Source organism: Hypanus sabinus, chromosome 17, assembly GCF_030144855.1.
Source record: "Hypanus sabinus isolate sHypSab1 chromosome 17, sHypSab1.hap1, whole genome shotgun sequence".
NCBI lineage: Eukaryota > Metazoa > Chordata > Chondrichthyes > Myliobatiformes > Dasyatidae > Hypanus > Hypanus sabinus.
In genome coordinates, this window is record NC_082722.1 from 50,965,778 (window position 1) to 51,190,645 (window position 224,868).

General features: G+C 42.2%; 1 protein-coding gene and 1 long non-coding RNA gene across 2 annotated transcripts; one reads left to right on the plus strand and one right to left on the minus strand.

Annotated features, from left to right (window-relative positions):
* Positions 1-24,319: 24,319 nt before the first annotated feature.
* Positions 24,320-49,033, plus strand: LOC132407200 (uncharacterized). Its single transcript, XR_009516399.1, has 3 exons — positions 24,320-24,613; positions 47,728-47,961; positions 48,465-49,033. It is a non-coding gene; the product is annotated as an uncharacterized LOC132407200 (long non-coding RNA).
* A 45,501-nt stretch (positions 49,034-94,534) lies between these two features.
* Positions 94,535-221,498, minus strand: cpne7 (copine VII). The gene is made up of 15 exons (XM_059993486.1): positions 221,325-221,498; positions 185,835-186,017; positions 179,781-179,855; positions 154,921-154,995; positions 152,579-152,662; positions 148,502-148,591; positions 146,601-146,699; positions 145,857-145,943; positions 144,539-144,598; positions 140,134-140,267; positions 131,639-131,693; positions 108,122-108,173; positions 105,877-106,010; positions 102,245-102,481; positions 94,535-94,672 (listed from the first exon to the last, which is right to left on the minus strand). The coding sequence occupies exons 1-15, from the start codon at positions 221,496-221,498 to the stop codon at positions 94,535-94,537; spliced, it is 1,677 nt and encodes a 558-aa protein (XP_059849469.1).
* Positions 221,499-224,868: the final 3,370 nt, after the last annotated feature.

The window sequence follows — 224,868 nt, forward strand, 5'->3', positions numbered from 1 at the left end:
CTATGGCCCAGCAGCACTGGTCCATAGGCTGCACTTTATGATCCATAAGCAGTTCACTCAGCAGTCTCTGTGATGGTCCTAATGGCTCCTTTCTTTGTAACACTGAGGAGAGAGTAGGTTTTGCACAGCAAGGCCTCTGCACCCCACCTCTATAGTCTCGCGTTATGCCCTCCAACCCTGTCTCTGGCTCTGCTCTACCAGCTCCTGGTATTTGGCTTTCTTAGACTCAAACTCCTCCTCAGTCCGGTCTTCCCAAGAAATTGTCAGTTTGACCATGACCACCCACTTCGAGGTTTCTGTCAGTGAAAGGGAGAAATAAAACTGAGAATGCATTCAAAATTTCAGTATTCCTGCATTTGCAAAATATATCAAGGAGTACTTACCATATTTCCAAATTAATGTTTACGTCCTTAAATGCTATTGAAATGTTCTTAAGATGTGTCAGAAATTGCGTTAGCTCTCTCATTTTATAAGTAACAGTTAAATAGGACATGGAATGCTCTCTGAGCAGACATTAGACAAGGTACTTTTGTTAAATAAATGATTGCATTCAAATTATTTTTACTTTTTGCCAGATATAAATACGATGGGAATACCAGTTACTGAAATTAGTTCAGATTTATTTAATTAACTGCACTTAACTTTGAATTCAGGACACTGGATCACAAGGTGTCTCAGAAATACTAGTCCCATTATATAAATAATCTATCTAATTCTTTACTTAGACTAGACCGTTGAAGATTTATGTTAACTTTCCGGTTATATCAAATGGATCAAAGTTATTCAGGAACTTGGACTGGGAATTGATGGACAGGAGATGGGTACCTCAGTTAGCAATTTGTACCTCTCTGCAAGCATCTGGTGTGAGAGATATGTAGTTCCTTGCTCCTGCTCTGGGAGCCTTAGATAATCTAAAGATTCAGCTGCTTCCAGAGTCTTGTATCAAAATCATCAGCATGTCTGCATGAATGAGAGCCACCCATCTCAAGCAAAATCCCATCAAAATTAGAAACACAAGAAACACTGCAGATGCTGGAAATCCAAAAACAACACATACAAAATGCTGGAGGAACGCAGCAGGTCAGGCAACATCCATGGAAAGGACAAACAGTCACCCTTTTGGGCCGAGACTCTTCTTTAGGACTGGAAAGAAAGGGGGAAGATACCAGAATAAAAAGGTGGAGGGAGGGGAAGAAGGATGGCTGGAAGATGATAGGTGAAGCCTGGTGGGTGTGAAAGATAAAGGGATGGAGAGGAAGGAATCTAATAGGAGAGCAGTGGACTACAGGAGAAAAGGAAGGTAGGGACCCAGTGGGAGGGGACAGGCTGGTGAGAAGAGGTAAGAGTGGGGAATAGAAGGAAAAGGAGGGAGGGGGAATATTTTTAACTGGAAGGAGAAATCAATATTCATTCCATCAGGTTGGATGCTACTCAGATGGAATATAAGGTGTTGTTCCTCCACCCTGAGGGTGGCTTCAATGTGGCAAAAAAGGACGCAATGGGCCAACATGTCAGAACGGGAATGGGGATAGGAATGAAAATGTTTGGCCATCAGGAAGTCCCGCTTTTGGCAGATGGAGCAGAGGTGCTCAAAACATTGGTCCCGCAGTTTATGACAGGCCTCAATGATGTAGAAGAAGCCACATTGGGAGGACCAGATACAATAGGCGAGCCCAGCAGATTTGCAGGTGAAGTGTTGTCTCACCTGGATGGATTGTTTGGGGCCCTGAATGCAGGTGAATGGGCAGGTGTACCACTATGGCTGCTTGCAGGGACAAGTGCTGGGAGAGAGATTAGTGGGGGTGGACAAATGGACAAGAGAATCACAGAGAGATCGATCCCTTTGGAAAGATGAGTGCGTGGGAGAGTTAAAGATATGTTTAGTGGTAGGATCCCTCTGGAGATGGCAGAAGTTGCGGAGAACAATGTATTGGATGTGGAGGCTCATGTGGTGGTAGGTAGGACAATAGGAACTCTCGTTGTTATGGCAGAGGGAAGATGGGGTGAGCAGGGATATCCGGGGAACGGAGGAGTGAGGGCAACATCAATGGTGGAGGAAGAGAAACAGTATTCATTGAAGAAGAAAAATGACCATAGCTCTCAAAAACAGAACACATACATTTAATCTATCTTCTCAAGGTTAAGCACCAGCTGTATTAAGTAAATATACCTGATAAAAATCTGGATTACCTTTTCTTGAATTCAAAGTGAATGATGAATATCTTTGTAATAAACATTTGCAATATCAGGTGTTGAAATCTCTGAAAAATTGCAAAATACTTCATCGGGCTATTGATGCGATTCTACAGGGGAAAATGGTTACTATGGCAACCCAATGGTCAGGTACATAAATCTGAATCTCACCTGACAATAAGTTAAGTGATCTTCATCTGCAATAAATGTGGCCATATCAATGACATCCTAAGATTGAGTTTTTAAAAAGTCTGAAATATTCTGCTTCGTTTTCCGATTAAGACCAACATCTAATTAGTTTTCCATTTGAAATAAAATGATCAACATTGTCTTGTATCCTATAGTTCACTTTGAAATACACATAATTTGAGTAAACATGCAATCTCATACACAAACAATATAAATTATATAATATCCATCCAATCGCACACGCTTGACAATTTACTGTCAAAGGATAATAATGTGTGCAATTGGATTGTGGACTTCCTCACTTGTAGACCTTAGACAGTCCAGATTGGCAAAAACATCTCCTCCACAATCTCCATCAGCACAAGAGCACCATGGGGATGTGAGCTTAGACCCTGCTCTGCTCGCTTTACACCTATGACTGTGTGGCTCAGTACAACTCCAACACCATGTGCAAGTTTGCTGATGACACCTCTGTGGTGGTCTGTATCAAAGGTGGTGTTGGATTGGCATATAGGAGGGAGATTGAAAACTTAACTGAGTGGTGTAATAACAACAACCTCGCACTCAATGTCAGTAAGACCAAGGATCTAATTGTTGACTTCAGGAGAGGGAAACCAGAGGTCCATGAGCCAGTGTTCATCAGAAGATCAGAGGTGGAGAGAATCAGTAACTTTAAACTCCAATGTGTCACTATCTCAGAAGACCTGTCCTGGACCCATCATATAAATATAATTGCAAAGAAAGGACAATAACACCTCTACTTCCTCAGGAGTCTGTGGAGATTCGGCATGTCATCAAAAACCTTGACAAACCTCTATAGATGGATGGTGGAAAGTGTGCTGACTGGTTTCATGACAGCCTGGCGTGGGAACACCAATACCTCTGAGTGAAAATCCAAAAAAAGGTAGTGGATTTGGCCCAGTACATCACAGGTAAAACTTTCCCAACCATTGAGCACATCTACATGAAATGTTGCCATAGAAAAGCAGCATCCGTCCTCAAAGATCTTCACCACCCAGGCCATGCTCTTTTCTTGCTGCTACCATCAGGTAGAAGGTACAGGTAGCTCAGGACTCGCACCACCAGGTTCAAGAGCAGTTACTACCCCTCAACCATCAGGCTCTTGAAAAAAAGAGGATAGCTACACTCATCCTATTTCTGGTTTCCCCACAACTGAAGGTCACAATTTAAGGTCTCTTTACCTTGTTATTTCATACTCATTATTTATTACTATTTATTTATATTTGCATTTTCACAGTTTTTTGTTCATTAATTCTGTTTACAGTTACTGTTCTATATATTTGCCAATTATGTCCACAGGAAAAAGAATCTCAGGGTTGTATGTGGTGACGTGTGCTCTGATAATAAATTTTATTTTGTAATTTTGATTTTATGGATACCTCCTTTACTAATAGAACACCATAACAAGCTTTGCATAAACATTTATTCCCTCATTTTCTCAGCTTTTTCATGGTGGGCTCTCCATTTTGTGGTTTGTCTAGAAGGGTTAATTCCTTGATTCTACCTGGTCATTTAGTGTTTGTGTTCATGATGATATGTCAGAAAATCAGGGCTACAATGTTGTAGGATCACCATGAGTTGCCTCTGGGAGCTTTATGTCAACACCTATTAACTACTGAGAGAACCGACAAGGTACATTTCCACGTTGGGGATCACTGTTCCAGTGCTGAAATTCCATGGGGAAATCTAGTCCTGGGCAGTTATCAGTATTAGGAGATTGATTTTCTGCCTATTAGTAAATAAAATAATTAACATACGTTTCTTCCACAAAAAGTATCTTGTAAGTGTCTTCTCAGTGAGTATTCCATGTTCTACTCAATAGCCACTTGTACCCTGAGAGAGGTTATGCAAATTTTGATGTATTATAGGAAGTTTCCTCGAAACATCGAGGCAAATGCTGAAGAAGCCAGGTGGGCAATCACTCTTAACGGGCCAGGCTGGAGGTCGCTTCCCATGGGAGGTCGGGAAGCCACATGTCAGCAGATGAAGACCCCACGGAAGGACAGAGTTTGAAGTATTGCTCTCCTTGATGATGGTGGAGGATGTTTTTGAAATCCCAGGACGTGATTATTGGTGTGGACTGTAGTTCATATTGGTCTCCTTCAGTTTTCTGTGTTTTCTTGTTGCTGTTTGGCAGGAGGGTGATACGTTCCCTTTTTTGGGGGGTGAGAGAGGGGTTTGATGTAATTGTCACTGTTTTTGGGATGGATCGAGCTTGGGGGTTAGAGATTTGATGTGTTAGCTGCCTTGCCTGGGTGGGCGACCTGTTAGAATTGGAGCGGAGGAGAGGCTGGGGGTTTGGGGTTTGCAAGCTTTGTTTCTTTTTCTTTTTTGTGCAGGCTGGATGGCTATCTGGAGAAGACTAACCTCAGAGTTGTATTCTGCGTACCTACTTCGATAATGAGATGAAACTTTGAACCTTTGGTTCCAATAACATAATTTCTCAAAACACTCATTAAAATAGCTTTTGATTCATTTTGTAAATGCAGGAATATTTTGCCATTTGTTCAGTTTTATATAGTTCCTATTTCCACTGAAGCTAAGGGAAGGAATAAAGCAAATAGTAAGAGAGTACTGAAAGAAATCCAATGATAATGAAAATAAATGTTAGCATTCAGACTCTTAAAGTAATGCCATTGGCCACCACTTAATTTAAAACTAAATCAAATTACTTTAGCACCGCAGGGCAACCAAATGCTGCAACACATTTTGGGAGCTACATACAAAATCTGCAATCAAGTTAGATGTTAAAATGCCTTATTTTGCTTTTGCATTCAGCATAAGCCAGCCAAGCATGATTATGAAGATGAGTTGGTGAAAGGTGAAAAGTAATAGGGGCTTTGTAATGGGCATAATTTGGTCATGTTGAATGTGCCTTCACATTCAGTGAATTAAATCGGAACCTTCCAATTGCAACACACACAAAATGCTGGAGGAACTCAGCAGGCCAGGCAGTATCTATGGAAAAAGAGTACAGTCGACATTTTGGGCCAAGGACCTTCATCAGGACTGGGAAATAAAAGTTGAGAAGTCAGAGTAAGAAAGTGGATGGGGGGGAGTGGGGGAAGGACAAACCACAAGGTGATAAGTGAAAGCAGGAGGAGGGAGGGGTGAAGTAAAGAGCTGAGAAGTTGAAAGGGCTGGAGAAGGAGGAATCTGATAGGAGAAGACAGAAGACCATGGAAGGAAGAAAAGGGGGAGCAGCACCTGAGGGAGGTGAGACGGAGGTAAGGCGAGAGAAGGGAAAGACAGTGCGGAATGGTGAAGAGGGAGGCATTACCAGAAGTACAAGAAATTGATGTTCATGCCATCAGGTTGGAGGCTACCCGGACGGAATATAAGGTATTGCTTCTCTAACCTGAGCTTAGCCTCATTGCAACAGTAGAGGAGGCCGCAGACTGACATGGCCGCAGAATGGGAATGGGAAGTGGAATTGAAATGGATGGCAACTGGGTGATCCCGCTTTTTCTGGTTAGATACTCAGTGAAGCAGCCTCCCAATCTATGTTTGGTCTCACTGATATACAGGAGGCCACACCGTGAGTACAGGACACAGTGTATAACCCCAGGAGACTCGCAGGTGAAGAGGTTGTAGTGAGGGAGGAGGTGTAGGAGCAGGTGTAGCACTTGTTCCGCTTGCAAGGATAAGTGCCAGGAGGGAGATCGGTGGGAAGGGACAAACAGACAAGGGAGTTGCTTTGGGAGTGATCCTGCAGAAAGGAGAAAGTGGCGGGGGGGGAGAGGAAAATCACAATCCATTCTCCTGCTTTATATAATGGTACAAATTTACCGCATTTCATGAATATATCCACTTTCCTTTTGGAAATTATAACTAACTTTGGTACCTCAGCCTTATCAGGCAGTGAATTGTCAATAGCAATTACAGTGCAGAATAGTTTCTCCTGAAATGTCTCCTTGGCTTTGTCTTGAGTATTTTAAACCTGTCTTCTCTAGTTTCCTAACCTCTATTCATGGTACTAGGTTCTAAAAAAAATCATTGTCTTGAAACCCTTAATTGTGTTAGTTTTCTGGATTGAACCTATTGACACACATCTCGGCAGAAAGTTAAACCACCAACACCAGATGGCTTTGGATCCAATGCAAGCAACTCTGAATAAAATTCTGAGAAATATTAGTGGCAAGTCAAAAACTTCTTGTCAGTTTTAATAGCGGAAAAGAGCTGGTTTTCCTGTCACGAGAGTATAACATACCCTGAGAGCTTTGCACCTCTCTAAACCAAGGGGAACTAAAGCATCCTTTAGACTCCAGTCCTGAGAAATGACCTCTTTCAAGTGTCTTTTCATCTTTGGATCCAATTATGCCTGCTGCCGTGCCTCATTGGGATGCCTGGTTTGAGGAATGTCTGGATGATAGTCCCAATGTCAGTTTATGGGTGTTCCTGTTACAGATGCCCAATGAATTGAGACAGTATAACAGGGAATGCTCAGATCCCTTCAGCCTGTGCCCAACCCATGTCACATTTTATAGGAAAGCCCCCAGAAATCCCCATTCATTGTGAAAGGTGCATGACTGTTTCTTGACCTTTTCTCTCTGAAAATAGGAGAAGGTCAGGGCAGTCTTTCAGATTCAAGTGCTGTAAGTTTCTATTAGAAGAGGCCTCATAATTCATTCCTCATAGTAAGTACTCTCATGAAGCAATCTCTGTCTTTCTTTCTCTGCAGATGTTATTTAACCCACCTGCCAATTCCAGCACTCCATTTGATTTGATTTCAGATTTTCAGCTTTCAAGGTATTTTGCTTTAAAATTTTGGATTTTCACAAAACTGTAAATTCATGACAAATATTGTTAATTGTAGATTCCGAATCGATTTTCTTGCAGGTAGTTACAGAAGGTGGATTATTTTATCCTGGTGATGCTGAGATTTATAATTTAGTGTTGGAGGAAGAGATAAGCAGGCAGGGCATGAGAAAAGCAATAGGAATCCTGTAGGGAGAAGCAGGAGAAATATTAAATAAAATGGGTAGAGAAGAGACAGTAGAAATTCTTGGACTAAAACAAAATGAATTTAAAATATCTGAAATCCATACACAAGAAACTGGCTCGTCAGAGACTTTCTGACCTGGAAAGATACTACTTACACAAACATCTTTAAATTTAATAAAAATATTTAACTGATGGTTTATAAAATTAAAGTTTACACTTTAGAAGTTTCAGCCATAAGAATGAACAAAACTGTGAAGTCGAAACCATTGTGATTTTGGCCAAAAGTACAGAGATTCCTGTTGGGTGGAACAAAATCAGAGGTAGGGAAAACAAAGTTAAAAATGATCCACAACAGTAACAATGACCAAGAAATACAGACTTTAACAGATTTCTCTAGTGGTAGTCATAGAAATACTATTTTGCCATTTAGCCCTTTTGTATGTACAATGATTCAATGGCATCAATGAACAATTACCTATTGGAATTTTTTGAGGTAATCTCCAATAAGATTGACAAGGGAGAGGCTGTGGATGTTGTGTATCTGGATTTTCAAAAGGCCTTTGATAAGGTGCCGCATAAGAGGCTGCTTAATAAGATGAGGGCCCATGGACTTACAGGAAGGATATTGGAATGGGTGGAGCATTGGCTGATAGGCAGAAAGCAAAGAGTGGGAATACAGGGATCCTATTCTGGTTGGTTACCGGTCACTAGTAGTGTTCTGCAGGGGTTGGTGTTAGGACCTTTTCTTTTTACACTGTATATCGATGATTATGGATTAAATGGTTTTGTGGCTAAGTTTGCAGATGACCCCAAGATAGGTGGAGGAGCAGGAAGTGTTGAAGAAATGGAAAGGTTGCAGAGAGATTTGATCAGTTTAGGAGAGTGGGCAAAGAAATGGCAAATGAGATACAATGTTCAGAAATGTATGGTTGTACATTTTGGAAGAAGAAACAATCAGGCAGATCATTACTTATATGGGGAGAAAATTCAAAAATCGGAAGTGCAAAGGGACTTGGGGTTCCTAGTGCAGGATACCCTAAAGGTTAACCACCAGGTTGGATCGGCAGTAAGGAAAGCGTATGTTGGCATTCATTTCAAGAGGAATAGTGTTTAAGAGTAAGGAAGTGATGATGAGGCTCTATGGGGCACTGGTGAGACCCCATTTGGAATACTGTGTGCAGTTTTGGGCCCCCTATCTTAGAAAGGATGTGCTGATGTTGGAGAGAGTTCAGAGAAGGTTCACTAGGATGATTCCTGAAATGCAGGGACTAACATATGAGGAGTGTTTATCGCCTCTTGGATTGTATTCATTAGAGTATAGAAGAATGAGAGGGGATCTCTTAGAAACATTTCAAATGTTGAAAGGGTTGGACAGAGTAGATGTAGAAAGGCTGTTTCCCTTGGTGGGTGAGTCCAAGACAAGAGGTCACAGTCTCAGAATTAGAGGGTACCTATTTAAAACAGAGATGAGGAGAAATTTTTTTAGCCAGAGGATTGTGGATTTATGGAATTCGTTGCCACATACAGCTGTGGAGGCCCAATCATTGAGGGTTTTTTAAGGAGGAAATTGACAGATATCTGATTAGTCAGGGTATCAAGGGATATGGGAAAAAAGCCGGAAATTGGAACTAGACGGGAGAATAGTTTAGCTCGTGGTGGAGTGGTGGAGCAGACTTGATGGGCCGAATGGCCTACTTCTACTTCTTTGTCTTGTGATCTTGTGAACTAACTTCTGCCCCTTATCCACTAATACATCTGGATTAGCAACCTTGCATTTAAAGTTAAAATTCAGAACTGCAAATTCTGCAAAAGAGAGTTTGAAGGTCGATGTCTAGCAGGCAGGCAGTCCTCAAATGGTCCTAGTTACCCTTTCCATTTATTCTTTGTACAAGGAGTAGAATCTGAACACAAAGTCACAGGTGTATAAGGCAACTGAGGACAATTATGGCTGAGCTGTTGCTGCCTATTCTTACTGTTTGTAGTCCATTGGATAGGACGTCAAGGATCCAGTTGCAAAGGAAGGTGTTGGGGCCCAAGTCAAGTAGTTTGGAGATGACTTTGCTTGCAATTATAGTTGTGATGGCAGAGTTTTAGTTAATGAGCAATAGTCTAACATAAAAGTCTTACTGTCCATGTACTCCAGGAGATGAGTATAGGCCCAGAGAAACAGCATCTGCCATGGACCTGTTTCAGTTGAGGTAAATCGCAGCGGGTTGATGTCATCTGAGAGAGCGGAGAGGTTGTATGCCATAAACAGTCCCTCAAAGCACTTCATGATAGTGAATGATAATTGCCTTCTTGGGCAAAGGTAGAGGTTTTTTTTTTGTACACAGAGTGGTAAGTGCACTAAGTGCTTAGGGTGGTGATACAGGCAGAAACATTAGGAACATATAAGAGACTTAGATAGGCACATGGATGAAAGGAGGGAAGGGTTGGATCAATCTTAGAGTAGGTTAGAAGGTCAACACAATATCATGGTGTACTATGCTGTATTGTTCTATGTTCTTAAAGCAGGTGAGGACCTTATTGGAGTAGGAAGAGACTGAAAGAGTCTGCAAATACCCCCTAGCAGCTGATCTATGCAGGATCTGAGGACACCGCTGGCAAATGCATTACGGCCAAATACTTTTACAATTAACGTAGTAGATTACTGAAATTCTGCAATATAAGACAGCATCGCACTAAAGGTCAATTGTATGCCTCAGATAGAAACCACCAGTGCTATTACAGTTTAAACTGGCAATTACACACAGAGGAAGCTATATAATAGCACAAAATGATTAGCTTGGCTGAGTTACATGTCTAAATTTGCCACTGACACTTTTATAAGATTGAACCCGATTATCTAAAGTGATGTTGGCGTGAATCCAAATTCAGAGCCCATTCCCAATTGAAAGAACAAACTCATTTGCATAGATTACTTTTGTGCAATTAGATAGAAAAGGAATCAGCGCATAATCTAGCTGCATTATCAATCTGACGATAGAGATTCATTTACAAAAGGCCATTATATAACACGTTTTTTTTTGGTTAATATATTCCATAATATTCACTTACTAATCTTGATTTTTAATTTCTATATACAAGTGAGTGTATATTAAGAGCACATTTCCAGCAGTATCTAGTTTGAATATCATAAATCTATTCAAATGTCAGGATTTTCTCCTGAATGGCCTAGGTTGATGTATTTTCTCTTTTTTTTACACCTTCTCACAGTGAACAAGATTCACTACCAAATATATCACTGGTCATTGCTCCTTTTTAACAACTAGCTGACCAAAAGTGAGAGTTAGTTTCCCTCCACATCCCTAGATCACAGGAATAATATACTGAGGAACTCCACTGCATGAACATCAGGAGACCAACAACCTTCCATGTGGAAAAACAACTCCTTGATAATTTATCCCCTAGTGATGAGGATGGATTGCTAAAAATAATAGAAATACATTTTACATTATTTCTGCCATAAATACTGAAACAGAACGATAATTTGCAAAATGCAAAGTTCCTTTTCCCCCTCCACAGATTCTCATTGGCCATTCTCAGTATTTTTATTATTTTGGTGTGATCAGCAATAAATTCATAAGCGACTACTGTACTGAGGAGAGGAGCCAGTGTCGATTAGGCAGAGGTTTTTTTTAAAGAAGCCACTTCATTGTGGTCACAATAACAGGATCGCAATTACAGAGTTAAGCTAACAAATCTTCTCAGTCAGTCGTGACTTAGTTTCCCTGTCTACACTTTAACCATAGCCATTTCTTCTCAGACCCCTTCCAAGGGCATCAGCCTGGTGCTCCTATTCATCGTGGTGTTGTTTTGTAATGTTTAATATAGAAGTTGTGTGTATGTAATGTGCACATCTCCAGCCTGATTAAATCTCTGCTTCTGCATGGAAGTTATATGTCCCACTGAAAATGTGATTGGAGACATTCACACCTCACATTTGAAAGTTTCTTCCTGTGGCTGTTGCCAGCTTATGAAAATGGTACTGCACAGATATAATGAGAGTTGCTATCCTTATGCCCATTGTGCCAATCCCACAATCTGACAGCACTTATAGTGGAAGCAAAGTCTTCCCTCTGTGGCTTTATCTCTGATGATGACTAACATATCACCAGCAAGATCTGGAACTGTAGAAAACATGATAAACTGGCTAGCAAGATGAGAGCAGAGTGTAAAAAGGCAGCTGGTTATCACTTTCTGGTTGGACAGGTTCTGTTAATATTACCCAGTTGGATTCTGTGTCGAAGCTAATTGAACGCCAGACATTTGAGATGCTGGCTGAGCCCCTCTTTCACCTCTAAATCTAGCCATATGAAAGAGTATCTGGAACATCTTAAGACATATGTTAGGAATGAATAATACATATCAACTAGTGGTTTAATTAGAGAGGCTGTGCACTCAAGTTATCTATGTTCAGTTCATGGAAGAGAACTACTCTAACTCTTCACATCTGTGACGGTGCAAATACAAAATTTGATTGGATGACAGATAAATACCCATCTCAGTTCACCTCTTCAACAGTAATTCAAGTATTCATCTCCACCTGACCCCTTCCAAACCATTTCTGAACAACTGTATTCTGCCAGCTTCATTCTTCTGGGCCAAGCGGTCTACTGAATTTGTTCAGTAGGTGCTGTCCTTTCTGAGGAGACTGGTGATTACAGTGCTGTCATGAAATTAATTTCTGGTAATCAGATTACGTTGGAGGCTTCTACTGTTGGAACCATAGAGTACACTTGACCTCTCCTGATTTTGTCAGCAATCCAGACATGTTCCCACTTAGAATTGGAAACAAGCTTTTCAACATCCCAATCACCTGGCAAATGAATTCAAGACTCAGTGACCATTGAAAAATGTTTGAATTTCCCCTTGGGGATGAATAAAGTATCTATCTATCTATCTATCTATCATTCCTCACCATGGAATTTCTTTTCAAGTTGCACTTTTGATACCCTTGTTTCTATTCCGCCCTAACAAATAGTTGCACTGCACTTAGCCCGGCTGTTAAACTTCTTTTCATTAGCAGTTCTGCTCGTGGTCACCCCATTGTGTTATAGGGAGCATTTCTTCATTTCAGCAGGAAATATGTCAGACAGAACTTTCAATTCAAGTATCCTTAGGGTATTTGCTTCTTTAAGGTTGCCCTGATTTTTCTGACAGAACATTTAGTTGCTCTGTTGGATGCTGAATATAAGATGTGCTTGTACCATTTTTCCATTGAAGAGCATTAGATTGCCAGAAGTGAAGCTCTGTCCATTGTCAGATTCTTTCCGCTGATATATGCAGAAATTATTTTTAACCAATGTACAACCTATTGTATTACAAGACTTCTTATGCTTATCTTTCAGCCACTTGGAGTCACTATCATGAAGAAATATTCATGTCTCCTTGTCACAGAAGTCTACATTTCTGAGGCACAGGCTTCTATCATCAGAATGGGCAGTGCACCAGGCACTTCCCTGCTCAACGCTGCTTTCCACACCAGGCCACCAGACCAGACCACTCTATGCCAAGAAGCCATTACTTAAACACATTAATATCAATCAACATTTGGACATGTTTCACCACCAAGTGTGCCTTACACTGTTTTTTTGAAAGGTTGCTACTCTTTACTCCTCGTCCATTCTTTAACTAGTGATAACACAGCAAGAGTGCTGTCACCAAATCTGGAATTACCTCAACTCAGACATGCCCTCAGATCCCAGGACAATTGTAATACATTTTACTTTCTCTGCTCGAATTTGAAGAATCTCCTGTTCAGCACATTCAGTAAGACATTATCCTGATTGCACAATTATCTAATCCTTGCAAATTTTTAATTCATACTGGCCTGAAATTTTTTTTTGATTTTTTTGGTTTTCCTTACTCTGAAAGTAGGACCTTTGGGTAATTCCCCCAGAAGGTTTCCCTATTACTTCCCCTCAGAATCTTACATAGTTCAACAAAGGAAACCAGTCTCTCTTTTGTCTAAACCAATGAGCATAGACCTAATCTGCTCAACTTTTAATTTAGTGAACCTTTGTTGAAACAAGACTGTTCTACTTTTGTTCTTCACCTCTTTGCTGTAAAGCCCGATGACTTCCTGACTTCATTTCGCAAGCAAAGACAGTAGAGGGGTTGGCAGTGGAAAGGGTGAGTAGTTTCAAGTTCCTAGGCATCAAAATCTCAGAGTATCTATCCTGGGGCCAACACATTGATGCAATCATGAAGGAGGCACAACAGCAGCTCTACTTAAGTAGGAGTTTTTGGAAATTTGGTATGCCAGCAAAGACTTCTGTGAATTTCTATCAATGAACAATGAAGATCATTCCGACTGGTTGTATCACAGCCTGACATGGAGCCTCCTGTGCACAGGATTGCGAGAGGTATGCAGCTCTCTTTACATGCACACGCAGTTCAACTCTTTGAGTGATTAGGCAGAAAGTTCGAAGTTAATAACTCATCTCTTTCTACCTTAGGCCACAAACTTATCAATCACCCCTGGTGAGTTATTAACTGATGAGTTATTAACCAAACTTTCTGCATAATCACTCAAAGAGTTGAACTGCATGTGCATGTAACAAGAGCTGTATAACTCATCTCCTTCTACTGCAGGCCACGAACATCAATCACCCCTGATGTGGACTACTTCTGGAGGTCCAAGATGCTGACTTCCACAAAGAAGGATCCGTATGCTCCACGACCGCTGGACTAAGTGTGTAAATGTAGGAGGGGACTATATTGAAAAATAAATGTGCTAGGTTTTCTAAAATTGACTCCTTCTACCTTAGGCCATGAACTTATCAATCACCCCTCGTACGTTGCCTTCCAGATGTGAGGGTCAGGGACATCTCGGATTAGGTCCCCAGCATTCTAGAGGGGAGGGTGAGCAGCCAGAGTATGTATTGGCAACAATGACATAGGTAGGAAAGAGAGAAATTAGGGAATTTAGTAGAAAACTGGAAAGCAAGAGCTCAAGAGTAGTAATCTCTAAGAATAGGATGATTTGGCAGATGAATGCATGGCTGAGGAACTGGTGCAGGGGACAGGGGTTCATATTTCTGGATCTTTGGGATCTCTTCTGGGGAAGGTATGACTTGTACAAAAGGGATGGGTTACACCTGAACCCAAGGGAGATCGATAGCCTTGTGTGCAGGTTGGCTAGGGCTGTTGCGAAGAGTGGAATTTGGCAGGAGAATGGGAACCAGAGTGATAGGGCTGCTGATTGGGCAGTTGGTATATAACTAGATGCAGTGTGCAGTGAGACTGTCAGGAAAGACAAGCAGCTGATAGAGCAAAATCGCATGCAGTCAGTGAGATGAGTTGCATTGCAACATGGGGATAAAAATCAAAAAAATGATGAATACAGAACTGAAGGTGTCATATTTTAATGCATGTAGTACACAAAATAAGCTTGTGGCACAATTAGAGACTGGCAGGTATGACATTGTGGTCATCACTGAGTTATGGCTGAAAGAAGATCATGGGAGCTTAACATCCAAAGATACACCTTATGTCAAAAGGGCAAACAGGTAGGCAATGGGGGTTGATGGCTCTGTGGGGTAAAAAAATGAAATCACATGCTCATAAAGAGGTGACATAGGATCAGAAGATGCAGAATCCTTGTGGGTAGCATTTAGAAACCACAAGGGTAAAAAGACCCTGATGAAAGTTATATACAATCTCTGAACAATAGCCAGGATGTGGGCTACCAATTACAACAGGTAATAGAAAAAGCATCTCAAAAGAGCAATGTTATGATAGTCATGTAGGATTTCAATATGGAGATAGAATGGAAAAATCAGTTGGGTACCAGACCCCAAGAGAGAGAATTTGTAGAATGCCTACACGATGGCTTTTTAGAGCAGCTTGTGGTTGAGCCCACTAGGAGAAAGGCAGTTCTGGATTAGATGTTTTGTCATGAACCAGATTTGATTTGGGAGCTTATGAAGCAATGATAATAAAATGATAGAATTCACCCTGCAATTTGAGAAGCTAAAGTAAGATGTATTACAGTGGAAGAAAAGGAGTTATAGAGCCATGAGAGAAGAGCTGGTGAAAGTTCATTGGCAGAGATGACGGCAGAACAGCAATGTTGAGGTGGTGGTGAGGAAGGCAAATGCAGTGTTAGCATTCATTTCAAGAGGACTAGAATATAAAAGCAAGGATGCAATGGAGGCTATAAGACACTGGTGAGGTCTCACTTGAAGTATTGTGAGCAGTTTGGGCCGCTTATCTTAGAAAGGCTGTGCTGACTTTGGAGAGGGTTCAGAGAATGATTCTAGGAATGAAAGGTTTAATGCATGAGGAGTACTTGATGGCTCTGGGCCTGTACTCACTGGAATTTAGATGAATAGGGTGGGGGAACCTCACTGAAATCTATTGAATGTTGAATAGGTTGATAGACTGGATGTTGAGAGGATGTTTCCTTAGTGGGGTAGTCAAGGACTAGAGAGTCTAGCCTTGGAATAGAAGGACATCCATTTAGAATGGAGATGAGGAGGAATTTCTTTAGCCAGAAGGTAGTGAATCTGTGGAATTTGTTGCCACCAGCAGCGATGGAGCAGGTCATTGGCTATATTTAAGGTGGAGGATGATAGATTCTTGATTAGTCAGGGTGTGTAAGAATTCAGGGAGCAGGCAGGAGAATGGGGTTGAGAATGAAAATGAATCAGCCATGATGAAATGGCAGAGCAGATTTGATGGGCTAAATGGCCTAATTCTGTTCCTATTTGTTATGGTCTTAAACTTGATACCACATCTATTCCCACACTTAGCCTTAGATAAAGCAATCTCCTCAAAATATATCTTCAAATCTGAAAACTATTTGATGGCATAGAATGTGCTGTTTTATCAATATTAAGCACAAAATCTTACAACAACAGCCTTAATGAAAGAAACAATGACATAAAAGAGATGTTCAGTCAGACAAAACAACTGGATTGATGTCAGCTGTGCAATATTGCTTCCAAGTAGGAACAAACAATGGTATCAGTAAATGTGACAGAAGCTACGAAATTCTACCTCAAAGACCTTTGATTTCTGTTAGAACAGCCATTAAAATGAAGCTCATATTGCTGTAAAATACACCATTATAAGTGAAGACTTGAATAAAGGGAACAATGTGTATTATGGAGCATTATTAAATTCACATATGATAAATCTACTGATAAAATTTCAGAAGCTCCCTATTGGCCTGCAACATCTGTTGCTCCACATATTCAAATATTAAGGTCATTATTCTTTCCTGAGTGTTGTATAATGTTTAATGCTCTGAGCACAATACTTAATAGACTGGAATAATCTGATAAAGATACAGTCAATAATGATTTTGGTTTCTTACTGCTTGATCTTAAGTTCTCCAGAAACCATCTTAAAATGTGATATCTTCTTCAATAAAAAGTATGAAGGCAGAGATGATCTCAGCTATAGAAGCACCATGATAATTTGCAATGCTGAAGCAGATGGCCTTGATACCTGCTTGACCACATGATGTTTGGCTGCAGAGTATGAGACACCACTTTTGGATTTGGTAACATTACCCCTGTTGAGTTATATCCTTTGAGACAGCCTCTTTCCTGTTGTAGAACTGAGATCAGAGCTTCTGAAACCTACCAAGGGACTTTGGTAGGTTTCCATCATCTTGTATTTCTGGTGATGATCTTTGGAAACACTGGCATGGTGGCAAAGTGTGCAGTTGATGGCTTATGCCTGTAGTGAAGGAGACAAAAGGCACAGTGAGAAAAAGGATGTTCCTGTATCGGGGTGAAAGGACAGTGTGGTTGGTGATGACGGATTCTCTGTACTTGGTGTAGTTAAAGCAGTGGGGTGGTACTGGTGAGCTGTGCCACATTCCTGTAGCTGTTCAACCAGAAATGGAATTACTGAACAATCTGCAAGCCAGTCATTTCATAAATATACGAGTAGCGTGTTATTAGCCAGGTCAGGTCAGTTCAGATGTACGCTGCCAGCTTAGTTGAAATTGCTGTGCATGCTTGGATGTTATTAATTCGGTTTCAATATTAAAACACTCCAAGAGGTTTGTAATGTATGACTTTTGTGAAGCAATATTAACTTTGTTAATCATTTCAAAACTTGAAAAATCTCCCCAAAATACATATTTTATTATGGGTACACTTAGGAAGAATGTGGGTGGAGGTTGATAGCTGGAGATGCTCCTGTGAGAGCAGCTATTATTTTTCTCTCATGCAAATGTAGTAGCAAACTGTCAAATGTGAAATTAGAAAGTGGCTCTTCGAATGGACGATGCAGAGCTGCTGCGGTATAATTTGAAGAGCTCATTTCATATTTTAACTTCAGAACTCCTATGTATTAGAGTATTTAAAATGACTAAAGATTGAACCTTCTAAATTTTTCTCCCTACGTTGATTAATCTTGTTCTTTGTTTGACAGATTAAAATGGGTGATCTCTAGTCTGTTTGTTTTGCCCCTCTCGTGACTTTTATTTAGTTAATTGGTTAACCAAATCTTAAATTTCACCATAAAATCTACAGGTTATTATCATGCCTTCTATTTTCTCATTATCTACAAACGTAGGCATTTGCTTTACATCCATAGGTACAAATGATTGACATACAGGGTGAACGGAACCTGTCGAGAGCATCACCCGACCCCTAATCACTACTGCTGCTGAATTAGATAGGAACAATTAGATAATGCCCTTCACCCGAGAACAACCCAAAGTGCTTTACCAGCAGACAGTATATTTAAAGTATATAAATACAGTAACTATTTCAGTGACCACCAGCTTAGTAACAGGAGGAAATATGCTTTCTTTGTTTTAAGTTTTTGGTCTATTTGTTAGCCTTCTTCTGATACACATGCCTGTACCTTGTCTAATAGTTTCTTGATGCATGATACTTTGATAGAGCTGCCCTTATAAATACTTATTAACAACTCATTCATAAATTCTTCCTTGCATCACTTTTGTACTGAACTCAATGAGTGCCCTTTGGAGGGGCAGGAAGGGTACACCCCTTACACCCCTGTTGCCTTTAGTTCCTTTGAGAGGGAAGACTCACAACTTCCTTGAATGTCTCTTTCCCAAAGATATGTTTGAACTCTTCAGAAAATTTACAACTGGTCCTGCAATTATGCAGCAAGGGGCAAATTCAGAATTCCTACTAAGGAATTCCTACACCTGCAGGCAGGTGCCCAGGTAACATTGCAAGTAATTTGGATATCTTCCTCCTACCTCCACTTACATGGCCTTGGGAAAGGATCTAGATCAAATTATTAACTGAGTGTCTTTCTCTGCCACATTTCTAGTGTCAATGTGTGGACTCACTAGATTGTGTTGGTTCTTAAAGGATCTTAGTTTTTTTAGACAGAGAGAATAGAGAATTTCTTCCCCTTAGAAAGATTTCAAGTGATCAAGGAATGCCAAAATGGGTTCTGGGAATGGTCTACACCCTCACTCTCTGCTGCCAGTTCTTGTGCAGAGTATGGCAAGGGATCAGTTCATCTCCAGGATTCATTCCTTATGCTGCCAGCTTTGACTGAGACCTCCAGTTGGGAAATCAAACTGCCTGGCTGACAGATTGCAGAATAATCCAGCATCTGCCACAACGCCAAAATCCTACATGAGGAAACTTTGTGAAATTCAAAATACAGTTTTGTAAGTGGAAATCAGTAAAGTATTGATTACTTACGTGAGCAAAGGTGACAGTGGAAAAGGAGGACCTCTCCTCCTTTAGCTATTGATATCAATTCCATGTCAACTCAAATTAAAACTCCTCATGATGTGTTAATTGAAAATAGATAATCCACGCAGAGTCAGCTAAATCTATTTAACCCACACTAATTTGGAGCAGGTTTCTTGGTTTCCTGTCTTCTAAATGCAACAAAAGGCAGAAAAATTCATTTAATTGTTGTCAAACTGCTCCCACTCAGACAAATGAATATTTTGTGATTTGCCTACTGACCTCTTCAACCTTCCAACTAACTACTCATGCTCCAGTTAAAATACCAGTTGACATGAAAGATCTTTGTATCTTAATATACATAAATGAATAAATTACCTCCTTAATTCAGGCAAGCGTCTGCAAATTAACATCAAGTACTGTGGAAAAAAAGTCAAAATCCATGCAAGTCAATTACCCACTGGTTTTACTGGCCTCCCCACTTATCCATGCAGATTGTTGGAGTAGACTCTATTTTGCTTGTAAATGTCTGATTCGATCTCATGTCCCAGGGATTAACAAAGTCTTCTAACACACTGTACCCTTATTGTTTTCTAAAAAAAATTTTAAAAGTCTGTCACTGGGAGTTTTTCCTCATATCCAAAATAAACTCAAAAGCTTGCAACATTGGCTTGGGAAATTGAAAACCAAAATATTAATATCTTAGGTTTCCTGTTCCAAAGGTTACTTTCAGGAGTTTATTGTAGGAGTTACATCTCAGTGCAGATACCTACAGCAATATCCTGCAGCGAGGAGCCATTAAGTTTTTAAAATGTATTATCTGGATCCATGTTTAAGACTGAAATGATGTCACAGTGAGGGAGTATAGGTTTACCAGACTAAATATGATGGAATTGCTTTATGAGAGATTTGGTCAACTGAGTTTATATTAATTAAAGTTCAAGTAAGAATAAATGTAAAACTTGCAAAATGCCAGCAGGGCTGGATGGTGGCATTTTACCTAGCTGGGGATTTAAGAATGAGGAGTCACAATCTCAGGATTAAGTGAGTCATTTAGGATTGAGGTGAGGAGAAATTTATTCACTGAAAGGTTTGGTAGGTCTCAGAGAGTGACTACCAAACCTTTCAGTGAATAAATTTCTCCTCATCTCAATCCTAAATGAGCCTTTGATTTTATTTACGAAGGTGACATATACATTTATGGACACATAGGGCATCAGTGGCACACAGAGACAACAGGAACACAGTGTTACAATGAATGATCGATCATAATTGCACTGAACGACTCAGCAGGTTGGAAGGGCCTCACAATGCCTACTGAGACCCATGAGGTTCTAAATGATTACTTCTTATTGGTTGACACTGGAGTGGGTACACTGATATTCTGGAGCAGGTTTGTCTTAGGGAGGAGGAGTTAGAACTATTTGTGCATGTTACAATGAATATCTTTCCAGGGTGTATCCTAAAATGCTAAGCTAGGCAAGGGAGAAGATTGTTCGAACTCTGAGAGAGATTTTTGCATAGTTAGCCATGGATGAGATATCAGAATATCAGAGGATAGCTAATATTCCCTTGTTCAAAATGAACAATAGAGATAAGCCTGGAAACTTTAACATGGTAAGGCCTACCCTTGAAGTGGTAGGGAAGTTATTGGAGAGGACTCTGAGGGATCCACATACAGAATTTACATTCACCTGGAAAGGCGGGAACTGATTAGAAGGAGTCACCATTGTTCTGTGCAGGGATTATTATGTTTCACAAATCTGGTTTAGGCTTTTTCTTGAGGAGGTAACTAAGAAAATTAATGAAAGCAGAGCAATAGGCCTGGATCTTTGACAAGGTAGACTGGCCCTGCAAATTAAGGCACGAAGGTTCCAAGGGATGTTGGCAAACTGAATCCGAAACTGGCTTAGTGATCAGAAGCAGACGGTATTGGTGGATGCAGACTTTCCTGACTGCAAGCTACTACTGCTTGGTGCTATGACCTTTGTTGCTTGGATTACTTGGATGAGAATGTAGTGGTCTCATTAGCAAGTTTTTAGATGACACAAAAAATTGGCAGAGTCCCAGATAATGGAAAAGTTCCAAGGATACAGCAAGACAGAGATCAGATGGAAAGTTGGGCTGAGATTTGGCATGTGAAATTTAATCCAAACAAATGCGAGGTCAAATTCTAGTAGAACATGGAGCATAGAACATAGAACAGTACAGTACAGGCTCTTCGGCCCACAATGCTGTGCTGACCTTTTAATCTACAAGATTAATCTAGGAGGAGAAATAAGCCATTCCACCCATCTAATCTGCTCTGCCATTCCATCATGTCTGATTTATTATCCTTCTCAAGCCCATTCTCCTGCCATCTCCCCATAACCTTTGATACCCTGATTAACAAGAACCTATCAACCTCTACCTTAAATATACCCAACCACTTAGCCTGCACAGCCATTTGTGGCAATGAATTCCACAGACTTACCACCCTCTGCCTAAAGAAATTTTTCTTCATCTCTGTTCTAAATGGACATCCCTCAATTCTAAGGCTGTGCTGTCTGATTCTAGGCTCCCCCACTATAGGAAACATCCTTTCCACATTCCACTTTATCCAGATCTTTCAATGCATGATAGGTTGCAATGAGATCCTCACTCATTCTTATAAACTCCAGCGAGGATTGGCGTAGAACCATCAAATGGTCCTGATATGTTAACCTTTCAATTTCTGGGATCATCCTCATGAACCTCCTCTGGACCTGCTCCAATGCCAGTACATCTTTTCTTAGAGGACCTAAAACTGCTCACAATACCCTAAATGTGGTCTGACTAATGTCTTAAAAGCCTTGGTATTACATCCTTGCTTTTATATCTTTGTCCTCTTGAAAAGAATGCTAACATTGTATTTGCCTTCCTTACCACCTGCTTAATCTGCATGCTAACGTTTAAGGAATCCTGCAGGATGACTCCCCAAGTCCCTCTGCACCTCTGATTTTTGAGTTTTCTCCCCATTTAGAAAATAGTCCACACCTTTATTCATGATCATACACTTCCTCACATTATATTCCATCTCTCACTTCTTTTCCCATTTCACCAATCTATCTAAGTCCTTCTGTAGAACCCTGCTTCCTCAACATTACTTATCCCTCCATCTATCTTCATATCATCCACAAACTTGGCCACAAAACCATTGATTCCTCCATCCAAATCATTGACATACAATGTGCAAAGAAGTGGACTCAACACCGACTCCTAGTCTTGCGTCCTGCCAGTCAGCCAGTCTTCTATCCAAGGCAGTACCTTTCCTGTAATATCATTAGCTCTTATCTTGTTAAGTTGCAGCGACTTATCAAAGGCCTTCTGAAAATCCAAATAAACAACATCCACTGACTCTTCTTTATTTCCTCAGAGAATTCCAACAAATCTGTCAGGTGAGAATTCCCCTTTAGAAAACCATGCTCACTTTGGCCCATTTTATCATGTGCCTGCAAGTACCCCAAAACCTCATCTTTAATAATACACTCAAATGTTTTTCCAACCACTGCAGTCAGGTTAACAGGCCTATGATTTTCTTTCTTCAGCCTCCCTCCCTTCTTAAAGCATAGAGTGGCATTTGCAATTTTCCAGTGCTCCAGGACCATTCCAGAATCTAGTGATTCTCCAAAGATTATTACTAATGTCTCCACAGACTCTTCAACTATCTCTTTCAAATGTTCGAATGGTTCCGTTTATTACTAGAGAATGTACACAGTATGCAACCTGAAACACTGGTCTTTACAGACATCCATGAAAAACAGAAGAACTCCAAAAGAATAAATGACATAAAAAACATTGGGAAAACAAAGCCCCCTTGCCAGCAGCAACAAAGTATCAACCTCCCCCCCCCCCAGCCACATTTTTCAGCTAAAACCATCAGAGCCCACCACGAACCAAGCAATAGCAAATCACCCAAAGAAAGACTATGATGCACAGTCAACAAAAATTATTGTTTACTCGACAGTTTGACATACCACAGACTCTCTTTCTCTTTCTCACTAACAAGTGGAGAGATGTCACCCATTTCACAGCGAAAGGGGAGACTAACAGTCGCTGTTACAATGTTACAGTCTGCCACATCGCTTTTTATTCCGAGATTCTCTGATTCGAGAATCTGCAGCAAACTCACCCTGTCTTCGAGAGAAAGACAGAGAGAGTGCAATCGATTGACTATAGAGACCTCTGTCCACACATCTGCTGCAGCGAAATCCCTCGTTTGCAACAGCGGCCTGGGTTCGGTGGTCCACAGGGCTGCACAGAGCCACACCTGGAGATGTTAACTTCCAAGCTGCACCTGGAGAGTGTCAGAAAATGGATTGTCAGTGAGTGCCAGGAGCAGCAACTCATCCGGCTCGAAAAACCATAGCTTTGTGTGCGGTTGCTGATCAGGGATCTCGCTATAACCCCAGCCACCTTGAAAAGGGGAAAAAAGAGGTATTAAAGTGAGGAATTTAAGCTGTTTCTGCAGATAAGCTGTAAGAGGCAGCCATTTGGTGTCATCTTAACCCTGGTGTCTAGTCCATTTCGTCCAGGTGACTTACCTATTTTCATTCTTTTCAGGTTTCCAAGCACCTTCTCCTTTGTAGTAGCAATGACACTCACTCCTGCCCCCTGACACTCCTGCATTTCTGACACTGCAAGTGCTTTCCACAGTGAAGACTGATGCAAAATACTTAAGTTTGTCTGCTATTTCCTCGTTCCCCATTACTAACCATCTTGCATCATTTTCAAAAGGCCTGATATCCACTCTTAACTCTCTTTTACTCTTTATACTGTATATCTGAAAAAAACTCTTGGTATCCTCTTTGATATTATTGGCTAGTTTACCTTCATATTTTTCAGACTTTATAACATTTTATTAGTTGCCTTCTTTGGTTTTTAAAATCTTCCCAATCCTCTATCTTCCCACTAATTTTTGCTATATTATATGCCCTTTCTTTTGCTTTAATACTCTCTTTGACTTCTCTTGTCAGTCATGATTGCCTCATCCTCCCTTTAGAATGCAGGCAGTCCCCACGTTTCGAATGTCTGACTTACGAACGGTGGGAGAAGAGTGCCGTCTGCCATTTTAAGTCGGATCACGACGCCGTCCGCCATTTTAAGTCGGATCACGACGCCGTCCGCCATTTTAAGTCATTGCCGTTAACACTGTGTTGAGTGTGTAACTTTGTATTTGGCTTAAATATTTCTTAGCAAGATTCACCCTGACCCCTCCCCCCTTTTCAGTCAGCACTGCCCCCACTTATCCCATTTAACCTGTTTCAGTGCGGGTGGACTTTAGGACCTGGAGCAGCACAAAACCACAGCTGCTGCTGTATTTTTTTATTATTAAGTGCGATTGTGAACAATAACCGGATCAGAAATGCTGATCAAGTCAACTAGTTCCTAAAGAGAACTCTGATAGGCCAATCAGACGGTTCACTGCTGCTCAGCAATAGAACATAAAATCCCCAGTTTTCTGTTCCATTGATGGAAAACAATTGCGATTGAAAATAAAGTGGAAATAATAAAGCGACTGGAAAGAGGTGAAACGCTATTGGTCATTGGAAAAACTTTAGGCTACAGTCGGTCAACGATTGGAACAACTTTAAAGGATACAGGTAAAGGATAAAATGAGATTAATGGAGCATGTGAAAGGCCCTGCCCCGATGAAAGCTACAATTATTACTAAGCAATGCAATGGTTTCAGTATTGAAATACATACGTTTCTTAAGTGTTTTATATGCATAGAAAGGTAAAATATATACTATACACTAAGACAAACGTTTGACTAACTGGTGCTAAGTAGTACCGGATGTACCTGTTCTGACAAATCCAACTTAAGGACAGTCTCAGGAACCCGGGGAATGCCTGTACTTCATCATCTTTAGAATGTACCTTTCATGCACCTTCCGAATTTCCCCCGCAAACACCAGCCATTGATGTTCTGCCATCAGCCCTACTAGTGTCCCCTTCCAATCTACGTTGACCAGCCTCTCTCTTGCCTCTGTAATTTCATTTACTACACTGTAATACTGAATACTGATTTGATTTTATCTTCTTGTTCTCAAACTACAGGGTGAGTTCTGTTATGTTATGATCACTGTCTCCTAAGGGTTCCTTTACCTTAAGCTTCCTAATCAAAGCTGGTCATTACATAACACCCAGTCCAAAATTGCCATTCCCCTATTGAGCTCAACCACGAGCTGCTCTAAAGAGCAATTTCATAGGCATTTTACAAATTCCCTCTCTTGGGATTTAGCACCAGTTTGGCTTTCCAAAACCACCTGCATATTGAAATCTCCCTTGACTATCATAACATTACCCTTTTGACATACCTTTTCAATTTCCCATTGTAATTTGTAGCCCACATTCTGGCTATTGTTCGGAGGCTTGTATTAAACTCCCTTTTAGGGTCTTGCAGTTTCTTAATGCTACTCACAAGGAATCCACATCTTCCGATCCTACATCACCTCTTTCCAAGGATTTGATTTCATTTTTGACCGATAGAGTCACACCATCCCCTCTGCCTACCTGCCTGTCTTTTAATACAATGTGTATCCTTGAACGTTAAGCTGCCAACTATGATCCACTTTCAGCCATGACGTAGAGATGACCATAAATCATACCTGTAAATCTTTAGCTGTTCTACAAGATCATCTACTTTATTCCGTATACTGTGTGCATTTAATTATAACACCTTCTGTCCTGTATTCATCATTCTTTTTGATGTTAGCTCTCTGTTACACTTTAACTCATATTACTGACTGCAATATTGTCCCCTTACCTGCCTGTTCTACCTTACAGCTTCACTACACATTGCATCTAGTTGAATACTGAATGGCCCATCCTCTCCTCTATCACTCTGGTTCCCATACCCCTGCCAAATCAGTTTAAACCCTCCCCAACAGCTCTAGAAAACCTGCCCGCAAGGTGATTGGATACTACAGAGGATAGTGCCCATGAACATTGACTAAGTTTACAACTTTCTGCAGTTTATTTCAATCCTTATTTCAAACCACCCCCTCATACATATGGTGATGCAACCAGTTAGAATGGGGGTTAGAGAGGGAAACCACGATTCTTAAAGAAAGAGGACATTTGAGATGTCCTGGAATGGAAAGCCTCATCCTGGGAGCAGATGCGGTGGAGACGGAGGAACTGGGAATGAGGAATAACATCTTTACATTTGGCAGGGTGGGAAGAGGTATAGTCAAGGTAGTTATGGGAGTCAGTGGGTTTATAGAAGATGTCAGTGGACAGTCTGTCTCCAGAGATGGAGACTGAGAGATCGAGAAAGGGGAAAGAATTGTCTGAGATGGACCAAGCCAGTTAGAATGTTCTTCACAGTAGATCAATAGAAATTTGCGTGTGTTTTTGGTAACAAACCGTATCTCCTCAAACTCCTGATGAAGTATAGTGGCTGCCATGCCTACTTTGTAGCTGTATCAATATGTTAGATCCAGGTTAGATCATCAAATTGTAACTGCCCTGATCATTTATTCCCTAGTTTCCTCTAACTTCCTTTGATTATGCCATAGTTCCAACCGCTAATTTCCCAATTGCTTCTAATTTTCTCGATGACAAATCACCTGGTTTCCATCAGGACCTGCAGCATAAAAATCCCAGTGTTACAAACCCTAGTTGCCAGATTGTTGGTTCTGCCTGTGTGGTGATTAACATTTCCTGGCCACTTAGGACCATGTGTTCTAAGTTTTGCTCCAGTTTCAAGGTTTACCTATGAAGGCTCCATGTCAAGGCTCTGTGTCAAGATCCTTCCTGTTTGTTGTTCAATGTTTATGTCTGCGTAAGAATCCTAACTCAATCTCCGTGCCTGTGTCCTGCACTTAAGTTCGCTTCAGTCGCTCATTGCAACACAAATACATTGACACCAAGGAAATTGCTCACTCTTTCCACTTCTGATCCCTCTATGAGGACTTGTGTGTGTTCCCTTGACTCACCCTTTCTGAAGTCCACAATCAGGTCTTACTGATGTTGCGTGCAAGGTTGTTGCTGTGACATCATTCATCTAGTCGATATATCTCATTCCTGCAAACCTTCTCATCACTATCTGAAATTCTGCCAACAATAGTTGTATTGTCAGCAAATTTATAGATGGCATTTGGGCTGCTTGCATTTCTATTGTGTTTTTCCCTGAGAACATCTGTTTCCAATTTATGGTCCCAAGTTCCTGCCTAATAGCATCATAATTCATCCTCATTATTTCCCATAGGCCAACTCCTGCCCTTGTCCAAGGTGATGCTAAAGGTCAGGAATTGAAATGCTCACCCACCGAGAGATCTGTTCATTGCCTAGTACAAGATTCAGCACAGCCTTTCCTTTCTTTGGCTTGACCAAGATTCATTCCTAGAAGCACCTAACAAATTCTGCCCTCTCTAAACCTCTTGCACTAAGGAGGTGCCAATCATTATAAGGAATAAGTAAATAACAAGGGATATTAGGAGTATTGATATACAGAGGATTGCAACTAGCTGATACATCTTGCTCCTGCAAACCCACTCGTCACCATCACCTAGCTCACTGTAAGTGCAAATCATATTGTTAGGGTAGTGGCGAATGCATTTGGTACACTTGACGTCATAGGCTGAGACATTGGGAATTCAAGTTGGGCCACCATATTACAGCTGTACAGAACATTGGTTAGACTCTTATTGAAATACTGTATACAGTTTGGTTTGCAGCCAGAAAAATGTAGTAGTAATGGTGCAGAAGAGATTCGGCAGGAGACCAAGAGACTCTAGATACTGGAATGTGGAACAACAGACAAAGTATTGGGGTAATTCAGTGGTTTAAGCAACTGGGTACTGCCTGGAATGGAGGGCTGTTGTTATACAGAAAGATTAGGTAGGTTTGGTTTATTCTCAGTGGAACTTAGGAAGCAGAGGAGAGGTTTATAAATTTATAATGTGCATAGATGGGAAAGGTAATCAGAATCTTATTGCCAGAGCAGAGGAGTATAGAATCAGAGGGCACAAGTGTAAGTTGAGAGGGGAGATCTAGAAAGTCAGCTCTTCAACAGAAGGTGATAGGTTTCTGGATTAAGCTGCCAGAAGAGTGATAGAGGCAGATATAACTAGAATGTTTAAAAGGAATGTGACAGGTATATAGAGAGAAAAGACGTAAGGATATGGGTCTAACACAGTCAAGTGGTTTTAACGTGAATAGGCATTGCAATTAGCATAAATGAATGGGGCTAAAAGACCCCTTTTCCCTGCAGTACAATTCTAGGACTTGGACCAGGCACAATTTCCAAATTTGAGGTGGCACATAATTGGTAGCATAGTAACTGTGGAGAGGATAATATTACATTTCGAGGTGAAATAGGCAGATGGGTGACAGATTAAGTTTAATACTAAAATTGCAAAATATTACATATTGGTAAGAAGAATGAGAAAAGGCAACTTTGAGAGAGTTGAAGGCATACGTGTACTGGTCATTGAAAGCAGTAGGGCAGTTTGAGAAAGTGATAAAATTGCACATAGGATCCTGGGATTTTTAGATAGAGGTAAAGAGTATAAAAATAAAATGTGATGAACCTTTGTAAAACACTGGCTCCACTATGAATGGCACAATGTATCCAGACAGTTGTCAAGACTTTAGAAAAGCTACAGAAGGTAATTGCAAATAGATTCCAGGATGAGGGTCTTCAGTTATGTGGATAGTGAGAAGCTACAGTGGTTCTCTCAAAGTCAAGAAGGCTGCAGGGAAATCTAATTTTGAATCATAAAGTGTATAGACAGAGGAAATGGACAGAAATTATTCCCATTGTTAGAAAGTTCAACAATGAGTGGATCTAGAGTTAAAGTGATTGACTGAAGGAGCAAAAGTAAATGAAAAATGTCTAATGGTTAGATGTTACCATTAGGTTTCATCAGGTCCTGATGAAGGGGTTCATGAGTAAAAGGGAGGTGAGAGATGATATTGGACCACTGGAAAATGATGCTGGTGAGGTAGTAATGGGGGGGGGGGGGGTCAAAGAAATGGCAGAGGAACTTAATGGATACTTTGCATCTGTCTTCAATGTGGAAGACACTAGCACTGTGCCAGAGGTCCTTAAGTATCAACGAGCAGGAGTGAGTGCCATTGCTATTACAAAGAAAAAAGTGCTAGGCAAGCTGAAAGGGCTTATGGTGGATAGGTCACCTGTACCAGATGGACTATATCCCAGAGTCCTGAGAGATGTTGCCGAACAGATATCGGATGTATTGGTCATGATCTTTCAAGAGTTACTTGATTCTGGCATGGTCCCAGAGGACTGGAAGATTGCAAATGTCACTCCACTGTTTAAGAATGGAGGAAGGCAAAAGAAAGAAAATTATAGGTCAGTTAGGCTAACCTCAGTGGTTGGGAATGTATGGAGTCTATATTTAAGGATGAAGTTTCAGGGTACTTGGAGACTAGTGATAGAATAAGTCAAGGTTGATTAGTTCTGTCAGGAGAAATCTTGCCTGACAAACCTGTAAGAGTTCTTCGCAGAAGCAACAAGCAGGATGGACAAAGGAGAGGCAGTGGATGTCATTTATTTGGATTTTCAGAAGGTCTTTGACAAGGTGCCACATATGAGGCTGCTTAACAAAATAAAACCTTATGGCATTACAGGAAAGATTCTGGCATGGATAGAGGAATGGCTGACAGCCAGGAGGCGTGAGTGGGAATAAAGGGGGTCTTTTCTTGTTGGCTGCCAGTGACTAGTGGTGTTCCTCAGGGGTCAGTATTGGGATCGCTACTGTGCACATTGTCATTGATTTGGATAATGGAATTGATGGCTTTGTGGCAAAGTTTGTGGATGATACAAAGATAGGTGGAGGGGTAGGTAGTGCTGAGGAAGCAATGTGATTGCAGCAGGACTTAGACAAACTGGAAAGATGGGCAAAAAAGTGACAGGTGGAATACAGTGTTGGGAAAAGGATAAAAATACATTTTGGCAAAAGGAACAATAGTGCAGACTATTATCTAAATAAGGAGAAGATTCAAACATCAGAGGTGCAGAGGGGCTAAGGAGTTCTTGTGCAAGACTCCCAGAAGGTTAATTTACAGGCTGAGTCTGTTGTAAAGGCAAATGCAATGTTGGCATTTATTTCAAGGGGAGTAGAATATAAAAGCAAGGGGATAATGCTGAGGATTTATAAGACAATAGATAGGCTGCACTTGGGCCCTTTATCTTAGAAAGGATGTGTTGTCGTTGGAGAGAGTCCAGAGGAAGTTCACAAGGATGATTCTGGGAATGAAGGGGTTAATATATGAGGAGATTTTGGCAGCTTTGGGCCTGTGCTCACTGGAACTTAGAAGAATGCGGGGGAATCTCATTGAAACCTTCTGATGTTGAAAGGACTAGATTAGGTGGATGTAGAGAGGATGCCTCCTATGGGGGGGGGGTATCCAGAACTGGAGGGAACAGCCTCAAAATTGAAGGGGTTCTACTAACTACTAACTTTTAGAACAGAGGTAAGAAGGAATTTTTTTAGCCAGAGAGTAGTGAATCCGTGGTATGTTCTGCCACAGACTGCAGTGGGGACCAAGTCCATGGGTATATTTAAGGCAAAGGTTGATAGTTTCGAGATTGGGCGAGGCATCAAGGGATATGGCGAGAAGGCAGGTGTATGAGGTTGAGTGGGATCCAGGATCAGCCATGATGGAATAGTGGTGCAGACTTGATGGGCCTGTGGAAGTCGAATCCAGATAAACTCACTCAGAGACCGTATAAGTACAAACTCTTTATTCAAAGCCTCCGGGGCACTTCGGTTAGTCACTCAAACAGGAACAGTCAGTGACTGTTACTGCTCGGTCCACAAACTAACTGGCAGTTCCTCTTGCAGGATAGATATAGTGGCTCACATACACAGGACAGGCTGGAGCTGATCTTAACTACGTGCATGTTTGCACAATGAGACAGGGACCTTGAAACACTAACTGCCTAACTACAAGAAGAAATAGTGTTGAAACAGTGTTGAATAGTAAGATTAACACATTTGTTGATCATCAGCAATTTCTTGCAGAGAAACAGGCTGCTATGTTTAACCGACCATGTTAACCCTTTACATACTTCATCAGGCTGAATGGCCTAATTCTGTTCCTATGTCTTATCGTGCCAAATATTGACTGTTTATTCCTCTCCATAGATGCTGTCTGTCCTGTTAAGTTCCTCCAGCATTTTGAGTGTGTTACTCTGGATTTCCAGCATCTACAGAATCTCTAATGGTTAGAGCCTGGATTGCACTCTCATGGGTAGTGGTGGAGGCTGTTACAATTGTAGTGCTCAAAAGGAAGAAGCATAATTAACAAAAGGGAAACAATTTACAGGATTATAAGAAAGTTGGGGGAATGGGAGTGGATTACAGTTACATAGAGTTGATAGGCACTCAATAGACTGAATAGCCTCCTTTCAATGCCTCTGAAGCCCTCACCCATGTTTCTGTCACCTCTTGATACAATTCTGACAATGTTTTCCAACCCTACAATCTCCAACTGATATACAAACTAGCCAATACCTCCTTTAAAGCCTCTAGTTTGTCGGCTTCATCAGATTTCCTCTCAGAACCTATAATCAATCCTTATTTGGGAACAGTTCCGTATCAAAATACATTGGAATATTCTATAAATTTGAACTTCTTATACATACAATTCCAATATAATTTGGTAGCAACAGATCAGTCAGTAATATGATTATCTATAGAGAACATTCCTTCATTTTATCCATGCATATAAAACCACACAAGTGAACCTACACCATTTACTAGTTTCAATTTCAGACACATTATGGAATTTTATTAGATTCGTGATTTATATTGAAAAGTTTGAAGTCACACACATTATTATTACCTTCGTTTCTGGTGTAGGGTGATTTATAAAAAAAAAATTGCTGGAATAATTTTACTGTTAAAATTGGTGCCTAAAGGTTGCTTATGGAAGCAGTTTCCTGACACACTGCAATTCATCTCTGTAAATGCAGGACTTAAAACCTGAGAAGCACTATAGTCCTCCAGGTTCAGTAAATATCTGTGATTGTCTCCTACTCAATATCCAGTACTAAACTAGCAGTGCTCTCAGAGCAGATTTAATGACATTTTCAGGCTCAGTTAGCAATTTACAGCAGGAATACCAGAGGGATTAATTTGTTTTCATAATTCATTGCAGGCATGTTGAAATCCTGTAGTTAATTGTGAAAACAAGGGAAGGTATTATCTAGGTATGCAATTCCAAAAAGTGTCATTGGATATAGATTTAACCAACAAAGAACTGAGCTCTTGTGCTGTGAATAATCAACCACCCTTTAGAACGTAGAACAGTACAGCACTGTGCAGGCCCTTTGGCCCCTGATGTTGTGCCGACCTTTTAACCTACTCTAAGAGCAATCTGACCCTTCCCTCCCATATAGCCCTCCATTTTTTATCATCCATGTTTCTTAAATGCCCCTAATGTGTCTCTCTCTACCACCCAGCCCTGGCAGGGCATTTTCCACCCCCATTAATCTGAGGAAGATTATGGGAATAACTTTCCTCTAATCGGCTTACAATTATTCCCCATTCTATTAGTAATTTCTGCCCTGGAAAAAGAAAAGTCTCTGGCTAGCCACTCTGCCAATGCCTCTTATCATCTTGTACAACTCCATCAATTCAGCTCTTATTCTCCTTTGCTACAAAGAGAAAAGCTGGAGTTCACTCAACCTATCTTCATAAGGCATACCCTCTACTCCAGTCAGCATCCTGGTAAATTTCTTCTGAACCCTCTCTAAAACTACGTCCCACAAGGACCAGAACTGAACACAATATTCCAAGTGTGGTCAAACCAGGATTTTAATAGAGCTGAAACATTACCTTGCAGCTCTTGAACTCAATCCTTGACTCATGAAGGACAACATACACCTCTTAACAACCCTATCAACCTGCACGGCATGGCCCAGGGTCCTTCTGCTCCTCCACACTGCCAAAAATCCTGCCATTAACCCTGTACTCTACCTTCAAACTTGACCTTCCAGAATGAATCTCTTCATAGTTTTCCGAATTGAACTAAATCTGCCACTTCTGAGCCCAGCCACGCGCCTTTTAATGTCCCTATGCAACTGTCAACAACCCATACACTATCCACAGCTCCACCCATCTTTAAGTCATCTACAAATTTATTAACCCACCCTTTTACTAAGTCTTTTATAAAAATCTTGAAGAGCAAGGATCCCAGATTAGTATTGGTCACTGACTTCCAGGCAGAATATACTTCATTCGCTACCATCGACTGGACCCTTGACCATTCATCCCTTCCCACTAATCTCCATCCCAGCACTTACCCCTGCAGGTGGCCAAAGTGCTACACCTTCCCACTTACCTTCTACCTCACCTCCATTGAGACTCCCAAACAGTCATTCCAGGTGAGGCAACACTCCACCTGCAAATCTGCTGGTGTTGTCTGTTGTGTCCGGAGCTCCCTTTGCAGCCTCCTCTACATTGGTGAGACCCGTCGTAAACTGGGGATCACTTTGTCGAGCACCTCTGCATGTGCACCGCAAGCTCAGCTTTCTGGTGACCAAGCATTTTAATTCCTATTCCCATTCCGAAACATCGGTCCATGGCCTTCTCTTGTGCGATGATGAGGCCACCCTCAGAATGAACGAGCAACACCTTATATTCCGTTGGGGTAGCCTCCAACCTGATGGCATGAATATAGATTTCTCAGTCTGGTTAAAAATAATTTCCTCCCCCTCCCTTCAGCTTCTATTCACCACTCTGGCCTCTTACCTCTTCTCACCTGCCTATCACCTCCCCTGGGTCCCCTCCTCCTTCCCTTTCTCCTGTGGTCTACTCTCCCCTTCTATCAGATTCCTTCCTCTCCAGCCCTTTATCTTTCTTACCCACCTGACTTCATCTATCACCTTCTAGCTACCCTCCTTCCTCTCCCCCCACCTTTTTATTCTGGTGTCTTCCCCTTCCTTTCCAGTCCTGAAGAAGAGTGTCGACCTGAAATGTCGGCTGTTTATTCATTTCCATTTCTGCTGCCTAACCTGCTGAGATCCTCCAGCATTTTGTGTGCGTTATTTCCATCTTATGCCTTCGATGGGCAAGGTAGTTTTGAATCCATGCAGCCACCTTTTCCTGGATCCCATGCCTCCAGACTTACTGAATGAGCCTACCATGGGGAACCTTATCAAGTGCCTTACTGAAATCCATATTCACCACATCCACTGCTCTACCTTAAATGTGCATTGTCACATCCTCAAAGAATCCAATGAGACTCATGAGATGTGACCTGTCCCTCCAAAGCCATGCCTCTACAAATAATTGTAAATCCCGTCTCTAAGAATCCTCTCCAGCAATTTGCCCACCACTGAAGAAAGACACACTGGTCTTTAACTCCCAAGGTTATCCCTATTCCCTTTCTTGAACAATGGAATAACATTTGCCACCCTCTAATCATCAGGTATTGCTCCTGTGGCCAATGAAGATGTGATTTCCAAAGGTGCAGCAATCTCGTCCCTCACTTTACATATTAACCTGGGTTATAACTAGTCTGTCCCAGGATACTTATCTACCTTAATGTTTTACAAAAGTTCTAACACTTCCACTTTCTTAAAATTGACACGTTCTAGCATACCAGCCTGTTTTATAACCATTTAACAATTACAGCACGGAAACAGGCCGTCTAGGCCCTCCTAGTCCATGCCGAACGCTTACTCTCACCTAGTCCCACCTACCCGCACTCAGCCCATAACCCTCCATTCCTTTCCTGCCCACATACTTATCCAATTTTTCTTTAAATGACAAAATCAAACCTGCCTCTGCCACTTCTACTGGAAGCTCGTTCCACACAGCTACCACTCGCTGAGTAAAGAAATTCCCCCTCATGTTACCCCTAAACTTTTGCCTCTTAACTCTCAACTTATGCTGTTCACACAAATATTAAAATCCTTCTCACTGATGAATACTGAAGCAAAGTATTCATTAAGGACCTCTCCTACATCCTCTGATTCCAGACACGTGTTTTCTCTACTCACTGATTAGCTCTACCCTTATTCTAGTCATCCATCTGTTCATCATATATGTGTAAATGCCTTGGGATTTTCCTTAATCCTACTCACCAAGTCTTTCTCATGTGCCCTTCTAGTTCTCCTAAATCCATCTGGTTCCTTCACAGCTATGTTGTAATTCTATAAAGCCCTGTCTAATCCTTGCTTTCTAAACCTTAAGTAAGCTTCTTTCTTCCTCTTGATTAAATGTTACATATCTCTTGTCCACCAAGGTTCCTTCATCCTACCATACTTACTCTGCCTCAAAGGGGCTAATCAAACCAGACCCCCAATCATTTGCTCCCTAAACAACCTCCACATTTTGTTGTTCATTTCCATGTGTACATCTGTTCCCAATTTATGCTCCCCATTTCCTGCCTAATAACATCATACTTCCTACTCCCTTGATTGAATACTTCCCCATACCATCTGCTCCTATCCCTCTCCAAGGCCAGGGAGTTAGGGTCACTGTGTCTAAAATGCACTCTCACTGAGAGATCTGACATCTGACCTGGTTCATTGTCTACCACCAGATGACCTATCCTCTAATTGGCCTGTCTAAATATTGAGTCAAGAACCCTTCCTGGACACACCTAACCAATTTTACCCCATCCAAATCTTTTGCACTAAGGAGGTGCCAATCACTATTAGGGAGAGTTGAAGTCCCCCATGACAACAACACTGTTGTTCTTGCACCTTTCCAAAATTTGCCTCCTGATCTGTTCCTCACTGCCTCTGAGGAACATTGTACTATGGTTATGTCATGTACATGTTATGTACTGAAATAACATGTTGCATTATGCTTTAATAAATCTCTAAATGTATTGTGAGTACAAGAAACTTCAGAAAAATAGGTTGCTTATGTCCATTGAATGTGAATTTTTAATTTTGTACTTAATGGGACAATATAAATGCATTGACTACATAACAAGTAACTAATTGTTATGGTTTTTAAGCTCTGAGCTTTACCATGCAGTGATGCAGCACATTAGGAAGCTCTCTACTGTGTATTTGTAGATGGACGTGAGTACAGATGTGCACAGTCCAGCTCTCTTCACCCTCCTGAGAGAGTAAACGTATTGTTGAGCTCTCCTGACTGAGTATGATGTGTTCTGGCACTGTGAGAGTTTGTGTGTAATGTGCACTCCTGGGAGTTTGAAACTGCTTGCAGTTTCCACTGCTGTGCAGCTGATGTAAAGAGGGGTGTGAGTGGTACAAGTTGTCCTGACTCCTGACTCCTGTGTCTTGTTAACATTGAGGAAGAGGATACTTGCCTGGCACCATGCCTTCAGCTCTTCCACCTCCTTGCTGTAGTGTAGACTGTCTTTTCATTATTGGTGATGAGCCCCACCACTGTCGTGTCATCGCTGAATTTGACCATTGAGGTCCAAATATCATATACTCAGTTAACAGAACAAAGTGAATTCATTCTATTACACAATCAGGAGCAATGAGTGGGATTTTTCTCAAAAACATAATGTGGGGTGGATTTAGTGTTTCGTCTAGCCAAATGGGTCAGTTGAAACCAATGAAACAGGATCCAAGTCAGAGAAAGTGCTCTCTATATTTGAATGGTGTCTATACAAATTCAGTCTCCGCAGCACACCAAGTTCGAAGAGTTTGGAGAGCAAAGAAGTGTTCTTTACCTTGCAGTCAATCATTCAGCTTGCCTTCTTTTTCTAGTCAGCTCTAAATAAGCAGCTTGAACTAGTGGGAAAATCATTCAAAGTCCCAAGCCCTGCCCTCTTGTCCTTGTGGCAAGATGGACAATGAGTGGTCATTTAGTCAAGAGATGGATAGAATATGTTCAACCAGTTTGGGAAGGAGAAACTTGAAAATAGTTGAAGAAAGGATGTGAGACTTTTTCAACACACATGGACGATGAGAAACTAAGGAAATTCAAATAATCAATGGATCTTTGCGCAAAGTACCACCAGATCCTGTTTTAGAAAAATAAGGAAAATTCATTAGTGTTTGTCTTTCAAAAGATCCATTATTAATCACATTTCTCTAATGACATAAAGGTCTGTAGAGATGCAGAAAACTTTTGGTGTTACTCTAAATAACGGCATTGTTTGAAACATTAACTGTATTATGCTCAGGGATGCAGTCTAGCCTGCTGAGTATCCCAGGATGTTCAGTTTTTATTTGTGTGGATGTTTGAAATTCCTGCTGACAGTGATGAAGTTAATTTTCCATGACCCTGCTCACATGCTGGCTGCCAGGCCCAAGAGGCAGGACCTCAGGTGCCTCATTTCACGTCCAACCTCTGCTGCCCCTTACTTAACATCAACAGGAAAAGAAACCAAGCAAAGCATTTTTTCCAAAGTTAGACAACACACTACTCAACCCAATATTTCTCTCAAAAGGGATCAGTCCCATTCCTCCAATTTTCATTGTAATATTCTCCCCAATTTCTCCAACAACTCACCTTAGATTCCAACACCATTCTGCACATTCAGGGCAATTTACAGTGGGAAGCTAATCTAATAAAGAATGAGGGAGGAAACTGGACATCTGGAGGAAACCCATGTAGGAACAACGAGGACATGGAGACGTGGACAGAACTGGAGGTCAAGTTTGGATCCAGGTTGCTGAAGCTGTGAAGCAGCGTCTGCAGCAGATACCCTCCCCACCCCCCCCCCCCCATCCTAGTGGAACGTGAGATTAAAATGGACGATGTTTTCAAAGGGACAAAAGATGGGATGGGCAGAATGACATCCTTTTGTGTTGTAAGATACCTTAATTCCAGAGCATGGCAGACTTTTCACCCATTTAATCAGGGAAGTGCCAGGTGTGACATGTCAGATCACTGCAAGATCAATTCATGTCTGCGAGGAAAGATTTCAATTTTAACAGGATTCTGCAGGCTCTTAGTAATCCTGGAAGCTCGTATCGGGTTGATATTATGAGTACTCTGCGTTACTATGGCAATAATGATAGAAAGTTTGACTTATGACTTCAGCTTGTCATTGCCGCCTACCTTCAATGTGTAATTTCTGCATAGAACCCCCTGAAGTGGTGCTGATTGACAGGAAGCACTGGTTACACATGTGAGACATGAGAATGAACAGCCTGCTGTAATATAACGCTGCCTCTCTTCCCCAAAAAACGTGTACCCTCAATTTAGTTTGCAGGAAGGAAGAAACTTCTGCGACATAGAGTCATGAATTTAAAATATTAAGAGATGTGGGGAGGTTATCAAATTTGCCTTTTACCTGTAAAAACATATTGATGAAAACATTACTGAATAGCACAGGAACAAAGGCAGCAAAAGGACAACATCTTTCAGACTCTTGGCATTGTTCTGCCACTCTGCTTACTTCATTTCTAATTACACAAAACACAGGAGGAACTCAGCAGGCCAGGCATCATCTATGGAAATGAGTAAACCGTCGATGTCTCAGTCCAAGACCAAGACAACGCAAAAAGAAACGATCCCAGCACCGACACCTGCAGAACACCACAAGTCACCAGCAGCCATCTGGAGAAAGCCCCATAAGACCATAAGCTACAGGAGCAGAAATAGGCCATTTGGCCCATCAAGTCCGCTCTGCCACTTCATCATGGTAATCCAATTTTCCCCTCGGCCTCAATCTCTGGCCTTCTCCCCATATCCTTTCTTGCCCTGACCAGTCAAGAATCTAACAACCTCTGTCTTAAATATACATAAAGATTTGGTCTCCATCTCTATGGCAAAGAATTCCACAGATTCACCACTATCCTGGCTGAAGAAATTCCTCCTCATCTCTATTCTAAAAGAATGCCCCTCTATTCTGAGACCGTGTCCTCTGGTCTTAGGCTCTCCCACCATAGAAAACCTCCTTACCACAGCCACTCTATCAAGGCCTTTCACAATTCGATAGGTTTCAATGAGGTCATCCCCTCATTCTACTAAATTCGAGTGAATAAGGCCAAGAGCCATCAAATGCTCTTCATACAACAAGCCATTCAATCCTGAAATCATTTTTGTGAAACTCTTTGAACCCTCTCTAGTTTCAGCACGTCCTTTCCAAGATAAGGGGCCCAAAACTGCTCATAATACTCCAAGTGAGGCCTCACCAGTGCTTTATAAAGTCACAACATTCAAACTTTGCTTTTGCATTTTAGCCCCCTTGAAGTGAATGCTAACATTGTGTTTCCCGTATTCACCATGGACTCAACCAGCAAATTAATCTTTAGGGAATCCTGCACAAGGACTCCCAAGTTCCTTTGTAACTCAATTCTTGTATTTTTTCTCCATTTAGAAAATAGTCAACCCTTTCAGTTCTTCTACCAAAGTGCATGACCATACACTTCCCAACATTGTATTCCATCTGCCAAATCTTTGCCCATTCTCCTAATGTGTCTAAGTCCTTCTGCAGCCTCTCTACTTCCTCAAAAGACCTGACCATCCACCAATCTCCATATTGTCTGAAAACTTTGCAACAAAACCATCAATTCCATCATCCAAATCATTGGCATATAACTTCTAAAGAATCAGTCCCAACACAGACCCCTGTGAAACATCACTAGTCACCAGCAGCCAGTCAGAAAAACCTCTCTTTTTTTTACCACTCCTTGCTTCCTGCTAATCAGCCATTGCTTTATCCATGCTAGAATCTTTCCTCTAATACTATGTGCTCGTAACAAACTAAGCAGCTTCATGTGTGGCAGCTTGTCAAAGGCCTCCTGAAAATCCAAGTACACAACATCAACCAATTCTTCTTTGTCGATCCTACTTGTTATTTCTTCAAATAATTCAACAGATTTGTCAAGCAAGATTTTCCCTTGAGGAAACCATGCTGACTATAGCCTATTTTATTAAGTACCTCCAAGTACCCTGACACCTCATCCTTAATAATTGACTCCAACATCTTCCTAACCACTGAGGTTAGGCTAACTGGCCTATGGTTTTCTTTCTTCTGCCTCCCTCCCTTCTTGAAGCATGGAGCTTTCCAGTCTTCCAGAATCTAGTGATTCTTCAAAGATCACTGCTAATACCTCCACAATCTCTTCAGCCACCTCTTTCAGAATGCTGGGGTGTACACCACCTGGTCCAGGTGACTTACCTTACCTTCAGACCTTTGAGATTCCAAAGAACTTTCTCTCTAGTTATGACAACTTCACACACTTTTTGCCCCCTGGTACCTGGAACTTCCAACATACTGCTGGGGTTTTCCACAGTGAAGACTGATGCAGAGTGCTTATTCAGTTCATCTGCTAATGTGTTGTCCCCCATTACTATGTCTCCAGCATCGTTTTCCAACTGTCTGATATCCACTCTTTTACACTTTATGTATCTGAAGAAACTTTTCAATTCCTCTTTAATATTATTGGCTAGCTTATTTTCGTATTCCATCTTGACCTTCTTAATGACTTTTTTGTTGCCTTCTGTTGGTATTTAAAAGCTTCCCAATCCTCTAACTTAGCACTGTTTTTTGCTCTAATATATGCCCTCTCTTAGGGGTTTCTGCTGGCTTTGACTTCTCTTGTTATCTTTGATTGTGCCATCTTTCCTTTAAAATACTTCTTCCTCTTTGAGATGTAAATATCCTGTGTCTTCTGACTTGCTTCCAGATTTTCAGCCATCTTTGCTCTGCCGTCAGCCCTGCCAGTGTTGCTTTCCAATCAGTTCTGGCCAACTCCTCTCTCGTGCCTCTGTAACTCCCTTCACTCCAATGTAATACTGATGCATCTGAATTTAGCTCCTCCTTCTCTAATTTCAGAGTGAATTTGATCATATTATGATCACTTTCACCAAGGGTTTTATTTATCTTAAACTCTCTAATCAATTCTGGTTCATTGCACAACATCCAATCCAGAATATCTGAGCCCCTGGTAGGCTCAACCATGAACTGCTGTAAAAAGCAATCTCACAGGTACTGTAGAAATTTCAGCACTGACCTGGTTTTCCCAATCTACCTGTGTATTGAAGTCTGCCATGACTATTGTAACGTTGCTCTTTTGGCATGCATTTTCTATCTCCTGTTGTAATTTGTAGGCCACATCCTTACTACTGTTTGAGGATTGTACACAACTCCCATCAACATCTTTATTCCCTTCCATTTCCTTAGATCTATCCATTATGATTCAATACACTCTGACCCTAAGTCACCTCTGTCTAATGATCTGATTTCAATTTTTACCAACAGTGCAACCTTCTGCCTTCCTGCTTGTCCTTTTGATACAATGTGTACACTTGGACATTAAGGTCCTAGCTGTAATCTTCTTTCATCCATGGTTCAGGGATGCCTACAACATCATACCTGCCAACCTGCAACTGTGCTGCAAGTTCTTTTCCCTTTAATCCCTCTCTTTTCCTCCCACCAATCAGCCAATCTTTTACCCATGCTATTATCTTTCCTGTAATACCTTGGGCTCTTATTTTGTTAAGCAGCCTCATAAGACCATAATAATCTGCCCATTTATTTCTTCCACCAAAGTGCATGACCATACACTTTCCAACATTGTACTTCATTTGCTACTTTTTTGCCCATTCCCCTAAACTATTTAAGTCTCTCTGCAGGCTTCTGTTTCCTCAACACTACCTGCTCCTCCACCTATCTTTGTATCATCAGCAAATTTAGTCACAAATCCATTAATCTCATAGTCCAAATCAATGACACACATCGTAAAAAGCAGCAGTCCCAACACTGACCCCTGTGGGACTCCACTTGGAACCAGTAGCCAAACAGAATAGGATCCTTTTATTCCCATTCTCTGTTTTCTGCCGATCAGCCAACGCTCCACCCATGCTAGTAACTCCCCTGTAATTCCATGGGGTCTTATCTTGCTAAACAGCCTCATGTGCAGCACCTTGTCAAAGGCCTTCTGAAACCCCAAGTACACCACGTCTACTGCATCTCCATTATCTACCTGATGCACCATCAATAACTCACACTGAGACGTAAGGCGAGATATCGGCTTTTATTGACTGGAAGAAGGAACCAGGAGTGAGTGTCCATCATACTATGACCTGGAGACTGAGGCCGAGCGTCAGGCCTCAAATAGCCTTTATACAGGGGCCTGTGGGAGGAGCCACAGGAGCAGTCAGCAGGGGGCGTGTCCAGACAGGCATATAGTTCACCACACTACCCTGCTTGTAATTGTCTCAAAAAATTTGCAGTAGGTTAGTCAGGCAGGATTTCTCCTTCAGGAAACCATGTTGGCTTTGGCATATCTTGTCATGTGTCTCCAGGTACCCTGTAATCTCATCCCTAACAATCGGTTCCAACAACTTCCCAACCACTGATGTCAGGCTAACAGTTCTGTAGTTTCCTTTCTGCTGGCTCCCACCCTTCTTAAATAGCGCAGTAACATTTGCAATTTTCCAGTTTTCTAGTTTTTCATGTATGGCACCTTGTCAAAGGCTTTCTGAAAATCCAAGCACACAACATCCAATTCTCCTTTGTCTATCCTGCTTGTTATTTCCTCAAAGGATTTCAACAGATTTGTCAGGCAAGATTTACAGGAAAGGTACTAGCATGGATAGAAGTTTGGGCAAATTTTCAGGAGGCAAAGAGTTGGAATAAAGATTTTCCCTTAAAGAAACCATAATGACTTTGGCCTATTTTATCATGTGCCTCCAAGTACCCAAAATCCACACCCTTACCACTCCAACATCTTTCCAGCTACAGAGGTCAGGCTAACAGTCCTCTAATTTCCTTTCTTCTTCCTTCCCAACCCCCCTCCCCACTTCTTGAAGAATGGAGTGACATTTGTATGGGTACTGAAAGAGTGTCAGAAGTTATAGTAGAGGTTTTAGTGATAATTTACCAAAATTCTATGGATTCTGGGCAGGTCGCGGCTGACTGGAAAATGGCCAATGTCACACCACTGTTCAAAAATGGATGTAGGCAAAAGGCAAGTAACTATAGGCCAGTTAGTTTAACATCTGTAGTTGGGAAAATGCTTGAAGCTATCATTAGAGAAGAAATAGTGAGGCAGCTGGAAAGAAATGGATCCATCAATCAGACACAGCATGGATTCAGCAAAGGCAGGTCCTGTTTGACAAACTTACTGGAGTCTTTGGGGCTATAACAAGCTCAGTGGATATAGGGGAGCAGATGGCCATTACTTAGTTGGATTTCCGGAGAGTGTTCAATAAGGTACTGCCTAAAAGACTCATCCATAAGATAAGGATGTATAGAGTTGGGGACGATGTATTAGCATGGATAGAATATTGGTTAACTGATAGAAAGCAGAGACTTGGGATACATGGGTGTTACTCTGGGTGGCAATCAGTGGTGAGCAGTGTGCCACGGGGGTCAGTGCTGGGCCCACAACTGTTCACAATATGTATTAATGATTTGGAAAAGGGGACCGAGTGTAGTGTATCTAAGTTTGTTGATGACGTTTGGTGGAGAAGATACAGAGAGTCTGTAGAGAGATATACTAGGTAGGTTAAGTGAGTGGGTAAGGGTCTGGCAGATGGAGTACAATGTTGGCAAATGCGAAGTCATCCACTTTGGAAGGAAAAATAGAAGAGCAGGTTATTATTTAAATGGTTAAAAAAATTCAGCATGCTGCTGTGCAGAGGGACTTGGGAGTGTTTGTGCATGAATCAAAGAAGGTTGGTTTGCAGGTGCAGCAGGCTATCAAGAAGGAAAATGGAATATTGTCCTTCATCACTAGAGGGTCTGAATTTAAGAGCAGGGAGGTTATGCTGCAACTGTATAGGGTACTGGTGAGGCCGCCCCTGGAGTACTGCATGCAGTTCTGGTCTCCTTATGTCTAATGCATAAAGGAGTCTTTCCCTTCCTTGAGATCTGGTGGTTATGTTCCTTCAGCTTAGCAGCAAGTCTCCCAGACAGCTCAGGCATCTCTTCAGTCTTCTCCTGGCCTAGAAATTCCCTCCCTCTAGTTTTTGCGGGAATCTGGCTGGACTGTGTCGGGACTCACACTGTCCCGTTGGCCAGAACCTGCTTGTCTGCTCTTGAGGACTGGACTAGGTCTCCAGAAGGTCTCAGGTTCCTGTGTATCCCTGCCTGCCCCATTTTAGGCCGTTGGTCACTAGAGAGTCTGGGTGTCAGAACACCATGCCATAAACAAAGCCTTCTACAATAACTGGACCACGTAATGATTCTCCCCCCCCCCCCCCACCTCCAGTCCACAAACGGGTTACGCTGGGACAACCAAGGGTACCCAAGGATCAGGGGTATGAGTGGAGAGTCAATAATGTAGAAACGACTGTCTTCCACATGATGCCCTCTCCTCATTTGCAACACCACAGTCTGTTGCTGGATCTGCCCGGAACCTAGTGGGCAGCTGTCCAAGAGAGTTGCGCACAAGGACTGGCTTATCTCTCACAGTGAAATGTCGAACCGACAGGCAGTTCCTAAATCCAGAAAATTACCCACTGCCCCCGAGTCCATAAAAGCCTTCACCTGTCTCAAGTTCTTAACCAGGTGAATACCACCTTCAGTACAAAACCAGAATCTGTGGGATTGGGCATAGTTGCTGCTACCGTCACAGTCCTTCTGACACTGATGGTCTTGGCAGTTCCCCAGGTGACTGCAGCTTTGGACATTCGGCCCGCAGGTGACCTGCTTCCCCGCAGTAAAACCAGCAACCTTGATTCTGACACTGGGACCACTCACTGACAGAGAGTCCAGTGCAACTGTTCTGCATGGGTTTGACTGAATCTTGAGCAGGCAGTGGGCTGGCCTTGGCCTGAGACTGGGAAGTGGAACAGTGATACGTAAGGCCCAGGCTCAGACCGGCTCTCTTTGACCTCCTGAAGTGGTCCCACTTTCACTCTGCCAGATGATTATTGAGACGGATGGACTGGTTGAGTTCTCTGCTGGCCCTCCCAAGGCGTTGGAATCCTTCAATTTGTCTTGGAGACCATGGTGGTGTAGTATGGTGGTCTACCCTTTTCCAAGCACTCTCCTGGGCCAAGGTCTGAAATTCAATTGCATAATCAGTTGCTGACTGTTCCCTCTGTCCCCGTCAAGTCTTCATCAGGCAGTCTGAGGATCAGCTGGCTCTGGCAGGGTGATGAAACACCTTCATGACGTCTACAGACTCCTCCAAATCTGCGCAGAACTCTGACCTTCATTCCCAATGTGTGGTGGCCCAGGTCAGGGTTCCTCCAGTCAGGAGAGAGATGATGAAGGCCACGTTTCCACACTCCGAAGGGAACTGGAACAGCTGAAGTTCAAATATTAACAAACATTGAATGAGGAAGCAAGAGCCATGGTTACAGTCAAATTTCTCCCAGACTGGAACGTGTACTGCCTCCAAAGCAGAACCAACTGGTTCTCCCAAGCTTCCTCCTTGCAAAAGTTGACCAATGACATACTGGAAGTCATGAATCTCCAGGCTCTGTCTGGAAATATCTTTGCTGTGCTGGTCACAGTGGACAATAGACACTGATACCCTGCTGGGTCCACATTGGCTCAATTGTACTGTGACAAGAGTCCTTGACGAGGTTGGCTCGGACCCAAATGCTGGAGTATCCATGGATCGGGAATGAAGCACAAAACAAATGCCAGACGAAATCACCAGTGAGGCTTACGATTGAGCACTGAACCCATGTTCAGGCATTCCTTAAATACTCGATTCTTGGCACCCAAAATATGATTATCAATTAATGGGAACATCCTAAGCCCTTGAAGAGGCCATGCCAGCTACCCATACTCCGGAGAATTAGAGCATTTAAGTTTCGGAAGCTGCTGTGGTTGGGAGCGTCTACTTTTGTATTCAGTCTAAATCGTCCCAATGTTTATATGGCAGAATTAAATTCTCCTAACAATTCTTTCCATTCTCCTCCTAGATGAATCCTTCCGCAGAACATAGCATGCTGAAAGCAGAGAGCTTGCAATATTTAACATTACTCTTCCCCCTAACCTAAAAGATTTATATAAACTCAAGCATCACACACAAAATGTGAAGGAACTCAGCAGGTCCTTGGGTCTCAGCCCGAAACATAGACTGTTTACTCTTTTGCATAGATGCTGCCTGGCCTGCTGAGTTCCTCCAGCATTTTGTGTGTGTTGCTAGGATTTCAGGCATCTGCAGATTTTCTCTTGTTGATAAAATCTCGATCTTTTCAAGTCAAAATCTTCATAAAATTCATACAGTATAATTTTTTTACTATTTAATCTTGATAACTGAGCAACATACACAACAGAGAATGAAATTAAGGCTATTGCTCACATAAATCACTATTAAAGTGCATTTGGAATTTCCTGTATGGGGGAGATCAATGTTATTTTATTGGAAAAATATGCATCAATTTTTAAATTGGATTTCAAATTTCAAAAGTTCAGAATAAATGTATTACTAAAGTACATATATGTCACCTTATACAACCCTGAAATTCATTTTCCTGTCGGCATACTCAGCAAATCTATAGAATAATAACTATAACAGGATCAATGAAAGATCAACTAGAGTGCAGAACTTAACAAACTGTGCAAATGCGGATATAAATAAATAGCAATAAATACCAAGAACATGAAATAACAAGATAAAGGGTCTTTAAAATAAAATCATTGGTTGTGGGAACATCTCGTTGGTTGTGCATATGAGTGTAGTTATCCCTTTGGTTGTGGGCAGTAACTTTTCTTGAAGCTGGTGGTGCATGTCCTGAGGCTCTTGTACCTTCTACCCAATGGCAGCAGCGAGAGAAGAGCATGGCCTGGGTGGTGGGCATGTCTGAAGATGGATGCTGGTTTCCTACGACATTGTTTCATGTCGATGTGCTCAGTGGTTTGGAAGGCTTTACCTATGATGTACTGGGCTGAATCCACTACTTTTTGTGGGAGTTTCCATTCAAACGCTTTGGTGTTTCCATACCAGGCCATGATGCAGTCAATATACTCTCCACTACAGAAGTTTTAGTTGTCATGCTGAATCTCCGCAGACTCCTAAGGAAGTAGAGGCGCTGCCGTGCTTTCTTCACAAATGCACTCACATACTGGGTCTGGGACAGATCCTCTGAAATAGTAACACCCAGGAAATTAAAGTTGCTAACCTTCTCCACATCTGATCCTCCAGTGAGGACTGGCACATGGACCTCTGGGTTTCCCTCTCCTGAAATCGACAATCAGTTCCTTGGTCTTGCTGTCATGGCTAATTTGAGAGGTCACAGTTTTAGGGTGCTTGGAAGTAGGTACAGAGGGGATAAGATTTTTACGCAGAGATTGGTGGGTGCGTGGAATGGGCTGCCGGCGATGGTGGTGGAGGCAGATACGATAGGATCTTTTAAGAGACTCCTGGATAGGTACATGGAGCTTAGAAAAATAGAGGGCTATGGGTGACCCTAGGTAATTTCTAAAGTAAGTACATGTTCGGCACAGTATTGTGAGCTGAAGGACCTGTATTGTGCTGTAGGTTTTCTATGTTGCTATGTTGTTGTTATGTCAATCTCCCTCCTGTAGGTTGATTCATCACCACCTTTAATTCGGCCCACAACAGTGGTGTCATCAGCAAACTTGAATATGGTATTGGAGCTGTGCTCAGCCACACAGTCATAGGTGTAAAGTGAGCAGAGCAGGGGGCTAAGCTCACAGCCCTGTGCTGCAACTGTGCTGATGGAGATAGTGGAAGAGATATTGTTGCCAATCTGAACTGACTCGGGTCTACAAGTAAGGAACTGCAGGATCCAATTGCACAAGTAGGCATTGAGGCCAAGGTCGTAGAGCTTATTGATTAGTTTTGAGGGAATGCTGCTATTAAATGCTGAGCTTGATCAATAAGTAGCATCCTGCTGTATGCATCTTTGCTGTCTAGGTGTTCAAGGGATGAGTGAAGAGCCAATGAGATGGCATCTGCTGTGGACCTGTTGCTCCAGTAGGCAAATGGGAACAGATTGAAGTCACCTTTCAGCAGGAGCTGATACACTTCATCACCAGCCTCTTAAAACAATTCTTCACTGTGGATGTAAATGCAACTGGGCAATAGTCAGTGAGGCAGGGCACCATGCTCTTCTTGGACACTGGTATGATTGCAGTCTGCTTGGAGCAGGTGAGTGAAACAATTTCCTACCCGCACCTCTTGTAGCTTTCTTGAATTTGAACAGAGACTTGAATGCCTCTGATTTGGCCCTCAGCAGATTTTGGATCATATTTCATCCAGGACTTCTGATTGGGGAAGACTCTGAATGATTTAGTGTGGACACACTCATCTGCAGCTGCTTTATAAAAATCCATTAGAAGCATGGCACGTTCATTCATGTTTCTAGATGAGTGCTTGAACAAAGTAGCATCTTATTTATGTGCAATTTTCTAAATTATTTTTTACTAGAAAGTGAGATCAGAATCCTTAATGTGATAGCATAAAAATATTAATTAAAATTAAATCAGACCCTCTTTATCTCTGATGTATTACTATAATATTTGAAGACAGGGTGTGAGGCTTTTAATTTCCTTATAACTGGTTTCATGGTTTTATTGAGGCAATAAGTTAAGCAATTCTTCTAAGATTCATTTATTATCAAAGTATACAAATCTGAAATTATTCTTTTCCAGATAGCCACGAAACCAGAAAAGAAAAGAACGGCACCAAATTCCTCCTCCCTGCACAAAAGCATGGACAAAAATGGAACAGGCACATTGACCCCCAAATCCCCCTCCCTCACACACAAAAAAACAAGAAAGATTGGGTGAAAAACACACAGAATATAAAAACTATACGACAAAAAAATGAGAAAGATTGGGTGAAAAACACACAGAATATACAAACTATACGATTAACAATAAGTCCACAGTCCACCTCCATATCCAAAATGCAGAAAACATTCTCTGGGCACAGTGGCAGGCCCTTTCCTCCCCGGCAGCAGAGCGATCACAGCAGTGATCAAAAGGTAATCTCCCCTCTCTAGCAGCAAAGCAATTTCACCAGCGATCAAAAGGCAGATTCTCCTCTCCGTTGCAGAGCGATCCCACCAGCGATCAAAAGACAGATTCCCCTCTCCATCAGCAGAGCGATCCCACCAGCGAACAAAAGGTAATCTCCTCTCTCCGGCAGCAGAGTGATTCCCCCAGCGATCAAAGGGCAAGCAGCCAGCACTCACCTTCCACACTCACCTCAATGTTTCTATCTCACTCTTGCTGTAATCAATGAACAATGGAAGCTTCAATCAGCGAAATAGGGTCAAACATGGGCTCACGTCCCACCCACAGCCCTCTCACCACGAGGTTCACTCACATAATCTCTCAGAGACTGTGTGGCACTGAAACAGCCAGTCTCCAAACTGCAAGTCACAGGCTCCAACAGTCCCAGAACCACGTTTAAGATGAAAAAAAACATAAAAGACGTAGAAGTGAAATATATGGTTTCATGATCTACCCAGAAGATGTCGACCGTGGGAGTATTGTAGGCAGCTGTCATCATTGCCCATACACAGGTGCCATCTTTGACCCATCAAGCGTCAAAACGGCTGAGTTAGTGTGGACGTGGAAAGGATGGTTCCATTAGTGGGAGAGTCGAGGACCAGAGATAACGGCCTCAGAGTACAAGGATGTCCATTTAGAACAGAGATAAGGAGGAATTTCTTTATCCAGAAGGTGGTGAATCTGTGAAAATCCTTGCTACAGACACTTGTCAAGTAATATTCCCTCTACAGTGTGTGTATGTGCAAGCTCACACATCTTATGCAACTACCGCTCAAAGGAACTAAAACTGTGCATGAAAGGTTGTCACCCTCTACCTCGTTGGCGTGTTAAGTATATTTCACAATTGTACACAATGACATTTCCTTTTCCGGTTTCTGATGCATACAATGTCAACAACATGGAGTTTGTGATGATTTGTCTTCAATTTTTGAACTGGCTTATTTATACTGTTTTTATTGAAATTATTTGGTCCACACATGTTATTGTCACTGGGCAAAAAAATTGCACAGCACAAGATTTTTGCGCACGTTGGTCATTACTGATTGGAGGGAATGTTGCTGTAAAGGACAAGTATTGGGTATATTTAAAGCAGAGTTATATAGGTTCATGATTAGTAAAGGTGTCAAAAGACATGGGAAGAAGGCAGGAGAATGGGTTGAGAGGGATAAGAAATCAGCCATGATCGAACGGCAGAGCAAATTTGATGGGCTGAAAGCCCTAATTCTGCTCTTCAGACTTATGGTCTAAGCCGTCACTGCTTATGTCGTTCAGGTTTTAGAAGCATCAGTTTTTCTAGACTGAAGACTGCAGAGAAGATGTATTTAAATCAGATGATAATTGTAGCATCCATGCCCCCAATTTACCCCCATTCGCCTAGGGTGAACCACCATCGCCCGCCAATAGTAGTGTGATACTTCGGTGTAAATATGATGTAATCCCCCCCCCCCCCAAGTACATGCTCGCACACAACTACCAGACAATACACCAACAGCAAGTAAATAATTGTAACTTTATAGTTATTTCTTAGTGATGGGTTAGTAGAAACAGCTAACCTAAAGGGGCCAAGTTGGTAAGTTCATCAATTTGTGCACATAATATTTTCATATGTTGGAGCTCATGCCTCCGGTTCCATCCACAACGACCTTCCGAGCCTTTGGCCACCGTCCGAACCGCCGATGTCCAGTATCTGCAGCCCTGGAACCGCTATCCGCTCCTCACACGTCCGTCCTCCTCACTCTCCTCCTGAGAAAGACCGCGAACTCCCGCTCAGCTCACACATACAAGGTAGCATAACAATTCTCCATTGATTAGTTCCCCCCTTATCTGCAGTTATAACACAATCATTCCAGACACAGAAACCCATTACAGCATTAAATAACATTACAGAGAAACCATTTCATTATAACAATACAGAGAAACTATTTTGTTAGCCTGAACAGTTAACACCACAATTACTGGTACTGAGAGCCCTACATTCTCCCCCCACCAAATTTAGTCATGCCCTCATGACGCTCAGATAATTTGCCAACCCTTCCTGAAAAACACAAAGCCCAACCCAAGTGCAGAAAGCAGTGACGTAACTCCCCAAAACAGTGGAGATCACACCCTGTTCCCCGGGTGCTACATAGGCCAATCTATCTGGGGGGGTGCCTACTTCTCTCAGACCTGCGCACTCCCTCTTCTAACTCCTCCACCTCGGATGTTACAGGAGACTCATGGAAAGTATGAGGCGAACACTCCTGCTAGCGGTCACCCAAACCCCTCTGCACATCAGAACCCTCTATCTCTTGCTTGGGCCCCGCATCCTCCTTGCCGACACCCTGTGGTACTCCCAACGGCTTATCACTAATCCCCTTACCCTGTCTAACCCAGTGGGGGAAGGGCCAGGAGCCTCCTGCTCCATCACAGGGGCATCAGCGAATGGCAGCATGTACCAATCCTCCAGGTCATCATCCCTCACAGGGGCCAGAGCCCGTCTCTCCTGGCGTGGGCTCTTCCTCCACCCCGTGTAGACGCAAAGTCCTGGTACGAGGTGTAGCCGGCACCTCGGGCTCCGGCTCTACTTGTACATCTCGCCCCAGAGGCAACAGATGATTCCGATGGAGAATCTTGACGGGCCCCTTCCCATCCTCGGGCTGCACTCGGAAAACCGGTAAGTTGGGCATCTGACTCCCCACCATATAGGGCGTGTCCGACCAGCGATCAGCCAGCTTGTGCTTCCCAGGCAAACACAAGTTCCTTATGAGGACTCAGTCTCCGGCAGGAGCTGGGAGAACTTCACTTTCTGGTCGTACCTCTTCTTATTTCCCATTCTGCTTGGCAGCTGCCTCTCCAGCCAACTCATAAGCCCTTTGCAGCTCCTTCTTCGTATCAGCCACATATTTCAAGTAAGGGTTCAACAATACTTCACCCGCGGCGGTCCCAAAACAGAGGTCAATGGGCAACCTTGCCTAGCGCCCGAACATCAGATAATAGGGCGAGTACCCAGTAGCAGCATTGTGTGTACAGTTGTAACAGTGAACCAGATGTCCGATATGTTGACTCCATCGACTCTTTTTGCTGCTCTCCAGAGTCCTGAGCATGTCCAGCAGGGTCCAATTAAACCTCCCTGGCTGTGGGTCGCCCTGCGGATGATAGGGCATGGTCCTCGATTTCTTAATTCCCAGCATATCCAGTAACTCATAGATGAGCTTACTCTCGAAGTCCCACCCCTGGTCACTATGTATCCGCTGGGGAAGGCCATAGTGCACAAAATACATCTCCCATAGCACTCGTGCCACTGTAATTGCCCTCTGATCCTTGATGGGGAACGCTTGAGCATACCTGGTGTAATGGTCCGTGGTGACTAAGACATTCGCCGCGTTGCTGGTATTGGGTTCTATGGCCAGGAAATCCAGACACATCAGATCCAAAGGCCCTGCACTCTGCAAGTGTGACAACGGAGCAGCCTGCACAGGCAGCGTCTTCCGGCATATGCAACGAATGCACGACTTGCAATACTTGTCGACCTCTGACCTCATTCGGGGCCAATAAAACCAGTCCTGGAGCAACCCATAGGTCTTCTCCACCCCCAAGTGTCCAGAGTCATCTTGCAGTGACTTCATCACAACCTTCTGATACTTCTTTGGGTGGACCAGCTGCCAACGCTGAGTTCGGTCCAGGGGTGACGTTACCCGGCATAACATTTGGCTCTTCAAACTCAACCGAGGCCATTCTCTCAGTAACAGAGACACTGAGCCGTGTTGTGTCTTCTCCACCCGGGCCATGTCCCCCTTCTCCACTGCATCCCAAATAGTGCCGTTGCCAGGGTCATCAGCACCGGTGCTTGAGTCAGCCAAAGGCCTCAAATATTCTCCAGCCTCCCTTCCTCCTGTCCCTCTTCCCTTTCTGTTCCAGAGGGGGGTAACCACGCAGAAGCTGCTTCAAAGGATGGCTCACCTTGGTGTAGCCCTTCACGAATCTCCAGTAATATCCGCAGAACTCCAGAGTGTTCACAGTCTGAGGCCTCAGCCAGGTGGTCACCACTTCGATCTTAGTCGGGTCTGTAGCTACTCTGACTGTCGATGTTTCGGGCCGAGACCCTTCGTCAGGACTAACTGAAAGGAGAAATACTAAGAGATTTGAAAGTAGTGGGGGAGGGGGAAATGTGAAATGATAGGAGGGGGTGGGATGAAGCTAAGAGCTGGAAAGTGACTGGCAAAAGTGATACAGAGCTGGAGAAGGGAAAAGATCATGGGACGGGAGGCCTCGGGAGAAAGAAAGGGAGGGGGGAGCACCAGAGGGAGATGGAGAACAGGCAGAGAGAGAGAAAAGAACAAACAACTAAATATATCAGGGATGGGGTAAGAAGGGGAGGAGGGGCATTAACAGAAGTTAGAGAAGTCAATGTTCATGCCATCAGGTTGGAGGCTACCCAGCCGGTATATAAGGTGTTGTTCCTCCAACCTGAGTGTGGCTTCATCAAGTAGCTAATTGACGTCTGGAAAAACTGGCACTTGTCCAGGGAAAGTTTTAACCCTTCGTCCTTCAGCCGGTTGAGCACCTTCAGTAGCCTCGCTTCGTGTTCTTCCAAGGTGGATCCAAATACTATCAGGTCGTCCAAATATACCAGCACTTCAAGCAGGTTCATATCCCCCATGGTCTTCTCCATGACCCTCTGGAAGGAGGCAGGGGACCCTAATATGCCCTGGGGCATCCTTTCGGACTGGTAAAATCCCAGAGGGAATATAAATGCCGTCTTCTCCTTATCCGCCTCACTCATTGGGATCTGGTAACATCCACTCCTCAAATCCAACACACTGAACCACTTCGCCCCACTCAGACAGGCCAGCACGTCTTTGACCCTGGGGACTGTATACTGGTGAGAGACGGTGTGCCTACACACATACGAATCTTCCCATTTCTTTTCCTGGCCACGACTATCGGGGACACATAAGGGTTGCGGAACTCCAAAATGATTCAAAATGATTCAACTTACGCAAATGCTACTGCACATCCTCCACGTCTGCAGGGGCCAGTCGCCGCGACCTTTCTCGAAACGGGGTGTCTTCAGTCACCCGGATAGTGTGGCGAGTGCTCCTGGATCAACCAACGTCAAACTCATCTAGGAAACAAACATCTTTCAGCATCAACATCTTCTCCACCATCCTCCATTTCCAACTCTCCACCACAGGCAAGGCCCCAAAGTTAAACGACCCAGCAGTCATCTTATCCCTGTTTTCCAATGGCCCTCCCCCAGCGAGTCTCATGGGGGCACTATGCATCACTGTCACCAGGAACAAATGCGCCAGGGGCATCCCTCGTTTAAAAGTGACCTCCCGTTGCGTGGTGTTCCTGATGTTCACCACCACCCAGCATGCCTGTACCACCGAGAGCTTCTGCAGCTCGGGTCTCACCAGCACCCCAGCCAGGAATCTCGATTCCCCTCGAGATCTTCCGGGGTGTCCACTAAAAACCCTCAGGCACTCCAGAGTATCTAGGGATCCCCATTACTCTCACTAATTCCCCAGGTCATACCACCCTGGGCTTCGACTGGGCACACCATCCAGTTCCTTTTTCCAATGCTGTGTCCCGCCCCGTGTGACCACACACCTCCTTAAAAGCAGCCTGAAACACTGGGTACACCACAGGGTCTCTAAAATGTCCTCACCAGCCTTCTCCTTGGAGGCCCCCAGGAGTCTCCACACAATAGGGGTGTTGGTCCCTACCAGAATTGACAGCTCCAGTCGCACTTGAGTCTGGTCAAACCAGCACTAAGGCCTCATGAGCCTCAGACACTCCCACTTCGGCCTCGAGGAACTCCAGCCTCACGGACAAATAACCATCGTATGGGTAATCACCAGCACTGATACCCCAAGTTTCCAGGGCACTGAAGGGCGTCAAGGGTGAATGTGACAAATACTGATCATAGAAAGAACGGTACAATAGTGTGACCTGCGACCCAGTGTTGAATATGGCTTTTGCATCTATTCCCTCTATCCGGATTGACACACTGGATCGGGGTCCCACCAATCCTTCTGGGAGAGGGTCTTCTCCTCTCGGGGTCCTGTGGCACATTGCTGGGAACGTGTTTTCCCAGAGACTCCAGACCATTCCCTCACTCTAAGTCTCCTCTAAGTTTCCCGACCCCCCTTCCTGCTGGGACATCCGTGGAGTCTCCCTCCGAGGGGCTCCCGGCCAGTCACATTCCTGCCTGGTGACCCTCCTCCCCACAGTTATAAGACACATCTTGTCTTGCGGGACCTCGGCCTAACCCCGGCCTTCAGGGAGGGGCCCTCTCTGCCAGTCCCCTCACCTGGAGGGACCCCATCTGCCACGACTCTCCTCACTATCTCCCGATTGGAGCTGGCCCCAGTCACTTCACTACAAGGGACTACCACAGAGGACTGCACCGTACTGGCGGAGCCCCCTTCTGACTCCAATGCGTCCTCCTCCTCCCTCACCTCTCTGAGCAACTGAACAAAAGTTGGGGGGCCCATGATCTACAGGACTGCCAGAGACTCGTAGCAATCACATCATGTCTCTGGACATCCCGGGCTGCCTGGTCTATCCTTATTTGATTCACCTCCGTCTCTGAAATGACTCCCCGTCGCCTCAAACAACTTAGCCTTCACTCTACCCGGAAAAGATACTCAGAAAACTTTACCCCTTTCTCCTGACACAGACTCCGAAGGCCCCCTAAAAGCTCCACCTGGGCCCCGTCAGACCAAAAGCCTCCTTCAGGGCTTCTAGATATTTCTTCCAGGTAGCCAAGGGTTTACTGCCCTTCACGCCTTTTACTACCTCAGCTGCCACCTCCCTCAAGCTGTCAACCAATCTCTGCCGCTTCTCTTCCTCAGAACACTGCCACTCACCCAGCAGCCGAGAGACATGTCTATCCAGGCCTCAAAATCTTCCTCCCCTTCGGGGGGTGGGGATCCTCCCTGAGAAAATTCTTAACTTCTGATGAGGGCCCGCCGCCTTGTTCACCAAGGAGTTAACAGCTGACGCCAACTCCGAACCCTCCCCCTTCTGTGGGAGAGGGGAACTAATTAGATTTTCCAAATCTGACCACTCCCTTCCTTTATCCTTCAAAAACCATAGGACCCGCTCTCGAAAATCTCCACCCCCAGTGGCTGGCAACTCCTCTGGTGTCCCATCAGACACGTCAAACCTTTCCTCTGTGACAATGTTCATGTCCCATGGCCCCGCGTCACTGAGGTCACCGAGAGACGGTGGCAGTCCCACCGCCAAGACGTCAGCACCAATCCGCGTGAACAAATAGCCGAAATCCCCCACTTTACCAATCTTTCTGCCTATGATTTCAACCTTACTGATAGCTCTAACCATACTCAAACATCGAATTAACACTTCAACCGAGGTATGCATGTCCACCTCATTTAATACGCAAGCATGACTAACCGGTACTCCCTCGATCTCACACCAGAGTTCAATCTTATCCGAATCCATCTCCCCTCATTTAAACCGGGGCAAATTACACCGTAAGTGACATTCAAATCCCGGATGAGAAACCCCACAGATGTAGCATCCGTGCCCCCCATTTACCCCTGTTCACCTAGGGTGAACTGCCATCGCCTCACCAATAGTGCAATACTTCGGTGTAAATATGCTGTAATGCCCCCCCCAGTACACACTCGCATACAACTACCAGACAATACACCAACAGCAAGTAAATAATTGCAACTTTATAGTTATTTCTTAGTGATGGGTTAGTTGAAACAGATAACCTAAAGGGGCCAAATCAGTAAGTTTATCAGTTTGTGCACAGAATATTTTCATATGTTGGAGCTCATGCCTCCGGTTCCATCCACAACGACCTTCCGAGCCTTTGGCCACCGTCCGAACCGCCGATGTCCAGTATCCGCTGCCCTGGAACCGCTGTCCGCTCCTCACACGTCCGTCCTCCTCACTCTCCTCCTGAGAAAGACCGCGAACTCCCGCTCAGCTCACACATACAAGATAGCATAACAATTCTCCATTGATTAGTTCCCTCCTTATCTGCAGTCATAACCCAAATATTCCAGACACAGAAACCCATTACAGCATTAAATAACATTTCAGAGAAGCCATTTCATTATAACAATACAGAGAAGCCATTTTGTTAGCCTGAACAGTTAACTCCACAGTTACTGGTACTGAGAGCCCTACGTAATGATAGAGTAACATTATGAATTGCAAATTGAAAACAGAATATCCTACAAATACTCAGCAGGCCAGAGAGTACCCGTCAAGAGAGAATCAGAGTTAAAGCATCAAGTTGGAAACCTTGCATCATCAGTGCGTAAAGATGGCAATGAAACAAAGGAAGGTGGGAGGGCTGGAGAGAACTGAAGAGAAGGCCCATCGTGGGGTGCATAGTAGGGAAGTTTGAACGACATCAGTGGGAAGCCGTGTTGCCTTTAAAAAGGCGTTAAGCATAAGAATGGAACAGAAGTTGGATCTGGAGGAGGTATAAGTATGCAGAGATTAACAAAATCTGAAGCATCAAAGAGGAAAATTATTGAATGGTGGAGATGTGAGTTTCAAGACTGGCGTGGCTGAGAATATGAAATTCTTGAATCCATGTCAGGTTTTGAAGGTTGTAATGTGCCAAGTTGGAAGATGCGTTCCTGTTCCTCATGATAAGCTGAGCTCTGTTGGAACACTGTGGGAGGTTAAAGACAGAGAGATAGAGTGGGGGTGGGATAAAGAATTAAAGTGACAGGCTACTGACAGCTCAAAGTTACCCATGCAACCTAAATGCGGGTATTCTGCAAAGCAGTCACACACAATCTGCATTTGGTTTCTTAATGTAGGAGACCACATTACAAGCTCTAAATGCAGCATATTAAATTGTTAGAACAACAAGTGAATCACAGCTTCATTTAAAAGGAATATTTGAGCCCTTAGTTGACAGGAGTGAGGAGACAAAGGGCGTGCTATGGTGAATGGTGGTGGGTATTGGCGGAGATAGTGGACCTATAGATCAAAGAGTGACTGGTTCTTTTGGGATGCTGAAAGGGGACTGCTGGAAAATGCTCAGTGGTGCAATCACTTAGAACGTGTCCAAAAACATGGAAGTGTTCTCTTGAACATGGAGAAAGGAACGGTGGTGAAAGGCAGAGACGAGGGGACCCAGTGTATTATCTGGACAGGAGGAGTGCTGTAACCAATAGGACAGAGATTGTTGCAATGCTTTTCAATGATGGTGGAAGGGAAGATATGGTTTGAGAAAGAGGAAAACTCAGAAATGTTGGTATGGAAAGGGAGTGATGTCAAAATAGAAACAATTGTGATGGAGATGCTAGGAGAAAAAAAGACAAACAGGATGAAAGGAAGTTGCAGTTAAGGTAGCTGTGGTTCTGTGAGTTTATAGTAGATACTGTTGCTAACCTATTCTCTGAGATAGGGAAAGGAGAAAGAAAGAAAGAAGGGCAATGTGGATGTGAGTGCAGGGGGGAAAACTGGAGCAAAAGTGAAAAAACAAACTTCCAAGCTCCTTATGAGCGGTAATCACCACCCGTACAATCGGGAACATACCGGAAAAAAATGAGGACATCTGAGACAGAAATATTCCACATGCCCCACAGACAGGCAGGCTTGGACCCGGGTGGATTCCCGGAGCCACAGCTTCAGTTTGGAGAATGTGAGACAAGTTACAGGAAGTTGCTCATTGTACTGAGTCCATCCAGGCAAAAGATAGTAGAGGCAACTCCAGTTCTTTTCAAGGAAGAGTCAAAGAGCCGTCGGGTCTACGTGGTATGAGACGGTACGTACCCATGCTGAAAATTAGTTTGCTGGGGCCAGGAACTTGAAACTGTAAAACAGTAATATCATCACTGATGCAGTAAAAGTTCAAAGTCCAAAGTAAATTTACTATCAAAGTACAAATATGTTACCATATACTATCTGAGATTCATTTTCCCGCAGGCATTTTCAGGAAAAAAGGGAGTACAATAGAGTTTTATGAAAATCTATACATTAACAAAGACTGACAAACAACCAACGTGCACATGAAGACAAACTGTACAAGTAAAAGTGAGAGCACGAGTTGTAAAGAGTCACTGAACATGAGTCCATAGGTTGTAGAATCAGTTCAGAGTAGTGGCGATTGAAGTTATCCTCACTGGTTAAAGAGCTTGATGTTGTAGGGTAATAACTGCTCCTGAACCTGGTGCCCAATGGTAGGAGTGAGAAGAGGGCATGGCCTGGATGGTAGGTGTCTTTGATGATGGATGCTACTTTCTTGTGGCAGCATTCCATGTAAATGAACTCAATGAAGGGAAGAGATTTGCCTCTGTTGGACTAGGCTGTATCCACCATTTTTGATTATTTTCCATTCGTGGGTATTGCTGCTTGATACCAGGTCATAACGCAGCCAGTGAAGATAATCTCCACTGTTCATCAAGAGAAGTTTATTAAAGTTTTTGAAGACATGCCAAGTCTACAACTGGGTGAGGTGTATAATTTGCAGTGCCACCTGCCTGACCAACAAGCATACAGTGCATTCCGGTGACAGCATCTCCCAAATCCTTTTGCATTTCTGTCACACCGAGTCTGCTGCTGGGGGCAGACTTAGCTATAGCTGTAGGAGTGTGCACAAACAAAATTTGGTAACACGCCAAATCTAAGAAAATAGAGGTGCTGTCGTGTCCTCTTTGTGGTGACACTTATGTGCTGGTCTGAGGACAAATACTCGGATAGGTTTATTTCCTCTGATATCAAGAGATAGATAAGTTCAGAAATCCTTTTTGGATTATAAATTACGTTTTCCTTTGTTATCAGCTCAGCAACTCAAAGTTCAGATCAGCAAAATAGAAGAGACATTAGTTCTAACAGGAGGAATTGTTTCGAGTTCGAGAAGAGGATTGATATGGAATATGGATTTGCAGAAACGCACAATGCTGAATTTGTTGGAGACTCCATGGACCTTATCTTCATATGCACTTGTTTCTGCACACCCCCACAGCAACAGCTAAGTCTGCACTCAGCAGCAAACTCAGTCTAACAGAAGTGAAACTAGCACATACCGAAAGGATTTGGGAGATGCTGACAATGGAATACATTGTATGCTTGTTAGTAAGGCAGGGGGCAATGCAAGCGTTACACTTCACCTAGCAATCTTAAAGCTGTGGCGTCATACAATACAGAAAGTCCCTTCAGGCCGACTCTTCCATGCCAATTGTGATGCCTGTTTTCTGTGCTAATTCCATCTTCCTGCATTTGGCCCATATCCCTTTATTCCTTTCTTATCCATGTACCTCTTAAACCCTGTGATTGTATCTGCCTCTATGACCCTCTGACAGCTTGTCCAGATATGCATTATCCTGTATAAGAACAAAACTTTCTCCTCAGATATATGAAATAATTTCCTTCTCACCTTACCTACAATATTAGGAAAAATCTGTCCCTCATTAATTTTATAAACCAAAATCGGGTCACCTCTCAGCCTCTTGCTCTGTGAGGAGACCTTACTAAATAATCAATGCCATCCCATCCAACTTCTCTTTATTACTAAAGCCTTCCATTGCCACCAACATGCTTCTGTGCTCTTTCAAGTGCTACCACACCTTTCTGTAAAGTGGTGACGAAGAATTCTAAGTTGGCCTAACCAATGTCTTGTACAGCTGCAACATGCTCATCTTTTATATTCCAAACCACTGCCTATAGAGACAAACAAGCCAACTCAACCCTCACCATCCTATTAACCCGTGTTGCTATTTTCGAGGTTGCACCCCTAAGTCTCTCTGTACATCAACAGTTCCAAGGCCTCTTTAACACACTGTACATGTCTGACCAGTATTAGATGATCCTAGGGATGCTACCCCACACACCTGCCTGGATTGAATTCCTTCTGCCACCAGTCTGCCCAACTTCCCAGCTGGTCTCTGTCTCCTTGTATCCTTTAGCAACCATCTTCACCTTCTACAACTCTGCCATTGTTTTGTCATCAGCAAGCCTACCATCAGACCACAGTCATTCTCATGTAGTCATTTATACAAATAGCAGTCACAGCTCTGATGCACTGCAAATTACAGACTTCCAATCAGGGAAACAACCATAAAACCATAAGACATAGGAGCCATATTGGGCCTTTCAGCCCATCGAGTATGTTCCACCATCCCACCATGGCTGATTTATTTTCCCTCTCAACTCCATTCTCCTGCCTTCTCCCTGTACCTTTGAAGACCTAACTAATCAAGAAACTGTGAACAGCTGCTTTAAATACAATCAATGACTTGACCTCCACCCTCTAGCTAAAGAAATTCCTCCTCATCTCTGTTCTAAGTGGACATTCCTCTATTGTGAGGCTATGCCCTCAGGTCCCAGATTCACTCGCTATAGCAAGTATCCTTTCCACATCCACTCTATGTAGGCCTTTCAATATCCGATAGGCTTCAATTAGATCCCCCCCCCCCCTTTGTTCTTCTAAACTCAGAGCCATCAAGCGATTCTCATATGTTAACCCTTTCATTATTCCAAAATTCCTCTCCAGTCTAGCACACCTTTTCTCAGCTAAGAGGCCCAATACTGTTCACAGTACTCCAATAGCTTCCTTAACAGTGACTCAACCAGCAAGCTTACCTTTAGAGAATCCTGCACAAAGACTCCCAAGTCCCTTTGCACCTCTAATCTTTGCAAATTTTCCTGTTTAGAAAGTAGTCAATGCCTTTATTCCTTCAACCAAATTGTATGGCCATATAGTTCCCAACACTATATTCCATCTGCCACTTCTTTGCCCATTCTCCCAATGTGTCTCAGTCCTCTGGAGACGTCCTGCTTTCTTAACACTACCTGTCCCTCCACAAACAAGAAAATCTGCAGATGCTGGAAATCCAAGCAACACACACAAAATGCTGGAGGAACTCAGCAAGCCAGACAGCATCTATGGAAAAGAGTTATAAGTCAATGCTTCAGGCCAAAATGCTTTATTGAGACTAGTGATAAAAGAAAACTTACCCCTTCACCTCTCCTTGTATCATCCACAAATTTGGCCATAAAGTCATCAATTCCATCATCCAAGTTATTGATCTATAATGTGAAAAGAAGTGGGCCCAATACTGTCCCCTGCAGAATACTGCTAGTCAGCAGCAGCCAAATAAAAAAAGCCCCCTTTATTCCCACTCTTTGCCTTCTGCCAATTAGCCAATCTTTTACCTTTCCTGTAACACCACAGGCTCTTGTTAAGCAGCCTAATGTACAGAACCTTGTCAAAGTCCTTCTGAAATCCAAGTAAACAACATCACTGACTCTCTTGTATCTATCCTGCCTATTATTTCTTCGCAGAATTCTAATAGATCTCTCAGGCAACATCTCCCCTTAAGGAAATGTTTTATCCTGTTTTATCATGTACCCCAAAATTTCATCCTTACTAATTGGCTCAAACATCTTCTCAACCACTGAGGTCAGGCTTACTGGCCTATAATCTCCTCTCTTCTGCCTCCATCCCTTCTTAAAGAGTGGAGTGACATTTGCAATTTTCGAGTCATCTAGAACCATTCCAGAACCTAGTGACTCTTGAAAGATTATTACTAGTGCCTCCATAATTTCTTCAGCTGCCTCTTTCAAAATCCTGGTGTGTAGTCCACCTGGTCCAGGTGACTTATCTAGCTTCTGATCTCTCATCTTTCCAAGCACATTCTCTTTAGTAATGGCAACGCCACTTTCTTCTGTCTCTGACACTCCCCAATTTCTGGCAAACTGCTAGTGTCTTCCACAGTGAAGACTGACACAAAATGCTAACTCTTTCTCCCACATAACTACCTCTCCAATATTATTTTCTAGTGGACTAATATTCGCTCTTGCCTTTATTCTGCTCTTTATGTATCTGAATAAACTTCTGCTATCCTCTTTTATATTACTGGTAGCTTCCCTTTGTATTTCGTCTTTCCCTCCTTATGAATTTTTTAGTTGTCCGTTGGTTTTTAAAAGCTTCCCAATTCTCTTTCTTCCCAATAACATAGAAACATAGAAAATAGGTGCAGGAGTAGGCCATTCGGCCCTTTGAGCCTGCACCGCCATTCAGTATGATCATAGCTGATCATCCAACTCAGAACCCTGTACCTGCTTTCTCTCCATACCCCCTGATCCCTTTAGCCACAAGGGCCATATCTAACTTCCTCTTAAATATAGCCAATGAACCGGCCTCAACTGTTTCCTGTGGCAGAGAATTCCACAGATTCACCACTCTCTGTGTGAAGAAGTTTTTCCTCATCTCGGCCCTAAAAGGCTTCCCCTTTATCCTTAAACTGTGACCCCTCGTTCCGCACTTCCCCAACAGCAGAAACAATCTTCCTGCATCTAGCCTGTCCAATCCCTTTAGAATTTTATACATTTCAATAAGATCCCCCCTCGATCTTCTAAATTCCAGTGAGTATAAGCCTAGTCGATCCAGTCTTTCTTCATATGAAAGTCCTGCCATCCCAGGAATCAATCTGGTGAACTGTCTCTGTACTCCCTCTATGGCAAGAATGTCTTTCCTCAGATTAGGGGACCAAAACTGCACACAATATTCTAGATGCGGTCTCACCAAGGCCTTGTACAACTCCAGTAGAACCTCCCTGCTCCTGTACTCAAATCCTCTTGCTATGAATGCCAACACACCATTTACCTTTTTCACCGCCTGCTGTACCTGCATGCCCACCTTCAATGACTGGTGCACAATGACACCCAGGTCTCGTTGCATCTCCCCTTTTCCTAATCGGCCACCATTCAGATAATAATCTGTTTTCCTGTTCTTGCAACCAAAGTGGATAACCTCACATTTATCCACATTAAATTGCATAATATAATATAACCTTTGTTATATTATATGCCCTCTCTTTTCCTTTAATGCTGTCTTTGACTTCCCTTGTGAGCTACAGTTGTGTCATCCCCCTTTTAGAATAGTTCTTCATTGTTGGGATGTATCTATCCTGCACCTTCCAAATTGCCACTAGAAACACTAGCCATTGCTGTTATGCCATCATCCCTGCTAGTGTCCCCTTCCAGTCAACTTTGGCCAGCTCCTCTCTTATGCCCCTTTACTCCACTGTAATGCTGATCCACCTGATTTTATTTTCTCTTTTTCCCTCTGCTGTGTGAATTCTACCAGATTATGATCACTGCCTCCTAAGAGTTCCTTTACTTTAAGTTCTCCAATCAAATCTGGCTCATTACACAACATCCAATCCAGAATTCCCTTTCCCCTAGTGGGCTCAACCACGAGTTATCTAAAAATCCACCTCATGGGCATTCTACTTATTCTCCCTCTTGAGATCTAGCATCAACCCAATTTTCCCAATTTACCTACACTTTGAAATCTCCCATGATTATTGCAACATTGTCCTTTTTACATGCCTTTTAATCTCCTGTTGTAATTCATATCCCATATCCTGACTACTGTTTAGAGGGTCTTTTTACTCTTGCAGTTTTGTAACTCTACCCACAAAGATTCTACATCTTCTGATCATATGCCACTTCTTTCTTAGGATTTGATTTCATGGTTTACCTACAGGGCCAGTGCTGTACTTTTCTATGACTCAGAATCTGAAACTCTGATCCCTGCACCAGCTCCTCAGCCACTCATTCATACTATCATCCTATTCCTGCCCTGACTACCACGTGGCACTGGGAGTAATCCAGAGATTACTACCTTGGAGGAACTGCTCATCAGCCTCTTTCCTAATTCCCTATGCTCACTGCACAGGACCCCTTTCCTCTTTCTACCTATCGTTGGTGCCAATGCACACCACAATGTGCATAGTATCACTGAGGCAGAGCACAAAATCATATGGATCGGAAGATGTGTCTGCCGAAAAACTGAAAATGGAACTGGACACAGGGACAGCTTTACCAATAATTTCAGAAGCTGACTACAACAGACTGTTTTCTAAGCTACCATTAGAGAAGATGTCAGCAATGCTAAAGACCTACGTAGGTGAAAAAAGTGTTTCCCAAAAGCAAACTGAAAGTAAATGTGATGTACGGATGCCAAACACAGCTGTTAGAGCTTTATGTATTGAGAAGTGGAGGGCCAGCACTTCTCGGACATGAATGATTGAGAAAAATCCAACTAGACTGTCAGAGCTCTCAATGTGGCATCAACAGGCAACAGCCCAAACAGCAGCACTAACTCGAGTCTGTCACAGCTCTTAATGCTAATGAGAAGATTTTTGAGAAGGGAATAGATAAACAGATTGAAGACTTGACCAAAAGCTGTTCAGGATGCCATTGTTCAAAATGCACCCCCACAGTCACTGTTACACCTATGGGAGTGGCTATCGTCAGCATGACAAAGAGTACTTATTGTCTTTGCTGGGCCATTTGTGGACTCCACGTTTCTGATTGCTGGGGATGCTCATTCAAAATGGCCGAAGGTTATACCAATGAAGTCAACCACCTCAGCAAAGACAGTCTCTGCCCTGAGGACTATCTTCAGCAGAAATGGCTTGCCAGAACAGATTGTGAGTGACATGGACCACAATACATGTCAGAAGAATTCAGACTGTTCATGAAGGAAAATGGCATCAGATATTTCAAGTCAGCTCCTCACCACCCAGCAACAAATTCAAGACGTCCATTAAAGCGATGGACAAGGAGGACATTTCTCTACAGCACAAGGTGGGCAGCTTCCTTTTTGTGTATTGGAACTCCATTCATGCAGTGACAAATCAAACCTGCAATGCTGTTCGTGAGCAGGAAACTGGGATCTCGGATAGACCTCCTGAAACCAGATCTACGGAGGGAAGTGCAGAATATAAACATTTTGCCGCAAGCAGCTTTGAGATTGGATAGGAATTCCTAGTGAGTGATTACTGAGAAGACAAGTGGACACCCTGTAGGATAGCTACAAGAACTGGACTTCTGATGTACACAATGGATGTTGGAGATCATACACGGAGATGTCATGTGGACCCAATACTGAATGCCCAACTGAAGAACACACCTGAGTCAGTTGATTGCATCCAGCAAGACAGACACATCACAGCCGCCAGGCTTACCACTCAGTGATGATCATGTCATCGACAGTAATGTAACACCAGCAACTGAGAATGCTGTCTTGGACAAGACACCAACCAAACCTGATGCCACTCCAAGGGTCCAGAGGCGCCATAAGAATGTTGTCATTGACAAGATACCTGTCAAACCTGATGCCACTCCACAGGTCCAGAGGCGCCATAAGAATGTTGTCATTGACAAGATACCTGTCAAACCTGATGCCACTCCACAGGTCCAGAAGCGCTATCCTGAAAGAAACAGCGTACCTCCCAAAAGACTGAATCCTTAGCATAGTGAAGTTATGAACCGTTATTGTGAAAGCATGTTTATTTGGAATATGGGTTATGAAAGGGAATTTGAATGTCTGGTACATATACAGTTTTATGTTACATTAATCTAAAGGGGGAAGGAAATGTAATGTATGGATCAATTTCTTTTAGAGCAATGACTCCCCTTCAGCACTGCGCATACGTATTGACCTGTGTCCACACATGTGTATTGATGAATTGAGTTGACTTTATTTCTTACATACTTCACGTGCAGGAGGAGTAAAAATCTTTATGTTACATCTGTCTAAATGTGCAATGTGCAATCATAGTAATTTATAGTCATTTATAATAAATGTAACATAGAAATACATTCAGATCAGCATGAGTTAACCAGTCTGATGGTCTGGTGGAAGAAACTGTTGGTCCTGGCTTTTATGCTGCAGTACTGTTTCCCAGATGGTAGCAGATTGTGGTTGGTGTAACTCGGGCCCCCAATTATCCTTGAGGCCCTTTTTGCACACCTGTCTTTGTAAATGTCCTGAATCATGGGCAGTTCACAACTACAGATGTGTTGGACTATCCGCTCTCTGCACAGTCCTGCAATTGAGGGAGGTACAGTTCCCATACCAGGCAGTGATGCAGCCAGTCAGGATGCTCTCAATTGTGCCCCTGTAGAAAATTCTTAGGATTTGGGGGCCCATACCAAACTTCCTCAGCCATCTAAGGTGAAAGGGGCGCTGTTGTGCCTTTTTCTTTTTTTTTGGTAATTTTTTTTATTGGTTCATCATCAAACAAACATTTCCATATTTCAGACATTGTACATATATATCATATAATCACATATATCACAAATCTCCAACAAGTAGGGAGTGATCTTTTTTTTACAACAGATTCATTGATTTGTGAGAATAAAATCAGGCCTATGAGGCATTATGTAGTTAAACCATTTTTCCCAGTATGAATCAAATTGTTCCAGCTTATGATTAACAGATGCTGTTAACTTCTCCATTTTGTAAATGTCCATTGTAATTTCCATCCATGTATTTAAAGTTGGACTCTCCTGTGATAACCATTTCCTAGTAAGAGTCTTTTTCACCACACAGCTGGTGTGTACAGACCACATGAGGTCCTCAGTGATGTGGATGCCAAGCTGTTTACCCTCTCAACCACAAGATCGATTGAGGTCTACACATGCGTATTGATCTATTGTCTGAGTATGCACATTGACCTGTTGTCTACGCATGCACATTATTCTCGCTCCCACTGGAATGTGAATACACCAGTAAAAGCCACCTCCGCGTGCATGCTTTTATTTTAATTGATATGTGGTTGCAAAGGTACAATAGAGGGCTAAGAAAAAGACCTGACCTTTACTTATTGTGCCTTGTCACTGCTCAGAGTGAAGACAAAGGACCAATATCAAATAGAAGTGAAGACTCTTCAGGCCTGCTGGTGTGGAGGTGTAGGAAGATGGACACTCAATATGAAAATGAACCAGTCAGGGCAAGGAAACTGGAAACTATTTATATCCGAATTTACCCATTTGGTTGAATGAATCTCTAAAATTAATTTTTAATTCCTGACTAATCTTAATAAAGAACTCCAAACAAGGCAAGTTACTCAAACAAGGAAAATAAAATGATGACAAATTAGCTTTAGTAGCAGCAAGCAATTCTCCATTACCCAGTCTAATAAATTTTATGCCAGGAGCGTGCTATTATCACTGGAGACTCACCTCGGTCTTCCAGCTACTGATTTTAGTGCACAGTTGTTATTTCATCAAGAGCTGTCAAACTGAACTACAAGGCACCTTTGTAAAACTTACAATCCATTCAAATTGCAGGTACTTTCACCGAGCCACCATTTTCCTAAATCTGCAAGTTGCTGCTGTTAAGGAGAGTATCACACTCTCAAAGGTTCAAAGGTACATTTAATGTCAGGGGAATGTATACAATATACATCCTGAAATGCTTTTTCTTCACAACCATCCACAAAAACAGAGGAGTGCCCCAAGAATGAATGACAGTTAAATGTTAGAACCCCAAAGTACCCCCCCCCCAGCTCCCCTCCCTCCTACACGTAAGCGGCAGCGAGCAACAAGCCCACTCCCCCCCCCCCACCAGCAAAACTAAGGCACTCCCGCTACTGGCACTCAAGTGTGGATCATGAGGGCTGTTAATAAGGAAGGCAGAGTGGGGTAGGAGGACACACCTGCATTTATAAAGCTCCCTTTGAATGTCTTTTGTTCATTGAAAAACTTTACACCAGTCTTGCAATGTAAGAAATCAATTTTTATACAATAATTTCCCATAAAAAAAACATTATAATTATCAGCAAATCATAGAACTCTTGCAGCATATAAGGAGGACATCTTGCCTCTCCAGCTAATAACAAAAATCGTTATGAAATGTGGCATGCTGGAGGATAAATGCTAAGTCAATAACAAATAGGAAATTCACTAAAATTTAAAAAAATGAAAATCCTTGTTAACAAGCCTTTAAGAAAGGTTCTAAGGATAATCTGGAATATTATAGGCTAATTAGCCTGATGTCAGTAGTGGGTGAATTATTGGACATTATTCGAAAGGACCGGGATATATAAGTACTTGGATAGACAGGGCCTGATTAGGGATAATCAGCATGGCTTTGTGCATGGTAGGTCGTGTCTAACCAATCTTACCTGGAAACTTAATGAAGGAAAGGCAGTGGATATTGTAGCAAGGCCTTTGACAAAGCCCTGCATGGGAGGTTGGTCAAGATGGTTAAATTGTTTGGCGTCCATGATGAGGTAGTAAATTTGATTAGACATTGGCTTTGGACGAGAAGTCAGAGAATGATGGTCGTAGTTGGTTGCCTCTCTGACTGGAAGCCTTGGATTAGTGGTGGGCCACAGGGATCAGTACTGTGTCCATTGTTGTTAGTCATCTAATGATAATGTGGTAAACTGGACCAGTAAGTTTGTGGATGATACCAGCATTTGGGGGTGCAGTAAACAGCAAGGAAGTTCTCAAAGCTTGCAGCATGATCCGTACCAGCTGGGAAAATGGCAGATGGAGTTTATTGCAAACAAGTGTGAGGTGCTGCACTTTGGGAGAACATACCAGGGTAGGACTTATACAGTGAATTGTAAGGTACTGAGGAATGCAACAGGACAAAGGGATCTGAACACAGATCCATAACTCCTGGAAGGTGGTGTTGTTTGTCCTGGTCCAACCACAAAGAGGCCATTGCCAAGAAAGTTTACCAACACCTCCACTTTCTTCAGAGGCTGAAGAAATTTGGAATCTTCCTTTCAACCCTCATCACTTTTTAAAAACACTGCACCATAGAAAGTATCCTATCCGAATGCGTAATGGTTTGGTAAGGCAGCTGCTCTGCATATGACCGTATGAATCTGCAGATAGTTATGGGCACATCTCAGCACATCGTGGAAATCAGGCATCTCTCTATGGACTCTCACTGCCTCAGTAAAGTAGCTAGCATAATCAGTGACCCCATCCACCCCAGACTTTGTCCCTTCCCTCCTCCATCTGGCAGAAGATACAAAAGCCTGAAAGCATGTACTGTACCACCAGGCCCAAAGATAACTTATACCCACTATTATAAGGCTATTAAATGGTTTCCTCATGCAACTAGATCATCTCTTGTCCTCAATCTACATCATTAGGATACTGTAGCGGTGTGCTTCACGCAGCGCTGAAATAACGACACGAGGTCGATGAGCTGCAGTTGCAAAAGAGACTTACTCGAACTTCGTGGCCTCGCTTTAAAGCCTTCCTGATCCCGCCCTCCCCGGGTCACAGTCCCGCCCCGCGTGCAGACTTTTCCTCTTGCTGGTGAAGCAGACTTGGCGCCCTTTTTGGGACTGGCCTTAATGCCGGCGCGCGCCGATTTGTGAGCCGGTACGAGTGCGCTGGGAAGTGGGTCGCCACAATATCGCACTTTATTGTTAACCTGCTCTGTACTTTCTCTGTAGCTGTTACACTTTCTTCTGCATTGTTCTTGTTTCACCTTGTTCTAACTTAGTGCTCTCTGTGATAATTTGATCAGTGTGAACCGTATGCAAGCTGAGTTTTCTACTGCATTTCAGTAATCAGTTTCTTCTCAACTATGACTAAAACTCGAGTCTTAAGTAATATCATCTCTAGCTCAATATTAATACTTGTATCTAGATCAAAATATCCTGTCATTTAATGAATAAGAGACACCCAAAGGAAATGAAGAAAGCTTTGTAAATGCAACTTTGTCCTCCCCACCCCTTCACCTTCCCTGCCTTTTTTTTACATACTTCTCAACATCCTTTTGAGAATCTGGTGTTTCACTTAACAGCAGAAACTCACAAGGTTGAAATGGTGGCTCGGTGAAAGTCCCTGCAGTTTGAATGCCAAGTTCAAGGACTTAAGCAGTTGATTGATGGGCACTGCAGTAAAATTTCACCAAAGATAACCTTTTTGTGTTTGAAGGACTAATACCGTCCTGGCTACTGCACGAACTTTTAATAAGACCAAAACGTTTCATAAAAATGTTTATGTTCATCTGACAGCGTAAACAGAAACAGGAACTCTTTGCAAAGTTTCATCTAAAATCATCGTTAATAATGAAATACTGTACCTTCTTCATAATGCATGAAGGAATTAGCCCAGATTAGATATAGTAGGCATTGGTTTGAAAGAAGATACTTGACTTAGACAAAAGAACCAAAACTTACACCTTCAAGAAATAAAAGACTGTAGCGATGTGCTACACACAGCGCTGAAATAATGACACGCGACAGTAAGTCATTTCGAGACTAGTTTATTCAAACTCCGCAGTGCTGGTATTTCAATCCCTAGTGTCCGCCCTCTCCGGGTGGAAATGACATCAGAGGTGCATTATCAAAGTCTCCCCCCGTGCGCTGGCTATTTGTGAGCCGGTTCGCCTGCGCAGAAAGTGGGTCGCCACATAACCCCCCCCCCCCCAATGTCCACAGTCTGGATCAGCCTCTGTTTGGGAGGTCAGCCTCTGCGCCGCGGTGCCTGAACCTCGACCGCCTGCGCCAAGTCCACATGGGCTGGTTTGAGTTGGTCCACCGTGAAAACCTCCTCTCTCCCCCCAATGTCCACAGTCTGGATCAGCCTCTGTTTGGGAGGTCAGCCTCTGCGCCGCGGTGCCTGAACCTCGACCGCCTGCGCCAAGTCCACATGGGCTGGTTTGAGTTGGTCCACCGTGAAAACCTCCTCTCTCCCCCCAGTGTCCACAGTCTGGATCAGCCTCTGTTTGGGAGGTCTGCCTCTGCGCCACGGTGCCTGAACCTCGACCGGCTGCGCCGTCCACATGGGCTGGTTTGAGTCTGTCCACCGTGAAAACCTCCTCTTTCCCCCCAATGTCCAGAACGTACGTGGACCCGTTGTTGTTGATCACCTTGAACGGCCCCTCGTACGGCTGCTGTAGCGGCGCCCGGTGTCCGCCCCTTCGTACAAACGCAAACTTACAGTTTTGCAGTTCTTTGGGTCGGGGTCAGTCCGTGCTGTGAAGTTGGTACGGGGGCCAGGTTGCTAAGCCTTTCATGTAGTCTGTCCAGGACTGCTGCGGGTTCTTCCTCTTGCCCCCTTAGGGCTGATATGAACTCTCCCGGGACAACCAGGAGTGCGCCGTACAACAACTCGGCCGACGAGGCGTGCAGATCCTCTTTGGACGCTGTGCGAATTCCAAGCAGGACCCAGGGAAGCTCGTCCACCCAGTTAGGTCCTCTCAGGTGGGCCATGAGAGCCGACTTCAAGTGATGGTGGAAGCGTTCCACTAGTCCGTTCGACTGTGGGTGGTAGGCAGTTGTGTGGTGTAGCTGCGTTCCCAACAGGCTGGCCACAGCCGACCACAGGCTGGAGGTGAACTGGGCGCCTCTGTCGGAGGTAATGTGGGCCAGTACCCTGAAGCATGCTACCCAGGTTGCGATCAGTGCTCAGGCGCAGGAATCGGCAGATGTGTCGGTGAGCGGGACCGCCTCTGGCCACCTCGTGAACCGGTCTACCATAGTTAGGAGGTACCGCGCTCCTCGGGACGCTGGTAGGGGGCCCAAGATATCCACATGAATGTGGTCGAACCTCCAGTGGGTGGGTTCGAACTGCTGCAGCGGGGTTTTAGTGTGCCGCTGCACCTTGGCTGTTTGGCACTGCGTGCACGTTCTGGCCCATTCACTGACCTGCTTGCGAAGTCCGTGCCACGCGAACTTGCTGGAGACCAGCCGGACGGTTGTCCTGATAGATGGGTGCGCCAAACCATGTATGGATTCAAAACCTCGCCACTCCAGGCTGCCAGGACGATGGGGCGAGGTTGGCTGGTAGTCACGTCGCACAGGAGGGTTCCTATCACCTGGGCCTACGAGAAAGTCCTGCAGCTGCAAACCCGAGACTGCGGTCCTGTAGCTGGGCATCTTGTCGTCTGCCTGCTGCGCCTCCGCCAGTGCTGCATAGTCCACCCCCAGGGACCAGGGCCTGGACAGCTGGTCTGGAGAGTGCATCCGCCACGACGTTGTCCTTTCCCGAGACATGCTGGATGTCCGTCGTGTACTCGGAGATGTAGGACAGATGTCGCTGCTGGCGAGCCGACCAGGGATCGGACACCTTCGTGAACACGAAGGTCAGCCATTTGTGGTCCATGAACGCGGCAAACGGCCTGCCTTCTAAGGAGTACCTGAAATGCCGGATTGCCAGGTATAGCGCCAACAGTTCCCGGTCGAAAGCACTGTATTTGAGCTCGGGTGGTCGCAGGTGTTTGCTGAAAAACGCCAGGGGTTGCCAGCGCCCCTCGATGAGTTGTTCCAGCACCCCACCGACTGCCGTGTTAGATGCGTCCACTGTGAGGGCAGTAGGGACGTCCATTCTGGGGTGCACTAGCATCGCGGCGTTTGCCAAGGCTTCTTTTGTTTTAACGAAAGCGGCGGCGGACTTCTTTATCCCAGGTAATGTCCTTGCCCGGACCGGACAGCAGGGTGAACAGGGGGCGCATGATCCGGGCAGCTGAAGGGAGGAAACGGTGGTAGAAATTTACCGTATCCACGAATTCCTGAAGGTCTTTGATTGTGTTGGGTCGGGGGAAATGGCGGACCGCATCTACCTTAGCGGGCAGAGGGGTTGCCCCGTCTTTAGTAATCCTGTGGCCCAGGAAGTCAAAGGTGTCAAGCCCAAACTGGCATTTGGCCGGGTTGATTGTTAGACCATGTTCACTCAGTCGGGTGTAGCGTTGACAGAGATGGGACAGATTCTCCTGACGACTGCCGCAGGCTATGAGGATGCCGTCCAAATAGATGAAAGCGAAGTCCAGGTCACATCCCATCGCATCCATTAACTGCCGAAACGTCTGTGCAGCATTGTTTAGGCTGAACGGCATGTGGAGGAACTCGAAAAGGCCGAAAGGGGTGATGAGTGCCGTTTTGGGGACGTCGTCCAGATGCATTGGGATTTGATGGTATCCCCGGACAAGGTCTACCTTGGAGAAGATCCGTGCGCCATGCAGGTTTGCTGCAAAGTCCTGAATGTGCGGCACAGGATAGTGGTCCGGTGTGGTAGCCTCATTCAGTCTGCGGTGGTCACCACATGGTTTCTAGCCCCCTGTTGCTTTGGGCACCATGTGCAGGGGGGAGGCCCATGGGCTGTCAGACCGCCGTATGATCCCCAATTCCTCCATCCTCTTGAACTCCTCCTTCGCCAGGCGGAGCTTTTCCAGGGGAAGCCTTCGTGCGCGGGCATGGAGGGGTGGTCCTTGTGTTGGAATGTGGTGCTGTACCCCGTGTCTGGGCATGGCTGCCGTGAACCTCGGTGCCAGAATCGATGGAAAGTCCGCCAGGATTCTGGTGAATTTGTTGTCCGACAGCGTGATGGAGTCCAGGTGTGGGGCTGGCAACTTGACTTCACCCAGGGAGAATGTCTGGAAAGTCTCGGCATGTACCAGTCTTTTCCCTTGCAAGTCGACCAGCAGGCTGTGAGCTCGCAAGAAGTCCACCCCCAGGAGTGGTTGGGCCACTGCGGCCAGTGTGAAGTCCCACGTGAACCGGGTGGCGCCGAACTGCAGCTGCACTGTGTAGGTGCTGCAGGTCCGTATCGTGCTGCCGTTTGTGGCCCTCAGGGTGGATCCTAGCTTCCTGTTGCGGGTGTCGTACCCCGTCGGGGGCAAGATGCTGATTTCAGCTCCGGTGTCGACCAAGAAGCAGTGTCCCGACTGTTTGTCCCAGAAGTACAAGAGGCTGTCCTGGTGGCCAGCCACCATAGTCATTAGCGCCAGCTGACCCTGGCCCCTGCAGGGCGGGTGACAACGGCGGGCTTTTGTGCCCCACCGTTGGTGGTAGAAACACCACTGTTCACTGGCCTCCTCACTCCTGACTCTGTGTTGTGTGCGCCCCTCTGCCAGGCCTGGTCTGGTCTGCTGTTGGGCACGTGGCCTGGTAATCTGACAGACGGACACCACGCTCTCCCTCTTGGCTTTCCACAGCACGTCTGCCCGGGCCGCCACCTTCCGGGGGTCGCTGAAATCTACATCGGCCAGCAGCAGATGTATGTCCTCGGGCAGTTGCTCCAGGAACGCTTGCTCGAACATGAGACAGGGCTTGTGTCCGTCGGCCAGGGACAGCATCTCGTTCATCAATGCTGACGGCAGTCTGTCTCCCAAACCGTCCAGTTGAAGCAGGCGGGCACCTCGCTCACGCTGTGAGAGGCCAAAGGTCCCAATGAGCAGCACCTTGAATGCTTCATATTTGCCTTCTTCCGGGGGCGACTGTATGAAATCCGCAACCTGGGCAGCCGTGTCACCAAGGGCGCTCACCACGTGGTAGTAACGCGTGGAATCAGAGGATATCTGCCGAATCTGGAACTGGGCTTCTGCTTGGCTAAACCACACGCGTGGTCGCAGCGTCCAGAAAGTCAGCAGTTTTAGCAAAACTGCGTGAACAGATGAAGAGTCGGTCATCTTTGGTCCAAATCCCGTTTGGACCGTCGGGGTCACCAATGTAGCGATGTGTTACACACAGCGCTGAAATAACAACACGCAGTCGGTAAGTCTGGTAAGTCAGTACGTTCTTCTGTGACCGCATGGGTTTCCTCTCACAGTCCAAAGACTTACCATTTGTTGGGTTAATTGGCCATTGTAAATTATCCTGTGATTAGGCGAGGATTAAATTGGGGGACGTGGGCTGCATGGATCGAAGGGCCTATTCCGCACTGTCTCAAAAAATAAATAAATAAGGAAACACAACTGAAGAAGCATATGCCCAGAATTCCCATTGCATTCAGAGACAAATGCCTTTCATAATTTCCCTGCTTTGTTACAATTAGCAATTACAATGATATTTGATAGTCTGGCAGGAATTATACCCCAAACAGCATCAAAGAAATAGTTAGGTGTAACATACATTTTCATCTACAAGCTGTAAAACCTGAAAAGCTGTACATCTAGGAACTGATTGAAATCTGTCAGCAGATATTGTGTTACCTGTGAAAACCTGGCAAAAGAAAAGCGTCAAACAATTTTCAGGACCTTTCCACAGGTTCCACCCAAAGTAAGGGGAAACAGCCTGCGAACAGTATATTTTAATGTGGTAAAAGACATTTTATAGAATCTTACAGAATTCCCAAACTCAGCTGAGTTATGTTACCACTTAAGTGGGAATCTCTCCCAAGTTAGATATTTGCCAAACTGAGCAATAATTCCTCACTCTCCTGTGGAAGAAAACAATGTTCCTTTTGGAAATGAGTTTTTCAGAAGTTATCACTGGTCTTGTGCCTGATGTTAATTCTGACAGCTCAATGGCTGAGTCCAGAAACAAACACCTGCACCCATAAATGAAACACAAATCCCTGTCTCTGAATGATTCCTTCTGATGAATGAAGACGGGGAACTCTATATAACATCTTCATTGTCTGGCTGTATAATATCCATCGACAGAATCTTTTACAATTTCCTTCAAAAGCAGCTGGTGCTGTCAAAATATAAAAATATAAACTACATTCAGGTCAAAATTAGACCATGCTTAATCAAATCTGCCACAAAGATCACATTGAGTTCCTTTTGCAATGAATTGTTCTCATAAACAAAGATCACAGAAGACTGTGGCCTTATAATTTTGGCTGGGTTATTAAAGTCTACAGGTATTAGGCACTTATTATCAAGGAGAAATCAATGATATATTTTCACCAATGTAAGTTTATCTAAATGCAGTTAAATGTTGGAGAGATTCTTGAAAATGACATTAAGAGAATTGATTTGATTACTTTTCTTATGTGGAAAATCTACACGTATAATTGTGATGATTTATTATCATGTTGCTCACCCATTGTCAAGATTCTGAAAACATTGGATGAGTTACAAAGAAAAAGGTAATCATGCATTGACATATCTTGATCTAGACAATTCCTTTGTAAAGAGTGGCTCTCTCTCTCTCTCTCTCTCTCTCTCTCAATTCCTGGGAAATTTTTAATTTTTCTATTGAGGTAAAAATCTTCCAAGATTCCATTCCAAAACTGGTTCCCCGTGTCATCCAGGCAATCAGACAGAGTCCAACTGACCATAACATGTATTAGTTTTCAAGTAGCTTTTGCTTGATAGACCAACCAAAAATCCACCAAAGACTTTAAACTTATTCTTCAAATTGCATTAGAGTTATTTGTAATAGATAATTATGCCTCATTGATATTTACAATGAATCACATTCCAACACTGTTTTTCAGTGCATTTCAAAGCATAACTCACTGTCTTATAAAAATTCCATAGATATTATCTGATGCTTTTGCTAATGACCTTTTTTCAGGTCGGCTGCCACTGGACACAGATTCTCCCAATTTACTCTGAGAACCATTACATTTTCATCAAATTAAACTTTAATTAATAATCAAGAATGGAGTAGCTGAGTCATTGTGTTACATGGGACAAACTCCTAACTTAAATAATACTGAAAAGGTGAGGAGGAAGCCACTGGGTCAATGTAAAAATGCTTAATTGAATCTTAACTGCTTTCTGAAATTGTTGCAATGGTTTCTGAAATCTGGTCCAAGGCCAGCTATGGATTGGTAAGAGAAAGTAGGCCTTGGTCAGTGTCAACCAAAGAAATAAGTCCCAATTTTCTTTGCCAAGAAGAATGACCCTAGGTTTTCTAATGTTTTCATGTTTATCCTGGATTCTGTTCTTGTACATTACTTTTACTCCCTTTCTATGGCCTTGATGACCTTTACAAAACACGTAGCCTAGGACAGAACACAATATTCTACTGAACCTAAACCACGAGTTTACAGAAACATTCACACTTCTGTGAAATGTGCCAACCTTACACTTCAGTAGCCTTCACAACTTGTCCTGCTACTTCTCTTTACAATCCTCTTTAAAAATCTCAGTCAACTTACTTAAACAATTTATGACTGGGTTTCATTTATTAGCTTATTCTTTTCTAAATTCCAGCCCATTTTGTCCTTACAATCAACTCATTGGTTAACCGTATCTCAATGCCTTTGTCAAGCAGGATTATGATATCGGTAGTCCATACTTTAAACAGAGGTGTGTATGGGATGTCCAGAGAGGAGTGAAGGGGTTTAGCCTGTCCATTCTGGAGCTGCTCACTCACCTTTGGTCCCCATCAGACACTCAGCTCTCACCTGAGGCTTCAAGTAGCTGCTTGCTTGCGACAGCAGCCATGCCACAGTACACCGCTTCGACAGGCATTGTACAAAAACACCTTTTTGTACAAAACTTCCTTTCATTATTATTTTGTTATTTATATGTTCAATAAGAGTTCTGTGTCCCCCCCCCCTTTCTGTTCCCCGCTCAGTTTCTGCCCTTTGCATGCATCCTTCCTATTACTGAGGTATAGTTTCCAAATGATTTCAATTGGATAACAATGAATTTGGACAGAATGAGATGAAGCATTGCATAAAACAGTGATGTTTTGACTTTGAGTGAATTGGATTCATAAACACTTAACACACGAGTAGTCACAATCCTTTGCAATGCTTCACTTGAGATAGTCCTGTCCAGAACACGAGGGCAACCCAGCAATCGTTTGTAGATTGGACACATTTGACGTTGCTTATCACCTTGCACCCAGTTGTGGAGCACACAGACATTAATCACCCGCAGCTGCTGTGAACAGCGGTCAATTGAAGCCGGAGACCTGCTGTACGTCTCCAGCTGCCACTGTAATCACTTTAAATTCAAATTCAATTAGTTCAAACTCAATCAATAACTGTGGAAGTTTCATCCACAAGTTGACTGCCATTCACAGACCTTAAGTGCCTTGGGCCAATAAAAAATAGTCACTTGGATTCAATTAGGGGGGAAAAAATTTAAGATCATCATGTCAATCAAGTGAAGGTTGGCCTAGTGATGCCACTCCTGTCTGCGGGAGGGCAAACTCTGCCAGCAGGGATTAACTGTACTACTCCAGCACATTGGCATACGGGAAATTCCACTTTCAGGCAGAAGCTAACAATTTGTGGATACTTCTCAGTTTAGTTTCTCTTTTTCTGCCCTCTCTCTCTCCCACCCCGTGCCCTCCATGTCCTTTTCGAGGCAGCCAGGGATGACAGTGGGTCAGTGAACGGTTAATTAGCTGCTCCTGCACAGTAGAGTGCCCCCTGTTCTCGGTATCTGTTACACTCCCATTGTTACCCCTTGCCCCACAGACCCCATGCCCAAATTATGTCCTTTCTCCCGTCTGCTTCCCTCTTGCCTCAGTTTCAATGATATCCCTATTCAAACCATGAGTGCTTCCCCTCCCTACCACCCAACCCCTCCTGGCCCCGCTACTCTCCCTGGCTCTTAACTGCGCACCCTCCTCCGTCCCAGCAGAACGAGCCGGGGCAGGAGACAGGGATTCAAGGCACCGAGTGTAAGATAGAGGGAGGCGAGTGTAAGGGTTGGAGAGGGAAGTTTTGGAGAAGGGTGGAAGGAATGGTGGTGGTGAAGCAGTTTGCGGTTCCACGTTAGAACTAACAGAACAATAGGGGGGCTTGGCATATTCAATCCTGAAGGACTCCCATAGAGAGAAAGAAATAGGGGATTATTGTTGGTTAAAACTAAAACTGTAACCAGCATGATTTTTATATCGTAGATACATTCCTCACTACAAATATGCAACATTTTTTGGGGTAGTTCCCATGGTAACCAGAGGGTCTTGATTCATATGTATCTTACTGTGATATAGATTAAAAAGTTTGTACAATATTGAACATCTGATTAGACAGCTCATGTCATTAATCCGTGACAGATTACGATGATCGTGCTCACAACCAGCATGATAGCCCTGGGAGGGTATTTTGGGATTTTTCTGTAAGAAGACAACTTTAAAATTAAGATTCTGAAAATGTTGCTCTTTGATATCAATTTGGGACTAAAATTAGCAGCACAACACATTTAACATTAAGGAAGCAAGTGGTGCATTTTCCCATTTCCTGCTGTGTTTTGGGTTCATAAACGTAAGCTGTGCTGTAAGGCACTAGGGATGAGAACTCAGGATCTCATCACAAACAGCTACTGACAACAGAAGGCTTAATTGGAAAAGTTGATGGAAAAGAATCGAGCAGAAACTTGTTTATGGATTTCTCTGCTTTCTGAGATTGGAACTTTTGGCAAGCTGAAGTAAATGTGGTGAACTATGTGCCTGTCGGGACACGCCCCTGCTGACTGCTCCTGTGGCTCCTCCCACAGGCCCCTGTATAAAGGAGACCTGCGGCCTGAAGATCGGCCTCAGTCTCCAGGACCTTGTATGATAGACACTCACTCCTGGTTCCTTCTTCCAGTCAATAAAAGCCGATATCTCGCCTACGTCTCAGTGTGAGTTATTGATGGTGCATCAGTAAATAAAACAGAAAACAGTACTAACACCCAACTGGCCAATCAGCTTCTGCCGTCGGAGAGAGGGGCTGGATCTTGCTGGACACAGCCCCCACCTCATTGCTAGCCCACGGTTGAATTAACGTCTTCAGCTGCATAGTTTCCAACACCCATCCAATGTCACTGTCATAGCTAACATGATAAATGGAATCAACCGTGACCAGCAACTGAGCCATTGTACACTTGTCTGGTGGTCTCCTCAGTGCTTCTCCTCTCCGAGGACTCTTACACTGCTCGTGGATGTCTCTGATGCTCAGACATACTTAGAAAGAGAAGCAGAAATTTAAAAACAACAGCAGATGCCAGAAATTGGAAATCATAACAGAAAATGGCAGAAACACTCAGCAGGTCAGGCAGCATCTGTGGAAAAGAGAAATAGTTAATACTTCCAGTTTGCGAAGATTCAGCATGACCTTAACTAACTTCTACAGATATGTCTGGAGACTGGTTGCACAGTCGACTGTGCTTCTTCCTATAGCTGCTGCCTGGCCTGCTGCGTTCCTCCAGCATGTTGTGTGTGTTGCTTGAATTTCCAGCATCTGCAGATTTTCTCATGTTTGCATCCACAATCTATGGGCTCACTTTCAAGGAATCTTCATCTCATGTCCTTGATATTATTTATTTATTTATTTGTTATTTCTTTTTCACTGGCTGTCCACCCTGTCAGTGAAGTCTTCCATTAATTCCATTATGTTTATTTGATTCATTGAGTATGTCTGCAAGAAAATGAATCTCGGGTTTCTATATGGTGGCGTATACGTACTTTGATAGTAAGTTTACTTTGAACTTTCAACTTTGAAATGTTGACTGTCTTTCCGCATTCACAGATAGCCATAAAATAAATTGAATAACTAAAAAATTGAGTCATAATAAATCCACTTAATGCCACGTTGAACTCATGTAAATTAATTAACACTATCACACTTTTCTTCTTTCACACTATTTATTTGTTTATTTATTGTAACTTACAGTAATTTTACACTGTATGTCTTTTTGCCACAAAACAACAAATCTCGTGACATACATCAATGGTAATAAACCTGGTTCTGATTCTGAGAGTTAATATTTTAAGGCTATGAAAACTAACCTATCTACACTTACCTTTTAAGTGAAATGAGCTGCCGTGAGTCATCTGAAGTATGGCTGGTGTAAAGATGAAGGGCCAGTACACAGGGTGTCCGATGAGCTCATTATGGAACGCTCCTGATATCCTGGACCCCACAGACAGCACTGACATTCAACCTCTACATCTGCACCACACAAACAGACAATCATCCAGAATGCACTGTCGCACTGACTTTGGAACTGTTGGCAACCGGACGGCCAAATCAAACCCAACAACTCAAGCTGATGATTTTTTTCAGAGCAGACTAAATGTAGATATTAAACTGGTTTTAAGATAAAAATCAGGAGAAACGTAGAGTTTGTTATTGGGTGAATTTTGAGTTTTGGACATAACTAGCCTTGCAAATATTTGTAGCCCATCCCTAATTGTTCTTGAGAAGCTGGTGATGATCTGCATTTTTGAATTGTTGTGGTCCTCCTTGTGAAGGTGCTGGACTAGCAACATAGTTCCAAATCAGTGCAACTCAGAGGGGAACATGTAGGCCATCGATGCACCTGCTGCCCTTGTCCTTGGTGGTTGAGGTTCACTTTGAAAATGTTCCACACTACAGTCACAATATGCTGCTCATGGAGGAGATGAATATTCAGGGTTGAGGATATTCCTTCATGCTTCTGAATTGTGCCTTGTAATTTGGTCGAAGCATCATATTTGATGTGACTAAATTGACAAAGGATGATTGGTCATATGTGAAGTTGGGGAGGTGGAAGAAGATGAAGAGGAAGGCCTATCCTAGATATGAGAGAGTGCAGAAGAGCAGAAAATATAACGCAGTAGAATCTCTTTGTTTCGTTGGCTTTTCCTGCGTTGTTATGGTATTCCTGTGTGAACTTCAGCTAGAGAAAACTGCGGGAGTGTATATATTTTCTGGACCATAGGCATTAGAAAATTAGCCACAAAATAGTCACTTTATTCATCTGGTGACAAAGGTTTAGTGTTTGTTCATGTAACGCTGTTTTGGGATCGTCAAGATATTAAAACTACATTTCTCCGAGCGGCTGTTAAAACAATTACCCACATTTCCGAGTGCATCTAAAACTAACGGGCAAATAAATGCTGCAGGTCATTGTAGTTGCTGCGGCAACAACAAATGATGATAGTGCTTAAGAACTCATGAGTATCAGGACTGAAAAAGATGGTTTAGGACATCAGTCAGTTATCTTTTAGCGAAATTTAAAACTGCTGTATTAAAAACTATTTCAAGTTTAATTTCAACAATTTGTTTGTAAATATTTTGAGATGTCAACCTGCTGCATTGATATATCTAGTTCTGTGCAGTAAATGATGCAGAATGTGACTAAGTGGTGGCAAAAATATAATTTTAGTTAGTTTTAACCAATCTACTATAAACAGCAGTGTAAGAAAATTTACAATGGATTAATACATGAAAACTCTGCACAATCCTTTTTCTCTAGAATGAAAACAAATCTGGAGAAATTCTCAGATGCCTTTTCTGTACAAAACAGCACTTAGCCTAAGTATACTGAAACTAGCTAGAAAATACAAAAAGGAGAATTCAATAGAGCCATGTTGAAATGTGCACTCATAAAATCACATTGTAAGTGCTGGTGTAGCGGCAAAGAGCAGAATGTGCATTTTCATCAGCGTGGAATCGTTCTTTCTACTGAGAAGAATAAATGCCACTGGAACGTCTTATATTGTTCTCAGAGCTTCGTCCTACAATCTTATTCTGACCCTCCCAAATGAACAATTGCATTGCGTATCAGTCACACTTTCCAGTCCACATCTTGTAGTTCACAGGCTCTGTATTATCACCCATGTTCTCTTCCATCAACGGGAATGATGCAAGCCTACTCTTTGCTGCGCCCACAAAGTCTTATGAAGAATTCATAACATGGATGTCGAGGGGCTGTTGCCTTTGGCATAGTCTCAAGCTAAGAGCTTGAATTGTTAGGTCTGAATGGAGGAGAAGCCACATCAGGGATGTAATGCTTTGGATTCCCCGTGACTGGGTAGATCAAAAGCCTGAGCTCAATGGATTTTTGGGCAATGTGAAAATAAGAGTTGATGGAAACTGTGGAGCAAAGTTGACTTGAGGCATAGAATCAGCCATGATCTTACTGAATGACAGAGCTGGGACAAAGGACCCAATGACATGTTCCTGCTTCTGTTTCTAATTCTCTTTTTAATCTTAAAACCAACTCTCTTTCTCATTTCCTTCTTCTATCAAAATCCTCTTTAGCTGGTTTGCTGTACTTCAATTTTTCCTGCCAGGCACCCACTTCCACTCATACAGTGAACTGAAGCATACCTTTGCAAAGCGCCATATACATACAAGTTGTTTTTGAAAAGAAATGACAGAGGATTTGAGTTAGGTTTGGAATAAATAGCTAATGTGCTTACTCTACAATCAGACTTGGTTGCTCCGTCTACTTTAATGGTGCAGAGCTGTTTCATGTGTCACTGCCAAGAATATCAGCACTAAAACAATCCATACAGGCCATGTATCCAACAATTATTTCCAGATGGTTGAGCTTCACTGCTTCGTGTCTGACCTGTCATCTCAGTACACAAATACGGCTCTGCAATATAATCTGTGGTTGTGCTTGCCCCTTCTCTCACAAAATAGGATCCGCAAAAGAGTAATCAATTTTTTTTCTAGTTTTTATCCTCATATTTATTGCTTATAAAGTGGACCTTTCTAGTACATAGGAGATAAATTAATTGCAAAAGAAAATAAGGTTCTTAGGTTATCTTTGAGCAAATCCAGAGAGTGGTGTAAATCATGACTTTATTATTCTAAATGAGCTGTGGAATTCTATAACGAACTTTTTAATAGGTCAGTGAAGTAAATTGATGCAAGGCTCTCAGTTACTCACAAATAAAGGTTTCAGACTGGTAGATTGGACCCACATTATTTCCCGCTCAAATAGGTGACCTCCTTGAAGGGGGGCACATTTTAGCAGAAGGTTGCTGTGTGTTATGATCTCACTGACCGTAATAGATTAAATTTCTGGCAAGTCCCCATATCAAATCTGAAGTCAGCCCTTGTGATCGGCATGGAAATAAATGGTCACTTACTTTGCTGAAAATTTCTTTCATTAAACACTTACTTTTATCTTCAAATTTACAAGTTCTCAAAATGGCTAACCAGCTTGTCAGCCTTACCCTATGATATGGTAGAATAGGAATACAAAAGGATGTACGTAGGTCCCAGCATGGATCATGAATCAGATTAGTTGCCATCTGTTACAAACATCCCTTCAATTTAAAATACATAGTTTTCCATTCAGTCCTTTCACAATTGTGATCTTCGCCTTAATCTTTAATGCTCTCTGTCCTTACAATCCTCCTGCCCCAAAATGCTCCCTTCTAGTATTTGATTTCCCTTTCTCATTTTCACTTATAGCCGACACATCTGAAGTTCCCACCAATTAATCATCTATTCTAATTTAAGAAATAACTTAAAATCAATTCCTTCCTCTGAGGCAACACACGCAAAATGCTGGAGGAACTCAGCAGGTCAGGCAGCCTCCATGGAAATGAACAAGCAGAGACCCTTCATCAGAACTGGAAAGGAAGGGGGAAGACGCTAGAGTGAAAAGTTGCGGGTAGGGGAAGGAGGATTGGCTAGAAGATGATAGTTGAAGCCAGGTGGGTAGGAAAGATAAGGGGCAGGAGATGAAGGAATCTGACAGGAAAGGAGAGTGACCATAGGAGAAAGGGAAGGAGGGGACTCAGGAGGAGGTGATAGGCAGTTAAGAAAAGATAAGGGGTCAGAGTGGGGAATAGAAGAAGAGGGGAGGGGGATGGAAAATTTTTTACCAGAAGGAGAAATTGATCATCTTGCCATCAGTTTGGAGTCTACTAACCTTACTTCGATGACAATATTGTGAAACACCTTTGAAGAGCAAGTCATTGTTGAGAAACTACCTGATTTCCCGAAGCATAAGATTTTCATGGTAGTTTAGGTGGTTTCCTTGCTGCAATCAATGATGGGGCATTGAAAACTGATGATGGCAGATGCAATCAATGCCAAAATCCTGACCTTTTGATAGATTTCTCACTGGTGACCGCAGTGCAATGTGGCTCCAGTTTTATAGGAAGAGTTCAAGACAGGCTTGAAGCTGCAATCAAAACACTGCGACTTAAGATGGCGGGTAAGAAATGCACAGTCAAATCAGGAAAAATTTACTGTTTCTGAAACAGAGACATTATGAAAGTGGATCAAAGTCTATGAAAATACTGGCATGGAAACTGAAAAAAAAGATAGCAGAAAAAACTTCATTGAATTAGGGACCCAAGAACAAAAATGATTAAAAAAAAAATAAGCTAAGTGAAATTCAAGAAGCTTTTGAAGTGTTGTACAAAACTTTATATTCCAAAGTTCCAGGGGGAAGCATAACCCAAATTGACACCTTCTTGAATTCTCTAGAGTTACCCACTTTAAGCAAAGAACAAAATAGAAGGATGACTGCTGACATAACTGAAGTTGAATTAAAAGCTGCAATTAGTAGGCTTAAATTAAGCAAGTCACCAGGATCAGATGGGTATACAGCAGAGTGGTACAAAGAATTTAAAAATGAGTTAATTCCTGTTTTACTCCCCACACTGAACTGGGCTCTAAAAAAGGCACAAATGCCACCCAGTTGGAAGGAAGCAATAACTTCAGCTATACCAAAAGAAGGCAAGGATAAAATGGAATGTGGGTCATTTAGACCAATATCCATTCTTAATGTAGATTATAGATCATTTACCTCCATCATGGCCAAACGATTAGAGGAGTTTCTACCCATTCTAATACGTAACGATCAGACAGGTTTTATACGACAATGTCAAACACAAGACAATATATGAAGGACACTTCACATTATGGATCATATACAAAAAAATAAAATCGAAGCAATAGTGAAAAGCGTGGGCGCCGAAAAGGCATTTGATTCGGTTAACTGGAATTTTCTTTACAGATTTTTGCATAGATTTGGTTTCCAAGACACAATTATTAAAACTATACAGACACTATATGACAACCCTACTGCTAGGATTAAAATCAATGGATATTTATCAAATAGCCTTACCCTAGAAAGGGGCATGAGACAGGGTTGTGCATGGTCACTGCTACTCTTTGCATTATATCTGGAACCATTAGCTCAATACATCAGACAAAATGAAGATATCAGGGAATTACTATTAAAGGGACAGAGCATAAATTGGCTTGTTACGCAGACGACATTTTGATCTATCTAGGGCAACCAACATACTCTTTATCTAAATTGATGCAATTCTTTGAACAATATGGTCAATTATGAGGATACAAGATTAACATAGATAAAACCCAATTACTTTCATATTACTATAGCCCACCAAGAGAAATTGAAAGTAGATATCCCTGGGCATGGCAAACAGAGTCTTTCAAATATTTCGGTATCATTATGCCAAAAGATTTGGCAAAATTATCAGAATGTAATTATCAGCCTTTATATAAAAAAATTAAGGAAGATATGGCAAGATGGAACCTGATTCCTTTTCTCAGTCTCAGTTCAAGGATTGAGTCTATTAAAATGAATATACTGCCCAGGCTGTTACATCTCTTTCAGAACCTGCCAATAGAGATTAATCAAAATCAATTCAATGAATGAAGCAAGATGTTATCAAGGTATATTTGGCAGGGTAAAAGGCCTAGAATTCGTCTCAAAACTTTGAAATTAGCAGAAGAAAGGGGGGGATGGGGCCTGCCTTCTCTTAGAGATTATTATTTTGCATCACAGTTGAGAGCTGTGATGGGTTGGTGCAACCCAGCATGTGACGTTCAATGGAAAAACATTGAGGAGCAGGTACTTCCCATCCCCATACAAGCAATTTTGGCTGATAACAACCTGCAAAGGTACATAAATATTATTGATAACCCATGGGTGAAATTGACTCTTAAAATATGGAAAACCACTATAAAAGAATATAATCTAGAGGGAGATATTGCAATTCTTAAATGGTGTGCATATGACTTGGATTTTACACCAAATAAATTGGATGCTACATTTAAGGACTGGACAGCTAAAGGAATAAAAGTTCTTTGCAACATAATGAAAGAAGGAACACTGTTCAGTTTTGAAATGCTTAAAGAGAAACACTTATTAGAAAAACAAGATTTTTATCGGTATTACAGATGTTAATAAGACGCTTAAAAATGTAACCAAGGCAAGTACATGCTTGATAGAGATACTTAGAAAAGCATATAATTCAGATAATGGTAGTAGAATCATTTCAAGCATGTATAAGGGGTTGTCAAATCTTAAAACACATTTGACTTCATACAGTAAAACAAAATGGGAGAAGGAAGGAGGGATGATTATATCTAAGGAAAAATGGACTATAATATGGAGGTATCAATGGAAGTGTACCAGTTCACAGAAATGGAGGGAGTTTGGATGGAAAAACTTGATAAGATATTTTATTACACCCTCTCAGAAATCCTATTATGATAGTAACCTCCCTGTTTGCTGGAGAAATTGTGGAAATCAAAATGCAAATCATTATCATATTTTTTGGGACTGCCCTGTTATCAAAGACAATTGGAGGGGGATACACAATGCCCTACAAGACATTTTTATATGTGAAATACCCTTAGAGAGTAAGACCATATATTTTGGATATATACCTCAAGAATGGTTGAAAAGAGATAAATATTTAATGAATATACTGTTGGTGGCTGGTAAAAAGACTCTTACTAGGAAATGGTTATCACAGGAGAGCCCAACTTTAAATACATGGATGGAAATTACAATGGACATCTACAAAATGGAGAAGATAACAGCATCTGTTAATCATAAGCTGGAACAATTTGATTCATACTGGGAAAAATGGTTTAACTGCATAATGCCTCATAGGCCTGATTTTATTCTCACAAATCAATGAACCTGTTGTAAAAAAAAAATCACTCCCTGCTTGTACATAGTTCTTTCCTTTTGCTTTTTTTTTCTCTCCACTCTTTTCTATAAGTGTATACCTCAGATAAATACTATGTGGAGATTTGTGATATATATGATTATATGATATATATGTACAATGTCTGAAATACATCTTATGGAAATGTTTGTTTGATGATGAACTTCAATAAAAAAATAAGTTACAAAATAAAAGAAAAAAAGGAAATGCGCAGTCATCAGCACCATGCCAGTTGCCACAAAGTTGTCAGTATGTCACAGACTATTGTACCAGTGCCCTCAATTTCACCTGGGAGTGGTTGCTAACCTGGGTAAATTGCTTTCATGCACAATTATGCATGACAAACAGACAATAATAGATCTAATTTCCAGATCTGGAAGCTGATGGATACACTGATTTCTGCAATCCCACTGGCAAAGTCGGAGCCTGTGAAGGAACAGGGAATTACTCACTTTCCCTGTCATTGGTCTCTCACTTCGATGCCTCGCATAAACTTTGGCTGGATATTCCGTTGGTCATGCTTTAAAGGAACACCGATTAGTGTCAACATGAGTTTTACTAATGTCCAATAACTAGCTAGAAAGATTAGTCTAATTAATGGGAATAACTTCACAGTCCTTCATCTGTAATGTGAAGATTGAGAACTCTGGTCTTAATATTAACTAGCATCTCATTACAACAGGTAGAGAAGGACCGAGAGTGGAGTTAAATGATGATATGCTGGATTTGTAACATGGCCTCATCATGTTGTGCATGGTACCAGTGCCATTTTCAGCATGCTAATGACTTTGACTCTACTTTTATTTATCATATCATTCGACGGCTAGTGGGAAAATAATCATAGGTTTCCCAGAGATTGTGAAATTATCATGAAATAGAGACTTCCCTAAAGGCTCCTATAACATTCTTCATGGGCTCCTCAATATGGTGATCAATGCCCCACCCCCAATTCCTTAACATGACCAAGCTCCCTCCTGCTTCTGATGCCAAGATTCCTTTTGCCATCATCTTTGCCCAAGCTCCACAAGCCACGATGGTTTAGATTCCAGTTGAGTGGTTGCCAGGGAGAAGACAGAACTAAAAGATCCAAAAGACTCCAGTGTCAATATGGAAATCATTTCTATTCCTCAGTCAACTCATAGTCTCTCCATTAGTATCAGAGTCCTTTAATCCACGAATAACAACATTAAAATGCCAAACAACAGGAAGAAATAAAGAAAATTAAGCCTTGTGGAAGTATTTATGGTATTTAGTTATATTTATTATAGATCTGTATAAAAGCAAGAGAGCTGTGCCCTATCCTTACTAATGTTTTAACAGCCATTAATCAATATTCCAGCATTTCTTAAATGAAAACACACAATGTTAAATTCATATAGTTTTATATAATCTGAGATTGAGCATTCAGTTCACAAGCACGAAGACTATATATTTCCATGCAGTCTTTGTATTAGATGATGTAAAAGACCCACTATGTTCATACAAATTGATTGGGAATTGTGAAATACAGCATGTTAAAAAACAGTTATTTGGAATCAGAACAATACAGAGTAGGCCAATGGGCCTGTTATTGGCATGCACTTCCATAAAAAGCAAGCAAACATACGCAAAATATTTTAAAGCTCTTTTCTCCACAATAAAACTACATCTGAGCTCAACCCTGTGAAACCTGCTCTTGCATTTTCCAATAATTTCTGCAAGTGCAAGTTTTAGAGGGAGTATAACTTCTGTTTTCAAACAGCCTTCACTCTCCCATTTAGGATCTCCTTAGCTGGCCTCTGAGATTATTTTGGAGCATTCCATTTGCTTCCATCATCTCCCTCAACTCACACTACCTGACTTAGCTGCCAGTCAAAACAGTTCCATTGTCAACCTTACTCCCACATATCAGTTGGACATAATTACATTGTTATTTTCATGAGAGCTGCTTGCATAAGCAATCATTCTTTATATGGTAGTAGCATTAAAGTCATACATCTACTTGTACAGTTGTCCAGACCATTTCCTGCATAAAACCAATATAATCTGCACTATCCATTTTTCAGTGATATGACTCTTAGCCATACAAATACAAAAACTGGATCATTCAATGATGTGTGTTTAATAGGATTAATTCGGAAGTGAAATATCAGGAATTTAAGCCACTTTAAATCTAAATCAAATTCATTTTTTGAAATTTATCTGATAAGAAGTCACTGACAAACATGCAGAAACATCCTGAACAGGCTTGGTCATCATGGCAGTATCGTACGGAGGGGCATTTTAAACAAGTTTACCCCTCAGCTAACACTGAGCATATATGCAAGGTGTCTGGCATCTACTTTAAGAGGCAAGGTGGAACGACAATCAATGTGATCCACGGGTACTTGAAATGTTACCCCCAAAATTTGTCCTTTTTGCAGTCTCAGGCTGGAAGTCAAATGCCACAACAATTAAGTTCATCTTCATGATCTTTCTTTATAATCAGCAAAACTAAACCGCTAATGTAACTTTCCAAGGACACACACATGAATCAGAACATTCATTGTCTGAGAACTAAACTGATGGGGTTGCCCAGCCATGATGAGACACACTCAGTTTTCCATTGAGACCAATGGGTAACCTATACACTCCTCCTATTGACTTTGGAAGCACTGAGGAGGAAAACTACTTTTAGGCCAGTACCTCAGTCCCATCCAGAGTTTGTGCACTAAGGAAGAGTAGACGAGGCATTTGTTCTTTGATAGTTGCTGGTGGTATGCAATACAAACTCCCAAAACTCATTGATTGCTACTAAAGAATTTCTAAAATATAGGGAACCCATTTAGAATTTGAGATTTGGAGCCAATATGAAATTGAGATCCATAAAAAAGAAATTCATATTCATTCCATTTCTCACAGTCATGCACCTGGAATGTGAGAACTCTACAGCTAAATCCAGAGAGAAAATATCCCTTTGGTCGTTCCTCTGGTGCTCTCTTGAGAATTTTAATTAAGATTTCTTAAATGAAAAGAAAATGGGCAATGCAAATCCGTAGCTGACCAAAGTCGCTGTAAGGTCAGGAGTTAACTGATTTGTTGATTATCTAAATATATTGTGTCAAAAATCTGATTAATTTATGGTAGCATTTTATCATGCACTCTCATATATCTGCAATTTTATATAGGAAAATATGTAGCTGAATTACAATCATGTCTTACAAAGAAATATTTCTGTTGACATCACAATGATAAATTATACAGTGCTACAAATGGTAAACTCTGGTGACCTTGAGGTTTATAAGTTTTAATTTTGCAATGAAAAATGCTAATTAAAAATTGTGAGCAGAAGTATCAATGATTTTCTAAAATAAAGGAAAATAATACTTTTTACACGTCTACATCAAGATCATTGTTTTTATATATAGAAATAACACATAAAGATACTGTGCATCAATAATAATTTACTTCATATTTATTAAGATAAATATAACTTAAGTAATTCTTCTAGTAATATAACTGCCATTTCCTTCAGTCCTCCTACTATTGAAATTTTAAATGCTTTAATATTTTACTTTGATATGTTTGAAAAGAGCTACAAACGACTTTAGAGATATGTTTCTAGGTTGCATGTGTGTTATACTAAAATGTTTCACTCTGAAGACTTAAACACTGATGAATTCACACTTTACAAGGACGATGTCATTAACGCCATGCTTTATGGCACCGATCTGCTACTAGTTTAAAAGTGCTACATCTAGAAAATTCTTAGCGATGATTAACACATATTTTATTAAAAAAAAGCAAACATGAAATCAAGCCTGCAAACCCAAATAAATGTGACGTTTGCCCTTAGACTTCATGCAGTCACTAGCGCTGTCTTAGTTCACGTGGACAGCAGGATTACAAGATGGTGTTCAGACTGGAGCATGGGTGGTGTGGGAAGACGTGTTTGCAGTTTGTATTTAAAGCAGCAATAATTTAAAAATATATATATAATTTGCACGGCTAAGTTGTAAGACACCACAGATGCAAATTAGCAATTTATATTATTCAGAATAATATATGTTTTTGTTGCTTTTACATCTTCATTGTAAATAGCTCCAAGTAATTCTAAGGTTAGGGTCTTGAAGGTAAAGACTCTGAAAATGTTTGCATTTGATGACCAATCAGTGATCACATTAGAGAGGAGTGAAGTTGGCCTGTTGTCTCTAACTATCTAGTTCAGAGGCTTAGGTACTTCACTGTTTTCTCATGGGTAGTGATCTTCATGAATCAAAATGCAAAGATAAGTAAAACTATAAAGGATGGAAATATTTTGAACAATCTTTTAACTCAATTTTATAACCAAATATCACTTTAAATAATATCAATTTTAAGCTTGTTGCCTTCCTTTCATTGCCAAATCAATCAGGAATAGATGGGATTTTTTAAAATAGTGAAATGAATCCAACAAATGTGCACAGATAGTGTTGATTAAAATTAAACAGTGAAACAGCAAAAATATTTGAGATGGTTTTTCACTTAAGCTATCTAGCAGAAAATAATATTTTGCGCCAGACATGATTTGAAATGAAACATGACATTGCATGGGTTCCAAGATGAATGGGTATCAGATTTTCACCAGGTGCTTTGGGTTTAAATTGTTTCTATAATTTGAGAAGATATTCTGAGAACTGCAGACACCACCTGCAGGACTTGCTGTTTTAACTTCCAGTTTTCAACGGCAGCATTTTTGCATTCTGGGGCATCTGGTGAGAAATGAGTTCCACTTCCTGTCAATCTTACTACTTAGCAAAAATCCAGACCTAAATGTCCTGAAGGGAGAGTGGGATAAAATGGACTGAGACACTGGAACTCTGATTTTGCTCTTTGGTGGTAAGCCAGGCCCCGATTCTGTTCAGCTTTACTGGGAGATTAGTTAAAATATTATGCAAACTTGACCATTTCACACTGATTCAATGGTTGTGCTGTAATTGCACCTTAAAATATAAAGTAGCTGCCAAAAATTCAAAAAAACCATTATTCTGCACTTGCCAGACAGTATAAATTAAAAAATGTGAACTAAGTGCTATCAGTTTGAAATTCTACAGTAGAATTGTGTTAACATAACAAAACTTAATTGTGCACACATTTTCCCTTTGTTATTGTGTCTGCTCCCTTTGTTCATAACCATCCTCATCTTTATACGAACTACCTGGCTGCTCAATCTCTTTCACAGGCTCCACTACTTCCTGTCCATCAACAGTTTTGTTCTATGTCTCCGACAGTAATAAACTTTATTTTAAGTCCCTGATCAACTTCTCCTTTTCTGCACAGACTTTCTGAACAAAAAAAAAAGTTTGAAAAGATAAATACTACAGGGGTCTTTTTTCCCACTTGTGCCATGAAATCCGTGAGGTACCATTTTCCACAGTTAAATTCAACACCACTGCTACATCCATCCAAGGGAGATTCTATGTGTGGGATTCAGTTCTTCATAACTCAGAGATTTAGTGGTAGAGAATGCTGCAATGATCTTACCTTTTTAAAAAGGCACTTTATCCGTGAACTGCTGTTTCAAACATTTATTGTTGGCTTATTTATAACAAAAAGCAAGAGGGAAATGTGTTTCATGGAATACCAAAACATCATTTGAGGATAAAATGTGTTTTTTTTTCTGGCTTCTGTCTCTCTCACTTTCCGCTGATTAAATAATTGGTTTGCCAAGAGCTTTACCATGAAGACAAAATCCTTTAAAATTTATCAGCTGTTTAAATATCCCAATCCTATCCAGCATATTTTCCCAGCGTGCACCATACCCAACAGGGAGTAAGTCAAACTTTTGTATGTGCTATTGTGTCAGCTGCTAGAAAGGTTTCAATCTTCCACATCAAATCAATCCCTTACTGAGATGTGAACATTCTTACATTAAAAACTTCCTTGAATTAATAGCAATCTTCAACTACTTCTAGCAAATAAAAGAAACATGCTGACTGATTCAAATTATCCCTCGATATTCTTTTCTTTTATCGTGATTCTGATTCAAAGGAGTAGTTTCCCATTTTTTAATACCTTGATTTAAAATATCTTCCTATTTTAGTGCTAGGCCTATTAATTTTTGCATGCATTTTTGTTTCACAATTCAGGCAAAACAAAATCTTGTAAAATTCTGCTGGAAGAATATTTGCACAAAAATCAACCAAACAACCCAACTTTCCAGATTAATTACCAGGTTGCAAATGAAGAAAATTTGCCATATGTGGTTTGCCTTTTTCGCAGTGGGTGTAATTGTTTTTTGAAAGTACTGTGAATAAAAAGGAATTAATTCATGCAATATTTCTGTTGTCTTAAGAGGTTTCTAGTGCCACATTGGATGTATTCAGTCCAGATATTAAATTGTCTCGTTGATTCAGAAAAAGCACTAAAACTGTGATGTGTTTGGGAATTAGCCAATGTTCCCCAAACATCATCTTTCAGCATCCAGATGTTTTGCTGTGGTTGATCATTGGCAAGGACTTAGCAACTTGTTTATTCAAGTTGTGAAAATTGTTTTGCTTCACATTAATATGTTTGTAGCAAACCAGTTACGTAATGTGAAAATTATTTTTCGCTGTCATATCATTTTCTGTCTTCAGAGACTTCCACTGAAAAATATCAGTTTATTTACTCTGGAGTTGTGCACGCTGACTCGGAGGAATCCATCGCTGGACACTTCGGAGGAATCGCCTTGTAACTGTAATACTCCACAACTTGTTTTGGAACTTCTGCTAAGACACACTTGGCCAAAGCTGCTGGAGAAGCCTGAAAAGTGGTTTTAAAAAAAACACATTAATTCAGAAATAGAGACTTTCCTCAATACAATTCATGGCCTATAAATTGTGAGCTCTGGGGAAGTGACATCACTTGTACTGATCTTAAAAATAGTTCCAGAGTTCCATTAAGCCCTGCTAAGAAGTTCCCCTTTTCAAAGTCTACTGCTATCAGCTCCCAATCCAAAGGCATCCAGTAACTGTGATGTCATTATATTGGCTGAACAGCCAATCACATTAAAGATTTTTTCACAGATAGGAGATCATTTTAATTAACTTTTAACATTGTACAAACTTCTAAATAAAGTTTTGAACATGATTACTTGATTATATAAATATCATATATTTAACTCCTGAAAATAAGTAACAATTCCAAGGTATTGCACTTTGGAAGGACAAACCAAGGTAGAACATATAAGGTAAATGGTAGGGCACTGAGGAGTGCAGTAGAACAGAGGGATCTGGGAGTACAGATACAAAATTCCCTAAAAGTGGTATCACAGGTAGATAGGGTAGTAAAGAGAGCTTTTGGCACATTGGCCTTTATAAATCAAAGTATTGAGTATAAGTGTTGGCATGTTATGGTGAGGTTGTATAAGGCATTGGTGAGGCTGAATTTGTGTATAGTTTTGGTCACCAAATTACAGGAAGGATATTAATATGGTTGAAAGATTGCAGAGAAGGTTTACAAGGATGTTGCCGGGACTTGAGAAACTGAGTTACAGAGAAAGGTTGAATAGGTTAGGACTTTATTTCCTGTAGCGTAGAAAAATGAAGGGAGACTTGATAGAGGTGTATAAAATTATGATGGGTATAGATAGAGTGAATGCAAGCAGGCTTTTTCCACTGAGGCCCCGGGAGAGAAAAACCAGAGGATATGAGTTAAGGATGAAGGGGGAAGGGGGGGCTTCTTCACAACAAGAGTGGTGGGAGTGTGGAATGAGCTGCCAGATGAAGTTGTAAATGCGGGCTAACTTTTAACATTTAAGAAAAACTTGGACAGGTACATGAATGAGAGGTGTATGGAGGGATATGGGCCAGATGCAGGTCAGTGGGACTAGGCAGAAAAATGGTTCAACATAGCCAAGAGCCAAAAGGCCTCTTTCTGTGCTGTAATGTTCTATGGTTCTGTATATATATTAAAGTCCTTTGTTCTTTGACATATTCATGAAAGGAAATTATAATACATCCAAAATTGTGTTTCTTAGGCCACATGGTTTGCTAATCATAGTATTCTGTTATAAATTCAATCAGACCTCAAGAAACTAAATATATAGTTTTCTTACAGTAGGACTAATTTGTAAAATAATGATTTCAACTTCATTCCCAGCAGTTCAGACCACAAACTGGTTTACTACCAACAGTTTTAAGGTTTGTTTGTAAAGCCTCCTGTGCATGAAAATTAGAAATAACTTTTGTGTTCAATGGGTAATGGCAGTACTTTCACCATAGACAGGGCAACAAGATCCAGATTATGTTTGTCTAGCAGTTTACAAATGTCTGTGAATTGAATGGCTTACTGAGCCAGTCCGCATGGCACTTCCGAGAAACCAATACCATGAGTCTGGGGATCAAACAGGCCAGGCTAGGCATGGACAGCAATCATTAGTGAGTCTGGTATAGCAATCTGGTGGTTCTGTGATCCCCATTATTGATAGTTGCTTATCATTAAAGATTTACAAATTAAGAAGTCACAGTATTAGATTTGAGCTTGTTTCTCAGAAAACGAGAGGCTAAGAATCCTGGACCAGTCACTTAGCTATTAACCATTACTGGGCCAGTAACTTAATGGGTGAAGTTTGTGGAGGGTGCAAGAGGAGCTGGGTCAATGGAGCCTCACTAAAATCAAATCTTGAGGCGTTTTGCCAGCAGAAGTGTTGAGGCCATGACCAGGGCCATGAACAATGTTCAGGTAGAGGAAGGAGATAGTTCGGTGAAGGAGCAACTATGAATTTGGAATCTCATCTCCAGGGAAACTTGAAAGGTGAACTGACAGGTTAGGCCTCAGATAGTGGCCAGAGAGAGAGGTGGAGTCGGTGTCAGGGCACACTGTAGTGTCTGTGGTATTGGGAAGGGCTTTGGTCTTCCCGGTGCCACAGAGAGGCTGGTGTGGGTGCAGTCAGGATACTCAGGGTATCTAATGCATTTTCAGATTATGCCTCTGATAATACAAAAGAAGGTAATAGTGGAGACTCTGAAGGCAACCATGCAGGGAGTGACTAATGCTGTTGTAGGTCATCTCTGCCCACAATGTCACAGAGGAAACAGAAGCGGCCAAAGGCAGCCCCGGAGACTTGGACCACTTTGACTCTCTGAAGATGGAACAGGAGTATAAAGTGGTACAGTTTGGACCACTGGTGTGCTGAAACTGGGAAAAGAACTGCAGGAACTCAAGAAAAGAGTGGGAGAAAAGAACCAGCTGCATTGCTATCAACATGAAATAGAAGGACTGGATGACTTCCTTAACATTCTATGAGTTTGAGGAATAAGAAGATATAGAGTTATGGCCATCCTCTCCACCCACTGAACCTGTACTCGTAGCCAGTCATCTGGAGGAGGAGACAGTAAGAAGGGTAATTCTCTCACAAAAATGTGGTCAAAATCAAGCAGCAAGCCTCTCAGTCCACCTTTGATTTAAGGTGGCAAAAGGACATTTTCGCATTTGCTTTTGCTACGTCATCAGAACTGACCAATTAGTTCTGTTAGTTCATTGGACACATTAGTGAAGTTTCACAACAATTTGTAAATCCCCAGTGAGTTACTGACGCTATCTTGTGAACCCAGCTTTGCAATATCTTATGTCAGATTTTGGATTGCAATGAGTGGATTTGCAGCCAAGTGGCAGACCAATAGGAGTGATAAAAGATCAAAGTGCCTTAGTGAAGAATAACTCAAAAATAGACCTCCCCGGGTGACAGCAGTGTTCTGTTCCTGTGAACTTATCAAAAGCCGAACAGTTCACAAATCGGAAATGCAGTCACAAACTAAGTTCTCAGGTGACAGAAGATAGTTGCAGCTGACAACACCGGTCTCACAAAGGTTTGTCTGAATGTACAGGCTCTACATCAGTAAAGTGTTCGTAACCTGCGGAGGACAGGACTTGTTACCAGTTTATCCTATTCAGCCAATTTCATTTTCCTCAAAAAACACACTGCAACTTCAGAACAGAATTCTAAGTTGTCTGCTGCCTTTTGAATAAATCACAGCTTCATTTTCAAGCCCATCTTAAATTAAAAACCATGAAATACGCTTCATGTTTAACTCTCTTTTTCAATATATACTTCTGACATTTTGATCTCTTTTTATGCTCTTGAATAAATTACGCTCCATGCCAGCCTTATTAATTCTTTAGAGCCTTAGAAATGAAACACTCACAAAAATTTTCTAGTGGAGATACATTTGGTTTCTAGATCAAAAGTTAAAATCCAAATGCCTCATTTTCATCTTGGTTTCTTTGTTGTTCTGTGTGTATTTCCTATCTTTAATGTATCATCTTGAGTCTAGTGTTCATATCACTTCATAAATGAGAAGACAAGGAAATAATTTTGACAATAAAACAGATGACTATGTTTGAAAACCACTAAATTGAAAAAAATTCCGGAAGTATCTGATTGAGGAAGCTTAATCAAATTTTACCTTTTGACAGCCTAAAGCAGATTTTGCAAAAATTGCCCATGAGTCATATGCATCGCTTTCAGACAAATCCAAGTGCAATTTTTATTAGTAAATGAAAATTAAGAAACACAAATTACTGAGTATGGGATCTCAATACCAATATTACTGTAGCCCCATGAGTGTGTATTGTAATATTCTAGTGCGTTTATTGGCAAAATGAAATAGTGTTAAGAATTGGAATTGGATTGTGGTGTTTTGTCCCTTCCTTCTCTATTACCTGTTAGTTATTTACAACACAGACAGAAACAACAGACCACAAGGAAATGGAATTTCAAGCAAGATGTGAAAGATTTCAGTCTTACTGCTATCAACCGTGATTGATATATTAGACTTGGTAAAAGAGCCAAGTTTGGGAAAAAAGAAGTACTAAAGAATTTTAAAGAGCACAAAATTGCCTACAAGGACAAAGGTAGTTTTCCTTAACCTCCTGGTTGAACCACGTGAACAAAAATTGTCAGTCTTGGTGCGCTAGAGAGTTATAGGGATGAGAAAGTACAGAGGAAAGAAGAAATTTAAGAAAACACAAGTGTGATAGAAATGGTTAAAACTAGCGTCTGATGGGATATTTCACCATTCTGGGATAGCTGGGCTTAAGACTGCTGATACGTGTCGAGAATGACCTTGGAGGATAAGTGCAGTACCAGGATCTCCAATAAATAAGAGACCAGGCCTCTGGGAGGATGTGAGTGGATATAAATTATGAGCCCTAATAATAGGAAGCAGGAAGAACTGTCAGGCTCACACTGAAAGATAATTGACTTGTCTTTTAAGCAATTGATCATATATTGACCATGGGATGCCAAAGAAAGTTCTGTGAAGTTGTTTTCTTGCTTTACAAATACGAGCTCTGTATAACCTAAAAGTCAGAGTTCTGGTGGTGGTGGAGACTGCTGCAGACTCTCCATGTTATCATGTTAATAAACTCTTATAAAGTAACTCGAAGTCACTCTTGTGTTCTTAGTGTTTCCACAACAGCAAAAAAAAGTAACTGCTGACCTGGGAATAAAGAGCAAACTTGGAATAATGTCAAAAGCCATTCTGAATGTTTAAATACATAAACAGTCCATGTTGAAAGATTTCTGGGAATATTTGAATAAGATAATCTTCTCATCTCCCAACACAAAATACAAGAACCCTTCACCATCCCCTAGTGGGCCCTTCTGTATGAGAATCTATTATATTATTTCTGGTTAAAACTGCAGTGTATCAATTTCAAATCAACTTGTTAATGAAACAACTGAAGTGTGTCAATTATTTTATGAATGTGTCTACCCTGAACAGGGGAATCTTATCTTTGGATTGGAAGAACAGTCACATGGTCAACTCAGCAAAAGAGAGAAATTATCCCAGACTGCTGACGAAAGCAAACTCAACACTAAAGGTGTAAGTTAGACTTCATCAAGGATGTAATGTTGAGACTTCATAAAGCACTGGTGAGCCCCCACTTCAAGTATTGTGAGTAGTTTTGGGTCCCTTATCTTAGAAAGGATGTGCTGAAACTGGAGAGGGTTCAAAGGAGGTTCATGAAAATGATTCCAGGATTGAGTGGTTTGTCATATGAAGAGTGTTTGATGGCTCTGGGCCTGTAATCACAGAATTCAGAAAAATGAGGGGTGACCTCATTGAAACGTATCAAATGGTGAAAGGCCTTGATAGAGTGGATGCTTCCTGTGGTGGGAGAGTCCAGAGAACACAGCCTCAGAATAGAGAATTTTAGAATGAAGTTGGGGAGGAATTTCTTTAGCCAGAGAGTGGAAAATCTGTGGAATTCTTTGCCACAGGCAGCTATGGAGACCAAGTCTTCATACATAAGGCAGAGGTTGATGGGTTCTTGGTTGATCAGGGCAGGAAGGGATATGGGAAAAAGGCAGGGGATTTGGGCTGAGTGGAAAATTGGATCATCCATGGAGCTGATGGGCCAAATGGCCTAATTCTGCTCCTATATCCTATGGTATTTAGGAATTAATCTAATAGAGCACATTCAGAAAAGAGCATAACATCCAGAATACCTGGCCCGATTCACTGCTGGGAATGTGTACTCCAATGAACTCAAAATACTATTGTCAAATCTAGACAAGAAGATTTTTAAATTTCAAGAAAACGGCAGCAAAATTTTGCATTGGAATGTGCTAAATATTGATTTCAATTTTACTGTATAATGTAGGCCAGGTTTTTTCTACTAAAATAAGACACTTGTCCAAAACATAACTTTCTGTGGAGTTTCTGAGGCAGCGGGGCAATCTGACAGATGGAGTAGATAGGCAGAGGCTTTTTCCCAGGGTGCAAGCATCATAAAGCAGAGGGGTTAGCTTTACAGTGAGAGGAGGAAAGTTTACAGGAGATGAGGCAAGCACATTAAGTAGAGGATTCCTGGAACATGCTGCGGGAAGTGATGGGAGCAAATACTAAAGCAACATTTAGACAGACGTGTTTAGAGGCTGGGAAAGGGGATACAGATCATGATTGACATAGACATTGTGAGCTGAAGAGCTTGTTTACGTGCTGAACTGTTCTTCATTCTATAACCAGTCAAATAATATTAATATGGTTATTTTTAGATACTATTTTTAACATTAAAGTGCATAGCATTCATATTTTTGTGACAACTTGGAGAACTGTGAACACTTCTAAAATTGGGAGGTTTATATTTCTAATAATTAACAGGCAGCGCTTTGCGAATATAAAAGACAGACTATTGTTACTGAACAGACACAAATGCCTAATAAGAACTGCATTCGTAGTGTATTACAGAAAATGTCATGTGACTGAAAATGTGTTTCAACAACAGTGAAAGAAGGCTCCACTTTCGAGTGAAGCCTTCTGCCTTGGAAGAAGAGGTCCAACTGGAGCAGGAGAGATACTCAGCTATAAGGTCAGAACGAGGGGTGATTGATAAGTTTGTGGCCTAAGGTAGAAGGAGTCAATTTTAGAAAACCTAGCACATTCAGTTTTCAACATAGTCCCCTCCGACCTTTACACACTTAGTCCAGCGGTCGTGGAGCGTACAGATCTTGGATCTCCAGAAAGTGTCCACAGCAGGGATGATTGATAAGTTTGTGGCCTAAGGTAGAAAGAGATGTTATTGACTTTGAACTTTCTGTCTAATCACTCAAAGAGTTGAACTGCACGTGCATGTAACGAGAGCTGCATAACTCATTTCCTTCTACCTTAGGCCACGAACTTATCAATCACACATGCTGTGGATACTTTCTGGAGGTCCAAGATCCATGTGCTCCACGACTGCTGGACTATGTATGTAAATGCAGATGGGGACCATGTTGAAAAATAAATGTGCTAGGTTTTCTAAAATTGACTCCTTCTACCTTAGGCCACAAACTTATCATCAATCACCCCTCGTATATTAATTGGAAAGCTGTTCAAATGTGGGAATGGGGGGAACCAGTGTTGATTGGTGGTGGGGCCAGGGAGACTATACCGCATGATAATGATTAGGAGATAAATAGAGTGGGTGTCAGATGCCTGAGGATTTTGGCAGTATGAAGAGGATCATGCCTGAGGACTAGCAGTAGTTATGAAAAACTAAGGAGGGCACCTTCATGGAAGGAGACACCACAGATTCCTGAGCAGTGTGATTCGAGACATTAAAATAGTGTCTGAGAAGCCTTGTCCAACTCTGTCAAAATGACCATTGTCAAAATGTTTGCCAGTGTCTGGGGACTGCCACGTGTTTTCATATTATAGTGTGAAGGTACAAGCAATTAAAAATATGCTCCCAAAGTATAAAGTACCCAATTGCAATTAGTAATTCAATTGAAAGGGTAGGTTTCCTTTCTGTTCTGGTTTTGAGAATCAATCCAATAGAAGTTAATCTTAATTTAAAGATCTTACCATTCAGCAAACACTTATTACATTTCTAAAAAGTTCTTACATTTTTAAATTCACGGAAGGGGACAAACTGAACAATGTCTCTAAGCACAGGTTCCCCCTTTGGAGATCGCAAAACCCCATCATCACCGTCCAGTATCTGCATATCTGTAAAATCTGCATTCCCAACACCAACAATGATGATGGACATTGGAAGGTATGATGCTCGGACTATTGCCTCCCTTGTATCCGCCATATCAGTAACGACACCATCTGTCAGAATCAGTAGGATATAATATTGCTGCAAAGACAAAATTAAGATAGAGTTAGGATTAGTGGGACCCCTATACAAAATGTTAAAGCAAATACAACTAACTTTTCAGGGCCTACCCAGGAGGATAGCCAGAAACTGTGCAAAAAGAACAGTTAACATTTCATTTCAGTGAGTGACCTTTCAACAGAATTGGAAAAATGTTTGAGAAACTTTTTGTGATTTATTTGTTTCCCTGTGTCTTCTCTGCCCCTCCCCTCTTTTGCTGCATCTTATCAATTGCTCATTACTATCTTTTGAATCATTTTGATGAAAAGATGTTGCCTGAAATTCCAGCTGTTTCTACTTCCACCGGTGGTACCTGGCCTGCTAGGCATTTGCAGCATTTCTGTTTTTATCGCAAATCTACAATCGTTAGCTTTTATACTGCTTTTCACAGAGTGCGCTCATTATTATTATGTCTCAGAGACTAGTGAAGACTTCAGTTTGCGTTGGGGAATGGACATACTACACACCTTGGATATCTCACTCTTCACCTGCTGCTAAATGCGACGTGTTAATGTTGCCTTGTAGATACATTCCCTGCTATTTAATCTAGAATGAGCTTATGCTGTCATAATATCTCACTATCTGTGTCTTTCCGATGTTAAATCAAACCCTGTCCACCTTCTCGGTACAAAGCAACAGATAGTGAGTCACTGTTTCTAAAAGAGCAGGTCTGTTTACTGGTGCCCTGACCAACTGTAAGTACATGATCAACTGGCCAACAAAATGGTCTGGTCTTGAGTCTGCTTGTGTAACCCATCAGCAGGCGAAGTAATTGCCGTGCCTGTAAGTTCACAAGTCCAGCCTGTTGTGGGTGGGGTGTTGGAGTGTTAGAGACACTGGTTTTAGGATGCTGTCTGATAGAGAGGTGTGGTAAACTACATATACCTGTCTGGACAAGCCCCTCTGCTGACTGTTCCTGTGGCTCCTCCCACAGACCCCTGTATAAAGGCGATTGGAGGCACTGCTCCTCCCTCAGTCTCCAGGATGTTGTGTGGTGGTCTCTTGCTGCTAATAAAAGCCTATCGTTCGCCTCCCGTCTCCGAGTGTTACTGATGGTGCATCAAGAGGTCACTGCAGTGCACCTCCCATGACCACCACAATAGATGTGAGGACCAGTCATGAGCCTCGGAGAAAGCCTGGAGTCATCTCAGACTTTCCCTGACCTTTGCCTCTGGATTTCCTACTTGTCTAGCAGGTGCGGCTGCCTTATGTACAACAGGTTTAAAAGAAACTACTGTACAGTATGTGCAGTTTTCTACCACAGGAATAATAATGTCAAACTGGTAGTGGCAGTAAACCTGCTACTGGATGAAGAGAGGCATTAGTTCTCTACTGAGCTGTCCTTCTTATCTTTCTGAGATCCCCTGTACTGACCTCTCAAGGGGGACCCCACCCCACCCAAAGTGGCATCATCTACTCCTGGCTGCATTATTGTACAAAGTGTGATTAGTGGCCAACTGAAAGAAAGTGTCCAAAAGGCCAAGTTTAATGGCATACTACTTCTGAGCAAGTGTGTGTAATTTTGCTTTGGCATCAACAAAATCAATTTTGGACAGAGTGTGAAGTATAAGACAACATGAAGATATATTTGCTCTAAAGTTTTGTACTTTTTAACTACCTTTTCATTAGAAGTTTAAGCTTGGGTGTACCACTAGGGGCATGTATGAAACTGATGACTGTCACCTTGTAACAAGGTAACAGCGACATAATGGAATCTCAGCATCTAGCCTCTTAAAGACAACAATTCACTGGTCCGCTAAGAGAAGCTCTCTGCTGTGCGTGGAGTTGATGATAATAAAAATTTCTGGATAGGTTTAAAGAGCATTAAAAACCATTGGCAAAGTCATCTACCATTATCAAGATCGGTTTGGTTTGATGTGGATAACTGATATTTAGGAACTATTCAACCATCACATATGGCAAAACACCATCCCATGCCCAGCAGAAAATAAATGAATCATGCCAGCAGTTCAAAGTTTAAGCCCGAAGGAAATGTTGAGTCATCAAAAATATGTGGTGACAAGAGAAGGCCAGGAGGAGTGAGCTTTACTTTTTTATAAACCAAGGAGCTCTTTCCAGAACTATTTCTGGCCCGAGATCCTATGTTTCCAATTTGAGCCAAAGATGGGTCAACGCTCTCTGAGGGATCAAAGCCAAGGAGCACTTTGTGACATCCCGAACTATGAGTCAACTGTGACAGATGTCACTGCTAAATTCATCTCTTCACACTCTGAAGGAGCAGATCTTGCTGACCCCCACCTTACTCCTCAAAAGCAGTAGGACTTGCCATTATGCAAACTACAAGTAGCAGGACTGCGGGACCAGATGGCACACCAGCTGGAGTCTTCAAAGTAGGGATAAAGAACTGGCACAGAACCCTCACAATCTCTAGCTTCAACTCTGGTTTAATAATACAATTCTAGAGGACTTTAGACATGCTGGTTTTGTTAGATCTTTTCAGAAAGGAGCCAGGGTGTGGCATGGAAGTTATTGTGACATTGACTGCAGTTATCCTCTTAAACTCATTATTCCCCTCACCAGGGAAGTCCTGTTGGAATCTTGGTGCAGTTTCAGATTATTCTGCAGGACGACCAATATGATCTTCACTGCCTGTCAAATCCAGGAAAAGCGTCAGGAGCAAGAACAAAACCTGACCATGTTCATTGATTCAACCCTATCATTTGCAAAGCCCTGTTGACCCTCCAAAATTTATTTAAAATGATAGAAGGTTGTCCTTCTGCAACATCTATCGAGTTCACTATCTTCTCCATGAATTTTGCTGGATTTGCGTCTGACTATCTCGGGGGATCATACTGGAGTGGTAGAGATTTTCTGCATGTTGAACTTCAGTTTCTGCTTTTTAAACATCAGCTGTTTTTCCATGGATTTGACTATCGGGGCTCTTCAATTCTGGTTATGGTCCGTCTCACTCACCCTCTCCTTTTCAACCAATTATGTTCAATAACCTCACCCCTCGCGACCAGTACTACCATAAACCCACAATCTGTCACCCGCCTTACCGAGGAAAGGTCCTTATGCTATTTTATTACTTATGACACGTTCGGTTTTATTAATGGAGGGTCTAACAGCTGTCAACCCCACTTTACCACATACAGTACCAGTTTAATGTAACTTTCTATGGTCTAAGAAACTCAGATATATTAATTTATTGTTAAGGATTGGCTGCAACATTGGGAATAATGCCTAATTTTCTTTGATCTAGTGCTTCGTGATCTACTGTGCACTTAAGTAATAACTCGGTCTGTACTTGAGCTCGAGGGGGTGACCACCTGTGGGTGTATATACACATTCAAGCTGTTAATCACACCAACAATGTAATTCTGCAGATAATGGCTGCAGTGTAAGGTTCTACATACAGAGGCTTCTTTCGACTTCTCTTCCTCAGCTGCCACCTTCGCGACCTTGTTTATGATGGGAGACACATTTGTTGGTCCATAAAGCTGGATTTTAGGTAGACAGCTCTGATAAGATTCAACTACACCCTGTATTCCTTAAACAAGGACAGAGTTAAGTTAGCAATTGCTCTCATGTATGTGTTAAGTAAAAAAAAATTCATAAAGCTTGAGCATATAACATTAAATTTATAATGACTATCCCTATGCTTTAATACTAAGTGCTGGTAAAGCATATACCTTATGGGGGGGATCTCCGATAATTTGGCATCCCACTGTTCAGAAATCCCAATGGTTTGTCATTTGGATAATCAAGGTCTGCTTCCTGCACTCCATTAAAACCCATTGGGCTCTCTTTCCCACTTTTACATCTAACCAAAGTCCCGAGGACACCAGATATTTTATTCTATATTATTTGTGCTAATGCTCAATTTATATCGTGCCTATGGTTAACCAGATTGAATTTTTATTGACTGCTCAAATATGGTGGATTTTTAGGAACAACAGACTTAGTGGCCAAGTAATTCAGAAAACTGATATGAAGCTGATTTAAAGGTTTATAGATCCCAGAGATGGAGCAGAGGTAGGAAACAATGAGAAGAAGGTGCATAGATAAGTGGGAGGATTAGTGCAGAGCAGAATCAAATAGTGAAGTTACCTGCTTCACGTACACTGTGTATACATAGTGTAGGAAAGAGATAGAGTTAGAGATATGAGTGTGAAATTTATAGTGGGACTCCAGCCAAAGCTCTCTTTTCCTTACATTTACCTGCAGGTCACAGAAAAATAGCCAAGCTTGGATGTTGGGTTATCAATACACAGCTAGTGGAGGGGGTCGAAGGGCATATTGGAAGTGGTTGAGTTTGTTGTCAACACCATGGACATTAGCTGACTCCTTCCTGATAGATGGAATCTCCTCGTACAAATGATCCCAACATTAAGGAGACGGGCAGTGTTGGGTTACTGGACGTTCTAGGAGGCCAGTGCCAGTAGGCAGAGCTTTTATTGTTAATGAGCTCATGTCCTAATCGCAGAAGTAAAGAGGCCATTTAAGATGATGACGTTTGTGAACTGGGAAGGCAGGAAATGACTTTTGAAAATAGAGCTTCTCGTGGGTTGCCACTGAATATATTTTCACAGCTACATGGTCAGAGGATGCAGCGACATCATCAAGTAAGCACCACATGCAGTGTCTCACTAACCACAAGGCAGAAAAGTTTAGGGTTAATGGAGGTGAACACCAAGAAATGAAGGTTTGCTTCTACTCTGCTTGGAGGCGACATGGACAAATAAGATAATGAAGCACACAATCCCTGAAGATTTACAATGCATTGAAATCCTGCTTCTGAACAATACTGGACCAAATAATCATTTTTTATTATTAATTATGTGCCAGTTTTGATGAGACCATGGATAATTACTTGAGGGCTCTAAATGCAAAGTTATCCAAGTGGTAATCTTACTAATAAAACTAATTCCTGATCTTGTTCTGCTTTTAACAAGGAAGTTATTGAAGAACAAGGCACACATAAGCTGCCAGTATTCTTTTTATTGGCTTCAGCTGCCTGTAAAGTCAAATATTTAAGACACTAACTCTAATTTAGTATCTTTCTAATTGACGTCTAATACATTTTAAATGGGCACCAGGGGAAATTAATATTTAGCAGCTGGAGGGAGCCTGTGCATCTTTCAACAAGCTTTGCTGTTCAACATTGAAGATCCCTGCTACTGATTATTTAGCTGATATATACCATGTCCACCCTGGGTTTTTACCATTTTGTTATATTAATCAGAGGAAAGTAATTTTAGAATTAATCTGCATACAGAAGTTTCTGCTGTGGTTTGAAATGTTCTATTGTACTTGTTATTCCCCTGGATTCGGATGAATCATTAGATGGAAAATTCTAAAATACTTTGAGATAGAAATACCTGCTTAAGAAGAAAAACTCTTTACTAACAATGCAATAGCATCTTCACATTATGGGGTTCATTGATCATTGTGGGCTTTTAAGATTTGGTTTGACTCAATGTATTGGAGTTAGGTGCGAGGGTGTTGTTCGTGGGAGGAAAACCACAGGACTCTACACCAGGTTGGCTAGCGTCTGCTCCACTGTGATGCTGCATTGTGATGAAGAATAAATGATTTTCTGGTGATATAATTTGACAGCAGAACCACACCCTCAAGCGAATGGAAGTGACTGCAGCTTACCTGCACATTCATCGTCTTCAGAATTAAAATTAATGGCAAAATTGTGTGAAACCTGGAAAAGGAAAATTATACTCAAATAAGTTAAAACATGAATTTTTACCTGTTCTCATAGGAAATTCAATTTTTGTGGCTAATCAAAGTTGTATGTTAACAATTTAATTCTTTAGTGGAAAGGAGAACCATTCACTTCTCATTTCCTTCACGTTACCAGCAATGAAGATCACAATTACTGGCAACATAAAGCATCTATCTAACATTGAATTTAATTCTGTTCTAGCTGCAAAGCACGTCTGTCGATGGTTTACAAATAACATCTTTTCATATTGTCCGACAGCGAATTAAGATGCAGGAAAGAGGATCACCTGCCATTGTAACATAGAATTCCTGAACATCAGTAATCATCCTGTTGCTCTCCCATTAAAAGTGCTATTAGAAGATGAGTAGTGACTATGAAAATGTCATCTCCAGTACATCCAAGAAAGCTGGTCACCCTTACAATGGATGCCATTTCAGATCATTTGTAATTATGCCCATGGAAATGCCCAAAAGTAAGGGGTTGCCAATGAGAAGGTAGCAGCTCCAACACTGCAGCACAGCCTGTCCTGTCCATCCGAGTGATTTCCCTGGTACCCTGCTGTCTCAGATCCTGAGCAAGTTTCACCGATAAAGGTCTGCGAATGGTAGCTGCACAGTACAAGGATGAAAGGGAAGATTAATGTACATGTGCCTGAGTCAGTGGTGGAAGCAGATACACTAGTAAAATTTAAGAGACTACTAGACAGGTATATGTTAGAATTTAAGGTGGGGGGTTATATGGGAGGCAGGGTTTAAGGGTTGGCACAACATTGTGGGCCGAATGGCCTGTACTGTGCTGTATTGTTCTAAGTTCTATATCTGCTAATTTTTTGTTTAAGTGCTCTGACTGGCCTTGTTTTTATTCATTATTACATTTTGTTTTACCTTCGGAAACATTATAAAGCTTTAGCCTTTGACAGGCAGCAAGGATAGAGATCAAAGTTCAAAGTAAGTTCATTATCAGGGTGCATACATGCTACCAAATACAACCCTGAGATTCATTTTCTTGCAGGCATTCACAGTAAATACAAAGAAACACAATAGAATCAATGAAAAACTGCACACAACCAGACGGACAAGCAACCAGTGTGCAAAAAAAAAACAAACTGCAAATAAGACCATAAGATATAGGAGCAGAAGTAGGCCATTCAGCCCATTGAGTCTGCTCTGCCATTCAAACATGGGCTGATCCAATTCTTCCAGTCATCCCCACTCCCCTGCCTTCACTCCATACCCTTTGATGCCCTGGCTAATCAAGAAACTTTCTATCTCTGCCTTAAATGCCCCAATGACTTGGCCTCCACAGCCGCTCGTGGCAACAAATTCCACAGATTTACCACCCTCTGACTAAAGTAATTTCTCCGCATCTCTGTTCTAAATGGACGACCTTCAATCCTGAAATCGTGCCCTCTTGACCTTGAATCCACTACTATGGGAAATAACTTTGCCATATCTAATCTGTTCAGGCCTCTTAATATTTGTAATATTTCTCTGAGATCCCCCCTCATTCTCCTGAACCCCAGGGAATACAGCCCAAGAGCTGCCAGACATTCCTCATACGGTAACCCTTTCATTCCTGGAATCATTCTCATGAATCTTCTCTGAACCCTCTCCAATGCCAATGTAGCCTTTCTAAAATAAGGAGCCCAAAACTGCACACAATATTCCAAGTGTACCTTACAGAGCCTTGACATCATATCCCTGCTCTAATATTCTAGAAGTGAATGCCAACATTACATTCTCCTTCTTCACAACTGACTCAACCTGGAGGTTAACCTTTAAGGTATCCTGCACAAGGACTCCCAGATCCCTTTGCATCTCTGCACTTTGTATTTTCTCCCCATCTAAATAATAGTCTGCCCATTTATTTCTTCCACCAAAGTGCATGACCATACACTTTACAACACTGTATTTCATTTGCCACTTCTTTGCCCATTCTCCTAAACTATCAAAGTCTCTCTGCAGGCTCTCTGTTTCCTCAACACTACCCACTCCTCCACATATCTGTGTATCATTGGCAAATTTACCCATAAATCCATTAATGCCATAGTCCAAATCATTGACATACATCATATAAAGCAGTGGACCCAACACCAACCCCTGTGGAACTCCACTGGTAACCGGCAGCCAGTCAGAATAGGATCCCTTTATTCCCACTTTCAGTTTTCTGCCAACCAGCCAAATCTCCATCCATGCTAGTAAGTTCCCTGTAATTCCACGGCTTTTATCTTGCTAAGCAGCCTCATGTGCAGCATCTTGTCAAAGGCCTTCTGAAAATCCAAGTACACCACGTCTACTGCATCTCCTTTGTCTACCCTGTTTGTAATTTCTTCAAAGAATTGCAGAAGGATGGTCAGACAGGATTTTCCTTTCGGGAACCATGCTGGCTTTGGCCTATCTTGTCATGTGCCTCCAGGTACTTTGTAATCTCATCCCTAACAATTGATTCCAACAACTTCCCAACCACTGATGTCAGGCTAACAGGTCTATAGTTTCCTTTCTGCTGCCTCCCACCCTTCTTAAATAGTGGATTAACATTTGCAATTTTCCAGTCATCTGCTACAATCCCAGAATCTATTCATTCTTGAAAGATCATTGTTAATGCCTCCGCAATCTCTCTCAGAACCCGAGGGTGCGTTCCATCAGGTCCAGGAGATTTATTCACCCTCAGACCATTAAGCTTCCTGAGCACCTTCTCAGTCGTAATTTTTACTGCACAAACTTCACTTCCCTGACACTTATGAATATCTGGTGTACTGCAGACATCTTCCACTGCGAAGACTGATGCAAAGTACACATTCAGTTCCTCTACCATCTCTGCACCTCTCATTACAATATCTCCCGCGTCATTTTGTATTGGTCCTATATCTACCTTCGACTCTCTTTTACCCTTTATATACTTAAAAAAGCTTTTAGTATCTTCTTTGATATTAGTCACCAACTTCCTTTCATAATTCATCTTTTCCTTCCTAATGACCTTCTTAGTTTCCTTCTGCAAGTTTTTAAAAGCTTCCCAATCCTCTATCTTCCCACTAGCTCTGGCTTCCTTGTATGCCCTCTCTTTTGCTTTTACTTTGGCTCTGACCTCACTTGTCAGCCATAGTATTGTGCTTCTTCCCTCTGAAAATTTCTTCTTATTTGAAATTGTTACGCCTGTGCCCCAACTCTGAGGGGCCGAAGGGTACAAAGTAGCCCCCTCCTTTTTGAGAATCTCAAGATCGCTATTAATTCAGGTCAGGAGACCCAGGAAATGAGAGAAAGACACGCAGAATCCACAAAGGGGTTTGGAATGTCCTGGCCCCTCAGCGATACAAAGCCACGGGAAACGGCATTGTCTCTTGGAGACGGAATTGTGTATTGAGTACTGCACTTCATGGAAGCCCTCAGGGAATGATCCAAGGGGGGTTGGTGGAGGGATTGCATCATCCCAACCTGATTGACATCTGAGACCCTGTGAGTCAGGATAAAAGAGGGTCTGGGGAACAGCCCCTTGAGACGCACCCGGAGAAACGCTAGAAATCCCGTGACAACGTTTAATAGCGACAGCCGGTGGGGCTCGCGTGTGTCCTTTTCCTTGGCCTAGGAATTGGCGGGCTTCCATGGAACGGCTTAGCTAAAAGGACCGACTACAAAAATGGAACTCTCGAAGGATTGACATCGTAAAAAGGAAAAGCTGGCAAGTTTAAAACATCTCTCTCTCTTGACTCCAACCAAAGGCTGCAGCCTGAATGAGCTAATGACTTTCATATTTCCATCAGACAATACATTATCCCCTTGACAACGATAGAGCTTATTTCTTATTGATTATTATCATACCCGCACTGTTAGAGTTGGTATTGACGACGTATATTATCTGTATGTTTGCATTGATACTATTTTTGTGTATTTTTACCAATAAATACTATTAAAAATAGTACCATCAGACTTGAACGGACCTCTCTATCTTTGCTGGTAAGTCACCCAGTTACGGGGTACGTAACAACTTGGGGGCTCATCCGGGACTTGACACCAAATTGGGGGGGCCAATGAATCTGGCTTGTAAGTCCAAACTTGGATCTGGTACTCGGGTAGCCAGACAGGAAACCAGCAAAGATGGACGTGGATGAATTTATAGAAAACCCGACTCTGGAGGCACTAGAGACGGCCACCAAATTGGACTTGATAAAAATGGCAAAGGGACTAAACCTCGCAGAGGTGAGGTTGCCAATGAAAAAGCGGGAGGTGTGAAGGGCCATAACTCAGTATTATATTGGGAAGAATGTGTTTGCAGCTGAAGTATTGGAAAATAGCCCTGAAAAGGTAGCAGCTAGTGGGACGGCTCAGTTAGAGTTGGAGAAATTAAGGTTGGAACATGAAATTAAGTTAAAGCAGCTGGAAGCAGCTGAGAAAGAAAAGGAGAGAGCCGAGAAGGAGAGACAGTATGAGGAGGCAGAGAAACAGAGGCAACATGATTTGGATATGAAGTTAAGGCAAGACCGAAGAGCTCAAGGATCAGACCGAGAGGAGCGGTTTAATGTTAGTCGGGAGTTGAGGTTAGTACCTCCGTTCGAGGAGACGGATGTTGATAGTTATTTCTTGCTTTTTGAAAAGGTGGCAGTGAATCAGAAGTGGCCCAAAGAGCAGTGGGTGGCGCTGTTGCAAAGTGTGTTAAAAGGGAAGGCACAATGAGCATATGCAGCATTGTCCATGGAGGAGGAAGAGGCGGAGAATTATGACAAAGTAAAGGAGGCCATTCTTCGGACTTACGAATTGGTACCAGAAGCGTATAGACAAAAGTTCAGAAATTTAAAGAAAGGGTGGAATCAGACGTATACCGAGTTTGCCTATGAGAAGGGTGTGCTCTTGGATCGTTGGTGTACAGCAGAAATAGTGGAAGAGGATTTTTGGCGTCTCAGGGAGTTAATTCTGATTGAGCAATTTAAAGATTGTGTTTCGGAGGATATCCAGATGTATTTGAATGAGAAGCCGAATAAGTCCATATACTTTATTCATCCCCGGGGAAATTCAACATTTTTCCAGTGTCCCATACACTTATTGTAGCAAAACTAATTACATACAGTACTTAACTCAGCATAAATATGATATGCATCTAAAATCACCCTCCCAAAAAGCATTAATAAATAGCTTTTAAAAAGTTCTTAAATAGTTTACTAAAGTGCATTGAGTGGTAATTTAATATGCCCTAACCCACAAGGCAAAGTTTTCCTCGAATAAAGGTTCCCAGCGAGACCGTGGGAATGATAGAGAAAGCCCACCGGTTGAAGCAGAGGTCCCGCCAGGAGCTAGTGGTAAGATTGAGGGGGAGAGACAAGACAGCCAGAGATTTCCGGGCTTGACCTGTTTTAATTGTGGAAAGGGGGGGGCATATTGCATCTAGGTGCTTTGCTCTGAGGAAGGAGACAGGAAAAGAGAAAGCAGCAGTCCCTGTAGGATGTGCCATGGTAATCAGTAAATCGACAAGAGATCCCCGGGTAGACAGAGTACGAGAAGGGTCTGAGACTTGTATGTCAAACGGAACCGTGTCTGTGAGGGAGGGAGACACACCAGTTCCCGTGTGGATCTGGAGAGACACGGGCGCTGAACTGTCATTGATTAGCAGTAAGGTACTGGATTTTGGTCGCAAGACGGGAATGGTAGCTGTGAAAGGAATAGGAAAAGGGACAGAAATGGTTCCCTTGCATAGGATCATTATGAATTGTGAGCTGGTATCTGGACCAGTTGAAATAGGGGTGCGATCAGAATTCCCGAGAATTGACACGGACGTCCTTCTGGGTAATGATTTAGCCGGTGGTAAGGTTTGGTCAGCAATGATGCTGACGAGACAGCCGGTGGAGGTCCCGCCCCTAGATTCCGATCTATCCCGCATGCGCAGTCACTCGCAGCATGTCGAGAAAGGCAGCTGAGAACAAGAGCAGTTTAAATCCGGCCAGCATCAATTTGGCCGAGACGTTTTTACCGACCCTGTACCACGAGGGTTTAGAGGGTCATAAAACGAAAAGTAGTAAAGTGAAAGAGAGTAAGGGAGAGGAGGTAGACCTTCCCTTAGTGAGGAGAAAAGTTCTAGAGGCACGAAATAAAGATGAGAAACAGATAAAGCTGCTAAAAGGTCCAGGGTTGGACATGGATGATCTGTCTGGTTTGGCAGAACTGTTTGAAGAAGTTGAAAATTCTAAAGGTGTTCCCGATAATGAAATGAGGGCAGTCCTAGATGAACAGGGTGCCCTTACCTTGAAGAAGTCTGCTGGGTTGGCAGATGAGGTTGTTTTAGCCCGCTGGGTTGAGTTTACTCCGGAAGGGAGTTGCCCAGAGAGTAGTTGGGAGGATCAGGGGAATTTAGAATTTGAACAGGGTACGGGTATTGAAAGCCTGGAAGAGGCAAATGTCCCGTTTGAGTGTGTCCAAGATGTGGATGCACATGGTACTGAACCTAGTAATGGAGCTCAGAAAAAGTTTGAGGTATTTGATTCAGTTGAAAAGGAATGCAGTCCTTGTGGGTCAGATGGACTTGGTTCAGTGAAGAAAGGGTTAACCTTGGTAATAGTGGGAAGTGAGAGTTCCCAGATGTTTGTGCCCGAAGGTGTGTTAAAAGTTAGTGAGGAGATCAAAGGTGGTGAGGTGAATATTATTATTGAAGGAGAAGGGAAATATGTAGTTCCCAAATTTAATGAAGAACATTTAAAGGCTGGACTGATATCAAACGCAGCAATCAGGCTACAGAGACAATGGCTTGGTACCACCAAGCCTGTGAATCAATTACAGGTTGAGTTGGAAGGTAAAGGGGCCCCACACGCTATTGGTATTCCAGAGTGTGGTGTGAAACCGCAGAATTCGAAATGCTGTTTGAACAAAGAAGGATCAATGGCATTGAGACCTAATAGCCTGAAGGGTCATGAAGGGAAAACTAGCACCTTGCGTAAAATTAAAGAATTGTGTGGAAATTCGGAAAATGGTCTAAGTTTGGAACACATTGTTGATAAAATAACTCCTATGAAAGGAGCGGGCGAAAGCCTATTTCGCCAGGGTGCACGAGCTCACCACGAGGGAATTAACCGGAAAAGAGGCGAGGGTTAATGGGACGCCATTTTTAAATAGCAGAAGCCGGTTTTAAGGGATTTCGACAAAGCATGTGAATAATAAAGACAACTCTTTAGTTTTTGTTTGCTAAAGAAAATAAGAAATAAAACAATAGGTGGTTATTAAATTGGAGTCTGATGCTACAAGACTTTAGTAAGGTACAAGATGTTAAGGTATTAAAGGAAGTGACAATGTAATCGTTAACTGTTTAGATGCTGAATTGAATGTGTAACTGTATTACTCTGTAGAGAAAAAAAAACTTTTGTATTGTGTTAGATTCTAAAATCCTGTAAGACTCTGTATTACTTTGATTTTACCGATGGTAAAAACGCATTGAAGAAAGGGGGTGTTACGCCTGTGCCCCAACTCTGAGGGGCTGAAGGGTACAAAGTAGCCCCCTCCTTTTTGAGAATCACAAGATCGCTATTAATTCAGGTCAGGAGACCCAGGAAATGAGAGAAAGACACACAGAATCCACAAAGGGGTTTGGAATGTCCTGACCCCTCAGCAATACAAAGCCACGGGAAACGGCCATTGTCTCTTGGAGACGGAATTGTGTATTGAGTACTGCACTTCATGGAAGCCCTCAGGGAATGATCCAAGGGGGTTGGTGGAGGGATTGCATCATCCCAACCTGATTGACATCTGAGACCCTGTGAGTCAGGATAAAAGAGGGTCTGGGGAACAGCCCCTTGAGACGCACCCGGAGAAACGCTAGAAATCCCGTGACAACGTTTAATAGCGACAGCGGGTGGGGCTCGCATGTGTCCTTTTCCTTGGCCTAGGAATTGGCGGGCTTCCATGGAACGGCTTAGCTAAAAGGACCGACTACAAAAATGGAACTCTCGAAGGATTGACATCGTAAAAAGGAAAAGCTGGCAAGTTTAAAACATCTCTCTCTCTTGACTCCAACCAAAGGCTGCAGCCTGAATGAGCTAATGACTTTCATATTTCCATCAGACAATACATTATCCCCTAGAATACGATAGAGCTTATTTCTTATTGATTATTATCATACCCACACTGTTAGAGTTAGTATTGATGATGTATATTATCTGTATGTTTGCATTGATATTATTTTTGTGTATTTTTACCAATAAATACTGTTAAAAATAGTACCATCAGACTTCAACGGACCTCTCTATCCTTGCTAGTAAGTGACCCAGTTATGGGGTAAGTAACAAAATATTTCTGTCTTGCATTTTCCTCATTTTTTCACAAAAACTCCAGCCATTGCTGCTCTGCTGTCCTTCCTGCAAATGTCCCTTTCCAGTTCCCCTCTCATGCCATTGTAATTTACTTTATTCCACTGAAATGCCAACACATTGGATTTTATTTTTTCCCTCTCAAATTTCAATGTGAACTTGATCATATTGTGATCACTGTTCCCTAAGAGTTCCTTAACCTTAAGCTCTCTTATCGCCTCTGGATCATTGCACAAAACCTAATCAAGCACAGCCGATCCCCTAGTGGGTTCAACAACAAGCTGTTCTAAAAAGCCATCTACAATTTCTCTCTCTTGAGGTCCAGTACTGACCTGGTTTTCCCAATCCACTTTCATTTTAAAATCCCCAATGATTATCATGACATTGCCCTCCTGTAATTTGTAATCCACATCCCGGCTGCTGTTTGGAGGCCTGCATACAACTACCATTAGGGTCCCTTTAGCCTTGCCATTTTTTTAACTCATCGCATAGAGACTGTACATCTTCCAATCTTATGTCATCTCTTTCTAATGATTTAATATTATTTCTTACACACAGAGACACACCACCCCCTCTGCCTACTAACTTATCTTTCTGATACACCGTATGTCCTTGGACGTTCAGCTCCCAATGACAGCCGTCCTTTAGCTAAGTTTCAGAGATGACCACAACGTCATATTTGCCAATCTGTAGCTGAATTTCAAGATCGTCCATTTTATTCCTTATGCTGTGTGCATTCAAATTTAACACTTTCAGTCCAGTGTTTGTTGCTTTCTGTTTTAACTACACCACACCTCTATCACCCTGTAACTCATGCCACTGGCTGTAATTAAGCCTCCTCTCCTGCCTGGTCTTCCCAAAATCTCTGCTGCACGCTATCTTTGATTTATTTCTGTTTCCCCCTTCATCAGCCCTTATCACTCCAGTTCCCATCCCCCTGCCAAGTAAGTTTAAACCCTCCCTCACAACTCTATTAAATGTGCCCACTAGGATACTGGACCCGTTTTGTACAGGTCATACCTCCCTCAGAAGAGGCCCCAATGATCCAGGAATCTGAAGCCCTGTCCTTACACCAGTCTCTCAGCCATGCATTAATACAACTGACCATGCTGTCCTTGCCCTCGCTAGCACATGGCACAGGCAGCAATCCTGAGATTACTACCCTAGAGGTCCTGCTTTTCAGCTTCCTACCTAACTCCCTGAATTCTCTCTTCAGGACCTCCTTCCTTTTTCTACCCATATCATTGGTACCAGCCTGTACCAAGACTTCTGGCTGTTCACCCTCTCCCTTCAGAATACTCTGCATCCGAGTACCCAAATACACAAAGAAAAAGGGAAAGAAAATAATAATAATAATAATAATAATAATAATAATAATAAATAAGCAATAAATACCAATAATGTGAGATGAAGAGTCCTTGAAAGTGAGTCAATAGGTTGCGGGAACAGTTCAGTGTTAGGGTGAGACGTTGAGTGAATTTATTCTCTTGGGTTCAAGAGCCTAATGGCTGAGACCATAAGATATAGGAGCAGAATTAGGCCATTTGGCCCATCGAGTCTGCTCAGCCATTTCATCATGGCTGATCCAATTTATCTCTCCTGCCTTCTCCCTGTATCCCTTCCTGCCCTGATCAATCTAGAATCTACCAGCCTCTGCCTTAGATATACATAAGGACTTGGCCTCCAAAGCTGCCTGTGGCAAAGAATTCCACAGACACACCACTCACTTTCTAAAGAAATTCCTCCTCACCTCTGTTCTAAAAGGACACCCCTCTATTCTGAGGCTGTGTACTCTGGTCTTAGACTCTCCACATCCACTCTATCAAAGCCTTTCACCATTCAATAGTTTTCAATGAAGTCACCCCTCATTCTAGTGAGTACATGCCCACAGCTATTAGAAGTTCTTCATATGACAAGCTATTCAATCCTGGAATCATTTTCGTGAACCTCCTTTGAACCATCCCCAGTTTCAGCACGTCCTTTCTAAGATAAGGGGGCCTAACCTGTTCACAATACTCCAAGTGAGGCCTCACCAGTGCTTTATAAAATCTCAACATTACATCCTTGCTTCTATCTTCTGGTCCTCTCAAAATGAATGCTAACATTGCATCTGCCTTCCTCACCACAGACTCAATCTGCAAATAAACCTCTAGGGAATCCTGCACAAGGACTCCCAACTGAGACTCGTGTCTCAGTTTCTGTACTTTCTGTCCACTTAGAAAATCATCAACCCTTTCATTTCTTCTACCACAGTGCATGACCGTACACTTCCCAACACTGTATTCCATCTGCGCTTTCTTTGCCGAATCCCCTAATCTGTCTGTCTTTCCATAGCCTTTCTATTTCCTCAAAATTACCTGCCGCTCTACCTATCTTCGTATCGCCTGCAAACCTTTCAACAAAACCTTCAATTCCATCATCCAAATCATTGACATATAATGTAAAAAGAATCAGTCTCAAACCAGACACCTGTGGTATGCCTCTAGTCACTGATAGCCAATCAGAGAAGGCTCCCTTTATTCCCACTCTTTGCCTCCTGCCAATCAGCCACTGCTTTACCCATGCTAGAATCTTTCCTGTAATACCATGGGCTTGTAGCTTGTTAAGCAGCCTTATGTGTGGCACCTAGTCAAAAACCTTCTGAAAATCCAAGTACTCAAATCAACCGAATCTCCTTTGTTTATCCTGCTTGCTATTTATTCTAAGAATTTCAACAATTTCATCAAGCAAGATTTTCCCTTGAGGAAACTATGATGACTATGGCCTATTTTATCATGTGCTCCAAGTACCCTGGGTTTTCATCCTTAATAATTGACCACAACATCTTCCCAACTACTGAGGTCAGACTAACAGGCCTACAGTTTCCTTTCTTGAAGAGAGAAGTGACATATGTAATTTTCCAGTCTTCCAGATCCATTCCAGATTCTTGAGCAATCATTGCTAATGCCTCCATAATCCCTTCAGCCACCTTTTTTAGAATGCTGGGGTGTACACCATTTGGTCCAGGTTACTTATCTACCTTCAAACCTTTCAGTTTCCCCAGAAACTTCTCTCTAATAAGAGGGATAGGAACAGACAAGTTAGGGAAATGTTTAATTGGAGTAAGGGGAACAAGTATTCTACAAGAGCAAGAGGATAAGACATGAGAGAATAGGACCAATCAAGTGTGAAATGGAAAAGTGTGTATAGAACCATAAGAAATAGCAGAGGTACCCAATGAATACTTTGCTTCAGTATTCACTACGGAAAAGGATCTTGGTGATTGTAGGGTTGACTTACAGTGGACTGAAAAGCTTGAGAAAGTAGATATTAAGAAAGAGAATGTGCTGAAGCTTTTGGAAAGCACCAAGCTGGAAAAGTCACTGGGACCAGACGGGATGTACCCCAGGCTACTGTGGGAAGCGAGGGAGGAGATTGCTGAGCATCTGGCAATGATATTTGCATCATCAACGAGGACAGGAGAGGTTCCGAAGGATTGGAGGGTTGCGGATGTTGTTCCCTTATTCAAGAAAGGGAGTAGGGATAGCCCAGGAAATTATAGCCCAGTGAGTCTTACTTCAGTGGTTGATAAGTTGATGGAAAAGATCCTGAGAGGCAGGATTTATGAACATTTGGAGAGGCATAATATGATTAGGAATAGTCAGCATGGCTTTGTCAAAGGCAATTTGTTAAATAGCAAGGCATTTGTTAGGGTACCTTTATTGAGAAAGTAAGGAGGCATGGGATCCAAGGGGACATTGCTTTGTGGATCCAGAACTGACTTTTTTTACACAGAGAGTGGTAAGTGTGGGGAAAGGGCTGCCAGCGGCGGTGGTGGAGGCGGAAACAATAGGGTCTTTTAAGAGACTCCTGGATGGCTACATGGAGCTTAGAAAAATAGAGGGCTATAGGTAAAGCCCAGGTAGTTCTAAGGCAGGGACATGTTTGGCACAGCTTTGTGGGCCGGAGGGCCTGTATTGTGCTGTATGTTTTTCTCTGTTTCTATGTAACTTCACACACTTCATGCTCCCTGACACCTGGAACTTCCACCATACTGCTAGTGTCGTCCACCGTGAAGACTGATGCAAATTGCTTATTCAGTTCATCTGCTATTTCGTTGTGCCCCATGACTACTTCTCCTACATCGTTTTCCAGCAGTTCCATATCCACTCTCACCTCTCTGATGCACCTTATGTATCTGAAGAAACTTTGGTATCCCCATTAATACTATTGGCAAGCTTACTATTGTATTCCATTGTTACTTTCTTAATGACTTTTAGTTGCCTTCTGTTGGTTTTTAATAGCTTCCCAATCCTCTAGCTTAGCACTGTGTTTTTGCTGTATTATATGCCCTCTCTTTGGCTTGATTTCTCTTCTTAGCCATGGTTTTGTTATCTTTCCTTTAGAGTACTTCATCGTCTTTGCGATGCATATATCCTGTGCCTTCCCAATTGCTTCCAGTAATTTCAGCCATTGCTGCTCTGCCTTCATCCCTGCCAATGTTCCTTTCCAATCGATTCTGGCCAGCTCCTCTCTCATGCCTCTGTAATTCCCTTTACTCCATTGCAATATTGATACATATGACTTTAGCTTTTCTTTCTCAAATTTCATGTTGAATTTGATCATATTATGATCACTTTCCCTTAAGGTTCTTTTATCTTGAGGTCTCTAATCAATTCTGGTTCATTGCACAACACCCAATCCAGAATAAAAAGCAAGCTCATAAGCTCTTGAGAAACTACTTCCTTGAATCCAGCACTAACCTGATTTTCCCAGATCTACCTGCACATTGAAATCCCCCTTGACTATTGTAACATTGCCCTTTTGGCATACATTTTCTATCTCCCGTTATAACCTGTAGGCAACATCCTTACTAGTGTTTGTGGAGTTTGTATACAACCCCCATCAGGGTCGTCATACACTTGCGGTTCCTTAGCTCTATCCACGATTTACCACCTTCCGACCTATGTCACGTCTTTCTAACGATTTGATTTAATGTTTTTACCAATGGTACAAAGTCACCCCCCTCTGCCTTCCTGCCTATCCTTTCGATACAATGTGTAGATTTGGACATTAAGCTCACAGTGATAATCTTTAAGCCATGATTCGGCGACGCCTATAACATCATACCTGCCAATCTACAACTATGCTGCAAGTTCATCTACTTCATTCCGTATACCGCAGGCATTCAGATACAACACCTTCACCCTCACTGATTTTGTTGCATCATGCTCAACCTCCTGATTCCTAACTTACTGAGGTCTTACCAACATCTTCCTTCACAACCCCCTGCAACTCTAGTTGAAACTCCACAGTGCAGCATTAACAAACCTTCCCACTAGGATATCAGTCCCCCTCCATTTCAGGTGCAAACTGTCCCTTCTGTACAGGTCTCACTTCCCTGGAAGGGAGACCAATGATCCAAAAATCTTATACCCTCTCTCCTATACCAACTCCTTAGCCACGTGTTAAACTGTATAATCTTCCGAGTTGTAATCTCAGTAGCAGGTTGCACAGGTCGTAATCCTGAGATCACAACCCTGGAGGTCCTGTCCTTTAATTTAGCACCTAACTCCCTGAACTCCCTATACAGAACCTCGTCACTTATCCTACCCACGTCATTGGTACGTACATAGACCACCACTTCTGGCTGTTCACCCTCCACTTAATGCTGAGGACTCCATCTGAGATATCCCTAACCCTGGCACCCGGGAGTCAACATACAATCTGCTGTGGTGGGGGAGGTTCTCACCCCAGAACCTCTTGTCCGTACCCCTAATTAATGAATCCCCTATCACCACAGCGAGCCTCTTCTCCCCCATCCCTTCTGAGTCACAGAGACAGACTCAGTGCCAGAGACCTGACCACACTGACTTTCCTCTGTTAGGTCATTCCCCCCAGCAGTATCCAAAGTGATATACCGGTCATCGAGGAAAATGGCCACAGGGTTCTCTGCACTGGCTCCTTAACCCTTTTCCCTTTGCTGACTGTCACCCAGTTTCCTGTGTCCTGCACCTTGTGTGTAACTACCTCTCTATATATCCTGCCTATCAACCCTTTCAGCCTCCTGAATGATCCAGAGTTCATCCAGTTCCAGTTCCAACTCCTTAACGTTAGAAGCTGCAGCTGGATACACCTCTCGCAGTTGTAGTGGTCAGGGATACTGGAGATCTCCCTGCCTTCCCTCATCCCACAAGAGGAGTAATAACTGTTCCTCAACCTGGTGGAGTAGGTCCTATGGCTGCTGTACTTCCTTCCTGATGGTAGCAATGAAAAGAGAGTATGGCCTGGCTTCTTTGAACTGTCAAAGAGGGTTTTGTGATTGTAGTATACTGTGGTCTGTTCATATCCCTGTTGGAGACTGAGTCCTGCAGAGCTTTGCTGCTCAGCTGTCTTAACCAATAAGTCTGGCCATACAATTCTGCTTCAAGTAGTGAAATTTAAAACACTCCAGATGGTGTAAATAAAAACCAGAAAGTGGTGGAAACACTCAGCAGCTCAGGCAGGATCAGCAGTAGGAGAAACAGAGTTAGTGTTTCACTCGGAAGAACAGTTTCTCTTTCCGCAAATGCTGCCTGGGCTGCTGAGTGTTCCCGGCCCTTCCTAGTTCTGTGTGGCATGAGTTCAGGGTTATGGGAGCTGTGAGCAATACACTCATTCAAATAAATCTGTTATAATTTTATACAGTTCCATCTTTTTTTTAAATTGCACCATTTAAAGCAAATTATATAGGCATCAAAGAAATAAATATTTTTCAATAGTCTAGCAGTTTGGTTCACATTTAAATATTCCTAAATGAAATGCAAAAATGGATCTGATTGCTCCTGTTCAGCGAGCCTTAGCCACACACTCCAAAGATGAGTATTGGTGTTTCTTATATTAAACTGCAATATCAGCATAAATTATCAATTAGTAATTCATTGATAATATTATGCCGATATTGGGGTTTGATATAAGAAACATTAAAATTAATAGGGAATGCTAAGCTTTCAATGATTTTCAGGGTAGACCTATGGCTAATACTGAAGTGACTAATACTGGCACTGTCATAATCGGTACACTCAGAGACTTCGTAGCTTAATTTCCCAATTTACCTTGTCATGGCCTTTTCACTTTATTTGTTTACCTGCACAGCAGTTTCTCTGTAGCTGTTACACTATATTCTGCCTGAATCGCACACAAATAAAAGTTATTCACTGTATCTTGTTATACCTGAAAATAATCAGCCAACACAATTTGCTTAATTGACTACCTTCACTCCAAAGAGAAAAAAATTTCAAAACGGTCTGAAATTAAACAAAAGAGCCCAAGGTCAGGCTTGAGATATGGGTAGACCTAAGCAGGGGTAACTTCTTAAAGAGCTTTCCAATGTTCAGTTAATTATTTTTTGAAAACATGTCTGACTCATGTGTTTTATACATGTCATAGACGGAGAGCACTGGGAGAGCTTGGATTTACAGAATCTATATCTTTCTAATTTAATATGCCAGCTTGCTATATTCAAATTTCATAATTCCACAAGTTTACCCAGAACAAAACACAAAGTTATTTGGAGAGTAAGAGTTTTCTTTTCCATTCCACAAAGTTTAATAATAAAAAAAGAGTGTGAGGCTGTGTATTATGCATTAAAATGACTGAAGAGGTTGAAAAGGTTCTTTTCACTTGTGTTTTTTTAATCTTTTTACAGTGTCCTTGAGTTCATATTGCACAATTCTTAATTTTCTTTGAAGTAAAGATTCAGGACTCAAATACTGCTTGGTAACAAATAGTTTTAGTCTGATTTCATGCTTCATGCTCAAAGAGACAAAAAGATAGAATAATATGCCAAATATGGAGATGGAGCAATTTAAAAAAAACATAAAATGGTTTATATATATTGGATTCCCACTGACTGAAGAACTGAGTGGATTCCTTGTCTGTAATTTTCTTGCATTATTGAGGCCACTAATCCTTCATATTTAATATTAACTCTAAAGCACTATAACATGTGTTTCAGTAGTAAAGAGGGGGTCCTGGGAGTTTGACAATGCTGCTCAGAAGGCTCATAGAGTTGGATATTGGAGCTGGCAGTCCACCCAGCTTTTAGCAATCAATAATGCACATTTCTAATTCTGCTTGATTGCAATTCAAACACATTTGCATTTCTTTTTGTGATGCAATGGCACAAACCCCCTGTAACAGGGAAGGATTAAAGTGAAGGAGCTTCAAGAGCAGCAGTACAGCTTTTGTAATGCTAAGAATGGTGAAGACTGCACCAGTCAATTACGTAGGATTATTTTGCTTCACTGGGGTTGAGTTTGTCAGTACAGGCATCCAGTGTGACTTAGTGCCACCTTTACAACATTTTTTCAAACTGGAGATGGGGAAGAATATCAGCCATGGGGTAGGGGAGAAGGGGGGGCAAGTATGGGGGTTTCCAAATGAGAACCCCAATATTGGCAAGAACCAATAATGAGCTAGGTATTTTGGAGCAAACAAATTCTGCTGAATTCGATACAACAAAGGGCCAAATCACGCAGTGCCCAAAGAAGGAAACAATGAGCCTTATTTCAAGTGCATTGTGCGGGAGATATGGCAGTTACATTTAGTGCCAGCTATTTCACAGAACCATCTCAGACACACAGTCTGAGTAATAAATGATCGGCTGCATTTTCAGTTCATACAGCTAAGGGAGTTAATCCACAAGGGCTCAGAAAGCAAATGCAGTGGTATCAATACTGGATTTTGGAAAGTCATCTTGAAACCCCAACTTTGTTGTGATGCTAAAAAACAGTGCATCTTGTCAACGCATCACCGAAGTGCACTCTGGATTGCTATGAAATAACACAGCAATGTAAAAACCAAATGAATGTAATTATGAGAGACATGAGACAATCCAGGTAATCCACTGCCACTTGATTGAAACAACCTCTCACTGCTTAACTCCCTATCAAACCCACATGGGAACCTGTCATTTGTATATAGTTATGTGGATATATATCTGTAATGTTGAAGCTTTTTTTATGAATTTGTAACGTTTATAAAATATAATGTGACAAAATGGAACCTATGAAATCCCAAGGTGCTTAGCTGGTTTGGATGGGAGGCTTACAAGTCTGGTTGTGTGTTTTATGATAGGAAGCTGTGTGTGTTTTTTCTTAATGACAAAAGATGTGTTTTATTGCTGGGGGCGTGTTTTGAAAACAGAGGTAAACAGGACAGAGCTTCTTAAGAACAGACATCAGAACTGGATAAGGATGCTGCTAACAGAGGAATCTTTTGGAATGGAGCAACCTAATTACTGTTCTCTGAAAAAAGTATAAAAATGTTTTGTTTGATATGTAAGTTCGAAGCTAGTTTCCAGATACTCATCTGGAAATAGAACTTCTCTTGCAAGTAAAATAATAAATGCATTAATAATGTAATCCACTCTGAACTAGTCATAGTTTGCTTCTGTATATTAGAAGACCTAGCTGAATGGTACAGGACAGTTATTAGCAAATAGTGATGAGGTAACTACAAAAATGCTAGAGGCTTCTAGCTTTGTAGATGCTACCTCACCCTCTTGTCCATAAAACTATAAGATATTGGAGCAGAATTAGGCCATTTGGCCCATTAAGTCTGCTCAGCCATTTCATCATGGCTGATCCAATTTTCACCTCAGCCCCAATCACCTGCCTTCTCCCCATATCCCTTCAAGGCCTAACCAATCAACAATCTATCCTTAAGGATACATAAAGACTTGGCCTCCATAGCTGCTTGTGGCAAAGAATTCCACAGATCCGCAGCTCTCTGGTTGAAGAAATTCCTCCCAGTCTTTGTTCTAAAAGAGCACCCCTCTATTCTGAGGTTGTGTCCTCTGGTCTTAGACTCTCCCACCGTAGGAAACATCTTCTCCGCATTAACTCTATATCAAGGTGTTTCATGATTTGATTGGTTTCATTGTAATCAACCCTCATTCTTCTGAATTCTAGTGATTACAAGCCCAGAGCCATCAAATGTTCTTCATATGACAAGCCATTCAAACCTGGGAACATTTTTGTAAACCTCCCTATACCCTCTGAAGTTTCTGCACATCTTTCTAAGATAAGTGATCCAAAACTGCTCAAAATACTCCTAGTGATCCCTGCCAGTGCTTTATAAAGTGTCAACATTACATCCTTGTTTTTATATTCTGGTCCTCTTGAAATGAATGGGAACATTGTATTTGCCTTCCTCACCACCACCTCAACCTACAAATTAACCTTTAGGGAATCCTGCACAAGGACTCCCAAATCCCTTTGCATCTCAGTTTTTTTGCATTTTCTTTCCACTTAGAAAATAATCAACTCTTTAATTTCTTCTACCAAAGTGCATGACCATACATTTCCCAACACTGTATTCCATCTGCTATGTCTTTGCCCATTCTCCTAATCTGTGTTTGTCCTTCTGTAGGCTCTCTACCTTCTCAAAACTGCCTGCCCCTCCACCTATCTTCATATCATTTGCAAACTTTGCAACAAAGCCATCAATTCCATCAACCAAATCACTGACGTATAACATAAAAACAATTTTTCCCAACACAGACCCCTGTGGAACAACCCTAGTCATCCCTTTATTCCCATTCTTTGCCTCCTGCCAATTAGCCACTGCTTTATCCATGCTAGCATCTTTCCTGTAATACCATGGGCTCATAGCTTGTTAAGCAGCCTAGTGTGTGGCACCTTGTCAAAGGGCTTCTGAAAATCCAAGTACACAAATCAACTGATTCTCCTTTGTTAATCCTGCTTATTATTTCTTCAAAGAAATCCAGCAGAGGTGTCAGGCAAGATTTTCCCTTGAGGAAACCATGCTGACTACGGCCTATTTTATCATGTGCCTGCTAGTACCCAGAGACCTCATTCTTAATAATCAACTGCAACTGTAATATCTTCCCATCCACTGAGGTCAGACTAGCAGGCCTATAGTTTCCTTTCTTCTGCCTCTCTCCCTTCTTGAAGAGTGGAGTGACATTTGCAATTTTCCAGTCTTCCAGAATTTAGTGACTCTTGAAAGATCATTACAGTACTAATGTCCCGACGATCTCTTCGGCCACCTCTTTCAGAACTCTGTGTTGTACACCATCTGGTCCAGGTGACTTATCTACCTTCAGACCTTTCAGTTTCCCAAGAACCTTCTCTCTAGTCATGGTAACTTCACACACTTCATGCCCCCTATCACCTGGAACTTCCACCATACTACAAGTCTTCCACAGTGAAGACTGATGCAAAATACTTATTCAGTTCATCCACCATTTAATTTCCCCCCCATTACTACCTCGCCAGCATCATTTTCCAGCAGTCTGATATCCACTCACACCTCTGTTGTCTTTTATGTATCTGAAGAAATGTTTTGTATCCTCACTAATATTATTGGCTAGCTTAGTTTTGTGCTCCATCTTTACATTCTTAATGATTTTTTTAGTTGCCTTCCATTGGTTTTTAAAAGCTTCCCAATTCTCTAATTTCCCACTAATTTTTGCTCAATTATCGGCCATCTCTTTGACTGTTATGTTAGCTTTGACACCTCTTATTAGTCACAGTTGTGTCATCCTTCCTTCAGAATACTTCTTTACTCTAGAAATTCCCATTCCTGTAATTCAGCACCAACCTGATTTTCCCAATCTACCTGCATATTGAATCCCCCCATGACTATTGTGACATTGCACTTCCAGCATGCATTTTTTTATCTCCTGTTGTAATTTGGAAGACGCGTGATCCATGATCTGCTGCACCTCCTTTTCCATGTTAATAGAATCCACAGGTGTGCCCAATGGGAATCTCATTGGAATGTCACAGAAGTTCTTAATGGAGGCAAATTAATGGTCAAGGACACAGCAGATGGAATATAGTGCAGAAAAATCTGAGATCATAATCTGCTTTGTTACAAAAAGTAGAAATAATGAGTCTCAAATGATGAGAGATTGAGAGGGCTTGGAGTTAGGTAGTCATGCATGACCTTGAATAGAAAACATTGAAAGTTAACATGCAGGTATAGCAAGCAATTAGGAAGGCAAAAATACTTTAGTCTATAGTGGAAGAGGACTTAAAGTCCCTGGTAATTACTCAAGACCCTGGTAATACTACATTTGGAAAACCGTTTTGGTCACCTGTCTTTGGAAGGATACACATGCATCAGAAAGAAAGCAGCAAGCATTTACATTTGATTCCTGGAACAGCAGTTTGGTTGCACGAGGACAGTTAAACAGAATGGTTCTCTCTTTCTTGAGTTTAGATTAGCAAGAGGTGATCTATTTGGAACATTCAAAATTATTGGCAAACTTGCAAGTCAGGTCTGGAGTGCAAGATTCCACTGGCGGGACTGACAAAAACCAGGATACAGCCCCAGAAAGGGGGCCAACATTCAGGAGAACATTATCTGTCATGAAGATACTGAATTCAGAACATTACGGAGAACATTCATCATGAAGATAGTGAATTTTCAAAATATTCTATCCAAGAAGAATGTGGAGCATCAAGACACATATTGAGATATTAGGGAAATGGAGGAATATGGGGTTAGTCCTGAAGCTGAGGTAAACAATTAACTGAGATTTTACCGAATTGTGGAACCAGCAGGAGAGCCAAATGGCCTAATCCTAATTTTATGTTCTTATGTTCTGCCAGAAAATGGGAATCAACCAGAAAAGTGAAAGTTAGGTTAAACATAGCTTATGAATACTTTCTCCTGTTCCTATTTCCTAAAATGTAATGCTAAGGCTTTATAAAGCACTGGAGAGGTCTCACTTGGAGCAGTGAGCAGTTTTGAGCCCTATATCCAAGAAAGGATGTGGTGACATTCAAGAGGGCTCAAAGAAGGCTCACAAAAATGATTCTGGGATTGAAAGGCTTATGATGGCTCTGGGCCTGTACTGGCTAATATTCAGAATGATGAGGGGGGAATCTCATTGAAAACTTTCAACCGTTGAAAGGCCTCGTTAGAGTGGGTGTGGACAAGATATTTCCAATGGTGGGACAGTCTACAACCAGAGAACACAGCCTAAAAATAGAAGGGTTGTCCTTTTAGAACAGAGATGAGGAGGAATTTCTTTAGTCAGAGAGTGGTGGATCTGTGAAATTCATTGCCACAGGCAACTTTGGGGGCCATATCACTGGGTATATTTAAAGAAGAGTTTGATAGATTTTTGTTTAGTCAGGGCATGAAGGGCTATGGGAGAAGGCACAAGACCGGGGCTGAGACAGTAGAGGCTCAGTGACAATGAAATGCTGGAGCAGACTCAATGGGCCAAATTGCCTAATTTTGCTCCTCTATCTTATGGTCTTATATTACAATCTGAGCTAGCTCCAATAACAGGAAGCTTCTGACTCCTACAGCGATTCTTATCACTGAACTCAATACTATCACAAATTAGTAAAACCCAGTTATTCTGTAACGAACCAGTCAGTCCTGCTCATACTTCATGTACTTAGGAAAAAGCACAGTGCATGAAATGCAGTATTGATACTGAAAATGCAAAAAGCACAGTCCTGAATTTCAGTAGTGATTCAGCTTTGCACATTTATAGACCACAACATTTTCTATTCTACTTCCCATTTTTGGTCAATTGTATACAATATTAATATTGCAGAACTATTTGAATGTAAGTTGGTAAACCCCACAAACCTGTCCTGCAATAAGGTTCTGCATTCCCATCTACCAGCAGTGATGTTTCGCCTCCTTGTTTGTGACTACTTGTGCCTTGGAATTCTCTGCTTCCACCACGTTTAGAGTAACACTGGGGTCACAGCTCCTGACCTGCAGTGCATCTTCTCCCTGTGACTGTGAGGGTTGCCAGTTCTCAGTAGTCTACGTTTCATGAGAACATAAGAAATAGGAGCAGGAGTCGGCCATCTTAACAGTTGAGCCCACTCCACCATTCACTAAGGTCATGGCTGATCTGGCCATGGACTCATCTCCAGCTCCCTGCCTTTTCCTCAAAACCCTTAATTCCCCATAGATTTAGAAGTTTGTTTGTGTCTTAAATACATTTACTAAGGGAGCTTTTACTGCTTCCCTGAACAGAGAATTCCACAATTGAAAGTCATGTATGTTGGCAGGTCAATCACTAATTGTCTCTGTTGTGTAAATGAGTGGCAGAATCTGATGAGAATGTGGGGAAATAAAGAGCAACTGGTACAGGTTTTAATCAAAGTGAGTGATTGATGGTTTATGGTTGCCACAGACTTTCTGTGTCAAAGAACCTGGTTCTATGCACACAACTCCCTGGCTCTAAAGACACTCGACCCACTAGGGGAAGTCATTTTGCCTTGTCTTGATCTTAAATAGGCAATTTCAACCGCAGCTCTCTTGTGCTAGGTTCTCTCACAAGAAGAAACATCCTCTCCTCCTCCACTGCAGCTCAGGGTGACAGGTTGTGATTTATAAATATTGAAAAACAGATTCCATACACTGTCAGAGTGAAAATCTCGAATTAAAGATGTGTTTTCCATAAACCTGAAGTGCGCATGCAAATTATACTATAGCAAATTTAGAGCCATCACGGTATAGTGTGAAGTTTGAGAAAAAAAACAATTTATCTTGACCAAGAAGCGCTTTGGAGAACTGGACAAATTTCTTCTACATATTTATTGAACTGAGATGACAGAAATCAAGTGAGAAAGTGTGTGGGGTAGAGTTAGTAGTGAACTCTCCTAGATCAAGTGCAATTTCTGGGTTTTAAATAGCAATAATCAGTACACAAAGGGCATACATAAATAAATTAACTGAACCATGTAAGGATTTATCTTCTTCCCTTTGCAAATACGGGGACAGGCCTTCCGCCAAAATGTACAAGCAAGCAGAATTAAATGGAAAATATTACCAAATAAGTGCCAAATATTCTTCAAGTATCTCAACAGAATCATTGCCAATATTAGATTTGAACAGACAAGAAAGAGAGAGAGAGGCTGACAGAGCAGGTGGTGTTACAGCTTAGGACAGGGATCTTGAGAAAACACGCAAATCTGTAACAGAGCGGACAGAAGGCTCGTGAATGGGAAATGGTGTTGAACAGCAAGTCAGCTGTCACTGATGTCTGTGCTGGCTTGGACAGAGGGAAAGCGGACATGTAGAAAATAAAAGGAAGTACTTGCACGCAAACAGAGGTGGAGAAAATAGAAAGAAACTGCCACTGCCAGAGCAGAGTGAGCAACATAACACCAAGAAACAGTCAGCATAAACTACTCACCACATAATTAGGAGGAATTCTTGCTCCAAATCCCAAGGCAGAAAATTTCTTATCACTAGAGGTTAAAATGAATCACAAATCAATGGAAAATATATTGTTATAATATTAAAACAATTTCAGCCAGATGCTTGTAAAAATTGAAAAGCTATTGTTTTGATACTTATCAGACTGCAGCCATCCTCATCCAAGTTATTTATATATCCAACTAAGAAAAAATATTCCAACCTGATCCCTGCACTGGTTGCTGACTTCCTCCGCCACTACCCTCTGCCTCCTATCACCATGCTAATTTTGGATCTGATTGCCCGAAACATCTTTGAACCCATGTGCTCTCACTTTCTAGACCAACCTACCCTAGCAGGAACTTGTCCATGTATACCATGTTTATCATCTTGCCTTTATCTATTGGTAACCTCTTCAGCAAACTCTCATTTGTGAGGCAATGTTTTGAATGCACAAAATGCAGCTTGCTTCCTCAAGCCAATCCGTACGTTTCCAAGTGATCACAAGTGCACTCCCTAGGATTTTCTTTCTAATATTTTCCCTACTCATGTATGGCATCGCCCTTCGAGAATATGAGAAGAAGCTCGCAAAAAAGACTTCAAAAAATGTTGACTGTTGAAATGACTCATTTTTAAAAAATTATACTTGCATTCAGATGTGTAATTATTCCATTTAATATCAGAGACCGTATACAGTGTACAACCTGAAATTCTTATTCTTCACAGACATCCTTGAAGACAGAAGAGAATCCCAAAGGACGAATGACAGACAGACAAAAACATTAGAATCCCAAAGCTCCCTCTCACATACAAACATCAGCAAAGCATCAACCTTCCCCCTCCCCCACATATTTCAGCAAGAAGCATCAGCATCCAGCACACACCAAGCAAACGATAGCAAAGCCCCCATAGGGAGAACACGATATGCAGTCCAACAAAACCTATTGTTCACCTGACTATTCGCAATGGTCTCTCTCCCCCCCTCTCTCTCTCTCTCCCTCGCTCTCTCTCACCAACAAGGGACAGAGAGGTGTCACCCCCTTCCACAGTGAGAGGAGAGACCAACATAACAAACAGCTCGCTGTTACAAAGTTACAATCTCCACATTGCTTTTATTTAGAGAATCGGCAGCAAATTCTCCCCCACCGGTGAGAGATGTAACTGAAACACTGGTGTTTAATGGCACTACACATTGATGTACCCAACGCAATGAAATGCCCCAGTCTCCAAAGTTATGTGTACTCCATGCCACGTTACATGTGGCTTGGTAGACAACTTTCAAAAGGTTGATGGGTTGTGAAGATGCCTATATCCAATTAAAGAGTGACAGAAGTAACTTAAGATCTCAGAGTTATAAACCCTGCTTTGGTTGGTCATTACTGTGAATGTAACCTTGTATAACAGAACATAGCAGCCAATTTGCATCTCTGTGGCAAATCCAATGTTCAGCTACTGAGACGACCATCTGTATTTGTGTCAGAAAATAAAACTTTTGCAATTGGGATAAAGGACTGCAGATTTGCTTCCCTCTTGCTTGGTTTTGCAGTAGAATAGAAGAGTGGTATCAAACCTTTGATCATAAACTGTATATTATGCCTCATAACGGGCAATATAAGTGGTATACTTTGAGCCGGAAAGTCTACAATGATTTTTTTATAATCTATTAAAGATGTTAAAAAGCCATCTGCTTCTTAAGGAAAATTATTGTATGCTACATATGGGACATTGCTTACTTAAACACTCCTGTTTATGACAGCTCATTGAGCTGAAGAACGCTACAACAGAATTCTGCCCTGTAGGATCAGCAAATGCAACAAACCAAGGATAAGTGGCTGACAGAATGGTAAACAAATTAGAAAATGTAGTCTGATTGTACAGTTTTAATTGTAGTTATACAAAATCTCTGCTGATATAGGATGTATAATGATATGTTGGGATTGTTAACAACCATTTTGCCCAGGTATTATAAGTGTCTTTAAAAACCTAAAATAGGTTTCATGCATTGTGACATCCTGTCTGTTATCTCCATCAGCCCGGACACTAAACAATACTAGAAACATGAAAATCCATACTGAAAACTCAGGATTACATACCACGCCACCACCCACAAAAAGAATCCACTTTTCAGACGAGATCTCACATGCGCTAAGCGAATGACACCAGCGTCAGTGCTGGACTGTATTAACACTTCATTAACACTTATGAGGAGGCTTTCGGCTTTTCCACTGGAAATCACCAGGCACGATCAGAGGAGAATGATCTGGAGATCGGGGAGCAAAAAGACTGCAAACGCAAGGCATTCTTGGATTGGAACGTTACTGTGCCTGAAGGGAAAATAGATACAGGCTCCTGACAGAGTGATCCATCAGAAAACACTACCCCACAGCAAACTATCCAGCCCAGTTTTACCACCACCACTAAACTACAGGTGCTGAAAAGTCAGAACACAAACTCATATGGCCTGAGGAAACAGAAGAATTTATGGGTAACTGCTTTGAGTTGCTGGCCTATATTCAAAGACACAGCAGCCAGTCAGTCAGTGTTGATGAATGTGTACCAAATCAGGTGATCCTGACCTTTATAAGAAATTGAGATATAACCTCCATAAAGCTATCGGAGATACCAAGAGGTAATGCCAGTCCAAAATTAAATCCTAGGCCAGCTGTCAGTTGTGGCAGGGCTCACATGGTATAAGAGGCTGCAAAACGAAGGCTGTATTGTAAACAAAAAGCACATCCCTTCTGATGATCTTAACACATTCTATGCAAGCTTTGATCGGGGGGGAGGGGATCAGAATGTCACCCCCCAGCTCAACAACCTCCAATTCTCCTGAACCCACAGAAACCACTGCAGACATCAGACCAGTTTTTCAACTAGTGAACCCACAGGAAGTATCTGGCCTAGATAGTGCCCTTTGCTACAGTATGTCTTTAGATCACAGATCTGCTGCCAAGGGTGTTTTCAGACATTTCTAATGTCTCCCTGCTTTTATTTGTGGATCTCACCCCACTTTAGGTAGTCCCCAGTACCTAAGATAAACAGGCTCATATGCTCCAATGACTATCATGAAGTGCTTTGAGAGGCTGGTCACAGCATGCAATATCTCCAGCCTCCCAGTCAACCTACTGCTGAAACAGGTCTACAGCAGAAGCTGTCTCCCTGGTCCTACACTCAGCTTTGGAGCATCTGGAGAGTAAAGACACCTGCGTTAGTTTATTGACTCCAGCTTTGCGTTCATTACTGTAATTCCAAGCCAACTCCTAGACCTGTAATTCCAAGCCAACTCCTAGACCTGTAATTCCAAGCAAACCCCTAGACCTGTAATTCCAAGCCAACCCCTAGACCTGTAATTCCAAGCAAACTCCTAGACCTGGGACTCGATGTCCCCTTCTGCAACAGGATTCTTGACCTCCTGACCAACAGGCCGCAATCATTATGGATAGGCAACGACACCTCTGCCAGATTACCCTCAACACTGGAGTGTCCTCAATCCCCTACTCATGACTGCAAGGCCAGATTCTGCTCTACCTCCATCTACAAATTTGCAGAAGATACCACCATAGCGGGCCATATCTCTAATAATAATGGGTCGGAGTACAAGAAGGAGATGGAGAACCTAACGACATGGTATCATGGCAATAGCCTTTCCTCCAATGTCAGTAAACTGGAAGAGCAGGTCAGTGACCTCGAGAAGAAGGGGTGGTATGTACATGCTCCTGTTTACATCAATGGTGCTGAGGTCAAGCAGATTGAGAGCTTCAAAGTCCTTAGAGCGGACATCACCAATAGACTATCTTGGTTTCACCATATTGACATTAAGCTAAGCAATCTCACTGGCATCTTCTACCTCCTCAGGTGGCTAAGGAAACCTGGCATGTCCCTTTTGACCCCCACCAATTTTATCGAAGTGCCATAGAAAGCAGCCTCTCCAGATGTGTCATGGTTTGCTCTGCCCACGACTGCAATAAACTGTACAGATGTGGACACAGCCCAGCTCAACACAAAGACCAGCTCCCCTTCCGTGGACTGTCTATACTTCTTGCTGCCTCAGTGTGGTGAACTACGTGTGCCTGTCTGGACATGCCCCCTGCTGAATGCTCCTGTGGCTCCTCCCACAGGCCCCTGTATAAAGGCGATCTGAGGCCTGACGCTCGGCCTCAGTCTCCAGGACATAGTATGATCGACACTCACTCCTGGTTCCTTCTTCCAGTCAATAAAAGCCGTTATCTCGCCTTACGTCTCAGTGTGAGTTATTGATGGTGCATCACTCAGTGAAGTAGGTAGCACCCACCCTGGACATACTCTCTTCTCCCCCTCCCAACAGGCAGAGGTACAAAAGCCTGAAAGCACAGGGACAGTTTCTATCCTGCTGTTATAGGACTATTGAACAGCCCCCTGGCATGATAAGATGGCCACTTGAGCTTATAATCTAATCATTATGAGCATGCACCTATTCTCCATCTGCACTGCCCTTTCTGTCACACTGCGTTCTGTTTCTGTTTTATGTTGCGTTACCTCAGTGCACAGCAGTAGTGAATTGACCTGTACTGTATTCAAGTCATGTTTCGTATTGTACACATGGCAATAATAAACCCATTTACTAAAATGGCCATATGTCAACTGAAAAACAATGAGGCCTTTGGAGCAGATGATAATAAGACATAGGAGCAGAAGTAGGCCATGTGGCCCATTGAATCTGCTCCATCATAGCTGATTTATTATCCCTTTCAACCCATTCTCCCATCTTCTCCCTGTGACCTTTAACGCCCTTGCTAGGGGAGCCACAGTGGCATAGCGGTTGGCTATAACAGCCCAAGGTGTTGGAGTTCAGAGTTCAATCCCAGCATCCTCTGTACGGAGTCTCTATACGTCCTCCATATGGAATGTGTGGGCTTTCTCCAGTTTCCTCCGACAGTTTCCAATGTACTGGGCATGATAACTGGTCACTGTGAGTTGTCCCATGATTAGGTTAAGGTTAACTTGAGGTTGTTAACAGTTGCAGTGCAGCTTGAAGGGCCTATTCTGCACAATATCTGTAAATAAATAAACAAACAAACAAATAAATAAATAACCTGTCAACCTCCATTTGAAATGTAGCCAATGACTTGGCCTCTACAGCTGTCTAAGGCAATGAATTCCATAGACTCACACATCCTCTGGCTAAAGAAATTCCTCCTCTTCTCTGTCATAAAGAGATGTCCTTCTATTCCAAGATTTTGCTCAAGTCTACAATTTTAATGGAAAGGACCTTAGATACAATTTCCCTACATTATTCCCTACACGTGGGAAAAAGAAAACAAGCCAGTGGGCTTGACAGCTGCCACTGTGGTGAAAAATCCAACCAAGGACCCCACTGCTCTGTGTCATAGGGCAAGTCATCATCATGGTTCTCCTCTATGTTACGAGAAAACCATTGTCTCCATCATCACTGTGTGAATTCCTCCAGTTGGATGCAATTTAGACACAATCTGCAAAGGAAAGACAGGAAGCATCTTCAACAATTGTACAGGGCAGTTACTGACCTCACAACCAATCTCTGGTACCAATTTAAAATGACTGTAAATTATCCTCAAATGTGATTGCTTACAGAACTTTGTCTCCATATTACATCAGCTAGAAGACAGAATACAAACAGTGATCTTCAAGCAGTGCATCCGCCACACACTCACTGTCAGTGCCAACTTGCATGCAAGCAAGGCACACAACTATCCAAACATTTGCTTCAATGCCTCTTGCAGCAATACTAATGCAGTCTCCAGTACATTTCACAGTGGAATGAAACTAATCTGAAGGACAAATGGGAAACTATTTAACCCATCCCATCTCCACTCCAGAACCAAGGTCCATTCTAACAACATTCTAAGTTTCAGTATGTAGGTGATGTTTGCTTTGCACTCAATATCTGCAAATTAGAAGTTCTCTACCAGCCTAGCCCAGCTCTATCTCACTTCCCTGCAGAACATATTATCTGACAATAAAGATCCAACATGGAAAACGTGGATTACTTTACATCTTTCCATCTTTAACTGTCCAGGGAAAATAGTGCTGGAAAATCAAGATCTCAACCTAACACAAATTCATTGTCTTCCCAGCAGTAACATGTGACATCTTCAGCAGGCATCTCAAAGTACTGGAGAAATACCACCAGTGCCATCTCCACAAACCCTGCCAATCCATGTGCAAGAACCAATGTCAGTGTCATCTCTCTGGCATTGAGGCTCTGTTGAAGTCAGCCAGAGTCTTGGTAGGTTGCACTATTTGCATGCCGAACAGCAAACCTCCTAAGCAGACTCTCTATCCCAAAGTTCATCATAACACAATACCATGTGGGCAAAAGGGAAGCCTGAAGGATGCTCTTTTGGCAGCAGAGCAACTCTACCATATTGTTGACATTCCTGATAGTTGAAGAAATAACTCCCGAAAGCCCTGAGTCCCCTCTCCAGGATTCCCACTGCCTCCTTCCAGCATCTCCCGAAACTCCCGAGTCCCCTCTCCAGGATCCCTACTGCCTCCTTCCAGCATCTCCCGAAACTCCCGAGTCCCCTCTCCAGGATCCCTACTGCCTCCTTCCAGCATCTTCCGAAACTCCCGAGTCCCCTCTCCAGGATTCCTACTGCCTCCTTCCAGCATCTCCCGAAACTCCCGAGTCCCCTCTCCAGGATTCCTACTGCCTCCTTCCAGCATCTCCCGAAACTCCCGAGTCCCCTCTCCAGGATTCCTACTGCCTCCTTCCAGCATCTCCCGAAACTCCCGAGTCCCCTCTCCAGGATTCCTACTGCCTCCTTCCAGCATCTCCCGCTCCATATTATGTCAAATCTGCAGATGTCAAATTGGTTTCATCAGCCATTTCAGAACCCACACTGCCCCTAAAGAGAGGCCTAAGGAATTACTTCAATCTCAGAAGACGCCTGAATCCACAATCTTTTGATTCTGAGGGGAAGTTACGAATACTTAAATACTACTGCCTAATCATAACATTAAGAAATCCAAAAAGTAGGTTGGCAATATTTTATTCAAACCTATGTTTTGGGGTTCTAATGTTTCTGTCATTTATTCTTCATGTTTTTTCTGCTTCGTGGATGTCTGTGAGGAGTAAGGATTTCAGGTTGTGTGCTGTATACATTTTCTGATATTAAATGGAACCAGTTGAACCATTTGGTTGAGTTGTAGGATTCATGCACTTACAGTTTAGTTATTGGAGCAGCAATACTGGGGAATATGATTGGGTGCAATGCATTGTCTGTATCACAGAAAGAAAACTGCTTACACTTTTATAGCCTATTTGATCCAATAAAATGTCCCCTGGCTTCACCCGGGGTCAACCATGAGAAAGGTGGGACAGTTGGAAGTAAGATTTAAGGCAACAGTGAGATGGGTACAGATCTTGTCACCTTCCAGTAAGATACAGGAAGAATGCCACATGAAGAACTTGCAGAACTTGTGATGTGCAGAGCAACTGCAGATTCAAGCTGGCCCCTTGAGCTGGAGTGGGAGTTTGAGGTGGAACAACACCATCAACAACTCATCACAATCAACTTACAAGCAAACCTTGAGTGGCCTTCACCTTCACCTTGCTGGTTACCTCCTTATTACCTCAGCTTTAGCAAAGGAAGACCATCATTTCATCATCCACCTAATTTGAGACATTTGTGCATGTCCAACCCCTTAAAACATCACAGTCACACAGACTGCCCCACTAGTATGCTGCCTACACCTGTCCCACTCTGTGAATTCACAGATAAACTGCATTAAGAGGTGTTGGGTTGAATCGTTACCTTAGCTGAGTTTTACAGCATTTGTGAAACAGTCTCAGTAAGATCTTAGTAAAAATCTTCAGAGTCGTTATGTCAGATCAATTCTAATGATTTTTAAAATAAAATTCTCAAGTGGATTTTGAACTGAGTGTGTTGTATCAGTGGTCATGCATTAGTGCTGAGGACTGAGAATCTAATGGATGCCATTAGCTGTGTTTGAAAGTTAGAAGGATATAGCTGTTTAACATTCCCAGAAGCACTGTTTGCTTTCATTGCGATGTGACTATATTTCAAATATGTGATCTCTGTTTTGAAAGCAGGCAAACATCCATGAACTAGTTTTTGTAAAGCCTTATTTCACAGGATCTACACTAGTATAATCTACAACTGTCAATTATATAAAAGCTCCATAAGTTAGCATAACTCCTCCAGAATTAAAATTGGCCTGAATAAAATGTGTTATATCCACACCTATTAATCTATAATTTCCATTGTTAAAAGTAGTAGGGATTTTGCAGTTTCCTTTCCTCTGTTTAAAATTTATTTTCCAATCACTTCACAAGCCTGAGCTGGCCTATTACAAAGTTGAGACAAAGAAAATGAAAGAAAAACAATGTAGGACTTTATGCTTTACATCAAGTTCAAATGGAAACCTGGAATTAAAGAGACTAACGAGCACCATTACAACTAATTGGCTACTAGACTGTGAGGTTCTTTTCTGATGGGTGATTAACATTACCTGTCATAGTCTTGACAGATCTCACCAACAGAGATAAGTGCTTTCAGATACTCGTTGGGCTGATAAGGATTGATGTAATGCAAGGAACAGCTGTTTCGTGGGTCTCCATTTGAAGCTGTGAAGTCAATGGCTACCTAAAATAGAAGGTGGTAATTCATAATTAACAGCACCAGACTCTGAATGCTACATCTCTTTAGAAGCTCGTAGATGCACAATTTTCTAAATAAAGCACATGCCAGATAGATCAGAATGAAAAGCATCATTTCAAATATATTGCAGCAGGCTTGAAAGACACACTGAAACATAGCCTGCAATTGAAAGAGCTTCAAGATTAATGAACAGAATGCACTTGTTTTTCTGTGTGACATGTTGTTCATCAGAGGGATGGACAATGGCTGGGGTTTTACATCAAACATCCAATGGCAGGAGCAAAATACTTGCCCATCTTTGAATGCTTCCAGCAAGCCACCTGTACTAAGTCATCATTGATTGGTGACGTCGAGCAGGAGAGAGCAGCAAATACAGGACAAGTTTTGCTAGCACTTGGAGGGCGTGACAGTACCAGAGAGGATTACGTGGACCAAATGGGTACATTCCTACTGTGTATGTTCACCGATTCTGTGGTGACATTAATGCAGGGTGCTTGGTTTGACAGATACACACAGGAAATGTGATTTTAGGAAAACACCAGGGGTTCTAATATGAAGCAGCTGTGTGATTGGTAATGTGTTGTGACAGGAACTGGATTATCATTCAGTGAAAATGCTTCAAGCAAGCTTTCTTGGCAGTTTGCTTGATGCCTCCCTGGTGCCTGGTGTTGACTGTGCCTGATCTTCCACTTTGAGGGTGTCAATATCAGCCTCCAGAAATTTGCTTCTGGACCATTGCAGAAAATAAAAGTGTGGAAACGGGAAACAGGCGCTGCAGCTCCTGTAAATGCCTGATGTTACCAGCAAAGCTATCCGTTCCCTCTCCACTCCCGGAGTTACTCAGTTAATTCTGACTATGAAGTGCTATTACTATAGTGATATCATACACCAAGAGCCTCACACTTTCTTATTCATTTTTGTTATTTGTAAAGAAACAAAGCAAAATACTCAAATGACTGAAGAGAAAACCTTGTTGGCAGATCTCAGCACTCTACTCATACAATTGGAGGAAATAGTAACTTTAAGTATAATGGCTTAAATATTTATGGAGTGAAATTCCTTTTGGTTGATATATTGTTTCACATTGTCTTTGAAAAAGAAGTTTATAATCCCAGATTTTTGGGAACGTCTTCCATTTCGGTGGGTTGTGAAGGGATCCCAATGGAGGTGGATCAGCACTTCTGTAACCATTTATTGCCCATTCAAGTGCTTGGAGACACAAGCTCTATCATGCCAAGTTAGGCATCAGTGATTTAATACAAGTAGGCACTGTAAATTGACACATTATAAAGGGCTCCAGTGCAAACAAGCCCAAAGCAGAACGGCTTCATGTTCCAATTACTCTACGATGGTGCACAGACCTCGAGACAACTCATTGATTCTCGCACTGAGCTGAAATCTTCCAGTGATCCCAGTTTCCACACATCTCCATCAAAATATTATAAAAAGGAGCAGCATGATCTACCTATGGCAGTGACAGAGTATCCCGTGCCTCTTCTCTGGGCTGCCTGAGTAATATCTTTCCCTATATAACTCTTACTTCTCATCATCAAAGAGATAGTTAATGCATAAGGCAATCCCCATTGAAAATCGAGTTTGTACTGCACACTAGTTTCACACTGGCTTTTCAAAATAGTTTCAGCAATATAATCTGCTCACGTGAATCAACATTTCAGGATAAAAGCTTCAGAAGAAAACAAAGGCTGTCAAATATGCAATCAAGGCAATATTATAGCCAGAAAGTTATTTCTTCTATATAATCATCAGTACTTTGTCATTCAGATATGACATCCACCTTCATCTGCAGATTCAGGTGAGCTGGTTAAAGTATGCATAAGCACAGGTAAAATGGTAAGATCAGGCTTGGAGCCAACTAAAAGCAGAGAGAGTAGTTTGTTCCCATTTGAAATTGCCATTTGGATGCAATTTTACTGGCATGTGTTCATCTACCTGCCTCACATCCATCAGAATTGGGATGCTAATACAACACGTAGAAGGGTTGCAGGTCCTAGTCCCATTCTGAAGTTCACTTCATCTATCAGGTACAAAACTGGCAGCATTCTGATGGTGGGTGGACATTCAGGACCCAATAATGCTAAACCAAAAAAAAAATTGAATAACAAAAGTACTTCCAATTTCTACAATGTTATAGGCTTCTCCTGTAGAAGTCCCAACCAAATTAGAGATTACTACAGTACTGTTATTCGTTATTAGCACATGGCTAATTAATGCTCACTCACAAAAGGAAATTTGTAACACCATTTATAAAATACATGCACTGCAACCACCTTGGGGAAAGAGGTCAAGGAGAATTTGTGAATTCTCAACAGGCAGACAAGCTAGACGTACAAGCTAAATGGAGCTTGAGAACATTCCACTGACCACATGACACAAATCTGATAGCATGCATGCCAAATATCAAAAATGGTGCATCTTACATGACTGCTGTCAAACGCATTTAAGCACCTTGAAGCAATATTTGGAGACTTTTCCTAAGCATAAGCAGGACAAATCCAATATGGCCAATTACTCCTCCCATTAACAAAGTGCAACTCTCAAACAGCACTCGTTCTCCAATAACCTGCTCACATACATATCCAATCGTTATCCTAGATCTACCAGCTCCGAACCTCAACAGACATTGACCCCAACGTAAGCAAATTAGCTGCTTCTTTGTAACCCACCACCCCTCCCACTGCGAAGAGCAAAGACAACAGCTGCGTGGATGTGTGCACTATTCTGACTTGGCACATGAATGTTATTCCTTCAGTGACCCAAGGAAAATTCCAAAAACTCCTTATTAAACAGAATGTAGGAGTATCTTCATCATCAGTTATCCAGGCAGTTCCAGTGACAGTTTTGGACATGAAAATACACATCCTTTGAGTGCATTAAAATCAATTCCATAAGGGAAGTGAGAGCAATGGTCCTTGAGATTACCGGAAATGTATGAAGTAGTACAAACAACATGGATGAAAATCCAGGAGGAAAGGAATACCACTGACCGGAGCCATTCCCACCACAATGGAAGATGGTAAAGGTACAGTAGTTGTTCAAACACCTGAAACCCTGCACCCTTACCTCATCATTCTCCCTCTATTTTAAAGTCAGAATAGGGAATATTTATGAAAGATGGCACTGATCTAACAAAAGAAAGTTCAAATTACTTCATTATTGAAATTCCCCAATTGCAGTGCCTTGAAGTCCTGGATCATGAAATCCCTATGTACTCCTACAAATTATCGCAGAGATTTAGTCTCATGAGGAGAAGCTGCATCAAGCACCCTGGAACAGTGGAGGGGGCCTCATCCAGGGAGATATCTTTCATGACCAAGCGCTGAGCTTTGGGAGGGATGTATATAAAGTTATGAGGGAAGAGGACAGCCAAATCAATTTGGTGATAGGTGTTGCAGCCCGATTGATATCCTGTGCCGAATAATTCACTCTCTGACAATGCAAAGCTCTTCCGCCACCTAGAAAATACGGGTCAGGAATGCAATAGAATACTCAACACTTCTCTATGTGGGTACAATTCCAACAACACTCAAGATATTCAGTGTCATCCAGGACAAAGCAGTTCTTCCAAAGCATTCACATCCTCCATTGTAACTACAGTGTTTGCCAATAAACAAGGGTTTCTTAAACAACATCTCCCAAGTTTACCGTTGGCACCACCCAAAAAGAGAAGGGGAACAAACAGATGGCAAGACCACCTCCTGGATGTTTACTTTCTGTCACCTTTCCAGAAACTTACTGCTGTTTCTTTATTTCTGGGATGCAATACCCAATGGCATTAGTTACGCTGCACTGGCTGACTGAAGAAGGTGGTGTTTAGAGAGGGATATGAAATGCCGTTGTTCTTCACAGTCATATTTCACTCTTCAAAGTACCCAGTGCAACAAAGGACTTTCCGCAGTTACGAGTTGGGTTCTAGCCTTACATCAAAATGAATACGTTCAAATAGGATCAACAGTATGCTCCCATTTAATTGCTACTTCTTCATTTTTTTTTTACTTATCCAGAATCATTACTTTTCTTCTACACATGGTCATAACTTAAACAAAAATAAAGTGCAACTTTTTCCCCATAATTTTGTAACCAACTTGGAAATCAGAAAGTGTCAATACAAACCTTCAGTAAACTCATAACTGATGTTCACTTTCAACAATTCAAGTAAAATCAAGTGTCCATCTTCAAAGGCAGAGAAACATCAAAACTGGAAAGCGGTTTTAAAAACATAATAAGTATTGACCTACCGTAAAGTGAATCTGGCATCCTCCCATTATGTAATCTAAAAAGGAATATACCCTGTGCAACTTTAACACAGAAAAAATGGGTTGTTAGTCCAAGAGAAGTAAATCAGTTCAATACACAAGATATAATGATTAATAATCTTTTGTGAATAAGACCCCTCAATCTGTTCATGTGATTCATAATCGTCAATTAAACCTATTTAATTTTGGATTAATGCAGTCCAAGTAGATTATGTGTCTTTTTCTGGTTGATTATATTTTAATGATACCAGTTTGTCAGGGATGAAAGTGTGCTAAAGAATTACTTGAAATAAATGAGTAACAATTTGCTTAAAGGCTTATAAAGGTCTGGATTAAGTGTAGTCCTAAGTGACTGACTTTCCTCATAATAAAACCCACTTGGACTTTTATCACAATTTTAACCTCAATACTTTTGAATGCAAGGTTGTCCAGCAAAAGCTATACCATGACAGGCTGTTTTAATTAAAACAACACTCCATTTTAAATCAAGTTTTCTTTCTAATTGGCTCCTCCTGATTTTCTGTTGACTGTTGGAGCCTGAGTGAAACTAAATATATTACTTAGGATAATCTCTTCAGCAAAAGCTCCTTGAATAATTTTAGAAAACTGCTCATAAAAAATGCATAACACCAATGATAGAAATCTTAGACTATTGAAATAATGTGATTCATAACTTTTTCACAGCCTACCACTCTTTAATTCTGTGGTTTATTTTCAATTAAGTAGCATCAGCATGTTAGAAATTCACACACCGCACTAATTGGACATGGAACAGCTTTGGAGGGAATTTTAGATTTTTATTTCTTCTGTCTTTCTATCAGAATATTGAGTTAAATTAGTTGCAAGTAAATCAATGCTTCTTAATGAAGAGAAGAAACAGAAACAGACTGAGATCCATCGATTTTTTAACATTAAGGAAATAAAGAGGTAATAAACTAATGCAGGGAAGTACCCCTGAGGTAAAAGCTCAGCTGAATGACAGAGTGGCCCATTCTTATTGCTGTCTCTTATGTTCTTTTGCTCCTATGAACTGCTTTGGAAGGAACAAAAAATATATATCTCATAAATAAATTTCCCCAAAGTCAGTGCTGCTACTTATGGAGGCACTTCTGCTGAGAACTCCCTGGAGAAGAACAGGATAGATGAGAGTTCTGCAACAATCTTTGTGTTTTCAGGATGACCAGCCACCGAACCTTTTTGAACTTGTAGTCAATGTTTCATAGAAAAAAAATGAACGTCTAGATCGGTCTTCACTTACATCTAGGCAATTCAAACTTTATATCATTCTGGTTCACCTTACCTTACAATCTTTCAGTATGACAGTTCCAGAATTTTTATAATGTCTCTTTTTTGCTTTATATTTTGGATTAACACAGTCCCAGTGGATCTGATGAAAAGAGAGAAGGCCCCAACTGGATCACTAAATCATTATATAAGCCAATCTGACACTCACAACAGATCATTTGTAATTCTAAGTGTGCTCCGAAATGTTGTCTGAAGTACCTTTGGGATTAGAAATGTATGCTGACAAAATGGTTGCTATGCACACGAAGATAGACGATGCGTTAGTTGAGGATGGAGGCATTTAAATATTCATCAAGTTAAATAACACAGCAGTGGGGAATACCACTAACAATTTAGATCATAACATGAAGCAACTTATGCAGCAGGTGGAACAAAACATCCTGCCACTGATTATAGAGCAGATAATGCGACATTGAACCCCAGTACAGTCACTCACAAGTTCAACATTTCATCTGTTAATTACTTTGTTCAGTCAATCTAGTGTGCAACAGGCTGTGGTTGAGGTTTCATGTCTAAATAAATGCAGAACTAATAACACACATAAGACCAGCAGCTTCATAGAGGCCCAAATACTGTTCCAACTTCAATATCCCCAAACCCTACTTTAGCTTTTTCAGAAAAGCACATTGTTCCCTGTCTCTCCACTGAAACACCTTGGATGGTGGGACATTTTTTATAACATGAAGCAACTTATGTAGTAGATGGAACAAAAATCCAAATATCCAAAAACATTATTTACCTTGTTTTCTCCCATTGCCTTCCGCAGTTCCTCAAAAGTGGAGTAAAACTCTCCAATGAAGTCATGTTTCCCACGGCTATCATAATCCCAGACCAAACACTGAAGAGACAGAATTAAACTGAACATCAAGTGATGTATTTTTTGCTTCCTTACATCGGGAAAATGGAGGACAAGATCAAAATTTGGTAATCATAATGAATTAAGAGTTAGGAACTTGGTTAATTCTGAAAAGGGCTGTAGATGTAAAGACATTAATGTACGTTGAAACCTAAATGCAAAAATAACATATTCGAAGTAAAGGTTAACATTTAAGAGGTACAGTATAATCTGCGTAGAAACTAGGCAGACTGACCAATTAATTAGTCAGAATTTAGGATGTCAGAACAGTCAAGAAGTTCCTGGAAGCAGCTGGTAAGCATTTAGTATCATCCAGCAATACACAGCCTTAGGGAACAGAATCAGGGATACAAAGCCAGCACAATCGGAGTGGATTGGTGGGATTTCATGGAGGGTTCCAGGACCGTGATGTAGTAGTGGAAGTAGTTGTGGCTGATGAGTGTTGGGGGAGTGGGGGCAGTCAATACCAAAATCTCGAAACCCTGTGACTTTCTCATGGTGTTAAAGTAATGGTGATGGACCTCTCCTCTTGCAACCAACAAGTTTCAACTTAGTTTGCACTGGCACGTGAGTCCTTCAATTATGTTGTCACTGCGCAATCTGCTTTTTTAAAGTGGACCATAGATCTTGGACCGGTGACTTTAATACAGTACTTGCACTTTAAGAGCACTGTCATCGCTGTTTGGTAAAACTGCTCCATGCATTGTTAATGAAATGTTCCAATCTGCTGCCATTTAAAGCTTAGCTGTCTTAACTACAGAGATGAAGTCAGAGAGGCACTGCAGTGTCAAGCGGCAGATGCTCGGTTTAATAAAACTGGAACAAACTAACACTGGGAAGGAAGAAAATCTGGTCTCTTCTGCAGATGAGCATGACTAAGTACTTTTTTATTATTGGTGTAGCTTACCTGCTATACACAAAGTGTCAAAATGCTAAAAATTAATTTGATCATTAAAGAAAACAAACAGTAAATGGATTTCAATGGTTATAGAAGTAGACTATTGAATTAAAGTGTCTACATTAATCCAGTAAGTACTAAAATATGTTTGCATCTTGTTTGAGCTAACTGGAATGTCAAGACCAAACTCCATGGTCAAGTCATTTTCTCAAAGTATAGGTAAAGAGGAAGCAAGGTATTACATAAAAAACAACACAGAAAAAAACTACACTAGACTACAGGCAGTCCTGGGTAGATCTGTAGTCTAGTGTAGTTTTTGTACTGTGTCATGTAACACCATGGTCCTGAAAAATATTGTCTCGTTTTTACTGTGTACTGTACCACCAGTTATGGTCAAAATGACAATAAAAAGTGACTTGACTTGACTTGAGAACTCTGTGCAAGTCTTGCAAATCTACATAAATTAATTTCTTCTCAATAGTCAGCATTTCATAGAGAATGTGGTCATAAAAATTCAACATGTTTGTACAAACATACCGGTAGTTGTTTCCACTGCTGACATGGTTATGCACATAGCATTCACCTTTACACAGTGAGGAGGCATCTATACCTGCTATTGGTTGCATTGCCCATTTTTAAAGGCCCTTCATGAAATAAAAACTTAATCTGCTGCTTAATTTTACATCTGGGAATTATGTTAAATATTATAGGGTGCCTGTAAGAGAAAGAGTTTCCATGAAATTATACAAATTATCTTTACCCTTCTATCTGAGTCCTGAGGCATGGAGATTTTGAAATAGCACTGACAGGGTATAATCTTTAGCAAACAATGCAACAAATACTCTTCCAACCATTCATGTAACAGACAGTATTCTACAATCCCTACCTTTAGTTGTCTCTTTTCATCACAACTGCAAAGTGAACTCAGGGAAACTTTAAATGACTCCCACACAGGATTTAAATTGTTCTTGATAACCTGGATAAGCAGAGGGGGGAAAGAACTTCTCAATATCACACTGAGTTCTTGTCAACCGTGCGTCAAAAGCAAAAATCAAAGGTTTGCTTCAGTGGGGTTGACGATGTCATTAATTTCTTGTCAGACTTGACATAGAAAGTAGCTGAACATTATTTTACATGAACATGTAAACAGAGAGCAAAAAATAACAGAAAAGTTGAGTCATTGCCTGGCCAATAGCCTGTTAAGCTGTAAAATTAAAGTACTCTACTAATACTTTGCATGTTCCACAATCTTAAAATACACTATTAATAGAATTATGATTGTCAAATTTCTCTCACATTAAATGCATAAAAGATTATTTTCCAATTTGTAAATGGTCATGGCTTCCTATAATTTTAATGATATCATATCAAATCTTTATGTACTCTATTGAACAGATTATTATAAATTGATTAATAATGCCTCATGAGATATTTTAACTGTACATACTTCATGTAAAATAAAGAGAAAATTATAGAATTACAGCAATCAATCATATACCCATTTGTAAGTTCATACCAATTTTTTGAAAGAGCTATTTAACTGTCTCTATTCTCTTTCCTCACAGACCTTCAATTCTTTCCAATTTAAGCATAAATCTACTTCCACTTTCATACTTACTATTGAATCTGCTACCTCCACACTTCAGGCTGTGCACTTCAGATCACAGTAAGCTGTTCAATAAATTAACTTTCTTCTCAACATGTTATTTCCATCTGATAAGTTGATGTAATTATTATGAACCTGTTTCCTATTGCTTTCTTTAAATCTTACGACAGCACTGTGAATCCCAAAGGAAACTCAAGAGATTACAGACGTTTAATATGAAGATTCAAACAATTGCTGGAGGAAAAAATCCTGCTTCAGGATCTCAAGCCAAAACATCGACTGCCCCTTTACCTGCACAGATACTGCCTGATTCGTTAAGCTCCTCGAGAAGTTTTCCGCTATACGAGGGGTGATTGATAAGTTTATGGCCTATGGTAGAAAGAGTCAATTTTAGAAAACCAAGCACATTTATTTTTCAACATAGTCCCCTCCTACATTTACACACTTAGTCCAGCGGTCGTGGAGCATACGGATCCTTCTTTATAGAAGTCGGCATCTTGGACCTCCAGAAGTGGTCCACAGCAAGGGCGATTGATATGTTTGTGGCCTAAGGTAAAAGGAGATGAGTTATTAACTTCAAACTTTCTGTGTTTTCATCTGTGCACATATCCGTGCATGTAACAAGGGCTGTATAACTCATCTCCTTCCACCTTAGGCCACGAACTTATCAATCACCCCTGCTGTGGACCACCTGGAGGTCCAAGGTGCTCTTGTTACATGCACTCTTTGAGTGATAATGAAGAAAGTTTCAACTTAATAACTCATCACCTGCTACCTCAGGCCACGAACTTATCAATCACCCCTGTTGTGGACCACTTCTACAAAGAAGGGATCTGTATGCTCAACAAGCACTGGACTAAGTGTGTACATGTAGGAGGGGACTATGTTGAAAAATAAATGTGCTAGGTTTTCTAAAATTGACTCCTTCTACTGTAGGCACAAACTTATCAATCACCCCTCCCCCCCCCCCTGTATATTCTAAATTGATTTTAAGAAATATTCCAGGATTTATGCGAATGTGTTTCCTAATCTGGCACAAATGGCAAATGAGATATCATGTCAATCCCTCAGTCACTACCTTCTACCACAACAACCCACCCCCACTCGTCACCCCAGAAACATCTCAGAAAACATTTGCTGCCTCTCTTGGCTTCCTCATGTTGTTCCATAACCCTCATCTCTTTGGCCAAACTTCTCTCTTTTTTTTGTCAACTGATTAGCATAGCAACAATTCTTCTTTGTCAAATTTCTAAGAGGCACCTTCATTCGTTCTACATAAGTTTAAAAAGCTGTCTTGTTCTATTATTGATAGCTTTAATGAGGACTGCCATACATAACCAGCTCAAACAGAATATTTTTAAACTAACAATAGAATATGTTCATTAGTCTTAGTAGGCACCTGCTTCAAAAATAGCAATTGGAATTGTTATTCTGCAATGTACATCACAGTACATGCTAGGATTTAAGTGACAAGCACACTAAAAATTCTTTACTATAGTATTTTGCAGCCTTGTTAACATCAAAGCGAGCTAGACCTTGGACTGCACAGCATTTATATAAGAAAAAATTTTCCATCCCTGGATTTAATGTACAAAATATAGTTCTGATCTTTTAAAGATATTATTTGAAATGCTGGAAACTTTCTTTTGTCTGGTTAGGTTCAAGATTTGAAAGGTGTTTTGATTTGTGATTGACGCCAAAAAATTATATATGAGACCATTATAAATGAAATCACGTAAAAAGAGACTATGTCTTTTTTCTTATGACATACAGTATGAACAATAGAAATAGTAGCCGGGCCAGCCCATTCAACCCCTTGGAGATGTGGGGAACTGCACCAGGTCCAACCAGATGCAAAATCAGCAGGATTCATAAACAATTAGCAGACTATCAGAGTTCTACAATATATTGGTTCTGTACAGACAACAATTTATATGTTAAAAGCAATATAAGCTCTTAAAAGCATATTTTTCCTAGTTTTAATGCAGTCACTATATTGCCTTCCCTTCTTCTTTGGAAACATTACATTTTCAGATTAGTGATTCCAAATTGATCTATAACCTACTAACCAACTCAGCACTCACTTTGCTGTCACTAAGTTTATTTATTCATATGTTTAATATTTCACATTCCTTATTTACAGAATGTTTATAGCTCAGAAGGAGGCAAATTTGCTCATAAAGTATGTAACTGCTTCATGTTCGAACTAACTGGCTGGTCCCTGCCCTCTACAAAATGCCCTCCAGCTTCTTTTCTGTTACATAATCATCCAGCTCCCATTTGAATGCCCCCACTCCAATCTGTAGTAGTTTACCTTCAGGATCTAACTATTTGCTTTAAAAAATAATCTTCATGTCACTTCACAAACAAGAGAAAATCTGCAGATGTTGGAAATTCAAGCAACACACACATACGCCTCTATTTTTCTGAGCTCCATATACATGTCCAGGAGTCTCTTAAAAGATCCTATCGTTTCCTCCTCCACCACTGTTGCCGGCAGCCCATTCCACGTACTCAGCACTCTCTGCATAAAAACTTATCTCCTCTGTATCTACCTCCAAGCACCCTAAAACTGTGCCCTCTCGGGTTAGCCATTTCAGCCCTGAGAAAAAGTCTCTGACTATCCACACGATCTTTGGAAAAATCGTGTTGCAAAAGGAAATCTTGAAATGTTTCCACTGCTTGAGAGTGAGGGAGGATCAGAAACTTTCAAGTCTTATTGAAAACCACCTGGGTGAACTAGAGAACAAAATTGAATAGTAATTTTTCCTTCCTCTCAGCACAAGTGTATGACAGGGTTAGGGACCATTTCCCTGAATCTTTTGCTCAGCCTGAGAGCTTGACTTCGAGAGAAGAGGAAGAAATTTGTGAGATTTACTGACCTGTCTCTGGACAAATTCTGGATTTCTGTGAAAAAAGAGCATCCTGCCATTTGTTGGAAAGCAATGAACATTTTGTTGCAGTTTTCAACTTCTTACATGTGTGAGCAAGCTTCTTTTTGTTTAAGAAGTATTAAGAGCAAGGATAGAAATTGTCTCATGTCAATTGATGGTGAAATCCATGTGTGCTCATTATGTTTGCTTTATGAGTTTTTAAAATTTATGGAAGGAAAAAAGAGATTAATTTCAAGAAAGGTAAGCTAGCTTAATCACCTGTATTGTTCAAGAAAGGTTGGTTAAAAATTCATTCTCTACTCAAAAGAGCATTGATAATTATTTTTGGATTATTATATCTACAACTGACTGATCCTGCTAACGTACCATGAGCTGCAGAATTAATAATTTTTATGCAGGGTTCCCTGAGACATGAAAGACTACTGTAATTACTTTTTGGAAATTCCTCATATATTTTACATACCTCTGTCCTGTAGACAAGTTGCTCACTCTTATCATCATTAATCCTGTATATCTCCAGAAAAGGATCTGATTTGCTGAAAAGATCCTGTAATGATATGAATGAAACACTTATTGCTTTTCTGTTGATCATATGGGCGCCATGGTAACATAGTGGTTGGTGCAACACTATCACAGTCCAGCGTGTTGCGGATTTCGGAGTTCAATTCTGGGGCTGTTCTGTAAGGAGCCTGTACGTCTTCCCCATGGAATGTGTAGATTTTCCCTGGTTGCTCTGGTTTCCTCCCACAGTCCAAAGAAGTACCGAGTAGGTTGATTGGTCGTTGTAAATTGTCCTATGATTAGGTTAGGATTATTCGGATTTGTCAGGAGTTGCCGTGGTGATGTGGCTCAAGGGGCTGCAAAGGCCTACTCCATATTGCAAAATAAATAAATAAATCATTAGCTTCAAGGCAATTTTGAAATGATTGACGCGACAAGTGAACCAACCTGAATTTACAAAGGATGTAAAATTAATAAGATCAAAAATACCTGCTGGTGGATCATAGGAAAATAGAAATATATTTAGACACGTTACGCAATTAGAGAGAAATACTCCAAACAAAACTCAAACCAATTACCTATGACCTAGTTATTTCATGTTTCAGAACATTTCAAACAATTATTCACGGCTCCCAAATTGAACAAAAATCACATGAACGAAATCCCATTGTGGAAAGTCCTACTGATTTGTAACCTTCTGCCTGCCCCTTTGCATTATTTTCATGTAATATCTAAGAGGGCAAAATTATTTGACAGCTCTCCCACTCTGTCAACAAAACATGGGCAGATATAGTGGCAGCAGAACTGTCACTCACTACCTGTTGTAGTTACAATGAGTAAATGGAAAGGTGTAATCAAGATCATCTCCCTGAGTGCATCATCAGCAAGAACCAGACCATTATTTAAATCATACAAAAAAACTGAAAATATTGCAGGGAAATTTTGGAGAATGTAATTTTGTGGGAGGGAAGCTGGTGCATTTAATCTTCTTATTTTAGCAGTACAGATTATTCATGATTTTTACTGAAAACAACTTGGGGACAAAGCTTCTTTTAATTTTGGTCACATTTAAAAGGATCTGTTTATGGGACTGGAACCCCTTGGTCCATATTCTCAAATCAACAGATTAAAATTTTATTTGACTGTCATGAAGCATTAAGGATGAGTCTGTTTCTAAGAGTGGAGAGAGTAGTTGGTGGAAAGCATTAATGCACATTTGGTTATTCAGAAACAACTCAACATTAAGGTTTAATTCTCATATGCCTTGAGTAAATTTTTTCAGATCTAATATGCTTAACTTCATAAAAAGAAAAATAGTTCAAAGTTAACATTTTAACTTCAAGTATTTATGTAAACAAGGTTGTATAATCAATAGGATTGAGTCACAAAATTGTGAAGACTGTTTCATAAACTGTTTGCTGTATTTATTTTTTAACTGGATGAAGGGACTATATACATGGTAGCCAATTTTGTTGAATACGTAGGGGATGGATGGGTTTAGCAAGTTGTGTAATGAGGTGTAGATAGACTCAGTGACGAGCCTAAGTTGATAGATGGAAACAATGTGGAAAAATATGAGGTTATCCATTTGGGAAGGATGGATAAGAAAGCAAATTATTATTTAAATAGAGTGTTCCACAAAATATTGTACAAAGGAATCTGAAGGTTCCATCCAGTATATAAAATACAGAAGATTAGCATACAGTTGAGCAAATAATGAGGAAGATTAATGAAGTACTTGACTTCCTTGTAAGAGGAATGGAATATAAACATAGAGGGATTTTGATGCATCTTTGCAGCACACTTGTAGGTCTCAGCCTTGATTTGGCTTTAAGTACAGTATAGACATGGTGCACAGGGGTTCTATAGGTTAATTCACAGGATAATAAGTTTGAAGTATGAAGAAAGGGTGAGCAGGCTGGGTTTAAACTCACTGGAGCGCATAAGAATGAAATGATCTTATTGAAAAATATAAGATACCTAGTGGGATTGACAAGTGAAATGTTGCAATTACTTTTCCATTAATACAGTGCCTAGGACTATGAGGGAATCGTTTCAGAATATGGAGTTACTATTTTCAGACAGAGATGTCAAGGCTTACTGCTAGAGGCCTGTGAATCTTCAGAATTCTCTGATCCAGACCGAGTCATGGGATGTAGTCTGGTGGAGACTGACAGACAATTAAACTTTGGAGGAGTTGGGCAGAGAGCAGGAAAGTGACACTAACACTGAGACTGGATCACCCGCTTATGTTCTTATTTTTTAAATGTTTTATGTTCAGTTTACTGCCTTAAATCCACATACCTTATCATCCAGCTTCTTAGCACAGAAGGCTAACTCCACATAACCATTGTTTCCATTTATTTCCTCTGCAATAACCTGTGAGCATAAAGAGGAAAAGACAATGCATGATTGTTACATTAGAATTAGATAAATCTCACAGTTTACACAATGGATTGACAAGCTGAACAATGGTGAAAGTTTTATTGTTCATAAAGAGAAACAGTCACCAAAATGATAATTGTATATGAGAATTAATGGCATACTTCAAAGCAATTGCTGTCACTTGACTGATTCTGTGGGAGAGGATACTATTGAGATATCAGTGTTCTCCACTATTCTAGAGCAATTCAAATAGTAACTTGTGGATACAGTTGTCCAGCTTGGAAATCAGCAGGGTGAAGCTTGCATTGCTTTGTACCAGAAGTAGTACAACATGGTATCTCTCTCCCTGTGAGATTCAACATTGAGACAGGTTCTCACATGAATATAACACATTCAGATGACAAGTGCTCATGGAATTCACCAGAAACATTTGTCTTGTCCCTTTTTGTCGAATTTTCATGGCTCATAAGTTTTAGTCTTGGCCTTAAAAGAGCATTCAGCCCCTGGTGCCTGTTCAGTCATTCATTAAATTCCTGCCTGATCTTTTAGATCAGTGCCGCTTCCTTCTGCAATGCCCACAATTCTGTGATTCCATAATTATCTAAAAATCTACCGGATAAAACATAGTGACTTCCTCAAAGGCCTCCTTGAGTAGAGAACTGCAACGATACACAACCATCGGGAAGGAGAAGTTTATTCTCGTCTCAGTCACGAATCTTTGAGCCCAAATTACCACATCGCTCTAAAAGCTAACCAATGCAAGGGTGGTGTACATATTTTAATTATCACTGTAAAGTTTAAAGAATATTTCTCTATATTTTTTCTTCTTTTCCCTTTATAACTCTTTCGCTCAAGCCATTTCACCTACTTTATATAATATTATATGACCTGCCATTAAAACGGACTATCCCAACCACCATCTAGTTCACATATGACAATATGAATTTTATCTTTAAAAAATGGATGCATTGTACTTGGTGAACTGTTAAGATATCAGGAATGAAAGCAGTTAACCATGGTGTTCCTTCATAACCTGGTACAGTTATCCTTTCGATGACCGGGTCACCTCAGCTTGGAAGTATGATCTGCTAACTGTTTCAATCTCATGCTGTGTCACTTTTCATTCTGTCAGAATCACTCATTTCAAGCACAGCATCATATCATCCTGACAAGCAGACTCCTTGATCTCATGCTCCAAGAAACCAGAATATGCCTCGCCACATTGATTTCCTCAACTTTTGAGTCCTTGATAAGGGATCTGAAACTTCTCCACATGAAAGATCACAGTAAGCAGTTTCTTCTCAATTTGTGCATAATGCCTCTCTCCTTTCAGCAGATTTGCTTTTATTTGCTGTTTGGTAATTCTCCCAGCAACAACATCAGTTCTTCCTCGTCATCAATATATTGAAGTACCACAACATAGACAACCAGCTAGATTTTGACAGTAACTTTTAATGCTGCCCCAAAGCAAATTACTACACTGGCTGTCTCTCTAACTCGTTCAGCTGTTCGTTCATGACATCCAGCCAGCAGCATTTCACTCCCACCTCCATGCATCACATTCTGCAAAACCTGCAGAACTTGTTCATCTGGGTGATCAGCACTGCAGACACCTGTTGGCCTCAGCATTGACTGCTGTTGGATCTGGCTTTAGGTTATTGCTGGCGACCATGTGAAGATTTCTCTCATTTAGAACTTCAGTCATTGTTTGCTCATCTTCACTTGTCTCTTTCTATTTCTGACTATTTAGGGCTCTTGGCTGTGGTTCAAGATCTAATTCAACAATTTCCGCATCCTCAAAGAACGATACGTTAAATCAGATTAATTAGAAGACATGATTTGAGAGTTAGGGGACAAAAGTTTAAGGGTAACATGAGGGGGAATTTCTTTACTCGGAGAGTGGTAGCTGTGTGGAACGAGCTTCCAGAAGAGGTGGTAGAGGCAGGTTCGGTATTGTCATTTAAAGTAAAATCGGATAGGTATATGGACAGGAAAGGAATGGAGGGTTATGGGCTGAGTGCGGGCCAGTGGGACTAGGTGAGAGTAAGCGTTCGGCATGGACTAGAAGGGCCGAGATGGCCTGTTTCCGTGCTGTAATTGTTATATGGTTATATGAATGTTGAGTACTGCCCACCAAGACAGCACACAACCTGTCTGAAATTCCACTAAAAACTGGTAATACTTGATTATATTTTCTCCACTGATAGCATCTGAACAATATACTGAAGCCCTTGACCCCAAGCTCTACATGCAAGAACCCATACTCTGAGTGCAGCTCACTGAAATATTTTACCATACTTAGATCTTGCTGTGTATTTAATATTTCAGCAATATTTGAGTAATATTGTAAATATGTTGTATTATTAAGCATGCTTTGTTGTTCACATAATTCATTACAGGTCATATGTAAAACTACATGAACGACATACATCATCACACACCGCATCATGTGTGTGTGCCTCACTTAAAGTAAAAACATTTTCCCCATGTTTTTCTTTAGATTAATTTCTGGAGTTACAAACCATAAAGGTCTGACAAAACATCTTCCATTGCCTTCAAAGGATAGGGTGTCCTCTTCAGAGAACCTCAGAGTAAATGCTGCTTTGTCAGCTTTAATCAACACTCCATGGCTGACATCCCCAACCTTCTCCTCTCTGCAACTTAAGACGTGCTCAATTTCTCACTTTCTGAGTTATGATGAATTCCTGATCTGAAATGTCGACTGTTTCTCTCCCCAGGGATGCTGCTTGACGTGTTGAGTGCTTCTAGAGATGTAGAACGTTGTAGCCACAGAAACAGGCCCTGTGGCCCATATAGCTCTGCCGAAGTGTTTTTTTAACTATTTTTGTTTTGGATTTCCAGCTTCTGCCATTCTTTTAAACTATTTATTTGCAAAGGTGCTTTGTTCACGCAGCTATGTCCAACCGTCTTCAACATTGTTTTCTTTCCAACTGCCTCAATATGAGAAGCCATTCATCACATGAAAGAATCGTTCAAGAGATGAAAACATTAAAGAAAAATATATGCGGTACATTTGCTGATCGATATTGTACATGATATGCTACATCATTCTACCTCAATTATAACCTCTCTTTAGGCAAACTAGCCCTACACCTCCTGCAAAATCAAATAACTTGGAATTAGCAAATTCCCACCCTTCAGTGAAACTCAAGAATCAGACAAGCCCCTCCCACTCCCATATATGCAAGAGAGCCTGCAGGTTTTTGATGTGGTGATGCTCCTTCACTGATTGGAAATCAATACTAATGATCAGAGTGACTGCCAGACTGAGAGCCAGTTCTGCGGGGGGAAACATCAAGACTTTGGGACTGTATTCTTTAGAAAATAGAAGATTGAGAGGAGAATTGATGGAGGTATCAAGTCAAGTCAAGTCACTTTTTATTGTCATTTCGACCATAACTGCTGGTACAGTACACGGTAAAAACGAGACACTTTTCAGGACCATGGTGCTCCATGAAACAGTACAAAAACTACACTGAACTACATAAAAACTACACAAAAACGATACTAGACTACAGACCTACCCAGGACTGCATGAAGTGCACAAAACAGTGCAGGCATTGCAATAAATAATAAATAAGACAATAGACACAGTAGAGGGCAGTAAGTTGGTGTCAGTCCAGGCTCTGGGTATTGAGGAGTCTGATGGCTTGGGGGAAGAAACTGTTACAAAATTATGAAGGGTATAGATAGGGTAAATGCAAGCAGACATTTTCCACTGAGGGTGGGTGAGACTACAACTAGAAGTCATAGGTTAAGGGTGAAAGGTGAGAAGTTTAAGGGGAATATGAGGGGTAACTACTTCACTCAGAGTGTCGTGAGAGTGTGGAACGAACTGCCAGCACACATGGTGCCTGTGAGCTCAATTTCAATGTTTAAGAGAAGTTTGGAATAGGTTTATGGACAGTGGGGTATGGAGGGCTACGGTCCCAGTGCAGGTCAATGGGAGTAGGCTGTTTTAATGGTTTTAGCATGGACTAGATGAGCTGAAGGGCCTGTTTCTGTGCTGTACTTCTCTATGACTATGATTTTTAGCTTTTCCACTAGAACCTCCACCTCGCTACAAACAGCTCCACATTAAAGGCTGGCTCAGGAAGAATTCCCCAGTTGAATTAGTTAGTGAGATAGAGATATTCGTGACCTTTAACACAAGTCTCTCCAGAGGACCAAATACAGCCATGTCCAGTGTTAAAAGCCCTAGAAAGTCAAAGCCATTCCTAATAGGGCTTACAAACACTCCTATTCAATGACATTGTATGAGGATTAATTCCAAATAAAGTTCTTGCAATACTTTATGAAAGTCAAATATCAAATAAAAATCATTTTAAGGGCTTTCTACTTGTACAGATATTCATATACATCGAAGGGAAAGAAGTATAGTGTAAGAAAGCTATAGCATACTAAGTGTTCAAATTTTGCAACCACGTAGAAGATCTCAGTCGATTCTCAGTACCGTTGGTGGTTTTTGCCTTCCTTCCCTGTTTGTAAGATGTGGTTTCAATCCCTTTCCCTTTCAATTGGAAGGTATAAAATTCTAAAGGGATTGGACAGGCTAGATGCAAGAAGATTGTTTCTAATGTTGGAGAAGTCCAGAACAAGGGGTCACAGTTTAAGGATAAAGGGGAGGCCTTTTAGGACCGAGATGAGGAAAAACTTCTTCACACAGAGAGTGGTGAATCTGTGGAATTCTCTGCCACAGGAAACAGTTGAGGCCGGTTCATTGGCTACATTTAAGAGGGAGTTAGATATGGCACTTGTGGCTAAAGGGATCAGGGGGTATGGAGAGAAAGCAGGTACAGGGTTCTGAGTTGGATGATCAGCCATGATCATACTGAATGGTGGTGCAGGCTCGAAGGGCCGAAGGGCCTACTCCTGCACCTATTTTCTATGTTTCTATGTTTAATTGCCATGTCACCCATTCAGTATGGACCTGTCTCTGCTACTGCTTTGTCAATCTACTTTCATGTCAATTTTCCATTTGCTGAATGTGAATCTAATCATCTTCCAGGCTTCATCAATTCCTGTGCTTTGCATAACAGGAAACGTTCAGTGTGTTGCCTTTATGGCAGTTATTTAGTTTATAATATTTTCGCTTAGTAATTCATTTGTTAGTATTTTCTAGTTAGAATTAGAATTGTTTAAAGTATATTCATTGCCTGTAAAATATATCGTCATGCGATGATGTCACATCCGGTTTCGCCACGTCTTGTGGGAAAATACCGGTTTGGGATCAACGCGAGGGCAGGGGCTCACACGAGGCAAACCCGAGCAAGAAGTTGTTTGCAAGCATTAGAAATCACAGTGAGAGCAACGCTGTAAGTTAATAGATAATCGATACGTTGAATTAAAATGTTAACGCTGATCCTGTTAAAAGTAACGATGGTCGATAATGTTTATGTTTTCGTTAGTTAAAGAGTTGCGGATAGTTTGCATTGAAGTGTATTTAAAGCAATCAATGGCGTAGGTAAATTCTGCCTGTATGCTGCACTTTAATGTAATGTAGTTATAGTTACTTTTACAAGTATTTACGATGTAAATGTGATATCAGGAAGGGAACAAATACCGTATCAGTCTTGTATTGTTTTATCAACAGTTTTCACCATGTGTTAATGTGAAGAGTGAACAGTAAATGGTTAATCTTACTGCGACCTTGTTTCATTGACCACGGTTTATCTCGGCGTTTAATTCGGCGTTTCGTTACACCCGAGCGAGAACGCTACATTCAGCATATCAGCTGTGAAATTGCCACCGAAAGAAATTCAATTCAGGGCACCCTCGAGATCAGTTCTGGAAACTCCCATGACCATTGACCTGCAAGCTCAGCGTAAAATGGGCAACAATTTTCAATTTTATTGATGGATGAACTCAGAAAACAATTGACGTCATCGGGTTTGTCCATCACGGGTAAAGCCCATCTACATGGCACACTGTCGCAGGAAAGCAGCATCCATCATCCAGGCCCTCACCATCCAGGCCATGCTCTCTTCTCACTGCTGCCATCAGGAATGTGCGTAAGAACTCACGTCACCAGGCTTAGGAACAGCTATTACTCCTCAATCATCAGGCTCCTGTACCAGCGGGGATAACTTCACTTGCCCATTACTCTAATGCTCCCACAACCTACAGACTCACTTTCAAGGACTCTTCATCTCATGTTCTCGATATTTATTGCTTATTTATTTATTTGTTTCTTTAGTTATTTTTCTTTCTTTTTTTCTATTTGCACAGTTTGTTGTCTTTTGTACACTGGTTGAATACCCAGTTGGTGCATTTACTCATTGATGCTATAATGGTGATTATTTTATAGATTTATTGAGTATGCCCACAAGAAAATGAATTTCAGGTGACACATGTGCACTTTGATAATAAATTTATTTTGAATTTTAAACATTAGAACCAAGTAAAATTAGGAAGCATTTCCTCATGAAAATTCATATTGGAAATTTGTTAATTTCTCCAAAATATTGAGCAAAATTAAAAACAGTCCTTTCCAAACTCTAGGCCCACAATTCAAGTCAGACAACAATTGATTGCATAGCAAAGGAAATGGGATGACCTTGCTTAGAGTTTGTATCAAGTGGAAGCTGCAAATGTCAATGGAATTAGTCACCCATTCTGGTTCAACCAGAAATGAACCGTCGAGATCAGCTCTGGAAGCTCCCATGACCATTGACCTGCAAGCTCAGCGTAAAATGGGCACAAATTTTCAATTTTATTGATGGATGGATGAAAGAGTGCAGTTGACGATTTGGGCCGAGACCCTTCAGTTCAGTGTCAACTGTTCTCCTTTCCATAGATGCTGCCTGGCCTGCTGAGTTCCTCCAGCGTTTTGTGCGTGTTGCTCGGATTTCCAGTGTCTGCAGATTTTCTTGCCTGCATAAACATAGAATGTTTTTTTTCTGGAGCAGCAGAGGCTGAAAGGAGTCTTGATAGAAATTCAAAGGTGAAGTGCAGAGCAGAGTGGTGGCTGTCTGGAATGTGATGACGAATGCGATCAATAGTGATGTTCAAGTTGCATTTTAGACACGTACATGAATTGATAGATATTGAGAGGCTGCAGAGGCATCGTGAGCTGCAAGGCCTACTCCTGTGCTGTATTGTTGCACTTGAGACTAGTTTTTTCAAACTTCGCGGCACTGGCTCTTATGCGGTCCCATTCCCGCCCTCTCCGGGTGGAAATGACGTCAGAGGTGCATTACAAAAGTCTCTTCCTGCGTGCGGGCCTTCTCCCCTTGCTGGTGAAGAAGAAGGCCCGGCACCATTTTGGGGCTGGCCTCTCTGCTGACGCACGTGCCATTTTGTGAGCCGGTTCGCCTGCACAGAAAGTGGGTCGCCACATAACCCCCCACCCCCAGAACCAGTGATACACCCCCCCCAAATGTCCACAGTCTGGAACAGCCTCTGTTTGGGAGGTCTGCCTCTGCGCCGCGGTGCCTGAACCTCGACCAGTTGCGCCAAGTCCACATGGTCCGGTTTGAGTCAGTCCACCGTGAAAATCTCCTCTCTCCCCCCAATGTCCAGAACGTATGTGGACCCATTGTTCCTGATCACCTTGAACGGCCCCTCGTACGGCCGCTGTAGCGGTGCCCGGTGTCCGCCCCTTCATACAAATACAAACAGGTCTTTGGGTAGGCAGGTTGGGATCTGTCCGTGTTGTGAAGTTGGTACAGGGGCCAGGTTGCTGAGCCTTTCGTGTAGTCTGTCCAGGACTGCTGCAGGTTCTTCCTCTTGCCCCCTTGGGGCTGGTATGAACTCTCCTGGGATGGCCAGGGGCACGCCGTACACCAACTTGGCCGATGAGGCGTGCAGATCCTCTTTGGGCGCCGTGCAGATTCCAAGCAGGACACAGGGAAGCTCATCCGCCCAGTTAGGCCCTCTCAGGCGGGCCATGAGAGCTGATCTCAACTGACAGTGGAAGCGTTCCACCAGTCCATTCGACTGTAGGCAGTTGTGTGGTGTAGCTGCATTCCCAACAGGCTGGCCACAGCCAACCACAGGCTGGAGGTGAACTGGGCGCCTCTGTCGGAGGTAATGTGGGCCAGTACCCTGAAGCATGCTACCCAGGTTGCGATCAGTGCTCAGGCGCAGGAATCGGCGATCGTGTTGGTGAGCGGGACCACCTCCGGCCATCTCACGAACTGGTCTACAATAGTAAGGAGGTACCGCGCTCCTCGTGACACTGGCAGGGGGCCCACGATGTCCACGTGAATGTGGTCAAACCTCCGGTGGGTGGGGTGGAACGGCTGCAGTGGGGCTTTGGTGTGCTGCTGCACCTTGGCTGTTCGGCACTGCATGCACGTTCTGGCCCATTCACTGACCTGCTTGCAAAGTCCGTGCCATACGAGCTTGCTGGAGACCAGCTGGACGGCTGTCCTGATAGATGGGTGTGCCAAACCGTGTATGGAGTCGAAAACTCACCGCCTCCAGGCTGCCGGGACGATGGGGCGAGGTTGGCCGGTAGCCACGTCGCACAGGAGGGTCCTCTCATCTGGGCCTACGAGGAAGTCCTGCAGCTGCAAACCCGAGACTGCGGTCCTGTAGCTGGGCATATCGTCGTCTGCCTGCTGCGCCTCCGCCAGTGCTGCATAGTCCACCCCCAGGGACAGGGCCTGGACAGCTGGTCTGGAGAGTGCGTCCGCCACGACGTTGTCCTTTCCCAAGACATGTTGGATGTCCGTCGTGTACTCGGAGATGTAGGACAGATGTCGCTGCTGGCGAGCCGACCAGGGATCGGACACCTTTGTGAACGTGAAGGTCAACGGTTTGTGGTCCATGAACATGGTGAACGGCCTGCCTTCTAAGAAGTACCTGAAATGCTGGATTGCCAGATACAGTGCGAACAGCTCCGGGTTGAAGGCAATGTACTTGAGTTCGGGTGGCCGTAGGTGCTCGCTGAAAAACGCCAGGGGTTGCCGGTGCCCCTCGATGAGTTGCTCCAGCACCCCACCGATGGCTGTGTTGGATGCGTCCACTTGAGGGCAGTTGGAACATCCAGCATCACGGCATCTACCAAGACTTCCTTGGCTTTAATGAAAGTGGCCATGGCCTCTTCGTCCCAATTAATGTCCTTGCCTTTACCTGACATCAGGGTGAACAAAGGGTGCATGATACGGGCTGCTCAGGGAAGGAAACGGTGGTAGAAGTTCACCATACCAATGAACTCCTGCAGGCCTTTGACCGTGTTGGGCCGGGCAAAGTGGCAGATCACGTCTACCTTGGCGGGCAGAGGAGTTGCCCCATCTTTGGTAATCCTGTGGCCCAGGAAGTTGATGGTGTCGAGTTCGAACTGGCATTTGGCCGGGTTGGTCGTGAGGCCAAAGTCACTCAGGCGGGAGTAGAGCTGGCGGAGGTGGGACAGATGCTCCTGACGATTACTGCTGGCTATAAGGATGTCGTCCAAATAGATGAATGCAAAGTCCAGGTCGCGTCCCATCGCATCCATTAGCTGCTGGAATGTCTGTGCGACATTCTTCAGGCCGAATGGCATTCGGAGGAACGCAAACAGGCCGAACGGGATGATAAGTGCTGTTTTGAGGATGTCTTCAGGGTGCATCGGGATTTGATGGTATCCCCGGATGAGGTCTACTTTGGAAAATATTTTTGCCCCGTGCAGGTTTGCTGCAAAGTCCTGTATGTGCAGCACGGATAGCGTTCTGGAGTTGTAGCCTCGTTCAGTCTGCTGTGGTAGTCGCCGCATGGTCTCCAGCCCCCAGCTGCTTTGGGCACCATGTGCAGGGGGGAGCCCATGGGTTGTCGGACCTCCGTACGATCCCCAATTCCTCCATCCTCTTGAACTCCTCCTTCGCCAGGCGGAGCTTTTCCGGGGGGAGCCTTCGTGCGCGGGCGTGGAGGAGTGGTCCCTGGGTCGGGATGTGGTGCTGAACCCCGTGTCTGGGCATGGCTGCCGTGAACTGCGGTGCCAGAATCGATGGAAAGTCCACCAAGAGTCTGGTGAATTTGTTGTCCAACAGTGTGATGGAGTCCAGGTGTGGGGCCGGCAACTTGGCTTCACCCAGGGAGAACATCTGGAAAGTCTCGGCATGTACCAGTCTTTTCCCTTGCAAGTCGACCAGCAGGCTGTGAGCTCGCAAGAAGTCCGCCCCCAGGAGTGGTTGGGCCACCGTGGCCAGTGTGAAGTCCCACGTGAACCAGCTAGCGCCGAACTGCAGCTGCACTGTGCGGGTGCCGTAGGTCTGTATCGTGCTGCCGTTTGCGGCCCTCAGGATGGGTCCTGACTTCCTGTTGCAGGTGGCGTACCCCGTCGGGGGCAAGATGCTGATTTCCGCTCCGGTGTTGACCAAGAAGCAGCGTCCCGACTGTTTGTCCCAGACGTACAAGAGGCTGTCCTGGTGACCTGACGCCATAGCCATTAGTGGCGGCTGGACCTGGCATTTCCTGGGAACTTGCAGGGCGGGCGACAACAGCGGGCTTCTGTGCTCCACCGCTGGTGGTAGAAACACCACTGTTCATTGGCCTCCTCACTCCTGCCTCTGTGTTGTGTGCGCTCCGCTGCCGGGCCTGGTCTGGCTTGCTGTTGGGCGAGTGGCCTGGTAATCTGTCCGACAGATGCCCCACTCTCCCTCTTGGCTTTCCACAGCACATCTGCCCAGGCCACCACCTTCTGGGGGTCACTGAAATCTGTGTCGGCCAGCAGCAGATCTATGTCCTCGGGCAGTTGCTCTAGGAACGCCTGCTCAAACATGAGGCAGGGCCTGTGTCCATCAGCCAGGGCCAGCATCTCATTCATCAATGCTGATGGCAGTCTGTCTCCCAAACCATCCAGGTGCAGCAAGCGGGCACCTCGCTCACGCCCTGAGAGGCCCTGAAAGGTCCCAATGAGCAGTGCTTTGAATACTGCATATTTGCCACCTTCTGGGTATGACTGTATGAAATCCTCAACCTGGGCAGCCATCTCCTGGTCAAGGGAGCTCACCACACAATAGTAACGTGTGGAATCAGAAGATATCTGCTGAATCTGGAACTGGGCTTCTGCTTGGTCAAAACACACGCATGGTCGCAGCGTCCAGAAAGTTGGCAGTTTTAGCAAAACTGCATGAATAGATGAAGAGTCGATTATCTTTGGTCCAAATCCCATTTGGACCGTCGGGGTCACCAATGTAGCGATGTGCTACACACAGAGCTAGAAATAACAACACGCGGTCTGTAAGTTGCACTCAAGACTAGTTTATTCAAACTTCTCGGCACTGACTCTTACGCAGTCCCGTTCCCACCCTCTCTGGGCAGAAATGACGTCAGAGGTGCGTTAAAAAAGTCTCTTCCTGCACACAGGCTTTCTCCCCTTGCTGGTGAAGAAGAAGGCCCAGTGCCATTTTGGGGCTGGCCTCTCTGCCAACGCGCGTGCCATTTTGTGAGCCGTTTCACCTGCACAGAAAGTGGGTCGCCACAACAGCGCAGTTGTTAATTTAAACCAAATCCTATACAGAACAGGGGATGGAACTGGATGAATAGTGTAATCTGACGATCACAACGAGGATCTCAGACATCACGATAGGCTTTCATTTTGACTTTGAAGTTATAGATTAACCATCTGTTTTTGTGTCAGAAGTATCTATTGGGGGAGAAGACATATGCTGACAATTTTCCCAACAAACTGCAGATTTATCCCATTTATCCAGTTTCATTTTGCCTCAGTTAGGTTCCTCCATATATTTAAAAGTATTGAGTACCTTTCCTTTAATCCCGCTTTCATTTCAGCAGGGTGTAAAAACGAGCAGAAATCCTGATAATCACATGGTAGCAGCTTATGTTTTTCTGTTGAGCAAAGCACATGGAAACCCTGAGTGCAATAAAGCAAATTGAAAATAACAATACCACCAAAGATGAGAGCCCTTAATTACAGCCACTTTGATTAACTTGTCTGGTCTAACATTTGAGACAGAAGTGGACAATAATAACTGTCATCTACAAACAACTAGCTAACCTAGTTTACGACTCATTAGGGGTACAAAACTGTGAGGCACAATTTGCTTGATTCCATGCAAGTAGTAATTGGCATCCACTTAGCTTTGATTTTGAGTAGCACCATCAAGAGTAAGTTGGGCAGGCAGGGGGATAGGAGAGGGCTGAAGAAGCATTAAAAAAAGGACTTCTCAACACTCTCAAGCTGACACCTGCTTTGATGTGTTTCCAGCAAAAAATTAATGTTATCCCTTGTGATTTGTTCAGCTTTGCAGATTATTCTCAGCGAATTTTGGAAACATTACTTCAGTGAAGGACGCCACTCGGCCCATCAAGACTATGCTGATCTGAGTAGAGCATTCCTATTGGTCCCATTCCCTGCTCTTTCACAGAGCAGACTCAATGGGCCGATTGGACTAATTCTGCTCCTATCTTTTATGGTCTTACCCAATGTCGTGCAAATTGTACTCACTCAAGCACATTTCCAATCCCTTTTAAAAGCTCTTTGACTCTGTTATGACTGTACCACAGCTCTGAGGGGCCGAAGGGTGTGGGGTAGCACCCTCCTTTGTGAGAATCGCAAGAGTATTATTGGGTTGGATCAGAGGACCCAGCCTGGAGACAACGTTTGTGGATTGGAGACTATGCTACGTGCAAGCCCTCGGGCAAAGTGGGCTGGTTGAGAGAGAGATTGCATCACCCCAACCTGATTGACATCTACTACCTGGCGAGTTAAGATAAAAGGGGGGGGCTGTAGGGACAGCCCCTCAGACGCACCAGAAGAAACGCTAGCGATCCTGTAATAGCGGGAAGCCATTTGAAGGAAGCCACGTGCGTTCGGTTCCCTTGCCTGGGGGCTGGTGGCTGGTACCACAGACAACGGGGAACCATCTCCCCCGACGCAATGGATTGGCCTCATAAAAGTCCCGGGCAAGTTTAAAACCGTCTCTCTTAAACCCAAAAAGCTGCAGCTTGAAAGGACAGTGACTTTTATCTTTCCATCGGACAATACAATATCCCCTAGACAAACGATAGAGCTTATCATTATACCCACGTCTTTAGATTGAGTATTGACGACGTATTTTATCTGAATGTCTGTATTAATCTTATTTTTGTGCCCCTTTATAAATAAAGACTTTTAAAAATAGTACCATCAGACTTCAACGGACCTCTGTATCTTTGCTGGTAAGTGACCCAGTTACAGGGTTTGTAACAACTCTGATTACATCAGTTTTTAGGCAGTAATTTTCTACTACATTTTTCTAAGTATTTACCAAAAATAGCCATGTCTCCTAAAAGTCAGTTTAAGTTCAAAGTAAATTTATTATCAAAGTACCTACCGCATACATCACCCTATACAACCGAGATTCAATTTCTTATGAAAGTAAATCCAAGAAACATTTCAAAAAATTGAAAGACCACAAACAACAGGACAGACAAACAATCAATGTGCAAAAGACAACAGACTATGTAAATATAAAAGAAAAAAACAGAAATAACGATAATAAATAAATAGATAAATAAATAAATAGATACATAAATAAATACATACATACCAAGAACATGAGATGAAGAATCATATAACCATAACCATTTAAGAATTACAGCACAGAAACAGGCCATCTTGGCCCTTCTAGTCCATGCCGAAAGCTTAGTCCCACTGGCCTGCACTCAGCCCATAACCCTCCATTCCTTTCCTATCCATATACCTATCCAACTTTACTTTAAATGACAATATCGAACCTGCCTCTACCACTTCTACTGGAAGCTCGTTACACACAGCTACCACTCTCTGAGTAAAGAAGTTCCCCCTCGTGTTACCCTTAAACTTTTGTCCCCTAACTCTCAACTCATGTCCTCTTGTTTGAATCTCCCCTACTCTCAATGGAAAAAGCCTATCCATGTCAACTCTATCTATCCCCCTCATAATTTTAAACACCTCTATCAAGTCCCCCCTCAACCTTCTACACTCCAAAGAATAAAGACCTAACTTGTTCAACCTTTCCCTGTAACTTAGGTGCTGAAACCCAGGTAACACTCTAGTAAATCTCCTCTGTACTCTCTCTATCCTTGAAAGAGAGTACAGTACATAGGTTGTGGGAACTGTTCAGTAATGAGGTAAGTGAAGTCATTCCCACTGGTTCAAGAGCCTGACAATTGAGGGGCAATATAGTTTATTGCATATATACTGTATTACTATATGGAGTGGCTGAAAATTTTCAATGCTGCTGTATTATATCAGATCCTTAAGAAATCTAGATATCCTGGGATAATGCAAAGACTACCCAGAAAGCAGTCATTACTTTGTCTCATAATACAGTACATATGTAGTCTCTTGTTTTATTACAGAAGTAACCCAATAAGACTTGTTCACTGTTGTCTTAGTATAAATAATTTTAGTCTCGATCTTGTCCTTCCTTACTATTCTGCAAGCACATTATTCCTCAAATATAGAGACCAACCCATACATAGATTATGCTGTGGCTCCAAAGCCAATTTCATTCTTTTAATCAGCTCTGAAATTTATTTAAATTATTAAATAAACATATAAAGTACTGTGCAAAAGTCTTAGGTGTGTACATACACACACACACACACACACACAAAGTGATTGATAAGTTCATGGCCTACGGTAGAAGGAGTCAATTTTAGAAAACCTAGCACATTTATTTTTCCTACATTTACACACTTAGTCCAGCGGTTGTGGAGCATACAGATCCTTCTTTGTAGAAGTCGGCATCTTGGACCTCCAGAAGTGGTCCACAGCAGGAGTGATTGATAAGTTTGTGCCCTAAGGTAGAAGGAGATGAGTTATTAACTTCAAACTTTCTGTGTTTTCACTCCGAGTTGAACTGCATGTGCATGTAACAAGAGTTGTACAACTCATCTCCTTCTACCTTAGGGCACAAACTTATCAATCACTCCTGCTGTGGACCACTTCTGGAGGTCCAAGATGCCGACTTCTACAAAGAAGGGATCCGTATGCTCTACGACCGCTGGACTAAGTGTGTAAATGTAGGAAAAATAAATGTGCTAGGTTTTCTAAAATTGACTCCTTCTACCTTAGGCCATGAACTTATCAATCACCCCTCGTGTGTGTGTGTGTGTGTGTGTGTGTGTGTGTGTGTGTGTATATATATATATATATATATATATGGTCTAAGGTGTTTGCACAGTATTTTATTCATCAATGTGGAGTGGAGAGTGAGTTTGTAGAAGCAAAGGATGTTGAAATGGCAAGGGTGGAGCACCATGGGAGGGGTGTGGGACAGGTGGTAGAGAAGGACTGCCAGGACAGGGGGTAGTGTGGGTACAGACACACCCAGCCCGAACACACCAGGCAAGATACTGTAATTGCTAAAGAAATGCCAAAATATAAAACATACTGTACTAAATTTCTGTTGATTAATTTTAAAAATAAATATTCAATGAAAATAAAATAAACTGAAAAGTTAGCTCAACTTTTTAATGTTGATCCCATTGGGATGAATTGGGCAGAGTGAGATATATCAATCATGAAGGGGGCAAATGCAAAGTGTATCCAGTCTGTCAGCAATTAAAATTACTGAATGCCCATGGACCCATGGATACACAGCGGTCTGGTCTCCAGCACACTGCAGTGCACAGGCGTGGAAGTACAGACCATCTTGACCATCATGGAACCATCTCCCTCACCGCATATACATGGCTCCTCCCTGCAGAGAGTTGAGTGTACCAAGTTCCTGGGAGCTCACATCTTGAACGACCTCACCTGGTACCTCAATATCACCTCCCTGAACAAGAAGACACAGCATCACCTCCACTTCCTGAGGAGGTTGAGGCAAGTGTGGCTCCCCCCCCCCCCCCCACTCCCCACACAACCCTCCATCTTTACTCAATTTTACAGGAGCACCAGTGAGAGCATCCTGACAAGTTGCATCTCCATCTGGTATGGGAGCTGCAGAGCACTGGACCGGAAATCCTTACAAAAGACTGTGAGAACAGCTGAGAGGAGCATAGAGGTCTCCTTACCAAACACTGGGGACATTTATCAAAAGTGCTGAGTACACAGGGCCCTTAGTATTCCACCTGCCTATCTAGCATCCTCTTGGACATTCAACCATCAGGCAGGAGACTCCGATTTATAAAAACAAGAACAGTCAGAATCAGAAACAATTTCTTCCCTCAGCCATTAAGCTTCGGAACTCCCTGTCGCATCGTATTTGAAGTGTCAGCAGACAACTTGCATTGTACCTTACAATATTTAACTTATGCACTTTACCTAGTTTATCTATGCTTAATTCATTTGCAGATTTAACTCTTATTTTCCAAAGTTATTGTGTGTTATGTGTACTACTGTGTTTTACACTCTGGCCCAAAGAAATTTTGTTAAATTTGGTGGTATACATGTATATACTATAGTCAAAATGACAATAAACTTGACTTGACTTGACTTGATACACACTAAGCAGTAGGCCCTCGAGTCTCCATGGAAGTGTCAATGTGCTCTACATATGTAAATTCTGACCCACTTTCCTCAAATTTCTTCCTGTACTAAAACTGTACCCCAAACTAAAATTGTTAACTCTTGACCTTAGCTCCTTGAAAACAACACACTAGCATCCTTCACCCCACATCCTTTTCGTCCAGATGCAGTTCAGTTCTTGAACCAGTTTCTTATCCTCCATTACTTTCACTTCATGTCCCCTGTGAGAAATAACTCTCAATTTCCCATTCCTTTCCAGCCACTCAATCTCAGAAATGTTATGTAAGGTTTCTGAATGACTTAATCAATCTGTGAACAAGATTCATTCCACAGCAGCAATGAGGACATTGTAAACAACAGTTAAACTTAAAACAGTCAGAGGGTGAGAACAGAGTTAACAATAATCGGTTGTTAGTGCTATGGTAATTCATCCTTATTAAACCAGCCACAAGGAAAGAACATTTATTATTAAAATTCTCATTTTGCAATGCTCATTAAAAAGATCTTTGTTTTAATAAATCTGTGTAAGATAATGAGCGACGTGGGGTGTAAATTATCTTAATATTGCAGTTCATTTATCCAGATTAACATTTTCTCAGGATGAGACCCTGAATGCTAACAGATACGATCCATCAAAGAGCCATCCTTTGCCTGATCCTTTTCCATCCAAAAATTATTCCCTAATTTGCATCCTATTCTTATTTCACTCTCAAAATCTTACTGCTTCTTTACCTCACCTTTTTATGAGTTCTGAGTTACAATGTTTTTCATCTTTATTTGATGAAGCTTAATTATCTCTATATTTAACTTAGTTCTCAAACTACTCTCCATCCCCTGTTCTCTCTGTAAATAAAACAATTTCCATTTCAAATCCACTTTCTTTATTTTAATGTTACTCTCGATTCATTTAAACTCAGCAGAAAACCACAGCGCTAAGGGAGTCGGATGTGGAGCTGATTTGCCATGCTTTGAACTAGGAGTAAGTCTCTAGCAGAAAGGATGAATATTAGGTTTAGAAGAATCACCTTACGTTGGTTAAAACACAGAGGGTTTTACTAAGTGTATCCATATCAATGTGATCTTCTCTGCTGTTATTCACAGGCTAAAAACACACATAAAAATATGGTCTTAATGTAAATTTATTATCGAAGTATGTTACCATATACTGCCTTGAACTTCATTTTCTTGCAGGGGAAAAAAAAACAGAATAGAATTTTACAAAAAAGACTAGCAAACATCGACATGCCAAAGCTCAATGAAACTTTGTCTCTGAGCCCACCGCCAGCTCTCAGCAACCTCTGTGCACTCTCCAGGAAGCTATTATAACTTTAAATGTGAAAGGAGGAGTGTGATCAAAGATTAATGTATAAGAAGCAATATAGAAATTGTGTGACTGAGAATATTATGTGATATAGTAAATAACTAATAAAATTCAAGCAAAGGTTATAATAAATGTACATGTTATTGCTCGTATAGAAAAGTCTCAGTAGATAGATAGATAGATACTCTATTGATCCCAAAAATTACAGTGTCATGGTAGTATTACAAGTGCACAGATACACAAATATACAAATATTAGACGAGAAGAAAGAAAAAATAAAAAAATAAGTTACCTCAAACAGTCTAACAGGAGTTTGGGGTCGTCACTTCCTCAGCTATAGGTTGACTCATTATACAGCCTAATGGCCGAGGGTAAGAATGACCTCATATAGCACTCTTCGGAGCAGTGCAGTTGTCTTAGTCTATTACTAAATGTGCTCCTCTGTTCAGCCAAGGTGGCACGCAGAGGGTGAGAAACATTGTCCAGAATTGCCAGGATTTTCTGTAGGGTCCTTTGTTCTACCACAGCCTCCTGTGTGTCCAGTTTGTCTCCTATAACAGAGTCAGCCTTTCTAATCCGTTTATTGAGCCTGTTGGCATCGACGGTGTTGATGCCATTGCCCCAGCACACCACTGCATAGAAGTTTGTACTGGCAACAACAGACTGGTAGAACGTGTGAAGGAGAGGCCTGCACACTCCAAAGGGCCTCATTCTCCTCAAAATGTAGAGGAGACTCTGGCCTTTCTTGTACACAGCCTCTGTGTTGGTGCTCCATTCAAGCCTGTCATCCAGGTGCACCCCCCAGGTAGTTGTAGGTCCTCATCACATCCACATCCTCACCATCAACAGTAACAGGGAGGAGTGCAGATTTAGTCTTCCTAAAGTATATCACCATCTCCTTTATCTTACTGATGTTGAGCTGCAGATGATTCAGCTTGCAACATTTGACAAAGTCCTCCACCAAGACCCTGTATTCATCCTCCTGTCCTCCCCTTATACACCCAACTATTGCTAAGTCATCGGAGAATTTCTGCAGATGACATGACTCAGTGTTGTACCTAAAGTCCAAGGTGGGCAGGGTAAACAGGAAGGGAGCCAGGACAGTCCTCTGTGGGGCCCCAGTGCAGTTTACAGCCATGTCTGGCCCACAGTTGTGAAGCCACACAAACTGTGGTCTGCAAGTCAGTAGCAGAAAATATGAGCAAATGGTATTGCCTGTACAGTACTGTATGAACAGAAGGTAACAATTAGAAGCACAGAATGAAGACTGGAAAGAATGAAAAAGTGACCACGGAGAGAGTGTGATTGGCAGTTAAATATTTGAAACTCCATTGCTGCATCTAGAAACAATGAGAAAGGAAGAGGGTGGGGTTGGTTACTGGGTGACGCTTGAGTACCAGCCACAGCAGATGCACATTACTCATACATAAATGGACATTAACAACTATGAATGTGGCCATCAAAAAATGACCATGGAACAGTGCCAGACTGCAGAGGCAATGGAAACAGTACAGCGATACATCCTCTGTAATTATGGTTCAATCACTTGAATGTAAAATTACAACTGCTTTTCCCCGTATGAAAAGAGCTCACCAATGAGACATTAAAATATCCCATCCATTCTCAAGTATAATCAACAAACTCAATATGAAATATTTAAATCTTTCTCAATTATGTCAGGAAATATAGAGGAGGCTTGACCTAAAAGCAGAACACGGAGACGATTCAGTGATGAGTAATAACTTTAATAATAGACTGCAAAAATAAAAAGCCACGAGAGGGCACAAAACGAGAAGAACAGATACCAAACACCACAGGCAACAAGGTAACTGAAGGCTAGGAGCAGCTGTTCGAGGCTGACTGGTTCATATGAGCGAACAAGGACTGTGGATGTGAGCTGGGTTTAAATAGGCTGCAGGTGACGAGGTGGAAGGTAGTGGTGGATGACTCCAGTTAGCTGGGTGGAGACTGGAAGAGCCCTGGCAGGATCCACTCCCTCCTACAGAGGGCATAGATGACTCAGGATGATCTGGATGAGTCCAGTGGAACTCCTCGTTGAGTGACTGATCCAAGTTGAAACTAGGCAGCACCCAAGATTTTTCTGGGTTGTACCTTTCCCAGTGGACCAGATACTGCACACACTGTCTATGATGACAGGAATCCATCAACCAGGTGAGCCATGTACACTGGACCGCCTTCCACCATCCTAGGTTCTGGAGGGCAGAATCAGGTGGGTTGAGTGCTCAATGCACAAACAGGTTTAAGGCAGGACACATGGAAGGTAGGTGAGATCCTGAGGGATGGTGGCAGCTGGTGACAGTAAGTGGCTACATCAATAATATGGGTAATCTTGAAGGGATGAGAGCTTACAGAATTTGGTGCAAGGGGACAGATCTCGGGTGAACAGTCAGACGTGGTCCCCAGATCACAGTAGTCTGGCTGGGCACCATTGGTGGTTGGCCTGGCAGCAGTAGGCACTGTTGGAAGCTAAGATTCTGGCAGTGGCAAGCCAAGGCCCTGGCAGACAGGACCTGCACTATTGGTTCTTCCGTGGGGAACAATAGGCGTAGGTAACCATTAAGCACTTCAAAGGGTGACATATCCATTGCAGAACAGGTGCATAGATGGTAGGACAGTTTGGCCCTGGGAAGCAAAGCATCACACTTGCAAAGCAGACCCACTTGCTGATTGGCTCTTTCTGACCGACCATTGGTCTGCAGATGATAGCCAGAGGACAAGATTACTGAGGTAAATTGGAGGGAGCAGAAACGGGCAAAAAATAATGGACCCTAGTCTGACACAATGTCCTGAGGGAAACCATAGAGGCAAACTGCTGATGGAGAACTAGGTCTACTGCCTCAGTGGCTGACAGAATTTGGAGAGGGCAATGAAGTGGAAAGCATTGATCCACCACTGTCATGATCACCATGGCACACCATGTCATGATCACCTACTGAAAGTTGCCCAGCCCTCTTTTCTCCACAACCTCCATCAGCTTTACACTTATGAATGTGAGGCTAAGTACAGATCCAAGGCCATATTTAAGTTTGCTGTTGACACAAATGTCATTAGCCAGATGAAAAGTCGTGATGAATCAGCATATAGGAGGGAGATTGAAAATCTGGCTGAGTGGTGCCACAACAACGGCCTCTCACTCAATGTCAGCAAGACAAAGGAGCTGATTATTGACCAGGAGGAGGTCCATGAGCCAGTCCTCATCAGAGATTCGGAGGTTGAGAGTGTCAGCAACTTAAAGTTCCTCAGTGTTTTCATTTCAGAGGACCTGTCCTGGGCCCAGCATGCAAGTGCCATTATGAAGAAAGCACGTCAATGCCTCTACTTCCTTTGGAAGATTGCAAAGATTCGGCATGACATCTAAAACTTTGACACACCCCTGTTGATGTGTGGCGGAGAGTATATTGACTGGTTGCATCACAGCCTGGTATAGAAGCACCGATGCCCTTGAATAGAAAATCCTACAGAAAAAAAAGAGGATACAACCCAGCCAATCACGGGTAAAGCCTTCCCAGCATTGAGCACATCTACATAGAGTGCTGTTGCAGGAAAGCAGCATCCATCATCAAGAACCCCACCATCCAGGGCTGCTGCCACCAGGAAGGACTTACTGGAGCCTCAGGCCCCATATCAACAGCTTCAGGAACAGTAATTACCCCTCAACCATCAGGTTCTTGAACCAGAGATAACTTCACTCGTCCTATCACCCGAACTGTTCCCACAACCTAGAGACTCATTTTCAAGGATTCTTCGTATCACGTTCTCAGTATTTATTGCTTATTTATTTATTTAGTTAGTTAGTTACTTGCACAGTTTGATGTCTTTTGCATATTGTCTGTCCTGTTGGGTGCAGTTGTTCATTGATTCTATTGTGTTTCTTGGATTTACTGTGAATGCCCACAAGAAAACAAATCTCAGGGTTGAATACGCTCACATGCATGGATTTCAATAGTAAATGTACTTTGAACTTTGAACTCATGCTGATGGGGGACCACCACAGTCAAAGGACCGCTAGGGGGCACAAGAGCCCAGCGGTTCACTGCTTGGAGGAACTGGTCATTGAGGGAAGGCGACAATAAACTGACATGCATTTGTGATCATGGTGGGCCACCAAAGCCAGCATCACAGATAGCTGGAGAGGGGTGAGGAGTAGGTCCACAGTCACCTGAACCTACATGTGGTTGTCAGGTGTGTTGGCCAGAGCAGGCTCCTGCTGTAGAGCTTGATGGATCCAGTTCTCAAGAACCCAGAAGACTGGGGAAAGGATCTACGAAGTCGGAAAGACGGACTGAGGGTCGAACTCTATTTCATCTGGGTCAAACTGTCATGACTGTCTTAGTGCTGTTGGAGCCAGATGGGTAAGAGATGGTGAAGTTGAATTATTCAAAGAAGACTCCATGAGGCTGACGTGGGTTGACTTGGCAGATGTGAGGTTTTGGTAGCGGGTCCAGATCAGGAAGAGCTCAACGTTTCCCATCAGCCAATGTCTCCAAGGCCCACTTAATGGTGAGTAGCTCCGTTTCCTACACTAAAATGGCACTGAGTAAAGTAAAACTTGCACGAGAAGAAGGCACAAGGGTGTGTCTTCCTGTCCAGTCCTCACTGGGAAGAGGCAGCCGCAGAGCCCGCATCAGATGAGGCCTTTTCTGTCACAAGAGGTCCGAAGGGGTTCGGGTGGCAGAGAATGGGAGCGATGGCGAAGCATATCTTGAGCTCCTCGTAAGCATGGTCCACGGCAGCAGACCAGGTTACCTATGAGGTAGGTAATTTGGTGAGGGAGGTGAGAAGAGTGGCGATCTGTCTGTAGTTCATAATGAAATGGCAGTAAAAGTTGGAGAAGCCCAGGCTCTGTAGCTGTTCGAGAGAGCACAGTCTGGCCTTGGGGTGAACAGATGCAACCCAGGAGGGAAATGATTCAGGCTGTGGAACTGGCATTTTTCTCATTTTCTGTACCGTTGGTTTTTTGAGGAGATGCTGAAGGACTAAACGGACGTGACAGACATGGTCTTGGGAATCCTTGGAGAAGATAAGGATGTCATCGAGGTAGAAGAATGTGGAGCATGTCTCAGAGGTCTTGTAATGAATGCTTGGAAAATGGCTGTACTGTCAAAAAGGCATCAGCAAGTATTTGTTGTGGCCTGTGGGCATTATGAAAAATGTCCTCCACTCATCCCCTGTCAGATGTGGATCAAGTTGCACATGCTCCACAGATTCAGTTTGGGCCCCGTGGAACGTTTTGAATGCACTAGCCATCGAGGGGAGAGGGTGGCGATTCTTAATGGAGATTTTGTTGAGTTCACAGTAGTCAATGCAGAGTCAGAGACCCCCATTTTTCTTTTATCAATCCTGCATGGGTTAGTTAAACGAAGCTGCGCTGTAGCACTTTGGCGAGGTAGACATTGGTGGCTTGGATCTCAGGAGCACATCGATTGCACGTTGCAGGCAGGTGGGTCCCCAACTCAGCAGTGAACCGGATGACCAGGTGAAGTGAGGGTCATGAGCGGAGAGCCAGGGATAACCCAAGATGAGAGGAGTGGGGCTGAGTTGAAACAGAGGAACATGAATTGACTCGTGGTGATCTCCGATGCTCACATGCAGACTCTGGCCATCCCAGACCCCAAGTGATGTAGGTCAACGGCTGAAACGGTAAGAGATACCTGTAGGCTCAGTAGGGAGTCCAAGCTACATGCACACAGAGTCCAGTCCAGAAAGTTACCTGCTACACTGGAATCCACCACAACCTCCAGTGCACGTTGGGATATGCAGGAGGACATAGAGAGTGATTCAGGCCACTTTCTCAATTCCAGTATGATAGAAGGCTCCTTGCCTCTACCTGGAGATGCCATTTCCTGCACGCAGTGGGCATTTGATGCATGGGGGATCGGCCACTCTGCAGTAAGCGTACAAGTTGTTTCTCACCCATACTCATGCTCTTGGGGGATTAAGGGAGTTCTCTATAGATGCATAGGCTCTGGAGGCACTGCAGATGAGGGTCCTGCAGCCTGGAATGGTTTTGAGAAGGGAACCAGGGTTCTGGCTGGTCATCCTGGGGGCCTCTCTATAAGACATGTCAATCCAGAGGAGCAGAGTGATAAGGCTTTTAAGGTCAGTGAATATTTCCTGGGTAGACAGCTCATCTTTCAAGTGCTCTGAGAGGCCGTGATGATAACTGGCCAGCCGCGCTTCCCCATTCCAGATGCACTCTGCCGCGAGAGTCCTTGAATTCCAGCGCAAATACAGTGAAGTATCCAACTGCTGCCTCCTCTCCGCTTCCCAGGTGGTCAAAAACCCACCGCACCTCAATGGTGATGTCCTCGTATTTATTGTAAATGGTGGTTTTATTGTCCCAGTTAGAAGCGGCCCAGGTCAGAGCTCGTTCGGGCAAGAGATGACGAAGGCAGACCTGGCTCAGTCTGTAGAATACAGAGATGGAAGAAGCTCAAAGTGTAAGAACCACTTGCAGCATTGGGTTGGGGATCACTGAAGCATTCGGGCAGCGGAATCTGGGACTCCGAGGGAAGAAGTTGGCAGGCGCGGGGTTGCTGAAATGAGACGGAGAGTTGGTTGAGAGTGACAAGCAGATGGTCACTGGCTTCCTGCTGCTCTGTGTGTCGGCAGATGACTTCCTTTCAACAAGCAAACTCTGCAGAGCCGGTTGCTGGTTCACCCATCCTGTTGGGACCTGTAGCGGAGGCTTGACCCAAAGCAGAGCAGTGGAGACAATTCAGCGATGAGCGATAACTTTAAAAATTAACAAGCTACAAAGGGCCACAAAACAAGAGAGAACAGATACTAAACACACCAGTCAACAAAGTAACAAGGCTAGGAGTAACTGGTTGCGACCGGCTGGTTCGATGGGTGAACAAGGACTGTGGATTAGCTGGGTTTACGTAGACAGCAGGTTGATGAGTTGGAAACGAGTGGCAGATAACCCCTGTTAGCTGGTGGAGACTGGGAGGTGCCTGCCTGTGCAGGCCTGACAAGTAACATTACTAAAATTATTATATTTTCCTCTCAGCGACAAATACCAATGCTCACCGTAATTGTAGACTTTCCAGCGTATTTTCCATACTTTAGGAACAAAGGCTTTGTCATCTTCTTTTGAGCAACAATCTGTAAAATATAAAATCATATTGCACAAACTGAATGAATGACATGTCATGAAAACATAAAATGAGAAAGTGACTTTTCAGCCCATCATGTCCTATCAACCATCAAGTACCGACCCAGACTAATCATTATGCCTCAAATATACTGCAGCTATGGGAAATCCTCACTATTTATTAAAAATTATTATTGCCAGTGAAAAAAATTCAAACGATCAAGAAAAATCTGGCAATTATTATTGATCAAAGCATATTGCATTAGGATGTCTTTCTAACAATCAAATTAACCAATTAAAGGATTTCTGTTTGAAAAACTAGAGCAATTGTTTTATAATGTTAGACTTTGAGACTCTAGGAGGAATTAATTAATTTATGAGAACATAGGAGTAACAGAGTGTCTCTGCACAGTTTCATAAAATTCACGATTCACCAATCAAAATGGAGCCACAATGGCCAGCATAGGTCTTTAACAAATGGAAACTGTGCAGACTGCCGGCTCTTTTCCCCTGGCTCTTGCTGTTTGATCCAATTTGGCCCTTACACTGTCCTCCACTGGAACCTGAACTTCCAGCAGACTGAATGGTAGAAGGCACCGGAAGGTCCGCTTGGCACAGTGGCCGGCTGCATTCGCAGAATGGCCAATGTTCTCTCTCTCACTGGCAGAGAATGGAGTCAATATATACAAAACCACTAGGGACCTGTTCAAAACATCTGAAGTAATACAATTAGTTAACAAAAGCTCCTCTTGCCATTCTACCAGCACCAAATTACAATAGATTTAACCTGGTGGAAGCTCATTGGACAGATCTCCCAAAATGTCATCAGAGAAATGTGTGGAGCTGTCCACTGTCTCACTGGATTCATTGAAGAAGTCCGCACTGCAAAGTCAGTAAGGAGTACAGTCAACAGGGCATAAAATGCAGCAACTAAGAGAGCATTCACCTTTAGTACTTAGGTTGTCATTAGAAAGAAGAGCCAATTAGAATCGTAAACTGCGCAGGGCATCTTCCAAGTGCAGTTACTTTCCAACAGTCAAGGAGTGATAAAGTCTTCTAGTGCAAAATCAGGCCCTTCAGCCCATCAAGTTGTTGGTGATCATCCAGGACCCATTTACACTAACCTTACCATATTATTTATTTTGGGCTGTATAATTTTGGAAAATATTGACCAGATACTATAGTTGTGAGAATGTTTTTGTCATTGGAAAATGAAAATTGCTGACTCTTCTCAGCAATTGCAAAGTACCGGTGGCTTCTAAAATGAATTGCAGACTTGAGAATAGAAGTCAATGGTAGTAGCTCTTCTGTCATGTCAGAAAAGGGCTCTGCCTTGCTTGAGGACAGAGTCCTCTGCAGTAACAGCACATGGCTCTGTGTGTCATTATCCTCTACCTAAAAGGAGTGAAACTAATGTGTGAGCTATTCTAACATGTCAGACAGAAAGGAGTACTGGCATGTAACTTGCTGAATCGGAGATGCATCTGTGCAGGTGAAAAATATATTGGTAGTATATGAAATTAATTTATTTGATTCAATCAATCAAGCTATCACTGATAAGTTTTCCCTTTTAATACACACACCCTAAGCTGAATATAAGTGTTTGAGTTTGAGATTAGGAACTGTTAACAAGAGGAGGCAAAGAGCTTGTCTGAAAGTAAACACATTAGTTCATTCTGTAATAATAGAAAACTTTCAAGCTTATGCAGTTAATGAGGAGCCTCAGGCACACCCTGGCAAGGCAAATTCTGTGTATAGATTGCCAACCATCTGGTCATAGTTGGAAGTTTACATCCACAATGCTTCCAAGTTTCACCATTAATATATCAAGTTAGTATCAGTGAAATCAGGGTGGATCAATGTGCACTTCAAGCTTCTCTCTGAATTTTGTCCAAAAAATCTGGCAATCAACATTTTCTACCGGGTAACTCCTTGCTGATCATTTTGATGTTGATAATTTCTAATTGACTTAATGGCAAACTTTCTGAAAGTAACTGATCAAACCAATTAGGTAACAAAAGTATAACAACCCGGGAATTCATTCTTGATCAGTTAAATATATGATGTAGTAGATGTTACTCTGTCTCTGTAATAGTTTCAATGACTTAATGGAATGAATTTCTTCGGCAGAGTGCCAAGCGATGTTATGATTATATAAGGATAATTTTGCATGTAATTCTGAATTCATCAGTCTACATCTCCTTCTCCCAAAGCTCAATGAGTAATTTTGTTACAAATTTACAGATCTACTGAACGTCATAGAACTATCTATGTTGGGAACTGATAATCTCCCTATGCAACAGACAGCCAATAATAGGAAAGCTATTTCTAGCTCTTCAGCTATGAGAAACACAACCTAATTTTCAAAACTTAACATCGTGCTGATTAAATATTTCTCTCCAAAAATAATTATAGAAAAACAGAGGGAAAAAATTGTAAGGAAGAAAAAACATTTTTGTAGACCAAGTGCCTTAAGGAGCAATTATCATAAAGAGGTTCCGGCAAGACTGAACAGCATTTTATATGAATAGTTCCATGGACTCTTTAAAATATGTTCCTAGAAAACTTGCATACAAGTTTAGAGTGTTTGGATAGATCAAATTTTCTGCGTCTGGAGTTGAGGATTGAAATCGCCCAACTGGCAAAAACATATTGATCAAAGCTACTCTAAAATGGATGAAGTATAGAAGCCCATTCTGAAGCTCAAGTCCAACAGTGTGGAAGAGAAATGTCTGCATTTTTCGAGCGTAAACATTATAAAATCATCCATCAGTGTGGATGGAGCAACAGTGTGTTGGAAAAGCCCTTCACATTAGAACAGGAACAGGTCCTGCAGTCTGTGATGTCAGTCCCAAATAAATGCCAACTTCAATTTCAGAGCTGCCTCAATCTCCAACTTGATCATGTGCCTCGTAAATGTTGCTATCAGATCTGCTTCCACCACCTCTTCTGGCAGGGCAGTCCAGGCACTCACTGCGGGAAAGAACTTGCCTTGTAATTCTCCTTTCAACTTCCCCTGTCTCACTTTGTGCCCTCTAGTATTTGACACCCTAGAGAAAAGTAAAACTCTATCTACCCTGTCTAATCCTCTTGAGATTTTAGCAGCCTCTCACACTCCAGAGTAAACAATACAAGTTTGTCCGAACTTTCCTTTTATAAACTAACCATCTTGAATCTAGGCCACATCCAGGTGAACCTCTTCTGCACCCTCTCCAAAGTCTGCACATCCTTCTTGAAGTGCAGCAACCTGAACTGAACATAATACTTCAAATGTGGTTGAACCGAGGTTATATACACCTGCAATTTGATTTCCCACCCTTCATCCTCAACAACCACGCCTTACACCATCTTGACCACTCTATCCATTCGTGTAGTTGCATCTCCAGTTCTCTCTGTATATCAGAATTAGATATTAAGATAAAATGTAATTACATCTCATAAAACGAATGAAATAATGAAAACTACATCTAACTAGACAGCCTCAAGTTCACTTTAAAATTCTGTAACATTACTCACAAAAACAATCTCTAGGGGATTAATGATGGCCTAAACCCATATTAGAAAAAAACCGGACATAATCAGATCAGCAACTCATTTTACCTGGCACATTATTTTATTTCCAACTGACTTCGAAATGAAATAAAATCAAGCAGTAGCTGAAGTAGGCTAATAAGGTGTGTTTCCTGCCAAGCAGGTTAAACTAAATAACCTTTCTTGCAGTAAAATATCACATGGCAATGAAAAGCAGTTCAGGCATTCATTCCAGTTTGGAACAGCTAAGCATGCTAAATTGTAGCATCAGTTTGTTAAGTTAATTCTATTGACTTCAATGGAACTGAATTTCAGAGGCAGAGTATAACACCTTGATGCTGCTGTACAGCCCAATTAGTACTGTCGAGGAGGCGGCTACTACTAGGGAAAAACTCCTAATGCAGTAAGTGCACTACTTTACAGTCCGTAATGCGGGATCTCCCAGCAGACACCCATTTTAATTCCACTTCCCATTCCCATTCTGATATGTCTATTCATGGCCTCCTCTCCTCCTGTGATGAGGCCACACTCTGGTTGGAGGAACAACACTTTCTATTCCGTCTGGGTCGTCTCCAGCCTGATGGCATGAACATTGATTTCTCGAACTTCCATTAAAGCTCCCCCCCCCCCCCGACCCCCTCCCAATCACCATTTCCTATCCCCTTTTCCCTCTCTCACCTTATCTCCTTGTGCACCCATTACCTCCCTCTGGAATCATAATCCAGTCTTGGATGTGTCACAGAAGTTATATCCTCGGAGCTTATTTAAAAGCTTATTGCCTCCCATTAGCTCCCCCCTTTTCTTTCTTCCACAGCCCTCTGCTTTTCGCTAATCAACTTCCCAGCTCTTTACTTCATCCTTCCACTTTCTGGTTTCACCTACTGCCTGGTGTTTCTCTCTCCCTTCAGCCCATCTTTTAAAGCTGCTCCTCAACTTGTTTTCTTCAGTCCTGCCGAAGGGTTTTGGCCTGAAACATCGACTGTACTTTTTTCCATCAATGCTGCCTGGCCTGCGGAGTTCCTCCAGCGTTTTGTTTCAGCATCTGCATTTGTGATTGAATTACAGTCTGTTTGACCTTGTTTTGGAAAATGCACGAATCCAAAGCTAAGAAGTGTGGCACGAGACTTAAAAATCACAATATGGTTAAGCAGAGTGAACATAGTTCCAATTTATTTCACAAATCTATTTGAGATTGCTAAGGATGTAACCAACAGAGAGGATAAAGGAACATAGGTTCTTTAGAAGTTCAGAAGGCACTTAACATGGTGTTAGAGGGAAGTTTGATACACAATTGGTTTAAGTATCAAGTATGGATTGAAGATTGGTTACCGGGGATAATAAACAGGGCATAGGAACAAATATGTCATTTTTGGTTTTGTGATGGGGTGAGTGCACAAGGATCGGTGAGGACATTTCAGCTGTTTGTAATCCTTATTGGGAGCAGTTGCCATTTTTCTGTTTACCAATGATACAAAGCTAGGTGAGAAGATAAGAGACAAGGAACATATTAAGAGTCGGTGAAGGTATGTAACATCAGGTTAAATGAACAGCAAGAAGATAAAGGATGCAAGAGGAGCTGTGGGATAGTGTGGTAAATTTCTTTTGAAGTCCGAAAGAGTAGCTTCTGTCGGTGTTCATGGGGACCTGAAGGATTGGTTGACAAGTCATAGTTCAGGTACAGCAATCAATCCGAAAGGGAAACGCTATGCTTGTGTTTATTGCAAGATCGGATGGAGTGTGAGAATAAGCATTTCCTTTTATGTTTGTTTGCTTGTCCAATTTGTCCAAGGGATTGTATAACTGAGAAGACGGGGCTGAACTGTTAGGAGAGATTCACTCGAATGGGCCTGCATTCACTACTGTTAGAATAATTAGAGACAATCTCATTAAACAGAGATGAGATTCTGCAAGAGCTGATACATGATGAGGACGTTTTCTCAAAGACAGGAGCGTGAACACCGAGAAGGCATGGGATCAGGAAAAGGAATCTTTCCTGGAGAACTTAAATGAGGACACATTTCTCCACTCAGAGGATAATTAATCTCAGCACTCTTTACCGAGCGGACTGTGGACTTGGAGCATGCACAGGACTGAACATTAAAGGGAATCAAGGGACATTGAGATCACACAGTGGGGATGGACAAAGTTCTCAGTTAATAACATTTCAAATGAAGATGCCCACTCCAAATTCTATTTCTTTTGGCTTTCTGCTCAAATGATTTTGTTCTTTTAAATATATGTCTGTAATTCTATTTTTATTTATTAAATATGGCAATTCAAAACAGTGTATTTTTGCAATACTGTGGTTGAGGCATATTTCCAACTTTGAGCACCATCTCCTTTAACTGCTAATTCAATGTGATGGGGTAATAAAGAGTTTGAAAAGTTAAAAAGACGATAGACATTAGAACTAGGTTTATCTATGATATAAAAGAGATACAATTTCCTTTGCTACTTACTTGCCCAAGTGTACATTCCACCCCACCCAAAAAGTCATCATCACGGGTGCCAATACTGCAGTGGCCGTGTATGTCATACACTTCAAATCGAAGCTTCTGAACCTCCTCAAAGTAATAATCCACATTGAAAATCTTAGAGAAGACTGGATGTAAATTACTCTTTATAACTTCAGTCCGATCAACCTGTAAAAAAAAGAGAAAGAAATTCAGCACTATTGATTCTGCTCGTGAAAAAATATGTGATACATACAATACAAATGTCTGATTTCATTTCTACTATATACTGTAGCCTTTCAGAATTGCCCGGAGCTCCTTGGGGGAGGAAAAGAGATTTTGATTTTTATCTTAATTACTGAAGCTGGAATCTGGAAGATTAACAAAGGTCAGTGCTAATCAGAGAAAAGCAATTGAACGAAGGATCATTTTGTAACATCCATATATGTGCATTTCAGCTCAGCTAATTCGGAACCACCATATGGAGCCACTGGAGAATGCATTTCCTCTGAAGTTTAATAAACTTATTGCTCGAGTTTATTCATAAAAAAAGCACAGTCGTGCAATTTTTAGCATCTGTAGGTTAACGGAGATAATTTCATTTTGTTCATCTACAGTCATTATTAAGAGAGTCATGATTTCCTGATAAATCATCAGTAGAGCCTGTCTTGAGGAGCCGCATCCATTGGGATGTCCATTTCTACATCACAGTGAGCACATCACTTCTACAAACCAGTTCGCCTCTGAATGCAAACATTATTCAGAACCAATTGGACTCAGGTATTGCTCTGATTTCTCCCCAAGAATAGAATGAGAATCTACATAACATAAAACACATACAGGATTTGAGAAAGGTTAGTATTTGATTTGATTTTCTGTCGGTGACCAGTGGTGTGCCTCAGGGACCTCTTCTGGGACCCCACTCTACGTGATTTTTATAAATGACCTCGATGAGGAAGTGGAGGGATGGGTTAGTAAATTTGCTAATGACACAAAGGTTGGGTGTGTTGTGGCTAGTGTGGAAGGCTGTCAGAGGTTACAGTGGGACATTGATAGGATGCAAAACTGGACTGAGAAGGGGCAGATGGAGTTCAACCCAGATAAGTGTGAGGTGGTTCATTTTGGTTGGTCAAATATGATGGAGAATATAGTATTAATGGTAAGACTCTTGGCAGTGGGATTTTGGGGTCCGAGTCCATAGGACACTCAAAGTTACTACGCAGGTTGACTATGCGGTTAAGAAAGCATATAGTGCATTGGCCTTCACCAACCGTGAGATTGAGTTTAAGAGCTGAGAGGTAATGTTGCAGCTATATAGGACCCCAGTCAGACCCCACTTGGAGTGCTGTGCTCAATTCTAGTCGCCTCACCACAGGAAGATCATGGAAACCATAGAAAGGGTGCAGAGGAGATCTACAAGGATGTTGCCTGGATTGGGGAGCATGCCTTATGAGAATAGGTTGAGTGAACTTGGCCTTTTCTCCTTGCAGCGACAGAGGATGAGAGGTGACCTGATAAAGGGGTACAAGATATTGAGAGGCATTGATTGTGTGGATAGTCAGAGGCTTTTTCCCAGGGCTGAAATGGCTAGCACAAGAGGGCATAGTTTTAAGGTACTTGGAAGCAGGTACAGAGGTGATGTCAGGGGTAAATTTTTACGTAGAGACTGGTGAGTCCATGGAATGGGCTGCCGGCAGCAGTGGTGGAGACGGAAATGATAGGGTCTTTTAATAGACTCCTGGATAGGTGCATGGAGCTTAGAAAAATAGAGGGCTATGGGTAAAGCCTAGGTAGCTCTAAGGTAAGGACATGTTCGGCACAGCTTTGTGGGCCTATGGGCCTGTATTGTGCTGTAGGTTTTCTATGTTTCTATGTTAAATTCTACATCTGGAGCAGAACTATTGCAGCAAGAGCAGTAGAGTGGTGTAAATCCAAGGTCCTTAAACTACAACAGTGCTTTATTAATCTTTTCAAGTGTTTAGTGCAATATGTTCAGGATAAGGCATTAAACCTTGAATTGGGGAACTCCATTCTTCTTCTGTCATTATCTACATCCTTTCACTAACACTTAAAACAGACTCCAAAATATCAATAGACCATACTCTGGGTTCGACATCCACAAATTGAAAGGGTTAACTCACACATGGAAGAGCAAAACCACCATATGGAGTCTCCTGAAGTGCTGAGAACAACCTTCTATAAACTGCAACAGTGTTGAAGCATGATATAATATTTTCTCAACTGTTACTATGAATAATAATATCTCTAATTAATTTTTGTTCTGAAGGAGAGTTACCTCTTGTCTCAAATCTCACCCTCCATTTTGTTTATGGCTTTGTGACATGTACCAACTTATAGTGAAACGCCTATCTTACATAGCATGTACACACATCAAACCATTACACAGTGCACTGAGCTAGTATCAGGTAAAACATTAGCAATGCAGAATAAAGTGCAAAAGCTATTGAAAAAGTACAATGCAGGAAATCGATAAAGTGCAAGATCATAACGGGGTAGATGGTGAGGCCAAGGCCATGTTATCAGAATCAGAATCATGTTTATTATCACCTGCATGTGACGTGGAATCTGTTAACTTAGTAGCAACAGTTCAATGCAATACATAATCTTGAAGAGAAAAATAATAATAAATAAAATAAAAATAATGATAATAAACAAGTAAATCAATTGCAGTATATGTATATTGAATAGATTAAAAAACGTGATGTATATTAAAAAAAGTGAGGTAGTGCTCATCGGTTCAATGTCCATTTAGGAATTGGAGAGAGGAAGAAGCTGTTCCTGAGTCACTGATTGTGTGCCTTCAGGCTTCTGTACCTCCTACCTGATGGTAACAGTGAGAAAAGGGCATCCCTGGGTACTGGAGATCCTGAATAATGGACGCTGCCTTTCTGAGACACTGCTCCCTGAAGATGTCTTGGGTACTTTGTAGGCTAGTACCCAAGATGGAGCTGACTAGATTTGCAACCTTCTGCAGCTTCTTTCGGTCCTGTGCAGTAGCCCCTCCATACCAGGCAGTGATGCAGCCTGTCAGAATGCTCTCCACGGTACAACTATAAAAGTTTTTGAGTGTACTTGTTGACATGCCAAATCTCTTCAAACTCCGAATAAAGTATAGCTGCTGTCGATATGTTGGCACCAGGTTAAATCTCCGAGATGTTGACACCCAGGAACTTGAAACTGCTCACTCTTTCCAGTCCTGATCCATCTATGAGGATTGGTATGTGTTCCTTCGTCTTACCCTTCCTGAAGTCTACAATCAGCTCTTTCATCTTACTGAAGACTATAATAGAAGAGGTCCGATGAAGAGTCTGATAAGAGTGGGATAACAGCTGTCCTTTAATGGATTTGGTCACAGGATGGTGACATTGCTGGCAAGACCAGCACTTACTGAAACTTTAGCTCTTTTTCTCTTTCTACAGGTGCTGCCTGGCCTTGTGAATGTTCCCAACATTTTCTGTTTTGGCCCCAACAGCTACAAAGTCTAATTGTTCAGCTGATTCTTAGAATAACAGGTTAACAGGAAGTTTATTAGAGTTGTTCAGAATCAAGAAAGGTAAATAAGTTATTTGGAGTGGAAAATTGGCCAATAATCAGGGTTCATTCATTTCCTCTTGGCAAAACAACAGAGGAAGGTTAATTTTTTTTTAATTATATGAGGACCTCTACTGGCCTCGCTCATTGGGCTGAGAAATGACAAGGAGAATTTAATGAATTTATGAGACTCTGCATTTGGAGAGTAGTAGTGGGGAAACATAATATGCCGGATGTGGTAGAGTAATCAGAGTGGAGGCATCTTTCAGTGCAGGTCCAGAGCTTCTTAGATGTAATGCAACAGGTTAACTAAGTGGTTAAAGAGGCATATGGAATATTTTCTCTCATTAAACAGGGAAGTTATGCAGGATGCATTAACAGCACCAGCCAGAGTGCCTTACATGAATATAGTCACTGCACTGGACAGGATGCAGAGGAGATCATCGAAAGCACTGTCAACACTGGAACATTGTGGGTGTGAGAATTGATTGTATAGTCCAGAGTTATTTTCCTTCAAACGGGGATGCTGATGGAAACATACAGTTGAACTGTATAATATGACAGACCTGTGCAGAGTGAACACAAGTAGCACTTTCCTTGAGAAGTAGGTCAAAAACTCAGATCTAAAGCAATTGACCGTGGGCTAGGTGGGGAAATGGTGAAATATTTTATCACCATGAGGGCGGCAGGAGTCTGCAATTTAATGTCTGGGAGGTTGGTACAGGCAGAAACCCTAAACGCATTGAAACCGCCCTTGAAGAGCTGAGATTGTAGGCTGACAGATCTGGAACTGGTAGATAGGATGAGTCTGGGGTGACTCTTTCTCAGCTGGCATGATATAATGGCCCAAACTACCTCTTTCTGTGTTGTATGTTTCACGTGATTGGTGAGAATGATAATAATCCGGGATTCACTATCCAAAGAGTTCTGAGGAGAGAAACAAAGACAAACATGGGACTAATTCTATTAATGCCAAATTATTGGTCAGACTGCACTTGGAGTATTGTGAGCTGGCTTAGGCCCCTGATCTAAGATAAGATGCTCTGGCATTGGAGAGAGTCCAGAGGAAGTTTACAAGAATGACTCAGGAAAGAAATGGTTAATGTATGAGGAGTGTTTGACGTGCTCCGGACCTGTACTCACTGAAGTTTAGAATCTCATTGCAACCTACCAAACACTGAAAGGCCTAGACACAGTGGTCATGGACAGGATGTTTCCAATATTCAGTCCAGAGGGCACTGAGATCCTTTAAGAGAAGAGATAAGAAGGACTTTCTTTAGACAAAAGGTGGTGAATCTGTGTAATTAATTGCTACAGATGGCAATAATCTGCAGTCGGCTGTGGAGATCAAATTTTAAAACAAGGGTTGATAGGCTTTTGATTCATAAGGGTGCCAAAGTTTACAGGGAGCAGACAGGAGAATGGGTTTGAGAGGGAAAACAAATCAGCCATGCTCAAATGGCGGAGAAGACTTGATGGGCCGAATGGTCGAACTTGGCTCATGTACTTTATGGTCTTATTGTCTAAGGAATGTCCTTGGTATTCCAAACTGACTTTACATAGAACACATGTTGAATCCCTCCAGTCAGGATTCTATCCGGGCCACAGTAAGGAAAAACTATGAGACTATTCCTCACAGGTTGTCCTTCCTCCCTGTTCCTATCCCTTTGCACATTTTCAATATCCACAATATTGTTCTCCAGCACCTCTCTACAACTGCCCAGCTGGACAGGATCATGTCCATTCATTGCCACGAGTCCAGAGCAGCCCAGGAATCATTAGAAATCGCTTCTCTTCTTAACCCCACTACGTATTGTCTTTGGAATTCTTGGCCTGCTAACATTTCTCAGCTAAGTTCCACTCCTTGGTGGCATCTTCTTAAAATGCAGGATCATTTCCACATGCTGGCTGATGACACCTCATTTAGCCCACCCACTGTCTCCCTTGGCTCTTCCAGTGTCTCAAAGTTATCCAATGGGACTAGATGATTTCTCCCAGTTAATATTAGGAACACTAAAGCTTTTTAACGCTCTTGGTGCCTGGAACACTCAGTTGGGGTGATGGGAGAGGCTGGTGCAATATAGGCCCTTAGATAGGCATCTGGATGTAAGTAAAATGGAGGGACATCGGCTGTGTGGGAAAAAAGGGTTAGAATGATTGTGACATAGGTTTAGATAGGCTGGTACAGATTTTGTGTTGAATGGTCCATACTATGCTGTACTGTTCTGTGTTCTCTTCCCTGAATGTTGATTTCCACCTCTCCCTAGCCAAGCTTTTAAATCATTTCTCAAAGAGAATCTTTCAGTACAAACCTAATCATGGAGCCGCCCTAACCAGTAATAAGAGATCCCCCTTTTACATCATGCCTCTTCAGGAGCAGCACTGCAAAATTGGCCAATTTTCAAATAAAGCAGGAATGCTCTCAATATAGTGCTTATTTTCTACAGGTAAATTTTTGCAAGCCTCTCCGTTATTATAGTTATTTTCCCTTCAGTTTTAATGGCTCTTATTTCTGAATAAATTGGTATTTTCTTTCAACTAATGAAGAATATACCTGAACAAAGCATAATTAATGGAAAATTGCATTAATAATAATGTAGGTGTTATGAATTATAATAATAACCTGTTTGAATTATACCTTTTATTTATGCTCATGGGGCACACAAGTGGTTATGTGAACATATATAAATAATATAACACAGAACACAAACATAATTAGCAATTGCCACACTTGGCTACACAAAATGAATTACTTTGTGGGTATCTTAGGTGAGTACTCATACATAATCATACTTGCTCTACAGAGTTTTACTAATGGTTACTGTGACTTCCCTAACCTCAATCATAAAACTTGATGTCTTTATTCTTGGATAAATTTTATTATGTTAAGCTGTGCTATTAAACAGAATTTGCTGCCTAGAAATTCAATTATTCTTAACTGATCTCTTAGATGTTCTTACCTAACCCACATGGTTCCGAGGAAGTATTAGAGCTTCTGTTGAGTCTGAATCTGAAGACTTATTCCTGCACAGGAGGGTTTGCCTCTCTAAATCTGCCCTAGAGTCAGCTGATCTGGGCAACAGCCACTTGGCAAGGCACTGCCATCTAAAGCAACACACACAAAATGCTGGAGGAACTTGGCAGGCCAGGCAGCGTCTATGGAAAACAGTCAACGTTTCAGACTGAGACCCTTCATCAGGACTGGAAGGGAAGAGAGGTCAGAATAAGAAGGTGGGGGGGGGAGGAAGAAATACAAGGTGGTAGGTGATTGGTGAAACCAGAAGAGAGGGAGGGGGTAAAGAGCTGGAAAGTTGATTGGTGAGGGCACTCACAAGGGTCCCAGCTATATCTTGCCTTTTCATCTGTTACTTGGAACAGTCCATGTTCCAAGCCTACACAAGTGTTTCTCCCCAACTCTTCCCACGCTACACCGACGACTGCATTGGCGCTGCCTCCTGTGCCCATGCTCTCATCAATCACATCAACTTTGCCTCCAACTTCCAGTCAGCCTTCTAATTTACCTGGTCCATTTCTGCCACCTCCCTCCCCTTTCTAGATCTCTGTGTCTCCATCTCTGGAGACAGTCTATCTAATGATATGTTTTATAAATCCACTGACTCTCACAACTGTCTGTAATATACCACTTCCCACCTGTTACTTGTAAAAATGCCATCTGCTTCTCTCAGTTCCTCTGTATCCACCGCATCTGCTCTCAGGATGAGGCTTTTCTTTCCAGAATTACTGACATGTCCTCTTTCTTCAAAGAAGGGGGCTTTCCTTCCTCCACCATCAATGCTGCCCTCACCCTCATCTCTTCCACTTCATGCACACCTACCCTCACCCCATCCACCTGCCACCCCGCCAGGGATAGGGTTCCTCTTGTCCTCACCAACCAACTCAGCAGCCTCTGCACCTAACATCTAGCACATTATTCTCCACAATTTCCGCCATCTCCAGCGGGATCCCACTACTAAACACACCTTCCCCTCTCCTCCCCCTCACTTTCTGCTTTCCGCAGGGATCGCTCTCTACATGACTCCCTTGGCCATTCGTCCCTCCTCACTGATCTCCCTCCTGGCACTTATCCTTGCAAATGGAACACCTGCTACACCTGCCCCAAATCTCCACCCTCACTACTGTTCAGGGCCCTAAACAGTCCTTCCAGGTGAGGCAACACTTCATATGCAATTCTGTTGGGGTCATCTACTGTATCTGTTACCCCTGGTGTGGCCTCCTGCATATCGGTGAGACCAACCACAGATTAGGAGACCACTTTGCACAGCACCTTCATTCCATCCGCCTCAAAAAGTGGGATCACCTGGTGGCCACCTATTTCAATTTCCATTCCCATTCCCTTCTGACATGACAGTCCATTGTCTCCTCTGCCATTGTGATGCGGCCACACTCCGGTTGGAGGAGCAATGCCTTATATTCCAACCTGATGGCATGAACATCAATTTCTTGAACTTCTGGTAATTGCCCCCCCTCCTTTCCTTCACCATTCCCCATTCCTGTTTTCCTCTCTCAGCTTATCTCATCACCTGCCCACAGCCTCCCTCTCGGTATTTCTCTTTCTTCCATGCTCTTCTGTCTTCTCTTTCAGATTCCCCCTTCTCCAGCCCTTTATCTCTTTCACCAATCAACTCCCCAGCTCTTTTCTTCACCCCCTTCCCGTTTCCTTGTTTCACCTGTCACCTACCACCTCGTATCTTCCTCCCCTCCCCCTCCTTCTTACTCCGACTTTTCCAGTCCTGATGAAGGGTCTCGGCCCGAAACAACAACTACTACTCTTTTCCATAGATGCTACCTGGCTTGCTGAGTTCCACCAGCACTTTATGCTTTAGATGACCAGTACCTGCAGATCTTCTCTGGTTTGTGACTGGGCTACCTCTACTGCCATTGAAAGTCAGCACATCTAGTATAGGGGCTCCCCTTGATCTGCAGCCTTCCCTCTCTGTCCCAATAGGGCAACGTCCACCAGCATGACCATCACTCTCCATAAAGCTTCTTGCAAACACAATTGCAGATGTTATTTTCAGCGATAGCTAGAAGCCGAGATGAGTGAGGAATAAAGGGAAGAGAGCAAAGCCTTGCTCCTCAAAACCAACATGGTGTTTGACATGACAACCGAGTCGTGGTGCACAGAGCAATCAACAAACCGTGCCTTGATATGGACCACAAGATTGTTTATTGCCAATCGGACTGTATATGGACGTTGTAGAAGCAACGAGCTTTCCAGCAGATGAAGATCTGAAGGTTCACTCTCACTTGCGGAAATTTTGACCACTCGTGGCACAACGGCATCCACATACTGCCAGCTGCCCTCTTCTCAAATGGAGACTGTCCCCTCTCCTGCAAGAAATATTTACGATGTCTCACGTATGGCAGTGACCTGCAAATCATCGGATGCTGTCTGCAGTGGTCCGAAGGCTCTCAGCTTCCGGATGAGCTGCTCCTCAGACAGGATAAGACAAGAGGACCACTCCCAAGATCAGCTGGAGGGTGAGTGGCCTGGCCAGACCTCGATCATGGCCTCCACCGTGAGGGAGGATTCGCTTTTGGCTCTCTCCTCCCATTCCTGGTCTTGCAGGAGACGGAACTAAAGGTAGTGAGATTGGTATGCCGTTTCTTAAGGCGTGAAAGCAGCCAACTACCAAGGCTTCTCTATTTCACAAACAAAAGGGAACTTCCACCTAAAAGTGCCTGCAGAATGGTGTGTTATCTTCAGTTCAACCACAATACAAAGCTTCTAATCTTTCACAACTGGAGGGTTCTACAACTAACAGCAGCACCCTTGCTTATCCTTGCCAGCATGAGCAAATGGGACATTACTTCAGTTTGTAGACACATTTCTACAATGAACAGGAATATCTTCGACACTGGGGGTTGTCACCTTAGAGGTCAAGTGAATTGCATTTCCTTTAACCCAAACAAGGCTGCAGAATATCACATGTTTACAATTTATGATTTCTTTATCTTGCTGGCCTTTCCTGCATGCTCCCTTCAGTGTTACAGTGGGGGTTAAACAACACAATAATTACAATTCAGAAGCACGCCTGGCCAATGGCAGCAACATTGTGTTTTCAAACGCAGGTTGAAGGCTGGGTATCTAGCCCTGATTCATTCCCCCTCCTGATTCCCTAAAACGTATAAGATATAAGTCTGGGATATGCTCCGTTTGTCTAATGAGTGAAGTTCCTAACACTTTGGAAGCTTGGCACAGCCCAGTGTAGGAGAATCCACGTAACTGACACCCTACCGACACCCTTCAGGCTACAGATTCACCCCCTCCACCACAGCACCCTGTGGCCTCTGTTCCTTTAGATTTACTTCACCCTTAGACTGGCTGTTCAAATTTTATGGATATTATTCACTTGAGAAGCAGCTTGCTTAATAGAAGAAACCAAACTACCAAACTTATTTTAAAAATCATCACCTTAAAGCAGTGCTACAATCCAATGTTGCAGCCAGACTTAGTCACCCTGATACAAACACAAGGTAAGGGACGGAGTGCAATTCCACATTTGATCAGCACCATAACTGACCACACTGCACCTGCTTCTGGGAGTGCATGACCTTCTCATTTACCTTTCAATATTGTAAAATAATATCACAGATCTCCCATTTATGCTTAATAATAAAGAAGTTGGAGAGACCTAGTTACAGCATTTTAGGAGTTTCATAAACTAGAAAGTGGCAAGCCATTGTGCATAAATATAATGACAGTTACCTGTGCAGCTCTGCCAACACAAGGCATTCATTCATGTTAGTTGGATCAGCTGTTACTTTGCCTAACTTACATAAAACTGAGGTGATGGGATTGGTTCATAATTTCCACAAGATACAGTGAAAAATTTGTTGTGCGTACTGCTCACACAGATCAAATTATTGCACAGTGCATTGGGCTGGAGTAAGGTAAAACAATAACAAGGCAGAACGAAGTATAAAACTCCCAGAGATAATGCAGTGCAGGTAAGCAATATCATAATGAGGTAGAATGTGAGGCCAAGGGTCCACCTCATCTTGTAAGTCGACTTCAAGTGCTATTGAAACTCTACAAGCACCAAGCAGCATTTTCTCATCATCGTAAAAAGCAAGGTCACAAAGTTTAGATCCACCAGGCAATGAGGATGTCCAACCTATTAAGTGACTCTACTAATGTAATGTAGGCTCTCTGAGGCCTCTGGGAAATCCAGCACAAATTTCTGAAAGCCTATAAAGAATGGCACGTTAACACCGACTGAAGTAAGACCAGAAGATATAGGAGCAGAATTAGGCCGCTTAGTCTGTCCGGTCTGCTCACCATTTCATCATGGTTGATCCATTTCCCTCTTAGCCCAATCTCCTGCCTTCTCCCTGTAGCCTTTCACACCCTGACTGGTCAAGAACCCACAAGCCCCGCCTTAAATACACTCAATGGCGTGATCTCCACAGCCACCTGAGACCAAAAATTCCACAGATTCACCATCCTCTGGCTCAAGAAATTTCTCCTCATCTCCACTCCGAATGAACGTCCTCTATTCAGAGCCCTAGATTCTCCTACCACAGGAAACACCCTTTCCATATCCACTCTATCTAGGCCTGTCACCATTCGATAGGTTTCAATGAGATCCCTCCTCATTCTTCCAAATCCCAGTGAGTAAAGGCCCAGAGCTATCAATCACTCCTCATACAATAAGCCTTTCATTCCTGGAATCATTCTCATGAATCTCTCCTGAACCCTCTCCAATGTTAGCACATCCTTTCTTAAACAAGGGGCCCAAAACTGCTCACAATACTCCAAGTGAGGCCTCGCCAGTACCTTACAAAGCCTCAGCTTTACATCCTTGCTTTTATATTCTAGTCCTCTCGAAATGAATGCTAACATTGCCATTGGCTTCCTCACTGCCAACTCTACCTGCCAGTTAACCTTTAGGGAATCCTGCATGAGGACTTTCCAAGTCCCTTTATGCCTCAGATTTTTGTATTTAGAAAATAGGCTATGCTTTTATTCCTTCAACCAAAATGCATGACTTGCCCATTCTCCAAATCTGTTTAAGTCCTTCTGCAGCTCCCCTACACAATCAGAAAAAAGCTCTCTGGAGAATCAACACCAATGCCATGGTCCATATTTAATGTAGTCATCAATGCATTGCACATAGTGTAAATACAGAGACATGAAAATACACCATTTGAGCTGGTTAAGTCGCATGACTAGGCCCTGCAGGCCCTGGGAAAATTCTAGTACAAATTCCACTGATGAATCAATGCTTGGTAACTCCTTGGAATTCAAACATGATCAATGTACTTGATCAAAGGCATATGTATAAAATTAATAAAGAGATGCAGGACGAAGTTCACAGTGATTGATAATAATTACCTTATGGATTCATGATTTTGTTGAACATGTGCTACTCTTGGGAGCAGCATAGCCTTGTCCTGAACATAACCAATCATGATCTTACCCTCCCCAGTGAATGATAATATTCTTTTAATGGAGAATGTTTATCAGAAGCCTAAGGTCTATTCTCTGGATAATTCAACAGCGTGTGGGATGATTAAACGGTTTAAGCTGCAAAAAAGCTCTCTCCCAATGTGTCATCTTCATGAATGAAAAACTGAGAATGAACAGACCTTAAAAATGATGTATGCAATAAGAAATCTTTCTACAGCAATCTGTTAGATGTTAATATTGTAGACGTTACAAGATATTATAATGTTTTGCCGTTCACATTGTGTTTCTGGTGCCCATTTTGTAACCTGTGTTGTTGCATTATAAAACATTATGTATCACACTTACTATTTTACATGCAGTATTATTAAATTTGCCAATATTTGTTAGAGCTGTGATTTATTTCAAAGGAATTCTATATTTGATTTATCCTGCCTTTCGGCTTCCTGTTCCTGTAAAAGCTCTGATAATTTGATAGAACCCTGATCTTCAGATCAGATTTCAGTTTTACCTTCCTCTCCATAACATATGTCAGTAGGTAGAATAATGCTCTGGTACAATGCTGTAGCCACTTATTATTGGATTATATCATAAATGGATTATTAATTTATTATTAAAGATCTCATGGCACTATTTGATGGTCTATGTAGCTAACAGAAGATCATCAGTTCAGCTCAGCCCTCTACTCTTTTTGAGTGCTCACCAAGGGTTCGGGATGAGATGTGTATCAGATCGGGGAAGAATCCGGTGCCGACCATGCAACCTTGTTCATTCACTGTTAACATCTGCCAGACTTGCGCGTGCATGGCCAAAAGGTACTGTGGCAGCTGCGTTGAAACCGGCATAATACAAGGCTGGCTGTTGTATGCCGACTGCTTATCAGCGAGTGGAAGTGCTTGCAGTTTACAAAGGCAGTGAGATTGTCTGATGAAATCCCTCCCCCGCCGGCTGCAATCAAATGATGTCCCAGAGAGAGAGAGCCCGAGATTACAGAACCCTGGAAACCTGCCCTGCTGTTTCCTGCTGTCTGCTGGGAACACGCGGAAGTAATTTGCTTTGATAATGATGTGATCATTGAAAGCATGAATTCCCTTCTGTCTGATTTTGCTAATGTGCCCTGTGGCAACATGAAAGGAGCTAAAGACAAAGACCTTCACTGAAGCAATGCTGTTGGCCACTGGCCTCTCTCAGGTAGTAACCGCACCGTGTAGCTTCCTCACTCACTGAGAGGAGCTAGTGGACGCACACAACAGCTAGTGCACAGCTTTCAACCAGAAGACGCTGGGAGGAGAATTCCAGTGAGCCCTTCTCCTAACAGATGGGACCATGGGCATAATTAAGAACCCAAAGCCCTTGAACTTCCAAAACATTCCAAAATTTTGGTGGAAGCAGCTGGGATCACTGGAAACTTTCTGAGAATGTACTGTGGTCAGACTGAATTCTTAGTGACAGTGATATGAAAGAGCCTTAACTGTGCATAGTATTTATAAACGCTCTTTAGGCCCCTTACCATTGAGGGTGGTAATGCAATCAAAATAGAACAAAAGGTTTGTCCAGAAATTCTATGAATAACCTCATATACTAAATTGATGTAATTTATTTTACCAACTTGCTTCTGCCAATTATCAAATGGGACTTTCCTTTCAAAAGTCTATATTAACTTTGTTCTATTCTATTTATATTGTCTAAGCACTCTATGATAATTTCCCTTATAACAGATTCCAGCATCATCCTGCTACAGGTGTGCAGGTCCCTATTTTATCCCAACCTCATTTCTGAAGTGAAGGGATTACTTTTACAATATTCTGATCTGTGGAAAAAATTCTACAATCCATGGAACTTTCTAAGGTGCATTAACCATAACCATCTTCAGCAAAACAAAATCTGGAGCTCGAGCTCCTAGGAGTTTTGGATGCATTAATTTTTCCAATAATACTTATTTGCACGAATGTTAAATTATCTTGAGCTCCTTGTTGACTCAAGTACTGAAGGCCTACATTATTTGCAGCAGATTTTCTTTTTCCTTCTGTAAATATAGACTCAAAATAATTGTTTATTTGCTAACAATTAGTTGCTAATTCCCCAATATATTCCTCTCAGTCTGCAAAGTCCATACATTAACTTTGCTAATCTTTTCCTTTTCATATATGTATACAAGTGTTTTTCTGTTTCTTGCTGACCAAGTCATCTTTTTTTCCCTTTCTTTATCAGCTTCTTAGTTCTCCTTTGCTGAATTCTGAAATTTTCTCAGTCCTCAACTTTATTGCTTCTGCTTTTAGCCTAATAGTACCTTTCTTTTGGCAGCCACAACTGGACCTAAAAGAATACTTGTCGTGGATGTAGGTACAGAGGAGGTGTCGGGCAATTTTTTTTTACACAGAGAGTGGTGTGTGTGTGGAATGGGCTGCAAGTGGGCGTGTGGAGGCGGATACGATAGGGTCTTTTAAGAGACTCCTGGATAGGTACATGGAGCTTAGGCTATGGGTAAAGCCTAGGTAGTTCTAAGGTAGGGACATGTTTGGCACAGCTTTGTGGGCCGAAGGGCCAGTATTGTGCTGTAGGTTTTCTATGTTTCTATGTATTAATTCTTTAAAAGTTCAGCATTCCTTGTGTTTTCTCATGCTGTACCTGTTAATGTAGAATCCAAACCTACCAGAACCAGCTCATGTCATGTGCTTTTGCAATTTTCTTTATTCTGATTTAAGTCCTTGGCTTCGTATTGAAATAAATCAATTTCAATCTTCGTAAAAAAAATCCTGATACAATGAGGATCAGGAGTGTCCTGGTATCATATGATCACTATAGCCTGAAGACACTTTAACTACCAGAATATCAATTAACTCTTCCTCATTGCACAAAAGTAAAAAGAAAATTGATCTAAAAAGTTCTTATATTTTCATAACTTCATCCTCCGCCAATTGGATGTGCCTAGCCTCTCTGTAAATTAAAGTCTCCCACAAACTTTGCAATACCCCTGCTACATGCACCTGTAGTTCCCTTATTTGTACCGCACCTCACATTATCACAACAGTTCCAAGGGCCTTTTGTACAACCCTCAGCAATGTTTTCTATACTTTATTCTTTCTTAGTTCCATTCAAGTTGCTTTTACCTTTTTATTTTCTGAACTAAGATCCTTTTGTTTTTCCTACTCCCTTCTTCCATATCCATCACACCTTTTTTTTATTTTGCTTATCTCATTTAAATGTTAAGTATACTAGATAATTTTATTTTCTAACCTTGGTCATTCTTCAACCATATCTCTCGTTGGGCTTTTAAGTCATAACCATTTCATTCAGTCACCTATTTTGTTATAATGTGATTTCATTCAGTTAATTCAGAACCTGCAACATTTCTGTACTAAAAAAATTATACTATTCATTGAATTGTGTTCAGAAATTTGAAGTATGGTATCAAATTTCCTAACACCACAGAAACAAAACATTGCTGTTAAATGAAAATAATACAGCATCACTTAAATATTAAACCCTCACAATTGGAGGGCTACAAATGTAGGATTAAGTGTCAGAAATTAGATGAGGCTCTAAGTGAGTAAATCGCCTCATCCAAACCATCAAAATTTGGCACTTTCTTAGACCATGTACAGCGTGATGTCATTTTCAGATTTAATCATGTAGCAAATTTAATCAAAGTCACTGATGCTCAGATTTGACCTTACACACAAGGCTGCAATGCCTTATTAAAGAAGTATTGAGCAATACTGAGCCACTGTATCCAACTCAAGGTACAAATACTATGGAAGTGTTGTGAAAGGTCATGTCCAAAGCAGAATCTGAAGCAAGCCAGAGAGACTGGCACAAATGTCTGTGATAGATGCCATGGAAGACAGCCAACAAATACACATCAAAAAGCCTTAAACTAACTGAAAAGGTCATTATCTTCAGCATACAGGTCTAAAGCTGAGATAGTCAAAGTGACCCAAGAACAATTATTTCTTCACAGAGGGAAGATATTTTAGGTAAAAAGTAGTGGAAATGCAATTCACATGATTGAAACCAATGAAAATGATTGAGAACTGGGCTTATGTAATATTTTCACTACCTATAACAATGGCAAAAAGCCAAACAACATCAAGGTAGAAATATGGTGACTGCAGTATCAACAACGTGGCAATAATCCATGATCAGTCATGGATTAGTAAAACTTGATACAAAGTCTAGCAAAGTATCACTGACAGACAGTGAACTTGAAAATATCTTCAGGTAAATTGTTGAAGATTTCGCCATGGATATGTATAGTGAGTCACAATATTCAGCAACCAGAACTATCAATTCTTGTGGTTATTTACACAGATCAACCAATATTGATGCGTAAATATTGGCTCCTGAATTTAAGCTAGACTAGGGAAAGGTGTTCAGTATGAATGTGTTCTCCAAAATCAGTCACCTGTACTACTGGAAAAGTAAGAAATACAGTGGATAAATCTTCAAAAAAGTATATTACAGGTTCCAGTGCCTATTAATAAATGAATTTACACAGAGTTGGCAGGACCCAAAGTTTTCACCAAACACTCACTTAGGAATGGATAAGACAAATTGGTGTACATAAGACCCTGTTTTTCAGAACCAAAAGCCACTTATAGTGTGAAATCATGCCCAAAGTCTTCCAAACTACAATGGACAAGACATCACAAGCATTGTAAGGTATAGATCATTGTCTGTCCAATCAAGGTGAAATAATAAGAACTGGAAATGCAAAAAAAATCTGGAATATCATGAGAGGCAAATCGAGAAATGCAACATATAGCTCAAAGAAAGAAATGTGCTTCTCATAGAAATAAGTTACTTAAAAGTGGGTTCAAATGGATTACAGTCAAATTGGAAGAATTTGTGAAGACAAGGAAGTATAAAAACATTCAAGATTGCAAAATCAAACCAATTTAACGGCACACTTTACAAAGTTGGAATAGTCAGCCAAGTCTTTCCAAAAGGGCATATTGAATATTGCATAGCAAAGGTTGATGACTGCTTAATATTCAATGACCTTAAGGATACGAGGCGTAAGAGCAGAATTAGGCCATTTCATCACGACTGATCCAGTTCCCTTTCAGTCCCATTCTCCTGCCTTCTCTCCATAGCCTTTCACGCCCTGACAAATCAAGAAGCTATCACCCTCCAGCTTAAATGCAACCAATGACCTGGACTCCGCAGCCGTCTGTGGCAATGAATTCCACAGATGCACCCACCTTCTGGTTGAAAGAAATTCCTCCACTGTTCTAAATGGACATCTCTCTGTTCTGAGGCTGTGCCCTCTAGTCCTAGACTCTCCCCTCCAAAGGAAACATTCTCTTCACATCCACTCTATCTTGGCCTTTCAACATGCAATAGGTTTCAATGAGACACCCCTCATTCTTCTAAATGTCAATGAATCAATGCCTAGTTCTTCAATCATTGCTCATATGGTAACCCTTTCATTCCCAGAATCATTCTTGTGAACCTCTTCTGAACTCTCTCCAATGTCAGCACATCCTTTCTCAAACAAGGGGCCCAAAACTGCTCACAATATTCCAAGTGAGGCCTCACCAGTGTTTTATAAAGCCTCAGCATTACATCCTTGCTTTTATATTCCAGTCCTCTTGAAATAAATGTTAGCATTGCATTCACCTTCCTCACCACCAATTCAGCCTGCAAATTAACCTTTTTTTATTTATTAAGTGCAATCATGAACAATAACCAGAGCAGAAATGCAGATCAAGTCAACTAGTTCCCAAAGAGAATTCTGATAGGCCAATCAGATGGTTCACTGCTGCTCAATGATAGAACATTAAAAAATCATATGTACAATTAAGAAACATTAAAAAATAGTAGAAATACTGGAGTCATGATGATCATGAGGAAGTCTCCTGGAGAGAGACATTTATACACATCCTGTCCTCCATAATTCAGAGAGATTGAAGGATAAGGTTCCAGGGTGACAAAACGTGACAGGAGCACTTGGAACTAAAAACTAATCCCTACCAGGTGAAAACAGCACCTGATCTTTCTGCACTGTTATCCAGCAGTTTAAGGACAAAGTCCAGCCAGAACATAACTCACAAGTGCTCTTGAAAGTCGGGTATTAACCCTACCTGCCAACAACCAAGCATTGCCATCCTGGTCCCCTTCATGACAGCTTATGAAGAAGCACGTGACTTCCCTCCCAGAGATGATAGGTGATTGTGCACATGACTCTTGAAGGCTGGGACCCCATCGTCACAGGTGTTTCCAACCACAGCATCTGGAAGGCTGTTCCACATTCTGATAGCACAGTGAAGGAAGCTTCTACCCAGTGTGTAGGTTCTCGCATCAGGCAGAGAAACAGCATGAGCAGGCATAGATAAACTCGATCGTGTGGTGCGCCATCTCTCATAAGATGAAGGTAGCATGGTGCCAAGGTCTGCAGGGTTGTGGCTGGTCTGCATTTTGTATTGCACAGTAGCTGCAGCAAACTGTCATCTGTGGTGTAAGCTACTGATGGCTAGCTTCTCACGTGCTGTGGCTTCATCTACACCTATAATCCTGAGAGCCTTTCTCTGAGTGGAATCAAGCCAGCTGAGGACTCTCTGTGAGGCACTCATCCATGATAAGCAGGCATACTCCATGATACTTCGTACATGGGCTTTGTAAACTGTGGCTCTGCCCTCTTTGTCTAGTTTGGATGCTACTTTCCACAGTGGTCCAAGCCTTTGTCCAGCCTTGTTTGAAAGAGTGGAAAGGTGCTTATCCCACACCATCTTGCTAACCAAGGATTTCTAACTCCTTCTTTAAATCCAGCTTGCAGTTCCCAAAATGCAGGTCGGGGGTAGATGGATTCCTCTTCCTAGACATCACCGTCGCCTTGCACTGAGTAGGCTCAAAGATGACATTCCAGTCATCTGCCAGGCTTTCATCCTGTCAAGATCCCTACTCAGGCCTGCTGTCACTGTATTACACTCTCCTGCTCTAACACTTGCAAATAGAGTGGAGTCATTAGTGTACAGGTATAGCTCATTACTGCATGCATCAACCAAGTCGTCAATAAAGACGGAAAACAGAAGTATTGAACCCTGTGGTGCAGATGCATTGATGGTTAAAGAACCAGAAGCCTGACTGGAGATGACAACTTTGATGGTCCGCCCATGAAGGTAGCTCTGCAACCATCTAAGCAGCTTTTCAGATATTCCTCTGGATCTCATCTTAACAAAGAGTTCATTATGCCGGACCTTTAAGGAATCCTGCACAGGGACTCACAAATTCCTCTGCGTCTCAGATCTTTAAAGTTTCTCCCCATTTAGAAAATAGTCTGTGCTTTTATTACTTCTACCAAAGTGCATGACCATAAATTTTCCTACACTGTATTCCATCTGGCACCTCTTTGCCCTTTCTCCCAATCTGTATAAGTCCTTCTGTAACCTGTTTCTTCAATACTACCTGCCCCTCCACTTATCTTCGTATCAACCACAAACTGTCACAAAGCCATCAATTTCATCATCCAAAAGTTGACATACAATGTGAAAAGAAACGATCCTATCACAGACTATCCTGTGGAACACCACTAGTCACCGGCAGCCAATCCAAAAAGGATCCATTTATTCCCACTTTTTGCCTCCTGCCAATCAGCCAATGCTCTATCCATGCTTGTATCTTATCTTGTTTAACAGCCTTATGTGCAGCACCTTGTCAAAGGCATTCTGAAAACCCAAGTGCTCAACGTCCACAAATTCTCATTTGTCCATCCTGCTTGTTATTTCTTCAAAGAATTCCAAAAGATTTGTCAGGCAAGATTTTCTTCTAAGGACACCATGCTGACTTTGGCCTATTTTGTCTCCAAGAACCCCAAAACCTTAACAATCAATCCCAACATCGTCCCAACTACTGAGGTAGATAATTTTCTTTCTTCTGCCTCCTTCCCTTCTTCAAGAGTGGAGTGACATTTGCAATTTTCCAGTCCTCTGGAACCAAGCCAGAATCTAATGGTTCTTAAAAGATCATGACCAATGCCTCTACAAACTCTTCAGCTACCTCTTTTAGAACCCTGGAGTGTAGTCCATCAGGTCCAGGTGACTTATCGATACTCAGACTTTTCAGTTTCCCAAGCACCATCTCCCTATTAATAGCAACTACACTCACTTCTGCCCTTTGACGTCCAGCATACTAGTAGTGCCTTCCACAGTAAAGACAGATGCAAAATACTTACTCAGTTCACCTGCCATTTCCTTGTCCCCCATCTCTCCAGCATCATTTTCCAACAGTTCAATATCTACTCTTTCTTCTCTTTTACTCTTTATATATCTGAGAAAATCTCTTAGTATCATTCCTAATATTATTGGCTAGCTTACCTTCATATTTCATCTTTTCACCCTTACATTTAGTTGCCTTCTGTTGGTTTTAAAATATTTCCCAATCCTCTAATTTCCCACTAATTTTTGCTTGATTATCTGCCTGATCTTTTGTTTTTATGTTGGCTTTGATTTCCCTTGTCAACCACGGTTGTCTCATCCTGCCTTTAGAATGCTTCCTTTTCTTTGGTATTTATCTAGCCTGTGCCTGCCAAATTGTTCCCAGAAACTCCATCCACTGCTGCTCTGCCATGTCCCCTGCTCGTGTCCCCTTCTAATCAATGCTTGCTAGCTCCTCTCTCATGCCTTTCCTCCACTGTAATACCGATACATCCGACTTCAGCTTCTCCCTCTCAAACCGCAGGGTGAATTTTAGCTCTGCTTCCTAAACATATCTGGTTCGTTACACAATACACAATGCAGAATTACTGATCCTCTAGTGGGCTCAGCTACAAGCTGCTCCAAAAAGCCCTCTCAGAGGCATTCCACGAATTCACCCCCTTGGGATCCAGCATCAAACTGATTTTCCCAATCTATCTGCATATCAAAATCCCTCCCTCATAACTAATGTAGCATTGCCTTTTTGACATGTTTTTTCTATCTCCCACTGTAATTTAACATCCTGGCTACTGTCCGAAGGCCTGTAAGTAACTCTCATCAGCATCTTCTTACATCTTCCCATCCTATGTGACCTTATTTTATTTCAGTTTTACCAGCAGAGCCACTTCTCTCTTCTGCCTACCAGCCTGTCCTTTCAATAGATTGTGTACCCTTGGATATTAAACTCCCAATTCCAATTGTCTTTTGGCCATGACTCTTGATACCCACAATGTATACCTGCCAATCTCTAACTGAGCAACCTCATTTCATATACTGTGTGCATTCAAATATAACAGTCCTATATTTGACACCTTTTTCAATCTTGTCCCCGTGTTACACAGCAATCCAGCCCACGACTGCAATTTTGCCCTCTCATCTGCTTGTCCTCCCTGGTAGTCTCACTACCTCTGCCTGTAAACCAACATCCCTATCAGGTGTTTCCCGTTCCCTTGCCAAACCTTCCCACAAGGATACTGGGCCCCCTCAGGTTCCGGTGCAGCCCATCCCTTTTGTACAGGTCATACCTTCCCCAGAAGAGATCCCAATGACCCAGAAATCTGAAACGCTGCACCTCACACTAGTTCCCCAACCAGTTCAATGGGAATCAGTCAAAATGGATTGGAGTGAAATTTATTGTAATTACCATTTGCAACGGAGCACACTAGTGAAAATATACATTTTCTTATATCATGGCTTAGCAAAAGATTAGTTTCAAATAACAGATTATTATCAAATAAGCATTGAAAAAGGAATATTACAAAGCTATTCAAGTTTATCAGTCATCAATTAGTACACGTTTAAACAAAGAAGACAATATAAAATTCAGGGGGATGTTATATTCCTGTTGAGGTACTAATGAACAGAAAACAATTGAGCTTCAGTCTTGAGGGGAGTGTGGGAAAGGAACAACTGAACCTGAAAAAAATCATAACTCAAGCCACAGGGAGAAAAAAGCTAACACACTCAAACTCCTAACATGCCTGAATTTCAGAAATTGTTGCAATACATACAAAGTTCTGGAGGAACTCAGCAGGCCAGGCAGCAACTATGGAAAAAGAGTATTGTCAATGTTTCAGGCCAAGACCCTTCATCAGGATGTCTCAGTTGGAAATGTCAACTGTTCACTCTTTTCCATAGATGCTGCCTGGCCTGCTGAGTTCCTCCAGAACTTTGTGTGTGTTACTCAGATTTCCAGCATCCGCAGATTTTCTCTTATTCCAAAATTGTTATTGGAAGGACAATGGAATTCTGTGGAACAAATAAAATAGATCAGAATTAAATGTGTACATGTAAAACATCCAATTCTACAAGGAACAAAGTGTTGTGTGATTATAAGTGTAGCCCAGAAGATACTTGGAATTTTTAAAAGAAACAATGCAAAATTCTATTGAATTAAGAAACAGCATTTTCTCAATTAGTAGTGCAACATCAATAACATTAGAAGATTGATGTTTCTTAGAAAACATGCAGAGTGCTTAAATCTATAAATAATGTGAACATAGGAATTAATCCTGCTTTATAACAAGGGAAGGAAGTGCAGTGTATGTATATGCAAACATTCACACTGCAGGAGCAGAGAGTGAAATAAACAAGTTTTCAATGTCACTAGTGATTCATTATATTCCTGGCAGATAAAGTAAGAACACAAATGTATATAGTTAACAGTGAGCAGGATGTCATCTTCAGGGTCAACAAAGGAAAATAATTATACAGTAGTAAAACTGAAGCAATAGACCAGGTCAGATGTTTCGTACACTTTGAGCAGTAAATATAACAACTTAACAATACAGCAGAAGGGGAAATAGGTCATCCAGACTTTGTCCCTGCTCCATCATTCAACAAAATTGTGCCTGACCCTCTACCTCAAATCTACTTTCCTGCCCAATCCCTATAAACCCAAATTCTTTAACTACCCCAAACAATAATCTTGACTTTGAATACAGTACAAGTCAGAGCACTCACAACAATTTAACGAAGAAGAGTCTATAAATTTGCAAGATTAAGCTAAAACATTTCTTCAAATAAAAATCTCAGACCCAACAAAAATGACCACCTGTTGCTTTGCCCCTTCCAATATTGTCACGTAGGTCACTGAGCAGTGTTCAGTGTCTGTCTTTCCCCTAACCAACTTGGCAAGTTAAATCAATCAAGGACCTAGAAATGAGATGTATAGTGTAGGTTTTTGTTTTCAGCGCACTGCAATAAAAAATTGGCATTATCAGGACTAAATTGCAATTATAAACATTTCTGGAGGTTTAACTAAGACGTAATCAAACTGAAACATGCAAAATTCTGATGGGTCTCGAATGCTGGCTGTAGAATTACTGATTCTTCAGGCTGTAGTAGTCCAGTGCAGTTTTTATGTTGCTTTACTTTGTCTAGTGTAGCCTTGTGCTGTCTCACATCATCTAGTGTAGTTTTGTGTTGTTTCATGTAGCACAGGGTCCTGGAGGAACGTTGTTTCATTTTTACTGTGTACTGTCCCAGCAGTAAATGGTCAAAATGATAATGAACTTGACTTGACTTGACTAAGGAATTCACCAGATGAGAAGGCAGTGGGGGCTCCGTCACCCAAGAGCCATAGCAGAGATCGATATACATTGTTCGGCGTTAAGAGCACCAAGGGTCAGGCATTCATGCAGGGCAATGACTCCGATTCAGTACCTAAACAAAGCACTTTCTTGACTCATTCAAAGACTGTTTTAGGAGAACCACAGGGAAAAGTTTCATTTTCAAAGAAAATCTTCACCCAGAAATATGCACATTTTAAGGAATATGAAATGTTGAAGCAAACCCATCTCACATGCATTGCAGGCTTCTCAAAATGTGTCAGAACAGGTGTAACACAACAGCTGTTCTGATAAAGAAAGCAAGAAGTGTTGTCACCTGAGTATGTGACACTTGCTTTTATTGGTGGATATCCCAGTCTTTCCAAATTTGATTTTGTTGTCCTTACAGCAACCTTTTTTTTTAACAAATTGCTAAGTGAATTCAAGATTTTAAAGCAACAGCAACAAAAACAACAACCTGCATTTAATTAGTGCCTTTAAAAAGAGGAATAGCCTCCGGGGCATAAAGAAAGAGATAGAAGATAGCCGGATGAGTCTTGGTCAGTGGTGGTTTTAAGGAGGGTGTTAAAAGATGAGAAGACGTGGCTTCAAGAGTGAATTGTAGAGTGTGGGACCCAGGAAGATGAACATGCCTGTGGTCAGTGGTACAACAATGTGGGGGGGAGTGGAAAAAATATAATTTGAGGAGAGAACTACTACGCTGGAAGAATTTATATAGTTGGCCTTGGTGAGAACCAAGAGAGGTGTAAAATTAAAGGAGTATTTTAATCTAGAGAGCGAGGGCAAAGGGTGAGTGAGACCTGAAGGATTGGATCAAACAGGAGAGTTGTGGGTGAGCTGAATTTCACATGTAATGCAGGATTGGAGGTCAGTCACAAGATCTTTTCAGAGATGGACAGTCTCCAAATTGGCTGCAGTGTTTGAATCTATTATCCAGAGATAGGAGGAAGAAATGCATGCAATAGGTGTAATTAAATGTATAGTTTTGTGATAATTGCTCCCCTCCAGGCCAGTATGGTTTGTTGAGCTCTCAAACTTATCTTATTTTGCTCTTTGTTAGACACTATTTTGATTGATCTCTGTAAGGATTTGTAAAGCAAACTTCCTTAAGGAGAATATTCTACATCTCTTAGTATAATCCCTTCACCTATTCAATGGCAGATCTGTGATGGAGAAGATACAGGGTGAAAGCTAAACTAAAGATATTACTGAGACATGGAGAGTGTGGTGAACTACGTGTGCCTGTCTGGACATGCCCCCTGCTGACTGCTCCTGTGGCTCCTCCCACAGTCCCCTGTATAAAGGCGATCTGAGGCCTGACACTCGGCCTCAGTCTCCAGGACATAGTATGATGGTCACTCACTCCTGGTTCCTTCTTCCAGTCAATAAAAGCCGATATCTCGCCTTACGTCTCAGAGTGAATTATTGATCAGAGAGTCTGCATTAGCCTGAATTGGCCATATCAACAGTGAAACTACATGCTACATCTTTTCAGATATTGGGACCAAAAAGAATAACGATAATAATGGTTATGGAACTCATACTCTTGAGAATATGGCCAGTTTTAAACTCGCTTTATCTTCTGGTGTTCATCGTACACAACGTTCTTGGACTTTAATATGTCCTGGCACATGCCTTTGCATTTTAGCATACAGAATATGCTCAAATTAGTGGCAAGCAAGAAGAAATTTTGTTGATACCCATTTTGATACTGCAATGTTTTTGTGGGCAGTGGAATACAGATTTGCCTGTACAGACATACGCTGGACTTTCTTCTTAGTGAAATATTCTTTCCCTGCCTATTGGTAAGAGCAGATACAGTCACACAGCCTTCAGTTCCAAGATTTGTACGCCTTTTTCAGCCCCTTTTCCCATCATGCCATGAAGTTACAAGTCACATTTAATGGTCACAAGATTGCACATTTCATGCATATTCTTATACAAAGGAGTTTAGTTATTTGAACTAAACTTCCAGCTGGAAGGAAACATAAATAATATTTTATTCATTAAACATTTTATAGACACCATTCGCCATATAAAATTAGAACCACTTCACTAAGCTGGAGTGCACATGACCTATTAGATTGTCAGTGAAGTACTAAATGATTCATCTGTTCAATAGCAAATTGTGAAGCTGAGCCATACTTACAGCAATGTATTTTTCTATCTAAACAAAGGCTAATTCTACCCAAAAAGGGCTGTATGTTGGTCCAACATACATATTCAAATAAATCCTCAGAAATTTATATACAAGAATATTCTGTTGTTTACCCATCAGCTGTGGAAGACCTGTGTCATAAAAGACAGGTGCCAAGCAGCAATATTATATCATTCTGGGTATTGATTTAAACTCACGGCAATTTAAAGTTCCTCATTCATAGTCTTCGATTTCTGAACACAAGAAATTTTGCAGGTGCTGGAAATCTTCAGCAACACACATAAAATGCTGGAGGAACTCAGCAAGTCAGGCAGCATCTATAGAGGGTGAGAAAAGAGAATAAACAGTCAAAGTTTCGGGCTAAGACCCTTCATCAGCCTTGAAACATTGAATGTTTAATCCCGTCCATAGACACTGCCTGACTTGCTGAGTTTATCCAGTATTTTGCATCTGTTCCTTGACTTCTGCTTGCTTTCAAACTGGGAGATATGATGTTCCAAGCCTGCCAGGTGTATTCTAGCTCTTACTTAATTTTTCTCTCTCCTTAGCTCTGCAGTGTTTAAGGACAACTGAAAAAGAAGAATTCGATTGAAAGGCCTAAGTATTCTTTGGTACACTTACAGTATTTTAATATAAAATCTTTATTCAATACTACACAATAAAGCTTTCTAGATAAACCTTCTTGTTATGAAACTTTGATCTTCATATCTGCCATTGCTATTTGATATTTTTCTAGTTATTTAAGTCAATAATGTATATATCCTGCTAATTTTAAAAAGGGACAAATTAATTACTCAGTATTTGATAAATCACATTGGTGCCTGTTATTTCTGTCTTGTGCCTCCATCTAATTTTATTCAATGTATGAAGCCATAAAACACAACAATCAGTAAAATAACAGTACATAGACCACAGATTCCTTTCATCTCATTAAGTATTCACGGGAACAGCAAGTATTCTTTTGTTTTTTTTTAATATAATTGCTGCTCTGTAAATATTTTTACATTCTGGGAATCTGCCAGAGGACAAAACTTACCACCTGGAGAGTGAGGAATTGATACCAACTACAACCTGGTAGCACACTGCTGAAGTACTTGAAAATGAATCTGCTTAACTGGATAATCATGACTTTTCTAAGGGAGTGATGTGCAGTTTAGGAATGGCTTCTGTTGAAATATTCTTTTACATACATCTGTGCTGTCATTAGGAAAACAATTATGGTGTATTTCGGTTATTTTAAGGTTTCTACTCAACAAGTCCTTTAAGGGTTCACATAACGAACTATATTTCCATTGGATGTTACTCTTCATGTCTCACACATACAGGGCTGATATGAATGTAGCTATTGTAGAATAGGTTAAACTCCTTTTGTTCCTTCGTTACATGTTGTTCTCTAGGTAACTGTTCAGGAGAGCTGCACTTACTGTATATGTCAATTTTCTTTCCCAAGAGAATAGGCTTGATTACAATTCACATGATGGTAGAAATATTCTTCCCTAATCTAAGATGTCCTCCGTTTTTCAGAAAACAGTGTCTCTCCCCAGCTGCACCCCTCACCTGCATCTCTAATATTTCCCGCACACCTGCCCTCAGACCATCTCCCACTAGACATGACAGGCATAGAATTCCCCAGTCCTCAGCTACCATCCCAAGAGTCTGCACATCAAGAGCGTTATTCTCCGCAGCTTCCGCCATCTTCAGCTTGATGTTATCCCTTCACACATTTTTCCGTCCCCTCCCCTCTCTCCACAGGGATCGTTCTCTCCATGACTCCCCTGTCCGTTCATCATTCCCCATGGATATCCCTCCAAGTACTTGACCATGCAAATGGGTTGTGTTACATCTGCCCCTACACCTCATCCATCACCACCATTCAGGGCCATAAACTGTCTTTCCAGGCAAAGCTTACTTCACATGTGAATCCATTGGTGTCCTTTACTGTATCCAATATCCCCTCTACATTGGTGAAACCCAACACAAACCGCTTCGTTGTGCACCTTCACTCCATTCGAAATAACAATTGGGATCTTCTGGTGGCCAGCCATTTTAAGTCCACTCCCTATTCTCACACTGACACCTGCCCACGGCCTCCTCTACTGCTGAGTTGAGACTAGAAGCCTATTGGAGGAGCAGCACCTCATGTATACCAGGAGATCTACATAGGACATCCAGAGCAACACACAGAGAGAGTGCTGGAGGATCTCAGCAGATCAGGCAGTATCTATGGAAATGAGTGCACAGGTCAACATCTCAGGCCAAGACCCTTCTTCGGGGCTGGAAAAGAAAGGTGAAGCTGCCAGAATAAAAAAGGATATGGAGGGAGTGGAAGGAGGATAGCCAGAAGGAGATAATTGAAGCCAATTGGGTAGGAAAGGTAAAGGGCTAAAGATGAAGGAATCTGACAGGAGAGTGGACCATAGATGAAAAGGAAGGAGGAGGGGATCCAGTGGGAGGTGATAGGCAGGTGAGAAAATGTATGAATCCAGAGCGGGGGACAGAAGAAGGAGTGAGGAGGGAGGAATTTTTTTAGTCTCCAACCTGATGTCATAAAGATTGATTTTTCCACCTTCCTCTAACCACTCCCCTCTCCCCTTTTATTTCTCTTATCCCTCAACCCCTAACATCCCATCCCTTTCCCCTCCCACACATTCCCCTCCTTACCCTCTTCTCTTAGTTCACTGTACTCTCCAATCAGATTCTACCTTCTTCAGCCATTGGTTACTTCTGCCTATCACTTTCCGGCTTCTTATTTCATTCCCACTCTTCCTCTCCCTCAGCTGCCTATTAACTTCCTCACATGGGTCACCCTATTACCTACCAGTTCTTGCCCCGCCCCTTTGCCCCCACCTTTTTATACTGGCTCTCTACCTCTTTTTCTTTCCAGTCCTGATGAAAGGTCCTGACCCAAAATGTTGATTGTCCATTTCCTTCTGCAGAAGCCATCTGACCCGCTGAGTTCCTCCAGCTTTTTACTGTGTTACTACTTTTCAAATTACTCTTTCTGTATACCATATAGAGCTTAGATTATCCTTAAGCACATTCCACAACATACTTTAGCAAAAATTCGGTGCATCTATTCCTGACCCTCAAGGTAATCATTTATACCGGGGGTTCCCAACCCGGGGTAAATGGACCCTTTGGTTAATGGTGGGGTTCCTAAGCATAAAAAATGATTGGGCACCACTGATCTACTAGTGTCTATTCATCAATTATGCACCTCTGGGGAATCCTAAAAATCCAGTGTTTTTATTTTAACCTAACCATCTTTAAAGTGTTGAGGAATAAAGGTCCAGAATATGTTGGAATTATCATTATTGGAGTATTTGTGACTAGGAAGAAACAAACTGAAATATAATAGCTTAGTGTGATGTAAGGTACTGTGCTTGGTTATTTTGAAATTGCAGTGACAAGCAGCAGAGCCATCTGTGGGCTTGCTGTGGTATAATATTCAGCAACTTCTGTCCATAATCTTTGGGTGTATCAGGAAAGGTCAACCCCTCAGCCCTGAGCACTGAGCTCCAGTTAAAGAGAGATTTAAGATTCTCTGCCTTGCAGTTAATTTGTAGTTTCCTGCACTAATGGATTTACCTGATAATAACCCAAAATATTCCAAGGATGCATAGTTCTTGGAACAAAGCTATTTGATATAATGAATGAACATTACAGACTATAGAAATAGATTGGCAGCACAATGGCACTGCTCATCATTGACCTTCTAGAAGACGGAATTGAATGTTTTGTCACATGTACTGAGGTACTGACAAAAGCTTATCTTGCATTACTGATCATACAGCTCAACATATTACACAGTGCATTAACGTAATATAAGGTAAAACAATAACAGAATGCAGAATAAAGTATACCAGCTGCAGTGAAAGTGCAGTGCAGACAGACAATAAGGTACAGGAGTTACAATGAGGTAGATTGTGAGGTCAAGAGTCCAATTTATTGTACTAAAGAACCATTCAACAGTCTTCTAGCAGCAAGGTAGAAGCTAACACAAGGGTCCCATGATCTCTGGAGAGGGCTTTCTATTTTCCAGTGTTTATTTTGAATCTGGCTTTAGTACAGCAGAAGCCACAGCAATAAGCACACAACTACACTAAAGAAAAATAAAATGGATTCCATAGATTCGAAGGTTGACCATTGACCATTAAATTGACCATTTAAGAAAGGAGAGTTCTGATGAAGGGTCTTGGCCTTGTCAAGTTTATGATGAGATGTAAAACTGAGGTGGAGAATGAAAAGTTGTCTGCGTAGAGGACGGAATATCAGCATTTGGAGTGTGCGATGCCATCAGGCTAATGAATCGGCCATTATCAGTGTGCAGAATAGAGTACACTGAATGAATACCACGTGGAGAAAGAAATACTAACAGGTTGGAGAGTGGAATGGAGGAAGTACAGAAAATGGAATATTTCCACTGCGTATAGAATGGATATAATCACACTGTAGAATTAACATTATCACCCTTCTGCACCAAATGAAATAGTATCAGAGTGAAAATTAAATCTTATCAGGTGAAGAATGAAATATGATCAGGTTATAGATTATATTGTAGCGTTGTGCTACACACAGCGCTGAAATAACAACACGCAGTTGGTAAGTCATTTTGAGACTAGTTTATTCAAACTTCGCGGCGCTGGCATTTAATCCCTAGTGCCCACTCTCTCCGGGCGGAAATGATGTCAGAGGTGCATTAACAAAGTCTCCCCCCGCGCACTGGCTATTTGTGAGCCGGTTCGCCTGCACAGAAAGTGGGTCGCCACATAACCCCCACCCCCCCAGAACCGGCGATACACCCCCCCCCCCAAATGTCCACAGTCTGGAACAGCCTCTGTTTGGGAGGTCTGCCTCTGCACCGCGGTGCCTGAACCTCGACCAGCTGCGCCAAGTCCACATGGGCTGGTTTGAGTTGGTCCACCGTGAAAACCTCCTCTCTCCCCCCAATGTCCAGAACGTACGTGGACCCGTTGCTGTTGATCACCTTGAATGGCCCCTTGTACGGCCACTGTAGCGGTGCCCGGTGTCCGCCCCTTCGTTCAAACGCAAACTTACAGTTCTGCAGGTCTTTGGGTACATGGGTCGGGGTCCGTCCATGCTGTGAAGTTGGCACAGGGGCCAGGTTGCCGAGCCTTTCACGTAGCCTGTCCAGGACTGCTGCGGGTTCTTCCTCTTGCCCCCTTGGGGCTGGTATGAACTCTCCCGGGACGGCCAGGGGTGCACCGCACACCAACTCAGCCGACGAGGCGTGCAGATCCTCATTGGGCGCTGAACGAATTCCAGGCAGGACCCAGGGAAGCTCGTCCACCCAGTTAGGTCCTCTCAGGCAGGCCATGAGAGCCGACTCCAAGTGACGGTGGAAGCGTTCCACTAGTCCGTTTGACTGTGGGTTGTAGGCAGTAGTTAGTTAGGAGGTACCGTGCTCCTCGGGACACTGGTAGGGGGCCCACGATATCCACGTGAATGTGGTCGAACCTCCGGTGGGCGGGTTCGAACTGCTGCGGCGGGGCTTTAGTGTGCTGCTGCACCTTGGCTGTTTGGCACTGCACGCACGTTCTGGCCCATTCACTGACCTGCTTGCGAAGTCCGTGCCACGCTAACTTGCTGGAGACCAGCCGGACAGTTGTCCTGATAGATTGGTGCGCCAAACCATGTATGGAGTTGAAAACCCGCCACCTCCAGGCTGCCGGGCCTGGACAGCTGGTCTGGAGAGTGCATCCACCACGACGTTGTCCTTTCCCGAGACATGCTAGTTGTCCGTCATGAACTCGGAGATGTAGGACAGATCTCGCTGCTGGTGAGCCGACCAGGGATCGGACACCTTCGTGAATGCGAAGGTCAACAGTTTGTGGTCCGTGCACGCGGCGAATGGCCTGCCTTCTAAGAAGTACCTGAAATGCCGGATTGCCAGATACAATGCCAACAGCTCCCAGTCGAAAGCACTGTACTTGAGTTCAGGTGGTCGTAGGTGCTTGCTGAAGAACGTCAAGGGTTGCCTGCGCCCCTCGATGAGCTGCTCCAGCACCCCACCGACTGCTGTGTCGGATACATCCACCGTGAGTGCAGTCAAAATGTCTGTTCTGGGGTGCACCAGCATCGCGGCATCTGCCAAGGCTTCCTTGGCTTTAACAAAAGTGGTCGCAGCCTCCTCATCCCAAGTAATCTCCTTGCCTTTACCCGGCATCGGGGTGTACAAAGAGCGCATGATACAGGCTGCTGAGGGGAGGAAACGGTGGTAAAAGTTCACCAAACCAACGAATTCCTGCAGGCCTTTGACCATGTTGGGCCTGGCAAAGTGGCAGATCGCGTCTACCTTGGTGAGCAGAGGTGTTGCCCCGTCTTTGGTAATCCTGTGTCCCAGGAAGCCGATGGTATTGAGACTGAACTGGCATTTGGCCGGGTAAATCGTGAGGCCGAAATCAATCAGGCGGGAGTAGAGTTGACGGAGATGGGGCAGATGCTCCTGACGACTACTCCTGGCTATAAGGATGTCGTCCAAATAGATGAAACGCAAAGTCCAGGTCACGTCCCATCGCGTCCATTAACCACTGGAACGTCTGTGCAGCATTCATCAGACCGAACGGCATTCAGAGGAACTCGAACAGGCCGAACGGGGTGATAAGTGCTGTTCTGGGGATATCTTCAGAGTGCACCGGGATTTGATGGTATCCCCGGACGAGGTCTACTTTGGAAAATATTCTTGCCCCGTGCAGGTTTGCTGCTATGTGTGGCATGGGTAGCGGTCTGGAGTTGTAACCTTGTTCAGTCTGCGGTAGTCGCTGCATGGTCTCCAACCCCCAGCTGCTTTGGGCACCATGTGCAGGGGGGAGGCCCATGGGCTGTCGGACCTCCGTACAATCCCCAATTCCTCCATCCTCTTCAACTCCTCCTTCGCCAGACGGAGCTTTTCCAGGGGGAGCCTTCGTGCGCGGGCATGGAGGGGTGGTCCCTGAGTCAGAATGTGGTGCTGTACCCAGTGTCTGGGCATGGCTGCCATGAACTGCGGTGCCAGAATCGATGGAAAGTCGCCAGGATTCTGGTGAATTCATTGTCCAACATCATGGTGGAGTCCAGGTGTGGGGCCGGCAACTTGGCTTCACCCAGGGAGAACGTCTGGAAAGTCTCGGCATGTACCAGTCTTTTCCCTTGCAAGTCGACCAGCAGGCTGTGAGCTCGCAAGAAGTCCGCCCCCAGGAGTGGTTGGGCCACCGCGGCCAGTGTGAAGTCCCACGTGAACCGGCTGGCGCTGAACTGCAGCTGAACTGTGCAGGTGCCGTAGGTCCGTATCGTGCTGCCGTTTGCAGCCCTCAGGGTGGGTCCTGGCTTCCTGTTGTGGGTGTTGTACCCCGTCGGGGGCAAGACGCTGATCTCCGCTCCAGTGTCGACCAAGAAGCAGCGTCCCGACTGTTTGTCCCAGATATACAAGAGGCTGTCCTGGTGGCCAGCTGCCATAGTCATTAGCGGCAGCTGGCCCTGGCCCTGGCCTTGACCCTTGCAGGGCGGGCGACAACGGCAGGCTTTTGTGCCCCACCCCTGGTGGTAGAAACACCACTGTTCACTGGTCTGCTCACTCCTGCCTCTGTGTTGTGTGCACCCCCCTGCCGGGCCTGGTCTGGTCCGCTGTTGGGCACGTGGCCTGGTAATCTGACTGATGGATGCCACACTCTCCCTCTTGGCTTTCCACAGCACGTCTGCCACCTTCCGGGGTCGCTGAAATCTGTGTCGGCCAGCAGCAGATGTATGTCCTCGGGCAGTTGCTCCAGGAACGCTTGCTCGAACATGTGGCAGGCCTTGTGTCCGTCGGCCAGGAACAGCATCTCATTCATCAATGCTGATGACAGCCTGTCTCCCAAACCGTCCAGGTGAAGCAGGCGGGCACCCCGCTCACGCCGTGAGAGGCCAAAGGTCCCAATGAGCAGCACCTTGAATGCTTCATATTTGCCTTCTGCCGGGGGCGACTGTATGAAATCCGCAACCTGGGCGGCCGTCTCCTGGTCAAGGGCGCTCACCACGTGGTAGTAACACGTGGAATCAGAGGATATCTGCCAAATCTGGAACTGGGCTTCTGCTTGGCTAAACCACACACGTGGTTGCAGCGTCCAGAAAGTCGGCAGTTTTAGCGAAACTGCATGAACAGATGAAGAGTCGGTTACCTTTGATCCAAATCCCGTTTGGACCGTCGGGGTCACCAATGTAGCGATGTGCTACACACAGCGCTGAAATAACGACACGCAGTCGGTAAATCGTTTGGAGACTAGTTTATTCAAACTTTGCGGTGTTGGCATTTAATCCCTAGCGCCCGCCCTCTCCGGGCGGAAATGACATCAGAAGTGCATTACCAAAGTCTCCCCCTGCGCGCTGACTATTTGTGAGCCGGTTCGCCTGCGCAGAAAGTGGGTCGCCACAATATGATCAGGTATATCATCATGGGTGTATGGGACTATCATAAGTGTGGAGAATGGAATATATCAGTGTACAAAGTGCAATATTATCAGGATGGAAAATAGAATATAATGGGTTCAGAGAATCAGTCATTATTAGTGTAGTCAATGGAATGTTAACCATGTAGAAAAAGGAGTATCATTGGTTTTATGTATTAAACAATATTGAAACAAAGCAATAGCTGGACAACCTATAATTTAAATGAGTGACAGCATACTCTAAATTCAAGAAGCTAACCCTGATCTTATGCTCTTGAGTACCTAAAGTATTCCAGTTCAGTCGGAGTAAAGCCCTCTTTCCCATCAGATGTCTCTCAGTCCAAAACAGCAAAAGTTTACTCTTTTTCATGGATGCTGCCTGGCCTGCTGAGTTCCTCCAACATTTTGTTTGTGTGTTGCTTCGGATTTCCAGCATCTGCAGACATTCTCTTGCTTGAGATGTCCCTTCCTGCATTTTTTTAAAGCACGTCCTGACATTGCCTCAACTACCTGGCAATAAAATTTGACAGATCATTTTGTGAGAACAAAATTGATCCAATCAACATTAAGAAAGATTAATTATGTAGTCCTTTATGTAACTGGAGAACATACTTCATTCTGATTCTTATGCCTAATGTCTAATGTGTACGTCTATGTCTGGTTGAATCAAATGTCAGAAAGCCATAATTTCACTGAGGACACTCCATAAGCGAATAATGTTGGTAGTGCATTATTTTTCATTGACGTTTCAGAATGTATCAGGGGATAGAATCTTCCCTAAAAAAAAATCTTCCCTAAAATTATAATCTCCTGTGGTAAGAATTGCTCCAGCTAATGTGGTATTCCATTATCATGGTAAATTCTTTTTACATCTCAGTACTGTTGTGTTTTTCTCTGAGTGAAAGGGACCATATTTTGTAGACAGTCTGGAAAATGATTTACTTTATTAAGAATGTAAAGTACAGAATTAGAACTTCTAAACCATAAAGACAAAACATCAAGAGGCCACTCAATTCATCGTCTTCATGTGCTAGTCCATCAACCTAGAGTCCACCACCGTCTCACTTTCTAAACCTTTCCATGTTGATATTCCAATGCAGAATCTTACAAAAGCAAAGGGAAAAGGAATCTGGGTACCAAAGGATCGGATGTCAGTTGGTGCACTAACCAGTACTGCACTCCTCCATCTCAGTCACATGCAGGATTCACAAGAAGAAAAACTTGTATTCATATTACTTCCTTTGCACCCTTGAGAACTATTAACATATTTCATAGTCTATTAATCGGCAAAGTCAATCTACCATTTTAACTGGGATTTTTGTATTAAGTTTCTGGTCACCTTTCATAACCAGCTGTTTCAAAGGTAATTTCTTGTACACGCTCATGCAAAATCAGATTTAGAAGAATTAATATTCTAGTCAGCTAATAGCCATTGACTGTCACCTACCTCCACCCAGTGTCCTTGAGACTGCATCAACAGTACCACAGAAGGATCAGATTTATTGAGGGTATCTCTGTCCAGCAAAGATTTGCAGGCAACACGAAGCTCCACTTTGGACACACAGGGAGCTGTAACAACACCAAGTGGGTTTGGCGACACTCTGCCTGTGAGCTCAGTCATCTCCACACCAGACCAGGAGCAAGGAAACAGCACTGAGAAGATCTTAACAAGAGACTAACGGAGACCAGTCTGCTACTAAGATTCTAACACTCAGGCCTTGTACTGGAGTGTTGTACCCACAGAATGACTATAAAGTCATTTGAAGATATGAAAATGGTAGAGATTGTTTCATTGGGATCAGTTTCTATCCACTCTAGGATCCCCCAATCCAGCCTCTGCTAATATCTCGATTCTTCCATCTTGAAAGTCCAGCAATTAAAGAGAAGTAACTTGGATCATCAGCAACTCTTTCAGACAATGGAACTCTTCAGCTGGAGTCTGAAGCACCTGGAAATAAATCAAACAAGCATTTTGTTATCATAAAACTCACATTCTGGTGAATTTATTTTTCTCAAGTTACTTGACTGAAATTATGGGCAACAATTGCATTCCTTAAATAGATCACTTTGCTCAGAACATAACCTGTTCAATCCTGCTGGAAGAACAAAATAAGCAAAGGAAATTGGCGGGTAAGATGTTGGAAATAAAGACAAACATTTAAACAAATCTCCTCAATGTTCGTGTCATCAGGTTATAAAATAAAACTATATTAATAATTTATTAACTAATTATTGGTTGATATCTTAATAACTCATTAAATAAATAAATTAAACTAGGATAGTTATGGCTGGACAAATGATGTTTTGCGGTAACTGAGCACTAACGGAAGCCACTAAGAACCATGCAGAAGTAAGTCTCTGCAGTTTGACCAACTTCAGCTTAGAATTGATGGAACTGCGATCATCACATGCTGGTGATAATAAACCTGATTCTAGTTCTGATGTGTGCACTGACAGTTGGTGCTGGCTAAAGATTTGGTTCAAGAGTCACGCCACTTCGATTGAGGTGCAGAAATGGTCAGTCCAAAGGAACAGAATGCTGTGATCACATGTGAAGCAAGTTAGAAATCCAGAAAGTGGAATCCATGCCCATGTTCTGCAGATACCAAATTCTTGTGGTCCATGTAGATGAAGGCAAAGTCTGCAGAGAAGATGAGCGACCCCATCACAGCACTGTGGCATGGCCGTGGGGGGATGTTCATAAAGAATGCAGTTGTGATAGGAAACAGGATAGGTCAGGAGATAAGCTCAGCGCCTTGCAGGTGAAAACATGCCTCAAGAACTATGTGGCTTAACCAATGTAAGGTTTATGAGGCTGAGGAGGAACTTGGTGAGAGAGTAAAGACCCATTTTCTAGTCCATGAAGAAACGCATCATGTGGGTAGAACTAGGGTCATTCTGTGATCAGGTAGGAATCCAAATTAAACTACAACTACAGCCATATGCACATCGGCATAGCATCGACAAGTTCGGGGAGCTAAATTCACAGCTCAAAGGTTGGTGTAGGAGATGTTGTTGCATGACAATGCCACCAGAGAGATGCATTTGGTAGATATGAAAAGTAGTTTGATTTGATAGACTTAATTGTAAATAAGCTGATAGCCTTTTGGAGGGGGGAGAGAGAGAGAGAGAGAGGGAGAGGGGGAGAGAGAGAGGGAGAGAGAGAGAGAGGGGGGAGAGAGGGAGAGAGAGAGAGGGAGAGAGAGGAGGGAGAGAGAGGGAGGGAGGGAGAGGGAGAGAGAGGAGGGAGAGAGAGGGAGGGAGAGGGAGAGAGAGAGGATATAGGATGGAGAGTGAAGGAGGGAGGGGGAGAATGGGGAGGGGGAGAGGGGAAAGAGGTGAGAGGATGGAAGAGGGGGAGAGAAGGGGAGAGAGGGCGAGAGAGGGGGGAGAGAAGGAGAGAAGGAGGCAAAGAGAGCGACCCTTTTGGAGCAAGACATCTGCTTGACCCAACACTACATGACATTTTATATGCTAAAGATCAAAGAAAACTTCAGGACAACTCCTCACTTACAATGCTTCCTTTGAACTACACACCACGTTCACACCTCCCTCTTGGCACTCACACAACAGACACCCAAATATACACAAATAATGAATTTAAATCGATGTTCTCTGGTCTTCCAATTAACCTGGTTCACAGTTTCCGGAGCCCCTTGTTCAGAGCTGCATTTTAGATTTAACTCTCAGTTCAAATTCACATCTAGACTGGTAACTGAAGTCATTTGCTGAAATGTGAGCGAACCCCAGAAAACACTCTAACAGGAGAGGCCGGTTCAGTTATGGGATAGTGGCACTAATACTGGGAAGGCAGAACTGTTCTGTTGGGTTTGACTTCATTTGAATGAACTGGAGCAGGCGTCCTAGCGAACTAGACCTATGGGTAAGACAATATACAGGGGGGATAATAACCAGAACCGATCAGGTACAGACGGCCCTATAGATATAAGAGAACTATGCACCAATTAGCCTGATATCAATGTAGGGAAACAAAATGAACACACATAGGACAGGATATAAGTTAAAGGAGATGCGGTTGGAAAATACTGATCTTCTTTACACTGGAATACTGTAATAATGAGGTGCTACAGGGACTGGTGCTGGGACTGCAGATGTTCACACCACATCTGTAACCTGGATGCGGGGATCAAGTTCAATCTAATCAGATTTACTACAATATCTGTTGGGAATGTGGCTGTGAAATTGAAAGGTAGTGATGTTTCAAGTTCCTGGGTGTCAGGATCTCTGAGGATCTAACCTGATCCCAACATATGGATGCAGCTGTAAAGAAGGCAAGACAGTGACTACACTTCATTAGGAGTTTGAAGAGATTTGGCATGTCAACAAATACACTCAAAAACTTCTATAGATGTACCGTGGAGAGCATTCTGACAGGCTGCATCACTGTCTGGTATGGGGGGAAGGCTACTGCACAGGACCGAAAGAAATTTCAAAGGTTGTAAATTTACAAAGTACTCAGGACATCTTCATGGGGTGGTGTCTCAGAAAGGCAATGTCCATTATTAAGGACCTCCAGCACCCAAGGCATACCCTTTTCTCACTGTTACCATCAGTGATTCAGGATCCGATTCCTAAATGGACATTGAACCCTTGGACACTACCTCACATTTTTTAATATAAAGTATTTCTGTTTTTGCACAATTTTTAATCTATTCAATACATGTATATTGTAATTTATTTATGTATTTATTATTATTATCATCATTTTTCTATATTATGCATTAAATTGAACTGCTAAGTTAACAAATCTCACGCCATGTGCCTGTGATGATAAATCTGATTCTGATTCTGATGTTTTAGGGGCCCTGGAAGAGCTTCTGCATAAATCATTGAGAGTTAATGTGCAGACACAGTAAGCCTTTATGTGAAATTATGTCGGGAGCTTGTGAGACTGTATCCAAAATGGCGTCCACAGATTTGGTCTCTCATCTGAGGAAGGATATGTATGCTAAATAAAATTCAATGAAAGC

What these genes read in the sequence shown, in the direction of transcription:
- cpne7 (XM_059993486.1), bottom strand. Translation starts at nt 221,498, where the DNA reads ATGACTGAGCTCACAGGCAGAGTGTCGCCAAACCCACTTGGTGTTGTT. An exon ending in TCATACTGAAAGATTGTAAG is followed by an intron (nt 144,599 to 145,856) that starts GTAAGGTGAACC and finishes TCTGTGTTAAAG; the next exon opens with TTGCACAGGGTATATTCCTT. An exon ending in GAATTCCTCCTAATTATGTG is followed by an intron (nt 108,174 to 131,638) that starts GTGAGTAGTTTA and finishes TTCCTTTTCCAG; the next exon opens with GTTTCACACAATTTTGCCAT.